Source organism: Oncorhynchus gorbuscha, linkage group LG19 (genome assembly GCF_021184085.1).
Source record: "Oncorhynchus gorbuscha isolate QuinsamMale2020 ecotype Even-year linkage group LG19, OgorEven_v1.0, whole genome shotgun sequence".
In the NCBI taxonomy this organism is placed as follows: domain Eukaryota; kingdom Metazoa; phylum Chordata; class Actinopteri; order Salmoniformes; family Salmonidae; genus Oncorhynchus; species Oncorhynchus gorbuscha.
The window spans coordinates 38,654,076-38,865,547 of NC_060191.1; the positions used below are offsets into that span (position 1 = coordinate 38,654,076).

General features: G+C 44.4%; 7 protein-coding genes, 1 long non-coding RNA gene and 1 pseudogene across 18 annotated transcripts; 6 read left to right on the top strand and 3 right to left on the bottom strand.

Annotated features, from left to right (window-relative positions):
• Positions 1 to 615: 615 nt before the first annotated feature.
• spint2 (serine peptidase inhibitor, Kunitz type, 2) lies at positions 616 to 24,009 on the bottom strand. Its single transcript, XM_046315555.1, has 7 exons — positions 23,347 to 24,009; positions 21,573 to 21,743; positions 12,752 to 12,817; positions 9,845 to 9,925; positions 4,211 to 4,381; positions 3,031 to 3,072; positions 616 to 1,698 (listed from the first exon to the last, which is right to left on the bottom strand). Exons 1-7 carry the CDS (start codon positions 23,765 to 23,767, stop codon positions 1,502 to 1,504), a joined length of 1,149 nt encoding a protein of 382 aa, XP_046171511.1. The 5' UTR covers positions 23,768 to 24,009; the 3' UTR covers positions 616 to 1,501.
• A 1,402-nt stretch (positions 24,010 to 25,411) lies between these two features.
• LOC124005974 (protein phosphatase 1 regulatory subunit 14A-like) lies at positions 25,412 to 39,491 on the top strand. Its single transcript, XM_046315620.1, has 4 exons — positions 25,412 to 25,870; positions 35,275 to 35,355; positions 35,563 to 35,592; positions 36,529 to 39,491. The coding sequence occupies exons 1-4, from the start codon at positions 25,673 to 25,675 to the stop codon at positions 36,661 to 36,663; spliced, it is 444 nt and encodes a 147-aa protein (XP_046171576.1). The 5' UTR covers positions 25,412 to 25,672; the 3' UTR covers positions 36,664 to 39,491.
• A 3,914-nt stretch (positions 39,492 to 43,405) lies between these two features.
• On the top strand, positions 43,406 to 85,990 carry LOC124005735 (tumor necrosis factor alpha-induced protein 2-like). Of its 2 annotated transcripts, none has more exons than XM_046315241.1 (13): positions 43,406 to 43,543; positions 61,710 to 62,184; positions 62,664 to 62,890; positions 76,327 to 77,002; positions 77,378 to 77,492; positions 77,858 to 77,968; positions 78,639 to 78,739; positions 79,068 to 79,181; positions 79,621 to 79,756; positions 80,826 to 80,948; positions 81,181 to 81,336; positions 82,388 to 82,509; positions 84,504 to 85,990. In XM_046315241.1, the coding sequence occupies exons 2-13, from the start codon at positions 61,730 to 61,732 to the stop codon at positions 84,784 to 84,786; spliced, it is 2,619 nt and encodes an 872-aa protein (XP_046171197.1). In that variant the 5' UTR covers positions 43,406 to 43,543; positions 61,710 to 61,729; the 3' UTR covers positions 84,787 to 85,990. The 2 variants fall into 2 exon arrangements, with proteins under 2 accessions (XP_046171197.1, XP_046171196.1); XM_046315240.1 differs by lacking the exon at positions 43,406 to 43,543 and adding an exon at positions 57,566 to 57,851.
• A 7,487-nt stretch (positions 85,991 to 93,477) lies between these two features.
• Positions 93,478 to 102,247, top strand: LOC124006002 (tubulin-specific chaperone cofactor E-like protein). Of its 2 annotated transcripts, none has more exons than XM_046315662.1 (10): positions 93,478 to 93,547; positions 95,012 to 95,130; positions 95,557 to 95,621; positions 97,478 to 97,724; positions 97,951 to 98,090; positions 98,288 to 98,469; positions 98,704 to 98,960; positions 99,274 to 99,400; positions 100,123 to 100,239; positions 100,476 to 102,247. In XM_046315662.1, exons 4-10 carry the CDS (start codon positions 97,505 to 97,507, stop codon positions 100,858 to 100,860), a joined length of 1,428 nt encoding a protein of 475 aa, XP_046171618.1. In that variant the 5' UTR covers positions 93,478 to 93,547; positions 95,012 to 95,130; positions 95,557 to 95,621; positions 97,478 to 97,504; the 3' UTR covers positions 100,861 to 102,247. The 2 variants fall into 2 exon arrangements, with proteins under 2 accessions (XP_046171618.1, XP_046171617.1); XM_046315661.1 differs by having other exon boundaries at positions 97,542 to 97,724.
• A 3,394-nt stretch (positions 102,248 to 105,641) lies between these two features.
• LOC124005541 (ubiquitin carboxyl-terminal hydrolase 2-like) lies at positions 105,642 to 133,822 on the top strand. Of its 8 annotated transcripts, none has more exons than XM_046314911.1 (14): positions 105,642 to 105,906; positions 107,838 to 107,955; positions 111,801 to 111,973; positions 113,143 to 113,939; positions 128,796 to 128,846; positions 129,550 to 129,676; positions 129,817 to 129,928; positions 130,392 to 130,502; positions 130,733 to 130,797; positions 131,317 to 131,420; positions 131,534 to 131,693; positions 132,025 to 132,129; positions 132,230 to 132,350; positions 133,547 to 133,822. In XM_046314911.1, the coding sequence occupies exons 4-14, from the start codon at positions 113,187 to 113,189 to the stop codon at positions 133,629 to 133,631; spliced, it is 1,794 nt and encodes a 597-aa protein (XP_046170867.1). In that variant the 5' UTR covers positions 105,642 to 105,906; positions 107,838 to 107,955; positions 111,801 to 111,973; positions 113,143 to 113,186; the 3' UTR covers positions 133,632 to 133,822. The 8 variants fall into 8 exon arrangements, with proteins under 8 accessions (XP_046170867.1, XP_046170864.1, XP_046170869.1 ...); XM_046314912.1 differs by lacking the exon at positions 105,642 to 105,906 and adding an exon at positions 106,838 to 106,927; XM_046314908.1 differs by lacking the exon at positions 111,801 to 111,973 and having other exon boundaries at positions 105,643 to 105,906.
• Positions 133,823 to 167,308: 33,486 nt separating this feature from the next.
• LOC124005261 lies at positions 167,309 to 171,084 on the bottom strand. The gene is made up of 3 exons (XR_006833594.1): positions 170,558 to 171,084; positions 168,042 to 168,165; positions 167,309 to 167,867 (listed from the first exon to the last, which is right to left on the bottom strand). It is a non-coding gene; the product is annotated as an uncharacterized LOC124005261 (long non-coding RNA).
• Positions 170,017 to 173,426, top strand: LOC124005260 (TLC domain-containing protein 3A-like). Its single transcript, XM_046314356.1, has 5 exons — positions 170,017 to 170,289; positions 170,858 to 170,941; positions 172,059 to 172,275; positions 172,450 to 172,548; positions 172,677 to 173,426. The coding sequence occupies exons 1-5, from the start codon at positions 170,171 to 170,173 to the stop codon at positions 172,974 to 172,976; spliced, it is 819 nt and encodes a 272-aa protein (XP_046170312.1). The 5' UTR covers positions 170,017 to 170,170; the 3' UTR covers positions 172,977 to 173,426.
• LOC124005258 lies at positions 173,423 to 181,445 on the bottom strand (annotated as a pseudogene).
• Positions 181,247 to 190,607, top strand: LOC124005259 (tapasin-related protein-like). 2 transcript variants are annotated; one of them, XM_046314354.1, is made up of 8 exons: positions 181,247 to 181,614; positions 181,795 to 181,980; positions 182,090 to 182,365; positions 186,134 to 186,463; positions 186,733 to 187,068; positions 187,798 to 187,899; positions 188,050 to 188,066; positions 188,591 to 188,726. In XM_046314354.1, exons 1-8 carry the CDS (start codon positions 181,569 to 181,571, stop codon positions 188,612 to 188,614), a joined length of 1,317 nt encoding a protein of 438 aa, XP_046170310.1. In that variant the 5' UTR covers positions 181,247 to 181,568; the 3' UTR covers positions 188,615 to 188,726. The 2 variants fall into 2 exon arrangements, with proteins under 2 accessions (XP_046170310.1, XP_046170311.1); XM_046314355.1 differs by lacking the exon at positions 188,591 to 188,726 and adding an exon at positions 190,267 to 190,607 and having other exon boundaries at positions 181,248 to 181,614.
• Positions 190,608 to 211,472: the final 20,865 nt, after the last annotated feature.

A 211,472-nucleotide genomic window follows, 5' to 3' on the forward strand; every position in this document is an offset into this window, starting at 1 on the left:
GTTCAGCTAATTCCTATGTTTCATTACAAAACGACCCACCACGTCAAGATAAGAAACTCTTACTTTATCTTGATTAATTTTGCATGGTGATGAAAATGTGCAAAGTAATACATTGACAGTGAAACCAACTGCATGAAAACCTACATTACGGTGATCATGTTGAATAGGATGTGTCGATGCAGATTAAAACTTCACTTACTTGAACTTCCATAACTAGTGTTGAAGAAAACATTTGAGTCCTACGCTATGCATAAACTTGTACTAATAAGATCAGTTTAAGGTGTGCCCTCAAATCAGTCTCTTCACCAGGAAGATACTGAGTATGCATCATGGTCACTTCTGCCCTCTAGAGGTAAGAAAAACAAACCTTCCAGCCTTGTCTGTAGCAATACAAATGCAGATGGGAGTGAGTTGACAAACTGGACATTAAGAAAAAGATTAACATACTTCACTGCTTTATACCAAGGACGCTTTCAGTTTCAATCCCCTGGTTTACCATCCTAAAACGTATCCATTTACTTCTTATTTATAAATACATTATTCTCCTTTAAATTATGCGACGCACTTTGCACTGTACAAAATGTGCTATAGAAAATAGAGATGTTCAGCAATCAGTAAAGTACCAGTCCTTTATTAAACAGTTCGTAGTTAATACAGAGGACGCAGTGTTGACATCATCCGGCTCACTGCTGCCGAGTTACAGGTAGAACAGGAAATCCCACAATAAGCTACTGAACATTTACATTCTATATGGAGGAGATAAGTGTTTGGTATTAGTGTAAGTCATGAAAATAACAGTTGTCATGTTTAAAGATTTAAATTATGTGCACCTCTTAAATTGTCAGTAAAATGTTAAAGAAATATGTTATTTGTTCATTAAATAGACTTTTTTTTTAAAAGGCAATCTTGCCACTGAATATAGGGTGTACAAAATAACATCACAGTAAACATAGTGTAGCAGCGCCGTTCATTAACTCAAGTTTACAAAAGTTTTTTTTATTTAAAAGAAAAACGCATTCAGGCTAGGTTTCCCCCAGACCAATTGATGTGCCTAACCCTGGACTAAAAAGCATTTACAAAAAATGGAGATTCTCAATTGAGTTTGTTTTACTCCATGATTAGGCTTAATCTGTGTCCGGGAGACGGCGCGTCAAAGTTTCAGCCTTTTAAATTAAATAAACAAGAAGTAAATGACAGCAGCAGAAATTCACTATGATCTGAAAATGTCAAGCATAGGTCTAAAATCACTCACTAAACCCCAAACCTAAAACACCTCTTAGGTGTGCCTGTATTAGCAATGCACGTATCACTGTATCTATGTCATTAGTACCGTGGCTATTTGGACAAAAAGACACAATTAAACAACTTCCCATCATATCTGAATACATCCCTTGACAACCAACAGATGCAGGCATTCCGGGTCAGTGATATTTGTGGAATGGAAAGTGACAGTGGAGTAAGGCGACTGTGGCGCCATGGAGCCACAAAGGAGCAGGCTCCCTCATGGTGCCGTGCCCACTTTTGGGAGCGCTTCCTCGGGCAGCTGCTCCTCAAACAGCTGCTCGTAGGGCAGCAGGTCCTCCTTGTCACCGAGGCGGCGGTGGCCACGTTGCAGCTTGGAGCGCCAGATGGTGATAAGGATCAGACCCATCAGGATCAGAGCTGAACTCACAGCCAGCGTGGCCACCAGGAAGACCCCTGGAGGGGAAGGATGGATGCATTTACTTTAAGTACACTCCCCTATGCATTTATTTGGACAGGAAAGTTTAAGCTTAAATTTGGCTCTAGACTCCTTGAGAGCAAAAGGTTTCATATGGAGGCAATAGTACATTACTTGTATTTGAGGGTATTTTCATAAATATGTTGTACTGTTTAGAAATGACTGTCATCTCACCCCACCCCCCCCCCCATTTGAAGGTGCTATAAGTGGGGGGGGGATACATAGTGCTTTCATTTCTAAACAGTAAACCTTCCTCATAAAATGGTGACATTCTGACTGTACTGTCACTGAAACATTGCATCTCAAATCCAAAATGCTGGAGTACAGAGCCAAATTAAAAAAGTTGAAGCTTCAAACGGCTCTTTCCAGGACAAACTGACCAGGTGAATCCAAGTGAAAGCCATGATACCTTGTCATTAAATCCACTTCAAACAATCAGTGTAGATTAAAGGGGAGGCGACAGGTTAAATATGGATCTTTAAGCCTTGAGACATGGATTGTGTATGTGTGTGCGCCATTCGGAGACTGAATGTGCAAGAAAATATTCAAGTGCCTTTGAACAGGGTATGGTTGTAGGTGCCAGGCGCACCAGTTTGTGCAAGAATTGCAACGTTGCTGGGTTTCACACGCAACAGTTTCTCGTGTGTATCAAGAATGGTTCACCACCCAAAGGACATCCAGCCAACTTAACACAACTGTGGGAAGCATTGGAGTAAACATGGACCAGCATCCCTGTGGAACGCTTTGACAACTTGTAGAGTCCATGCCCTGGCAAATTGAGGCTGTTCTGAGGGCAAAGGGGGGGGAGTAACTCAATTAGGAAAGTGTTTGTTTTCCAAATGTTTTGTACACTCAGTGCATCTTTCAGTTGTTCGTGATGACTTTGGTGTCACGTTACCTATAACAGTCTCATTTATCAATGAGATCAATGCAGTGGCTTGTGCACTCAGATTTTAATGTTAGGAGTTTGATCCCCGGACGAGTCACACCAAAGACCAAAAACGGCACCTGATCCGTCTCTGCTTGGCACTCGGAATTAAGGAGATAGATTGGCAGTAATGCCCTTTGATAAACTAATCTTCTGTCCAGGGGGTGTACTTGTACCTCGAGCTGCCTCTGGCTCCTGCTCCTTGTGCAAGCCATTCTGGCTCACACAAGCCAAGTTCATATGCCACCCCCCAAAAAAACTTTAGCTCAAAACCTCTCCTGAAGCTGTATTCAGAACTGTTAAGTTTTGCCATATCACACCCACTGGAACACAACCCTTCAAACCTCACCGCTAGACTAGAACCTGAGGAAGGTTAGCTTACCTGGTGTCACGCGGTTATGGCCATTGTGTTGCACTTGCTCACCTGTGAAAATGATGGAATCAGAAAAGAGAAAATCACTAGCCACCAAAAAAAAAAAAAAAACAAAAAAAAATCAACTCAACACGTTAGAAACACCTTCGGGAGCAACGATTACAGCTGCGAGTCTTCTTGGGTAAGTCGAAGGGCTTTGCACACCTGGATTGCACAATACTTGGCAATTATTATTTTCCAAATCCTTCAAGCTCTGTCAAGGTGTTTGGGATGATGACTAGACAGCAATTCAAGTAGTGTCAGATTTTTTAAAAAGCAGAATAACAATTTTTTTAACTTTGACATTCAGGAACATTCACTGTCTTCTTGGTAAACACCTCCAGTGTATATTTGGTCATGTGTTGTAGATTATTGTCCTGCTGAAATGTCAATTACTCTCCCAGTGTCTGGTGTAAAGCAGATTTTCCCGTCATGCCTCAAAATAAGGCGTCAGTTACTGTGTTGGATTTGTCCCAAACATAAGGCTTTACATTTAGGCCAAAAAGTGTATTTCTTTGCAAAGTTGTTTTGCAGTATTAATGTAGTGCCTTATCTTGGAATATTTATTCATTCTTTTCATGCCGTCATTTAGGTCATTGTGGTGGAACAATGTTATTGACCCACCTCAGTTCTCACTTCACAGCAATTGAACTCTGTAGCGGTTTTTAAATCATTAATGCCCTCATGGTGACATTTCCTTCCTGTCCGGCAGCTCAGTTAAGTGACTGTCTGGGTGATTTAATACATAATCCACACCTTAATGAACTTCATCCTGCTTAAAAGAGATATTCAAAGTCTGATTTGTTATCGTTGCCCAGCTACCAATAACTGCTCTTCTTTATGAAGATTAATCTGTGCATGAAATTAAATATTTGACTGAGGGACAGAGGAAGGGTTAGTCATTAAAAATAAAAAGTCTCAACCCCCATTATTTCACACCGAGTCCATGCAACTTGTGATTTGCTAAGCCATATTTAATGGCTTAGCAAATCTTAATTTAGGCTTGCCCTTTTAATACATATATTATTGCAACTACTTTGTTTACATTTGCAGAATTTGCTCACTGACCTATGGAGCATTGTGTTGATCAATGACAAAACTAAATCCATTTTAATCCCACTAACGCAACAAAATGGAAAACAATTCTTACCATGCTCTCCAGTGCACCGGGCCATGCATTCGTCCAGTGTGCCGTAGCGGTTGCCGTTTCCCTGGCAGCCACCGTAGATGAAAGACTGGCAGGAGCTAGTGCTGGCGTCAAAGTAGAACAGGTTGAAGGCAGCGCGGCAAGGGCCCGAGTCCGAGGGCACCATGCAAGCATCTGTGGAAGACAGGAAGACCAGAGGACAAAATCAGAACTGATCTCAGAAGTGGGGCGCTGGCGTGCATGAAGTAGAACCGTTCATATCTCAGACACTAATTTTGAAATCTTAATTTGCCGTTTCACAAGTTCAACCCTAAAAATTTTTAAAAAAACACACATTGTTTAGTATATTCCCGAGGCACAACTAGCAGTGAAATATGGCAGCGAAAACCTAACAGACCAGCTAACGCAAAGTTGACAGGCTCAGGAAGCAGAAGCTAGTGCCATTGAGTACTGACTACACCTCTCCAGATACCCAGCAAAAAGATCCTGACACTATTTTTTACATTTTATTTACAGATCGCCTGGGGCACAATACTCAAACATATTTTACAAGCAAAGCATGCGTTTAGTGAGTCCGCCAGATCAGATGCAGTAGGTATGACCAGGGATTCTTTCAAATCCATGAATCAGACCATTTCCTGTCCTGCTAAGCATTCAAAAATGTAACGAGTACTTTGGGTGTCAAGTACAATATTTTCTTCAGGAATGTAGTGGAGTAAATATAAATTACAGATTCCCCCAAAAAACGACTTAAGTAGTACTTTTCTCTCCAAAACTCTTGAACGTGCCGTCCTTGGCCAGCTCTCCCGCTATCTCTCTCTGAATGACCTTCTTGATCCAAATCAGTCAGGTTTCAAGACTAGTCATTCAACTGAGACTGCTCTCCTCTGTATCACGGAGGCGCTCCGCACTGCTAAAGCTAACTCTCTCTCCTCTGCTCTCATCCTTCTAGATCTATCGGCTGCCTTCGATACTGTGAACCATCAGATCCTCCTCTCCACCCTCTCCGAGTTGGGCATCTCCGGCGCGGCCCACGCTTGGATTGCGTCCTACCTGACAGGTCGCTCCTACCAGGTGGCGTGGCGAGAATCTGTCTCCTCACCACGCGCTCTCACCACTGGTGTCCCCCAGGGCTCTGTTCTTGGCCCTCTCCTATTCTCGCTATACACCAAGTCACTTGGCTCTGTCATAACCTCACATGGTCTCTCTTATCATTGCTATGCAGACGACACACAATTAATCTTCTCCTTTCCCCCTTCTGATGACCAGGTGGCGAATCGCATCTCTGCATGTCTGGCTGACATATCAGTGTGGATGACGGATCACCACCTCAAGCTGAACCTCGGCAAGACGGAGCTGCTCTTCCTCCCGGGAAGGACTGCCCGTTCCATGATCTCGCCATCACGGTTGACAACTCCATTGTGTCCTCCTCCCAGAGCGCCAAGAACCTTGGCGTGATCCTGGACAACACCCTGTCGTTCTCAACTAACATCAAGGCGGTGGCCCGTTCCTGTAGGTTCATGCTCTACAACATCCGCAGAGTACGACCCTGCCTCACACAGGAAGCGGCGCAGGTCCTAATCCAGGCACTTGTCATCTCCCGTCTGGATTACTGCAACTCGCTGTTGGCTGGGCTCCTGCCTGTGCCATTAAACCCTTCAACTCATCCAGAACGCCGCAGCCCGTCTGGTGTTCAACCTTCCCAAGTTCTCTCACGTCACCCCGCTCCTCCGTTCTCTCCACTGGCTTCCAGTTGAAGCTCGCATCCGCTACAAGACCATGGTGCTTGCCTACGGAGCTGTGAGGGGAACGGCACCTCAGTACCTCCAGGCTCTGATCAGGCCCTACACCCAAACAAGGGCACTGCGTTCATCCACCTCTGGCCTGCTCGCCTCCCTACCACTGAGGAAGTACAGCTCCCGCTCAGCCCAGTCAAAACTGTTCGCTGCCCTGGCCCCCCAATGGTGGAACAAACTCCCTCACGACGCCAGGACAGCGGAGTCAATCACCACCTTCCGGAGACACCTGAAACCCCACCTCTTTAAGGAATACCTAGGATAGGTTAAGTAATCCCTCTCACCCCACCCCCCCTAAGTTTTAGATGCACTATTGTTAAGTGACTGTCCCACTGGATGTCATAAGGTGAATGCACCAATTTGTAAGTCGCTCTGGATAAGAGCGTCTGCTAAATGACTTAAATGTAAATGTAAATGTAGTACTTAAACGATTTTTTTTTACAACACTGCTCATCAGGTGCCAAGCCACACACACCATAATTACAAGGGTAAATCACTTTCAGGAAGAGGAGCTCATACAACAGGGAGCAATGGAATACAAAAAGGACAAAAGTTTCTCATCTTCCCCAACTACACCATGGAGGTGATTGAGCAACAGCACGCATTCTGCTACTTGACTCCCTGATGTGATGCAGACCATGAGAGGCAGAGGTGAAATACAAGCCTGCATTTAAATCACAACGCCATGAGAGGAGCCTTCACCAAGCTCGAAGATGTTGCAAGCTACGTGTCAAAACTACAGTAAATCCCCTGGCCACAAATGTCTGGAATGTTGACTGAGCAAACAGTGGATTTTATGTTTATTCATAAAAGACAAGTATACAAATAAAAATGTCCAACAACCGCAGAGATGGCTGTTAAGTCCGACTGTTGCTAGCGTAGTATTGGTCTGTTCTAGCCATCATGCACAGCAGTCCTCGTTTTATGTGAGATGGGGAGAACAATGCTTCATTTGGAGAAGTAGTGGGGAGGGTGGGTTTCTCTGGCGTCCGTTACTGTGTTTTGTCGTTTTCTGCTGCCAGACAGCGGCATCAGATCCAACTGGATTTCTCAAGTTTATCAATCACCCTTATCTTCCAAGGCAAGAGGTGTTGCTATTCTCTTTTGTAAAAACAGCTATTTTTAAACTCTTGTCCACAGACCCAGACGGTAGGTACAACATTAACTCTTTCCCAGTCACCATATTGAATTTCTAAATGGCACAAACATTGACGACCCACATTTCTCTCCTGTTTCTTTTATTTACTCCCAGATCTTAGTCCCACTAATCGGAGGCGATTTTAATTGTTACCTTGATCCATATCGCAACAGACCGTCTACACAGACTCTACAAAATGTCACCCATGTCCAGATACTAAATCTAAACAAATCCAGGATTCTAGTGGACATCTGAAGAGACTGCAACATCCCACAGACAGAGTAGAATGAGAAGTCTCTTTTTCTAGAATCGACTCCAACTTGATACCCAAAGTGCTCAATTCAAAATGCCATAGATTCTTAAGTGACCACAGTCCAATTACATTGTCCCTCTCTTTACCAAAACAGAACGACAGTTGGCGTTTTAACCACTCCTTGCTCACAGACCAAGCATTCATTGACTGCATGACAGTTAAGTTGAATGAGTTCCTCAGACTAATGACACGGGAGTGGCATCTGATTCTACACTATGGGAAACGTTAAACGGTTATGAGGTCATTATTACACACGAGTGACAGACACAGGGAATCGCATGAGATAGAAAAAGTACTCCCAGCTTTGGAGACAACTAGAACTTCAGGTAGACTACAACAATATTTTGATATTACAATATGAACACAGTTCTATTATTGGTTCAGGTCAGTAAAGCTGAAACAAAAACAATATGAACTAGAGGACAAACCGGAAAGGTAGCTCGCTAGACGACTAAAGGATGCGCAGGCAAATCGAGCAGTCCGTAAAATCAGGTCTAAGGCGGATGAAGCCCTCGCTCCCCTCTTACTCAGGATGTTTACTGATTCAACAGAAAACTACATTTTGCCGTAGTCATTGTAAGAAGCCAATATTTGCCTTGTTATAAAGGCAGAGGTAACAGATCCCGCACATTTTAGACCGATAGCATTGCTTAATTTAGACGTTTAAAAAAATAACAAAGTACTTGTAATAAGTTACACAAACATGCAAGCATTATTCATCCAGATCAGACAGGGTTTTATCCCCGGCAGGTTATTGTTCTAATGTGCGCAGGCTGCTTAGCCAAGATGGCTATTATGTCGCTTGATGCTCAAAAAGCGTTCGACCAAACAGAATGGTCACATGCTCGAAGCGCTCACTAGGTTTGTATTTGGCGACTCCTTTATCGCCTGGGTCAAAATGCTCTGCCTGCCCAACAGCGACAAATCCAGGCCCTTTGAACTACATAGATCGGTCCAGCAGGGTTTCCCCACTTAGCAGTCTGCTGTCGCCCTTGAACCCCTAGCTATACAAAAAAAGGAATCATCCTAATATCCAAGGTCTTAAAGTAGGAAACAAAAGACGGCATTTCGTTATATGCAGACGATGACACGGCCTCTGTCCCTAACCGACGAGACTTAATTCAATTCATTTGGCTAACTGTCTGGATATTCATTCAAATGGGAGAAAAGGTGATCTCAGATATTACAGCAAGTGGTCTAGAGGATACCGTTTAAAGTGGTGCATGACAACTTCACTTACCGTAGACTAAAAATACATAGAATCCCAAAGCTCATCTTCAAGCTTTTACAATGAGCTGGTTGGACAGCTACAACAAAAGAGCTGGATTACTTGCCTCCTCCTATGATGGGGTGCATTAATGCCATAAAAATACTTTCTCTTCTAAAGTGCCTTTATCTTCGCCAGAATCTTCCACTTCCTCTTTTACCTATTCATTTATGCCTTCGGACTCGACAAAATATTGTAATTTGTCTGGGGTTACAAAACCCATCATATTTGTAAAGCCAACTTGCAAATGCACAAGGAAAGAGGCAGTGTAGGCCTACTCATCTTTAAGCATTTACTACTGGGCTGCAAATCATTATTTTGTTCCATCTCTGTTAGGGATGCACGATACAGTGGGGCAAAAAAAGTATTTAGTCAGCCACCAATTGTGCAAGTTCTCCCACTTAAAAAGATGAGGCCTGTAATTTTCATCATAGGTACACTTCAACTATGACAGACAAAATGAGAAGAAAAAAAAATCCAGAAAATCACATTGTAGGATTTTTAATGAATTTATTTGCAAATTATGGTGGAAAATAAGTATTTGGTCAATAACAAACGTTTCTCAATACTTTGTTATATACCCTTTGTTGGCAATATCACACGCTGTTGCTGGTATTTTGGCCCATTCCTCCATGCAGATCTCTAGAGCAGTGATGTTCTGGGGCTGTTGCTGGGCAACACGGACATTCACCCCCCCCCCCCCCAGCTGCGTAGATGACTAGCAGAAATGCTTAACACCATTAACTTGGAAAATATGTGTTTTTACCCCAGGACTAAGCAGATTTCTCAAGACGTGGTGTCAGTCTGACTGAATACTGACTAGGAACGCTTAGTTGTTGTAAGTCATTGTTGCTCCATTCTTGTCCCATGTCTTGCTTAAGCAATACTTCATTGGTATGTTATTTGTGTGTGCTAAAGTGCAAAAGGAAATACTTAAAAATAAAACTGATCTCAAACCTGCAGGCCTCAACTTGTGAAAAAGGCCATCACATCTGGAAGGACGTTTGAGACACGATCCCAGAACAGCTAACTACACCGTGCAGGGAGAATGGTTTACATAGAACCTCAACCTTAAGGAGCCAGCCAAAAGCCATACTGCAGAAAAAAAAGAAAATCCAGTTACCTTTATATTCAATGCTCATGTGATCTGCATGTTTGTCAGCTTCAGATCCTTTCCTTCCCTTAGAGCCAGCGATGACAGCCACTGGAAAGATAAGTAAATGTAAGAGAGGGGTTGCTGTGTGGGGAGGCCTGTTGGGGTTTGTTGGAGGTGAGAAGTGTCAGTTAACAATGGGAGGAGGTGAGCGAGTGGGAATCAGTAGGTGGGACTGTGTGTAATATATATATATATATATATATATATATAAAATGGAAATTTATAAATATTGAAGGCAATATTCACCCAAGTTTTAAATTACGAAATACAATTTAGGAATTCAAATGATTAAAATGTGTGCATTAGAAAATAAAACATGGGATTAAAATATAATCTGTTGGCAATGAAATTGGTCCAGACACTGTTAAAATAGGTGTCAAGTTTGTTTAATAAAATGTGCAATAAGCATTTAACACAATAAGGTAGGCCACTTGATTTCAACATCTGAACAAAGTGGACAGGCTAGCATGCTGTTTAAACGGTTGGAGACAGACAGAAGGGTGTGTTCATAACAATTCAACTGTAGCCTTGGTAGCTAGCAAATATTTCAATCTAAAGATGAGCTGGCTACTCACTATCACATGGGCTTTTGCTTGAGTTTATTAGACCGGTGTTAATTTTATATCACGCCTGCTCTAAGTAGTGAGTGTGCATTATGCATGTTCGTTTTTTTTTTGTCAATTGAGTCAATTGAATTTACCACAGGTGGACTCCAATCAGGTTGTACAAACATCTCCAAGATGATCAATGGAAACAGGATGCACCGGAGTGCAATTTCAAGTCTCATAGCAAAGGGTCTGAATACTTACAATGCCTTGCGAAAGTATTCGGCCCCCTTGAACTTTGCGACCTTTTGCCACATTTCAGGCTTCAAACAAAGATGTACAACTGTATTTTTTTGTGAAGAATCAACAACAAGTGGGACACGATCATGAAGTGGAACGACATTTATTGGATATTTCAAACTTTTTTAACAAATCAAAAACTGAAAAATTGGGCATGCCCCTTTACTTTACTTTCAGTGCAGCAAACTCTCTCCAGAAGTTCAGTGAGGATCTCTGAATGATCCAATGTTGACCTAAATGACTAATGATGATAAATACAATCCACCTGTGTGTAATCAAGTCTCCGTATAAATGCACCTGCACTGTGATAGTCTCAGAGGTCCGTTAAAAGCGCAGAGAGCATCATGAAGAACAAGGAACACACCAGGCAGATCCGAGATACTGTTGTGAAGAAGTTTAAAGCCAGATTTGGATACAAAAAGATTTCCCAAGCTTTAAACATCCCAAGGAGCACTGTGCAAGCGATAATATTGAAATGGAAGGAGTATCAGACCACTGCAAATCTACCAAGACCTGGCCGTCCCTCTAAACTTTCAGCTCATACAAGGAGAAGACTGATCAGAGATGCAGCTAAGAGGCCCATGATCACTCTGGATGAACTGCAGAGATCTACAGCTGAGGTGGGAGACTGTCCATAGGACAACAATCAGTCGTATATTGCACAAATCTGGCCTTTATGGAAGAGTGGCAAGAAGAAAGCCATTTCTTAAAGATATCCATAAAAAATGTTGTTTAAAGTTTGCCACAAGCCACCTGGGAGACACACCAAACATGTGGAAGAAGGTGCTCTGGTCGGATGAAACCAAAATGGAACTTTTTGGCAACAATGCAAAACGTTATGTTTGGCGTAAAAGCAACACAGCTCATCACCCTGAACACACCATCCCCACTGTCAAACATGGTGGCGGCAGCATCATGGTTTGGGCCTGCTTTTCTTCAGCAGGGACAGGGAAGATGGATGGAACCAAATACAGGACCATTCTGGAAGAAAACCTGATGGAGTCTGCAAAAGACCTGAGACTGGGACAGAGATTTGTCTTCCAACAAGACAATGATCTAAAACAAAGCAAAATCTACAATGGAATGGTTCAAAAATAAACATATCCAGGTGTTAGAATGGCCAAGTCAAAGTCCAGACCTGAATCCAATCGAGAATCTGTGGAAAGAACTGAAAACTGCTGTTCACATGCTCTCCATCCAACCTCACTGAGCTCGAGCTGTTTTGCAAGGAGGAATGGGAAAAAATGTCAAGTCTCTCGATGTGCAAAACTGATAGAGACATACCCCAAGCGACTTACAGCTGTAATCGCAGCAAAAGGTGGCGCTACAAAGTATTAACTTAAGGGGGCTGAATAATTTTGCACGCCCAATTTCAGTTTGATTTGTTAAAAAAGTTTGAAATATCCAATAAATGTCGTTCCACTTCATGATTGTGTCCTACTTGTTGTTGATTCTTCACAAAAAAAAGTTTTATATCTTTATGTTTGAAGCCTGAAATGTGGCAAAAGGTCGCAAAGTTCAAGGGGGCCGAATACTTTCGCAAGGCACTGTATGTATGTAATTAAGGTATATCTGTTTGTTTGAACCTTTTGTTCACTTTGTCATTAATGGGGTAGAGGGTAGCTTGATGAGGAAAAGTTATTTATGCATTTTAGAATAAGGCTGTAATGTAACAAAATGTGGAAAAAGTCAATTGTTTGGAATACTTTCCCGAAGGCACTGTATGAGGATTCCTAACATGACCCATGACTTGAAGTGTGTTAGACAAACACAGATAAGCAGAGCTGTACATATTACGGAAGGACTGAGGAATGTGGAACTGTTAGCTGATTTATCTAGAACCCCCTCCGGTCTCACGAGTAGCCGACATTGTACACAGTCAAGTTGTGTTTAAAATGTTGAGGATCGTGACATTTTGCCTTTTAAAAGCAAACACCATCCAAGAGATGCTGTATGATATTACCAGTTTTACTACAGCTAAAGAAAGCATTTAAAAATAGGTGGTGATGGTACATAGTACTCGTGTTACCTCGATCGTTGGCAGTCATAGCCAGTCTTCTCTGCATGGGCGAGTCCTTGGACATCAGCACAGTACCTGTTGAGAAAGTGATGGTCCATGAAAGACGTTAACTGAAAAGCACATTGACCCACGGTCTAGCCTTACTGTAAAAACTGTATCGATTGATAAGTGACTAATACATGGGAAAAGAAAGGTTTCCTTTCGACAGCTGTGGCTTCTTCCTGCTAATATTAGAAACAAACAGCTGTTCATGAAACATATTACAACCCAGGAAAAAAAAGCAATAGAGTGCAAATTGTATTCTTTATAAATATATCCTGAATTACAGCCATTTCCCGTCTAAACAAGCAGCCAGCAAGAATGCAGACTTACTGACTCTACATGGAAGAATGTGGACTCTCTTGTTGGGCACTTCGTGTAAAAGGACCCATGAGAACCAACATGTGAAGTTTATAGGAGCATGTCAAATAAAAGCCAAGTGTGTGTGTGTGTATATATATATATATATATATATATATATATATATATATATATATATGAAGTCTACATACACTTAGGTTGGAATCATTAACTCCTTTGGGACTGGGGGGGGGCAGTATTGAGTAGCTTGGATAAAAAGGTGCCCAGAGTAAACTGCCTGCTACTCAGGCCCAAAAACTAGAATATGAATATAATTAGTAAATTTTGATTAGAAACTTGTGTTTTCTAAACTGTTTGAATGATGTCTGAGTATAACAGAACTCACATGGCAAGCAAAAACCAGAGAAAAAAAAAATCTAACGAGGAAGTGGGAAATCTGAGGTTTGTACTTTTTCAAGTCTTTTCAGGAACTGCTGACACACTCCAGCCACATGAGGTCTAGCATTGTCTTGCATTCGGAGGAACCCAGGGCCAACCGCACCAGCATACGGTCTCACAAGGGGTCTGAGGATCTCATCTAGGTACCTAATGGCAGTCAGGCTACCTCTGGCGAGCACATGGAGGGTTGTGTGGCCCCCCAAAGAAATGCCACCCCACACCATAACTGACCCACCGCCAAACCGGTCATGCTGGAGGGTGGTGCAGGCAGCAGAACGTTCTCCACAGAGTCTCCAGACTGTCACATGTGCTCAGTGTGAACATGCTTTCATCTGTGAAGAGCACAGGGCGCCAGTGGCGAATTTGCCAATCTTTGTGTTCTCTGGCAAATTAAAAACGTCCTGCATGGTGTTGGGCTGTAAGCACAACCCCACCTGTGGACATCGGGCCCTCATGGAGTCTGTTTCTGACCGTTTGAGCAGACACATGCACATTTGTGGCCTGCTGGAGGTCATTTTGCCTCCTTGCACAAAGGCGGAGGTAGTGGTCCTGATGCTGGGTTGTTGCCCTCCTATGGCCTCCTCCACATCTCCTGATGTACTGGCCCGTCTCCTGGTAGCGCCTACATGCTCTGGACACTACGCTGACAGACACAGCAAACGTTCTTGCCACAGCTTGCATTGATGTGCCATCCTGGATGAGCTGCACTACCTGAGCCACTTGTGTGGGTTGTAGACTCAGTCTCATGCTACCACTAGAGTGAAAGCACCGCCAGCATTCAAAAGTGACCAAAACATCAGCCAGGAAGCATAGGAACTGAGAAGTGGTCTGTGGTCACCACCTGCAGAACCACTCCTTTATTGGGGGTGTCTTGCTAATTGCCTATAATTTCCACCTTTTGTCTATTCCATTTTGCACAACAGCATGTGAAATTTATTGTCAATCAGTGTTGATTTCTAAGTGGACAGTGTGATTTCACAGAAGTGTGATTGACTTGGAGTTACATTGTGTCGTTTAAGTGTTCCTTTTATTTTTTTGAGCAGTGTATGATGGACTTTATCAAACAAAAATTTGTGGAACTGGGATTCCTGGGAGTGCATTATGATGAAGATCAAATGTTATATTTCTAGCACTCTGACTTCTCATACCTCTACTTGGTGGCTGGATGTTTGTGACTAGGTGCTGACCTAACAATCGCAAGGTGTGCTTTCGCCATAAAGCGTTTTGAAATCTGACGTGGTGGTTGCATTAAGGAGAAGTTGAGCTATTTCCATGCATAACACTTGTATCTTTAATCAATGTTTATTATGAGTATTTCTGTAATTTGATGTGGCTCTCTGCACTTTCACCGGATGTTTGTTTGAGACAATGCATTTCTGATCATAACACACCAATTTCAAATGAAGTTTTTGGACATAAAGACTAACTTTATCGAACACACTACATTTATTGTGTAACATGAAGTCCTGTGAGTGCCTCCTGATGAAGATCAAAGGTTAGTGATTCATTTAAATCGCCATTTCTGATTTTTGTGAGCCATCACCTTGGCTGGAAAATGGCTGTATGGTTCTCTGTGACTAGGTGCTGACCTAACAATCATTTGGTGTGCTTTTGCCGTAAAGCCTATTTGAAATCGGACACTGTGGCTGGATATACAAGAAGTTCCTTTAAAATTGTAAAATACTTATGTTTGAGGAATGTTAATTATGGGATTTGTTGTTTTGAATTTGGCGCCCTGCAATTTCACTGGCTGTTGGCGAGGTGGGACGCTACCATCCCACAGAAGTTAAAACTCGTTTTCAACCTCATTAACAAACTATAATTTTGGCAAGTCGGTTAGGACATCTACTTTGTGCATGACACAAGTCATTTTTCCAACAATTGTTTACAGACAAATTATTTCACTATCACAATTCCAGTGGGCTACAAGTTTAAATATATTAAGAAAATGTCATGGCTTTAGAAGCTTCTGATGGGATAATTGGAGTCCATTGGAGGTGTACCTGTGGATTTATTTCAAGGCCTACCTTCAAACTCAGTGCTTCTTTGCTTGACATCATGGGAAAATCAAAAGAAATCAGACAAGACCTCAGAAAAAAAACAAATTGTAGACCTCCACAAGTCAGGTTCATCCTTGGGAGCAATTTCCAAACGCCTGAAGGTACCACGGTCATCTGTACAAACAATAGTGCGCAAGTATAAACACCATGGGACCACGCAATCGTCATATCGCTCAGGAAGGAGACGCGTTCTGTCTCATAGAGATGAACGTACTTGTGCGAAAAGTGCCAATCAATCCCAGAAAGGACCTTGTGAAGATGCTGGTAGAATCAGGTATAAAAGTATCTATATCCACAGTAAAAGGAGTCCTATAAATCGACATAACCTGAAAGGCAGCTCAGCAAGGAAGTCACTGCTCCAAAACCACCATAAAAAAGCCAAACTACGGTTTGCAAATGCACATGGGGACAAAGATTGTACTTTTTGGAATAATGTCCTCTGGTCTGATGAAACAAAAACAGACCCGTTTGGCAATAAGGACCATTGTTCTGTTTGGAGGAAAAAAGGGGGATGATTGCAAGCCGAAGAAAACCATCCAAACCGTGAAGCACGGGAAGGCAGCATCGTGTTGTGGGGGTGCTTTGCTGCAGTTCACAAAATAGATGGCATCATGAGGCAAGACAATTGTGTGGATATATCAAAAGCAACATCACAAGACAGTCAGGAAGTTAAAGCTTGGTCGCAAATGGGTCTTCCAAATGGACAATGACCCCAAGCATACTTCCAAAGTTGTGGCAAAGTGGCTTAAGGACAACAAAGTCGAGGTATTGGAGTGGCCTGGCCATCACAAAGCCCTGACCTCAATCCTATAAAACATTTGTGGGCAGAACGGAAAAGCATGTGCGAGCAAGGAGGCCTACAAACCTGACTCCGTTACACCAGCTCTGTCAGGAGGAATGGGCCAAAACACCCAACTTATTGTGGGAAGCTTGTGGGAGGCTACCTGAAACATTTGACCCAAGTTAAACAATGTAAAGGCAATGCTACCAAATACTAATTGAGTGTATGTAAACTTCTGACCCACTGGGAATGTGACGAAAGAAATCAAAACTGAAATAAATCACTATTATGCTAACATTTCACATTCTTAAAATAAACTGGTGATCCTAACTGACCTAAAACCAGGAATTTTTACTAGGATTAAATGTATTTGGCTAAGGTGTATGTAAACTTCAACTGTGTGTGTGATAAAAAAATATATATATATTTTTCTCTCATCAGGTTTGCACTTAGTGGGACTACAATTTGTTCAACAGGACAATTACCCAAAACACACCAAGGCTGAGTAAGGGCTATTTGACCAGGGAGAGATGGTGTTCTGCATCAGATGACCTGTCCGCCACAATTTCTACCTCAACCCAATTGAGATGGTTTGGGATGAGTTGGACCGAAGAGTGGAGGATAAACAGCCAACAAGTGCACAGCATGTGTGTGAACTCCTTCAATACTGTTGAAAAAGCATACCGGGTGAAGCTGGTTGAGAGAATGCCTTGATGACAGCTTTGCACACTCTTGGCAAAGGGTGGCTACTTTGAAGAATCAAAAATACATTTTTGGTTTTACACTATTTTGCTTACTACATGTGTTATTTATAGTAGTCTTCACTATTATTCTACAATGTAGAATAAGTCCAAAGAAAATAAAAACCCTAGAATGAGGCGTTCAAAAATTGGACTGGTACTGTATACGTTTGCTCCAATTGCAAGAGCCTGACCATGAACAGTTTATTACGGAATGGATGCTAGACTGTGGTGCACGGCTCAGGCCAAACCTCATGGTACGGAGGTCACTTAACCGGTTTGGCATTGGGTAAGCTGAAACAATCATAACACTATCTATGCACACGACACACCCATAACAAACACCCTACACCTCAAAGGGATGTGAAAATAACTAGCTTAGCAGTAGAGACTCACATTAAAATGGTCATGGTTCTGTTTTTATAGTTCCAACAGCCTTTAAATGACCCGTTTGAGTTCAATTTACTTTGTTAGGTATAATTATATTTTCTGTAGCATAGTAGGAAACAGAGACAGTAGTTGGACTAGTAGCCTGCTGGACTGTGCCAGACTTAAGGATGCTGCCAGGATCCTAGTGTAGGGAGTGTGTGCCTGAACACAAGCCACAGATTCATTTTTGCCCGTCTCCCCATGGGGAGCACTGTGGTGGAGGTTACTGTGGTTAGAGTGGGCCACTTTGTTAAACAGTAGCTTGCCATGTCAAGAGGCTTAAAGCTCTGTGTATGACCTCTGACGAGGTGTGTGACCTAAAAGGAGATTTGACTATTTAAAAAAATAAAAAAACACAAGACAAAGAATTCGATTTCAGTTCAAAATGCATACATTACATTACATTACATTTAAGTCATTTAGCATACCAAACATACCATTGATTTTCTACATTTTACAAACCATGCTACGCTATGCACAAGGACCACTTAATCTCCACAGACAATTTTACAAAAGCACACTTAGAGGAAGAACTGTGCAGACAGTTTGTAATAGGATAAAACTGCGAGTGATTTTACCGTAATTCTGTTACCAAACATTGCATCTGCACAATTTCACTTTCTCTTGTAAATGTATTCATTTTGCATAGAGTTATGGTTTGCTACACTTTGAAATCAAATGTTTTTTTGTTTGGCATATATTTTAAGTGAGAACTCAAGAGTCTCAGCGTAATTACTCTACAGCAGGGATGGGAAACTGGCGGCACACCTACGGATCAAGTAATCAAAATATTTATATTCGGGGAACTCAGTCGGGGCCTCAACCCATCTGCCCAGTACAGTTAAAAACTGGGATTTATATGTGAACAACAATCCTACAGTGTGCCAGTGACCATTTGCCCACTGACATCGGATACGACAGGAACTGCTGTCAGGACAAGACCCTGGTGAGGACAACGAGCCCGCAGATAATGTTCCCGGAGACGGTTTCTGACAGTTTGTGCAGAAATCCTTTGTTTGTGCAAACCTACAGTTTTATCAGCTGCCCGAGTAGCTGGTCTCAAACGATCTCTCAGGTGAAGCAGCCAGATGTGGAGGCCAGTTGGACATACTGCCAAATTCTCTAAAAAGACCTGAGGTGGTTATGGTGGAGAAATCAACATTAAATTCTCTGGCAATAGGACTGGTGGACATTCCTGCAGTCAACATGCCAATTGCAAGCTCCCGTAACTTGAGGCATCTGTGGCATTGTGTTGTGTGACAACTGCACATTTTAAAAGTGGATTTTTTTTATTGTCCACAGCACCAGGTGCACCTGTGTAATGATCAGCTTCTTGTCATGTCACGTGGATGGATTATCTTGGCATGGTAGAAATGCTCACTAACAGAGATGTAAAATAAATGAAAATAGTGCACAAAATGAGAGAAACACTTGTGCATATGGAACAGTTCTGGGATATTATGTCAGCTCATGTAACCAACACTTTACATTTTCTGTTCAGTGTAGAATACACAAGGCGCCATGTCGATGTTAGGTTGTGCATCAGTGTTTCTGTAGTTGTGTCAGTCACTCATTTAGCCCATGATGAGTTTGGGTTTTTTGTGGCCCCCACCCACATCAGTTGCCCATCCCTACAGCACAGAAACAATAGAACCGGTACGGATTGCTATGAAAAACCTAAATAACAATGGGGTGTGGACCAAGACGCACACAAGAGAGTTAGTTAAACCTGCTGAAAAGGCGTTGACACAAATCGTTCTGTGTTTTGTCAGTTGTAGTCGAGACAAAACGCTGACTGCCCAATCCAGCTTAGGAGTTATGACTTCGGGAGATGAATAAAACGCACATTAAATAATGATCAACACACAAGCCGGGGCAGGGGGGAAATGTGAGACGTTGAGAAAAATAAATAAATAGGTAGTCCTACTTATCGAGAAAACAAAGACTTTTAACCCAGGGCATTTCCACAGTAACAGAATTACGCTGAACACTCAGATTGAGATTTGAAAGTGAACAAACCATTCATATAAAAACCATACAACTATGCACCATGACTAATTTGAGCAATTTACACAGTGTATATAAACTCAGCAAAAAAAAACACAAAAAAAGTCCTCACTGCCAACTGTGTTTATTTTCAGCAAACTTCATATGTGTAAATATTTGTATGAACATAAGATTCTACAACTGAGACTAACTGAACAAATTCCACAGACATGTGACTAACAGTAATGGCATAACATGTTCCTGAACAAAGGGGGGAGGGGTCAAAATCAAAAGTAACAGTCACTATCTAGTTTGACCATCAGCTGCATTAAGTACTGCAGTGCATCTGCTCCTCATGGACTGCACCAAATGTGCCAGTTCATGCTGTGAGATGTTAACCCACTCTTCCACCACGGCACCTGCAAGTTCTCGGATATTTATGATGGTGGGGGGGCTCAAGCACTCACCCTCCGAGCCAACAGGTCCACGGACATGCTCAATGGGATCCGGGCTCGTCGCTGGCCATGGCAGAACACTGACATTCCTGTCTTGCAGGATATCACGCACAGAACGAGCAGTATGGCTGGTGGCATTGTCATGCTGGAGGGTCATGTCAGGATGAGCCTGCAGGAAGGGTACCACATGAGGGAGGACAATGTCTTCCCTGTGTCGCACAGCATTGAGATTGCCTGCAAATGACAACAAGCGCAGTCCGATGATGGTGTGACACACCGCCCCAGACGGACCCTCCAAATCGATCCCGCTCCAGAGTACAGGCCTCGGTGTAACGCTCATTCCTTCGACAATAAACACAAATAATAAACACTAATCCGACCATCACCCCTGGTGAGACAAAACCGCAAATCGCCAGTGAAGAGCACTTCTTGACAGTTTTGTCTAATCCAGCGACAGTGAGTTTGTGCCCATGGGTGACGTTGTTGCCGGTGATGTCTGCTGAGGACCTGCCTTACAACAGGCCTACAAGCCCTTAGTCCAGCCTCTCTCAGCCTATTGCGGACAGTCTGAGCACTGATGGAGGGATTGTGCGTTCCTAGTGTAACTCAGGCAGTTGTTGCCATCCTGTACCTGTCCAGCAGGTGTGATGTTTGGATGTACCGGTCCTGTGCAGATGTTTTTACATGTGATCCGACACTGAGGACGATCAGCTGTCCGTCCTGTCTCCCAGTGGCGCTGTCTCAGGTGTCTCACAGTACGGACATTGCAATGTATTGCCCTGGTCACATCTGCAGTCCTCATGCCTCCTTGCAGCATGCCTAAGGCACGTTCACGCAGATGAGCAGGGACCCTGGGCATCTTTCTTTTGGTGTTTTTCAGAGTCAGTAGTAAGGCCTCTTTAGTGTCCTAAGCTTTCATAACTGTGATCTTAATTGCCTACCATCTGTAAGCTGTTAGTGTTTTAACGACCGTTCCACAGGTGCATGTTCATTAATTGTTTATGGTTCCTTGAACAAGCATGGGAAACCGTGTTTAACCCTTTACAATGAAGAACCCAAGCAATTTAAATTTGTATGAATATTTTTTTAAATGCAGGGTCCGGAAAAAGGGACGTTTGTTTTTTTGCCGAGAGAGATTATATATCTATATTCACTGGAAGAACTGCAGATGCAAAGAATTACAATAAAATCTCCCTTGTTTTTTTTCTGTTAACAAACTTAGTATCTGCACAGTTCATCCTGTCAATATGCTTTTGTAAAATGTATACGTTTAAAAGTAAAAAAAACAGTATTTGCGTAATTCTATCACCATGGAATTGCCCCCCAGCAGTCCCTGCTGAAGGTTGTTAGTAACGTGAGACTTCCCTCCCGCTGTTACTTAGTTTACACAAGGTCACGTCCTTCTGTTACAGCTGGCTCTGTCCCACCCCCTCAGGCTGCCTGTGTTGACTAAAGGACACAGCCGAATTCCACTGACAACACTTCTCCAGTGACGCCATGGCTGGGCCAACAGAGAAACCACAGATCCACAAGTATTCACCCCCAAAATTTAAAATCAACTAGGTAGAACAATATCTTTACCTGTCACCCCACTACAAGCCCCCTCACATTCCTCCTGACTGTGAAAGTTGTTGCCGTTGCCATTGCAGCCGCCATAGATGAACAGCTTGCAGGTCTGGTTGGTGACGTCATAGTAGTATTTGGGGAAGGCAGCGCGGCAGGAACCCACTACCATGGGCATGCGGCACTTATCTGTGGGAAGAGGAAAGGGCAGACGAGAGGTTAACACTGAAGCGGGTCACGATAAGCTCAATTCACAAGGAAACATATCCGTTGTCGGGTAAATTACATGCTTAAAAAAAAGGGGGCCATTTTTATACTCCGTAGCAATCGGGAACTACATCAGTCAAGATGAAAATATGATTAACACCAATACAAAATAGTAGAAGTGCAAATAAATGTATGATGAGGGCCTAGCTGTCAAAGAAACGCACCTTTCTAGGAGGAGAGTTAGAAGTCAGACTGTAGCCCTCTCCGACCTTTATTTCCCAATGATTTACATACTGAGTGAAACCATGAGAGCTGGAATGGGTAAGCAAAACATGACAAAAGAGCAGAGACCGGAGTTTCTCCACCACACCTATTACACCAATCAATCTTATCTTGCACATGCAAACTGGGCTGACTTGTTGGCCCAGTCTCTTGCCGCATTCAAAACAACTGGGAAATGTGAAGTCTGACATCTCTGATTCCCGGCTTCAGTGCGTTCAAGACAACTTCTCGAACTCTGACTTTCCAACCTGAAGATCACTGATGTCACAATACTTGAGCAAAAGTACTCTGTTTCAAATATACTTAAGTATCAAAAGTAAATGTAATTGCCAAAATATACTTAAGTATCAAGTATAAATCACTTCTATTAGGCAATCCAAACAGCACAATTTTCTCACCAACACATAGTTTACAAATGAAGCATTTGTGTTTAGTCCGCCAGATCAGAGGCCGTAGGGATGACCTCTTGATAAAAGTGTGTGAATTGGACCATTTTCCTGTCCTGTTAAGCATTCAAAATGTAACGCGTACTTTTGGGTGTCAGGGAAAATGTATGGACTAAGAAGTACATCATTTTCTATAGGAATGTAGTGATGTAAAAGTAGTCAAATATAAATGCTAAAGTAAAGATACTCCAAAACATTACTTGCGTAGTACTTTCAAGTAGTTTTACTTGAGTACTTTAGACCGCTGGAATAACTTGGGTGATGTTGACAAACAAGAAACATCCTGTGTACTCCAGAATAGGAGTCAAAACCCCTGGCACAGGTAAACCACTTTCCTCATTTTTCCACTTCCTAAACCGCACCTGACTTGGTTACGAATGTCTGACAATGTGCAAAGCAGTGGACGGCATATGTGAGATGCAAAAGACAGCACCATTGATCGCTCTAGAGAGAACGTGAATCAAATCCAGAATAATAAGCACTGGTCGCCACTGAGATGATGTGTATAGGAAGAAGCAAATAAAAGAGACAATACTGTATAAAACTTGAGTTGTGGTCCATATGACATTTTCTCACTTTGGCCTTTCAGTCGGTTTAAAGTCCAGATCAAATCGAATGTCTAGAGTGCTTAACTTGCACGATAACTCAATAAAAATACATTGCAAAACAAGGACATAGCTGGGGAATGGTAATCTGTCACATGACCCCAATTTGTAAAGCATATTGACCCCCCCCCCAAAAAAAGGCATATTAATTGACAAAGTGCTGATATAGCCTAGCCTACTTAGCTAAAGCAGTCCCTATTAGTGCCAATGACGCCCCTGAATTGTAATTGTCCTAATGACCAATATGCCTACCTGTCGAGTTGACTTCCCTGGGCACACCAGCTTCACTAATATCGTCCACTTCGATTTTTGTAGTCTTTGGATGCGTCTTTTTGCGGTAGACCTTGAACCGTGTATCGGACTGTAAGACGCAGACGTCCTTTCCATCTTTCATGCAGTTGACGAGAAAACACTCCGATGGTCCATCCGCTGAAGCTCCAACCAAAGCGATCTGGCAGTCCTGGTAGCCGCAGCAAGCTTCCTGACACCCCATGCTGTCTGATATCTCCGGCAGGTGAGCCCAAGAGCTGGCTCCAGCGTCAAGAGATTTTGGGTCAAGACCTTGGTCGGCGTCTACATCCCAAGCGCATCCTTGTTTCTCTTCGCCCAACTGACCGCGGACCAGTACCGCGAGCAGTGCGAACAATACACCACTACTCCACACCTGTTTCATTGTTGTTGTTTTTCTTCGGCGAAAGCCTTCGTCAAAGTATAAAATAACAGTCTTCCAAATAATATTTTCTCGATCGAAGTAGCAATTCGTCTTAGATTATTAGATGCTGTAGGCGAAACTACTTCCCTGTTGAAACGACCTCCTTTTGTTGTCTTGAATATACGGTACGTAGTTAGAGACAGGTGCTCTTTACCCCGCCCACGGAATAAGGCGAGGCCATGTTCAATTGACAAACGTTTTCGAACTTTGCAGATAGAGAAATGTCACGAAAAGAGCCAATGCGTTCTACATATCATATGTATATCTGAACGTTCCAACCCGTTCCGTCCGCCTGAAGCGCACCAAGCGGCCTTTTGGGCGTGAAGTTTGGTTCAACTTTTTCAAAAGTTCCATCTTCTGTGTTCTTTTTCATGACATTCAGATGTACCAGATATTTACTTTGTTAGGCCTTCGGATTCGTTCAGTCTAATCACTCATTTGGTTATTCTGTTGTCGTAGACTAACACAGACGCTGTACCTGAGTACACAGGTTGTCTTCATTGCCTTCTCAGAAAAGTGAATCCATTTTATTTTGATACCACAAGATGGCACCATTACCCTTCTGCCATAAAGATATCCAGTGTACATGGTAAATCAACCCATTAGAGCGCAGACAAGAGCAACAAAAAAGTAGGGTTAGGGTTAGGGTTAGAAATACCAGACTGGGCAAGTTGATTTAAATTCTTATTTAGGATAAAAGCCTGTCACAAGTCTACTATAAAAGATTGTGAAATAACATTGTTCATGCTTTCCAGTGTTTGGTGATTGGAAAGGTGAGCGGACAATACCAGCTGCAAGCGTCCTCTAGTAGTAGGTTCAATGTCGTATTAGTTATGTTTAAAAAATATATATGCTGTTTAGGAGTGTGTGAATAGGGGTGTGCAGATATGAGTCAACGTCCAGGGTTTACAGCAAGGACAAACTAACAGACATGAGTAAATAAGGCAGTGGGCTGCAAACAGGGTTTATTGCATGGTGCAGCCCTGGGTATAACCTAAAACCAAATGGCTTAGTACATCAGTAAATAGTCCTTATTATCATATCTACTACAGGCAGCTGTGTTTATAACGAAGGCAGGGCTTTTGAGCACAGGGGGGTGGATGTAGTAGAGGAAGAAGACAACTTGATTGATCCATTTGCCTCAGAAAAGAAGACTGAAACACTCAAAGGTTGGAGTTTTAGGTGCTTTGCTCAAGGGCACAGCGGCAGGGGATGACATTTAGGACTGATGCCAGTAACCCTCCTGTTGCTGGACCAAATAGTATTTCTTCCCTTCGGGACATTGGTGTTGAATCTGCAACCATCTAGTTCGGGGTTTTCCAACCTTGTTTCTGGAGCGCTACCGTCCTGTAGGTAAATCCAGAGTGTAGCACTAGGCCCCCTCGAAATCCAATCTAGACCATGATACCAGTTCCACTTGTAGTTCATTTTCTTCTTTCTTTAATTGGCTGATCAGCCAATGAAGTTGGAAGTCCGACCCAGTTGACTACATTACAACGGTGAAAGCCCTCAATGTTGCTGCCCATGGTAATAGGCCTTGAACTGTTCGACGTTCCTATTTGTAGGCTAAATAAATATAAATAGTGGTGAGTCATTGTAATTTCCCCGGAATACTCCGTCACTCACATTCTGGCGAATTCTTGTCACACAATTCAGAAAGTGTAGAACTGCTTTAGAGCTAATCTCGATCAAATAAGCAGTCATCACATTGCTCTCGGCGCACAACAGTTACCCGGGTCTGTAAGGTGTGGCGCTAGGACCCATAGCCGATTTCTTCACCAGTGCGCTACTATTGCCAACGATCGTGCACTTCTTTAATAACTCCCTTGGTTCATAGTCTGCACGTGTCTGTCATCCAAAGTGGATATGGCTGCGAACCGGGTCGGGAGGAGATGTAACAACAAGGTCCATTCCCCGAGTAGGGGTCCAGGTAGGGACCCGGGGCTTAGCTTGCAGAAGAGGCAAGCACGGGTCACGGTAAAGTACAACAGAAAGGAGCTCCAAAGACGCTTGGATGTGGAGAAGTGGATTGACTGTAGTCTGGACGAGCTCTATGTGGGCAGGGTGAGTCCCATCTATTTGAAATGAAACGGATTTCTATTGATAGGCTACGCATACAGTCACATACCTAGACAATGTGAAACATTGATTTGACTTATTGTAAGAATACAAAAAAAGGGTTTTACGCAATAACAATTATTCAGTTTAGCATCAGTGTCCACTGCATGAAATAAAGCGACTTTGGCACCGGGTACGCAATCCACTGTAGCGCTGCACTCTTCAGTTGGACTTAAATCACTATAATGAATATATCGGGTTTTGGCGTATTTGGGTACAGCGGTTACGCAGCGATTGCGTATTTTCAGTCTCCTCGAGATATGTAAGTAAAACTATTCACAAAATGTGTCTGGGGTCGGTTTTTCAGAGATTGTACTGCCTAGTGTCCCTTGCGGTCTGGGATGTGGCTACGACGTTAATCCATTTTACGTGGGGGGTTGCCTGCCTTGTCTCCCTGCGCCTTGTCTGCTTGACATTCGATGAATCAAGGATGTGTAGATAGATGCCTTCTAGGCATAGTGCCGAATGACTGTCGAGTTAAAACACTGCCTGCCATAATGGTAAATTCGTGGTCTCATCGAATCAGATGAATAGTATTGTGCATGTGTTTTCTTATCAGACACTATTAACTGGACACTTGTCCGTTTAGCTAATACCTCAAGCAAACACGTCTGAGCCACCAGAAGAAGATGGGATTAGAATAAACGACAAAGCCATTAGCAAGGCCATGGAGCACATGCACAGGACAACAAGGTTAACCATGTCCAGCTTTGTTTTCAGTTTACACCCTTTTTAGCCCATGTCAATTTCCTTCTCTGCATTCATTAAGGAAATGTGGGTATTATCTGGTGAATTTTATTAGCTGAACGAAATATTATCACACTTCATAGCCCTAAAAATAGACTCGGACATCCAATGTAAAAATACACAAGTAGATGTGGTAGATTCCCTTCATGTTGTTCCCTTCCTGTTGTATGTGAGGGTTGTATGTAAGGGGATGGATGGTCATTGGAGGACATTATACTACTGAGTGGGGAAGGCTGTCTCGCTGCCAGGGGTGACATGGGAAAGATCAGAGGTCCAATTGAAAGTGCTCCCAGATATATAACAGGTCCGTGGCAGGCTGGCCAGGTCGCTTAGTCTTTGCTGCTTTACATGGACAGCCTTGAGGGTTTATGGGCTTCTGGCTGACAAAACAGGAGGACCCTGGGGGACCTGGTGTGGTGTGTGGCATCATCAACGAGGGCAGGGGCACCAGAGGATGTTGGTGGGCATTGGGCCATGGCACTGCATGGTGGTGGCTGTGCGAGTAGGCGGGGTTGGAGACGATGGTTGATGTAAGGATGGGGTCGGTGCTATGGTGCAGATGTTAAGGGTTATTCCATACCAATAATCTCTCCATCGGACACAGCCATCTCCTGCTCAGAAGGTATTTAACTAGAATGCTATAGAAACTAGACGCCCTGTGTTGACCTATTTGACTCTAAAGCCTTCTGGGTGGGTCTCTTTTTTTCCCTGCCGAGCAATTAGCAGTCTGTTGTTCAGCATCTATTTTCTACATCCAATTCATAACACAGTAATAAAACATGGTAGTAAAAACTCAATGTCTACTGCAAAGGCCACCACCTGACAGATGCTACCCAATGGCAGGAGTTAAAGCAATTCTCTCACAGGGGGATGTCTCTGTAGTGACCATTATACAACCACCATGGCAGTAAAAGCTGCCTCAGTGAGCCATCATATATATATATATATATATATATATATATATATATATATATATATATATATATATATATATATTATAGCGTCTCTCCACATACTCAAAGGATATAGAAATATTGCATTTGATCATGACAGTTTGATGTTCTGTACCATTCTGTTTCTCGTGGATGGATACAGTAAACACACTCAATGTCTTGCTTTCTCATAAACACACACATGGCCACAGCTTTATATCTATGTTAATTAGTTAATTGCTTTACTGATAGTGGAGCAAGCATGTGTAATTATGGTGTAATCAGATCTCCCCCATACTCATTTCCTGCTACACCAAAGCCCACCCTGGCTGGCCCTGCAACGTGAAAACCCCCTGACCAGGCCTGAACGGACGCTAACTATCCCAGTTATTGATTGATGACATCTTTGTTTTCTGGGATGATTCTTATGAATGGGGGGGGGATGGTGGTTTAGGGGAAGTGAAGGTCCCATATGTCACCAAAGAGCACAAAGAGAATATCCCCCCCCCCCAGCTCCCCCCCCCCCCATCACTGAGCCTGTTGTTGAAGCATTGAATGCAGCGCATCGCTTGGCCCATTATCAAGGGCCATTAGTCTTGTATCAACGCTCAATCGGAGGCCCAGATTAAGACCCCCGCAGTGTTCTGCTATCTGCGCGATTGTGTCCCAGGCTCGGAGTCTTTTCCCTTTTTAATCCCGTCCCACGACTACACCCAGTCATTATTACCGTTCTATTGAGTCGTCACGGCCCACTAAGCCACACAGATGTGACAGCCAGTTGTTATGCAATTTACCACTGCAAACTGGGAGAGAAAAACATCAGAGAACTAAGGATTTTAGAGTGCAATTGTTTATTTTTGTAGCAACAATCAATATCTAATGGATATGAAAAATCTATGGCAAATTATCTATAACAGCTGGTTCCCCGACGAATGCAATTTTGTGGAAGACGTGGAAATGAATTTCATAAGACTCAAATAACATGACATAATTGCGTTTATCTTGAACCAAAACACCTGCCCACAATTTAGTTGACGAATGAATAACCTAATGGGAATGCGTTTAATTTGCATGCATATGTAGATGAGATAAACAGCCATCAATCAACTGATGGCCAGCCCCATATCCTGGTGTAGAGAGAACCACTATTGGAAATCTCGCTGTGCCCGATCATATCGCAATCATTTGATATGAAGTCAATAACCACACAATCAATAACCACGATTTCCCTGACAGCACTAAACCCATATTTTTCCTTTACATTCTTGACAATGAGACATTTTGGTAGAGTTCAGACCAGATGTTGTAATTAATAGTAGATAATGTGTCAAACTCATTCCACAGAGGCCCGGGTGCCTGCCGGGTTTTCGCTCCTCCCTCGTACTTGATTGGTGAATTTAAGGTCACTAATTAGTAAGGAACTCCCGTCACCGAGTTGTCTAAGTCTTAATTGAAAGGAGAAAAAAAGAAAAAAACGACTCCCCTGTTCCGGATTAATATGATGTTTATGTGCTGTAGCACCGGGTAACTGTGGGAATGCATCGGGTAAAAACTAGTCACGATGTTTTGAATAGTAATGACTTGTTAGAAAGTGACAGCAGGGGATGGCCGTCTGCCCTGATAAAGAGAGAGAGAGAGAGAGAGAGAGAGAGAGAGAGAGAGAGAGAGAGAGAGAGAGAGAGAGAGAGAGAGAGAGAGAGAGAGAGAGAGAGAGAAAGGAGATGTGTAATAGCATGTCATACAGGCAGTAAAGAGGATGGGAATGTTAGAGAGTGGGAGAGAAGTGAGTGGGACAGACGAGCGATTTGACGGAGCGTGATTCTGGAAATGTATATGTTAATGTAGGATATCAGGGGTAGATAGGGACTGTAGTGTTTCTGCGTTTAGAAGTTTGCCTGTTGCGGGATATGCAACGGAAGGGGGGGGGGGGGTGTAACAGCTGAGGGTTATAACACGACGTACACAAACTGACCCTCGTGCTCATTATCGGTGAAGTGTACTGTCTTGAGGCTGAATGGTTCATGTATGTATTAATTGGTTTCAGTTATTTTTTATTGTTTATGTCCTTCCACCTCAATGGGTTATGGCAATTTTGTAAATGTGTGTACATTTAAAGTGTTGTCGCTTCACTTGTAAAATGCGTTTACTTTCCGTCAGTCTTCAGATAAACCTGATGGTATTTTGACCCAGATTTATATTCCACCAGTGTGGGACAGGCCACTTACTGTATCAGGGTGTTGGCTATGGAAAACATTACACAGAAATGAACACAGGTGCACAGCTGGACACAGGGACCAGTGGACTACATTACCAACCAGAGTACCCAAGCAAACAAAAAAAACATTACCCTCAACCCACTGGCCTGGAAGTGATGTGGACTAAATTGCTGCCTTGGAGCCCTCTACTGATGCTGAACTGGGTGGAATGTTTCTCTCTCGCTCTCTCTCTCTCTCTCTCTCTCTCTCTCTCTCTCTCTCTCTCTCTCTCTCTCTCTCTCTCTCTCTCTCTCTCTCTCTCTCTCTCTCTCTCTCTCTCTCTCTCTCATTGTGTGTGTCTATCTGTGTGTGTCTGTTAAAACACACTGCAGGCTAAACTAGATGAAAGGGAGTTCGTTAAAAGTATCGTTGCTCGAGATACTGGGGTGTGCTATATCATCTGATCATCACGAATGTAGGCTACATGAAGCAGCTAGCTACTTTGCTTGTTTTGACAGCATAGCCTAGCTAACTAAACTCAGCAAAAAAAGAAACGTCCCCTCCTCAGGACCCTGTCTTTCAAAGAATATTCGTAAAAATCTGAATAACTTGACAGATCTTCATTGTAAAGGGGTTAAACACTGTTTCCATGCTTGTTCAATGAACCATAAACAACCAATGAACATGCACCTGTGGAAAGGTCGTTAAGACACTAGCAGCTTACAGACGGTAGGCAATTAACATCACAGTTATGAAAACTTAGGACACTAAAGGGGCTGCAGGGTAGCCTAGTGGTTATAGCGTTGGACTAGTAACCGAAATGTTGCCAGATCGAATCCCCGAGCTGACAAGGTACAAATCTGTTGTTCTGTTCCTAGACCGATATTGAAAATAAGAATGTGTTCTTAACTGACTTGCCTAAATAAATAAAGGTTAAAAAAAACGTTTTAAAAGAGGCCTTTCTACTGACTCTGAAAAACACCAAAAGAAAGATGCCCAGGGTCCCTGCTCATCTGCGTGAACGTGCCTTAGGCATGCTGCAAGGAGGCGTGAGGACTGCAGATGTGGCCAGGGCAATAAATTGCAATGTCTGTACTGTGAGACACCTAAGACAGCGCTACAGGGAGACAGGATGGACAGCTAATCGTCCTCACAGTGGCAGACCACGTGTAACAACACCTGCACAGGATCGGTACATCCGAACATCACACCTGCGGGACAGGTACAGGGGGGCAACAACAACTGCCGGGTTACACCAGGAACGCACAATCCCTCCATCAGACTCTCCGCAATAGGCTGAGAGAGGCTGGACTGAGGGCTTGTAGGCCTGTTGTAAGGCAGGTCCTCGGCAGACATCAGTGGCAACAGCGTCGCCTATGGGCCCAAACCCACCCTCGCTAGACAGGACTGGCAAAAAGCATAGCAGCTAGCTAGGCTATGCTGTCAAAACAAGCTAACTAGATTTGGCTTGGAACCTACTACTGGCGGTATTAATTTCAAACTCATGTATGCAGGAAGAGAGGGCAGGGAGGGGACTCTAGATCCACACATTTATGAGGAATGATCTACTTTGATGGGCAATTCGTTGCATTTAAAGTTACAAAAGAAAATTGACTAAAATGGGCATTCTTTTCATAGGGGGGCTCTATCTGTACACCTGCCTGCTCATCTTTACTATTAGCCTCCTGCACAAGTAAGATAGGACTTGAGAAAATACAAGTGTAGGACACATTAGCCCACCTGACATCACACATCCCCCTCACGGAAAATTTGAATGCAACCTAAGGATAATGTGTAACCCAGACTTGGGACAATGAAAGCAGTGGAATCCCGATAAAAGCACTGCATCATTTACATTTACATTTAAGTCATTTAGCAGACGCTCTTATCCAGAGCGACTTACAAATTGGTGCATCCACCTTATGACATCCAGTGGAACAGTCACTTTACAATAGTGCATCTAAATCTTAAAGGGGGGGGGGTGAGAAGGATTACTTATCCTATCCTAGGTATTCCTTAAAGAGGTGGGGTTTCAGGTGTCTCCGGAAGGTGGTGATTGACTCCGCTGTCCTGGCGTCATGAGGGAGTTTGTTCCACCATTGGGGGGCCAGAGCAGCGAACAGTTTTGACTGGGCTGAGCGGGAACTGCATCAGTGACTAACTCATCCCGACAGGCCTGACACATCATGTTGGTCCCACATGGAGGCTGTGTTTACTCAACACTTCCAGGAATGTGATTTTTTGAGCTGCTCATTAACCCCAGCATTACTAATACTCGTTCTAGCGGTTGACAGCTAGGATGAGATGAGGGGGGCGGAAAATGAGCTATGCGTTTGCTTAATTGGTGAATATACAGCATGTATAATTGAGCATTACAATAATTATTTTTGATGTTATGGTATGAATTAAGATGTTTTTACAGAATAGATCTGCTGATGCCCACTGTGTCGTTTTACTACATGTATATTACAATGCCATGTATTACACACGTTGTTGTGTCTGTGTGGTACGTGCATGAGACTGTTTGTGGACTTGCTCACGTGGCTGTGTTTCTCTATGTCTGTGTCTGTGTGTGTGTGTGTGGGCAATATGAGACAGTATTTCATTGGCATTTGGAGTTGAAAGAAAGGTCAGGGATGCCTGGGTAGGAAAGGGCTGCTTGGATCTTTCCTGGACGGACCTTTACAGTACCGGCATCAGAATCTCTAAGTCGTCCGCCCCCACGACACCCACAGACAGAACCCAATGGGGCAGGTTAACCTTAACTGCTGAGCATTCAGGTCAGACTGAACTCTCTATGGCCTGTTGTGTGAGTTTCACTAGTCAACACGTCACACACCACACCCTTGCCATCTTTGTTGTGTACTGCGGTTGGTGTTTGGATTAGGTTCTGAAGAGAGCCTTCCGTCTAGTCTACAGTGATATTTGCAGTCGTCTTCATCAATTTCCATATTTTGTTATTCAAAGAATCTCTGCCTTTTCCAAAAAGGGCAATAAAAACCGATCGGGGTTCATTTTTGGCTCAGTATGTTGATAGCAGCACATCATGAATAATGCCCTTTGAATGTGCTGTTTGTGCCAATGAGCAGACTTGCCCCCAGGGAAAAATAAATAAGATGGAATCTCACCATGCGACTCTTGGTCAGTGTTTGGCTAGAAATCACTTTGGAATGCTGTTCAGCATGAGATACGTAGTTTAGATAAGGAGTGTGTTGGTGACGACAGCATTTTATACTGAACAAAAATACAAACAACATGTAAAGTGTTGGTCCCATGTTTCATGAACTGAAATGAAAGATCCCAGAAATGTTCTATACACACAACAAGCTTATTTTTCTAAAATGTTGTGCACAATTTTGTTTACTTCCCTGTTAGTGAGCATTTCGAATTGGCCAAAAGAATCCATCCACCTGACAGATCTGGCATATCCAGAAGCTGATTAAACAGCATGATCATTACAAAGGTGCACCTTGTGCTGGGGACAATACAGGCCTCTCTAAATTGTGCAGTTTTTCACACAACACAATTGGCATGCTGACTGCAGGAAGGTCCACCAGAGCTGTTGCCAAAGAATGTAATGTACATTTCTCTACCATAAGCTGCCTCCAACGTCGTTTTAGAGAATTTGGCAGTTTGTCCAACATCCAGTGTGTCCAACCACAGACCACATGTTTCCACGCTAGCCCAGGACCTCGACATCCAGCTTCACCTGCAGGATCTTCTGAGTCCAGCCACCCAGACAGCTTATGTAACTGTGGGTTTACACAACCGAAGAATTTCAGCAGAAACTGTCAGAAACCGTCTCAGGAAAGATCATCTGCAAGCTCCTCGTCCTCACCAGGGTCTTGACCTGACTGCAGTTCCGCGTCGTAACCAACTTCAGTTGGCAAATGCTCACCTTCGATGGCACGCTGGAGAAGTGTGCTCTTCACGGAGGAATCACGGTTTCAACTGTACCGGGCAGATGGCTTGTATGGCGTTGTGTGGGGGCGAGAGGTTTGCTGATGTCAACGTTGGGAACAGAGTGCCCCATGGTGACGGTGGGGTTACAGTATGGGCAGGCATAAGTTACGGAGAATGAACACAACTGCATTTTATCAATGGCAATTTGAATGCACAGAGATACCGTGACTAGATCGTGAGGCCCATTGTCGTGCCATTCATCCGCTGTCATCACCTCATGTTTCAGCATGATAATGCACGGCCCCATGTTGCAAGGATCTGTACACAATTCCTGGAAGCTGAAAATGTCTCAGTTCTTCCACACCAGATACTGACTGGTTTTCTGATCCACCTTTTTTTATTTTTAAAGGTAACTTTTACCAACAGGTGCATATCTGTATTCCCAGTCATGTGAAATCCATAGATTAGGGCCTAATGAATTGATTTTCAATCTACTGATTTCCTTATAAAAGTCTTAGTAAAGTCTTTGAAATTGTTGCATTTTGCGGTTTTTATATTTTTGTTCAGTGTAGTTAATGATCTGCGAAAATGTCCCAAATGAAGTAAGTGCATAGACTGTTATACAAATAGTCTCTGCTTTCCTCTGAGGCTTTGGGGGGAGCTGAATGCACTGTTTGAGTGTGACCGATTTAGGAGGCCGTGAGAAAGCGTAATGGATTCTATCTGTGATGGAGAATGTCTGGCCTCGATGGTGGTGGCTTCCGTCCTTACAGCATACCTAGACTAGTAGTAGACAGGGTGGGGGTTCGTTCTCTCTCTCTCTCTCTCTCTCTCTCTCTCTCTCTCTCTCTCTCTCTCTCTCTCTCTCTCTCTCTCTCTCTCTCTCTCTCTTCTCCCTCCCCCGCTCTCTCTGTCTCTTCTGTCTCTCCCTTTATCTCTTCTCCTCAAAAGCATATCCTCACATGCAGTGTTCCTTCTGAAACTAAATCCTACAATTTATGGAGGCACTTTGATGGCCGACTCCAACAGCGACGCAGCCATCTAAATAATATATATTTTCTTCCCAAATCATCCTTAGCCCTTAACTGCCAGCCCACACATCAAGCATTCTGCATCATGCATATGATGACTCAACAGCCGACATGGACGGACACACACACACACTGCAGTGCTTCAGGGTCTGTGACTATCTCTGGGTGTTGCGCTCTAAAAACACGTGCAGCTTTTTCCTCTGTGTCTGTAAGACCCACGCAACTCAGAACTCAAGGCAAGACTTGTATTTATGTCCTTTTAGTGAGTGACCTATATATTATATGCTCGTATCTGAGCCTGTCCCTTACATATAATGGGGTATGTGATAGCTGTATGTTAGTATACTGCCCCTGGGCAGAGTTTTGTGGAGGATGCCCTGGGCAGAGTTTTGTGGAGGATGCCCTGGGCAGAGTTTCGTGGAGGATGCCCTGGGCAGAGTTTCGTGGAGGATGCCCTGGGCAGAGTCCTAACATATAGCTACAGGATGTAGTGGTGGATGGGTGGACAGTTTGACTGACCCTCAGTCACCTTGTGTCCCCAGGAGGAGGAGATGCCGGAGGAGGTGAACATCGACGAGCTGTTAGACCTGAAGAGTGACGAGGAGAGAACTCACAGGCTCCAGGTGAACTGTACTACCCACTAGCGAAATCATCTGAAGACATTATCATTTGATAAACTTCAAAACTGTGTGAACAAGTTGTACTGTTTTTTGATTGTGGGACTTGCAGTAATAGCTGTAGATTTGGTTGCTGTTGAAAATATATTGTTTCAGCAGCAGGTTGGCCAGTTGAACTAAAATCATTATTTGGTCTGGGGATTTTTTTTCCAGGAAATGTTTCACACCTGCAATAACACAGAGGTAAGTGAGGAAGTCTATAAATAATAGTAATATCAAAACAATATGTTTAAGATTGTTTTGGGTAGTATTTTATGCCATGAATGTTCCCGAGACTGAGTATATAGACTGTCACGGCGAAGAGACCAATCAGAGAACAGGGTTACAATGTCATTGTAATGGACCAATCAGAGAACAGGTTTATGATGATGTCATTATTAAGGTATCAACATTTCAAGAAATTCCCTGGTTTTCCAGAAGTCCTGGTTGGAGGATTCTGGATTTTTCCTGCTTATTCCCTCCTGATTTCGGGAATCCTCCAAACTGGGATTTCGGGGAAAACCAGGGAATTTATTGAAAGTTCCCGGAACTTTGTGACACTGGTCCCTTAAAATGTTTACAAATCCATAACCTGCTATCCGATTAGTCAATGTGACGGGACCAATCAAGAGAACAGGGTTATGACTATGTCATTATAAAAGGACAAAATCACCACTGATCAAGTCTGGGTTGAGTCCCACCCAAGTCATGAAAGTGTGACTTGAGCCAAGTCGAAGTCCTAAACTCCAGTACTACAACGCCGCCTTCCTCCCTCTCTCTCTCTGTCACCTCCTTGCTCTTTCTTTCAGGCAAATAAGTAACTAACGATAACTCTGCATATAGTAGCCGACAATGCTATTCTTGTCCCTCTTTCACACTGTCCCTGTATCCTTTGTGATCAGCATTACTTAACCTGTCCATTATGGGTTGACAGACCATGTTGACCCCCCCCCACACACACACATATATTGATATCATACACACAAAATGAATTAAGTTCTATCTCTGAAACATGTTCCCTTGTTGTTTCACTGTGAATTGCTCAACATTACCAACGCTGTGTATCACGGCCTCTCACTGTATCTGTTCTGAGCATGTTTCATGTGATGACCGATTGCCCTTCTTCCCTGCTCACGTCAGGTTTTCATCAAGGAGCTGGTGTTGAAACTCCACGGGCTGCAGAAACAGGAGGACCTCCACAACGATGGCATCGAACAACCCCAGCTACACATCTTCCCCAACCGGCAAGATTCTGCAGACCGAGAGGTGATCTGAAGGCCCTGTTATGTTACCCTTCAAACCCAGCACCCCCATTCCCCAGCCCGATGACATGGACCTTACCTGAAAAACATGCATAACATTGAGTCTTGCGGGTCTACACACGTTGCGCTACACACTGTCAAATACACAGATCTGACCACTTATCAGAAACATTGCAGACACCTTATCTTCTGTCCACACACACACACACACACACACACACACACACACACACACACACACACACACACACACACACACACACACACACACACACACACACACACACACACACACACACACACACACACACACACACACACACACACACACTACAATGCACAGGCAGTCCCTGCAACATTTGGACCTCCTACAATGTCATATGAATTATGTTTTATTTTTGTCAACTTATAAAGTGTCCGAATTGTGTGAAACAAGCTGCTTCACTGTTGGGTCGCTACTGCTACTTGTGTTCTGTGTTTCCTCGAATTGTTCTGCTGTTCTCTCTTATTTTCCAGTCAATTATGCAATGGCATAATGCTTTTGTTGCAAAGCCCATGAAGGTGTCAAATTGTTGGCCTGTGTCATATGTTGTGAGATGCACCTCTAATTCTGTTTAGCTCATAAACCATAGGCAGAGTCCAGCAACATACTGTAGGTACCAGTGTCAGTCTGAAGGTAAGAAAGACCACTGGGTTAGTCGATTGTACCTAGCTACAAGCAGGCCTACCATATTTTCAAACTGTATCCAGCAACAGGAGACAATAGTTCATGTGGTCAAGTGGAAGAAAAAATCTCTCTCTCTCTCTCTATATATATATATATGGGGAGAAATATTGTGTTGTGATATTCCCAATGAGTTTAATGACCATATACATAAAGCTACAAAGGATATTTTTCATGAAGACCAAGCAGTATTGCTTGGCAGGTTGTCAACTGTCACTCACAAAGTGCGTTTTGGCTAGCTATTAAGGAAAATGTACGATAACATTTAAAGCTGTCAGCAATACCAGGTCCTTTATTTCTTACCCAAGTGTTTGTATATCTATAGATGGAATGCTGAGGATTTTTCAGTCAACCAAAGGATAGTACCCCAACTGCTTCACTGTTGCCCATCAGGTACACAATGTTTCGTTTTGCATCATTTCAACACGGTTTGTAAATGTTTAGTTCTCTGGCTGGTTGTAATTGCTTGTATATTTGGTTTGAATATATTTTAAATTCAGCTTTTCCAAGAGTAACTTAAAATCTTTAGGATTCATACAGTATAGTGTTTTCTAGATTAGAGGCTGTATTTACGTATTACCGCAAGGTAGTGTTGGCCAATGTGTTTATTTATTGAATTGTTTAATTTTTTAAAAATGTGATTTATGGATAAACAGCGCCCTCTCCTGGCTAAATGTACTTAGCAGTAATTTACAACAACATTACATTTGACCATGACAGTCTACTCTGCACACCTTTTGGAAACCGGGTGTTTATTTAATCCCATAGGGGTCAACCCATTTACCATCACTGTAAATAGATTGCTAGGGTATGACTGAGGGTAGACAGATAGTAGCCTATATGATGCTAAGTGAAGTGTCAGTGCAATGATGCATGTAATATCGGAGACGAGTCAGATATTTCAAGCACCAATAACTTTATCACAGCAATCCTACAGTATGAACTCTTACTCAATCCAGTCCAATGCTATCTAATCTGACAGACATGGTTCATTGGAATAGCCTGTAGATGGCAGGAGAACACAAGTCAACATTTCCTTTCTCATTGTATTAACGAGGAGACGGGACACCATCGAGTCAGCGTCAGGAATGTCTTTAGTAAGATGAAACCAGATATGCTTAGAGAGCATTATGGGTACTGTAGTACATCATGCTACACCTCCTTTTATCATGCTACCGTCGTTAGCCTCAATTTCACAATTTACGGTGGAATTTTGCATTGCTCTAAAACACTCTGTGTATGTATACGCCTATTTGTTGCTGAAGCTTGTCGGATCCACGAGTCACAGACCAACCAGGCTCCTCGTCACCTTCACAGTTGTGTGTGTGTGTGTGTGTGTGTGTGTGTGTGTGTGTGTGTGTGTGTGTGTGTGTGTGTGTGTGTGTGTGTGTGTGTGTGTGTGTGTGTGTGTGTGTGTGTGTGTGTGTGTGTGTGTGTGTGTGTGTGTGTGTGTGTGTGTGTGTGTGTGTGTGTGCTGTCAACACACCGTTGACTATATTTGTTGTGTAAACATGACAAATTCCACCTGAGAATTAAGGATTTCTGGTCTGTAAGATGCATATTTAGAAATGTTGTCATGTGTCATGATCATGGAATCAGATGAACTTGTGAAGTGAACTTTCCCCCTTGGCAGTCCATGATGGTTTGGTATAAGTGTTGTTCCACGAAATGAGTGCCTTTTGCATCCCTTTGCTATTTTAAGTAAAAATTGTGCGGCAATATTGAATTTTAAAAGCCAGTTATATGAATAAATGTGCCCTTTAATATAGACCACATAGATAATTCAATACATCTGATTTTTAATACGAATAAAGACTAACTAAAGCGCTAAAATTCAGCATTTTGACACCCTCTGTGACTTCTAGGAACCCGCTTAATCCCCACATTTCTCTTATGTTTTCACCATCCTTGTAAAACCCTAGTTATTTTGGTGCTTTGACAAAGTCAATTCGGAAAATTCTTATTTATTTAATGTGATTAGTGATTCATTTATGACTGTCCCTCCTTTTAAAGTCAACCCTGTTAGGTGAACTGAACTCTCATTTTAATGTAGTGAAACTATTATTTTTCAAATATCTTTTCAAAATAAACATTGGATATCTAATAGTCAAACCATAGTGTAAAAACAGGTGAGCTGGTTCTACTCTTTTTGGCCATTTTCTGGTGTTTTGTGGTGGGGAAATGAGCGGGTCGAACATAACATGTCAGCCCTGTTACCCATAGTTAGACAGGCTATAAATGTAACATAACATGTCAGCCCTGTTACCCATAGTTAGACAGGCTATAAATGTAACATAACATGTCAGTCCTGTTACCCATAGTTAGACAGACTATAAATGTAACATAACATGTCAGCCCTGTTACCCATAGTTAGACAGACTATAAATGTAACATAACATGTCAGCCCTGTTACCCATAGTTAGACAGACTATAAATGTAACATAACATGTCAGCCCTGTTACCCATAGTTAGACAGACTATAAATGTAACATAACATGTCAGCCCTGTTACCCATAGTTAGACAGACTATAAATGTAACATAACATGTCAGCCCTGTTACCCATAGTTAGACAGACTATAAATGTAACATAACATGTCAGTCCTGTTACCCATAGTTAGACAGACTATAAATGTAACATAACATGTCAGTCCTGTTACCCATAGTTAGACAGGCTATAAATGTAACATAACATGTCAGTCCTGTTACCCATAGTTAGACAGGCTATAAATGTAACATAACATGTCAGTCCTGTTACCCATAGTTAGACAGACTATAAATGTAACATAACATGTCAGTCCTGTTACCCATAGTTAGACAGGCTATAAATGTAACATAACATGTCAGCCCTGTTACCCATAGTTAGACAGGCTATAAATGTAACATAACATGTCAGCCCTGTTACCCATAGTTAGACAGGCTATAAATGTAACATAACATGTCAGTCCTGTTACCCATAGTTAGACAGGCTATAAATGTAACATAACATGTCAGTCCTGTTACCCATAGTTAGACAGGCTATAAATGTAACATAACATGTCAGTCCTGTTACCCATAGTTAGACAGGCTATAAATGTAACATAACATGTCAGTCCTGTTACCCATAGTTAGACAGGCTATAAATGTAACATAACATGTCAGCCCTGTTGCACACAACAAACTTCCATTCCCCCCATCACAAGGGAATTTACATCTGTTTTAAGATTAGATAATCAATGTTGTTACTTAATAGGCACTTAATATAGTCATTTGTAAAAATGACCTCTTGAAATGGGGAAACACATTTTGTCTGTGCTCTTTATGACAGAATGTTAAAAAGAGGTGACTACTCAAAAGGCACCCAATTGGTGGAACAACTGATAAACCATTGTACAGTTGAAGTCGGAAGTTTACATACACTTATGTTGGAGTCATTAAACCTAGTTTTTCATGCACTACACACATTTCTTGTTAACAAACTATAGTTTTGGCAAGTCGGTTAGGACATCTACTTTGTGCATGACAAGTAATTTTTCCAACAATTGTTTACAGACAGATTATTTCAATTATAACTCACTGTATCACAATTCCAGTGGGTCAGAAGTTTACAACAACTAGGTTGACTGTGCCTTTAAACAGCTTGGGAAATTCCAGAAAATGATGTCATGGCTTTAGAAGCTTCTGATAGGCTAATTGACATCATTTGAGTCAATTGGAGTTGTACCTGTGGATGTATTTCAAGGTCTACCTTCAAACTCAGTGCCTCTTTGCTTGACATCATGGGAAAATCAAAAGAAATCAGCCAATACCTCAGAAAAAAATTGTAGACCTCCACAAGTCTGGTTCATCCTTGGGAGAAATTTCTAGACCCCTGAAGGTACCATGTTCATCTGTACAAACAATCGTACGTAAGTATAAACACCATGTGTCTACGCAGCCGTCATACCGCTCAGGAAGGAGACGTGTTCTGTCTCCTAGAGATGAACGTACTTTGGTGCGAAAAGTGCAAATCAATCCCAGAACAACAGCAAAGGACCTTGTGAAGATGCTGGAGGAAACAGGTACAAAAGTATCTATATCCACAGTAAAACGAGTCCTATATCGACATAACCTGAAAGGCCGTGCAGCAAGGAAGAAGCCACTGCTCCAATACCGCCATAAAAAAGCCAGACTAGGGTTTGCAACTGCACGTTGAGACAAAGATTGTACTTTTTGTAGAAATATCCTCTGGTCTGATTAAACAAAAACAGAACCATTTGGCCATAATGACCATGGTTATGTTTGGAGGAAAAAAGGGGGAGGCTTGCAAGCTGGAGAACACCATCCAAACTGTGAAGCACGGGGGTGGCAGCATCATGTTGTGGGGTGCTTCGCTGCAGGAGGGACTGGAGCACTTCACAAAATAGATGGCATCATGAGGCAGGAAAATTATGTGGATACATTGAAGCAACAGCTCAAGACATCAGTCAGGAAGTTAAAGCTTGGTCACAAATGAGTCTTCCAAATGGACAATGACCCCAAGCATACTTCCAAATTTGTGGCAAAATGGCTTAAGGACAACAAAGTCAAGGTATTGGAGTGGCCACCACAAAGCCTTGATCTCAATACTATAGAACATTTGTGGGAAGAACTAAAACAAAAGCTACAAAGCCTACAAACCTGACTCAGTTACACCAGCTCTGTCAGGAGGAATGGGCCAAAATGCACCCAACTTATTGTGGAGCTTGTGAAAGGCTGCCCGAAAAGTTTGACACAAGTTAAACAATTTATAGGCAGTGCTACCAAATACTATGTCAGAGTCCTGTGTATAGGTGGCAGGGAAGTCAGGCGCCTGAGTCAAACGGAGTGTAAAATGGAGTCTTTTGATGAATGTCCACGTAACATGCTCCATAACACTAATAAGAACTGATATAAACAAACATGGCGAGGATCCGTCACGCACCTATACAACAAACACAACACTGACAATAAACTATCTCTGACAAAGGCATGAGGGGAAACAGAGGGTTAAATACACAACAGGCAATGAATTGGATTGAAAACAGGTGTGTGGGAAGACAAGACAAAAACAATGGAAAATGAAAAATGGATCAATGATGGCTAGAAGACCGGTGACGTCGACCGCCGAGCACCGCCCGAACAAGGAGAGGCAACGACTTCGGCAGAAGTCGTGACACACTAATTGAGTGTATGTAAACCTCTGGCCCACTGGGAATGTGATGAAAGAAATAAAAGCTGAAATAAATCATTCCCTCTACTATTATTCTTACATTTCACATTCTTAAAATAAAGTGGTGAATCTAACTGACCCAAGACAGGGATTTTTTTACTAGGATTAAATGTCAGGAATTGTGGAACTTCCGACTTCAACTGTATCGTGAACCAAGGATCAATGAGTTGTTGGTTGACGGTTCATGCTCCTACAGACTGAGGCTGTTATGTAGGCTGGACAAACAGCATACAGTAAAGGGTTAGAACTCCAAGTGCATTGTTCCACAGCATCAATACATCTCAAAGTCTCACAGATGCTCAAAGCACATAAACAAACATGGGCCTCAAAACAAAGAGCTTTACACATGAACTCTATGACCACATCCGTGTGTAGGTGTGTTCATTGCAGAATACGTTCATTAACAAAGTGCAAGACGACGAGGTAACGGGAGAATACTCCAAAACAGATCCGTTTCAGCTCCATGTGGGCTCGCTTCCATCCTGATGGCCAGCGGATAGGGCTTAGGGGGTGGCCTAAGGTTATTGACTGAAAATAGATCAGCTCTATGAAAGGGGTGTTTCAACATGCATATGGGTCTAAAACAAACAAACAAATGAAGATACTAAATGAAAGTCTAGCCAAAATAACCAACGGCAATTAGTATAATCAGCCTCTCTCCCTGAGGGGCCTGTAGCTCGCTATGGAGGGGGAGGCGGTGTGTGTGTGGGGGGGGGGCAAAAATGGGATGGCCCACTTCCTCAGGAAAAAGCATCTTGCGCTATAGCCAGGAAATGGCCAACGCCAGCCCTAGAGTCCAGACGAGCCTCTGGAACAGAGAAGCAGGCATTGCTTCTGAGCTGTCGGACCTACGAGGACACAGCACCTCACACACCCACTTCGACCAGTTACATTGTCCGTGTGGCCCAGGGATGCCACTGCTGTGAGAACCACAGGGATCCTCTTCTTAACAGCATAACAAGGTAAGAGCTGGACACTGGGCCCGTGTGAAACCATATTACACTTTTCATCTCAGTTTCATGTTGTCCGGGGTGCCCCTGGTCTGGCTGGGCTCCAGTCAGAGCTCCCCTCGGAGGCAAGTGTCCTCTCCCACTCATAGAGAGCAGGGCTCCGTATTGGTCAGAGCGGAGACCAATGAGAGACCAGTGAGTGGCGGTATTCAGTGGATGCTTTCTTTAGAGTCATTCAGTATGTCACTGCTGTTTCATGTATAGTCTGTATGGTATGTTTATGCATCTGTCGTTGTGTCTGTACTATAGTCTATGGAATAACATCATTTAAATATAACTTCCTCCAAGATCAGTATTTTGTTAGCATGTATCGCAGCACTTGATAATACATACAGGGCTCCAACGCCTTGTGGATCAGGAAAAGCCGTGCATAGATAACTACATGAATATACACAAAGAGCAGATTTGCTTCATTTTGAGTCCTTCTAGAAACATCCCACATAGTGGACTAGCCACAGCTGTTCGTCTGTTGGATGTTTTGATCATGTTTTCTCTGGGTGAAAAGTGAAGAGTACACTGGCTACGCAAAACAACGTAACTGAATTCCGTGGGTGAAGCTGTAACGTCGGTGCCGTTTTTTAACCAAAGTTTCAATGGTAGGAATGCCTTGTTTGATGCGGTGTAGTGCATTCAAACTACACTGACCCGCTGACCACATGTCCAGTGTTGAGGGAGCAGCCGCCTGATGATTCATTGATGATTATCTGAGAGTCCATCGGGGAATCTCTGTTGTCGTCTGCACTGTTTGTTCCTGCGTGTTTGTCACGCATGCACGGTCACGGGGAAATTCAAAGTCGCTTTTTCTAGAAACATTAGAGCAACAATGACAAAGTCTAAAGATGAATCATATGAACAGTAGCTTAATATAATCCTTCAGTCCTATTTATTTATTTAACCTTTATTTAACCAGGAAAAGCCCATTGAGACCCGGAGGCTCTTTTTCAAGTGGCCAGTATAAGTCTTCTTGTGAGATGTCTTACAGTGAGGCGCTATGTAACCAGGGCCCCCATTATTCACTCCTTAATCCAACTGTGGGCACAGGTACACCTAGGCAATTCAAGTTTGGACAGTTCAAAGGAACCAGACCTGTTCCCACTAGGGATTTCAATGTTGAACGATCTGACCTGTACTTCAAAACGTATAACGTAAAGAGTTTCTGTCTGGCCTTAATGATGCTACATGGTGTGATATAACATACTATAGTAGTCATAGAAGTCACAGTACCTTATGAGAGATAGTACAATGTTTTCAGGCTATAAAGTGGGTTAAGTGGATAAGAACACTGTTAAAAATGTGTGCTTTGCAACAACAAAACTAGTGACAACTGAGTTGCCACCAACTTGAAGGAGATGAAACCTTAACTTTGATGGAGTATTGAAACCAATAATCCCAATGATGTTTTGAACCCTGTCTATTGCAGAATTGGATACTTTTTCTGAAATGTCTTCATGTTTAATATTATTTTATATATTTGATCATTTGCCATTATATACCTTTTTGGCAGGCATTGTCAAGTACAGTATTCAAACCACTAGCACTGGCTAGAGTTTTTACAACAAGTATTGCAGGATACTGTATTTTCCGCCACCATTTGAAGTTGGAAATGTGGGAATGGGTTCTCTCATTATTGAAAGTCAACTTTCCTGACAGTTCTGATATCCATTCATCATGATTCACTACACCTCATGGCACAACAAGCTGCTTATTAATACTAATAAAGAAATACATGTTTATTTTTTCAAACATGCATGCAACATTGTGTATATAATCATGTCAAAAAAATATTACCCACAATCCTCTAAAAACAGAGCCACGTTGCAAGATAGGAAGTGCAAGGAGATGAAACCAGAGACTTCCAATGAGTTCAATAACTCCATTTTCTCTATCTTTGGTTATCCTCATAAAAGACACTTACATTTTGAGCAACATGTTAAGTTGGATTTATTCTTAGTTGTTTTGGTAAAATAACATTCGCCTCTGAATAATATTGTACCGTGTGGTTGATTGTGTAAAATTCAAATAGAATTCCAATGTGTTTTGATGCTGCCTTTTACATGCACTGAAACAACAAAAAAAGTGTTTTCACAACACTCTTAAAACCCCCAATATTCAGATTGAAGGACCACTTTGACTGTTTCAGAGTACTTTTATTCATTTTTAAAACCCATTCGGTGTATCAGAACACTTCCATTGGGTTTACATTCAAACACCCTCCAAACACCAGATCACAGCTTAGGTGCACTACTTTTCATGGTTTCATGAAATTTACATTACATTTAAGTCATTTAACAGACGCTCTTATCCAGAGCGACTTACAAAATGGTGCATTCACCATATGACATCCAGTGGAACAGTCACTTTACAATAGTGCATCTAAATCTTAAAGGGGGGGGGTGAGAGGGATTACTTATCCTATCCTAGGTATTCCTTAAAGAGGTGGGGTTTCAGGTGTCTCCGGAAGGTGGTGATTGACTCCGCTGTCCTGGCGTCGTGAGGGAGTTTGTTCCACCATTGGGGGGCCAGAGCAGCGAACAGTTTTGACTGGGCTGAGCGGGAACTGTACTTCCTCAGTGGTAGGGAGGCGAGCAGGCCAGAGGTGGATGAACGCAGTGCCCTTGTTTGGGTGTAGGGCCTGATCAGAGCCTGGAGGTACTGAGGTGCTGTTCCCCTCACAGCTCCGTAGGCAAGCACCATGGTCTTGTAGCGGATGCGAGCTTCAACTGGAAGCCAGTTGGAGACGTTCCATTTTTACAGTGTCATATATCCAGTAAACAACCGCAAGCAATACAAAACTTGACAAAAAAAAGAGCAACTTCATTCTCAACATCAGGGACAGAACTGCCTGCCAAACTGAGGACATCGTGGTCATGTTGCCAAGGTCAGTGGTACCAATGCCATGATTGCAAAAGAGTTTCACTCAGGAAGGAAAAGCAGAGGCAGAGAGAGAAACATGGGATGTGTGGGAGTATACTGTACATAATTACATTTGTCACCAAGCCATTACAGCACACCCTTTGATAACCAAAGTGGTTCTGTGGGAATCTTCTTGTATCCTCTTTTTCCTACAGTCCACATTACAATTGACTCGCCTGCTGAGTGATGGGCTAGCTGCATCCCCCTGCCGTCCACCTGAATTAGCATTGAATTCGAACGCTCTGAACCTCTTCAGGTCAGGGAATGAGTTTGACGTCTATCCGCTCCCCAGATGGGTGAATCGTGAAGGCACCCGGATGCTACCTACTGCAGTTGGCTGCGTTTGTTTGAGTGGGACAGGAGACAGATTGATGCACTGAGACTGATGAACCGAGAGGGCATTCAATAGGGGCCCTTCACTCAGTGTGGGTTGGTAGAGGTGCTCCGAGGGGGCTTCCCGTGGCCTGTGTGGGGCGATCAGTGCAGGATGCAGGCAGGCTATGATTGGAGCGCCCCCCGCTGTTCCCACACACAGGTGCTACATTGTGGAAGGTTACATAACCATGACGACAAACAAGGAAAATGTCCTGATTGGCCAGAGAGGGTGAATATTTTTGTTGAATTCACATGAAATTCATGTTAGTTGACAACTTAACAAACATGTAAATCGAAACTAGACATTGAACTGGCGTCTGTGCCTAGTGTCATCCAGCCTGGAGTGGTTTAGCAGTGGTTCCAGGGCCATACCAGCGGTCTGTGGATTTGGAGAAACACACACACACAGAGGGGTTGTGTGGACAGAGTGGTCCATGAAGATTTGTTTTTAGTATCTTTTAGCTTATCCTGCGGAAGAATGTCACCTGCCCGTGTGAATGCAGATGCCACTGTACAATATGGGTTGAGAATGCAAACGTCATCGGAGAAGATGGAACCCCTTTCTAATAGCATGCAATCTTGTTCGTTCAGGAATTCCAGAACCTCAGTGGCAGAGCCTCTACCTCAAGAAATATTGAGCTACTAGAACTACCCTCATTCTTTTGCCTATCTTTTCAATCCTAGAGTGAAAGACGCTGAGATGATAGAGATGTGGAATCCATTCCACAGTCACGAAGATGACCTAAAGATAACTCACTGTCTAAAAACCCAAATAACACTTGGGGGCCGTTACGAAACCGCCGAAACACTGCCAAGATGAACTGTAGTGACAGCTTGGGGAAAAGGATAGAGAGACAGAGAGAAAATGTTGGACTTGACAATGAAGAAGGCAATCTTATGCAGCGCTATTTCCTGTTCCCTAAAGCCTGAAATACACTCCAATTGCGTGGCTCCTCTTTATAGAAGCCAAGGCACACAAATAGCCACTCTGTATTCACAGCACGCCTTAGATGTGCTGCCAGTGGCTATGTTTCCTGTCCCTCTCATCACCCACATGCCAATCAACAGGAACAGGCCCAACTAGTGGTGTGCTCAAAGTGTTTCCACTCAGACAGATCCAATCACTGCTCTGTAATTCATCTGTTTGGGACAGGACATTGGAGGATTCACTCAGCGGGATGCTGAAAGGTGGCAAGGTTCATTCCAACTCTCATATCCATGCAGTGCTTGGTCTCTACTACCAGACACTGGAGCATACAGAGCACCCTGATTCTAGCCAGGGGAGACTATTCAGAACTGTATTACCTTGACATTTTAGTCAGTTAGCAGGCACTCTTATCCAGAGCGACTTACCTAAGCAATTAGGATTAAGTGCCTTGCTCAAGGGCACATCGGCAGACTTTTAAACCTTGTTGACTCTGGGATTCGAACCAGCAATCTTTCGGTTACCAGCCCAACACGCTTAACTGCTAGGCTACCTGCCATATATGGTGTGTATCCATTTAGTGATGGATTGCAAATCATTCTCAAATGATCTCAGCGAGGGTAAATCCCTGCTCGAGTGCACAGGTGTCAAACTCATTCCACTGAGGTCTGAGTGGCTGCAGGTTCTTCCTCTCCTCCCTTGTACCTGATTGAAGAATCAAGGTCACTAATTAGTAAGGAACTCCCCTCACCTGGTTGTGTATGGCTTCATTGAATAAGTTTGACACCCCTGGTGTACTGTATCTTCATGCAACTCGTTGTCTCTGACAAATAAGTTCTGGCATTCCAGCATGACTTAGCACTATGCGAGGTGGGGTAACTGAGTACTCAACTGTCCTTAAAGAACTGCAGGCCAACTGCGTTAGCCAAGGTGACTGGTGGTGGCCACTCGCTCTTCCGGTTCAGAGTCTGTGTCAAGCGGCAGCCCAGGTTAATCAGTATCACTATTCTGCCCTTGAGTTGCGTTCCCATGCAAAACTAGACAGATAGCTAACAACTAAGTCTTAAATAAAACTCCCAAGGCGTGACTTTTCTTGAATGAATATATTGAAAACGTTTATGTTGTGAAACTGCAAAATACAGAAAAGAATATACTTTAGTGTTCAATTCACACCGACATACTGTAGATGTACATTAAACATTTGAAGTTGCATAAATACAAAGCACGCGCTAAGGTAACATGCATCTGGCATGATGCCAAACCATATAGCTAATTGTTAACCATATGGTAATTGCTCCTTTCATTACTCTAATAATGTATAACCATCTATGTAGAATAACAAAGCATATTACACTAGAAACAGTAACAAAACTACAGTATTGTATATTTTACAATTCGTTTGCATGACGCATGAGCAAAGTAATACAGCTAACGACATACACAAAAGGCATTGCAATTTGTGAGTAAATGCAACCAACATTGATATGTAAGAAACTCTACCAATAACAAGATTATCATCATTAGCTAAATGCTTGAATCGAACTTACAAACAAATATTTTTCCAAGGCTGAAGCGTGACAAGAAATAACTACATTGAAAGACCTGCACCGTAGCGTTGCTTGTAGCTGCTTCTTTGCGTGCAAAACAAATTCTGAACTTCCCGTTTGCGTTGACTTTCTAAGTACCAGAAAGCGCCACTAGGGGGCAAATAACACCATTGAACACAATGAAAATCCAATTTAACCATTGTAATAAAATAATCTGTTATCTTCTAACAGGATGGCAGCACACTCCCCGCCTGGTATAATGAAATTGTGCCACTATTAAATAAAACATATCAAGAAACAAATAATGTCCTTTCTATTTTTATCTTTTGTCTCTAGGATGCTTCAGAAAGAAGAACAACAATCTCTGAGATTGGTCTCAGAAACACCTTAGCAGCTCCTTGCTTGACAATTTTTAGTTCTACTTTCCTAACCTTTTTGTCAGTACTGGGAAAGGTTTTTACCACAAGCCCGACTGGCCAGTCATATCTGTGTGCCTGACTGTCTTTCAATAAGACAACATCTCCCACTTTTACATTTGGCTTTTCTGCTGTCCATTTTCTGCATCTCTGCAGCGTTGTCAGGTACTCCTGTCTCCACCTTTTCCAAAAGGTGTCAGCGAGACACTGGACTTGCTTCCACTGTTTCCATTTCTCTTCTTTTTCTGTTGGAAGAGTGACATCCCACTCACTCTGATCAGAAGAGAGTTCTCTGATTAAGGCTTTACCTTGCATTGTTATTGGAGCCACGAACCCAAGGGGGTCATAAAGACTATTCACTGTGGACAGGATGCCTCTCCGAGTAAAAGGCTTCTCATTGTGGGACACCTGGAATGAGAAGCTGTCTGCTTCCAGGTTCCAGGAAAGTCCCAGGCTCCGTTGAAAGGGGAGAGGATCCACTCCTAGGTCCAGATCTTTTAAGTCTTTTGCACGGTCCTCCATAGGGAAGGCTTCCATAACTGTTTTGCTATTGGATGCAATCTTGTGTAGTTTCATGTTGGACTCCGCCAACATTGCTTGTGTTTTTCTTAGAATGTTGATAGCTTCTTCTGTAGTAGTTACTGATGTCAGACCATCATCGACGTAGAAGTTCCTCACTACATATTGCTTGGGTTCTGACCCGTGTTCCTTCTCACCCTGTAGCGCTGCTCGTCTCATGCAGTAGATGGCTACGGCTGGTGAAGGGCTGTTCCCAAATACACGGACTTTCATCCTGTACTCAGTTATGTTTCTATCTGGGTTGTTGTCTTCATACCAGAGAAACCTTAAGTAATCTCTGTGATCCTCACGTACACCAAAACAGTAAAACATTTGTTGCACATCTGCTGTTAGTGCAATGCAATCCTTGCGGAAACGCATTAGGACACCCAAGAGTGTGTTGTTTAAGTCTGGACCACTGAGCAGAACATCGTTAAGTGACACGCCTTGACACTTAGCACTGGAGTCAAATACTACTCGTATTTGTTCAGGCTTTTGTGGATGGTAAACACCAAATATGGGCAGATACCAACGTTCTTCGTCTCCCTCTGGTGGCTGTGAAGGTTCGGCTTGGTCGTTATCCAGCATCTTTTGCATGAAGTCAATAAAATGACGCTTCATGTCAGGCTTTTTGTCTAAAGTCCTGCGAAGTGATGTGAGACGGTTCATGGCCTGCTCCCTGTTATTAGGAAGGCGACGTCTATTGGGGCGAAAGGGTAGTGGAGCCACCCAGTTGTTTCCATCATCCTGGAAAACCTGTTTGTCCATAATGTCCAAGGCTTTGTCCTCCACTGATGGTGCTGGTTTATCATCGTCTTGTGTTTTGTCGAACACGGAACATCCCAGGCTGTCTGTGTTCACAGTTGTGATTGGATCTCTCAAGTGCACTGTAGAGGGAGAGATGTGTTTCTGAGCTACGCTGTTGTAGTTCTCTTTTACCTGGATGATGTCAGGGCAAGGGCTCAGATAGGATGTGCGACCATTTTGAAGTATGTTTGTCCTGAACACGTTAACATTGGCTGGTCGGTGAGCCGTTCCCAGACAGACCTCACCCACAATGACCCACCCGAGGTCGAGTCGCTGTGCATAAGGAGTGCATCCAGCTGGCTCGTGGGGCCCATTGATTTGCTCTCGTACCCTGTGTACCCTTAAGATGTCTCGTCCTAAGAGCAGGAGGATGGGAGCGTCTGGGTCCACAGCTGGAAATCTGTCCATAACTGGTTGCAGATGGGGATGATGATACGCAATGTCGGGGGAGGGAATCTCCATCCTATCGTCTGGCATCATATCACACTCTATCAGAGTAGGGAGAGTGAGCTGCATGTGTCCATCTATAGACTCCACCATGAAGTTGACGGCTCTCCTGCCTGAAGTCTCTGTTACCCCAGAACACGTCTTCATGGTGTATGGAGCAGAGTTGTCATTGATGTTGAAGAGACTGAAAAACTCTGTCTTGGCCAGAGATTTGTTACTTTGCTCATCAAGCACTACATACATTTTGACAGCTTTCTCTCTTTTCCCAGCCGGATAAGCTTTGACTAAGCATATTTTTGAACATGATCTTGGATTGACTGCCTCACCACAGATCTCTGTACACTTTGAGGTGACAGATAGAAGAGCATCGTCACCTTGCTCCCCGCCATTATCCGTCTCTGCTGTAGCGGTGTATGTATTTGTAGGGGCTCGGCCTGGATGCAGAGCAGCAAGATGCCTGTCGCTGTCGCACTCAGAGCACTTGATTGAAACCTTACAGTCTTTAGCTCTGTGCTGAGTTGACCCACAACATCGGAAACAAATGCCATTGTCTTTGAGATATGATTTGCGCTCATCTAGAGTTTTGTATCTAAACCCACAACACTTTTTAAGAGGATGAGGCTTGTTATGTATTGGGCAGTGACGGTCAGGGTTTTCAACCTTTGTCTTGTGTTTGTGTTAACAACTACAGACCAGTATCCCTTCTTTCTTTTCTCTCCAAAACTCTTGAACGTGCCGTCCTTGGTCAGCTCTCCCGCTATCTCTCTCAGAATGACCTTCTTGATCCAAATCAGTCAGGTTTCAAGACTAGTCATTCAACTGAGACTGCTCTTCTCTGTATCACGGAGGCGCTCCGCACCGCTAAAGCTAACTCTCTCTCCTCTGCTCTCATCCTTCTAGACCTATCGGCTGCCTTCGATACTGTGAACCATCAGATCCTCCTCTCCACCCTCTCCGAGTTGGGCATCTCTGGCGCGGCCCACGCTTGGATTGCGTCCTACCTGACAGGTCGCTCCTACCAGGTGGCGTGGCGAGAATCTGTCTCCTCACCACGCGCTCTCACCACTGGTGTCCCCCAGGGCTCTGTTCTAGGCCCTCTCCTATTCTCGCTATACACCAAGTCACTTGGCTCTGTCATAACCTCACATGGTCTCTCCTATCATTGCTATGCAGACGACACACAATTAATCTTCTCCTTTCCCCCTTCTGATGACCAGGTGGCGAATCGCATCTCTGCATGTCTAGCAGACATATCAGTGTGGATGACGGATCACCATCTCAAGCTGAACTTCGGCAAGACGGAGCTGCTCTTCCTCCCGGGGAAGGACTGCCCGTTCCATGATCTCGCCATCACGGTTGACAACTCCATTGTGTCCTCCTCCCAGAGTGCTAAGAACTTTGGCGTGATCCTGGACAACACCCTGTCGTTCTCAACTAACATCAAGGCGGTGGCCCGTTCCTGTAGGTTCATGCTCTACAACATCCGCAGAGTACGACCTTGCCTCACACAGGAAGCGGGGCAGGTCCTAATCCAGGCACTTGTCATCTCCCGTCTGGATTACTGCAACTCGCTGTTGGCTGGGCTCCCTGCCTGTGCCATTAAACCCCTACAACTCATCCAGAACGCCGCAGCCCGTCTAGTGTTCAACCTTCCCAAGTTCTCTCACGTCACCCCGCTCCTCCGCTCTCTCCACTGGCTTCCAGTTGAAGCTCGCATCCGCTACAAGACCATGGTGCTTGCCTACGGAGCTGTGAGGGGAACGGCACCTCAGTACCTCCAGGCTCTGATCAGGCCCTACACCCAAATAAGGGCACTGCGTTCATCCACCTCTGGCCTGCTCGTCTCCCTACCACTGAGGAAGTACAGTTCCCGCTCAGCCCAGTCAAAACTGTTCGCTGCTCTGGCTCCCCAATGGTGGAACAAACTTCCTCACGACGCCAGGACAGCGGAGTCAATCACCACCTTCCGGAGACACCTGAAACCCCACCTCTTTAAGGAATACTTAGGATAGGATAAAGTAATCCTTCTCACCCCCCCTCCCCCTTAAAATATTTAGATGCACTATTGTAAAGTGGCTGTTCCACTGGATGTCATAAGGTGAATGCACCAATTTGTAAGTCGCTCTGGATAAGAGCGTCTGCTAAATGACTTAAATGTAAATGTAATGTAAATGTCTTACTGGGTTTGGTTTGGTGGTCTGAAGCCTCAGATGACACATCTGTCTTGTATACAGTCACAGGTGTCTTGCTGCTGTACCTGGCAGGTTTCTCACTTTTCATGGACACCTGGTTAGTTGAGGTGTAGAGGGTGAAGCTGGGGTCATTTCTAATTTTCGCCTGGTTCCTGATGAATCTCGAGAAGAACGAGAATGGTGGGAATGCTACCCGATAGTCCTCCTTATATTTGGATCCCTGTGCTATCCATTTTTGTAAACTGAATGGAAGTTTCTCTACAATAGGGTTTACCCCCCGAGATGTGTCCAGATAAGCGAGGCCTGGAAGGTACCCTTCTACTTTAGCACACTCCAGTTCGAGAAGAATGTCACCTAGTTCTCTTAGTTTGTGATTGTCTTTGTTAGCCAGTTTTGGAAAATCATCAATTTTCTTCAACAGTGCATTCTCGATCACTTCGGGTGTACCATAGCACTCTTCTAGTCGTTGCCAGACCATGTTAAGCCCTGCTGTTGCGTTGAAAATATGGACAGATCTAATTCTGTTTGCTTGCTCAGACGACTCTGCCCCTAGCCACTTGGTAATTAGATCTAACTCTTCCCTGGCTGATAAATTCAAGTCTCTGGTCGCATTGAGAAAGGATGCTTTCCATGCCCAATAATTTTCAGGGCGATCATCAAACTTCAGGAGTCCTGAACTCACCATCTCACGTCGTAGGAGGTACTTGGTGAGGTCTGGTGCCACTTGTGACTCAGGGAAGTTGTGTGTGTGTGACTGGAAGTGGGCTTGCTTTCCATTTCCACCATGCTGCTGTTCATTTCTTTTGAACGGAGAGTCTCTGCTCATGTTCTGTTGTTTGCTACTTTCTGGATTATGGCATGTAGCTGGGTCAACACTAAGCTCTTATTTCTCTACTTCAAATGGATGTTCAGCAAAGTAGGGTCTAGCATGTTGTTGTACATACTCACATGTACGTTGGACTGGACTTAAGGGCTGTGTCCCGGTGTCTAGTTCTTTGCGAAGCTCTCTGCGTTCTGATCCTACAACTTCTTCAAAGGCTACAGCTTCAGCCAATGCAGCAGCAGCTGTTCTCTCAACTTGGAGAACATATAAACTTGCCTCGAGGTCAGCTTTTTGCTTCTCTGTTTCTGCCTTTTGCTTCAACAAGCTGGCCTCTATTTCTGCCTTTTGCTTCATCACAGAAGCTTCCTTCTCAGCATAAGAGACTTGTGCGCGTGCTGCCTCCGCCTTGGCGCGTGCTTTGACGGCTGCAGAACTCACCGTTGAGGATCTGCTTGACTGTTTTGATGACCTTGATCTTGTAGATTGAGACTTGGTCCCAATGTGCTGAAGAGGCTCTTGCATCTCTCTCTGTTGAACACCTGGCTCTGGTTGCTGCATCGTAGACTGCTGGTCTTCCCTATGATAAGAGGCTTTGTTGGCTGATGAACGTAGAAACATAACCACCGTGTGCAGTTATTCTTGTGCTTGAGCCCGCTGTGATGATGTTTTTTCACTATTCTGCCCTTGAGTTGCGTTCCCATGCAAAACTAGACAGATAGCTAACAACTAAGTCTTCAATAAAACTCCCAAGGCGTGACTTTTCTTGAATGAATATATTGAAAACGTTTATGTTGTGAAACTGCAAAATACAGAAAAGAATATACTTTAGTGTTCAATTCACACCGACATACTACCGACATACTGTAGATGTACATTAAACATTTGAAGTTGCATAAATACAAAGCACCCGCTAAGGTACCATGCATCTGGCATGATGCCAAACCATATAGCTAATTGTTAACCATATGGTAATTGCTCCTTTCATTACTCTAATAATGTATAACCATCTATGTAGAATAACAAAGCATATTACACTAGAAACAGTAACAAAACCACAGTATTGTATATTTTACAATTCGTTTGCATGACGCATGAGCAAAGTAATACAGCTAACGACATACACAAAAGGCATTGCAATTTGTGAGTAAATGCAACCAACATTGATATGTAAGAAACTCTACCAATAACAAGATTATCATCATTAGCTAAATGCTTGAATCGAACTTACAAACAAATATTTTTCCAAGGCTGAAGCGTGACAAGAAATAACTACATTGAAAGACCTGCACCGTAGCGTTGCTTGTAGCTGCTTCTTTGCGTGCAAAACAAATTCTGAACTTCCCGTTTGCGTTGACTTTCTAAGTACCAGAAAGCGCCACTAGGGGGCAAATAACACCATTGAACACAATGAAAATCCAATTTAACCATTGTAATAAAATAATCTGTTATCTTCTAACAGGATGGCAGCACAATCACCATCCATTCTCAAAGTCAAAATCACTAAAAGTTTGATGCTTGTTGTGAGTGCTGTGCGTGCTGTGTGAGTGCTGTGCAAAATTAAAATAAAAAAAACACGAGAAACCATTGCTATTCTAAAGTGTCCACCAACTACGGAGCGTAAATATTTATAATTCATGTGTATTAGACTATTTCACTTGTCCCCATGACTTAACCTTGTAGAACTTTTTAAGATGGTTTTTGAGGTCAGCCAGGCTGAAAGGACACTCTGGGGACCATCCTTTGTTTATGCATCAATACATCTGCGGCTAAGCTTTTCCCAATTGTTTACTGTACTCTCAGCCTCCCAGGCTCAAACGGATTTCTCAATGTTTTTACTGAGTGCCAGAATCGAGAGGAATTGAGAGGAAAACGGGAGTTTGTGTAGTCTGGGGTTGCTTCGTCCAACACGGCTCCAAACAATGGTGTCCTTATTGGCTGTCAAAAATGAAATGTACCCCGCCGTGACGCACTCGTACACAACTCCTATTGTCTTTTTGAGAGATAACTGATATGTATTTCAGTGACTTCCTTTCAGCGCGTGTGCTGAGGCCGTTTTGCTCTGGACAACTTTCAGGCCAGTGAGGCCAGAGAGAAGGTCAGAGAGAAGGGCAGAGAGAAGGGCAGAGAGAAGGGCAGAGAGAAGGGCAGGGAGAAGGGCAGAGAGAAGGGCAGAGAGAAGGTCAGAGAGAAGGGCAGAGAGAAGGGCAGAGAGAAGGGCAGGGAGAAGGGCAGAGAGAAGGGCAGAGAGAAGGGCAGGGAGAAGGGCAGAGAGAAGGGCAGAGAGAAGGGCAGGGAGAAGGGCAGAGAGAAGGGCAGAGAGAAGGGCAGAGAGAAGGGCAGAGAGAAGGTCAGAGAGAAGGGCAGAGAGAAGGGCAGAGAGAAGGGCAGAGAGAAGGGCAGGGAGAAGGGCAGGGAGAAGGGCAGAGAGAAGGGCAGGGACAGGACATTGACCTTTTGAGCGATGTGCTCCATTCGTTCACAAGGCACAAGGTGGACTTTTGAGTTCAATCTTAATGGACATTTTCTTATGGCAAAATATGTGTAGGGAGCCTGTTAGGATTCAATTTTAACTCTATAGCACCACCTACCCCACAATATTCCATTGTGGAATATTGCCATCAGTGATCATTAATGATAGCATCCTATTTATGTAGACTGCAGAGGGTGTCACTCTCACAGAACGGACAAAGGTGGCTCGCATAACACAATAATGCGATGTTTTGTGAATAAACTGTCTACATTCCTAATAAATCATCAGTCAGGATGACTGACAGAAGCTCAAGCCATTGGCTGATCCAGGGTCATAATGTAACAGGTGAGGTAGCCTACCGTAGCACTGTAAACCTGACTGGAAATTCCAGGGGAATCCCGTCTGTTTTTTTTCCCCTTCCATTTAGCGGAGGTATACTGTTTTACTGGAAACGTGCGGACAAGACAGCGTGGCATTACACGTCTGTAAGAGAGAACTTATTAACTTGATTCTGACAGCAACTCTAGAGACCTTAGTCGCACTGCTGTCAATGCCTTCGCGCGATGCCAGGGTTGCTGCTCCGCGTCACGGCGATAGGCTCCTCGTCCAGAAGCCAGCCCACAGAAAATAAAGGGACGAAGCTTTATGGGACTTTCAGCAGCGCATTGAGCGCAGCAGTCTCTCACCTGACGAGACAACGTTGTCTTGGTTTGTGACTAGTTCTTGGATTTCACTTTTAGTTGTATTTTTGGTGCATGTTTTTAATAAGCGAGCAATCATGAATCATGTAAGTAGATTGATCTGTTGTGTGTTTCTCTGACTGTTATTGGATAGTCATTATGATTTTGTCACTAATGGACTGACACTGATGACATTGACAAATGGCATTAACCTACAAACAGTAGTGTCTAGGGAAAGGTGGTACATTTACACGTTGTAATTGTATTCACTATTTTTCAGTGTTGTGTATGATGAAACATAAAGTGCTATATTTTAATTTCAAGGTATTTGCAGAGATCATCTCTGATTTTCAGTTTTTGTGTTATATTTTGGTGGCAGTAGACTATGACAAACTACAGTTTGTAAAACTATACAATTTAACCCCCAAAAATGTTAAATCGCATTATCTGGTGTTACAATCTGTAGCTAGTTTGAGATTCCTGAATCTCTTGAAAATGATTGAGTTTATAAAGTGTCAAGTTCAGGGTTCTGCATTAGAGACTAATCTGATTAGTTCATAAATAACAACCTTTGTAGAATAACTATTGATCAGAAAAGTCTCTAATGCTGAACGCTGAGCTTGACTCTCTTTATAAACACAAGCATTTTCAAGAGATTCATGATGTATTCCTCTGCACTCTCAGGAGAATTTAACTCGAAATGAGCTGACTGTGACATATTTTCTTCCTTCAGAAGAAAATCCAGAAAGTCCACTTCTTTTTTTGGGGGGGGGGGGGGGGGGGGTCCCCCTCTGGTCCCCCTCTGGTCCCCCTCCCCTCTTTTAGATCTGCTCACAGCCAGCACTGTGGATTTAGACATGGGTCTACCAGAGAACGGTTAACTATTTACTGTCCTAAATATGTTGAAATAAGGGACCTGTCATGGAAAAAAACGCAATCTTTGCCGAAGTCTTATAGTGTTGTGTTAGCTGTTGCAACTACTGAGCAATGCTGATGTGATAGTGAGCTGCTTTGCTTCATCCCTTAATATGATCCTGATGACAGACACGGTATTAGAGCTCATTGTTCAAAGCCAACACTGAGATTGGAAGCCAAGATTGAGATGAAACCTGGCCCATCAAGGACACCGAAGGGCGAAATCACCTGTTGTTTCATTGTTCCTCGTAGATGAAGAAATAATTGAGGGGGGAAAAACCAGCCTTTCCAAAGTAATCGTAATTACTCAGGTATTTCCTATGCTGCTAATATGTTTTATTGGATTCACATTCCCATGTCGCCAGTCTCCATAACACCCTCGCTCTCAGGACAGTTTCTGTCCTCAAGGAAAGTTACACAAAACTGTGTGTTTTTGGGGCCCTTCCAACATTACTGGGCCTCTCCTCTAACCACTGCCTTCATTGAGTGGCCTTAGGCCAGGATGGAGACGGAGAGGAGCCCCTCATATCAGACACATCTCGACGGCAGGCCTGGCCTCTCTGCAGTAGCTCGATGCCCGCTCTCTCCCTTCTGACCTTCAGAGAAGAGACTAGATGTCTTCAGAGAGGGGACTTTGGACCCAGTGAAGTCTTTAATTACACACTATCGTGTTCAGTTCCACAGTTCAAACTTATTCTGAGCCTTTTTTCTCAGTCTCTAAAATGTTAAATAGCTGGAGGTCAAGCCTGAGTGTAGGCCGATTCAAGAAATGAGAGTAAAGAGGGTTGTTTGTTGATTTGGCTAACAAACAACACATTGGCGTCATATATATCCAGCCAATCCAGAAGGACATGGTGTACAAGCTTTTGAAGTTTATCTGTGTCAAGAGAGATGAGACCCTCGATAGTGTGTGTAAACAAAACAGAAATGCCTAGCCTGGCTGGTGAGTTGTGCCGTTGGCCCGTTGCAGAGGTGGAGGGGAGGGGACCAAGGGGGACCTGTCCCTTTTTGTCTGCTACTTGGTCCTGGACGAGACAGGAAGTAGAGTTAGTCTGGGAAAGTGGTCCCCTTATCTCCCCCAGTGATCTAACCGCTGCTTTCATAATGGCTCCTCTGATTAGGTTATAATTAGAGCAGGAATTACAATGTGGCTTTAGTAGCTAAATAGATGAGGAGGTGTGGGAGAGCGGGATGGATAACAAGGAGGGCTGTCCACGGGACCACTTGTTTACATCCACTCTCAAAAAAGCTTATCAGACATCTGTGTTACTAGTGTCACCAACTGTCGCCAGTGCCACATGCTCACACAACTCGGTTTGTCAACATCATGCTTCATGTTGATGTCCCTCCGTGAATATCTGTGCATTTAGCAAGCCATCGTTCATGAGACTTTGTGTTTTCTACCAGAAGTCAAAGATGGGCCTATCATTTGCTTTGCAGGACTATTCCATATCTTTTTAGTTTCCTGGTTGTCATGCCGCTAGATGGGCTTGCTTCCTGTTGTTTGCTCATAGGTCATGACCTTGAACCAAATGGGTCAAATATAACTTCATTAGTAAGGGTGTGTAATAATAATAACACATTTATAACCAGAGTCACATGCAGGCTTATTCTGTCACATCACTTATATAGCCCATGTTGTGTAAAGAAAAATGAAATGGTTCACTGTTACATAATATCCCTTTCCACAAACCGGTCATCAGTTGTCTGTCTCAGTCGTAGCAGTTTCCTTCGCCCCTTGGTTAACATCCCCTCCCTAGACAGGTGGGTACTTTTCCATGCTGGCGACCTGGTCTAAATAAGTACAGCTGTGTGTATCACTCTTATCTGGTATAACAATATTCTCCGTGTGGTTCCCCTGGAGGTTGGCTCTCTAATTGCACGGGGAAACCTTAAACGCTTTAGCCACCACATGGAAAAAGCATCCAGACGCATTGTCATTCTAAAACACTTAGGGAAGCCAGAAAACAATAGGTCCTCTTTAGGAATTCAAAACACGCTGACCGTAATAATTTGTGGAAAGCCATTCATGTTATTGTGAAACATCACGAATCAAGTCATTTTTTTTTTCAAATCTGACATAGAACGTGTTTTAGAATATGTTATATCCAAGCTAATCATTCATCATGTTTGACTTAGTTTTTACTTTACCCAGAATTCCTCAAGGAATTTTCATTGATTAGAACAAAATCAATACTTTTTTTTGTTTGTCTCAAGTATCGGTAGGAGTAGGTAGGAGAGCATCGTAAATTGGTGAGCGAAGGAGGTCTCAGGATTTTCCATTGATAAATTCAGGACTTCCCACTCAAATGTTCTCAAATGCCACTTTCATTTCCCCCCCAAATAAGGGCACGGAACTAGCGGCCTCCATCATTACCCTAAAGCTTTTGAACACACACACAGAGGAAGTGATTCAGCGTTGTCCCTTCCCCTTGTCACCAGCTGTAAATACCGCAGGGCTCTCGGTGTGGCAGGAAGCCCATAGAGAGGAACAAATAGGTTTTCTTGAAAAGGGTCAAAGGGCATCAAAGACTATAGTGCATAAACAAGTAGAACAATGATCTGAAACCTAATAAAATAGCCCCAGATCCTGGATCTTAGCCACATGACCATAATAACGTAGCACATCTATTCATAACCGCCTTCCCACCCAAATGGAAGCAGGGTTAGGGTTTCCATGGTGATTCCTGTTTGGGTGGTAAGGTGGACGGTTACATGTTAATGTTTTACCAGATAGACTCTTTATAGAGAATGATTGTTGTTAACCATCCAATATATGAACTCTCCCGTTACGCGACACAGGGGGGGCAGTAACATTGGGTGAACAGATTACTTATCTTAAACTGTATATCTGAGTTACTTTAGTAACTGTCTTTATTAGCTGTGTCAGAAGAAATCTTATCAGGTAGCCTAGTATAATGAACAAAGAAAGATGTGTGACACTGCATTTATCAGTTCCATTCAGGCCAAATTCTATGGAAGCATCTCTTGGAAAAGATCCCCTGTAATCATTCTACATCTCTCCCTCTCTCTCTCTCTCTGTTCCTTAGTTTAACCCCCAAGTGGAAGCATGCCCATCCTCAAGAACCTCCCAGCGCGGCTGAAGGGAGGCAGCAGGGTGAACGGGGAGTTGGAGAACACGCGTGGCGAGCTGATCCTTCGCAAGATGAGCCTGAAGCTGAGCCCCTTTGAGGTGCCCAGTGACAATGAGGAATGGGCTCAGGCACACTCACTCCTGGACGGGGGCACACCACGAGACCGTAACCCCTTCGAGGACGAGGAGGATGAGAATGAGGCGAACGAGGAGAGACGTGGCGGCTCAGGGAGGAGTTCGTTCAAGGGCACCCTGGACCGGATCCGTGGCGTCTCCCCACTAAAGACTCTGGGCAAGCTGGGCAAGGGGCTCCGTATGTCAGGACGCAGTAAGGGCACTGCCACCCCTTCCCCTCAGGGGTCCGTTGCAAGCACCCCCACCTCAGAGAAGAAGAAGAAGGGCCGACGGAGCTCAGAGGGAAGCTTACTCAGGTACAGGAGGAGTAGAGGGAAGCTTACTCAGGTACGAGAGGTGTAGAGGGAAGCTTACTCGGGTACGAGAGGTGTAGAGGAAAGCTTACTCAGGTACGAGAGATGTAGAGGAAAGCTTACTCAGGTACGAGAGGTGTAGAGGAAAGCTTACTCAGGTACGAGAGGTGTAGAGGGAAGCTTACACAGGTACGAGAGGTGTAGAGCAAAGCTTACTCAGGTACGAGAGGTGTAGAGGGAAGCTTACACAGGTACGAAAGGTGTAGAGGAAAGCTTACTCAGGTACGAGAGGTGTAGAGGGAAGCTTACACAGGTACGAGAGGTGTAGAGGAAAGCTTACTCAGGTACGAGAGGTGTAGAGGAAAGCTGTTGAGGTGGTTTAGTAGAGGATGTTGAGCTCTGCCCACGTCTCCTATAACCTAACCCCCTTAAGATAAATAAAGGTTAAATAAAATAAAAAATTAACCCTTAACTCCGCACAGATTTGCAGGGAAGTGCAGGGAGAGCCTTCGCAAGGAAAGCCTGCCCAACGGGGAGCTGTGCTCAGAGAGCGAGGGGGGCGACTCTTCCAGCCGACGGCTCTCCTTCATGAAGATGGTGGGCCTGGGCAAGCTGAATAGGGGGTCCATGGCCGACCACTCGTCTCATGAAGAGGAGGTGGTGGAGGAGGAAGTGGTGGAGGAGGTGAAGCCAAGGGAGCCCCTCTCAGGTAAGGACAGCCCTCAGTGGAGCACTGGGTTACTAAGGGTCAGCCAGTGTGCACTGGGATCCACTCTGAAGGATTCCAACGGGGGTCACATGATGACTGTCAATGACTGTTGATTGGTAACAGTAAGGTCATGCTAGCTCACCATTACATTTGAGGAGTTAAGATACTGGTCAAATTAATGGAGATCGTGGCTAATAATAACCCATTCACCCAATAATAACCCATTTACCCAATAATAACCCATTTACCCAATAATAACCCATTTACCCAATAATAACCCATTTACCCAATAATAACCCATTTACCCAATAATAACCCAAACATTTCAACTGTTATTTTGCCTTGGATTATATCACTAAATCACATTTTAACCAATAAGTAAAACCACTCAGGTCAACCACAACAGACAGAGACGCACTCTATGTGCCAAGTTAGTTGATAGTTATGGCCCAGGTTTACTTCAGTTCAGCTGGGCGTTCCATGTGTCACTGGTCTATGATACAACAGTGTCAGCCTCCCTTCCAGTAAACAATCATTCCCGCCATAATCCCTGCAGTATGTTACTATTTTCACCACAGGGATGATGCTATCAATGTCTCAATGTCTGGGCTATTTTTGGACACTTTGGAAACAATGGGAGAAAGATGTCGCTGGGATAGAGGAGACCAGGTCCAACTAGGCCACGGCTGAGAGATGCGGTCATCCCCATGCAGGAGGACCAACCAAAGGATTTCCCACAGAAATGTTTGATGTAGGGTGGTGTTGTGGTGCTGTTGGGACCTTATTCACTATTACGCTGGCCTTCCTCGCCGTTAAATATGTGCTGGTCCGTTACCCACCTTTGTTCATTAAATGGCATCTCCGGTATGAAAGAGTATAATTAGCACACAAACCACACTACGGGGTTGCTTGAAAAGGTACTCCATTATGCTTAGAATATCCAATGTTAGAAGAAAAAGGTTTTATTGAATAATTATTGTACACTAATCATTGTCTGACGATAGGTCTGTTAAATATTTGTAAAGCACAGAACTTGATTTCCGCGAGTCTGAACTTAATCCAGAGCTTAATGGTCGGGATAGTGTGTGAGCACTCAGTAATGGAGTTCCCCTCATGTCAGCTCTGCTAGAGATCAGCTTTCATGTTTAATACCAACAGGTTGTGCCTGTCTCTCTGTGTGAGGAGTAAAGATAAGGCTGATGGTGGCAGCAACAGCCCCGCATGTTTTGTTGTTATGATCAAGAATGCAGAGGGCCAGTTAGCCAGCTTTACGAAGAGCACAGAAACTGCTGAGAGCTCAGGATCAGACATGTCCACTCTTTGTCCTGGCCTTTCAGTAAGCAAGCAGTCCAAATACCATCTTATCACGCTCAAAATATCACTGAGATGTGTTGTTTACAGGCTGTTGACTTCATGCCTCCATTGCTAAGACCCAGAGGACAAGTCGCTCGTTCGGAGGCTTTGTGTCGATGCTGCTTCTCCGTGCTCATGCCATTTTACCTGCACCACTGGGCCCCATGACATATCTGAGACTAGTGAAGCGGGACAGGATGGCCTTATCGCCTTAGGAGTTCAGCCGAACTCGAAGCTCTACACCATTACACCTCGCCCCGGGGATCCATGCATGAGTGGCGTACGGAGAGAGTGATGAAGGAGGGATCCACGGAGGAGGAATGGGATGCGTGCTCCACTGCATTTCAACCATGTGTGTTATTTCTTGGGTGAACCCCCTAGCTGACGCACAGCGAACAGGCCTTTTTTTTGTATATTTGAATGTGTTTGTTAGGGGAAAAACACGGAGCTTTCTGGCATTGTTCTCTCAGCTGTCAGCACAAACTGTTGGTGGATGTTACCCCCCCCCCTGCAGATTTCTTTCATTAATTTCCTCATGCCACAAAACTGAAACTTCTCCTATTTCAAAGGTCTTTTCAGGGTTGTGTTGAGGCTGGTAAATATTTAACATCATCATTTTCCTACAAGAGGGTTCAATAGCAGTAGCAGTAACATTCTCACCAGGCCCTCCCTCTGTTAAGAGACGGGCCCTCCTTCGACATGGAAAAAGCCTTTGTTCCTTGAGGCTGTTTGTTTCTGGACTGGTCCTTGTAAAAGAGCCAGGAGCGAAGGCAAAACAGAAAACAGGACAGACAGTTTATGTTTGTGGACATCGGTATTGTGGTGTTCATTACAAAAAGAAACCAGTATGTGCTCGGCTAAGTAGACTGTGTGACTGTGCTCAAGTGTCAGGAAATACCTCAGTAATGGAGAGCGAGGGACTATTTAGACTCTTTGCCAACTGTTTCAGACGTATTGAAAGAAAAATGTTCATGATCCGCCAACCGAATATGGAGGGTGCTGATATCAAATGATTCAAGACAGGATATAGACAAGAGAATACAGACATAAACTATATTGAAACTAAGGAAACATGTATTCATATGTGAAACCGCAGTACATCTTGCAACCCATCCGAGCCTTGAAAGTAAAGCTGTTCAATCTGTGTAGCCTGAAAGAGCACAAAGCTATAGCAACCTCAACACTGCTCCCTGTACCTCCACATGGGATTTTACCTTCAGTCTTCTTCCAATCAGATGAATGTGGCCACCAACCTGGCCTCAAGTAGTCAGAAAGCTAGGGTCGGATTACAACATATTCTGACCAAGCCTTCAGCCCACAGCCCCCTGCCCCAACCCAAGCTCCCCCATCAATGTCAGCCCTAGCTGGTGAACCAGCTAACATGGTAGCCATGATCTCAATGAGTCATACCCCTCTGATTGTCTGGGTGGATCCACATTGGATTGAGTTCCTAGCATCCAAGAGCTCCTTGATAACGGGGCCATATAGGAGGTGCAGGCCACTGCATTGTGAATGCTTTCCAGGCCTTGCTAAATGACAACCCCAAGGCCCCTGGACCATAAAACCATAGCTAGCGCTGGCTCATGTCCTGCAATACCTGCTGTGAAAACTGTGTCGGGATCCTAGCAACTAATGGCTATATTAGCCATGATGAAATGCATGCTGCTTCCTCTCATATTCAATATATGACCTTGAAACATAGCAGTTGTAACACTGTCAGTTTAAAGTGTCCGTGTGCCAAAAGTAACAGGTGTTTTCATACCTCACTGTGGCAAATAGAAATGCAGTATAACAAGCAATCAGTTAGGGAAATAAAAGATGAAGAAATTAAGCTGGGCAGAGCTGCCTTTTCTGCCAGAGTGACAACCCAGGGAGTGAACTTGTCCTATCATCTGATTAGTGTTTGTTTTGTTACTGTCGGTCGAACGTCCAGAGCAATGAGGAGAAGGGGGAATCTGAGTGCAGTGCACTACCGACTCCCAGGATGAGTTCATGTGATCAGTCCCAGCCCTGCTGGGATGTGGGCTGACGGGAGGGAGTGACTGGGGAGGAGGCCTCTCTGTCTCTGGGCCTCCGCTCACTTCTCATAGACGCCATGTCACTCTCCATCCGGAGGGACAACCAAGGCCTGGAGGGCTGGCCTGGGACCAAAGGCTTTCTCAGGACAGGGCTAGGACAGGGCCTGGCTCGCTTTGTTGTGGCTGAGCTTGGGATTGTGGAGAAAGGGATGGAATGAGAGGGTGGGAAGGGAAGGGGGGAACAGATTTGACCCAGCTGTGCCTGCAGGAGTATGGGGGAGTTTGGTGGAGCTGTGGGGAGGTTGTTGGATGCTCCCCTGCTTATTAGATTTTTAGCTTTTGGAGGAAAATATTTATCTGCCTCGCACACGCTGAGATGTGAAGACAGGCAGGCTGCCTCTAGCCTGGTCCCAGATCTGTTTAGCATAGAGTTGGCTCTACTAAAGCGCTAACAGATCTGGGACCAGGCTAGGCTGCTTCTGTTTTAGATAAAGGCTGAATGGGTACCAGAGAATGGGAGAGGTTGAGTTTCTACAGCTCAGGTGTCCACATACAGTTCCCATAGAAAGCCTGCAGAGGACTGAGGAGGTGGTGGGCATGGATGCTGGTCTTAGATTTTAGAGATACAGTCATTTATTTATTTATATATATTTTTTTATTACTTTTACCCCTTTTTCTCCCCAATTTCGTGATATCCAATTGGTAGTTACAGTCTTGTCCCATCTCAGCAACTCCTCTACAGACTCAAGAGAGGCAAAGATACAGTTTAAAGGGAACATGTGATGCTGCTTTGAATTCACTGGAGTAAGAAGTGTTGTCTTTTGGAGTCGAGGAAGGAGGCTGATATTTGCCTTGCTTGGCACCCCCGGACAATAGAGCGCCGCCAGGCTCTGTGCAGCGTGGCTGGAGAGCGTCTCAATGGCAGTTCTACAGGTGCGTTCTTACCCTGCATCATTTGAATAGAGAGTACACTACATATCACTACATATTGATTTTTACTCCTTTTGGGAATAAAAAAACAACAACATTTCCCCCTAAATTCCTCAAGGTAACATCTGCCATAGCCGCAGCCTTCATAGAGATCCCATAGGCGGCCCTGGCAGCATTATAACTTTTGTGGTTTGCACTGAGGAAGGGTGGTGTCACTGCTATACATTAGCTGGGTATGTTCTGTATGGCAGGCTTAGGGGACAAGTGCCTTGGAACAAAAGACCAGTGTTCCCATGTACTGTTTAGCTTAGCTAAGCGTCTGTGGAACTGCCCCTTCCAGGCCAATCTGTGCATTTAATGATCCCCGAATAGGCCGTCAAATCTGTGCAAAGCCCTCAAACATCTGGCATGCCAGTGCTGGTGTTATTTCAAGGGGATACGTTATAGGGCCTCAAAAAAAAAAAAAAAACATCTCTACTCAAAGTGAGGGCCACTGACTTCTCGCCTTAACGTGGTGATTGTGAGCAGGCCGAGCCACGGCGGACGTTTACTCCCTCTCTGTGACGCGTCGTCACCAGCCACACCACACTCTTTCTGTGGGCAGACCACCATCATGTGGAAGACGTGGTGTCTTCCTATCACAAGGGAAGTTGAACAGTCCTTTTCCACCTCCCGCTCTCTTTAAGGGAGATGTGCCTGGATGAATTATGTTTTATATGCGTTGGCAGGCAGCTTTGGAAATGATGGAGTGATGTTGGGGGGGACGGGTATGGGCGGTGCCATGGCATCACTTCTCTTCCTCAAGCGGGACAGGGAAGGATGAGCAAGGCGATAGGCCGGCAGTGGCGCGCCCCCGCATCCCCTAGTTCCTTTATGGGAACAGGGAGAAAAAAACGGGCAACTCAGCGCGGCAGTGGGAGCCGTGAGGTTCCCCGAACAGAGCAAGAGGGGCGGTTATTTACACAGCTGATCTGTGACGCACCATAGCAGTGGTTCAATGTGCTTCTTAGGCCAATAAGAGAGAGTCCCCAAAGTGGTATCACGTCAACGCCCCAGCCCCACACCTCCCTGCCCCTTTTCCTAGGGTCGTTGTGTTCAGTCACCACGCCAATTAAATGTAGGAGGAGGAAATTACATCATTTCCTGCCATGCTGCTGGGCTGTGCAGGACAACAGCATGTGAATTGCTATCTGGCTGTCCAGAGACACAAATGACTTATGCAAGCAGATCGGGAGCCTTATTGAGTTTGAAACCTGATGCTGAGACACAGAGCAGCCCATTCACTAGCATATACAGTAAACAGACATGGGCTGACTCCTCCTGCTTCTCATCAGACAGCTAACCTTCTCCTCCCAGTGCTATGCTCATGCCCCAGTCACCTCACTTAGGCAGGGCGGTATGCAGAGACAAGCATCTCCAAACACTCTAGGACACAGTGATTCACTACACTGACCCCTCTAATCACATTGTGTGATTACTGTAAAAACTGTAAAAACCCTACCTACCCCCTTGCACTTATCACACAGAATTGTTACACAATAGCGCTCCATGCATGTTGCACAAGCAAGCGTTCAATGCATGTATGTTTTTTTGTCAAACTGTAGTCAGCTGCTTTGGGTGTAAGGGCTGGATTTATAAAGGTGTAGTTGTACCGTACTCCATTAGCTTGGGCCCACAACTTGCTCACCTTCATAAAACTGAGTGGTTTGTTGTTGCGGTAAAACCTGGTAATACATACTTTGACGTGTTCCTTGGCGTATAGAGCGTAGCAACTTTAAATATGTCTGTATTGAAATATGCATACAGCTATCTTCATTGCTTTGCAGGTGTGATTGGAAAGCTTCCTCCATCAACCATTCTGTTTCAGGTACTAGGATCACTTTCAGGTACTAGGAACACTTTCAGGTACTGGGAACACTTTCAGGTACTGGGAACACTTTCATGTACTGGGAACACTTTCAGGTACTGGGAACACTTGCAGGTACTAGGAACACTTTCAGGTACTGGGAACACTTTCAGGTACTGGGAACACTTTCATGTACTGGGAACACTTTCAGGTACTGGGAACACTTGCAGGTACTAGGAACACTTTCAGGTACTGGGAACACTTTCAGGTACTCGGAACACTTTCAGGTACTGGGAACACTTTCAGGTACTGGGAACACTTTCAGGTACTGGGAACACTTTCAGGTACTTTCAGGTACTAGGAACAATTTCAGGTACTAGGAACACTTTCAGGTACTGGGAACACTTTCAGGTACTAGGAACACTTTCAGGTACTAGGAACACTTTCAGGTACTGGGAACACTTTCAGGTACTAGGAACACTTTCAGGTACTGGGAACACTTTCAGGTACTGGGAACACTTTCAGGTACTTTCAGGTACTAGGAACAATTTCAGGTACTAGGAACACTTTCAGGTACTGGGAACACTTTCAGGTACTGGGAACACTTTCAGGTACTAGGAACACTTTCAGGTACTAGGAACACTTTCAGGTACTGGGAACACTTTCAGGTACTAGGAACACTTTCAGGTACTAGGAACACTTTCAGGTACTGGGAACACTTTCAGGTACTGGGAACACTTTCAGGTACTGGGAACACTTTCAGGTACTGGAAACACTTTCAGGTACTAGGAACACTTTCAGGTACTAGGAACACTTTCAGGTAATGGGAACACTTTCAGGTACTAGGAACACTTTCAGGTACTGGGAACACTTTCAGGTACTAGGAACACTTTCAGGTACTAGGAACACTTTCAGGTACTAGGAACACTTTCAGGTACTGGGAACACTTTCAGATACTGGGAACACTTTCAGGTACTTTCAGGTACTAGGAACAATTTCAGGTACTAGGAACACTTTCAGGTACTGGGAACACTTTCAGGTACTAGGAACACTTTCAGGTACTAGGAACACTTTCAGGTACTGGGAACACTTTCAGGTACTAGGAACACTTTCAGGTACTGGGAACACTTTCAGGTACTGGGAACACTTTCAGGTACTGGGAACACTTTCAGGTACTAGGAACACTTTCAGGTACTTTCAGGTACTAGGAACACTTTCAGGTACTAGGAACACATTCAGGTACTGGGAACACTTTCAGGTACTGGGAACACTTTCAGGTACTAGGAACACTTTCAGGTACTGGGAACACTTTCAGGTACTAGGAACACTTTCAGGTACTAGGAACACTTTCAGGTACTGGGAACACTTTCATGTACTGGGAACACTTTCAGGTACTGGGAACACTTTCAGGTACTAGGAACACTTTCAGGTACTGGGAACACTTTCAGGTACTGGGAACACTTTCAGGTACTGGGAACACTTTCAGGTACTGGGAACACTTTCAGGTACTGGGAACACTGTTGATGGCTGATCTATGGATTGGTCAGTTAATGAGCAACTTAGAATGGGAGACCGTTCCCCATTTGTCCTAATGTTCTCTTGAACTTCTGCTATGCTTTTGTTACCCACCAGATCCCACCATGCGGAGAGAGGCACTTTTGCCAGCCAACTCCCATAACCACAATAAGTTCATCAACAAGTGTACTTCACCATCCGATAAACGCTGACTGAACTTTGGTCTGAAATGCCATCATGGGGCCAAGGCATGAAGAGCATTGCAAAGCTCTCTGCTCTAGAGAAACCATCAACACCTAAACGGGTGTATTCCTGTAAAATGATGGTTTTGTTTAGCACATAAGACTGTTTATTGGAATGGTCTATGTAAATGAGTCTGTTTCATTTCACATTTGCTTTCAGTAAGTGAGGTCATGTGAAAAGGACTCCAGGAGCCTTACAGTATGTTGGCCAATTACATTAGGGCAGCACAACCAGGGACTGAGTCAAAGACATGAAGTAGGGCTTGGTCTCAGGGACGTCATGCACCCATTATTTTCGAGGTGTCACAAAGTACGTGAGGATGGATGGGTGGAGAATTTAGCATTTTTCAGAGTCTCTCCCCTCCTCAAGAAACCAACTCTCGACCCCTCTGACGTCAGAAAACTACAGACCATTATCCCCCCGCACCTCTCTGATTCAGAGGGGTTGGGTTAAATGCGGAAGACACATTTCGGGTTGAATGTATTCAGTTGTGCAACTGATTAGGTATCCCCCTTTCCCCTTATTTTTTTATTTCCAAAACACATGAGCCTGCTGTCTCTGACCAACTCTCTCATTATCAGTCAGGCTTCAAGACTGGTCACTCAACCGAGACTGCTTCACTCTGTGTTACGGATGCTCTCCACACTGCCAAAGCAGTTGACTCTCTCTCCTCTGTTCTCATCCTCATAGATCTATCTGCTGCCTTCCACAACGTGAACCATCAGGTCCTCCTCTTCACCCTCTCAGGGCTGGGCGTCTCAGGCTCTGTCAGGTCCTCCTCTCCACCCTCTCAGGGCTGGGCGTCTCAGGCTCTGTCAGGTCCTCCTCTCCACCCTCTCAGGGCTGGGCGTCTCAGGCTCTGTCAGGTCCTCCTCTCCACCCTCTCAGGGCTGGGCGTCTCAGGCTCTGTCAGGTCCTCCTCTCCACCCTCTCAGGGCTGGGCGTCTCAGGCTCTGTCAGGTCCTCCTCTTCACCCTCTCAGGGCTGGGCGTCTCAGGCTCTGTCAGGTCCTCCTCTTCACCCTCTCAGGGCTGGGCGTCTCAGGCTCTGTCAGGTCCTCCTCTCCACCCTCTCAGGGCTGGGCGTCTCAGGCTCTGTCAGGTCCTCCTCTCCACCCTCTCAGGGCTGGGCGTCTCAGGCTCTGTCAGGTCCTCCTCTCCACCCTCTCAGGGCTGGGCGTCTCAGGCTCTGTCAGGTCCTCCTCTCCACCCTCTCAGGGCTGGGCGTCTCAGGCTCTGTCAGGTCCTCCTCTCCACCCTCTCAGGGCTGGGCGTCTCAGGCTCTGTCAGGTCCTCCTCTTCACCCTCTCAGGGCTGGGCGTCTCAGGCTCTGTCAGGTCCTTCTCTCCACCCTCTCGGGGCTGGGCGTCTCAGGCTCTGCACACTCTTGGATTGCATCCTACCTGGCAGGCTGCTCCTACCAGGTGGCGTGGAGAGGATCTGTGTCTGCACCAAGACATGCTAAGTAGAACCATAAAGGGTTCTTGGGTTTGTCCCGATAGGGGAACCCTTTTTTGGTGCTAGGTAGAACCCTTTGCATATATCATAAGGCCTTTCTTGGATGGCCTAGTTATACCCTAACACATCTGTGTTAGGACACTCGTGGTTTACAGGCCGCATCATGCCTGCAAGTTAAGCTGGCTTGCAAAGTGACGTGTAATTCCTATCGGAATCCAGCCAGAGTTAGGATATCCAACACTGTTACCTTTTAACCATCCGCAACCTGCATTCAAAATGACTGCCAAGGCAGGGAAGATTGAATTCTCAATCATCTAAACTGGAACAACCATCTCAGTAACGGGTGCAATAAGCTCAACTACTAACCGATTGGATTAGTTTAGCCTGTTTATCTCTGTGTAGCATAAAATGATTCAACCAATCAATGTATATGCAAAAACACAGATATTAAAGCAAACTATTCTGAAAATCACCCTGCAATAGAGCATCCTGGGAAAATAGGATGTGCAGCTATGGTTCTATGTATAACCCTTCTTGCCTTCCAAGGAATAATCAAAGAATCCTTCCTTCCAAAAACCCTTTTTTCTAAGAGTGTGCTCTTTTCTCTCTATACAAAGTCACCCGGCTCTGTCATATCCTCACGTGGTCTCTCCTATAGTTGCTATGTGGGTGACAATCTCTGCGTGCCTGGCAGACGTCTCAGCTTGGGTGTCGGTCCACAACTTCAAGCTCAACCTCGACAAGACGGAGCTGCCCTGCCTCCCGGGGAACGCCTACCAGCTCTAAGACCTCTCCATCACTGTGGACAGCTCCACGGTGTCTCCCTCCCAGAGCGGAAGTCATCTTGGCGTGACCCTGGACAATACCCTGTAGTTCTCTGCAAACATCAAAGCAGTGACCTGCCCCTGCAGGTTCGTGCTCTACAACATCCGTAGAGTACGACTCTTCCCAACACAGGAAGCGCCGCAGGTCCTTATCCAGGCACTTGTCATCTCCCGTCTGGATTACTGCAACTCTCTGTTGCCTGGGCTCCACCCCGCATGTGCTATCAAACCCCTACAACTTATCCAGAACGCCACAGCCCGCCTGGCGTTCCACCTTCCCAAGTCACCCGCTCCTCCGCAACTCTCCACTGGCTTCCAGTCAAAGCTCGCATCCACGACCAGACCATGGGGCTGGCATAGGGAGCAGAAAGGGGAACTGCCCCTCCCTACCTTCAGGCTCTGCTCAGACCTTACATCCCAACCCGAGAACTCCATACAGTCGCCTCTGGTCTCTTGGCCGTCCCACCACTACGGGAGATCAGCTCCCGCTCAGCCCAGTCAAAGCTTGTCTCTGTCCTGGAACCCCAATGGTGGAACCTCTGATGCTAGGACAGTCCCCGCTTCCATCTTACGAAAATGTCAAGTAAGACCCTACCCATCTTCAATAAGACACCCTCCAGATCTACTTTGCTGATAACTTCTTTATTGAGGAAAAATGTAGTTACTTCCACTGTTATATGTGGTCTCACCGAGCTATCTTCAAATCAAATCCAATCAAATGTATTTGTCACATACACATGGTTAGCAGATGTTAGTGCGAGTGTAGCGAAATGCTTGTGCTTCTCGTTCCGCCAATGCAGTAATAACCAACGAGTAATCTAACTAACAATTCCAAAACCACTACCTTATGCACACAAGTGTAAAGGGATAAAGAAAATGTACATAAAGATATATGAATGAGTGATAGTACAGAGCGGCATAGGCAAGATGCAGTAGATGGTATCGAGTACAGTATATACATATGAGATGAGTAATGTAGGGTATGTAAACAAAGTGGCATAGTTTAAAGTGGCTAGTGATACATGTATTACATAAAGATGCAGTAGATGATATAGAGTACAGTATATAGGTATACATATGAGATGAGTAATGTAGGGTATGTAAACATTATATTAAGTAGCATTGTTTAAAGTGGCTAGTGATATATTTGACATCAATTCCCATTATTAAAGTGGCTGGAGTTGAGTCAGTGTGTTGGCAGCAGCCACTCAATGTTAGTGGTGGCTGTTTAACAGTCTGATGGCCTTGAGATAGAAGCTGTTTTTCAGTCTCTCGGTCCCTGCTTTGATGCACCTGTACTGACCTCGCCTTCTGGATGATAGCGGGGTGAACAGACAGTGGTTCGGGTGGTTGTTGTCCTTGATGATCTTTATGGTCTTCCTGTGACATCGGGTGGTGTAGGTGTCCTGGAGGGCAGGTAGTTTGCCCCCGGTGATGCGTTGTGCAGACCTCACTACCCTCTGGAGAGCCTTACGGTTGTGGGCGGAGCAGTTGCCGTACGAGGCGGTGATACAGTCCGACAGGATGCTCTCGATTGTGCATCTGTAGAAGTTTGTGAGTGCTTTTGGTGACAAGCCAAATTTCTTCAGCCTCCTGAGGTTGAAGAGGCGCTGCTGCGCCTTCTTCACAATGCTGTCTGTGTGGGTGGACCAATTCAGTTTGTCTGTGATGTGTATGCCGAGGAACTTACTACCCTCTCCACTACTAAGATGAATGCACTGACTGTAAGTTGCTCTGGATAAGGGCGTATACTAAATGACTCAAATGTCATTTATTTTTTATTTTTTCTTTAACCTTTATTTGACTTATTAATTCTAATTTGCAATGATGGCTTACCCCGGCCAAACCCTAAGCCGGACGACGCTGGGCCAATTGTGCTCCGCCCTATGGAACTCCCAATCACGGCCGGTTGTGATACAGCCTGGCATAAAAACAGGGTCTGTAGTGACGCCTCTAGCACTGAGATGGAGTACCTTAGACCGCAGCGCCACTGGGGAGTCCAATGTAAACTTCATAGAATTGCTTGGTGGCTAGTATTGCAGAGAAACAACAAAACATTAGCATTTTATTTATTCATCCAGAAGGAATCAATCATTGCTCTGTGGTGCACCTTTTAAGGAACCACTTACTAGGGAGAATAGGCGGTGTGTGGGGGGGACTCTTTGCCTGGTCAGTGCGTCTCCCCTTCCCCTCCGCAAAATACTGCTGACAGATCTTTTTGATTAAACGTGGGCTTCAAAATGAAGCTTAGTCATTAATTTAACTTTAAAAAACTGGACAAACCTGAGGGTGCACATGCCTTTACTTGGTCTTATCCTGTAGTTTACCAACAGACTTCATGGATTTTTACCGGGCTGTGTTGCTCCTCCCAGAGGGCGAGGGGTGATGTCAGACGGGAGTGTCTGGTGACTTCAATAGGAAATGGCCGACTTCATCACTGGTTTTAGTACTAATTTAAAAACGTTCTGTCACACCACATCAGAGTAAGAGATGATGAGATCACCTCAATGGGTGAGGCTGGGCTCTAAAAGTCTATATGCACTTATGGGAACTTTCTGAAGCCAAAGTGGAGTTCCACAGGAAATACAATTTCTCCACTTTTTAATGCAAAGCAAAATGAACTTGTATTATATACAATTCCATAGCTATACTAGCCGAATAAAAGACCTCAACCTGATAAAGAAGTGTCTAAGGAGAGGACAAGTGAGTGGACATTCTGTGGGAATCTAGGATGCTTTATGTTTGGCACCCACATGTCCCTGATGGGATCTTTTGAAGTGTGCAACTGAAGTAGAGATGAATCTAACCCACCTCCAGAGAGATCGGTTTAACCGTGTCCAATCTGCCCAAAAACATCACGCCAAAAGGGGACAAACAACATCTGTCTCTCAGGCCTGGAGCCTCTGATATGGATAGGACCTGATGTGGGAACCTGTGTAGGAGGTGACAACCTGGCTTAGCCTTTGGCTTGACGCGAAAACAAACGTAGCTCGTAAACACGTTCAAAGCAAAGCATGTTTAAGTCATGTTTACTTGAGTAGGTCTTGGATTTACATGGGACTTGATCCAGTTGACCAGGTCATGTGTTGTGTGGCATAACAGATAGACAGGTGAGGGTGAAAGAGCCCAGATCTTTCCATTAGGATGGTGTCTCCATTCTGCCTTCTGACTTAATGCAGCTGTATTGCCTATATGATTTATCATGCGTTACGTGGAGTTGGATCACGCATTTTCCTCCTCTCTACTTTAGTTCTAGAAATTCTGCAGCTGGTGACTAAGAGAGACCTGTTCCTGGCTGACACACACATCCTGGAGCTGGAGCAGGAGTGTAACGAGGCGGCCGCAGCGACCCTGCCCTCATCGCCAGTAGGCGGTGCTGTCCCAGAGGACCTCAACAGCCCCGGGAGCAAAGACGGCGGCAGGCGCAAAGCCAAAGACGTGGAGCTGCTGTACGAAGCCCTGCAGAAGGAGCTGTGGGCGGTGGTGCGTGAGTCGCTGCGCTCCCCCACGGCGGGGCCCAACCTGGGGCTGGTGGTGCAGGTGCTGCAGCAGGAGGAGCAGGCGGACCGGGACTGGGCGCAGGGTGAGGGGGCACTCCCCGGAGGCCCCAGACCCAGGCAGCTGAAGCAGCGGTGGAAGGAGGCGGTGGCGGAGGCAGCAAACGGGAGCCTTCCCCAGAGGAACGAGGCCCGGGGCGGGGAGCTGGCGGACTACCTGGACAGGGTGCGGACCCGGGTGGTGGAGGACCTGGGGGCGGCCAAGAGGAACGTGGTGCCAGTGTACCCAGAGGAGTATGAACCCTTCCAGGTGTACCTACAGAGCTACCACCAGGCGGTGGCCCGCAGACTGCAGAGCATCACTGACGACCAGCTGCTGATCACAGATATCTACTCTCTGCTGGACTGGCTCTACAACATCTATAACAAGTGGGTGTCCATCTTAAAGGCCACTGAGTGTAGACTATTGAATAGTTCATTCAATAACTGTGTATTGCAACTTGTGATTTTACACATATCAGATTTTGTAAGTAGCAGAATTGCATGACAAAAAAAGGAATGAACAAAAGTATTTAGCTAAATGTCAGGTTGTAACAAACTTGCATGAACCACAAACTTGTCAGAAATGTTTCATTTCACTTTATGCTTTCACGGTAAAGCATGTTACAAGGTGGTGTGATGTTATTGTACCTAATACTGTGCATAAATACTGTCGATTATACTGTAGATAAACAGTCGTTTATTAGTTAAGTGTTACTGTATGGGTATGCCACTGACTCTGGCCTCCTACTGTAATCGCTCCAGGGACGTCCTTGGAACAGTCAGCATGACGACGCCCTTCAGCAGGTCCCAGCTGGGGCCGTTGTTGCCCTCGGAGACCGTGGACAAACTGGAGCTGGACTGTCTCAACTCTGTCAGGGTAAGGGCCGACCATCCACCCCTCACCCCTCCTCATTTGGTGCACCCCGAAAAGGGTGCTCCTATGGTCCTTCCTGTCCACCTAAAGGGAGGGATATCACTCTGACCAGTGCAGCCAATCAGTGCGCACCGTCTCAGGGTCAGCTCGTGGGTTTTCCTGTCTACGACGGACAACACACAATGGAAGCCAGACAAGCCAGACAATTTAGCTCAGGTCATTACGCAACTCACTTGCGAGTCCTGTTTCCATCTTGACGTCTTGACGGCATCTGTTGGGAATATTTTGATGCTTAGCGGCTGCAGAGCTCACAGTGGTTCAGTGCATGGCGGAGTTGTGTCTGACCGTGCGGTCTGGTTGCGTTCCAGGAGAAGGTGACCACGGAGCTGTCTCAGGTGCTGGATGAGGAGGAGAAGCGTTGGATGGAGACGCTGCACATCGAGGAGTATCAGATCACGCTGGCTCGCACCGTCATCCAGGTAAGCGCACACACACACACACACACACACACACACACACACACACACACACACACACACACACACACACACACACACACACACACACACACACACACACACACACACACACACACACACACACACACACACACACACACACACACACACACACACGGTTAGATAGCAGGAGCTTACGTAAGTAATTGATTTCTTCTCCTGATTTTGATGAGGCCGGTCATGGTTTTGTATTGCACGCTAAATGTGGTCACTTCGTATTTTGAGGATAAACTCATCCATCTGGTGGAGCAGAGGAAACATTCCTCAAGCAGCAGCCAAAGTCAATACAGACACTTCCCTTAGAACTCCATCACAGCTCACTGTGTTAAGAGTCCCTTCACTGGCCTCTAGTGGCCTTGATTGGTACCAGCACTTTCTACACAGATGCAGTAAAAGAAAAAAAGAAAGACTCAAATAGCATTTCACACATAATACACTTTAGCCAACATTACATCTGGTATGTGTGTGTGTGTGTGTGTGTGTGTGTGTGTGTGTGTGTGTGTGTGTGTGTGTGTGTGTGTGTGTGTGTGTGTGTGTGTGTGTGTGTGTGTGTGTGTGTGTGTGTGTGTGTGTGTGTGTGTGTGTGTGTGTGTGTGTGTGTGTGTGTGTGTGTGTGTGTGTGTGTGTATAGAGGCTGCAGGTAGATCTCGAGCAGTCAGCTGCCATCAACAGAAACCTGGGTTCCCTTGTGGCTCAGTGCAGTCTGAATGGTCTGGCCGACTTCCTGTACAGGTGAGAGGACCACACACTGCAGAATGACATGTTACACACTGTAGTAGTCCTAGAACACACTGTCTCATTACATATGACATAATAAGGCCTAGAGCACACAGTATTATTACATATTACATAATAAGGCCAAGAACAAAGTCACTGTCATCGTTCTTAGAATGAAAAGAGTGTTACACAGGGTCAAACCTATAGTTGTCTCACTGCCCACTGCATTTTATTTTGCAATAATGCTAGAATATATCAACTGGAACCAACCAGTTCAACTGGAATATGGAAAGGAACATCTCTATGAGACATTCTAATACTGTTAAAACTGCTTAACTTCCAGCTTCCAAAGGAAAGTGGAGATGTTCCACGAGTGTCTGGTCAACATGGTTGGGGATAACGAGGATGGATATGTCTCCAAGACCATCGCCCTGGTCAACTGCTGTCCCCCTTTCAGGTAGGACTGTTGTAGCAGCAGTAGGCTAGCCTGCATTGTGTTACAGTCGGTCCATTTCCCCAATAACGCCTTAAATGGAAATTCCACCCCCAAAATATATTTTGGTATTTGTTTTGCAGCCGGTATGATGCAAAATGCATCACACCAGCTGTATTTCTGTAAAAAGTTATATATCTTGAAGACTCGATTGCTGACATGCAGAACATTTTAGGGCCACAATGGACTAATGAATTTATACCAAAATATCGTTTTTGGGTAGAGTTTCCCTTTAAATACTATACTCAAAAACAATTCCCCAAAATGGTACATGTTAGCATTCAAGTTTTCAAGTACAGAGCAAAAACTGCCTTGGTGTGTTTTCAGAATATTCCTTAAAACAGGCATAAATCATGTAAGTGTACAATGTATTCATTAGTCTGCTGTGACTGTGCGTGTGCAGGGGTTTTGTCCAGCGCTGTGTGCAGTGTGACCCTGCCATCAATGAGGACTCAGCCAGGCGAGCAAACACTTCCCTGGACAGAATAGCCAACCAGGGAGTGAAGGTGCTGAGTGACAGACTGTATGAGCGTATAAGGGTGAGTGTTCTTAACACACACACACACACACATATGTAAACACACACACATAGGATTCCTAAACACACCCATGGTCACAGCTTTCTAACACAACATGTAAACAACCTCACACACATACACTGCTATGTCTTACTATACTTGTGTGTACTTTTTGGGAACCAACAATTGATTCCCATTCAAAATCATATTTTCCCTAACCCCTAAACCTCAACCTAACCCTTACCCTAACTTTAACCCCTAACCATATATCCTAAACCTAACCCCTAAACCTAAAATAGCCTTTTTTACAAGTGAGGACTGTCCTCACTTCTCAGAATTTTAGTTGGTTTACTATTCTGATGATGACTTCTGGTACTCACAAGTACAATAAAATGTAAAAACACACACACACACAGTAAAAACACACACACACACACACACACACACACACACACACACACACACACACACACACACACACACACACACACACACACACACACACACACACACACACACACACACACACACACACACACACACACACACACACACACACACACACGCCCTCAAGCGTCCCTCAGTCTGCCATGTGTCCCAGAATATATAGCACATCTTATCAGTGTTCTCCACACGGCTTGCCCTCAAAGTTCTCAGGGATGTGCTGAAGAACTGATGCCCTAAAATAGCCGCTCCAATGTGACAAACATGGTTAAATAAGATTAGATTGGCAGCATGCCACATAGTTACTGGCAGGCTATGCAGTTCCACTCCTCTTCAGTAGCCGCCATAGAGACGGGCAGTGCCAGTCTTCCAGGGGCACAGTTGACCGAGCTGGGGCTTTTTATGCTGTTGTCGTTGGGTAGGAAGTCACAATCTGTGAAATTATTGGTCTAAACGGCCCACACATCCTCATAGGAAGACACAAACCCAGTCGGGTGACTCAGTTAGCGATAAAACACGGATCTGACTCAGGTGCCACATCCACATCTCTCTGTCTCCCTCGCTTCCTAGTCTTCTTCATTCTCTCACCATTTTCCTGTCTCTCTCTCTTGCTCACTCACATTTTCCCTCTCCTGGCCATATTTAGCCCTTCTTTGAGAAGCTGGTGAAGAGGAAGTGGCTGAACAACACAGAGAGCTATGAGCAAATCGAGTCCCATATTAAGGAACACTTCAAGAAGTTCCGCAGGATGGACAGCCCACCCTATCAGGTACATGGCAGGGACACAGCAAGTATGAGCCATGTAGTCATGGGGAGGCGCTAAGGTCCTCTGGCACAATGTTAAAATGTGCACTAATAACTCAAAGATATTTGATTGGTTTTAATTCTAAGCATAAAAAAAAACTGAATGTTCAGGAGAAAACTGTTTTTTTTAAATTGATTGACTGAATGGATAATTGGCTGATAGAATGAATCAATCAATCTTTCCCTCGTTCTCCCAGGTCCTGGTGGGAGAGGTGCATAGACGGGTTCTGATGGAATACCTGCGCTCCCTCATGAGGGGGAGGATCATCTGCACGTCACTCAGAATGAGGAAGAGGATGGCTGGACGACTGCGTGACGAGGGCAAGCAGGTCAAAGTGCTCTTCAAAGATCTGGTGAGTCATTCTAGAACAGCTATGGTACACTGGAGAACCGTAGTCGGATCAACAGTGCTGCCTGTGACATGACGCAACGAACGGCGTGTGGCGTGTGGCGTGTGTGTGTGTGTGTGTGTGTGTGTGTGTGTGTGTGTGTGTGTGTGTGTGTGTGTGTGTGTGTGTGTGTGTGTGTGTGTGTGTGTGTGTGTGTGTGTGTGTGTGTGTGTGTGTGTGTGTGTGTGTGTGTGTGTGTGTGTGTGTGCTCATTAATCACGAGAGTTACTGAAACAACTCCGGATGAGTTCAAACAAAGGAGACGTGAAGATAAAATCAATAAATCAATAAATCATATTTGACCTCGGAAGAGGGGTTAAAAAGAAAAAAGAGAAAAAAGAATGGCTACTGTAACCTAGATAGCGATGGATGACCAGGCAGGCCGTTTGCACAAGGGGGCAATCACCTCAACCTTCACCCCAGCCCACTCCCTATCCTTCCCTCTGTGGCGTCCGCCCCTTTCTCCAGATAAGACATCCATTTGTCACCTCTCTGGACAACAGGATAGCGTTGTTTACAGACGAGTGGTCTGGCATCCTGCCCTGGGCCTTAGGAGCCCTGACAAGCCTTTGGGGTTGAGTGGAGGACCAGAATGAACCTCTGGTCGACCACACAGTTTAGTCCTCTCAGAATAACAGGGTCACTTTCATGCTCAGGTAATTGAGTTTGCGCGCTCAATACCGTCGCTGTACTTCTAACCTTTGGTGTTTTGGGTCTATGTTATCGGATGGTTCCCTCTAGTCAAACGAATGTGTGAACATCACCAATCTAGTTGTAACCATTAAGGCTTGAAATCACTTCATCTAGGTCTGGGTTTGAGCCGTTGCCAAGGTAGTAGATTCAAAGGCATTGAGTCAGAGAATAGCCTGTTGACCTGTCATGACGCTGCAGAACTACTTGAACATGAATTGCCCTGTTTAGACGGTTGTATCCTCATTTGTGCTGTTTAGAGGATCTGTTCTGATCCCACCTCTCTCTCTCTCTCTCTCTCTCTCTCTATCTCTCTCCCCTTTAGGAATCTCCCTCCTCCTGGCTGGACAGTGCTATCCCACACCTCTCTGAGATCATCCTCCTGGAAGACATCCCCTCCATCCAAATGGAGGTGGGGGTCCTGGTGAGGGAGTTCCCAGACATTCGGTAAGGAGCATGGGAGGCAGCGATCATCTATGGAGAATGACAGCCATATTTTCAGGACTTCCATCGAGCCACATGAGCGTCCACATTTCCAAAAGCTTAGGTGGACTGAAACACCCCAAAAGCAAACATGGCTACTGTTCTTCATAAATTATGGATGGCAAATGGAGGACTTGTTAAAAGCAAACAAGAGCTGAGTCATTTCCTTGTTTTTATGGGGAGCTGCTGGCCGTCGCTGGCACACATTAAAGGGGGGGGGGGGTCTTGTCCGTTTGGCCGTCTCGGGTCCTGGGCGAAAACAAAGCAAAAACACGTACTTCCTGCCCAGGGGTGACATGGTAGCTGTGGAGCACAACCTGGCGTGGGCAGGCAGTCCTCAATGTAATCCTTTCTCTAAATTAAGATTTGTCTCCATCCGTAACTCATAACAGACTCGCGTGTATTGTTTGGAATCTTGACTTGAATCTGGAGAGTGCTAACCAATTGACAGAAACTACACCATACAATCCTTGACATATCGCATCAAGTATGACAAAATCCCTCTGTAAAGTACACGCCTGATGCTTGCAACTGTGCAGGGCATTGGCCCTTCAGGGCCTCGTACTATCCTGTACACTATGTACAATAATACCCTAGTTGGTTTCATGGCATAATTTGCTCCAAATACCAATTGCAATCTATCACCTGGTTGCATCCTCCGTAGTAGCGAACAGAAAAACAAGGTTTCCCAGAAGCCAAGCTGCCCACCACTTTATCTGCGTGTTATTTTTGGTGATAGTCACTGGTCGTGGTGGGAAGTGAGTTTGGGCTCCATCATCACAATCAAATCCATGTTATTGGTCACATACACATGCTTTGCAGATTCTATCGCAGGTGTAGCGAAATGCTTGTGTTCCCAGCTTCAACAGTGCAGTAATACCTAACGATTAAAAACAACGCACGCAAATCACTTTTTTAAAGAAAGAAAGGAATTCGTAAATATTAGAACGAGCAGTGTCTGAGTCCGGAATATAAATATATATGTATAGGATAGTGTTTGTAGACAGTATGGACAGTATATGAATAGAAAGCCAGCACTCTGGTGTTGAGCTGTAGAAGGCTGAGCTGTAGTTAATCAACAGCATTCTTGCATAGGTATTCCTCTTGTCCAGATAGGATAGGGCAGTGTTGAATACAATGGCGATTGCGTAATCCATGGATCTGTTGGGGCGGTATGCAAATTGTTGTGGGTCTAGGGTGTCGGGTAAGGTGGAGTTACTACCGTCCCAGGGATAGGGCTGCTGTTAGTGTTTATGGCTGCTTGTCATTCAGCCTTGTGCTGCTGCTCAGCCCAACAGAGAGGAAGTGGAAGTCGCAACAGAGAGGAAGTGGCTTCAGAGCCGCTCGTACTTGCCCGCAGGGAGATTTCCATAGGCCAAGGTGTCAAATCGGAGGCCAGTCAGGCACCCTAAAACAGGGGCAGATGTTTTACTAATTGTGTTTGTATGTAAAAGGTGTGACAGAACCATTTGGGAACGTTCTCTAACTAACTATTTTGTCTAACTTCCCATGTTCCTTAGTGACTTGCCTCAGGGCTGACTGCCTTCTCAGTATTTTGATGATTCTCTTTATTCCTACCCATATCATGTCCTTGTGATGGTTCACTCTGCCATTGCAGTGATGCAAGATACACTCTTTTCAACTCAACTCAAGGCTTTATGTGCTAGATGTGGCCTATAATTTTATTTATTTATTTTTTAACCTTTATTTAACCAGGCAAGTCAGTTAAGAACAAATTCTTATTTACAATGACGGCCTAGGAACAGTGGGTTAACTGCCTGTTCAGGGGCAGAACGACAGATTTGTACCTTGTCAGCTCAGAGATTTGAACTTGCAACCTTCCGGTTACTAGTCCAACGCTCTAACCACTAGGCTACCCTACCGCCCTGACATCTTTGTTCCATGTCGATTTGTATTAGTGTGAACTAGACTAAGCCCTCTTTCTCCTCTGTTTGCAGGAAGAAACATGTGTCGGCCATCTTGAACATCCGTGGGATGACTCAGCAGACGGAGCGCCAGGAGATCCTGAACATCGTGAAGGACATTGAGAACAGTGACACCCTGACACGGCTGACTCGCGACCGCGCCCTCTTCTCCGAGGTGCCCGTCACATCCGAGATGCACTGCCTGAACTTGGGCCTGAGCCGTATCGCCCTCACCGCCTCCTCCTGCTTCTCCAGACTGAGACGGCGGCGTACCAAGCGAGCCCCGGTCAGAGAGGCGTACGACGACATGCTCTAACGGCACTAACTGCTCTGGAAACGTTCTGATGACTCAAGCAGACAGACAGCAGCTCAACAGCAAGTCACAATGGAGCTCGTTGTCAAGTTCTGCACAAGGAAAGAATAGCCATGTTGTGACCTTTCACCCTTCACAGCCACCTTGGTAGAGAAAGTATGATGACTGTTTCCATTGTGAGCGATATGCCTAGTCCTTGCAAGACTGGGAAAGAGCTTTCATAAGTGCAACCATATGGAGAAAAATATGAAAATACCCATTTAAGAGGACTTTTGGACTTGAACCCCTGTGGGTTGTTGGTATTGACTCCTTTTGACAAAGGGCAGTGGAAAGAGACACAAGCAACCTATTGGACAAGATTCTTCATACTGCACCTAGGTGACTATGAGGGCTAGATAGGAACTGTGGTTTAAATCAGTTCTACTGATCAAGAGCACTGTTTGGAATAAATCAAAATGTCACACACAATCCCATAACGTGCTGACATTGATATGGGTAAGGTTGGAGTCCGTTTTGTAGTTGCACATGATAAAAGCTCGATCTAAGGTACTACACCATTTTTATTATCTGTCATCTCAGTGGTGATTTTCATTGTATTTAAAATAATGATTCATAGTTTATTTTCATTTTGTGATATACAGTATATGGGGTAATGTATGTTGAGCAACTCAAGAGATGATTGAAGCCTGTGTGAGTGTATGAAATCATAACTGCCTATTTATGTACCAACCAATGAATTTATTTATTATGGCTGCTTGTAATCAATGTCAAACTGTAAATCCCAGTCTAATTAATGTATGATCATTCCAAGCTTGGGATTTGTCAAATGCTGAGACCCTGACTAAAATAATTCGACAGCCATCATTGAAGATGAACATAAAGATTATTTTCAGATGTGTACTTTTACCTATGTAAATTAAACAATGAATAATTACTGTTCTTCATGATTGTTGATAACAAATATTTGAATCCTCAGATAATTTGACTGATACTTGCACTTTTTAATATAAAATAAAAAATCATCATTTAAAAAAAATCAACAAGCAGACATTTTGGACTGAAACTTCAACTGTTTTTTTGGTCACACACTGATTTAAAACGTTTCATCTGTTCACCTGATGTTCCATAATTAAACATCTGGATGTAATGATCTATCTGCTTTGAAATCGTACATAAATCATCTAATTAAATGAGAATAAACGACAACAGAGATAAAATATTTTGGCTTTGTTTTAAATGACCATTAACGATGGGAGATTGATGGGACCTCACTCCCAAACCATCTCTGTGTTTTGAAGGGCCTGTTGTTAACTTTCCTTTAATTCATTGATGAGAGAGGATTAAACCAATCATGTAACATTTTCCGTGACAGAGCTGAGGTGACAACTCCTTGGTAACCAACCTGAATGGAAAACAATGTTCACAAACAGATCTTTACCATGCCGCTGTCTGGATGGAGTGGCTGTTTTCTGGCCCCTAACTACAGGGTCACAAAGCTACAGCACAACTGTTGTGTGTACGTCTACATCTATTTGTGTTTTACAATGCTATTTCTTTCTGTTTTGTTTTCCACCCATCCACCCAAAGCGTCTTGGCAAAGAGTCCCTCTCTCATAACTCAGGGATGTTAGAGAGACAAGACTCAAGCTTGGTTTCTGAAGGAAAACAGCAGGGCGGGTGCATGGGGGTAGTTTGTGTATTTGGGCAATGTGGAAAAAGTGATTGGTCCAGTTCAGGAGTATAGGACTTCTAATAATGCTTACAGAGAAGCTTCTTTTTCAGTAAACAGAGTTTTGCTGTTGTCCAACTAGGTTGAAAACTAATATGTTTAGTTGTGGTCGTTTTTTCCCAATAATCTTTTCTTTTACACTTTCATGTAAGATAACAGTAATTTACCACAACAACAAAAACAACAACCATAAGAGTCTGAGAAATGAAGGCTATTCCATGTGAGAAATTGCCAAGAAACTGAAGATCTCGTACAACGCTGTGTCCTACTCCCTTCACAGAACAGCGCAAACTGTCTCTAACCAGAATAGAAAGAGGAGTGGGAGGCCCCGGTGCACAACTGAGCAAGATTACAAGTACATTGCAGTGTCTAGTTTGAGAAACAGACGCCTCACAAGTCCTCAACTGGCAGCTTCATTAAGTAGTACCCACAAAACACCAGTCTCAATGTCAACAGTAAAGAGGCGACTCTGGGATGCTGGTCTTCTATCTTCAGTTTCTTGGCAATTTCTCGCATGGAATAGCCTTCATTTTTCAGAACAAGAATACACTGACACTGTTTCAGATGAAAGTTCTTTGTTTCTGGCCATTTTGAGCCTGTAATCGAACCCACAAATGCCGATGCTCCAGATACTCAACTAGTCTAAAAAAGACCAGTTTTATTGCTTCTTTAATCAGAACAACAGTTTTCAGCTGTGCTAACATAATTGAAAAACGGGTTTCAATTAGCCTTTTAAAATGATCAACTTGGATTAGCTAACACATTTACATTTTACATTTAAGTCATTTAGCAGACGCTCTTATCCAGAGCGACTTACAAATTGGTGCATTCACCTTATGACATCCAGTGGAACAGCCACTTTACAATAGTGCATCTAAATATTTTAAGGGGGGGAAGGGGGTGAGAAGGATTACTTTATCCTATCCTAAGTATTCCTTAAAGAGGTGGGGTTTCAGGTGTCTCCGGAAGGTGGTGATTGACTCCGCTGTCCTGGCGTCGTGAGGGAGTTTGTTCCACCATTGGGGAGCCAGAGCAGCGAACAGTTTTGACTGGGCTGAGCGGGAACTGTACTTCCTCAGTGGTAGGGAGACGAGCAGGCCAGAGGTGGATGAACGCAGTGCCCTTATTTGGGTGTAGGGCCTGATCAGAGCCTGGAGGTACTGAGGTGCCGTTCCCCTCACAGCTCCGTAGGCAAGCACCATGGTCTTGTAGCGGAAGCTTCAACTGGAAGCCAGTGGAGAGAGCGGAGGAGCGGGGTGACGTGAGAGAACTTGGGAAGGTTGAACACTAACGGGCTGGGCGTTCTGGATGAGTTGTAGGGGTTTAATGGCACAGGCAGGGAGCCCAGCCAACAGCGAGTTGCAGTAATCCAGACGGGAGATGACAAGTGCCTGGATTAGGACCTGCGCCGCTTCCTGTGTGAGGCAAGGTCGTACTCTGCGGATGTTGTAGAGCATGAACCTACAGGAACGGGCCACCGCCTTGATGTTAGTTGAGAACGACAGGGTGTTGTCCAGGATCACGCCAAGGTTCTTAGCACTCTGGGAGGAGGACACAATGGAGTTGTCAACCGTGATGGCGAGATCATGGAACGGGCAGTCCTTCGCCGGGAGGAAGAGCAGCTCCGTCTTGCCGAAGTTCAGCTTGAGATGGTGATCCGTCATCCACACTGATATGTCTGCTAGACATGCAGAGATGCGATTCGCCACCTGGTCATCAGAAGGGGGAAAGGAGAAGATTAATTGTGTGTCGTCTGCATAGCAATGATAGGAGAGACCATGTGAGGTTATGACAGAGCCAAGTGACTTGGTGTATAGCGAGAATAGGAGAGGGCCTAGAACAGAGCCCTGGGGGACACCAGTGGTGAGAGCGCGTGGTGAGGAGACAGATTCTCACCACGCCACCTGGTAGGAGCGACCTGTCAGGTAGGACGCAATCCAAGCGTGGGCCGCGCCAGAGATGCCCAACTCGGAGAGGGTGGAGAGGAGGATCTGATGGTTCACAGTATCGAAGGCAGCCGATAGGTCTAGAAGGATGAGAGCAGAGGAGAGAGAGTTAGCTTTAGCGGTGCGGAGCGCCTCCGTGATACAGAGAAGAGCAGTCTCAGTTGAATGACTAGTCTTGAAACCTGACTGATTTGGATCAAGAAGGTCATTCTAAGAGAGATAGCGGGAGAGCTGACCAAGGACGGCACGTTCAAGAGTTTTGGAGAGAAAAGAAAGAAGGGATACTGGTCTGTAGTTGTTAACATCGGAGGGATCGAGTGTAGGTTTTTTCAGAAGGGGTGCAACTCTCGCTCTCTTTAGCCAGCGGTCAGGGATAAGTTGATGAGCGAGGTGAGGTAAGGGAGAAGGTCTCCGGAAATGGTCTGGAGAAGAGAGGAGGGGATAGGGTCGAGCGGGCAGGTTGTTGGGCGCCGGCCGTCACAAGACGCGAGATTTCATCTGGAGAGAGAGGGGAGAAAGAGGTCAGAGCACAGGGTAGGGCAGTGTGAGCAGAACCAGTAGTGTCGTTTGATTTAGCAAACGAGGATCGGATGTCGTCGACCTTCTTTTCAAAATGGTTGACGAAGTCATCTGCAGAGAGGGAGGAGGGGGTAGGGGGAGGAGGATTCAGGAGAGAGGAGAAGGTGGCAAAGAGCTTCCTAGGGTTAGAGGCAGATGCTTGAAATTTAGAGTGGTAGAAAGTGGTTTTAGCAGCAGAGACAGAGGAGGAAAATGTAGAGAGGAGGGAGCGAAAGGATGCCAGGTCCGCAGGAGGAGGCGAGTTTTCCTCCATTTCCGCTCGGCTGCCCGGAGCCCTGTTCTGTGAGCTCGCAATGAGTCGTCAAGCCACGGAGCGGGAGGGGAGGACCGAGCCGGCCTGGAAGATAGGGGACATAGAGAGTCAAAGGATGCAGAAAGGGAGGAGAGGAGCGTTGAGGAGGCAGAATCAGGAGATAGGTTGGAGAAGGTTTGAGCAGAGGGAAGAGATGATAGGATGGAAGAGGAGAGAGTAGCGGGGGAGAGAGAGCGAAGGTTGGGACGGCGCGATACCATCCGAGTAGGGGCAGTGTGGGAAGTGTTGGATGAGAGCGAGAGGGAAAAGGATACAAGGTAGTGGTCGGAGACTTGGAGGGGAGTTGCAATGAGGTTAGTGGAAGAACAGCATCTAGTAAAGATGAGGTCGAGCGTATTGCCTGCCTTGTGAGTAGGGGGGGAAGGTGAGAGGGTGAGGTCAAAAGAGGAGAGGAGTGGAAAGAAGGAGGCAGAGAGGAATGAGTCAAAGGTAGATGTGGGGAGGTTACACACAACGTGCAATTGGAAGACAGGAGTGATGGTTGCTGATAATGGGCCTCTGTACGCCTACGTATGTAGATATTCCATAAAACATGTACAACATTAACAATGTCTACACTGTATTTTTGATCAATTTGATGTTATTTTAATGGACAACAAAATGTGCTTTTCTTTCAAAAACAAGGACGTTTCTAAATGACGCCAAACTTTTGAACGGTAGTGTATACAGTTGAAGTCGGAAGTTTACCTACACCTCAGCCAAATACATTTAAACTCAGTTTTTCCACAATTCCTGACATTTAATCCTAGTAAAAATTCCCTGTCTTGGGTCAGTTAGGATCACCACTTTATTTTAAGAATGTGAAATGTCAGAATAATAGTAGAGAGAATGATTTATTTCAGCTTTTATTTATTTCATCACATTCCCAGTGGGTGAGAAGTTTACATACACTCAATTAGTATTTGGTACCATTGCCTTTAAATTGTTTAAATTGGGTCAAATGTTTCGGGTTGCCTTCCACAAGCTTCCCACAATAAGTTGGGTGAATTTTGGCCCATTCCTCCTGACAGAGCTAGTGAAACTGAGTCAGGTTTGTAAGCCTCCTTGCTCACACACGCTTTTTCAGTTCTGCTCACAAAATTTCTATAGGATTGATGTCAGCTCTTTGTGATGGCCACTCCAATACCTTGACTTTGTTGTCCTTAAGCCATTTTGCCACAACTTTGGAAGTATGCTTGGGGACATTGTCTATTTGGAAGACCCATTTGCGACCAAGCTTCAACTTCCTGACTGATGTCTTGAGATGTTGCTTCAATATATCCACACAATTTTCCCCTCCTCATGATGCCATCTATTTTGTGAAGTGCACCAATCTCTTCTGTAAAGCACCCCCACAACATGATGCTACCACCCCCGTGCTTCACGGTTGGGATGGTGTTCTTCGGCTTGCAAGCCTCCCTCTTTTTCCTCCAAACATAACGATAATTATGGCCAAACAGTTCTATTTTGGTTTCATCAGACTAGAGGACATTTCCCCAAAAAGCACAATCTTTGTCCCCATGTGCAGTTGCAAACCGTAGTCTGGCATTTTTATGGCCGTTTTGGAGCACTGAGCTGCCTTTCAGGTTATGACGATATAGGACTCCTTTTACTGTGGATATAGATAATTTTGGACCTGTTTCTTCCAGCATCTTCACAAGGTCTGTTACTGTTGTTCTGGGATTGATTTGGACTTTTCGCACCAAAGTACGTTCATCTCTAGGAGACAGAACGCGTCTCCTTCCTGAGCGGTATGACGGCTGCGTGGTTCCATGGTGTTTATACTTGCATACTATTGGTTATACAGATTAACGTGGTATCTTCAGGCATTTGGAAAATGCTCCCAAGGATGAACCAGACTTGTGGAGATCTACAATTGTTTTTCTGAAGTCTTGGCTCAGCTGAGGTCTTGGATTTTCCCATGATGTCAAGCAAAGAAGCACTGAGTTTGAAGGTAGGCCCTGAAATACATTCACAGGTAAACCTCCATTTGACTAAAATTATGTCAATTGGCCTTTCAGAAGTTTCTAAAGCCATGACATCATTTTCTGGAATTTTCCAAGATGTTTAAAGGCACATTCAACTTAGTGTATGTACACTTCTGACCCACTGGAATTGTGATACAGTGAATTATAAGTGAAATGATCTGTCTGTAAACAATTGTTGGAAAAATTACTTGTGTCATGCACAAAGTAGTTGTCCTAACCGAGTTGGCAAAACTATAGTTTGTTAACAAGAAATGTGTGAAGTGGTTGATGAATGAGTTTTAATGACTCCAACCTAAGTGTATGTAAACTTCCGACTTCAAATGTATGTCTCATTATTCTATCTGTGGTTAGAGTTAGTGGAAGGGTTAGCTAACATACTAACTAGTTGCAAAGTAAATAAAAGTAGGAAGTATTTGTTAGTTGCTAATTAGCTAAAATTGTCTGTGATGAGATTTGAACATGCAACCTTTGGATTGCTAGGCATTCGCGTTATACATCTATTTAACTATTTATTTAACCTTTATTTAACTAGGCAAGTCAGTTAAGAACACATTCTTATTTACAATGATGGCCTAGGAACAGTGGGTTAACTGCCTTGTTCAGGGGCAGAACGACAGATTTTTGCCTTGTCAGCTCGGGGATTTGATCTAGAAACCTTTCGGTTACAGGTCCAACGCTCTAGGCTACCTGACACCCAGACCAACCACCCTCCTTTAATTTCTGCCTTAAGTAAACTTTTGTCTTATGTAACCATACCAACGGTAACATACTATATGAAAAGTAACTTACTAATTTGAGTGTCTCGGATTTACGTTTACTATGTTACTACGTCCCTATCCATATCGACGGGACCGCAGGGGAGAAGGTGGAAAGCTTCAAGTTCCTCTGTGTACACATCACTGACAAACTGAAATGGTCCGCCCACACAGGTAGTGTGGTGAAGAAGGCTCAACAGAGCCTTTTCAACCTCAGGAGGCTAAAGAAATGTGGCTTGCCACCTGAAACCCTCACAAACTTTTACAAATGCACAATTGAGAGCATCCTGTCGGGCTGTATCACTGCCTGGTACAGAAACTGCACCACCCGCAACCGGACAACTACAGCACCCGATGTCACAGGAAGGCCAAAAAAAATGATCAAGGACAACAACTATCCGAGCCACTGCCTGTTCACCCCATTATCATCCAGAAGGCAAGGTCAGTGCAGTCACATCAAAGCTGGGACCGAGCTACTGAAAAACAGCTTCTATCTCTAGGCCATCAGACTTAAATAGCCATCACTAGCACATTAGAGGCTGCTGCCCTATATAAAGAGACTTGACATCACTGGCCACTTTAATAATGGAACACTAGTGACTTTAATCATGTTTACATATTTTGCATTACTCGTCTCATATGTATATACTGTATTATATTATATTCTACTGTATTTAATTCAATGCCACTCTTACATTGCTCATCCAAATATTTATATATTCTTAATTCCATTACTTTACTTTAGATTTGTGTGTATTATGGGTATTGTTGTGAACTTGTTAGATATTATTTGTTAGATTTTACTGCACTGTCGGAGCTAGAAACAAAATAATTTCGCTAAACCCCGCAATAACATCTGCTAAACATGTGTATGTGCGACAATTTTATTTGGTTTGATTTCGTATGAGACCAGGCTGGGATGTTCATTAGAGGGCGCCAGCACAGTGACAGTAGTTTCCCAGCGGGGACAGCACCACTTCCAATTGAACCAAAACAACAAGCTTCTTACCAGGAGAGGACGCTGCAGGACATGGTATTAAAGTGACGTACAGTCATGGGAATTTCTGTGACACTTGTCATGTACAAGTGGATGTACTCGGTTTTGCCCACCACTCCTTCAGTCAATGTCATCAAATTTAATTCATCATTTGTATTTGTATGCAACAGCAAGAGGGGCAGGAAGTATATCCCTGAAAACGTTTTAGCAGAGATATCGATGTGCAACATATTTAGTCAGCAAACTGTTTTTCAAACCTTTCGCATCATTACCAGTCATGTCAGCTATAGTAGCATTACATATGATTGTAAATGGGTTATGATTACAAATTATTGTATTGTATACTATACAAAGCTGCGCATGCAGAATATCGGGAAAATATGCAGACGTTTCATAAATATACGTCATTTCCGGGATGATAGAGAGGCAATGACAGCTTGATCAACAACAAGACATTTACACAGAACAGATCAATAAAGGTGAGTTTGGAAATGCGAAAATATGAAATGTATATATATTACTTTAGATTATATCTAGCTAATGCAATCGTATTATGACAATAGTAGTTGCGTCATGTTTGATGCATTGTCTCTGCATTGGGTCGTTCAATGATGCTGACTGTGGAGTCTGGACCAATCTCTGACCATTCGTAGACCATCTAGCTAGCTAATCGTACTAGTGTAATCCTAATACATTGCAAACTAGCAAACCACTGATCCTGCAGATAACTAGCAGCTGAAAGCTACAGTCAAATTGTACAGAATGTTTACGTGTAATGTTTATGAAATCACGTTGTAATCAGCCTCGAGGTTTATCCTATAAAATACGTAAAAATGTCATGCTTGGCATATTTATTTTTCCACCGTAGCGTTGTCCGTTCACTGTTTTTTATTGTTTTGTGTTCTTTTTCATGATCGGTTTGATCTGCACGTAATTGTCCCTGATATGATTGCCATATTTTTAGCTAACGTTAGCTCTCTGCAGTAAATTACTCATTATGTGCATTTGCTGTACTGGAGCACTAGCTAGTATATCAAATACTTAATTTGAGCAATATCTGACCTGTAAATGAGCTAGATAGCTGTGACAAGGATTTGGCATGGATTACACAAACAATGTTTGGCTTGACATTGACAGAAATGTAATTGGCAATAGCACAAACAGATATGAACCAGGCTAATTATTCGCACAATCTCATGACCATATTTGAACCTCAGGAAAAATATATATTTCATTTGGTCCTTTTTATTTTTTCTATTCTGAAGTTAACAACACCATATTATGGTCAGTTTATGTGCCTATTGATGTTCATCAGAGCCAAGCTAGTCACAAAACATAATACAACGTCGGGGACATAACATAGCCAGAGTCCCCCAACTTGGGTCCCGCAGGTGATTTTGTTATTTGACCCCCCCAAGTTTTCTGAGCAAAATGTCCCAAAATGTTTTAAATGTCGGACATAAAAGACTGAAAACACCAGATTATCAGCGCCAAGTGATTTTAATTTAGGAAATCTGTTCCAATGTATTATCACGCATAATAGAGAGATATAGTATAAGTGATCATATAAAAATGTAAGCAAGGTTTGAAAGTGTTATGTTTTAGTCAAATATTATATCTGTTTGGGCTTCTTGCGGTCAATTTGCAGCCTATAAATGATTTGTAATGGTGTTTCCGGTCCCCTGATCATCTGCTCAAGAATAAATCAGCCCACGGCTGAATCTAGTTGAACGTCCCTGGACTGGGCTATAGCCTAGTCAAACGAATATAATGAGTAGACCTAGGCCTATTTACAATCGAAATTCATTTCCATGCTGAAATTTATTTTACCTGCCCCTCAAAGTTATGCTTTAACAAGTCAACAATACAAACATATTTATGTAGATTTCTTTAAGGTCATTTGAATATCATGCATAACTGCATATGGTTTGTTTTGATTCCAGTGTCTACTCTCACGTGGTGCCTGCGTGTCCCTCCTGTTCACCTAGCAGCCCCTCACTGGAGAGAAGTCTGAAGGAGGAGGGCTCAGCCTCTCTTCCCCTGCCCAGCCAGCCACTATGGAGTAAGCATTGAGAATTATAGAGATATCATCTTTATAAATGTCCCATTATGGCATCTGTGAGCACACAGCCAGAGCCATCACAGATAGAACAAGAAGCCAGATGTTGCATCATATGTATAAATAGTATGGTGAGGAGAGGAAGGTCAGTGGCCGGCAGTGGGAGAGATGGAACTGGGCCGAATTTCTGCAGCCCGACCTCAATACAGTTTTCTGTTCCCAAAACTACAATCTATTGTAAACAGAGTGCACTATGTTTTGTAGATTTAAAAAAATGGCATTGTTTGCAAAGAGTGCAAGAGCAAATTGAGTTATTGCACACTGTTCGAAGAAGAGATTTGTACTTCCTTTTATACTGGTGTTACTTGCAAATCCGTCCCACCAGCACATGAATGTCCCTCAATTCCAAAAACTGTGTCCTTCTGACAGACCTTCTCTGCAGAAACCCACAATGAGCTGTGATAGTGGACTGGTGGAGAGGAACATTGCTGGAGGTAAAGACACTCTTGTTACTATAGTATCATTGTACTTTATATGACCTATGATTTTCCTCACACTCATATATGTTAATGAAATAATTTTGCTCATATTAGTCAATAACCTAATAGTAACGTGTCACTTTTGTACAATGATAAGTATAAGGATATTATGGATACTGTAATGTATCATTTCCTTTTATTGTTGTCATAATATAACAAATATAGGCCATATCCCCCTGTTTACTGTGACCTACACGTTCTGGTGAAGTACTTTAATATGATACTATTACTTTCATTTCAGTAAAACGTATACATTATTTATATAGCCAGCAGCAGATGGTGGTTTATCTAGGGCAACCTGCAAGGCGTTCAAAAATGTGTTTTTATCACAGTTGAATATCAAAAGAGAAATTTCACCACTTAACGACCTCATTCATCATCTCCAGCACCATCCCAATATCAACATATTTGAAAAGGATGGGTTTCTTTGTTTTGTTGTCAAACACTACTAAAGCTTGCCTGCTCATAGTTGTTTAAAATCACCTGATGCACACCAGATAATGTCATCAGTGTCTCTGGATTGTGTCAAACTTTGCCTGTTCAGTTGGTTAAACATTCAAAAGCCACTCGCACATCTGAGCTATCTTTTTTTTTCAGGTGCATGGGTACGTTTGAATAAAATGAGAAAAAAAAAAGAAACCCGCAAACAGTTCTTGCTAGTGTCCCTGCTCTTTAATGAGCTTTAGGTATCGGCCTCACGGCCTTCGTCAGAGCTTTTGAGAGTAAAAAAATAATAATTCACCCTTATGTAGACCTAGCCCCGCCCACATCCGTTCCACTCATCGAATGGGGTTGAAGTCGAGGGAAAACAAATAAGTGCTACCAAATATAACAATATGCATTTCATAAATATTAGAATAAAGTGTGAACATAAAACGTATTAAACACATCTGTAAAACCACAATGAGGACATCGACCTACCAAGCAAGTTTTCATAAATCAATGGGTATGGCGCAAGAAAAACGTCAGAATAGTCTGAAATAGGGGAATAATTCATGTTCACATTTACAACATAACATACGTAGGCATTTCATCATTAAGACCTTTAACTTTCTCTATGCCACAAAATGTACTGCGACTGGATAATCCCTGTCGTTTCTCCTGATTGAACTTTTGTGTTCACAGATTCTCTGTTTGAGAGAACGAGAGGTTTTTCCTACATAGCACAGCCCACATGGACATTTAATCATGTAGATAACAAAGGTGGTGGAGCGCGTAATAATGTCATTCATTTGAGGAAGGCCGTGAGGCCCGATACGTAAAGCTTATTAAAGATCACTGAATACTATCAAGAGCAGTGTGCTGGTTTCTTAATCTTTCTTCAATTGGTTAAACATTAAATATTATGTCCAAAGAGCAGAAGTCTATCCACTTTTTCAATTCATTTGTTTTTGGTTTCGACAACATAATCCAGACAAACAGTTTGAGAATCACCGATTATAGGCCCGCCCTTTTCTCAGGCGTTCAGAGGGCTTTATGGGAAAGTCTCCCTGTGTTTTACTGATAAGGACTTCAGGACAGACGACTGAATGTATTATTATGGTCTGTCTGTTTGGTCTCCAAGGTATTTATATCAAGCAGCATCAACTGAATGAGCACGTGAAAGAGTAACTGTTAACAAGCCTGATTGAAATACTGTAGATGAAAATAGAATGTGTCGTATGTGAATAGCCTACTTTCCAGTGAAGACTGGTATGTATTGTATAGCTGTTTAGAAGGTGAAACAGGTTAGGCTAGTGTTAGTGATGGGCGAGCCCCTCCAGGTGATTGGACGTGAGTGTGAAAGTGAATGACTTCCACTATTGTCTCAGCCAGCTGACCCTGCCAAGCTAACCTCTATGAGTGTTTGGCTCTTTTACCACTTCGGCGTCCCAGCCGACCCAGCCGACCCAGAGGGGATGTGGGACAGTGGGGCCATGGATCCACCCGAGGAGGAGGGCCGCACCTTCATGCAGGTTCTCAGCGAGAAGTACAGCCCGGAGAACTTCCCGTACCGCCGATGGCCCGGCATGGGCGTGGTGGTAGTGCCAACTCTCCCACAGGGCTCACCCATGAAGGGTGAGGACTTCAATATGATCCATCCACAGTTTTACCCATTGAACCCTGTTTTAAAAACGCCATTGGCATCCCTGAGTAGGTTCCTTCCTCTTCAGCAGCTCAGTTAAGATGAAGATGAGGATGAGGATTATGATGATTGAGCGATGGTAGAGAGAGGCCAGGTTTACTCAAGTCATTCTGCCTTCTCTCTCTCTCTCTCTCTCTCTCTCTCTCTCTCTCTCTATAGATCGTTTGAACCTTCCCAGTGTGCTCGTCCTGGCTGGCTGTGGAATCAGCCATGCGGGAGAGCAGAGAGAGATCGCAGCCTTCTGTGCCCACGTGATGGAGCTCGACCTGTCCCAGAACAAGCTCCAGGACTGGCATGAGGTGGGTGGGCTCAACTAGGGTACTCTGTCAAGACGGGAAACATTGAGTACATTTAGTATACGAATTGGGTACATTTTATAGTAACTTTGTACATTAATTCCTCTACCAGTATGCAATCTCACCCATATCCTAGCTAGTTACATGTGTGAATAATTATATTGAGGACGTCACACTAAGTTTGAAGCCACTCCTTTCAGATCAGTAAGATTGTGTCAAACATCCCCAACCTGGACTTCCTCAACCTGAGCTCCAACCCGCTAAGTGAGGTTGTCTTGGAGCCTAGCGGCGCTAAGGCCTTTGCCCGAGTCCGACGCCTGGTCCTCAACAACACTCAAGTGTCCTGGAACACGGTGCTCGTACTAACACGGGAGATGCCTGAGTAAGATCAACCTTGATGCTACACTGCTTTTAAACACCTTTTTTTATTTAGCAAAGGCAACTTCTGATTGTTCACTTCTCAAGACGGAAAATGTTGTTTCCCTAAGTCAGCGAGAGGGATTTTGTGTCTTTCTCGAGTATTGTGGACTGGAGAGAGTAGTGAGTGGTTATCTGTCATGAGGTCCAGGTTGGTCTATATATAATGGTCTGTGTTGCTCCCTGCCCTGCCCGCCAGGCTGGAAGAGCTGTTCCTGTGCCTTAATGAGTACACCACCGTGTCAGCCTCTACTGTGCCCTGCCCCACACTGCGCCTGCTGCACATCACTGACAACAACCTGCAGGACTGGGCCGAGGTGCGCAAGATTGGGCCCATGTTCCCCGGCCTGGAAACTCTGGTTATGGCCAACTGTAACCTGAGCTCCATTCAGGACTCCGAAGACATGCTGCGGCGCCTCTTCCCCAACCTACGCAGCATCAATCTGCACAACTCAGGTATCAACCAGAGCAGAGTATTGGGGTTGTGTCCTTCACTGGCAACTGTCCTTGGATATTTTAAGTGCACCCAATATCCTTATCGCTAACACTCCCCTCTACTTGGTCTGGCTGTCTGTCTGTCTATCCCCCTCTTCTCCCATTCCCACCATCCTCTTTGACCATCAGTTATCTCAACCTTTTGTGTCAGAGCCAGGGCACAAATGTAAAGATCCTTCTTTTTGACTGCTTATGGAAGTTATGAGTTTTAATCTCATTGTCTAATAAGGTGTGTGTGGGTGTGCGGTCTGCTATGCGTCTCTGTGTGTGCCAGGTCTTAACCGATGGGAGGACATAGAGAAGCTGAACCAGTTTCCTAAACTGGAAGATGTGAGGCTGCAGGGGATTCCCTTACTGCAGACCTATACCAACACAGAGCGTCGGAGCCTCATGGTATCACAGTAAGTTTCTCTGGGAGCTACTGGGTGAGTGAGGCAACCACACAGACCTCAACACACAAATTAGTTGAAAGATCTCATTTTTCACTGAGTGCGGTTGCATGCACACAATAATGCGATTTAATGTAGTGGTTTGATTAAAACGTTTACATGCTTTGCAAGAAGAGCAATTTCCCTAACAACCCTGTTTACAAGGACACAGGTTACCTGATGGCGATTTATTTTTTTTGCCAATTAAAATAAACATTCTACCACAGCCACCTTGTTATTTTTGGTTAAGCAGTTTTCTTTCAGAGTTCGGACATTAGAAAGTTTGTCTGTGAAAACGACTTCTAAGACGGATACATTCAGTTGCTCCGAACTCACTTCACTCGCGCTAAAGAGGGAGACTCGCTCGGCTGGTGTCGGCACATACACAGATCAAATACAGCGCTGGAACACAGATTAAGGTGTTTACATGTCCTAATAATTTGAAAGATTATTCAGAAAACCAGGTGTTTTAATCGGCGTGTGCTGACTTCAATTTTGACCGTATGCCGATTATGATAAGCAGAGTTTACATGACTATTGCATAATCTTCCTACTGCCATAATCAGTTTAATATCAAATTATTACTGTGCCTGTAAACATACTCACTGTGACATTGCATTAACACAGACACACACACAATACTTCAACAGTGCCATATATCTAGATAGTGAAAAGCTCAACCTTCATCCTCGCAGCCTGCCCTCTGTATCATCGCTCAATGGCAGTGTGGTGACGGACGGGGAGAGAGAGGACTCGGAGAGGTTCTTCATTCGTTACCATGTCGACTACCCAGAGGAGGAGCTACCTTACAGGTGTACAACACTGTGCTTCTCCTTTCACTGATCCAGTGAGACTGCATATATCCATTCAAAAGGATTTGGCACATACTTAACTGGCTTAATTGTAGTATCAGGTGCCTATTCAAATGTGTACATTTAAAAATCGAATCTTCTCATTCATTAAAAATAATTACAATAACCTCACCTCACCGTGATGTAAATGTAGTGTGTTTGTGTGTTGCTAAACCCGTTTTTACCTGCCGGCCTAGGTATCACTGCCTGGTGACCAAATACGGGAAGCTGGAACCCTTGGCTGAGATCGACCTTCGACCCCGCTGCCACGCCAAGGTGGAGGTGCACTGCGAGGACAAAGTGGAGGAGGTGAGTATCCGCCTGGACCAGACTGTGGCCGAGCTGAAGAAACAGCTGAGGACAGTGGTGCAGCTGTCGGCCAATCAGATGCGTCTTTACTACATCGACAAGGAGTGTGTCTTTGGGCCGGAGGAGATGAAGTACCACACCAGAGCCCTCCACTCCTACAGTATCCAGGACGGGGACGAACTCCTGGTGGTGCCTAAGGCTGGCCGGGGGACTACCACCGCTGCCAAACCACTATCAAACCTTAACTCCAAAACCTTAACTCCCCCGCCATAGAAGTAGAATAACTAGAACGGCCCACCTATCATGGCACATTGACTTGAATGGTTAATGCAGTTCTAGTAATTATATTTCTATGCTAATACCCTTCCCCATCCTAATCTTGTCTGAAGAACTCCCTGCACCCCTCCTTACGCCCATCCTATGTTTTACATTCCATGTGGGACACACTATCAGGAATAACAGCGACTCTGACTCTTGATTCTGACTGGCTTGCGTTTCACCTCACAGCACCACACATGCACACACACACCAATTAATCCGAACAAATGTGTCTTGTATGCTGCCCTCGAAAGGTGTGCGTATTATGTGTGACTGAGTCCCCTCTTTGTCTTGGTGTAACGCCTCTGCCCTTGACTCCTAAAAAGTCTATCTTTTGGGGAAGGAGCACAGGAGATATTGCAGAGTACAACCACAGTATCTTTTATCTTTAAGACAATCTTCCATTTGCATACCCTGTGGTGTGCAGAGGAAGTTGATGAAAGGATATGGTATACTGCTGTGCCACAGACTCTGTTTTGAGTGTACTAGGTTGATTGTACTGTAGCTAACGGAAGTATTCATCGCGCCGTGTCATTCCACTTCCTCACAAGACCGAGCCATAGTTTTTGATGGGTTATTCTAAGTTAGCTTTAGTTCTCCTACGTTGAATTCAGTAAGATTCGTATTTTTGGAGGATACTTGATATTCAAACTCAAATCGTGTTGAGCTTTCAAATGGTCTTTCCTTTGGCCAGTTGTATCGTAGTGTTTTATAGGATATTGATGCCTCTGACTGAAATCATTGATGTACCATAGAGTGCTGCATGAGACTGTTCTTTCCTAAGTGTGTTTTTATGTAGTTTGTGTGGATCCTTCCACTGTCTGGGACCGTCCGTACATGTTAAGCCTAAATTACGTTTGAACACCTATTGACACATTTGCTTCTGTGCCAGAGCCAAAGTATCTCAGGTCTATTGCAGACAGAGGCTTTGTGTGTTCACCAAAGATTTGTATGAACTCTGTGTACTGTTCATTGCATTGTTGATGCATTTTCCTTGTGTGTGAAGAGGCTCATGCTTGGTGTTATTTTCTGTCATTGCGAGGGCAAAGGTCACTATGTCAGTAGCGGTTGTCTGGGACAGTAGAACTAAGGCAATGCTTGGTAATTCACAGCTAAGGGACACCGCCACTTTAAATCCCAATTTACAGGCTGTTTGTTTCCCTGTTGAATCTTAATTGACATAATTTGTTGTATTATGTCATTGTCTGATTTGGAAGACAGTAAAGTATTGGAAGATGCGCTTAGTAGAGTTAGATCTCTCTAAAGATTGGAAACTAGACAATAGCAGCATATTTCATACCGCTTGTTGTATTTATTTAGTCATTAAAACATTGTAATGAGCGGTAAGGGTCCGTTATTTTTGGTAGGCACAATATTTCTATGTCGCTTAGATGGCTACTTGGTTTACTCTAGACAGCTTCTCTTGGTTAGTGAACCCATGTTTTAATGTAGTCAGTATGCACTGGCAATCAATCAATCAAATGTATTTATAAAGCCCTTTTTACATCAGCCGATGTCACAAAGTGCTATACAGAAACCCAGCCTAAGACCCCAAACAGCAAGCAATGCAGGTGTAGAAGCACGGTGGCTAGGAAAAACTCCCTAGAAAGGCAGGAACCTAGGAAGAAACCTAGAGAGGAACCAGGGTCTGAGGGGTGGCCAGTCCTTGTTCATAGATGACCAGCAAGGTCAAATAATAATAATCACCGTGGTTGTCGAGGGTGCAACAGGTCAGCACCTCAGGAGTACATGTGAGTTGGCTTTTCATAGGCGATCATTCAGAGTTAGACACAGCAGGTGCGGTAGAGAGAGGGGGTAAAAACAGCACGTCCGGGACAAGGTAGCACGTCCGGTGAACAGGTCAGGGTTCTATAGACGCAGGCAGAACAGTTGAAACTGGAGCAGCAGCACAACCAGGTGGACTGGAGACAGCAAGGAGTCTTCAGGCCAGGTAGTCCTGAGGCATGGTCTTAGGGCTCAGGTCCTCCGAGAGAGAATTAGAGAGAGCAGACTTCAATTCACACAGGACACCAGATAAGACAGGAGAAATACTCCAGATATAACAGACTGACCCTAGCCCCCAGACACATAAACTATTGCAGCATAATTACTGGAGGCTGAGACAGGAGGGGTCGGGAGACACTGTGGCCCTGTCCGACTATACCCCCAGACAGAGCCAACCAGGCAGGATATAACCCCACCCACTGGCAGGCACACTAATGCATTAATGTGAATATTGAGTGGCACTGTCTAAAGGGATAAAGATTTAATCAAATATAAAGGAATAAAACATTAATCTGATTCTGGAGCCATGGCTCAATGTACATTTAGATAATGTCATATGCCTAGATGTAATGGCTTCCTGTGATTTCTGAAATAATGTTTTAGTGTAAGCAGTGGACACTACTACTAACAATGTGACAGAATTGAGACTGGCACAGTACAGTAATTAAAGGAAAATTGAATCCGCTATAGGCTAATGGTATGCGACAGTCTTCTGAGCCCGTTCATTCAGTTCATACTGCAGTGATGCCTTTTATTTCCGTTTCATCATCCACATAGCACATTTAAGGATTCTGAATCAAGTTATCAACTTGATGCTAGAGTTTGACATGTTTGAAATGCAGAAATGTGTCATTTTAATTACATTTTAATGTATAATATTTATTTATTTTTTTGTGTGATGCTTTCCCTAGTAGTGTCAGCACACACTGAATTGATGCACTAGTTATTTTCATGATCAGTATGTTTTCGGGTAAAGGATTTGTTGAGCATCTATTCCAGGTCACCACCTTACTTTAGTCTGGGTTTAATAGCCAATGCTTTATACTTCATTTATGTGTTATTTGTTCCGGAGTAGTACAAATATTTATCGCTGTTGTGGGTTAGTGCCTATCCTGAACCGTAAATTACATATAAAGCCATTATGCAGCTCCACAATAATCAGGTACAGTACATATATCTCCTGCTGTTCTGTTGTAGGTATGAATCCTTCTGCTTATTCAACCTAACCTTGTGTATTCTCATCATTGTGTAAAATGTGGGAAGAAGAAAGGGATAGTAACGTAATGTACCACTTACTGTTGTATTGAAGGGAATGGTTTAAATGTGGCAAAAGAATCTGAGAATTTCAGCCACATTACAGGCTAGGTCAACCGGGCAGCTAGCTACATCGAAATTAGCATGATTCTAAACACCTGGTATATGTGTGTTCCATGAGTTCAACCAGTATAGAGACTTGTTTTCTGATTGTCTGCCTCCTGGATGTAACATCGCTGTCCAAATGTGTTTACTACAGTACATGCAAATGTTTAGAAAAGGTATATATATGTGTGGTATAAATATAAGTATGGAACATGTATCATTCAGTGATGGCTGTATGAGTTTGTATGATTGAATGCAATTTAAATGGCAGATGAGCAGATTGATGTAATTCCTCTGAACTCCATATTAGTCACCTGTGCAGAGAAAGATGCCATACAAGAATAAACAGCGGTGTTCTTTCTACAGTGTAGTATTCAATTATTCTACTGTTACTTTGACTGAGATGTTGAAGACCGATGCAGTCATTGCTATCAGTCTCCTTTTTTGTATTTTTTTGTACAGCTGGCTTATTATGTAGTTGTCTGTGGTATTGTTGCCAGTCCCAGTTGTCTTAGCTTCCATTGCCTTGATGGAATTGACAAAGAAAATGGCCCCATTTCAGCTCAAATCCATAACAACAATGTAAATCCAAATAAATGTGGCACATTTTCTTTAGGGCATGGGACTTATAGAGGTGCTGCTATGATAATGTTAAAGATTATGTTGGCTTCTAAAACTTTCTTTTGATAAGAGGTGAAAAAACATTCAATGACACAATTTCATATTAATGATTTGTATTATGTGAATTATCTGGGTCCCCCTCCTAAATTCCCCCCCAAAAAAGACAATTGGTCACTGCAGTGTGAATAACTAGACTGCAAATAACTACATTATTCTTATCAGGTTTGGTAGCTGTGAAACAAACTAAAGGCTTTATAACCAAGGGACACACATGCACCTTTTAATTCATTTTTATTTTTATGTTACCTAGGTAAGTCAGTTAAGAACAAATTCTTATTTGCAATGACGCCCTATGGGATTCCCAGTCACAGCCGGTTGTGATACAGCCTGGATTTGAACCATAGTGTCTGTAGTGATGCCTCTAGCATTGAGATGCGGTGCCCAAGCTCAATGTTTGTCATTGAACATTTGCATTAAACATTTTTTCAATATTTAATGGTGTTGTGTGTGTATATTATGTGGTATTACTGAATTCCAAATCTAACATGTTGAAATGTCATAACCACTATGCTTATCGGTAACCATGACATCTATGAACATGTCTGTGGTTATGTGACCAGAGAGACTCGAAAATCTTTGTTGTGACGTAACATGCTCTCATTATGACACAACGCTGCCCTCTTCTGGATTGTCGAGTTTTATCTTGATTATTTTTTCCGAGCCGTGTGTGGTCTTGGCCACGAACAGCAATCAAGGAAAGGCAAGCAAAGAGAGTCAGAGTGGGGTCTAGAACCCCACGGACGCAATGGGATTTATGATAAAGAGAAAATTGTTTTGCAAGCAGCTGTGTGGGCTATGTCAGATCAGATGTGAACGTGAGTGTGTGGACCTGAATTAGCGTGAGGGTCTTTTTCTCTGTGTGCTGTTTACATCCGTCGCCAAGGTGATCGTGAGGGAGGCGGTCCTCTGCTTTTACGTTCGTGGACAGGAATAAACCAATCCACGACAGCTATTTGCTGAACTAACGTCACAGTTAAAGAGAAAGGTCTGTTACTTGGTCAGCTAAAAACTATTGAAATGCAAAGGCAGTGATAGCTATTTTATGTCAAATGTTATCGGTTCAGCATACCGATATTCAAAACTGCGGTCTAACGACGCCGATAGGCCAGCTAGGAGCCACTTTGGGGACGCTCTGCCAGTCGGACTGACAACAGACGGGATGATCTCAGACTGGGGGTGAGTGAAGAATGCAGTGGCCACTGGCCAGTGGCTGCAGGCAAACCTTGGAACAGTTGATTTCTTGCCACTCTGATAGTTTATCTAAAATGTGTATGCTTCAATCTCGTAGTATGAATGCAGCTAAGCTAAAAACCGGTGGTCTTGAGTCACAATCAGATGCTTAGCTAAAAAGAAACCCGTCCCTTGTAATAAAAAAAATACACGCCCGCGCTCTGACTCGTTCGCGCGCACACTCTGCTAACACGTTAGCTAGCCTAGCTAGCCAACTTGCTTGCCCTGGGACTGGTAGTGATATGTGGTTCTAGCCAACTGCTGCGGTATAGAAACTCGGGGAGCTGCTAGCCCCTAGTGTATTGGCGGTTAGTCCATAAACGGTGCCCCCGTACAGTACACCCACGCCCTTCCCTGCACTCAAAGTAGCTCATCAGCCCAGGGTTTCAGTTTTCATCACTCAACTATCCATTATGTGATATGCATTTCAAACCGGACAGTATAATATTGCGGAAGAACTACCCCCATTCTTAAAACAGTCCTAACACAAGTTATGACAATAGCTTCCTGTTTGGTGTCATACACCCGTTATAATATTAATATAATTTATATTTTTATATTTTTAATATAAACTAGCCATGGTTAGTTGTTGATAATCAATGTGTAAATTAGTATTTTTCCACTTTTGGATGAAACTGGACATTTCCCTGACTTCCATTCCTTGAAGGTTTACAATGAAAACCCCTTTAGATAACAGAGAGAGCACATCCCAGTGGTTGCTGCTGGCCTACACAGCGTGGCCTATTCGTGGCCTATAAAAAACCTTAATGCTAATCCTTTAAGAGCAAATTGGAATGCCAATGAGTGTTGAGTGACCTGTGGAGGTCATAGGCAACTGCTATATTTACCGTCACTGTAACTTGATCTCTGGCATTCTGGATCGGCTGTGCTCATACAATCCCTCCCTGGCTCCCCACAGCCTCTTTATGCAGCACCCTACCCTGCCTGCCCGCTTGATACGCCACCGGTGAGCCTCTTCACCAATTTGCACTTTGTTTCCCTTTTTATATGGGTACCTTTCTGTTATTTTGCCTGTTGGTAGCCGAGGCCTACTGTTTGTTCGTTTTGCTTATCCATCTTTTGTTTTGTTGAAGAGACAAGGGATATTGTTTCTCCGAAAATCATCTTGAGACCTATTTATTCATTGGCAATTTTCTGTTGGCTGTTGAACGAGACCTATTCCTTGAACTCTGGCTGTGCCAGTGTTGTGGGGACACAGGTCTGTTGGTATGGTGTGTTTGGACCATAATGGGATGCAAGTTCTGCATTATTCAACTACTCAACAAGTACAGAATGTCTGAAACAGGACTTTAAATAGGAAGGCAAAATCTTTTTTTCCTGAAACCATATTTTCAAGGAAGATCATTTTTGTGGATTTGACAACAAGCACTGAAGAATAGTCTACAGTCATTATGCATTTTTTTAGTATTATAGCTGAACCTAAAATACTGAGAACTTGTTGACTGGAGGCCTGTGGTGAAAGATCACTTGGACCTATTTCTGTGCCTGTCAAGTGATGCAGTTGATGAGGAGGCATGAGATGTAGCCTAGGTCACTTTCGGCTTACGGTAGATTGTTTTGTTATGGGATGTTTTGCTCCTCCCCTAAAGCAGTCATAGAGCAGTGTTGTTTTAATGCAATTCATTGAATTCTGTGTATATTGACGAGGATAATTGGACATGATCAAATCAGTAATGTTATCAAATTCATGTTCTAATGGCTCAATATCGATCTGCTAGCCTCAATGCAGTGGTATCCAACAAAGTCCACATTAGCTAGACTGCAAATCCATTACCTTAGTCATTTTCGCCCAGGTAATGTCCGCATGGCTATGTGATGTGTGTCTCTCATTGGATTGTCTCTCTGTCTCCCCACAGGTCTGATCAGTGAGAAGTCCCTGTGACTGTGAATGTGTCTGTGAGGTACATTAGGATGAGCGGGCTCCGCTCTATCGCTGCCTGCGGGGACTGAGAGACACCGCTCTGTACACAGCAGGTAATCATAAATGAACAAATACACACGCTGTCAGCAATCAGCATGCATCTCACAAATGTGATGAAAGGCAATACTTTCTTAAGGACTGATTGGTACTGAAAACATGTTCAAAGGATGCAGTGAGGCAGTTGCTATATCCATTTTTTTTTTTACTTATAACAATGATTATTATTCGCTGCAACTTTGTCCCATCGCTGCAACTCCCTTACGGACTCAGGAGAGGAGAAGGACACATGGCTCTCAACCTCCAAAACACAAGCCTGCCAAGCCACACTGCTCGCTTAACCCGGAAGCCAAACAACAAATTAAATGTAAACAAACAGTATATAGCCCCAAAACATGGTTAAAACTATCATTTTGATATTATTGGTGGTCACACCTTGCATTCATAGCTTTGTCTATGAACCAACCCCACTTCTCAGCTTTTTGTCAAAACAGGAGTGGCGAAGACACTATGTTATTGCTTCTACTGCTGATTACCGCTTTAAAGGAGACACAACGTTTGAGTTGACTCTTTTCCTATAAGTATTCAGTACAGAACAACATTTTACACAGTGGCACAGAACTCAGATTGATGGTGTTTAAAATAGTAATGATGTCTAATTGAGCTGATCTTTAGGCCAATGAATAAATGAATAAGGAATGAATTCACTTACAGCAGAGATTGGAGCATCAATCACACACACATATTGCCCTTTTGGTGGGTCACTTTTAGCTAATGCTCTCATCGGAGGTACAAAGAGAAGAAAAGGGTTGATATAACTAAATAGGCCTATCTCTCAGCTGATATCAGAGTAGAATCTTTACAAGCGGATGGTACACTGTAAAAAAGCCAACTTAACCAATTTGCTCAATCAGCATTATTCTGTGAGTTGGGTAGACTTCCGAAAGGACAGGAAATGGAGCTAATGTGTGAACGTTTGCTCACAGTGAGGTCAATGTATAAAAACGTGTTGAGTCAAATGACAAATTCATCTTTGGAAGGTATGTTGGTTCAGCTTGGCTATATGCCCAAATGTTTAGCAAACTCACAATGCTAGTGCATCTGGTTGCCTTACAATTTTACTTCGAATCAACAAACTCAGCTTGAAGTGAGCTGAATTTGAACAAGCTTGTTGAGTAAAATTACAAATGTATGTTTTATTAAAATTACTCAAAGCCATAACCATCATTATCATATTTCCCATCATGCTCTATTGCAGGTTGCTTTTCAGAATTGTTTATTTCAATGCCTGTATTTTTGCATGTACATTGATTGGTTGAATAATATTATGCAACACAAACATAAATATCATACATTTATATAAACGAATTGAATCTGTCAGTAATTTGACCTAGGTAGTCTCAATAATCAGTATTCCCTACCCTGGCAGTCATTCTAAATGCAGGTGATTAAAAGCTCCAATTGTTGGATATTATGTTGAATTGTATGTTTGCTCAAGCTAAAATGTACATACAATTCAAATTCAGAATGTAAGTTGGTTCAAGCTATATGCCCAAATGTTGAACAAACTCACAATCCTATTGCAGCTGGTTTTTTTCCTTGCAATTGTACGTTGAATCAACATAGTTTTTTTTGTGCATTGCGTTCTGATGTAGTCTCGTGGACAGTTTGGTGCGATTGCCGTTGGGCCGAGTTAGGTCTTTGGCGTCAGTGCAGCCCTCACAGACACGAGTCTCTTTATCTGCTCACATTTCAGGGTAAATATAGCTCCCCCTAAGAACCAACCAACAAGGTACATTACGTGCACTGATTTCTAACAGTATTCCTATGAGAATTTGGTGACCTTATAGGAACTCAGCAAAAAAAGAAACGTCCTCTCACTGTCAACTGCGTTTATTTTCAGCAAATTTAACATGTGTAAATATTTGTATGAACCATACAAGATTCAACAACTGAGACATAAACTGAACAAGTTCCACAGAAATGTGACGAACAGAAATGATATAATGTGTCCCTGAAGAAATGGGGCCGTACTGCTCGTTCTGTGCATGATTTCCTGCAAGACAGAGATGTCAGTGTTCTGCCATGGCCAACGAAGAGCCCGGATCTCAATCCCATTGAGCAATTATGGGACCTGTTGGATCGGAGGTTGAGGGCTAGGGCCATTCCCCCCAGAAATGTCAGTGAACTTGCAGGTTGGTGGAAGAGTGGGGTAACATCTCACAGCAAGAACTGGCAAATCTGGTGCAGTCCATGAGGAGGAGATGCACTACAGTACTTAATGCAGCTGGTGGCCACACCAGATACTGACTGTTACTTTAGATTTGAACCCCCCTCCCCACCTTTGTTCAGGGACACATTATATCATTTCTGTTAGTCACATGACTGTGGAACTTGTTCAGTTTATGTCTCAGTTGTTGAATCTTGTTATGTTCATACAAATATTTACACATGTTAAGTTTGCCGAAAATAAACACAGTTGACAGTGGGAGGACGTTTCTTTTTTTGCTGAGTTTAAATATGATTATATGTTGTTATGGCACAGATTCACATGGATTGTGCATTTTAGGAGGTAAAAAAACACACGGTAGACTGTCAGTATCTAAATCGGTGACGTGCCATAGCTAAGGTAGATAGTAATATAGGCTAGTAGGTGAGGAGCATTATATTGCTAGCAAGCTAGCTTGTTTGAGTTACTGTGCCACACTGTCCTGTTATGGTGGCCCGTCTTGATCCCTCTCTGTCAGACTCGGCTACTGGACTTTTTCACTTGTTTCAGTTGAGGCGCAGGCCTTGTGACTGTTTTGAAAGTGTCAGGCGATCTACTTCGCTATGAGAGCATGAGCATTTTGAAACCCTCTACAGACCTGCGGTAGGCAGTGCTAGGTACCGCCCTGTCCACAGAACCCACAATTTGCGTTAGCACAACACTTTTCACCTGCCTCGCCTCCCAGCCCTCCACAGAGAGTCCACACTGATCTGACATTCTAACATGCAATGTCACGCTGGGTGTAACAGAGCGTTCCTGCGTCGTCACACATTCTATAACCCCTGTTAGGCTGAGAGATCAGAATAACACAGTTACACTGTCATCAGTGGGAGAAGTAGGGATGGACCGAATGTGTGAAAGAGTGGCTCAGTGTGAGGTTTCAGGGTGTAGACCCTATTCAATTATATAGCCTACACCTGCTTGGGAATTACTGGATTTTCCAGGTAAAGATGGTAACAGGAATATATCGTCTTTGGGGAATAAACTTGGATTAGGCCTATAGATTAAAAAGGCGATCTGCCTATTCTGTATGCTCATCTACTGGGCCCTAGGCTATAGCTAGATGGACCTTATAGGGAATCAGGGCAAGGGAATCAGGAAGTCAATGGGATCAGTGCAACACCTGCTTTGACACAGATTGTGTGGCGGTCAAATGATGCTTGTTGCCGTGTAGTCATGGAAACCACCGTTTAGTAGAGCCTTTGGGGATGCTGAGATGCAGGGCAACCAGCAGATTTGTGTGTTTTCTGGTTTCAGAAGTGAATAACGTAATAGTGCTGTGCTGCCGTCATGTCCATTTAGGCTGTACTCCCCATGGATGGATGTTGTTTGCGACTCTCTTCAAGTGGCCGCCAGGCACGCCTGAACTTGCCTCAAGTCAGGGCCCTCATTTATTGGACGAGACACCTGCAGTAGCCTAAATGATGTTGTGTATGTTAATAGGGAGGGCAATTAGGAATGTGTGGAAGTAGTTGCCAGGGGTCACAAGTACAATCACTCTCTCTGGTTATTATTCAAATAGACAAGTCCAGATTTGCCTTGCAGTGCAAATTGGCACTGTCACTGTTATTTGGTCGTGTGGTGGAGGTAGTGCTCTGTGTTTGTTACCCCCCGTTCTCTTTGTATTTGAAGACATTTCTACGTGGCCAAAGTGGATTCTGACCCTCCTGTAGGCGGCCTGTCGCCACATGCCAGGTCTGCTCACGTGGACAACCGTTAGATCAGGGTTGCCTATTTCAACAACACACGAAGAGAGGTTGACTTTCGAACCTGAATCCCAGGGAGAACAGAGAGCCACCAACAAGGTACAGTATGTCAACCTAGTCCGGGATCTAGGATTTGTCATAGTACTGCTGTTTTATTTAGAGACGGGGGGGGGAAGAAAAGAGATGAACAAAACAATAGTGAGGCAGACTTGAGGTACTGGCCCATGTTTACAGTGGTGTTCCTTTTACAGTCCAGCCATCTTTGCGCAGGATACATGGCGAAATGGTAGGCCAGTTATACCCACATATCCACTGGGGGGTTTTGGTGAGAGCCTAAGCAAGGCTCGGTTGGGCATGGCCTTGCTAAGCTAACCTAGCAGTAGTGCTAGAGCCTGAGCAGCCCGGCTGGGTCTAGCTAGTTGCACAGAGCTGTATGTCTTTGCCTGACTTCAGTGCTCTGCCTACTCCAGATCCATATGCTGAATTATTGATGCCCCTGTTGCCTGGAATGAGAGAGAGAGAGGAGGAGAGAGAGAGACAGAGAGAGAGAGAGCGAGAGAGAGAGAGATTAAAGAAACAGGAGCTTCCCCCACTGAACCCAACACGGATCGACAACACCAGATACTTTTATTTATTCAGATGCTGCACTGCCTTGTGAACAAGAGCCCTGTCTCTCCTCGGGAACAGACTGTGCCACCAGAAACATTCGGTGCTTCGTTGACGGGGACTCTCCTGTTACAGGATGCCCAGGGGTGCATTCAGCCGGCCACAACGTTGTGCTCTGCAACCCATCGCTACGACAGTACATCACATTACCAAGCATGACTTTCCAGTTGGTTGCGTGAGCAGTGTTTCAGTGTGCTACTTCAGTTTGAATACTGATGACACAGCTGATATTGTGTAATGTGTTCCAAGGAGGGTCACATGCCGTTGCTTGTCGAAGATCTGCATCCTGTACATGAGTAAAACCTCAGTCTCGAGCAATGAGCCATTCTATATTCAGCCTGTTGATAAATAGTGCACCTATATGTAAAGAGTTGGACTTTGACCTAGTGACCTATGGCATCCTTCCTGTTTCGTGATCAGATGAGACTAACCCATAAAACTAAGATGAAGCCGATCTGATATAAAATATACAATTTCATTTAGTGCTTATGAAGATTCAAATGTTGCTGAATAAGTTTTCCTTTTTGGAAATCAAGTTGTTCCGGCTCACAGTCTGAAGATAGAAACACACTGATTTCTGCTCTCTCTCTCTTGTCTTGCAGTCGATGCGGTCTTCCACCGCATCACCCGTGGCTGAGAATCCAGCATGTCTCGCGTCTCCACCACCGCCAAGCGCTACACCGGCTCCTCCTATACCAGTACCTATAGCTCCTATGGCTCCTCCCTGACGCCATCCTCCCTCAGCTCCTACACCTCCGACCGGGACAGGCTGCCCTCCTACAGGAGCAACGCTGCCTCCTCCTCTGGCTACTCCTCCTCCAGCTACCTGAGCAGCGCCGCCAGCCGCGCCCGCAACTACAGCACCTCCTTGGAGCTCGACCGGGGCCGGCCCATCCCCCGCACTGACCTCCTGAGTAGCAGCAGCCGGCGCAGCGAGAGCCTGAGCCGCACCCCGGTGAAGACCTATGGCTCGTCGGGCCTGAGCGGCGGCTCCGGTTACACTGGCTACAGCAGCTACTCCTCGTCCACCACGCCCAGCCGCTCCAGCTACCTCTCCTCGTCGCCTGGCGCATCCAGCATCTCCCTCAGCCGCCGGAGGTCGTCGAGCCAGAGTGACCTGACGCGGGACCTGTCGTCCCTGGGCCTCAACGAGCCCACGTCCCCTTCCTCCTCCTCCTCCTCGAGCGCCCTGAGGGGTTACCGGAGCAGGGCCAGCGATGTGGCCGACTCCTACAACAGCAGCCTGCAGAGCTCCAGCTATGGCCTGTCCCACAGCGCCACGCAGGAGGCCTTGAGCAGCAGCAGCCTGAAGAGCGGTGGTGGTAGCCGCTTCACCTCCTCCTACGAGAGGAGCGACAGCAGCAACGGACGACCCAGCTCCCCCACCAGGGACTCCCCGGTAAGACCAGTGTTCTTCTGTTTGCTTAACTTTTTGCTGTGTTCTCCGATTTAGATCTCAGGCCACTGACATGACAGACTGCCACCATGTGGGGGGGCTCATGGTCAGTACAGCTGCTCTGCACTGTTACTGTACAGTACTAAGGTCCTGTGTTGAGGAACACAGTCACTCACTGGCCTAGGGCAACAATAGGCGCATATGATGGGAACACTGTCAGTCACTGCACAGTATAAAGTAGGTCTTAGACAATTGTTTCAGTATTCATTCATTCATACAGTATTGATGTATAAAATGCAGCCATGTCAGCTATCTATATTAGGTCTATTTTCCAGAAAAAAGGAAATTCATCTTACAGAGACAACATGCTGAAAGAAATCTCCATGCCCCTGAATGTAAGATTGTAAACATGCCTGTTGCCATAGCTCCCATAAGGTCTTCAGAAATGCTCAGAATGTTTTTCTCCCTATGATGATGAATCAGGAAATTCCTCAGTGAGGCCGTAGCTATAGCCTGGTCCCAGATCTGTTTGTGCTGCATTGCCAACTCCTATGGTTCCTGCATGTTTGATGTGACAATGACCATATGGGTTGGCAAAGCCCTGGGACCAGGCTAGACAAAGAGGCTGTGCGTCTGTCTGTGTGTCACTCACTATATATGTTTCAATGAACTTGTCCATTGATTTCTTTTGTTGACATTTAGAAAGTGGGCATAGAAAATAGATGCGACAATTGCCTGCTTGGGTGCGTGTCCATTTAACTATCTTGTGTAATGATGTCACACAAACAACCACAAATGACCCATTTTAGGCTAATTGAGCATTAATAAATTGGCGACAGCCAGTATGCCATCCCACCTATCATGTCTCAGGTAGACCGCGAAAGCCAGCATGGATAGAATGCAGTCATTTACAAATATTTGCCATATTCTAATAATTCTCATGTGCCAACGTATTGCCATGGTCCATGTCACAGTGAAACTGGCACTCCTGTATATCCGAAATAGTTGAATGGTGAAACTTGCCAGGCAACCAGAAAAACAAGGCGAAGCAATTCAGGCCTTGACAGTCAGGACAATCATTGCCCTGCAAAGAAACACATGCGGACCGGAGCTTATAGTTACATGATTACATCACATGCCCTGCGTACCTTCAAAAGTATTTAGGAATCATCATTTTTTTCTGAGAAATTGGTCAAAAATAAAGAAAGGTAGACAAAAGAAAAATACACCCCTGTGGAATGGATTTTTTTCCCCCGACATTGCTTTTGTTGAATAAACCTGGGTCAGTGGAAACCTGCATACTGACTGTCAGAGAGGCAGGTGTACCGTTGACTAGACTCCTTGTGTTCCCTCTGTGACGCATGGAGAGTAATGACATCTGGGGGAGTGGCTGGCCTGGCTATCCTCCTCTCCCTCTCCTTAGAGAGCGGAGTGTGAATGAACCCACTTACGGGATTAGCCCTGATTACTGACCACTGTGGGAAGGAGAAGTAGGAGGACATTTGTTTCACAACCGGGCAAGCCGATCTCTTTGACAAGGCTGTTTTGTTGTTGGTGTGGAGCTGCTTTCGCAACATCTATCACGATCAGCATCCGGCAGGCAAAGAGGCTGTTGATGCACTGTAATGAAACTCTTCAGTGAAGGATGCAACGAGGCTAACCGTTGCTTCCCACCATCTCTGAATTACCGAAGCCACTCGCAAGTGGTACGGAATGTTCTCTGTAATTAACAGTCACCATTCACCATTCACTCTCCTGTACGTGGAACAGTGGAACTGGATTGCCTATTGGGGCCAAGAGTTTGAGATTTTTCTCTTAAAGTCACGAGAGAATTTCCTGAGCCCTGGGCTCGAATGTTCTCATCAAGTCATTTTAATTATCCTTCCTAATTGGTATAATGTTCCACCCGGACCGGTTTAGAGCAGGGAGTTTATACAGTAAATCCCCTTACCATGACAGGAGAGTAGGCAGGTGCCCAGAGCAGGTGAAGTAAGGACTATGTGTGCCAAATTTGTCTGAGAACTGTGATTGCGCTTTATGGGGGGGGGTTGATTTAGGAGATAGGGGCTCAACTCAATCTTACTCTTGCAAAAAGAGGTTTCTAACCGCAATGGTCTTTCCTGGTTAAATAAAGGTTATTATAAATAAACATCTGCGTTGAATCTTCGTCCCGACTGTCAGGCATCCCTGTGGGCTGAGTCACAACGGTTTGTCAGCTCATCCACTCCACGTGGTGCAAAGAAAGCCTTTGTTCTCGGGTATGGATCCGGAGGAGTTTTTATGGGGTCATGTTTTGAGGAACGTGTTGGGTCATGCCTCGGAGAAACCAGTCGGACCAGCAGCTTCTCATCAGAGCAGCTCTCTCCCAGGCTGAGTGACGGAAGGTCAGGATGGGAGAAAGGAGGTTGTGTAGGTCAAGTACGCTGTGGTATTGATCGTTCTAGGAAGACGTGATTTTTCTCTCGAAGACATCTGATTATTCACCTCTCTCTCATTGATAAACAAGCTGTTGTGTTTGACACAAGCACCAGAAGACAACTGGCGTAGCTGCTTTCCTTAACGAGGTTTCCATTTATGAATTGCCTGACGCATGGAAAAAGTCACAACAGTGCGGATGGAAACAGGACATTTCGCTACAGTTTCATAATTGTCGATGAACAATTTGTTCTCCCGACATGGTGGGATCTTTTTGTCAGGGAAAATTAATTATGTGAGAAATTAAGGTGGACACACCTTTATGCGCAAATATTGATATAATAAGCACCATGTCAAAGTAAACCTGGAGTTACGCGATGGCATGTTGTGTGTTCCTCCCACTACGATTTGGGAAAGCATGTAGTTTATTAGGCTACAGATGAACTTTTTTGTAGATCTTCACAGGGTGGTGAAAGTGAATGGTGATGAGCATGATGCTTCTTTCCAGTAAATATCGAGAGTCTTATTCTGGTGACATGATGATTGATGCTTGGCTGCCGTTTGACAAATACAAATGGTCTCGCTCTTATCAGTGATTATCTGTCATTATCAGTGATAATCTTTTGTTATTCAAAATCTTACTTTCCACCATAATTTCCACCATAATCACAATGTGATTTTCTAGTTTTTTTCTTCTCGTTTTGTCTGTCATAGTTGAAGCCTACCCACATTGTATCTGCAAGCTGCTGGCTAGAGAGCAGGTGCCAAGACCAGTATAACGCAACCGTTTTTGTGACAAAACCATCGGTAGAGTTGAAAACGCGGTGCATTTTTTATTTAGTACATGAGATCTTAACTGCAAAAGTTATTTTCATGTGCACTACGTCATCACGCACAGTTGGATGGAAACGTCTCTTGTGGGAAAATGTTTTATATTCACATGAAAATCTGTTGCCAAGTAAAGGGAAACCTAGCTAATGATACCAATCAATCAATCAAATGTATTTTTTAAAGTCCTTTTCTCTTGTTAAGGTCAATAACATCATGAACTTTACCCAGTACCAGGACATTTTAGCCAAAAACCTGGTTGCCTCTGCCAGGAGGCTGAAACTTGGCCACAAGTGGACCTTCCAGCAAGACAATAACCCCAAGCACACATCAAATTCCACAACAACAACAACAATGTATAGACCACAAAATCGACATTTTGCAATGGCCGTCTCGGTTTCCTGACTTGAACTGCATTGAAAACCTGTGGTTTGAATTGAAGAGGGCAGTCCATAAGCGCTGACGAAGGATATCAAGGATCAGGAAAGATTATGTATGGAAGAATGGTCTAAGATCCTTCCCAGTGTGTTCTTTCAATCTCATAAAACATTTTAGAAAAAGGCTCAGTGTCGTTATCCTTGCAAGGAAGAAGGTGCTAGAGTATTGAAAACAGGGGTGCTAATCGTCGGAGGACACCGTAGCCCTGTTCAAAGTTACCCCTGGACGGGGCAAAAAATGCCGATATGAACCCCACCCACTTTGCAAAATCACAGCCTCCACACCACTTAAAGAGCAACTGGCCCTAAAAAACAACTTCTCATTTAGAATACAGCCTATGTGGCATCGATGTGAGTCAGAAACATTTATTCTACTGTCAAAATTGACTACAAAGTGAAAATAGGATAATAGAGTTTTGTGAGAATTGTGGTCGTGACTGCATCACAATGTAAATGAAGGTTGTGTTTGTTTCAATTCCGCCCATCTACCCTCAGCTGGCAGCACACAAGTAATCATCAATTCGGACTGCAGCTGCCTATGGGGCTAATTAGGACCATTGGTAAATTGCACTATATACATGGGACAATATGTTAAAATTCCAATAGCTCCAAATTTCAATGACTTAAAAACCTCAAACCAATGATAAATTGTAGAAATTCATATACATATATTAAAAGCATTTAATGAAAAAAATAAAAGGTGTGCAATCTGAAAATATTGTCTCATTTATGTTGTGTAATTTATTGGTGGTCCCTAACTAGCCCAGAGATAGACTATCCAAAATCAAACCAACTTTGCCACGGTTGCACACCAGCCGGCTGAAGCTAATTGGCTTATCACAAATAATTTGGTTAACTCTTCCCACCTGCAAACACACACACACACACATCAAACCACACCCCGAAACAAACTCACGTTTGAATTCAGTCAGGGCCACTAGCATTTCTTAATGAACCACGTCTAAAAAGAGGCAAAATCACCAAGTGCAGTCGCCCTTTAAGGGATATCAACAGACCATTTACTTACTACCCTGAGACAAGGCTGAGTATAGCCCACAAAGATCTCCCCCAGCGCATGAGCCTGAGGGAGCGCAAATCCGGACAGGACGGTTACGTCAGTAACTCAACCCACCCAAGGGAGTCGAGTATAGCGGGGAAAGGCCTGGCATGAAGAGATGCACTCTGCTAGGGATGGCATGGGAGAGCGCGAGCAAGCTAGTGACTCACGCCCCCATAATAAGGTCAGAGGTAGAGAATCCCAATGGAGAGTAGGGTGGTTCGTCACTCCAATGCCTTGCCATTCACCTTCGCTCCCCTGGGCCCAGACTATACTCAATCATCGGGCCTACTGAAGAGATAAGATGAGTCTTCAGTAAAGACTGAGACTGCGTCTCTCACATGGATCGGCAGACCATTCCATAAAAGAGGAGCTCTAAAGGAGAAAGCCCTGCCACCAGCTGTTTGCTTAGAAATTCTAGGAACAATAAGGAATCTTATTGACTGTAGCATACGGTACAAGCAAGTCCATGCAATGCTTTGTAGGTTAACAGTCAAACCTTGAAATCAGCCCTAGCCTTCACAGGAAGACGGCAGAGAGGCTAGCACTGGAATAATACTGCATGATTCTAACAGCCGTGTTTTGCACTAGCTGAAGTTTATTTGGCACCTTATCCAGGTAGCCGGAGAGTAGAGCATTGCGTTAATCTAATCTTGAAGTGGCAAAAGCGTGGATTAGTTTTTCTGCATCATTTTTGGGATAAAGTTTCTGATTTTTGCAACGTTACCGAGATGGGGGAAAAAGCTGGTCTTGAAATATTTTTATTTCGTTAGTCAAAAGAGAGATCAGGGTCCAGACTCAGAGTAACAACGAGATCCTTCACAGATACTGATTCAAAGGTACACTTCATGTGTTAGACTGGGACCGTTCCTCGTCAACTGAAACCGTTCCTAATTAAGAGAATCTGAGGTGGGTAGGATGACATGTGATTGGGTGTCACTGCCTGTGACTAGCAAGCTGCATTGAAAATAGGCCTCAGTGCCTATTATACTGCGTGTCCTTGGGAGTCGATCCATATAGGCCTACTGCATAGGATTTGTGTTCATCATCACAAAGCTGACTGACCGACGAACCATGGGAAAACATTGTGAAGGAAATGCCCAGTTAGTCTAAAGGCTTTTGTGACGCCATCCTGAACTCACGTCATGCCATTTTAGGTCATCCAGCCAGGCACGGCCAGGCAAACGGTTTAATCCTAAAGCTCAGTGCTGCCAGCTGTTGCACACTACCCAGTGCTCTGGGTTGTATTCATTAAGGCACACTGTAGCAAAATGCTCTGCAACGGGAAACGAAAATGAGCTTTTCTTATCGGTCAAGTTCAGGTACTCCCTCCCTAATTCAGTTAGTTTTCTTCCATTTGGAGCATAATGAATACGACCCCAATACACAGCTCCTAGTTACAACGAACAATGGCATCGACATTAGAAGTGGCACTGAGAAAAATAGCTCCGTTATTTTCCCGAACCCAAATTAACTCGTGTTCCACGCCAGCTCACTAGTGTGGTGGCGTCTAACTCTAAACTACCTTGTGGCAGTGGCCCTAGAAGTAGCCCTGGCAATAAAGTCAACTCCATCATCCTATCTCTTTACCCCGGGACGAGCTGGCTGGCACAGTCCTGGACACAGTAATAATAGCGCTGTGTAGTGCTGCCTTCATGCACAGCCTACTGTTCTGTCTTCATACTGTGCTGTAGTCTGGGGTGGACAAACCTGGGATTTTACAATGGAATCAGTTCAATTAAGAAAAAAAAGTGATTTCAAAAGTAGGCCCACCCCGTGCAAAAGGGTTAGATCAGTTAGAGAAGTGGCCTAAAGCTAGGCTATCACCCTTAGCGCTACGTTTTAGTTACATAGGCCTACTGTGTTTTATAACCTTTTTCTCTTTAACTCAGAGGGCTAGGAGGGGTTTTGTTTGGGGGGCTGAATTAGTGGCCGGGTAATTACAACGGGTATTAAACACACTTTCAGAACCGTTATACAACTCCTGTCTGATGGGACCCCAGGCTTCCCATTATGTGTCCGCAACTCTGGCGTTTGTTTCTTGGTTGCTTTATCCTGTCTAGACTCGTGCGGAATCAACAGTATGTTTGTTGCATATCTGCCACCTTGTTCAGTCGGCTACAGTAGTATAACGCTTTGATGAAAATGTAACGCCAGTCGGGTGACCTGCTGAATTTGATTGGGGAGTGGATTCGAAACAGTTCAGTACGTTGCCAAACTGTATCTGTACTCTAGTTGGCACTGAGAACAAGCAGGCCTTTTGTGATGAAGGGATTTTAAGTGCAACGATGACCGTTCAGAACGTATTCCTCTGTTCCGTTACAATCGGTGCCCGTAGAATGATGAGTAGCCTAAATATCAACAGAAACAGAAAGTCCTTTTCATTAATGTTGTGTGCTGTACTTGAGTGATTGTTGCATTTAGCCGAGTTTCAAAACTGTGAAATGTATCCCAGCCTAGCTTTATGCTGAACTACGGGATTTACTTTCCTTTTGGTTGTGCTAACCAATTTGGGCGTTTGTTTGAACAAATGAGTCTCCTTGATATGCCCTTTATCTAGGAAATGTAGTTGGCAGATGTTCAACCAGGTCTTTAGCTCAGAAGACAAAATACAAAAATGGATTTCTTTATCGGATTTTGTAGTTTGCTTTAGGCTCTGTGTTTTCTTCCGTCTCCCCTGAAGGTGGGATTGTTACACACACACACACACACACACACACACACACACACACACACACACACACACACACACACACACACACACACACACACACACACACACACACACACACACACACACACACACTCAGCCTGGTAAATAATGGAATGTGTTCCTTGGCTGTTTGTTGTGTACACGTGCTAGGTCACAAGACTGAGCTGGGGACTGCCCTCTCTCTTTACCATTTAGCCTACACATCACTTCAATGAAACAGTAAGTACAACAATATACCTCCCCTCTTGACTCACATGTGACTTTCTGCCCTATTGATGTTTTGTTATGAAACTAAAATATTTGATTGAGCCTTTATCCAGGTTAGTCTCATTGAGATCAAATCTATTTTGAGTTTTTGTTCTAAAAACAAATATTTGATTGAACCATTATTTATCCAGTTTAGTTTCATTGAGATCAAATACATTTTTCAAGAGAGACCTGGTCCAAACAAAACAGCAGCAGTAGTAGGGGGGGGGACAATGTTTCAGACAAATATCCGACATAACAACTTACAGATCTAGACACCATAAAGAGAATTTAGATGTGGACGACACATACAATTACAATTACAGAAACGTGCAAGCGTCGTAGACGCAATGCTCGTGGCGTTTCATTAGGTTAGTCTAGTACAATTTAGCTCAGTTGAGCAGGAGTCACGTCACAGCCAGCGATGCTTTCGGTAGGACTTACTGCATTTACTGCCACGTTGCTTCTAGATCAGGAGCCCATCACAATGATGGAGGAAGACGTTTCTCAAGACCAACGGCTAAGGAAGTAGCTGTGGCAGCATGAATAATCTACGCCAGTGTTGTTACATTTTAGTAGACCCGTTTAGTAGATCATTTCATATGGAATCAAGGTGATGGTCGAGGTAGCCTATATTGGTGATACAGCCTATATCCAGGCTGTATCACAACCGGCCGTGATCGGGAGTCCCATAGGACAGAGCGCAATTGGCCCAGCATTGTCCGGGTTTGGCCTCTGTAGGCCGTCATTGTAAAATAAGAATTTGTTCTTAACTGACTTGCCTAGTGAAATAAAGCTTTTTTTATTTTTTCAATCAACATTTAAATATAGCTGGGCGGGCCTCTAGGCAGCAGTCTGCTGTTCATAATAGACCTATGCTACTTTCTGTAGCCGTTATCATACTCTGACCAGGGCTAACTTTAGTTGATGGCTGATGATGTTTAGATCTCGATTCATTTTCACGCCTGCGTCACAATGTCTCCTGCTTACCAATCCCCTTTCTTGGCAGACCACTGCTCTATGTGTGACTGGTATGGGGAAATGTCATTCTGATCTCCTCAAATGTAATAGGCAATGTCCTTGCAAATACATTTAGCCGTGTCGGGGACTCTGTACTTTTCCAATGCTACTGTCATTTGTTAGGTTTTAAGAGAGGTGGTGAAATTGAAATGGACCGATGGAATTTTAGCTGCATAAAGCCATCTGTATTTTCCCACTCACTTTTTGAGTCCTAATAAATCGGGGTATTTTTAGACTTTGAGCAAGCAAGATGGGTGAGCAACAAGATTGAGTGTTGAAGCCTGTAAACAAGCAAACATGTTTGTCTCTCATAGGTGAGAGTTCAGAGCTAACGGTGCTAAATGTTTATTACAGAGGGTAAACTGCAGTCAGCACTTAGTTTTATTGATTGACAGCGAATTGACAAGGGTTTGGCAATTAATCCTATTTGTTGCATGAGGAAAACATGTTCTAGCCTACAATCTGTTTTGCCATGTTGTAAAACCTCACCTTTTGTGCTTCTCACCTTTGGTACTGAATGTAGCTAAGATATGTTAGGTCGACCCTGTTCTCCTTCAGCAGAATGTTCACATTCCAGAGAAGGAGCTCTTCTTTACTGGGAATTTACAAAAGGCTTGATGGTTGATTCTGATGTTCCTCCCCATCTGCCACAACGCACAGAAGAGACATACTGTAAGCCAAATTTAGCCATCAATGTTTGACCTTCAAATGGTCTGAAAACTTTATGCAGGGGCTGAGTCGTAGGGGTCATAGTGACTGTATTCCTCTGTGAAGCTAACTAGGCATAGATGTATTATTACAACAAGAGTAGTACAGCCATGGCCAATAGCCGAAAAGATTATGAGCATGTAGTAGCCTACTCTCCCAAACACAATTTACTGTGCTCCTCTGAAATAATAATATATGCCATTTAGCAGACGCTTTTATCCAAAGCGACTTACAGTCATGTGTGCATACATTCTACGTATGGGTGGTCCCGGGAATCGAACCCACTACCCTGGCGTTACAAGCGCCATGCTCTACCAACTGAGCTGTAGTCCTGCGCTGAAATGAATGGGTTTCACACTGAGTAGCCCTTTTTTTTAAAGAGAAACATATTGGACAGTGAATGTGTTGTATCTCATTGCTTGGCGTATGGACAACCGTAGTGAACGTTCCACCGGTGTCCTTGGAAGCACCATTCTGAGTCCTTCAAGTAATTCGTCGAAATGTGAACGGACCAATCTGACGGTGTTTGACGTCGGAGAGGTTTGTGGCAGCGGCTGACGTCTATAGTATTAAGCCGAAAAGAGGCGGGCCTATGGCTGTCCGGGTTGTAAAAAGATTGAAGAGGTAGTGTACATTTACTGCTCAATCAGCCCTAGGATTGATTGCCGCACGAGTGATTTGATTTGCGTGTACTGGAGGTCTTCGATTTATGGAATTCATGTGGGAGAAAATAAGACATTGCTCAGTCTGTTTTCATTACAAAACTATTGAATTGATGTATTGTTTATGTGTTTTTTCATGATATCAGGAGTGTCAGCCTGGTATGTATCGCTTGTAAATCGAGTGTAGATGAATGGCTCGGTTTTTCATGACAACCGCAAAAAGGAAACGAACAAGCTCGAGCGAAAATACGAAAATATTCGTAACGTAGGCTACACTTTCACACGAAGATCCTGCGACATAGAAATCAGGAGAACGAGCGGCAACTCCCGGTGAATCAAGAGCGCACCGGCTCTATCTGCCTGATACCGGCATAGCATCAGAACACACCGATAGCCGACTTTCTCAGACCGTCAACATGCCCAGCATAAGACAGTCATACACGGTGACCGTACCCGAAGAACCCCCGGCCTCTGCTTTCCCGTTCTTGAAGCAAGAGATGCGGCGGAAAAGCTCGAGCATGTCTGGCTCGGTGCTGGTGTCAACCTTTGTAGGACTTCTCATTAATCAAGCCAAGGTAAAAACAACATAGCATATATTGGCACCAAGATGGTCTATCGAATGCTTGTCTGCGTATTAGTTACAGTAATATATGTGTTGTTAATCAATAAGGATCTAGGAGGCTTGATCTCACTAGGGGCTCTTCTACACATCAGCCTTGACAGCAATATAGCATTGCATTCAATCTAGCAGTAGGCTAAACCTCCGTTAAGCCTTTGTGGAGGATCAGTATTCTGGCAGGTCATTAGACTAGTTATACAATCTCAAATTAATCTCACTCCATAGCCAGCAATTGCTCCTATATTGAATGATATTACATAGCCAAGTCCTGTATCAAAATATATTTAGAATGGATCTTTTATTTTATTATGCAACAACTGTAATACATGAGGCATTATGTCCCACCCTCTTGCTATTTTTTTTTTACCCATAATTCCATGTCCAAAGAGAGAAACAAATCAAGGTAAAATTGTTGGTCAAGGGGTCTATTTTCAGACTGATGTTGAAGTCGTCTGACATACATTAGTGAGCTGATGGACCTTGTGGATCTAGCAGTGTCTGGATAACTCCTTGGCCACCGAAACAGTTATCCACCAATGATTGATGATTTTATTACAACCTTGAACGTTGACACTTCATTGATCATCTGCAATAATCTGGCTTCATCCCAGAGAGAGTGTATTGTATTGAATGCTTCAATGAATAAACTCCACTGAAGGAGCGGAGTGGCACGACTGAAAGTATACCTGGCTACGCTATCCTTGGCTCCCGGGCTTCGCTCTCATGAGGTGAAAGCCCAGTGGCAGATGCTAGTATCTGTCTATCACAATGAAGAGTTGTTTTTTTTTTTTTTCAGTTGTCCCTCAAATGTTTTATCTATGGATCATATTAGTCCTTGTAAGGGTTTCCTATAACCTGCTTTGAAAGGAGAGGAAGTGTTGCTATTGTTTCAGTGGATTATCTTGGTGTTGAACATTCAGAGAGACCGTGGATGTAAATATCAATTGATTGAGCTGGTCCATGACCGCTTAGTCACTCCATGTGAAGACAGTTGGTGGGTTGCTGTTGTATTTGCTTCCTGTTAGGGTCCAGGCACAGGAAGGTCAAAACAAACTGTTCTCCATCTCCAGCAGCTCTCACTCAACACAACCCACTGCTGCTAGCTAATGATTTTACCGCATTCCGTGGAGCAAGGTGGAACCTGGCCTACTCAACCCATTCAGCATTCAGGGCACAACTTGTACCAGGCTCCCGAGTGGTGCAGTGGTCTAAGGCACTGCATCTCAGTGCTTGAGGCGCCACTACAGACACCCTGGTTTAAATCCAGGCTGCATCACACCCGTCCGTGATTGGGAGGCCCATATGGGTGCGCACAATTGGCCCAGCGTTGTCTGTCCGGGTTTGGCCGGTGTCGGCTGTCATTGTGAATAAGAATTTGTTCTTAATTGACTTGCCTAGTTAAATAAAATTAAAAATTAAAAAATCATCATGAGATAGTTCAGCTCAGTATCAATGTCAGTGTCTGCAGAGGAACCCAAAACACTGAAATCCCAACAACAACAGATAACATTTCAATGAGACGTCTCGGATTGATAGCGTGGCGGCAGTGATCATGTTATGTGTAAATACATTGAGAATGCAAGGCAATTAATTCATCAGTCTCCGTATTATGTGGAAAACAAGGTCAACTCTGAAAATGGGAAGTGTGTGAACCACCACCACTAAGTATTACCCTCCATCATGCCTTTCAACTCATCACCTTATGGTGGCTGCTGGATGGCATCATATTCTGGATCAATGTATAGATTGGTGTAATGGATGTGCCTGGGCATGTTGTAAACACTTGACAATGGCCATAGGAGTTGGCAAGACAGCCTGGGATCTGCATTCACACAGAGAGAGATGACAACACTTGCTTTATTGGTCCAGTTGCACAGATATTCTTTACTGTCCCAGTTCCCAACCTGACACCCAACACAGATACAGTATACAGGGATATTGAAGCCGGTAACCCTGCCGGATCTGTAGATTTCCCCACAGGCAGCTTGGGGCTTTGAACCAGCAACCTTCCAGACACAGGCGCTGCTTCTCTAATCTCTAGGCTACCGACCCCCCCCCCCTGTCGTGTAGTATCCATCCACAGTCACACATTGGTCACAAGCTGACTGTACCAGTCCTTCAACCATTCTGCTGAAATAGAACTGCTCACTGCTTCGAATGGCTGTCAATAGAGTTGCACTGTGGTGTAGGCCTGAATGTAGGGTTAGGCGGCCATGGACAGAGAATTCATTTGACCAACACAATTTGAACCTCAAACCCATTTGCCAAGCTTTCACAGTATTTATTTTCAATTTGTGTGCGATGAGTATTCTGGGGAATCTGGCGAATCTAGGGGAAGTATGTTCTCTTGTGACAGTTGGTCCGACTAGACAAGGCTACTGTCTGACTGGGATCAGGACAGAATAACATTCCCTCTGTTGACTCCGGCTAGAGCTTTGTCACCCAAAAAGATCCTCCAAAAGCCTACAGATTGAGATCATTTCTAATGATGTTGCATTCAGCATGAATCCTCTTGCATGTGCCTGGGCTAGTCACACCACTTTGAAAACTAAGCTCATCAATTGTTAATGAATGAGGCATTCTCAAAATGGGTGACACTGATTCATCTGTTACTAGTCCAAGGAAGAACACTGGTTGGTCAGTCAGTTAATCAAGCAAGTCACACTTGCCATGCCAGATGTGAAGTGCGTTTGTGACGTCATATTGTCCTCTAGCTCGTTCGTGTAAAAATAGCGTTCCCCCGGGCGAGCGGCTGTCAGGATGACTTCTGCAGTGACAGTCACACCGCTCTGACAGCAAGCCAGCCAATGAGAACGCGGCAGCAAGTTCTGAAGGAAAGGTGCTATTTTGGGCCCCGATGATATTACTCAGCAAAGTACGGCAAGTTGTGACGTCATGGGTGTCGTTCTGGAGGTGACAAGCGGTGTGTGATTGTTATTAGCATGATCAGTGGTCCTCCTGACGCTTAGCCTAAACCAATAACTGACAACAGGAAGTGTTTTGTTCACGTGGTCACGGACTAATAAATCGCTTTATTTTACATTGGAATTGAGAAAGGAGGATTTAGTTCATCCTGATTTAATGAAACTGTTGGATGGGTTTTTCCTGGTCTGTTGGGAACGGGGGACAGACGGCGTGGGGTTATTTATATAATAGTAAAACGCTACAGCCGTCCAAGTCGGTGTTCTCATAACTACATAAACACTACACACCGTCCTGGTTGGACTCCCAGATACCAGGAGCACATGGGTGTGTGTCTGTTTTTTTTTTTCCACTGTGTCCCGTGGTGGTTGGTCACTCCTGCGCTCATGGGGAGGGAGGCTATATGAGCCAGAACAGAACATGCAGGTGAGAGTTACTGGAGAGCTTCAGTCACTTCAGTGTTATATTGAGTTCCACAGGAAGCTGGATCAGGTTCCCTCTCCTGTTCCCCAGCAGCGCTGTGCTCTACATCAACCCATAAAAACACCGTTGTGAGCGGGTTACTGGGCTGACTGACTCTGCGTGAACCGTTTCCATAACGACCCCAGTCTCCCTTCCGCTGATCTAAATGTGGGGGACTCTACCATTGTGATGGGGCCTTGTGTTCACTTGTGTTCAAAGTACTAGGCCTAAATAATTGATTGTAGCATTTCTACAAAGGCCTTCAGGCACAACACATTGCATTCCATATTAAAGAGATGGGCAAGGCCCTGCTGTATGTAACGAAAAGTTTTGTCCGCAGTCAGATTGGTGCTTTGGTAATTGTTTCCGTTACTGCTCAATTATAAATCAACTGAACTTCTCTAATTAAACTGCGGTGACGTCAGTCATTTTCTTTTCTCCAAAGCCCCTTAGTCGACAATCGAAGACCGTTATCCACCTCAAAGGCCTTCAGGCTATTGCTAAGCCGCGATCTTTCAGTTTTGTGGAAAACGCTGTCCCATCTGAGGCGGCGTGATTCCCTCTGTATTGAAACAGGACCAGGCTCGTGTTTGACAAAGAATAAGTCCATCTTTACATCTCATAGCATGTCTAGTAGTCTAACTTATAACAGGATGGCCCCCATGTTTGTCGCAGACGTCCTTCGACCGTGGGGCCATTGCCAAAACATGACATTCGCTCACATGCTTTTGTCGTAAATGTATTCCTTGTCGTGTTCTTCTCCTCCCCAGAACTCCAAGAGTGCGCAGGGCCTGGTGGGCCTACGGAACCTGGGAAATACCGTAAGTAGTGGCCTGGGTACACACACACACACACACACACACACACATCATATATATACATATATATTTAGGCCTCTATTCATGCGTGTTGTGGAAGAAACGTTGAATATTGCCAGTGTACCGAAAACAGTGTAATCCACATGTCCTATCCTCTGCCATCAGCTTAAGGGATGTGTTTCGATATCACTAACACATTCCCTTAGCTAGTCTATTTCCATTAGCTGAGATTATCTGCCATCTCATGGCTCTACAAACAGGAGGAGGGGAGGGGGGTATTTGCCAGGCAACAGGGAGAAGGATGGGTCCCAAAATAAACTGTCTACTTGCACTGTGTACAGTAACCTTATCTGAGTGCTTTCGCTGCTGTTGAACTCTGTACCTGCTGGGGGACTTGACTGTCTCCCTCTCTCTCTCTATCCCTGCTACCTTTCATTCACTCAGCCCACTGTTTCTTGTTTCCCCTGTGCTTGCACGTGTCACATGTGGCCACGTGATGTTAGCTGTTCCTGTGTGTGTGTGTGTGTATGTAACAGAAAATATCTAAATATAACTCCAGCAGTCATGATTTCACCTCTGCACGTTTGTCTGCAACGTTGACAACATTATTGTCAAAGCTGTAACTTCCTGTACCATGAACATCATGGTAGTGTGCGTGTGTTAGCCCGCTTCTAAAGACTGTGTGTTTGTGTGTGTGTCTCTACAGTGCTTCATGAACTCCATCCTGCAGTGTCTCAGCAACACGCACAACCTCCGGGACTACTGCCTCCACAACTCCCACCGACGCGACCTTAACAAAAACAGCCGCACCAACACCGGGGCACTCATGGAGGGTGAGACCGCTAGCCTAAGTCCCCTCTAGTCAATGAATGCTGAACATTTTATTAACCATCAAGTCTTCCGTTTGACAATGTCTGCCACTGTTTCCGAGGGGATTAGATCTATCTTCTTGGTTTCCCGGTTGTGCTTCTAGAATTTGCCAAGCTCCTCCAGACCATGTGGACGTCGTCGAGCAGCGAGGCGGTCGGCCCGTCGGAGTTCAAAACTCAGATCCAGAGATACGCCCCCCGATTTGTGGGATACAAGTACGTGTTGTTCAACTAACTATTCACCAAGCCTACCTTTGAAATGGCACCCTATTCCCTATATAGTGCACTACTTTTGACCAGTGCAGAGCCCTATGGGCCCTGGTGAAAATTTTACAGATGTAGGATCTTAATTTGAGCCAGTTTGCTACAGCAGGAAAATAACCCTGCAGCAACAGGAAATGTGAATTATTATATGGATTATAGTTAATAGACGTTTTTGTAGGGGTTGATACATTTGAAGGGAAAATCAAGTCAGAAATGTCAAAAGTGGAAATGACAAACTTCAGAAGTGTTTTTAAACCTCAAACACTTCCTGTTGCAGGAAAGTTCTCCTGCAACAGCGTGATCGCATTAAGATCCTCCAAATCTAACAACTTTGTATCAGTAATGGTATTGTAGATGATTTTCCAATGTGTTAAAAAGCAATAACCTGTGTGTCTGTCTGTGTCCCTCCCTCCAGCCAACAGGATGCCCAGGAGTTCCTGCGCTTCCTGCTGGACGGGCTGCACAACGAGGTAAACCGGGTCACGGTGCGGCCGCGGGGCAGCTCAGAGGACTTTGACCACTTGCCGTGAGTGTTGCTCTCCTCTCCTGCTCTTACTTTCTCCATTAACTACCATGGTCAAGAGAATGTTAACCGGGAGGGTAGGGCACATCCCACAGTATTAGTATGCAGTCAGTGGGTGTGGAGGTTGGGTTTCTCATGGGTTTACAAGAGGGGAGGCGCGGGATCGATGAGCATGAGGCTTTAACTCACTGAATACTGACACACCCTCTCCTGTCCGGTCGTCCCTCCCACAGTGACCGGGAGAAAGGGGATAGAATGTGGAGCAAGTACCTGGAGAGAGAGGACAGTAAAATAGTGGGTAAGAGCACGCATCAACACCCACAGTGGTTAAGTAACACTGTGCTGTTAATAAATAGTATTTTCTGGTAATGTTTAGTGTGCTGATTGATTGTGTGTGTGTGTGTGTGTGTGTGTGTGTGTGTGTGTGTGTGTGTGTGTGTGTGTGTGTGTGTGTGTGTGTGTGTGTGTGTGTGTGTGTGTGTGTGTGTGTGTGTGTGTGTGTGTGTGTTGCCATTTATCTTCATGAATATTTCCCCAGTGGCAGCTCTGCGGAGATGTCACGAGCTGGCACTGGCACAAAGTCATAAAATCCCATTGTAAACCTAACCTTAACCACACCGCTAACCCTAATATCTAACCTCAAACACATTTTTAACGATATAGTTAGGCAATTGACTTTGCTGCTGGCCCATCTGGCGGAAATTGCTCCGTTCTGCCTCCAGGGCAAAATTCATAACAATAAATGCCAACCTGCGCACACGTGTGTGTGTGTGTGGGGGGGGTAGTAAATGGTCTCTCTCTGCCCTGCCCTCCACAGACCTGTTTGTGGGTCAGCTGAAGAGCTCGTTGACATGCAGCACGTGTGGCTACTGCTCCACTGTCTTTGACCCCTTCTGGGATCTCTCTCTACCCATCGCCAAGGTCAGTATCGACAATCCACACCAGCTTCCTCCCCGCAGTGTTGTACATTCACCGTTCACCAGACCCACATACATTTTTTTTTTTAATGTAACCTAATGTGTCTATGTGTCAAGAAGGGCTACGGAGAAGTGAGTCTGATGGACTGCATGAGTCTCTTCACCAAAGAGGATGTGCTCGAGGGCGATGAAAAACCAACGTGCTACAGGTGTAAAGCCAGAAGAAGATGCACAAAGAAGTTCACTGTACAGAAATTCCCCAAGATCTTAGTGCTTCGTATCCTTTCTCAAGCCGCTTATATTTCTGGCCTGTGTTTGTCTCTTATCCTGTTAGATGTTGTAAAAGAGAGAGGAGTTGGCTAACGCCTGGTCCCAGATCTGCATATAATGTGCTTCAGCCAACACAACATGTATGAGACAATCGTAGTCCGAGGAGTTGCTAAAGCACACAGATCTGGGACCAGCCTAGAAGTGCTCTCTGTTGCTATAGAGGCTTGCCTATGTGTTAAATGTATGTATGTGAACCTTCATATGAAGCCCCCGTCTCTGTGTATTTACAGACAATTCCTCCCTGCACTGTTTTGTCCTTTACCCACCTACGTGTCCAGATCTGAAACGCTTCTCTGAAGCGCGGAGAACCAGCAAACTGTCCACATTTGTCAACTTCCCCATGGAGAAACTGGACCTCAGGGAGTTTGCCTCGGAAAACAGCAGTGAGTACCATCGTCTGTCGGGTAGAATCGTCCGTCGAGGTACCACAGTGGCGTTCTACTGATTCCTCTCTTTCCCCTGTCCCTTTCCCCCCCCCCACAGTAAATGCAGTTTATAACCTGTACGCAGTGTCCAATCACTCAGGCACGACCATGGGTGGCCACTACACAGCGTACTGTCGCAACCCCACCTCGGGAGAATGGTACACGTTCAATGACTCCAGGTATGTCTTTCCCTCTCCCTTTATGACACTACACTACCCACAAGGCTCTGCTAGCAAGAAGTCATCTCATTTAGGTTGATAATATAATAATATAATAATATATGCCATTTAGCAGATGCTTTTATCCAAAGCGACTTACAGTCATGTGTGCATACATTCTACGTATGGGTGGTCCCGGGGATCGAACCCACTACCCTGGCGTTACAAGCGCCATGCTCTACCAACTGAGCTACAGAAGGACTGGAACACTTGAAATACTCCTGTTTAGAACATTCAAGCTCTCTTCCACCTCACTCCATATACCTCCACCTCACTCCATACACCTCCACCTCACTCCATACACCTCCACCTCACTCCATACACCTCCACCTCACTCCATACACCTCCACCTCACTCCATACACATCTGAAATGGCACCCTATTCCCTTTATAGCGCACTACTTTCATCCCTAGCCTGGTCAACAGTAGTGCACCATTATATACAGTAGGGAATAGGATATTGTTTAGAACGGACCACCACAGTGTTGGACCTTATTTGCTGAGCCTCATGTTGAGAGTGCTGGAGCAGAGACTGTCAGAGAGAGGACATGAAGAGCCTGTTTCTGTCTGTCTGTCTTGCTGGCTGGCTACATACCACTCACCCAGAGCTACTTGCTTTCTTAATAGCAGTACCTCCCTGTAATTCTGTCAAGTGTGCAGTAGCTTACCTCCTTCCTCTCTCTGCCTCCCCCTCTCTTTTCCTCGCTCTCTCACCTCTCTCCCACTCCTTGCCTCGTGAGAGCCTATCTGCTTCTCTCTCTCTCTCTCCCAGCAGCCACCTGTCCTCTTTCCCTGCTCCTCCACTCTCATTCATTATGCAGTTCTCACTCTCTCTTTTAAGTTCTTTCCTCCGTTAACTTTCTCTCTGTTTAATGGCCCAGTATGATAGTACCCACGCAATGTTACTCTAAAATCTCCCTGCCATAAAACAAGTACCTTTTTGTTAGATCGTCAACCGTCTGAATACCCCGTCCATTTCCATGGTTTTGTGACACAACGGTTGAAGGGAACCTCAATGTGGCTGTTCCCAGTTCAACATAGTTACATTTCTGTAATAATATTGTCAATTCGTGTTGCTCTTTGCACCCCTCTGACTGTCTCAACAACGTTGCAGCTCATCCACATGCACCCCCCCCCTTTCCTCTCTCCCCTGACAGAGTAACGCCAATGTCCTCCAGCCAAGTGCGCAGCAGTGATGCCTACGTGCTGTTCTACGAGCTGGCCTCCTCCTCGCGGATGTGAGGGCCTCCCGGAGGAGGAGGGCACTGCAGACGGGAGGGAGGAAGAGGAGGGCAAAGCCAGTTCCATTAGGACTAATCACATCCACAACAGAGAGAGGCTACTACTTCCCCAACTTCATCCACAACAGAGAGAGACTACTACTTCCCCAACTTCATCCACAACAGAGAGAGGCTACTACTTCCCCAACTTCATCCACAACAGAGAGAGGCTACTACTTCCCCAACTTCATGCACAACAGAGAGAGGCTACTACTTCCCCAACTTCATCCACAACAGAGAGAGGCTACTACTTCTCCCTTCCCCAACTTCATCCACAACAGAGAGAGGCTACTACTTCCCCCTTCCCCAACTTCATCCACAACAGAGAGAGACTACTACTTCTCCCTTCCCCAACTTCATCCACAACAGAGAGAGACTACTACTTCTCCCTTCCCCAACTTCATCCACAACAGAGAGCGGCTACTACTTCCCCCTTCCCCAACTTCATCCACAACAGAGAGCGGCTACTACTTCCCCCTTCCCCAACTTCATCCACAACAGAGAGAAGCTACTACTTCCCTCTTCCCCAACTTCATCCACAACAGAGAGAGGTTTCGTCAACTGCTGGATGTCCACCCTCAGACTATGGAAACACTACAGGAATCTGTCATATTTGCTGTTGTCGTTCAACCCAGCCCTCCTCACTTCACTCCCTCTCTCTTCTCTCTGCTGTCTCTCTCTCTCTCTCTGCTCTTGGGGAGCAGGGTGGTCAGAGGAGTTGGCCTGTGCGTTTGTGTGAGTGTGTGTGTCTCAGAGAGAGTGTGTGTGTGTGTGTTATCACAGGAGACCTTCTCCAGGCAATAAAAACCAAGCGTCTCCTTCTCCGAAGTCCCTCTCTCTATGCACTGCAACAAACCAAACTCTCGTCCCGACTGCGCCTTCTTCTCTTCTTCTTGTTCGAGATCGCCTCAATATTAAAAAAGACATTGTTTCAATTTAGATTTTGGATTTTCTTGTTGATTTTTGTATTGGTATTACCACCATCATCACGGTGGAAGATTATCTGAACTGTGTTGCGGCAGCGCCCCCTGCTGACGGGTTGGAGTAGGACAATATGGCACCGTCAGAAATTCTTCTTAACACACCTCTCTCACGAACCTGAGTGTCTCCTCCTGCCTACACACTGCAATGTCTCATCCCAGTTTCTCTGTTCAGCTGTGTACAGTACTACTCTGTCCTCTCACTGCTGCTCTCTCTCTCTTTCTCTCTCTCTCTCTCTCTCTCTCTTTGTCTCTCTCTCTCTTTGTCTCTCTCTCTTTGTCTCTCTCTCTCTCTCTCTTTGTCTCTCTCTCTTTGTCTCTCTCTCTCTCTCTCTCTCTTTGTCTCTCTCTCTCTTTGTCTCTCTCTCTCTCTCTCTCTCTCTCTTTGTCTTTGTCTCTCTCTCTTTGTCTTTGTCTCTCTCTCGCTCCTTCCTGCATCTTCCTCTGAAAGTGGAGGGGTAGCCAGGTTGTCCTCTTGAAAGTGCTACATGTTCAGAGGATGCCCTGTATCTTGTGTTTTTTTTTTTCAGTGTGGCTGCTACTGATGTTTTTAAAGTGCTGTGAATGAAAAGGACGATCCAGTACAAACTAATACTATTGGTCACAATCTTGTCAGTATGGATTTGTTCATCCTTCGACTGTCATGCCATTGAACAACATGGGAAGAATGTTTTGAGAAAAGGAAAAAAAAAACACTATCTGTCTATTTTTATATTCTGATGCAATATAGAGAATGTACTTTACAGTGGTGCTGAAAAGACCCGATACTGTTGTCAGTTCATTTAACAGGTGAAGGAGAAAAGCTCTTAATTATGCTTACAGGTGACTTCCATAACATATGAGTCATACTTTTTAACTCTGGCAGTCAAAACACATGCATTTGTCATAGATACACTACCGGTCAAAAGTTTTGGGTCACTTAGAAATGTCCTTGTTTTTCAACATTAAAATAACATCAAATTGATCAGAAATACAGTGTAGACATTGTTAATGTTGTACATGACTGTTGTAGCTGGAAATGTCTTTTTAATTAAACTTATTTTTAATGGAATATCTACATAGGTGTACAGAGGCCCATTATCAGCAACCATCACTCCTGTGTTTCAATGGCACATTGTGTTATCTAATCAAAGTTTATCATTTTAACAGGCTAATTGATAATTAGAAAACTTTGGCAATTATGTTAGCACAGCTGAAAACTGTTGTTCTTATTTAAAGAAGCAATAAAACTCTCCTTTTAGACTGGTTGAGTATCCGGAGCTTCAGCATTTGTGGGTTCGATTACTTTCTTCTGAAACTCGTCAGTCTATTTTTGTTCTGAGAAATGAAGGCTATTCCATGCTAGAAATGGCCAGGAAACTGAAGATCTCGTACAACGCTGTGTCCTACTCCCTTCACAGAACAGCGCAAACTAGCTCTAACCAGAATAGAAAGAGGAGTGGGAGGCCCCGGTGCACAACTGAGCAAGAGGACAAGTACATTAGTGTCTAGTTTGAGAAACAGACGCCTCACAAGTCCTCAACTGGCAGCTTCATTAAATAGTACCTGCAAAACACCCGTCTCAACGTCAACATTGGAGAGGCGACTCTGGGATGCTGGTCTTCTAGGCAGAGTTGCAAAGAAAAATCCATATCTCAGACTGGCCAATACAAAGAAAAGATTAAGATGGGAAAAAGAACACACATTGGACAGAGGATCTCTGCCTAGAAGGCCAGCATTCCGGAGTCGCCTCTTCACTGTTAATGTTGAGACTGGTGTTTTGCGGGTTCTATTGTAGGGAGTAGTATACAGCGTTGTACGAGATCTTCAGTTCCTTGGCAATTTCTCTCATGGAATAGCAAATCATTTCTCAGAACAAGAATAGACTGATGTGTTTCAGAAGAAAGTTCTTCGTTTCTGGCCAATTTGAGCCTGTAGTCGAACCCACAAATGCTGACTCTCCGGATACTCAACTAGTCTAAAGGACAGTTTTTTTTTGCTTCTTTAATCAGAACAACAGTTTTCAGCTGTGCTAACATAATTGCAAAAGGGTTTTCTAATGATCAATTAGCCTTTTAAAATGATAAACCTGGATTAGCTAACACAACGTGCCATTGGAACACAGGAGTGATGGTTGCTGATAATGGGCCTCTGTACACCTATGTAGATATTCCATTAAATATCAGATGTTTCCAGCTACAATAGTCATTTACAACATTAACAATGTCTACAGTGTATTTCTGTGTCAATTTAATGTTCTTTTAATGGACAAAGGCACATTTTTTCTTTCAAAAACAAGGACATTTCTAAGTGACCCCAAACTTTTGAACGGTGGTGTATATTGTGTGTGTGTGCGTGCGGGTGTTCATTTAAAAAAAAAAAACAGTGGCTTTTAGTTTCGTATTTCATGTTGTGTTCATGTTAAATCTGTTATGGGATATATATTTTACATTACAGACACGAAAATGAGATCGTGCTACCAAGGGACATAGCCCTTACAGACCCTGGATGCCTCTGCACGTACTTTCAAATATTCAGGTCGAGGTTAACAGTTCTTTCCTATGGATAAAAGCGTTTGCTAAATGACTATATTAATAACAAACCACCAAGCTCATCCAATGCTGTATGTCCACTTGACAGACATGTATTCTAAAATGATTTGCCTGTACTGAGAACCAACCCCCAACCATTCAACACCTTGTTTATGGGAATCCCAGACTTGCCTCCTGGACTGAGGTGTTGTTCCCTTAGCTCAGACCTATTTCTGTAGCCTATGGATGTCACTGTCCTGCTGAGAACTGATACCATGTAAGTACAACACCCAGGAATAGTTATGCTCACTCTGCCCCCTGATTACAATGGATGACATCCCTCAACAGAGAATACTGGGAAGTCATTCTTAAATACATAATGGGATGTTAATCATACAGAATAACAAGGAAGTAAACGTGTATCTCTTGTTTGCTTTGAGTCTATATCAATCTATACACTGAGTAGACCAAACATTAGGAACACCTTCCTAATATTGAGTTGCAGCCATGGGTGATGGGACAAGGCTGTAACTACCAATTGGGGAGAAAAAGGTAAAAAGTAGCCAAAAAAAGCAAATGGGAGGTACCCTCTTCACAATATAACAGGTTGGAGAAGAGAATTTCTGTTATCGCTGGAACGTAAGTCATCATGAACACGGGAACATGGACTTGGCTTTTTGCGATCTACTGCACTTCCCAATAGTAACAACGAATGACACGTTCAAATGGCAGCTCACAGTTCAAGCACTCTTGGTAAGTCTTTGATTGTTATTCTATTCTCATATCATTAATAGTGCCACACATGCATTAGCTATAATGAGATCACACGTTGTTACTCAATAAAATGAAAGCATGAATAGATATAAAATACATTTGAGGTGTGTTTAACTCCATATTAGGTCAAGACCCGTGTATTTCAAAGCTGAGTGCTTTTACTTGGAGAGAGACCGAGGGGAAAGAGCTCAGTAAGGGAACACCATCTTGGGCATGAGGGAATTTCACACAGGGGTAATGGAAACTCACAGCTCCAAGAGGTAGGGGTACTGTTGCTGGAAGACAGGTGATGTTGGTGGACACGCCTGGATGGTACGTGGGGGCGCAGCACCCCTGGCAACGTGGCACAGGTGCTGGGGCGAGTCATGTCCCTCTGTACCCTGGGGCCCCATGCCATCCTCCTGGTGGTCTCTGCCACAGGGGACTTCAGGCAGGGAAAATGGAGGAGCATCTGAGGTAGATCCAGGCCCCTATCTGGCAGTGAACTTTAGTGCTCCTAACCCACTAAGCTGAGATACAAAGAGGAACCACCGTCGACGAAAACATCCAAGGGAAGGACAAGAGTCTCCTGTGGCTTGTGGAGAGGTGTGGGAACAAGTTCCATGTTCTGGACAGCCAAGCCAGGGACAAAGAGGTTCAGGTCCAATTGCTGTTGGAGAAGATTGATAGGATGGTTGAGATAAATAGGCGTCCCACAAGGGAAATACAGGAGAGGTTGTACAGCCAGGTGAGAGAGGGCTTGAGGATGAGAGGAGGCAAACAGCAGGGAGAGGACATAGAAATGCTTGTCATGCAGGACATGAGGACAAGGCAGAACCAGTGGGTCACAGCAGTGGTACCCATAGGTAAGTGCTCTGCTCTCACAAGGCTCAATGATGAGCTGGGGTGTAAAATTGCATGTTTGTGGCAAAGGTTTAAAGAAGACAATTGCAAATAGAGAACATTAGGCTACATGGTAGCATTGCATAACTGCACAGGTTATATTGAGATGTTATTGTTTCTTTTTTTTTGACAGAGGCATCCAAAACGTAGAGTTCGGCAGGAAATACCATTTTGACAGTGGCAAAAAGCAGTCCAGTGTGTGGTGGGACCGGGAGTGGAGGAAGGGAGGACAGTCGCAGTGGATTTTTTTCTCATTGTTACTAACGACAAAACCACTGACTTTTGAGTAAAGCCAGAGTGTCTATGTATGCGGCTGACTCAACGCTGTGCACGTCAGCTACTACAGCGACTGAAATGACTGCAACACTCAACAAAGAGCTGCAGTTAGTTTCAGAGTGGGTGGCAAGGAATAAATTAGCCCTAAATATTTCTAAAACTAAAAGCGTTGTATTTGGAACAAAACACTCACTAAACCCTTAACCTCAACTAAATCCTGTAATAAATAATGTGGAAATTGAGCAAGTTGAGATGACTAAACTGCTTGGAAGAACCCTAGATTGTAAACTGTCACGGTCAAAACATATTGATGCAGTAGTTGCTAAGATGGGGAGAGTCTGTCTATAATAAAACGTTGCTCTGCCTTCTTAACAACACTATCAACAAAGCTGGTCCAACAGGCCCTAGTTTTGTCGCACCTTGACTACTGTTCAGTCGTGTGTGGTCAGGTGCCACAAAAAAGGACTTAGGAAAATTGCAATTGGCTCAGAACAGGGTAGCACTGCTAGCCCTTGGATGTACACAGAGAGCGAATATTAATAATATGCATGTCAATCTCTCCTGGCTGAAAGTGGAGGAGAGATTGACTTCATCGCTACTTTTATTTATGAGACGTATTGACATGTTGAATACACAGAGCTGTCTGTTTGAACTACTGGCACACAGCTCAGACACCCATGCATACCACACAAGACATACCACCAGAGGTCTCTTCACAGTCCCCAAGTCCAGAACAGGCTACGGGAGGCACACCGTACTATATAGAGCCATGACTACATGGAACTCTATTCCACATCAAGTAACTGAGGCAAGCAGTAAAATTGGATTTTCAAATCAACTTTATGGAACAGCGGGGACTGTGAAGCAACATTGGTTGACACATGCACACACACACACACACACACACACACACGATAACATATGCACTATACTTACACATAGATTTAGTACTGTAGATATATGGTAGTGGTGGAGTAGAGGCCTGAGGGCACACAGTGTGTTGTGAATGTATTGTAATGTTTTTAAAATTGTATAAACTGCCTTAATTTTGCCGGACCCCAGGAAGAGTAGCTGCTGTTTTGGCAGCAGCTAATGGGGATCCATAATAACTACAAATACATTGGTCGACCCTCCCGGTTGGAGTCTTACAGTCTGTCCAAATGGAAGCAGGTCAGACTAGAGATGAGAGGCAGCGCATCCCTGTGCCCCTATAGGGTAGTTAGTATGTTCCTTATGGCCATACCTGTTGACTCCTTCACCGAGGAAGATAGGCATGCTGTGGAGAAATACCTGAGTGTTTTGGGTGAGGGGGTATGGAGAAGCACCATGGTGCTTTTCACCTATGGTAATGGGTTAAGAGACAGAACCATTGAGCACATTGACGAGACTGGAGAGCCCCTCCATGGGCTGCTGGGGAAGTGTTGTCACAGGTATCACATCTTAGATAACAATCTTAATTAAGGGCGACCTAACCCAGGTTCTTGAGATGATGAATCATTCCCTGAGATATTACTTGTTTAAAATTACACATTGATGTTATTTGCAATAAGCTATTTTAAAGAATGTTCTCCTATGTCCTAATCTAAAACAAAGTTTATGTTTCTCTGTATCCAGGCAAATAATATAAAGGTCCTGTGCAGTCAAAAACATGATTTTAATATTTCCACACAATGAGGTAGGAATAATACTGAGACATTGGGAAAATTATGATAATGCCCTTTTAGTGTGAGATCTGTTTTAAAAGACCACCTGAAATGTTTCCCTGTTCTGGTGGGATGGAGATCACCATGCTGTAATTTGACATACCTTGATTAGACTATGATTTAATGAAAACATATACTATATTAACTCAATCGTGATTGGCTTGATTAAGTTAACAATTTTAGACGTAGACAATTCAGGAATACTCACTTTTCCCCTTTTGACGAGAAACGACCATATTGTATTAAACACACTGGAAATGAAAAGTCAGGACACCAACACAAGTTTTAAATGAATCAAATGTGTCGAGTAAATTGCCACAGTAGATTCTCTCTGGTAAACAAGGAAATACCAACTATCAAATTCAAAGGAATCTGTGTTAGATATACTCAAATATCAGGTTGAATTTAAACCTAATATAATAACACCAGAAGGCTAAATGGCCTTAATTAACCCTGTTGGCAGCAAACAGTGAAGCCAACGTTCTGTTTTTCCTGTGTGAAACTAACACTGTAAAAGCACGAGAAAGTGTGATCCGTGTTATTTCCTGAGAGTTGCTGGTTGAACTACACATACAACCTACACATGACCCTCCGAATCATGGGCGGAAGTTGTCTTGGAACGTCAACGTCGGTTAATAGAGTACATTAGTCATTAATATCCATCAAATCTAGCGGTCAAACAAACATTTGATATCACAATATACCCCCCCCCCCCATTTTAACACTGTGGTCTCATTATCAGCAGGGGTTTGCTGTGTTTATTTCCTTAGTGACTGAAATTGTACCTCTATTATTCTTAGCACTGCATACATGATCAATCTCATACCAAACACTGTATTCACATCACATGTTATAGATTAGAATGGGAAGGCTTCTCAATGCACTGTGCAGCAGTATCAGCTTTATTAGCCTACACATGATATCAGACTAGTCAGCTGGCATTGACGGGCAGTTTATGATGCATTTTGTCGTCACTCAAGAAGGATTCTTTACTCAATGCTCCAAAGTTGAAATATGATTGACCAAGAAAAAATTAGATGTTCTATCTGATTCTGTGGTTAACACCTTCCACGGTGCTCTCAAGATGAGGTCAAATCATGACGACAGTGATCTTCGGGCCGGAAAGTCAGAGTTCTAGAAAGATGCCCGGTTTCAGACTTGGAATTGACCGCGTTAAAAAAGAAAAGAAAATCCCAGTCGGAGTTCTGTTGTTTTGAACGTACTGAAGTTGGAGATTTCCTAGTCCCCTGTTGTTTTGAACGTGCTGAAGTTGGAGATTTCCTAGTCCCCTGTTGTTTTGAATTTACTGAAGTTGGAGATTTCCTAGTCCCCTGTTGTTTTGATTGCTGAATTGATGTCAACGATGCTTCTTCTGCTGCCTGTGTTCCATGTCATGAGTTTGTTATTTTGATCTGTCACTCTATAGGAACAGTCTGTGGTCAGGCGTACTGTATGTGTGTCCATGTATCGGAAGTTTACATACACTTAGGTTGGAGTCATTAAAACTTGTTTTTCAACCACTCCACACGTTTCCTCTTAATAAACTATAGTTTTGGCAAGTCGTTTAGGACATCAACTTTGTGCATGACACAAGTCATTTTTCCAACAATTGTTTACAGACAGATTATTTCACTGTATCACAATTCCAGTGGGTCAGAAGTTTGCCTAAATGAACTTAACTGTGCATTTAAACAGCTTGTAAAATTCCAGAAAATTATGTCATGGCTTTAGAACCTTCTGATAGGCTAATTGACATCATTTGAGTCAATTGGAGGTGTACCTGTGGATGTATTTCAAGGCCTACCTTCACACTCAGTGCCTCTTTGATTGACATCATGGGAAAATGAACAGAAATTAGCCAAGACCTCAGAAAAAAAATTGCAGACCTCTAAAAGTCTGGTTCATCCTTGGGAGCAATTTACAAATGCCTGAAGGTACCACGTTCATCTGTACAAACAATAGTATGCAAGTATAAACACCATAGGACCACGCAGCCGTCATACCGCTCAGGAAGGAGACGCGTTCTGTCTCCTAGAGATGAACGTACTTTGGTGCGAAAAGTGCAAATAAATCCCAGAACAACAGCAAAGGACCTTGTGAAGATGCTGTAGGAAACAGGTACATTTACATTTACATTTAAGTCATTTAGCAGACGCTCTTATCCAGAGTGACTTACAAATTGGTGCATTCACCTTATGACATCCAGTGGAACAGTCACTTTACAATAGTGCATCTAAATCTTAAAGGGGGGGTGAGAGGGATTACTTATCCTATCCTAGGTATTCCTTAAAGAGGTGGGGTTTCAGGTGTCTCCGGAAGGTGGTGATTGACTCCGCTGTCCTGGCGTCGTGAGGGAGTTTGTTCCACCATTGGGGGCCAGAGCAGCGAACAGTTTTGACTGGGCTGAGCGGGAGCTGTACTTCCTCAGTGGTAGGGAGGCGAGCAGGCCAGAGGTGGATGAACGCAGTGCCCTTGTTTGGGTGTAGGGCCTGATCAGAGCCTGGAGGTACTGAGGTGCCGTTCCCCTCACAGCTCCGTAGGCAAGCACCATGGTCTTGTAGCGGATGCGAGCTTCAACTGGAAGCCAGTGGAGAGAACGGAGGAGCGGGGTGACGTGAGAGAACTTGGGAAGGTTGAACACCAGACGGGCTGCGGCGTTCTGGATGAGTTGAAGGGGTTTAATGGCACAGGCAGGGAGCCCAGCCAACAGCGAGTTGCAGTAATCCAGACGGGAGATGACAAGTGCCTGGATTAGGACCTGCGCCGCTTCCTGTGTGAGGCAGGGTCGTACTCTGCGGATGTTGTAGAGCATGAACCTACAGGAACGGGCCACCGCCTTGATGTTGGTTGAGAACGACAGGGTGTTCTCCAGGATCACGCCAAGGTTCTTAGCGCTCTGGGAGGAGGACACAATGGAGTTGTCAACCGTGATGGCGAGATCATGGAACGGGCAGTCCTTCCCCGGGAGGAAGAGCAGCTCCGTCTTGCCGAGGTTCAGCTTGAGGTGGTGATCCGTCATCCACACTGATATGTCTGCCAGACATGCAGAGATGCGATTCGCCACCTGGTCATCAGAAGGGGGAAAGGAGAAGATTAATTGTGTGTCGTCTGCATAGCAATGATAGGAGAGACCATGTGAGGTTATGACAGAGCCAAGTGACTTGGTGTATAGCGAGAATAGGAGAGGGCCTAGAACAGAGCCCTGGGGGACACCAGTGGTGAGAGCGCGTGGTGAGGAGACAGATTCTCGCCACGCCACCTGGTAGGAGCGACCTGTCAGGTAGGACGCAATCCAAGCGTGGGCCGCGCCGGAGATGCCCAACTCGGAGAGGGTGGAGAGGAGGATCTGATGGTTCACAGTATCGAAGGCAGCCGATAGATCTAGAAGGATGAGAGCAGAGGAGAGAGAATTAGCTTTAGCAGTGCGGAGCGCCTCCGTGATACAGAGGAGAGCAGTCTCAGTTGAATGACTAGTCTTGAAACCTGACTGATTTGGATCAAGAAGGTCATTCAGAGAGAGATAGCGGGAGAGCTGGCCAAGGACGGCACGTTCAAGAGTTTTAAAGAGAAAAGAAAGAAGGGATACTGGTCTGTAATTGTTGACATCGGAGGGATCGAGTGTAGGTTTTTTCAGAAGGGGTGCAACTCTCGCTCTCTTGAAGACGGAAGGGACGTAGCCAGCGGTCAGGGATGAGTTGATGAGCGAGGTGAGGTAAGGGAGAAGGTCTCCGGAAATGGTCTGGAGAAGAGAGGAGGGGGGTAGGGTCAAGCGGGCAGGTTGTTGGGCGGCCGGCCGTCACAAGACGCGAGATTTCATCTGGAGAGAGAGGGGAGAAAGAGGTCAGAGCACAGGGTAGGGCAGTGTGAGCAGAACCAGCGGTGTCGTTTGACTTAGCAAACGAGGATCGGATGTCGTCGACCTTCTTTTCAAAATGGTTGACGAAGTCATCTGCAGAGAGGGAGGATGGGGGGGGGGGGGGGTTCAGGAGGGAGGAGAAGGTGGCAAAGAGCTTCCTAGGGTTAGAGGCAGATGCTTGGAATTTAGAGTGGTAGAAAGTGGCTTTAGCAGCAGAGACAGAGGAGGAAAATGTAGAGAGGAGGGAGTGAAAGGATGCCAGGTCCTCAGGGAGGCGAGTTTTCCTCCATTTCCGCTCGGCTGCCCGGAGCCCTGTTCTGTGAGCTCGCAATGAGTCATCGAGCCACGGAGCGGGAGGGGAGGACCGAGCCGGCCTGGAGGATAGGGGACATAGAGAGTCAAAGGATGCAGAAAGGGAGGAGAGGAGGGTTGAGGAGGCAGAATCAGGAGATAGGTTGGAGAAGGTTTGAGCAGAGGGAAGAGATGATAGGATGGAAGAGGAGAGAGTAGCGGGGGAGAGAGAGCGAAGGTTGGGACGGCGCAGAACTGTGAGAGGTGAGCCGTCCTCAGGAAAGGAGCTTATCAAGGCATCAAGCTCATTGATGAACTCTCCGAGGGAACCTGGAGGGCGATAAATGATAAGGATGTTAAGCTTGAAAGGGCTGGTAACTGTGACAGCATGGAATTCAAAGGAGGCGATAGACAGATGGGTAAGGGGAGAAAGAGAGAATGACCACTTGGGAGAGATGAGGATCCCGGTGCCACCACCCCGCTGACCAGAAGCTCTCGGGGTGTGCGAGAACACGTGGGCGGACGAAGAGAGAGCAGTAGGAGTAGCAGTGTTGTCTGTGGTGATCCATGTTTCCGTCAGTGCCAAGAAGTCGAGGGACTGGAGGGAGGCATAGGCTGAGATGAACTCTGGCTTGTTGGCCGCAGATCGGCAGTTCCAGAGGCTACCGGAGACCTGGAACTCCACGTGGGTCATGCGCGCTGGGACCACCAGATTAGGGTGGCCGCGGCCACGCGGTGTGGAGCGTTTGTATGGTCTGTGCAGAGAGGAGAGAACAGGGATAGACAGACACATAGTTGACAGGCTACAGAAGAGGCTACACTAATGCAAAGGAGATTGGAATGACAAGTGGACTACACGTCTCAAATGTTCAGAAAGTTAAGCTTACGTAGCAAGAATCTTATTGACTAAAATGATTAAAATGATACAGTACTGCTGAAGTAGGCTAGCTGGCAGTGGGTGCGTTGTTGACACTACACTAATCAAGTCGTTCCGTTGAGTGTAATAGTTTCGACAGTGCTGCTATTCGGGGGCTAGCTGGCTACAAACGTATCTATATCCACAGTAAAACTAGTCCTATATCGACATAACCTGAAAGGCCGCTCAGCAAGGAAGAAGCCACTGCTCCAAAACCGCCATAAAAAAGACAGACTACAGTTTGCAACTGCACATGGGGACAAAGATCATACTTTTTGGAGAAATGTCCTCTAGTCTGATGAAACAAAAATAAAACTGTTTGGCCATAGTTACGTTTGGAGGACGAAGGGGGAGGCTTGCAACCCGAAGAACACCATAACAACCGTGAAGCATGGTGGTGGAGGGGTGCTTTGCTGCAGGAGGAACTGGTGCACTTCACAAAATAGATGGCACATGAGAAAGGAAAATTGTGTGGATATATTGAAGCAACATCTCAAGACATCAGTCAGGAAGTTAAAGCTTGTTCGCAAATGGGTCTTCCAAATGGACAATGACCCCAAGCATACTGCCAAAGTTGTGGCATAATGGCTTAATGACAACAAAGTCAATGTATTGGAGTGGCCATCACAAAGCCCTGACTTCAACCCTATAGAACATTTGTGAGAACTGAAAAAACGTGTGCCGACAAACCTGACTCAGTTACACCAGCTCTGTCAGGAGGAATGGGCCAAAATTCACCCAACTTATTGTGGGAAGCTTGTGGAAGGCTACCTGAAACGTTACACCCAAGTTAAACAATGTAAAGGCAATGCTACCAAATACTAATTTAGTGTATGTAAACTTCTGACCCACTGGGGATGTGATGAAAGAAATAAAAGCTGAAATAAATCATTCTCTCTACTATTGTTCTGACATTTCACATTCTTAAAATAAAGTGATCCTAACTGACCTAAAACAGGGAATTTTTACTAGGATTAAATGTCAGGAATTGTGAAAACTGAGTTTAAATGTATTTGACTAAGGTGTATGTAAACTTCCAACTTCAACTGTATGTACTGTAGCTTGTGCAGAAAATGTGGTGCTATTTTGCTACCCAAGTTGTGACGTTTCACCACTGACCTTTTACCTTTTCCCCAAAAGATGACAACAAATCAGTTTTTGACAATTACAAACTTATCAGTGTGGATAATGTACCTACAGTGCCTTGCGAAAGTATTCGGCCCCCTTGAACTTTGCGACCTTTTACCACATTTCAGACTTCAAACATAAAGATATAAAACTGTATTTTTTTTGTGAAGAATCAACAACAAGTGGGACACAATCATGAAGTGGAACGACATTTATTGGATATTTCAAACTTTTTTAACAAATCAAAAACTGAAAAATTGGGCGTAAAAAAAGTTTGAAATATCCAATAAATGTCGTTCCACTTCATGTCGTCCCCCGGGGTGAGTGTCTAATCCTAGTGTTCGTTGTTTTCTCCTGTGTTACGGTGATCCTTATGATATCTTTTCTCGTGAAAGTATTTATGTTTATCCTTAATCATTGATTAATCGTCTGGACCATTTTCTGCACCTGGGTTCAACCTCACCATGACACAGCAAGCTTCTAACCAGAGATTATCCTGATTAGGAATGCGATAACCCAACAAGAAGCACTGTTGGGTCGGCAGCAAAGACAACTCTTCCAAATCTGAGACCCTCCGGGCACCAATTCCCTCCAACCACGGCACGTCTCCAAGCCGGGAGGAGCCCATGCCAAAGTCTCTTCGTCCAGTGCTACAGGCATCGCCGTAATTCCTCCAGGGAACCTGCACCTAGAACCCAAGATCCTAGCCCCAGAGCGGTATGATGGCCACCCGGGAGGATACAAGGGGTTCTCTGGTGTTCGAGCTTTAGCCCTCCTTGTTCCACACTGATCCACACCATGATCGCCTACATTATCTCTCTACTCTCGGGCAAGGCCCTGACATGGGCAACGGCAGTGTGGGAACAGCAGCAACCATCCTGCAGCTCCATAGCAGCCTTCACTGCCGAGCTGTGACGAGTCTTCGACCACCTAGTTGTCGGACGAGAAGCAGCCAGCTGACTGTTCAACATCTGCCAAGGGGCCAGACCAGTGGCTGATTTCGCCATGAGTTCCGCACCCTCTCCGCCGAGAGTGGGTGGAATACAGAGGCACTGGCCACTGCTTTCCACCAGGGTTTGTCTAACTCCAAGGATGAACTGGCCTCTCGGGAACTGGGAGAAGGACCTCAAGTCCCTGATAATGCTGGCAATCAGGGTTGACAACCGCTTCCGAGAACGCGTGAGACAGCGCCTTTTTGACACCACCCCAGTATCCCGGTTTCCTGAGCACCCCAAGCCCCCCGAACTCAGCATTGAGGAGCCCATGCAGCTGGGAAGCACAGGTCTGAGCCCACAGCTTGGAAGCACACGTCTAAACCCGAAGGCTGCTGCCTCTACTCTACTACATCTCAGTGCTACATGCCCAGAGCTGACAGGAAACACCAGGGCTCGCCAGGACAAGGGGAGACCCTGACGAGCTGTGCAGTTACCTCCCAGCTACCCAGTCACCGTCTGTCACTACACGTAACCCTCCACTGGGATAACTGTCAGCACCAGATTCAAGCCTTTGTGGACTCTGGGGCCGCAGACAATTTCATTGATCAGGACTTCGCCAGAGAATTACAAATCCCCCGCGTGAAATGTCCCGTCCATCTGCAGATTCAAGCCCTCGATGGGCGGCCGGCCCATTGGCTCCGGTCAGATGGAATATCAGACCAAGCCCATTCTACTGCAGATTGGGGTGAACCACTGAGACTCTTATTTTTCGTTTGATCACTGCTCCCGAAAACCTCCTTATCCTAGGGTACACCTCGCTGGAGCTACATAACCCCGTAGTCTCCTGGTCCATGGGACACCAACTAGACTGGGGTAAGGACTGCCAGACTAAATGTCTAAGACTTCCACCAAGAGCCTCGCCGTGTCCTCCTGCATTCATGGAAGACTTCTCTCCTCTCCCTCCCGAATACTTCGACCTCAGGGAGGCCTTCAGTAAGAGAAACCGCCACCCTTCCTCCCCATCGTTCCTACGACTGTGCCATAGAACTCCTACCAGGCTCCACACCTCCCCGGGGCTGTCTGTACTCCCACTCGACCCCTGAAGCAGCAGTCATGGACAATTATATCCGGGAGTTGCTGGCGGTAGGTTTCATTCGGCCCTCTACATCCCCAGCTGGTGCAGACTTCTTCTTCGTGGGTAAGAAGGATGGAGGCCTGTGTCCTTGCATCGATCACAGAGGGCTGAACCGGATTACGATCAAGAATCGTTACCCCCTACCCCTGATGTCCACCGCCTTGGAGTTGGCCCAAGAGGCCCAATTCTTCACCAAACTGGACCTCCGCAACGCTTATAACCTGGTGAGCCAGCTGTGGCATGGGAGCCTGGCGAGCCAGCTGTGGCATGGGAGCCTGGCGAGCCTACCGAGTCTTGAAAACCTGACGAGCTAGCTAAGGCATGGAAGCCTAATGAGCTAGCTGAAGCATCCTTGGTATCAGACGCTTGTCCCGTCAATCGAGTCTTGACACCCCGATGTACTGGCTGGGGCATGAAAGCCTGAAGAGGTGAATGCACCAATTTGTAAGTCGCTCTGGATAAGAGCGTCTGCTAAATGACTTAAATGTAAATGTAAGAGCTGGCTGAAGCATCCTTGGTTGCTCTGACAGCGGAACCCAGACCCGACGTCACCAACACAAAAAACACTTTCTGATGCTTCCATTTGGTGAGGCGTTATTCTGTAACGATGACGCCGTGTGTCGAGAAGCAGGTGCGGGTAAAACGTTTAATGAAAACAAAAAAACATGAAACAAGCCAACATAACAGAAGTGAGGTCATATGAACACAGGTGCAGACAAAAATAGGGCAGGTAATCAAGGAGGTGATGGAGTCCAGGTGAGTGTCAATAAGCGCTGGTGCGAGTGACGATGGTGACAGGTGTGCGTAATAATCAGCAGTCTGGTGACCTAGAGGCCAGAGAGGGAGTATACGTGAAAGTAACTCTATGGCAGCACCCAATGGGCTAGAATTTTCAAGCTCTACCCTTAGACTTTGAGGTGACGTAGTGTCCCTGTGAGTGACAAACCACTGAGCCAATCACGGCTTGCCCCACCACCACACCACAGAGCACTGAGCACATCTGAATCACCTACATTTTAGAGCTCCCTTACTCAAGGAAACAAAAAAGAAACCATGTTTGTATGCATGCAGCTTTATTCCTTTTTTTTTTTTTTACATTGTTTGCAAACTGATATGTGACACGGATTAAATGTCAGAATAACATGCAAAACAGGCAAACCCTCCCAAAAACATTTTTATTATTATTACTTTTTTTTTGCTCCAAATGTGGGCTTTGATTTGGATCTGCAATTCCACCTGATGCTTTTGTTCTCTGTAGTGTTGCATATTTAATCTGTGGTCTCTTTCACCCCCAAATGAACTTCTTTATGACAGAGTAAAGTTTCGAATGGTCTATAGGGGACAGTTGTAATATGGAACTGATAAAATTGATACGAGGGAGGGCATTCATTTTAATAATTGAGATTCTAGCATGCAAAGAAGGTTTCTAAGTACTTCTTCCTGCAAGTGGTGAGAATAGAGGGGGATATGGTAATCCATAATTTGGTGATTTATTTATTCAATGGTATCACACTTCCCATAGCTGAGTTAAGAGGTAGTAAAGCTGATTTAGACCAGTTGATTATTATTTTTTCTTATCTCTTTCTTTTTTTGGTACATTTTAGGCATTTTCTTAAAACTGGAACGTTGGTTAAGGGCTTGTAAAGTAAGCATTTCACTATAAGGTTTACATCTGTTGTAGTGACAAATACCATTTGATTTGATCTTGTAACCAGACCATGAGCTGAATGCTGTGAAAATAGACATTGGCCGGAGTGATCTCTGAGCGTTTGCGACGTAGAGCAGTATGTCATCTGCATACAGAGAACTTGCTTGAGGAGGCGGAATCTTGACATATGTTTTGTCTTTGTGCCAGCAGTTCAAGGGAGAGCAAATAGCATGTAAACCTTGTTTACATCCTCGTTGTATGGTAAATGGATTCGAGTTCCAGTAAATATAGAAGAATGATTCACATACATGGTGCGGATCATATGTATAAATCTGTCTCCAAAACCAAAATGTTCAAGAACGAGCCATAAATATTCCCACTCTATGGGGTCAAAGGCTTTCTCTGCATCTAATGATAACACAGATCACGATATCCAGATTGGAAGCCTCAGAAACCACATGAAATGATTACCTGATAACCCTTAATAAACCCTGTTTGGTCAGGATGTTTGAGCTTGTTAATAACTTTCACTAGGCCCATGGCTAGAACTCTGGCTAATGTCCACATCTATTGTCATGTTTTGTCTTATATTGTCTTGTCATTATGCTTTCCCTTCTGTTCGTTTCCCCCTGCTGGTCTTTTTAGGTTCGTTCCCCTTTTTCTCTCTCCCTTCCTCTCTCTCTTCTCTCTATCGTTCTGTTCCGGCTCCCAGCTGTTCCTATTCCCCTAATCAATCATTTAGTCTTCCCACACCTGTTCCCTATCTTTTCCCCTGATTAGAGTCCCTATTTATCCCCTTGTTTTCCGTTTCTGTCCTGTCGGATCCTTGTATACTGTTCACCGTGCTGTGACTTTGTATCGCCCTGTCGTGTCGTGTATCCCTCAGATGCTGCGTGGTGAGCAGGTGTCTGAGTCTGCTACGGTCAAGTGCCTTCCCGAGGCAACCTGCAGTTCATTATCGAGTCTCCAGTCAGTTCTCGTGATTACGAGTGAAATTGTTTCTTATGCTTTATTTACCGCTCCGATTTGTCTAGGAGTATCGCTTTTTCCTTAAACTGGATTAAAGACTCTGTTTTCGCCAAGTCGCTTTTGGGTCCTCATTCACCTGCATAACAGAAGGATCCGACCAAGAATGGACCCAGCGACTATGGATTCTCTCTACTCTACTCTCGAGTTCCAGGGAGCGATGCTCGGCAGACACGAGCAGGAATTGTCAGCTGCTCGGCATGCCGTTGAGACCCTGGCCGCTCAGGTCTCCGATCTCTCAGGACAGTATCAGAGTCTTCGTCTCGTGCCACCAGCTACTTCCGGGTCTTCCGAGCCTCCGGAACCTAGGGTTAATAACCCACCATGTTATTCTGGGCAGCCCACTGAGTGCCGCTCCTTTCTCACCCAGTGTGATATAGTGTTCTCTCTCCAACCCAACACATACTCAAGAGAGAGAGCTCGGATTGCCTACGTCATATCACTCCTTACTGGTCGGGCTCGGCAGTGGGGCACAGCTATCTGGGAGGCAAGCGCTGAGTGCACTAACGATTATCTGAACTTTAAAGAGGAGATGATAAGGGTTTTTGATCGTTCAGTTTTTGGGAAAGAAGCTTCCTGGTCCCTGTCTTCCCTATGTCAAGGTAATCGATCCATAACGGATTACTCTATAGAGTTTCGCACTCTTGCTGCCTCCAGTAACTGGAACGAGCAGGCGTTGCTCGCTCGTTTTCTGGAGGGACTCCACGCTAAGGTTAAGGATGAGATTCTCTCTCGGGAGGTTCCATCCAGCGTGGATTCTTTGATTGAACTCGCTATTCGCATTGAACGACGGGTAGACCTTCGTCACCGAGCTCATAGAAGAGAGCTCGCGTTAACTGTGTCTCCCCTCTCTCCGACACTACCATCTTTCCCCACTGACTCTGGTGTTGAGCCCATGCAGCTGGGGGGGTATTCGCATTTCGACTAAGGAGAGGGAACGGAGAATCACCAACCGCCTCTGTCTCTATTGCGGTTCCGCTGGTCATTTTGTCATTTCATGTCCAGTTAAAGGCCAGAGCTCATCAGTAAGCGGAGGGCGACTGATAAGCGCTACTAGACGGTCCTCTCCGTCAAGTACCTGTACTACCTTACCGGTCCATCTACGCTGGACTGGATCGGCAGCTTCCTGCAGTGCATTAATAGACTCTGGGGCGGAGGGCTGTTTTATGGACGAAGCCTGGGCTCGGGAACATGACATTCCTCTCAGACAGTTAGGGGGAGCCCACGGTCATGTTCGCCTTGGATGGTAGTCCTCTCCCCAGTATATTATGTGAAACACTACCTTTAACCCTCACTGTATCTGGTAACCATAGTGAGACCATTTCTTTTTTGATTTTTTGTTCACCTTTTACACCTGTTGTTTTGGGTCATCCCTGGCTAGTGTGTCATAATCCTTCTTTTGATTGGTCTAGTAATTCTATCCTTTCCTGGAACGTTTCTTGTCATGTGAAGTGTTTAATGTCTGCTATTTCTCCTGTTTGTTCTGTCCCCTCTTCTCAGGAGGAACCTGGTGATTTGACAGGAGTGCCGGAGGAATATCATGGTCTGCGCACGGTCTTCAGTCGGTCCAGAACCAACTCCCTTCCTCCTCACCGGTCGTATGATTGTTGTTCTGATCTCTTCAAGAAGCGTTTTGCATCCGCTCCTATCCTTGTTGCACCTGACGTCACTAAACAGTTTATTGTTGAGGTTGACGCGTCGGGGGTGGGCGTGGGAGCCATTCTGTCCCAGCGCTCCGATACTGACGATGGGGTCCATCCTTGTGCGTATTTTTCTCATCGCCTGTCACCGTCGGAACGTAACTATGATGTGGCTAACCGCGAACTGCTCGCCATCCGTTTAGCCCTAGGCAAATGGCGACAGTGGTTGGAGGGGGCGACCGTTCCTTTTGTCGTTTGGACTGACCAAAGGAACCTTGAGTACATCCGTTCTGCCAAACGACTGAATGCGCGTCATGCTCGTTGGGCGTTGTTTTTCGCTCGTTTCGAGTTCGTTATTTCTTATTGCCCGGGTACTAAGAACACCAAGCCTCATGCTTTATCCCGTCTCTTTAGTTCTTCTGTGGCTTCTACCGATCCCGAGGGGATCCTTCCTGTTGGGCGTGTTGTCGGGTTGACAGTCTGGGGAATTGAAAGACAGGTTAAGCAAGCACTCACGCACACTGCGTCGCCGCGCGCTTGTCCTAGTAACCTTCTTTTCGTTCCTGTTTCTACTCGTCTGGCTGTTCTTCAGTGGGCTCACTCTGCCAAGTTAGCTGGCCATCCCGGCGTTCGAGGTACTCTTGCTTCTATTCGCCAGCGCTTTTGGTGGCCTACTCAGGAGCGTGACACGCGCCGTTTCGTGGCTGCGTGTTCGGACTGCGCGCAGAATAAGTCTGGTAATTTTTTTTCTGCTCCTGGTCTTGCTGGGTCTCAGTCTGTTCCCTGCCACCGCATCTCTCCTGGTCTTGTTCCTGCCCTTGCTGTGTCTCAGTCTGTCCCTAGTTATTACTCTCCTGGCCTGTTTGGTCCTGTTTGCTCTAAAGCTTTCAGTTCTCTACCCGTGTCTCATTTTTTTTTTAGAGTAGTACCCTAGTTTCCCTTTTTATCGTTTTCCGTTACGGTCCTGAGGAGAGGAGTTGGGTTCTTTCTCGGGACGTGCTGGACCGTTTGTGATCTATGATTTCCTCCGTTGCCGCCAGTGTTCCTCCTCGAGAGCGCCAGGAGGCGCTCGGTGAGTGGGGGGGTACTGTCATGTTTTGTCTTATATTGTCTTGTCATTATGCTTTCCCTTCTGTTCGTTTCCCCCTGCTGGTCTTTTTAGGTTCGTTCCCCTTTTTCTCTCTCCCTTCCTCTCTCTCTTCTCTCTATCGTTCTGTTCCGGCTCCCAGCTGTTCCTATTCCCCTAATCAATCATTTAGTCTTCCCACACCTGTTCCCTATCTTTTCCCCTGATTAGAGTCCCTATTTCTCCCCTTGTTTTCCGTTTCTGTCCTGTCGGATCCTTGTATACTGTTCACCGTGCTGTGACTTTGTATCGCCCTGTCGTGTCGTGTTTCCCTCAGATGCTGCGTGGTGAGCAGGTGTCTGAGTCTGCTACGGTCAAGTACCTTCCCGAGGCAACCTGCAGTTCATTATCGAGTCTCCAGTCAGTTCTCGTGATTACGAGTGAAATTGTTTCTTATGCTTTATTTACCGCTCCGATTTGTCTAGGAGTATCGCTTTTTCCTTAAACTGGATTAAAGACTCTGTTTTCGCCAAGTCGCTTTTGGGTCCTCATTCACCTGCATAACATCTATGTCCCAGACCACAGGGTCTACGACTCGAGAAGGGACAGGAAAGCAGGTTCTCCGGCACTCGGGTGCCCAGTCCATGATTCTCATCCTCGACCATGAGATGGTGGGGTTATGGCATTGGAGCCATGGGAGGCCGAGGATGATCTTGTGAGCTGGTGCACTAATGATGAAGAAGGGAATGTTTCTCCTGATGAATGGACTCCGCGGTGAAGGTGAGTGGTGTGATGGTTCCGGATCCTAGTAGCCGATTATCAAGGGTTTGAACCGGAAACGGAGAGAGAGCGGGTATGAGGTGATGTTCAGAGAAGAAGCAAGGGTCTGGTCAATAAAGTAGCCCGCAGCACAGGAATCCACTAGTGCTGTAGAAACAGTACACGAAGGACAGCCAGCTAGTGTGACCGACATTAAAAAGGGTTCAGCAGAAAATGATGAAGGGATACTCACACCTGCCCCAGGAGGTGGAAGAACACGTGACTGTCCCTCTGCTCTCGTGTATCCCGAGTTGGAACGTACAGGACACTGATGAAGGGACACACCTGCCCCAGGAGGTGGAAGAACACGTGACTGTCCCTCTGCTCTCGTGTATCCTGAGTTGGAACGTACAGGACACTGATGAAGCCGGAGTCCCCCTTGAACACAATATGGACAGAGCCCCGGCTGTTTCCGTCTGCGTCGCTCAGCCACGGTGAGGCGTGTGACCCCTACCTCCATGGGTTCAGGCTCTGATACAGAGTGGTCACTGAGGGAGGGAGAGAATGAATTAAAACATGTTTTTTTTTAAAGGTACCTAGCCAAGTCAGTTAAGGACAAATGATTATTTACAGTGACGGCCAACCCGGCCAAACCCTAACGACGCTGGGCCAATTGTGTACCGCCCTATGGGACTACCAATCACAGCTGGTTGTGATACAGCCTGGAATCGAACCAGGGTTTGTAGTGACGCCTCTAGCACTGAGATGCAGTGCCTTAGACGCTGCGACACTCAGGAGCGATGAGGGTATCGACACTCCTGAAGTAGGTTATCCATTCAGAACGCCATCGCAATGAGTGCGTCCAAGGAGAGGTTATCGTCTCGACATGCCAGTTCCATCTGGACCTCATCGCGCAGTCCTCTTCTGAATAGGGTATGGAGCACCGGCTCATTTCATCCGCTGGATGCTGCTACTGTCCAGAAGGTGAGCGTGTACTCGACAGTGGTCTGGTCATCCTGCCGTAGTTAGAGTCGGGGCTCACCACCCTCTCGAAGATCCCTCTGAACAGAGCCATGAACCCCTCATACGAAGCAAGCTCCACCTCTCCTCTCTCCCAGATGGCCGTAACCCACTCAGCAGAGAAATAACCATGGCAACCTTAGCCCTCTCTGTGGTGGGGGAGGGGAGATAATCAGTGAAGTGATGGGAGTCCAGGTGTGTCTCATGATGAGGAGGGGAGTTGCGCGAGAGGCAGCGTGACAGCATGTATAGTCCTTAGTTGTGGGATTATGAAATCTCCAACAGTCATTAAGATGAAGATCTTTAAGAAATTGTTTAAGCGCATTGGAAGCATTCACTTGTGATGAGCTATGATGTGGTCCAGATCTATCGAGCTTAGAATCAATAATGGCATTCATGTCAGTTAGAATAACAAGCGTATAATGAGATAAATTGAGCAGGCTTCTGGTTACAGAGGGGAGAAAATCTTTGTCAAATGCTATTTTCCATCCATACAGAGTGGAACATATGTAATACATGTACCCTGTTAATCATTTCCACTTTTTTCAATTGTAAGGGGTAGATTGTGTTTTGTCGAATAAGCACCCTTTTCGATTCAGATGTAAAGCACAAAGCAGCTGCCAGTTTGTAGTATTTGTTTTGAAGTCTATGGACATCACCCTCAAAAAGATGTCCACCCTCTAAAATATGTGTATCTTGCAATAGAGCAATGTCAACTTTAGAACCCCTCAGATTACTGGAAATGGTCACTAAATGAACCCTGAATCCATCTGTGGTGATGTGAATACCCGTTTGATGGATAAAAGGGGAGAAAAGTAACTTATGATAGCTATAAAATTACTATTCAGTTGCCAATTAAATAATTGTAAACCAGATATTCCCCCCCAAAAACTGTAAACATATCCACAGTTGGATAAAATAATATATATATAATTATAAAACCCGTCAGATTGCCATTCCACCCCAATAACCCTGCAAAATGTATCAAAACAATTTAAACAAAGCATCCCTCCCCTCCCTTACAGGTTAGAACACAACAGTCCTTCCTTCCTCTCCACTCAATGTTAGACTCGTGACTGAACGCAGCAGTGTCTATCACTAAATAACCCTGAATTTCTCCCTCCATTTCCTAAATATCTTGCATTAACTGACACAATGGAGATATGAGAACGGCAAGAAATGCTCAATTAACTGAATGATTAATCCTTAACGTAGCACAAACATGGAGAACTAACTTGCAAAATAATTCAGTGGTGATTGTTGACTTCTCTAGTTACGCAGTTATTGTCATTGCAACGAGACAAGTTTTTGCTTATTTTTGATACGGAATGTTATGAGATCTTCAACCAAACCTAACATTTGATAAAGGGAACCCGAGTTTACAAACAACACAAAAAGAATGATACTTATTTTATTTATTTACTGAACAAAATTATAAACACAACATGCAGAAATGTCAACGATTTAACTGTTACAGTTCATATAAGAAATCAGTCAATTGAAATAAATTAACTAGGCCCTAATCTATGGATTTCACATGACTGGGAATACAGGGCACAGCCATGGGTGGGACTGGGAAAGCATAGGCCCACCCACCTGGGAGTCAAGCACACCCACTGGGGTGCCAGGCCCAGCCAATCAGAATTTGTTTTTTGACACAAAAGGCCTTTATTACAGAGAGAAATACACCTCCGTTTCATCAGCTGTCGCAGTGGCTGGTCACAGACGATCCCACAGGTGAGAAACAGGATGTGCAGGTGCTAGGCTGGCATGGTTACGCATGGTTTGCGGTTGTGAGGCCAGTTGGACCTACTGCCAAATTCTCTAAAACAATTTTGGAGGTGGCTTATGGTAGAGTAATTAACCAACAGCTCTGGTGGACATTCCTGCAGTCAGCATTCCAATTGCACTCCCTCAATACTTTAGACGTGTGGGATTGTGTTGTGTGCACATTTTAGAGAGATATTGTTTTGTCCCCAGCACAAGGTACACCTGTGTAATGTGCATGTTGTTTAATCAGCTTCTTGATATGCCACACCTGTCAGGTGGTTGGATTACCTTGGCAAAGGATAAATGCTCACGAACAGGGATGTAAACTAATTTGTGCCCACAATGAGAGAAATACAATTTTAGTGCATATGGAACATTTCTGGGATCTTTTATTTCAGCTCATGAAACATGGGACCAACACTTTACATGTTACGCTTATATTTTTGTTCAGTATACATTACCATGGAAATGATTGCATCACACACAGCAAGCGGTACCAATGCTGGGTCCTCTGGAACCAAGAGGACCCTGAACAGCTTCTACCCCCAAGCAATAAGACTGATAGATAGTCCATGAAGCTATTCAGTTAACTATCTGCATTTACTCTTTTTACACCAACTTTGAGTCATCACATACGCTACTGTTACTGTTTATTATGTCACTTTATTCCTATTTATATGTACCTCAATTACCTCATACCCCTGCACACCGACTTGGTACTTTTACCCTTGTATATAAGCAAGTTATTGTTACTCATTGTGTATTTAATATTATTATGTGTTTTACTATTCCATTATTTCTCCATTTCCTCTCTCTGCTTTGATGGGAAGGGCCCGTAAGTAACCATTTCACTGTCAGTCTCCACCTGTTTACAAGGCATGTGACAAATAACATTTGGTTTGTTGACAACACCAGGCAGCCATTGCAAGTGTACCCATAAGTTGACCAGTCAAATTGCCAGGGTTATAGGTTCCAAGCCTGTTCTATTCATTCTGATGTCCATGCCCGTGAGTTTACCAGAATGACAACACCCCTGAGGTAGAGAACGGTGGTGTTCCACATAGCGGTCACACTGCACACAGCCACCAATGATTGCATGACATGTTTTTCCTTGCATCCTCCTGAAAAAGGAGTGGTGGAACATTGGGTCCCCTCTTTGAAACAAGTGTGAAATAAGATACGCAGATGTAAGAAATTTAACAAAAATTAAATCCGAGACAGTATGGTTGATTGTCCTATCCTCATGTCTGCTCCACCATCCCGCTCCTTCTCCCATTCCTTCCCAGGCAGGGAAAGAGTGATTGGTGATGTTGGCTGGTATAAAACAGAGAGTCAGTCATTTCATGTAAATTCAGGGCATGAGCTGATATTCTAAATGTTTTAATTTAAATAATGTAAGGTTGGGTTAGTTTGTTGTCATTTACAACTCTTGCACCAGCTCTGGCTATTCGTGTGTCCTTCTCATGGACCTTAACTAGGGCAAGTCATTTTATGCGATCAATATAACTACAGAAAACTGATGCATAGTAGAAAATAGTATACTATTTATTACCAGTACTATTTATTACCAAAGCTTTTACTTTGAAAACAGCTAGCACATGATTCCTGTTGCAGCCCATCCTCTCCACGCCCGTATTGTCCATACAGTCAAAATTGTTATCCGTCTTAGTTCTTTATGTTTGGATATCGTACGCGGATCTGGGAAAATTAGAAGATTGAAATAGAGCTCGCCAGCTTGTAGTTCTAAAAAACGGAAATGAGTTACCTGTGGTTCATTCAGCCTTTCTTATGGGAGAATGAATGGGGTTTGTGGATAAACCCAGAAAATAAGGTCTGAGGCTTAGGAGATCTTATACGTTGTGTTCTATGAGATGATATCAGTCAGTTAACATGACCTTTATGTGCTTGTTTTAATGACACAAATGCTTCAAAATTCAAAGTTACGTTAGCTGATGAAGATGATCTCATAGGACAAAATTTAATTTAAATCCTAAGCCTGTGTTTACCTTATTTTCTGTGTTTATCCAAAAATAACATTACATTTCCCCATAGGCTTTGGCCAACGAGCCATGGCTCTATGACTATTGCTTTGCTAGTTTAATTCAACCGTTTTTTTCCCGTCAGCTTGCAATGCTAGCTAATGATAAAGCAGCCCATTGGATTCCATGAACATGCGACGCCAACACAAAGATGGTGGATAAAGGAAAAGTTCACTCAGGCCGTTTACCGTCAGTTCCGGTCTGCTTAAGGGTGTGGCTCTCCCATAGACACCAGTGCCATAGCAGTTGAGTCTATTAGTTCATTGACTCCAATGTAACCAGAAAAAAATAGGGAGTCTCACTTTCTCATCCGCCTTGGATGAGTTTGCCGGACGTGTTGTGGAATCCAGTGGGCTGCTTTAGCATTAGTTAGCCTAGCATGCTGACAGAAAAGGCAGTTCAATTAAAAACGAGCAGTATTTCAATCTTCTAGTTATCCCAGCTGCGAAATTGAGGAGTACGGTGACACCTTCCATCCCTGAATTGAGGAGCATTTTGAAGCCATATCCCCCATTCGCCACCGTGGCGCAAACATTTAGCATTGCATCGTTATGACTTGAAGGGAAGATTTGTAACTTACTGCTGAACCTCAAATTGAGACATATGGCTAGATTGGGGTGTGGCGTTGTAAAGAATATGAGTGAGAAGAATTGTATTCTGTTCTCCCAGCAACAGGAAATTATGTAGGCAGCACAAACAGTTAAGACGGAAGGTCTGGAGGGGAGATAGAGAAGATAGGATGACAGGGATATGAGAGGAGAATGAAGGAGGACATGGAACAGCGGGAGGGGAGAGACGAGGAGTTGCTGTGTTTATAGAAGAACAAAGACCATGGGAGAAAAATATATATATTTTATATATTTTATTATTTAAAAAGCATTTATTTTGAAGGTTTACACAAATACAGTTATGTTAAACTATTGTGTATTTTTTAAGAAACGCACTTTATATGTTATTGGAATTACGCAATAGATTCTGAATAATATAAATGGTCTCTTGTGCTGGGCAGCTGGTTTAATACATAGTGCTGGTGACTCTTTACTCCACTCACTCCCTTCATTGCAATGCACTGTATATAAGATAGATATGGCCATAGAGAAAAATACTTGACTCCATGTTTCAGCTAGAGTGGGTGGAAATTATTCAGTAAGGTCTCTACTAACCAAATGTTTCATTTTTGAGAGGACTGTTTTAAATATCCAGCAGCACTTCCTACTCCACCTATTCCATTGCCCCCAATGCGATACACTATATATGAAATACATATTGGGTTATAGAGAAACAAATATTATTTGTGCTGAGGTATAAATGGGATTGGAAGTAGTCAGTAGGGTCTGTAGAATCTATATCTGGTGACATTTCATGTGCTCTACTTTTGACTAGGGCCCACGGTGAGAGGAGAAGAAAGGGGAGTAGAGGAGGAGAGGAATGTTTTGGTTTGACGTTACTCTTAAAGATGATTTGGCCTTCTTTTTTTATGCCCCTACTGTGCTACTCCCATTGCTTTTTAGCTAGTGGTGGCTAAAGTTAGCCAAAGTTTGTAGTAGCTGTTTAAATAATAACTTGTTTTATTCAGGCTTCTGATAAGAATCAATGAATTAGAAATTCCTAACATCACACACTTAACTACAACACTAAGGCTGTCGGTCTGGTCCAGCCAGCACGGAACATTGCAATGGAACAGGAATGTCTGTCATTATAATTCTACAAAGTCTCCATTCTATTATTCTACAGGAGAGTTGATGGAACACTAGCTAAAGCCTGAAGGTCTGATAGAGAAGATAGGATGATATAGGAATAGGAGAGGAATGTGGAGAGAGAACAGAGGGGAGGGGAGTGAAGGAGTTTGTGTTTCTGGAAGAACAAGACAATGGAATGGATGGATGGAGTCTTAGGCGTGCCCCTTGATAGCCTGACCAGTCTCCTATCTGGTCCGTCTTATCTACAGTCTTTAACGACAGGCTTTAGTGGCCTAACCTCGGACCTCTTATAGTTGAAGGTTTCTTGTGTAAAACGTTACTATTCCGGTGAAATTTTCAAAGTGCAATATAATTGTCAAAGCGCAAAAAAAATACTGTTAACCTCATAAGTCTGGCCATAGGGCTCTGGTCAAACGTAATGCACTATATAGGGAATAGTGCCATTTGGGAGGCAGACTATGAATTCCTTAAGGTATCTTGTGTAAGATGGTACTTTGTCCACAGATATGTCAAATATGTTGTTGGCTTGAGAGTATGTTGTTTAAACACTCCGTATTCCTTAAGTCTCCCATGAAAATGACACCAGATAGTAGAGTAAAGTAGAGACTCAGAGCTACAAAATGGTATATCATACACTGCATTTGAGGAACAACGGGAAAGTCATTCTGCTTTGAAAGTTGATATACTTTCGAGAAAAGGGCCTTTTAATGTTTTGCTACTGACTGGAGAGCTCTCCTTTGTCTACACCCATTCAGCATAGTTCACACCCTCTTAAAGAAATGGGTGGGGCTGGCTTAAGGATTCACATGTGAGGTCATGTGCTAAACAATGAGTAGTGTAGTAAAGATTAAGACTAAAAGTGGTAGTAGCCTACAATAAGGAACATTTCCAGCTGAACAGATAGTGTCCAGATGTAAAGATACCTTAATTGAAAATTACTAAAGTAAAAGTCACCCAATAAAATACTACTTGAGTACTTGGAATTGCTAAGATGTACTTAAGTATCAAAAGTACAAATAATTTCAAATTCCTTCAACCAGACAGGCCCATTTTTTTATGGACGGGTAGCCAGGGGCACACTCCAACCCTCAGACATAATTTAGAAACAAAACATTTGTGTTTAGTGAGTGTGTGGTATGCCACAAAATCATGTTATGACCACACATATCAATATTCATTTTATATATCAATATTTTGCTCAGTCTTGCAAAGTGGACGGATCGCCACAAAAGGTGTAAAAAGTACACAAATGGTTACTTGCATAGCAGCAATATCAGAAATAAATCATGTCGATATAAATAAAATAATATACCGTATCTACACAAACAAGATCAATAACGATTATGATATTTTATTTTTTTATTTCTTATTTCACCTTTATTTAACCAGATAGGCTAGTTGAGAACAAGTTCTCATTTGCAACTGCGACCTGGCCAAGATAAAGCATAGCAGTGTGAATAGACAGAGTTACACATGGAGTAAACAATTAACAAGTCAATAACACAGTAGAAAAAAAGAGTCTATATACATTGTGTGCAAAAGGCATGAGGAGGTAGGCGAATAATTACAATTTTGCAGATTAACACTGGAGTGATAAATGATCAGATGGTCATGTAGAGATATTGGTGTGCAAAAGAGCAGAAAAGTAAATAAATAAAAACAGTATGGGGATGAGGTAGGTAAAAATGGGTGGGCTATTTACCAATAGACTATGTACAGCTGCAGCGATCGGTTAGCTTCTCAGATAGCAGATGTTTGAAGTTGGTGAGCTAGATAAAAAAAGTCTCCAACTTCAGCGATTTTTGCAATTCGTTCCAATTCACAGGCAGCAGAGAACTGGAACGAAAGGCGGTCAAATGAGGTGTTGGCTTTAGGGATGATCAGTGAGATACACCTGCTGGAGCGAGTGCTACGGGTGGGTGTTGCCATCGTGACCAGTGAACTGAGATAAGGCGGAGCTTTACCTAGCATGGACTTGTAGATGACCTGGAGCCAGTGGGTCTGGCGACGAATATGTAGCGAGGGCCAGCCGACAAGAGCATACAGGTCACAGTGGTGGGTGGTATAAGGTGCTTTAGTGACAAAACGGATGGCACTGTGATAAACTGCATCCAGTTTACTGAGTAGAGTGTTGGAAGCTATTTTGTAGATGACATCGTCGAAGATCGGTAGGATAGTCAGTTTTAGTAGGGTAAGTTTGGCGGCGTGAGTGAAGGAGGCTTTGTTGCGGAATAGAAAACCGACTCTATATTTGATTTTCGATCGGAGATGTTTGATATGAGTCTGGAAGGAGAGTTTACAGTCTAGCCAGACACCTAGGTACTTATAGATGTCCACATATTCAAGGTCGGAACCATCCAGGGTGGTGATGCTAGTCAGTCAGGCGTGCGGGTGCAGGCAGCGAGCAGTTGAAAAGTATGCATTTGGTTTTACTAGTGTTTAAGAGCAGTTGGAGGCCACTGAAGGAGTGTTGTATGGCATTGAATCTTGTTTGGAGGTTAGATAGCACAGTGTCCAAGGACGGGCCGGAAGTATATAGAATGGTGTCGTCTGCGTAGTGGTGGATCAGGGAATCACCCGCAGCAAGAGCAACATCATTGATATATACAGAGAAAAGAGTCGGCCCAAGAATTGAACCCTGTGGCACCCCCATAGAGACTGCCAGAGGACCGGACAGCATGCCCTCCGATTTGACACACTGAACTCTGTCTGCAAAGTAGTTGGTGAACCAGGCACGGCAGACATCAGAAAAACCGAGGCTACTGAGTCTGTCGATAAGAATATGGTGATTGACAGAGTCGAAAGCCTTGGCAAGGTCGATGAAGACGGCTGCACAGTACTGTCTTTTATCGATGGCGGTTACGATATTGTTTAGTACCTTGAGCGTGGCTGAGGTGCACCCGTGACCGGCTCGGAAACCAGATTGCACAGTGGAGAAGGTACGGTGGGATTCGAGATGGTCAGTGACCTGTTTGTTGACTTCGCTTTCGAAGACCTTAGATAGGCAGGGCAGGATGGATATAGGTCTGTAACAGTTTGGGTCCAGGGTGTCTCCCCCTTTGAAGAGGGGGATGACTGCGGCAGCTTTCCCAATCCTTGGGGATCTCAGACAATATGAAAGACAGGATGAACAGACTGGTAATAGGGGTTGCGACAATGGCGGCGGATAGTTTCAGAAATAGAGGGTCCAGATTGTCAGGCCCAGCTGATTTGTACGGGTCCAGGTTTTGCAGCTCTTTCAGAACATCTGCTATCTGGATTTGGGTAAAGGAGAACCTGGAGAGGCTTGGGCGAGTAGCTGCGGGGGGGGGGGGGGAGCTGTTGGCCGAGGCTGGAGTAGCCAGGCGGAAGGCATGGCCGGCCGTTGAGAAATGCTTGTTGAAGTTTTCGATAATCATGGATTTATCGGTGGTGACCGTGTTACGAGGTAATTGTATGCATACAGTCAGGGGTAAAGTGGCTGAGCAGCAGGATAATAAACATAATAGTAGCAGCAAAGTATGGCGTGTGTGTTAGTCATTTGACTAGAAGCACTGCAGATAGTGCTGATGACTGGTCTGTCTGAACCACGCATGAACAAGGGAATCTATATTCGGAGAGCCTGTTCCTGTCCTGCCCTTGACTTTGGTGCAGGGCATGTGATGTCCAAAGCCTCTTTGTCGCAAAACTACCTGATCTTCTCAAAAATACAGTGCCTTGCGAAAGTATTCGGCCCCCTTGAACTTTGCGACCTTTTGCCACATTTCAGGCTTCAAACATAAAGATATAAAACTGTATTTTTTTGTGAAGAATCAACAACAAGTGGGACACAATCATGAAGTGGAACGACATTTATTGGATATTTGAAAAAATTTTAACAAATCAAAAACTGAAAAATTGGGCGTGCAAAATTATTCAGCCCCCTTAAGTTAATACTTTGTAGCGCCACCTTTTGCTGCGATTACAGCTGTAAGTCGCTTGGGGTATGTCTCTATCAGTTTTGCACATCGAGAGACTGAAATTTTTTCCCATTCCTCCTTGCAAAACAGCTCGAGCTCAGTGAGGTTGGATGGAGAGCATTTGTGAACAGCAGTTCAGTTCTTTCCACAGATTCTCGATTGGATTCAGGTCTGGACTTTGACTTGGCCATTCTAACACCTGGATATGTTTATTTTTGAACCATTCCATTGTAGATTTTGCTTTATGTTTTGGATCATTGTCTTGTTGGAAGACAAATCTCCGTCCCAGTCTCAGGTCTTTTGCAGACTCCATCAGGTTTTCTTCCAGAATGGTCCTGTATTTGGTTCCATCCAACTTCCCATCAATTTTAACCATCTTCCCTGTCCCTGCTGAAGAAAAGCAGGCCCAAACCATGATGCTGCCACCACCATGTTTGACAGTGGGGATGGTGTGTTCAGGGTGATGAGCTGTGTTGCTTTTACGCCAAACATAACGTTGTGCATTGTTGCCAAAAAGTTCAATTTTGGTTTCATCTGACCAGAGCACCTTCTTCCACATGTTTGGTGTGTCTCCCAGGTGGCTTGTGGCAAACTTTAAACAACACTTTTTATGGATATCTCTTTTTATGGATATCTCTTCTTGCCACTCTTCCATAAAGGCCAGATTTGTGCAATATACGACTGATTGTTGTCCTATGGACAGTCTCCCACCTCAGCTGTAGATCTCTGCAGTTCATCCAGAGTGATCATGGGCCTCTTAGCTGCATCTCTGATCAGTCTTCTCCTTGTATGAGCTGAAAGTTTAGAGGGACGGCCAGGTCTTGGTAGATTTGCAGTGGTCTGATACTCCTTCCATTTCAATATTATCGCTTGCACAGTGCTCCTTGGATGTTTAAAGCTTGGGAAATCTTTTTGTATCCAAATCCGGCTTTAAACTTCTTCACAACAGTATCTCGGACCTGCCTGGTGTGTTCCTTGTTCTTCATGATGCTCTCTGCGCTTTTAACGGACCTCTGAGACTATCACAGTGCAGGAGCATTTATACGGAGACTTGATTATACACAGGTGGATTGTATTTATCATCATTAGTCATTTAGGTCAACATTGGATCATTCAGAGATCCTCACTGAACTTCTGGAGAGAGTTTGCTGCACTGAAAGTAAAGGGGCTGAATAATTTTGCACGCCCAATTTTTCAGTTTTTGATTTGTTAAAAAAGTTTGAAATATCCAGTAAATGTCGTTCCACTTCATGATTGTGTCCCACTTGTTGTTGATTCTTCACAAAAAAATACAGTTTTATATCTTTATGTTTGAAGCCTGAAATGTGGCAAAAGGTCGCAAAGTTCAAGGGGGCCGAATACTTTCGCAAGGCACTGTATATGTTTGTCTAGATTTCTCCAGTCCAGGTGGTGCTTGTACAGGCAGACCATCTATGGGAGCAAGGATGTCAGCGTTGTGCAGCAGCTGAAACCTGGTCCTGACTGAACGCTCCTTGGCGACAACACCAGGCTCCAGAGCATCAAAGCTGGAAAACAGGAAATAAAAATGTGAAAACATTAAAACCTTGCACAACATCAATTCACCTCTCAAGTTTAGATAAGAAGAATAACCTCTTACAATGCAATGAAAATTATATTCACCTGAAGTGCTGGTACTGCTTGATCTGTGGCAGCGGCCTGAAGTACGGAGTCAGGTGTGGTTGCCAGCCATAGCCTTCCACCAGCACCGTACTATCCTCCAGTCCAACCAGCTGTGGGATGTTGACCCCTGTCACTGTGTTGTCTTTCACAACACCAACCATCTCAGACAAAGTATTCACTCTGGTCTTTCTGAAGGGCTGCTTGATGAGGCCGAAGCACCAGCAAACTTGATGTGGCCTCTGATCAGGAAGTGAAGGTCCAGACTGTGGTGGATCTTGTGCATGATCCGCCAGGCACAATACCAGAGCACAAACTTGTTCTTGTTTTGGCCACTGCAGTTATCACAATTCAGGTCCCCACGTGTTTCCCCAACTCCGTAGTTGGTGAAGAAATGGTGCATGTATTTGATGACTGCGCTGCTGCCTTTGCTGGATGACAGGCCTTCATCAGTCAAGTAGTTGACTTGTTGTGGCATTCCTTCACAGCAGACACCAAACAAGCCACACCTGCGAGGAGTTAAAAAGTAGATGGGACCTGGCTGCATAGGGTAAGAAGGATAGTGCACCTGCAAACAACAAAAGAACATTAAGATAAATTACAATTAAATTGTCTCACTCCTGTCAATTCACCGCTCAGTGAAATGTATTTTCCTGCCTCCCATATATTTTTTTTATTTTTTGGGATATCTATCCATCCATCTATGTCCTTAATCAGTATAAAAGGAGGAACGGTTGCTTACTTGTTGAGCAAAATCAAAGCTCTAATCCATCCTGATGTCTTTGCTTGCTGGTTCAGTAGGGCACCCCTGAGACAACTGCAGGTCTTGAATAAGTGGTCCTGCAGTCAGGCGTGTTGTACTGATGCTGAAAGACAAATTCCAGATACTAACGTTACACATATTTCACACATGTAAGTTACTGTTAGCTAGCAAGCCAGCCATCTAATCGGCGCTAATGTTAGCTAGATAACAGCAAGCTTTAACTTGGGGTCTTTTATTTAGACATGTAACGTTAAAGTTAGCTAGCTAATTTTTTTTACCAAAATCCCAATCCAGAGTAAAGTTAGCAAGCCAGCCATCGAACTCCAGCTGGCTAGCTAACAGCCAGCTTTAATTAGCAATACAAACTGATTTTCATAGCTAGCTAAAGTTAACCAAAATTGGTTCAATGTTTGATTCTTACGCATATACATAGATGAAAGCTTCACGTCCTCTGTCATTTCCATTTAGTTTGAACAGCTTGTTTAGCCCGTTGTGGTAAGTCACTCTGGTTCACACTGACAGTGTGCAATGATATAAGTATCATCAGATCTTTCCCCCTCTCTGTCACTGATGCCATGGTTACCCTTAATTTGAAGATGTAATCCTGAGACATGTTTTATACAAACAGCCTTCTGTGTTCTCTTTTCGACTCCCTACGCATTCTTCTGTGACAACACTGTTGATTGTCGCCATTTCTTCTCCATCACGGTCATCAGAAGACTCTACAATATCTTCAATGAAAATGTTTTGACCTAAATCAGGGATTTCCTCGTCATCTGATTCATTTTCAGAGTCAGAGAGTCAGCATGGCACGATCGTCCTCCAGAAAGTGGTCCATCACAACTTTCCCCACTTACCTTTGTCGATAGCACCTGATAAATTCAGGGCAGCAATGTTGAGAAGTAGCAACATATTTGCAGTTCTTCATGGCTAATGTTATATATTTAGAAAACTGCGGTAGAAAAGATTATCTACACATTACGAGCAGCTCATTTTATAGACACAAGATGCTACACCGCAGACCAATCCAAACTCATCTCTCGGCATGAGCAGTCTACTCATTATCTCAGCCAATCATGGCTAGCGGGAAGGTTTCTGACTTTTTCTGTGGCTAAACCAACTAGGCTCTTAATTTAACCATTTTATTTGTATTAACATATGGCATACAATTCGATTTTAAGGCACATGAAAGTTCACATGTTCAAGAAGGCATTTCTGCCCCCAAAAAACATTTTGACAAAAAAATGTGAAGTCGTGACTTGCGACATAAGCCTAGTTTCCTGAATCGGGTCACATATAGATTCTACAGACATTACTGACTACTTCTAACCCCACTTTAACCTTGGCACAAATAATAATTTAAAAAAATCTTTAACCAAATGATTTCCATATACTGCATAATGCACATGTCAAACTCATTCCAAGGAGGGACAAGTGTCTGCGGGTTTTCGCTCCTCCTTGTACTTGATTGATGAATTAAGATCACTGATTAGTCAGGGACTCCCCTCTCCTGGTTGTCTAGGTCTTAATTGAAAGGAAAGGCTAAAATCCAGCAGACACTAGGCCCTCGTGGAATGAGTTTAACACCCCTGGTTTATTGCATTGGGGGCAATGGAATAGGCAGAGTACGAAGCGCTGCTGGATATTTAGATGACATTCACCCTAAAAAAATATATGGCTAGTAAAGATCCTACTTATAAGTATTTCCAACCTCGCTTTTATCTCTGCACATTTCGTTTAAAAAAAATGTAAATCAGTCTTAAAAATGTTTTTATACCATATTTTTAATTGTTTTCATAAATATTTCTCATTGTTTTCATACATTTCTTGTTGAATTTGCTTATAAGCACAATACAAATAAATGGTCATTGATTCATTGTAATATATTTTGAAATCGACATTGCAATGTTTTGAAATGTGTGCTTTTATTTTGAAGGTTTCCTCAGAAAAAAACACTTCCAGTCAGATGCTAAACTATTTGAATAGTACCTGAGCTTAAAAGGCTCAGCTACTATTAATTTGCATCTTCGGGGTGAACGCATGCAAGTACGGTTCGCTTCCTGCTTCCTCGTATTTGGACAGTGTAGCTGGTTAATGCGAGTGTAATCATGTATATGTTAGCTTGTGGCGTTGTATTTTTCCCGGGACTGTTCTTCATATCCAGGAAAGTGCTTGAATCCACTTTCAAAAATTGGAATGATGCAGATGTGTTTGTGGTCAGCGAAAGGTAGGCTTTATTGTGCGACTATTTCCGTATGCATAAGTTAGCCAGTTATTGTCATTGAATGACTTAACTAGTAACTGACACTAAGTATTTCAGTGAGCAGATTTCTAGTTCTATCGCAACAACTCCGGAGAAAAATATCAACTGAACCGCAACCTGGATTTACAGGAGACATAGAAGATGCCGATTCTCCTTTAAAACCAAGAGCAATTTAACTTGCCATTAACCCGTTCTTCAAGCTTAATAATGTCAAAATGCGTTCGGTACTTACCAAAGAATGGCGTTTCACTGAGCGACAGATGGACTTCCAAAAAATGGTCCAAATAAAAACGTACATGCATCCGAAAATAATGTATTTCCAAATTAGCAATGGAATTAAAATACACTAAATGAAGCCTATCTAGAAATGTATAATCACTAACGTACCCTATATTGTCTACATAAACCTTTACCTGGCACCAATATATTAATATAACATTTGTTTGCTATTTTAAATTAATATTAGAACAAATGAAAAACCAATTGTGCGCACTTTCATTGCCTCATCTCATCTATTCCATCTCTTCACAAGGTTGCTGTCCTCCATCCATGCAACTCTGGCTACTATTGTTGGGTTCATAATTGCTACTGCCTCCAATGATGTGATGTCTGACAGGTAAGAATTCATATTTAAATAATTTCCTTTTTAAACAGCAATCATCACGTGTAGGAATTTAACCAGTGATTCTGTCACAACTAGAGCCATTAAAAACAATAGTTTTTTTTGGGGGGGGGGGCGTAGTACACTGATAGAAAGGACTGACATGTACAACAAGAGCACGTCAACCAGAGTCCTCTAGAGTTTAACTTGAGCACAACTCCCCCGCCCCAATTTTAACACTGTGGTCTCATTATCTGCCGGGTTTAGCTGTGTTTATTTCCTTCGTGACTGAAACTGTCACGAAAATATTCTCCATTATTCATAGTAAAAAGGAAACAGTTTTGAAAACTTAAGGTCATGAACAGTCAATTTGACTGTAGGGTCTCCGCAAATATAATTAAAAGTTTATCCTATTCATCTATGGCAAATATATGTGTATCGTCTGTAGTTAGTTACTGTCTAGTTAGGTCTTCAGCCAGCATGGAACAAAAAGGGAGTGGGAGGTTCGTTCAAAACTCAGACGCAGTTGTCAAGTCGACACGTGTCAGTGCTGCTGTGAACCGCCTCACAAGAGAAATGGAAGATGTATAGCTAAATATAAATTTGAAACAATGTCAGTGTTTGCGTTGCTTTTTGTATCACCAAATTTGCTTGATGATTTTACTGCAACACTACATTCAAGTTGCTTGACATGGGCGTTTCAAAGAGCTGTCACTCAACGTCGGGCTCATGAATATAAGCTTCTCGCCCACTCAGCCTGTCTTTTCAAAAGTCCTGGTAGTTAGCCATGGGGGGGGGGGGGTGTTTAGCATTTCTATCCAAAACAAATTATGGGCGATTTTATTTTAGTCACTCAAAATGTTAGTTTTACATGGGAATCAGTGACTGTTCGGGACCTTTTTTAAAATGTTTAATTCCAGGTCATGTGACATGATTAACCAAAACACGGCCCTATTTATATTTTTACTTGAACCTCGTTTCATTGGGTGTAGGAAGAGGATTCAGTGATAAAGGTTAAGGCCACATTTCTATTTGTTTCACTGGTTAAATCATCAGTTTTAACACAAAATCCAGCATAAGCGCTTACTTTCATCATGATTCTAATGTACCGGTATGTCACCATCTTCTTTAGGCACAGACTGACCAATGAATTTGTGTGGTTTGGCGCCCCTTACATGGCCTTTGATATCTACGCCATGTATCTGAGTAACTACCACAGTCAAAAGGTCAAAGGGCACAAGGCGTACATGAAGCACTCCCTCCTTACCATCAAGCTGTTCCTCCTCCGGTATCCCCTGCTGGTGTTTCATCACATGGTCCTCCTCACGGTCTTTATGCCCATCACTCTGGTGAGGGAGCACAATTACTGTACAGCAACTTTAGGTCTGATGCGTTACATCGGCAGTTGAAATTTGTGACTGGTCCAGTTTTTGTTATTGATAATCGACCGTGTCATCCTCAACAGCTGGCTGTGCTCAATGAGTTTGTTTTTAATATTCATATCATGCTTTTTTCCCCCTCAGTTCCTCAGGACCGGTCTAGGTGGAGACTTCTTCATTGGCTGTTTCTTCATGGCTGAATTCAGCACTCCATTTGTCTCATTAGGAAAGGTTCTGATCCAGGTAAGGCCACTCCCAGATTCATAAACCCCTTTGTTTTTGATTTGTGCTTTAGGTAGTCTGAACATAGTATGAATTGTACTCTAACTCTGTGTACAATCATTAAACAATCCATATATTTTCCTCTGTAGTTGGGACTAGATGACTCATGGCTTCACAGAGTCAACGGTGTGATGGTTCTGCTGAGTTTCTTCACCTGCCGTATCCTGCTCTTCCCCTACATGTACTGGGTGTATGGTCAGCAGTACACCATTCCCTTCCACAAAGTGCCGTTCCATCTACAGCTCCACTGCAACTTAGCCAACCTATCCTTACTAGCACCTCAGATCTACTGGTTTGTGCTGCTGTGTCGCAAGGCCTATCGCCTCTACCGGCGTCAGACTGGGTCAACGGGTCAACCTTCTCATAAAGATGGCTCAAAGACAGATTAGAGGTGCCATCTAATTCTGTGGTTAGCAACATGTCAATTATGCTTCCTTTGCCCTCAATGCCATGAGTTATTTCAATCCTTGCCTCTGAAGGAATGGTCTGTGGAATTTAGGACATGCAACTGCCTATGAATACAAAATGACTGGTATTTATAAAAATTCTCAGTGGTCTGTTATACGATGTAGTTTGTGCAAGAAATATTTTATTTTTTCCTACCTGAAAGCGTGACACCATGCATCATGACTAATCAGGGTAACTTTCTATCCAACATATTTAAATTAATTATTTCATAGTTAAGTATGAAATGTTGCACTAGAAAATAGATTTGACAGCCATGAAATAAGCACTGAAAGCCCAAGCATTTTGATCAAGTTGTAACCCTGTCTTGTGTCCTAGTGTGGATGATCAAAGTTTGTTTTAATGAGTTTTGATTAATAAACCACTGAAAGACATGCAATTTGTCAGTTTTATTCAAAAGTACATTTTGGGTCAGAACATTTTGAGGCTGGGAACAATAAACCCTCATTCGAGCACTGTCTTAAGTGCATCAACCTGAAGATGACAGCTGAGCAATTTTCTGATGAAACAGCCTTCATCTCGGCGCTGTCCAGGTCGTCTGTGATGGTGGTGAAGAAGTGGCGAGTGTTCTTGGTCTCCAGGTGGGAGCAGCAGCTGGGGTGTGCGGCCAGTACTGCCTCGTAGTGGGTCAGGATCTCCAGGGCACACAGGAACAGGGACTAACACTGACCGCCGGGCATCATCACTTGAATGTGCTGCACATGGCAGAAGAGCTGGCACAGTACAAACAGCACCTCCTGGCTGGCGGTGGTTGTAACTGCCCTCTCTTCTTTTGGTTCTTTGATGGAGGTGTTTGAGGAAGATGGTGAAAGCTTTCCCCTCAGGGAGTCTATGATCTCTCTCATGGCGCTGGCGTACAGCAGTCCCACGTGGGCCCAGCCCTGGCCGGGAAGCCAGTCTTTGCAGCTGGAGCCGCAGAGCAGCTGGCGGACACGCAGCAGTAGCACGGACAGACGCAGCTCGCAGGAGAACGGCCGCAGGTCCAGCAAGGGGAGAAAGTCCACGTACTCCAGAGAGTAAGGCACATGGAGACGACCTGAGCGGAGCAGCTCTCTCATGGCTCTCAGCAGCCTGCCCCACTCGGCGACTGTGCACCAGGGTAGGGTCTGTGTCACAGCCACCAGCAGGCCTTTGCTGAACATATTGACGTCGTCGGGCCGATGCTGGTCCAGAGCCAGAGAGGTCAGCATGGTGTCCTGAACCTCGTCAGAGAGACCGCAGCACTCCATCCACGCCAGCAGCCCTGTGCCCTGCCCGTACTGGGACAAATTTAGGCCAGACCACTCCTGCTCCGGCAGCTCGCACACAGCCAACAGTGAGGACGGCACCTCGTTTTTGAAGTGATCCCCCCCACACTACCTTCAGGTGGAAGCGAACAGTCCAGTCCAGGGTCTCCACCTTATTGTAGAGCCAGAAAAGGGCTCTGGACCAGGTGTTGGGGGCTGAGGCCACCTCCCGTCCCACCACCTTGCACAATGCAGTCAGCACAGTGACGAGCAGCACCTTGGACTCCATGGATAAGTGACGTGGTGCGCCCTCTGCAGGAAGCTCCCAGCACCCGCAGCCCTCGTTCAGGAGCTGGCAGAGGATGCAGAGGAGGGGGAACGGGGAGCAGTTCATGACCCAGTGTGGAGATGCATCCTGAAAATGCAGAGTGGAGCAAACGCAGGCACAGCTCCAGGCTGCAGGTGCTAGAGCCAGAGGGGGAGAGGTGAGGCAGGACGAAGGCATACACAACCTCTTCAGGGTGCAGGAAACTCTGTCCGCTCTCGGAAATGCTCGGCTGCATCAGTGCAACCAGGAAGTGCAGGAACTGGTCCTCCTCCTTAGCCGAGGACAGTTTAGTCATGGCATTATCTTGAAGACAGCTGCACAGTAAGCTCCCCGCAGAGCTGCCCGTCCACTCTGTGCAACCGGGGGCACCCCCCCTCAGCCCTGGGAGTTGCTGGAGTATATTGGAGAGGAGGCTGTGGGCCCCATGGTTCACCACCGCTAGATGGCAGCACCGACGCAGGGTGGCCTCGGGGTTCTGAAAGGCCACGCGGGCTATGGCGGCCACGGCCAAGCTGAGGTTTTTCTGCGCCGATCCACCCTGGATGATGCAGTTGAACGCCATGTTGAGCTCCTCACTAAAACCCTCCGTCACAGCCTGGGGCAGAGAGCCCTGGAGACCCTTCTTGGAGCAGGTTAGCATTTCCGCTAATGTTGTGTTTTTCTCAGCTAAGGGGAGCTCTGCGAAAATGTTCACAATAATGTCCTTCAGCTTTCTGCAGTGCTCTACTTCTTCAGTATCTATTTGGCACTTTGCAATGAGAGTGGAGACTAATTTCATGACAATGTCCTTTCGCTGGAATGCGTTTTTGTTTCTCTCCAGACCGCTGATCCACTCCTCCACACTCAGGGACCAGCTCAGTTCAGTTGCAAATAGAGTAGTGAAATCTCGGAAGCCCTCCAAGCGGTGGTTAATGATGGCTACGGCAATGTGGGCCATTTCCCCAGCATTGCTCTCTGTGTCGGGGAAGGACAGTGAGACTAACAAGCCTCTAAAAGTGCTTTGCACATTGTTCAGTGTCTGGCGCTCACCCTCATCCATGGTCTCAGACATGGAAAGTTCCTCTAGAGACTCGAGCACTCTGACCAGACAACTTTTCAGACGGCGTGCCAAGACACTGGGGTCACAGCTGTCTGTCATCTCCAGCAGCCCTCTCTTCTCCCAGGCCTGAGTGAGCTGTGAGACAGTCTGCAGGGCTTGCATTAGTGTCATTCCACAGGGTTTAAACTGGGAGGGTGTGTGGGCTGCCTTCAGGTCACTGTGGGCCTCGCTTATCACCTGGACCAGATCAAACTTCTCTATCCCAGCATGCCCCTTTCTGACAGTCACCACACTGTTCAGGCTCTGAAGTTGCACCTCAGCTGGGAGGATGATAGCTTGGTCTATCAGATGTGAGGTGTACAGGGAGTCGAGGCAGTTGGATAGGGCACGGTAGCAAAGGTCAGAGGTGCTCAGATGCTCTTTCACCTCCTCCAGAGCATGAAAAAGAATGGACAGCACATCATTGGTGGATGGTGCTGGGGTATCAGGGTTTGACTTGAATCTTTTGGCAGCATGAGGCGAGAGGCCAGTGGTGTTGGGGAGGCGGGTCCACTGGTTAGTAAAGACCGTATCTAGGTCGTCCTCTTGCCTTCCCTCCCTGCCCTTCCACAGCTCCCACCACACCTCCAGCAGGACGCGGACGTCCTCCTCAGTGCTGTTACGGGTGATGTGTTGAACTAGCTTCTCTAGCTCAGAACTCAGGTGGGACGACGGCAGACACAAAAGCAGCTGGGCGTAGGTCTGAGAGAAGCCTTTCAACTTGAAAGCTCAAACATCACTGTTCGGTTAATATCAGGTAGACTGTTCTGCAGAGAGAAGAATGGATTCTCCCTCCAGCCGATTTCCATGTCCTCTTTGCTCTCCCGCCCCAGTAATTTGCTCCATAAGACGCAGATGATTTTCTTCTTCCAGTGAACACTGGTCAGACAGCTACCTCGCTCCTGCCCACATATTTCTCTGACAGCCTGTAGAATTGGGTGGCCAACCTTACTCCAGTCCTCCTTCTGCAGGGCACTGAGTGACGCTGGCTGGCACAATCTGTTGGCCAACAGAAAGCCTCCCTGGAGAATGGCAGTCTTCTCACAGCTCAGCCAGGAATCTGAAAGCACAGGCAGAAGAGTAAGAATGTATGAACACAGGAGTAGACTACAGAGTAGTTAGTTCAGTACAGAAACCAGGTTGCCGGGGCCAAATCCATTTGAGTTGAGTTACTTGACAGATCCTCTGATTAAAAAAACTTTGCATACATGTTTGCCCATGGAAGGAGTTGTCAGAAAGTTACTTTTTGTAACGGAATTCCAGAACATTCCAGAGATAAAGGTGTTTGTTTAAAGCTGACCCATTTTGTATTCCCCACCATACCACGAGACATCCACGTCTTCATCACTGGAAATGATAAACGGTTGAGTTTGATATCATTCAAAAAGCTTACAAATAAGGGTGCAAGCTTCGGTTGAGACACATGCTTTTGAATACAGGGTGAGTGTCATTTCAATCATATAAATATGATTCTTAGCATGGACCTATCCTTCAGACCACTGCAGTTTAGCTGCTACGCCATTGAAATGTGAACTTCTGATTACTATCACGAAGGGAGATACCTATTCAGTTGTACAAGTGAATACCTTCCACATTTAACCCAACCCCTCTGAATCAGAGGTGCAGGTGGCTGCCATAATCGACATCCACATCAGAGGTGCGGGTGGCTGAATCAGAGGTGCGGGTGGCTGCCATAATCAACATCAGAGGTGCTGGTGGCTGCCAAAATCAACATCAGAGGTGCGGGTGGCTGAATTAGAGGTGCGGGTGGCTGCCATAATCAACATCCACATCTTCCGTGCCTGGGAAACACTGCCTTGCTTAGGGGTAGAACAACATATTTTTACCTTGTCAGCTCGGGGATTCGATACTGCAACCTTTCAGTTACTGGTCAAACGCTCTAACCACTAGGCTACCTTCCAATCCACCCACATTCAAATGTCAACTGATAGGGGTGAAATTACAGGTGTAGCACCTATGTGGAAGCTTGGTGATTTGCAACAGCACTTGGCTGCATTCAAAACAAATTTCCTCCACCGCATCCCATTTCCCCGTAACATGGCAGAGAATTGCATTCCAGCCTTTTACTTTAGGTTTGGGTCCATCAGCTTCAAACAGCTGTAAAGACATTTTATTGCTATTAAGAATATAATACACAGCAATTTAGATGGTACACCGATTCCCTACACTATTCAGTGCTTGTTTTCTGAAACTGAGCGAACAGTGTAGAATTTTAGCAATCAGGAAATGACAGTGATTTCTACATTTACCACTTGACCTGATTAACACAGCTACAAAGTCAAGACAGCTTTCACATTTTGAAATCAGATGCCATTCAGGAATGAGGAAACCAATATGCAAATATCATAGCCAATCCCAACACTGGAGGGTAAAGTAATACTGTGAAACACACCATTCCACTATTACTGCAAATATATTTTGGACATTTTCTGAAATTACAATGCATATTCTTAATAAAAATCCTGTGTAGAACCTTGAAACAGTCATATCTATTCTATTGTCTATATTTCTATGATTTCAATGGGTTTCCTTTGGAAGATTAAGAGTAGAATTTAAAAACAGATATTCCCATTCAAAAAACATTCTGTGTGGACTTCCAACCATCTTTGTGGTACCATTTGTAAGTTGAAATGTCAACTTGTGAGTACATTTATCAGCCAAAACATGACACCCACCCTGTACTCAAGAGCACGTTGTGTCTGAACCGATGGCAGTCACAAGACAACCTCAGATGATGTAAAAAGGGGTCTAAGCTACAACGTGTGTATATGACAAATCAAAGTTAACACGGTTTTTGATAGTTGATTATTTAAGGTTAAATGACAGTTATTATTAAAGAAATGTTTAAGTAATTATACAATAGTTTGACAACCCTGTTTGTAAACTTTTAAGTCATATCAATATCAACCATTTTTTCCCCCACCCCCAGTGATGAATATATACAGGGCATTCAGATTCCAATAACACCGTATGAGATGTTACTATCCTTTGTGCAAGCACTTCCAAGAGTTAATGAACAGTGAGCCTGGTGAAATTTGGGGAGCGCATCGTCAGTAGTGTACATTTGGTTCCTAGGGTGTTTCGGCCTTTCACACTATACACCCTCCCCAAAGGCGGCCAGCGACAGGGTGATCAATCCTACGCTTGCGTCCCATTCCCAATTAGTCATAAGAGTTGCCTTGTTGATGATAGCCAACATCCCATGGGACTATGCATGGCAGGGGCGTCCTCCTCCCTGAGTCAAGCATTGTTGACCGCATACCTCCTGGCCCTCTCACTTCAGGGCCCAGCTGGGGTCTTTCCTCTTCATCCAGAGCCACTGACTGCTGCCTTCTGCCGCCTCCGATACAGCTTTGATTGCTGAACGCTGGCTCTGGCCCTTAATTCCAAGGTCTCTAAGCAGTCTGGTTGTAGATGTTGCCACAAAACCTCTGCAGCCCACCTCCACTGGTCGGACTTCTGCGTTCCAGCCATGATGCCGTGCTTCGGCAGCTAGATCGGCATAGCGCAGATGCTTTCGCTCATAAGCCTCATCTACTGAGTCCTCCCAGGGTACTGTGAGCTCAATGATGAAGACCTTCTTGAGGAAACGGGACCAGAGCACCATGTCAGGTCTTAGGGTGGTGGTTGCGATCTCCGGAGGAAACACAAGTTGCCGGCCAATGTCAGCTAGCATTTTCCAGTCCCGGGCCAAGTAAAGTATTCAGACCCCTTCACCTTTTACACATTTTGTTACGTTACAGCCTTATTCTGAAATTGATTTACATTTTTACAAATCCCTCAATATACACACAATACCCCATAATGCCAAAGCGAAGAACAGGCTGAGACATTTGTGTAACTATATTAAAAATAAACAGAAATACCTTATTTACATAAGTATAAGACCCTTTACTATGAGACTTGAAATTGAGCTCAGGTGCATCCTGTTTCCATTGATCATCCTTGAGATGTTTCTACAACTTGATTGGAGTCCACCTGTGGTAAATTCAATTGATTGGACATGATTTGGAAAGGCACACACCTGTCTATATAAGGTCAGAGCAACAACCAAGCCATGAGGTCGAAGGAAGTCTGTAGAGTGCCGAGACAGATCTGGTGGAAGGGTACAAAAACATTTCTGCAGCATTGAAGGTTCCTAAGACCACAGTGGCCTCCATTCTTACATGGAAAAAGTTTGGAACCACCAAGACTCTTCCTAGAGCTGGCCGCCCGGCCAAACTGAGCAATTGGGGGAGACTGGAGGTTACCAAGAACCCAATGGTCACTCTGAACAAGCTCTAGAGTTCCTCTGGAGATGGGAGAACCTTCTAGAAGGACAACCATCTCTGCAGCACTCCACCAATCAGGCCTTTATGGTAGAGTGGCCAGACGGAAGTCACTCAGTAAAAGGCACATGACAGCATGCTTGGAGTTTGCCAAAAAGCACCTAAAGGACTCTCGTACCATGAGAAAAAAGATTCTCTGGTCTGAAGAAACCAAAATTGAACTCTTTGGCCTGAAAGCCAAGCATCTGGGAGACTAGTTAGTATTGAGGGAAAGATGAATGGAGCAAAGTACAGAGGGAGCCTTGATGATAACCTGGTAGATCACACAGAACCTCCGACTGGGGCAACGGTTCACCTTCCACAGGACAATGACCCTAAGCACACAGCCAAGACCATGCAGGAGTGAACATCTCTGGAGAGAACTGAAAATAGCTGTGCAGCGACACTCCCCACCCAACAGAGTTTGAGAGGATCTGCAGAGAAGAATGTGAGAAACTCTCCAAATACAGGCATGCCAAGCTTATAGCGTCACCCAAGAAGACTTGCTGCCAAAGGTGCTTCAACAGAGTACTGAGTAAGGGTCTGAATACTTGTGTAAGTGATTTCAGTTATAATTTTCAAGTGTCTAAACAGGGTTTTGCTTCATTATGGGTTATTGTGTGTAGATTGAGAACAATTAATCCATTTTATTACTGGCTGTAACATAATAATGTGGAAAAAGTCAAATGGTATGCAAAATAGGTCAACTTTGACCACATTTCTAGAATGTTTTGCCATTCAGATCAAAAGTCACTGAGCACTTCTCCAATGGGAAAATTACGTTTAGTTCAAATCAAAAGGGGCACTGTCAGTGATTGACTTGAAATGGATTAAGTTTACACCTGACTGTAAAAATGTGTCAGCTAGCTAGTTAAGCAAATACATACAGTTAACATGTTACAACTATAAGCCAATACATTCAACTCAAATCTCATTGCTACCTTGATTCATTGTTTGGGTGAGGCGCAGTTAAGTCTTCAAATGTGCATCCTTTCATCCACGCTGAACCCAATTCCACGCCAAGCAAACTACAACGAAGAGCACGTGTAAAACAAATTTGTTCAATGCATTATTCTACTAATTGTAATGAAACGAGAAGTTTAATACTGTAACGAGATACTTACTTTCCAATGCGATATTACAAGAAACCAATGAAAGAAACGTGTTTTTCGGTCACTCAAAACAAGTCTTCTTACTTCCGCATCAAGGTCACGTGTGCGGATTTTTTGTTTTTGAAGAGCGACAAAATGTACTTTAACTTTACAGCACCACTCATAGTATGGATGTATATGGAGGGTTGTTTAGTTGCAGTAGCATGTTTTGGTTTTAATATTGTTTTCCCTAGTAGTTTTTAACACTTTCTTCCTCATTCACATATCTGATTATTACTTTACTAATACAAGCCATTGTAAAAATCAAATGTTAACGTGTTTTACGGACAGCTGCACAAGCAGGTTCTGTTTTAGTCACTTGCATCAAGTTGTCTGAAATGAAAGTGAAAGCTCTTCGAGTTGAGTGGCACAGGGAAAGATAGGTCCAGAAGACCGTTTTGTAACATGAGTTTAAACGTCAATATTCTTCTTTGTTTATTTCTCTGTGGAGGTAGGCTACTTTATGACCTTTATTTTTTTTGCTATCATATTTCTATAATCTGATGGTTTCAGGCATGTTGTGCTCGTTCGGCGTTATGTTTGTTAGCCTATAATTATGATTGATTTTTAAATGTGAAGTTACATTTTAAACTCTCGTAGTGCTTATTCTACGTAATCCTCGATTTGACAGAGGTGCCAGGAATCCAGTCTTTCGAACAGGTGCCTTGGCTGCCCTGTCAGCTGGTGGATGAAAGTGTAACGTTCAATGATGAGGGACATGCTGAAACCGAGTACCAGCACAGAGACGCTGGGCTGCAGTTTGGCCATCCAGGGGACAGTGCCTTGAACCCTAATACGATCACCTTCCTTGTTACAGGTGAATGAGAGAAACCGCTAAACAAATGTCAGATTTGGTTATATGTTCTTCACTGGTTAATGTTTGTTGTTTTCAACACTGAGAGATGCGCTTCAAACCCTGTGTTCAGGCTCTAAGGTGGACATGAGGAAGTACATTGAAGGAGTAGTGGAGCACCAGCTGCAGTGTGAGATCCGCAGGTACAACACAGAGGGCCTCCAGATGTGTTGGCCAGGTTTAGGAGCCCAGGACCATGACATCTGGTTCACCTGCACCATACGGCACACGGACGACGTATTCATCATCACCAGCTTCCTCAGACACACCCCTGCAACGCCCACACCTGGCCAGGCACACTACCGCAACTGGGCCGCCATCGCAGACAGAGCGGCGCTAACCACTTCAAGTAATGCGTACTTTTCCTTCTGTCTATTTCTTATGCAGTAGATCAAGTCACTCATTCCACGGAGGGCCGAGTCTGGGTTTTCTCTCCAGCCTTGTACTTGATTAAGGTCACTAATTAGCAGTTGTGTAAAGTACTTAAGTTAAAATACTTGAAAGTACTACTTAAGTTATTTGGGGTATCTACTTTGCTGTTTTATATTTTTGACTACTTTTACTTCACTACATTCCTTAGGAAAATATTGTACTTTTTACTCCATACATTTTCCTTGACACTCAAAAGTACTGAATGCTTAGGACAGGAAAATGGTCAAATTCATGCACTTATCAACTGAACATCCCTGGTCAACCCTACTGCCTCTGATCTGACGGACTCACTAAACACACATGCTTCGTTTGTAAATTATGTCTGAATGTTTGAGTCTGCCTGTGGCTTTCCGTAAATACATTTTTAAAATGATGCCATCTGGTTTGCTTAATATAAGGAATTTTAAATGATTTATACTTTTGATACTTAAGTAGATTTAAAACCAACATCAAGGCGGTGGCCCGTTCCTGTAGGTTCATGCTCTACAACATCCGCAGAGTACGACCCTGCCTCACACAGGAAGCGGCGCAGGTCTTAATCCAGGCACTTGTCATCTCCCGTCTGGATTACTGCAACTCGCTGTTGGCTGGGCTCCCTGCCTGTGCCATTAAACCCCTACAACTCATCCAGAACGCCGCAGCCCGTCTGGTGTTCAACCTTCCCAAGTTCTCTCACGTCACCCCGCTCCTCCGCTCTCTCCATTGGCTTCCAGTTGAAGCTCGCATCCGCTACAAGACCATGGTGCTTGCCTACCGAGCTGTGAGGGGAACGGCACCTCAGTACCTCCAGGCTCTGATCAGGCCCTACACCCAAACAAGGGCACTGCGTTCATCCACCTCTGGCCTGCTCGCCTCTCTACCACTAAGGAAGTACAGTTCCCGCTCAGCCCAGTTAAAACTGTTCGCTGCTCTGGCCCCCCAATGGTGGAACAAACTCCCTCACGACGCCAGGACAGCGGAGTCAATCACCAGAAGTAATCCTTCTCACCCCCCCCCCTTTAAGATTTAGATGCACTATTGTAAAGTGACTGTTCCACTGGATGTCATAAGGTGAATGCACCAATTTGTAAGTTGCTCTGGATAAGAGCGTCTGCTAAATGACTTAAATGTAAATGTAAAACCAAATATTTTTTTTACTTTTTAGAGTTTACTGGGTGACTTTTACTTGAGTCATTTTGTATTTTAAGGTATCATTACTTTTACTCAAGAATGACAGTTGGGTACTTTTCCCACCACTGCTAATGAGTAAGGAACTCCTCCCTGAGTTGTCTAGGTCTTCATTGAAAGGAAAAAGAAAAAAAAAACGCAGATACTCGGCCAGCCGTGGAATGAGTTTGACACTTCTGCAGTAGATGTAGGCTGTACTCTAGTCCAGTGCTTCCCAATCCTGGTACACATTTTATTTTTGATACTATGCTTGCTGATTAGTTGATTCAACTGTGTTAGTGCTAGGGCTAATATCTACACACCTTGGGAAGCACTGCTCTAGTCTGTAACATACAGTACCAGTCAAAAGTTTGGACACCTACTCATTCAAGGGTTTTTCTTTTTGTACTATTTTCTACATTGTAGAATAATAGTGAAGACAACTATGAAATAACACACATGGACTCATGTAGTAACCAAAAAAGTGATAAACAAATCTATTTTAGATTTTTCAAAGTAGTGTTTGGTTCTGAGAATGGAAATATACTTATTCATGTCACTGAGGGAGAGCGGGTAATGTATGTCAGGATATGTTATTGTTAGCCATCAGGGATCCTCGGAGGAGAAGAGACAGTCTGGTACCAGTCACCATGACAGCCGTGAGTTGGGGAGGAGTGAGCACTTTGGGGCAGAGGTCCGGTCAGATGAGGTGAGGAAGAACCAATTTCACTGAAGTGTTTTGTGTCTCAACAGGGATGCATTGGCTGTTCCAATGTGTAGGAAGTGACTCCACATAGGAGAAAGGGTTACTAGTGCTGGTGTGAATGTTGAATGTTTTTGTCGATTCAGCTGTTCAATCCTTTAGGAAGAATAAGCTTGGTTTGAGCTTTCAGTGTCCGAGTTCTTACTCTAATAATCAGAACCTAGCAGAAGCCACCCTTTGCCTTGATGACAGCTTTGCACACGCTTGGCATTCTCTCAACCAGCTTCATGAGGTAGTCACCTGGAATGCTTTTCCAACAGTCTTGAAGGCGTTCACACATGCTGAGCACTTGGAGGCTTTTCCTTCACTCTGCGGTCCAACTCATTCCAAACCAACTGAATTGGGTTGAGGTCGGGTGATTGTGGAGGCCAGGTCATCTCATGCAGCACTCCATCACTCTCCTTCATGGTCAAATAGCCCTTACACAGCCTGAAGGTGTATTTTGGGTCATTGTCCTATTGAAAAACAAGTGATAGTGGGACTAAGCGCAAACCAGATGTGATGGCGTATCGATGCAGTATGCTGTGGTAGCCATGCTGGTTATGTGTGCCTTGAATTCAAAATAAATCACTGACACTGTCACCAGCAAAGCACCATCACACGTCTCCATGTTTTTAGGTGGGAACCACACATGCAGGAATAATCCGTTCACCTACTCAGCGTCTCCCAAAGACACGGCGGTTGGAACCAATAATGTCTAATCTCAAAAAAGGACAGATTTCCACTGGTCTAATGTCCATTGCTCATGTTTCTTGTCCCAAGCAAGTCTCTTCGTCTTATTGGTGTCCTTGAGTAGTAGTTTCTTTGCAGTAATTCAACCATGAAGGCCTGCTTCACGCAGTCTCCTATGAACAGTTGATGTTGATGGTTCTTTTACTTGAACTCTGAAGCATTTATTTGGGCTGCAATCTGAGGCGCAGTTAATTGCCGATTTCTGAGGCTGGTACCTCTAATGAACTTATCCTCTGCAGCAGAGGTAACTCTGTCTTCCTTTCCTGTGGTGGTCCTCATGAGTTTCATGGCGCTTGATGGTTTTTGCGACTGTACTTGAAGAAACTTTCAAAGTTTGACATTTTCCGTATTGGCTGACCTTCATGTCTTAAAAGTAGTGCTGGAGGGTCGTATCTCTTTGCTTATTTGAACGGTTCTTGCCATAATATGGACTTGGTCTTTTACCAAATAGGGCTATCTTCTGTATACCACCCCTACCTTGTCACAACACAACTAATTGGCTCGAACGCATGAAGGAGAAATTCCACATTTAACTCTTAACAAGGCACACCTGTTAATTGAAATGCATTCCAGGTGACTACCTCATGAAGCTGGTTGAGAAAATTCCAATAGTGTTCAAAACTGTCAAGGCAAAGGGCGGCTACTTTGAAGAATCTCAAATATAAAATATACACTTTGTTTGGTTACTACGGTGCCATATGTTATGTCATAGTTTTGATGTCTTTACTGTTATTTTACAATGTAGAAAGCAGTCCAAATAAAGGGATCCTTGAATGAGTAGGTGTATCTAAACTTTTGACTGGTACTGTGTGTCAGTTATTCCTTTTATACCCTTGTTTATTTGATTTAGGCATTTGTATATCCATCTATGAGTAAAAATGTTAGGTCAATTGTCCAATACTTCTCTCTCCTGAAAGTCTGAGTCACATATACTGTATGTCTATGTCAGACTCATCAGAATGAGACCCTGGCTATAATCTCTTCTAAATTTCTCCTTCCTCTGCACCCCCTTCCTGCCCTGCCTTGACTGTGACCTGTTTGTAGCTGTGATGCTAGTCCTCACCCGCTCTCCCTCTGTGCGGGTGGGCCTAGTGAAGCAACAGAGCCTGCATTGTCAGTTTGACGTGGACCACAAGGCAGCTGACCTGACAGTGGAATGGCGTTTGCAACGACACGGCGAACGCACCACGCTCTTCAGCCACTCCAGCCGCTCGGGACAGTCGAAGGGGAGCGGGGTGCCGCTTAATGCCATCGGTAGAGGCAACGCATCCCTGACGCTCCCCCTCACCAAGCAGAGCAGCGAGGGGACGTATGTCTGCCTTGTCTCAGTGCCTCCACTGTTTGGTAGCCATGACATCACTCTGCACATCATGGGTAAGGTGGAGGGGTTAGGGGTCACAGGACTTGATGCAGACACATTTCATTGTTGAAGCTTTGCGCCATCATTTGCTCATTGAACGAATAAGCAAATTACTTTAATCACTTCCTGATATGGTATACACTTTTATGAATTTGTCCATCTCTATGCCATGATAGCCATAATATAGCCAGTTAAAGGTGTCATGTCCTGCCATTTTTATCACCTTGTATATACTGCCAACATCCTCATTGTAATGCCAGTCATTTCTGACATCGTCCCTCAGAGCCGCCTCGCGTGTCCTTGAACGTGGACTCTACCATCTTCCTGGTGGACAGGGGTGAGCAGAAGGTGGTGTGTGAGGCAGAGGGCTACTACCCCCTGGATGTGGAGATGGAGTGGTTCAGGGAGCCCAGTGGTGGAGGTGGAGGCCTCCTACCAGAGAAGCTGGACACTGTCCTGTACTCCAGCCACCGCCACCACCAGGACGGGACCTACTCTCTATCGGCCTTCTTCCTGCTCCACGCTTTTCTGCATGACTCGGGTTCCAAGTACTTCTGCAGGGTGTCTCACAGCTCCCAGCGCATGCCCATCCGCAAAAGCTTCACCCTCATCGTCACAGGTTAGGTGTTTTAGGAACTTCTCATGGAGTTTTAAACCTTATACCCCTTATACCCTAAACCTTATTACGTACAGTGATACAGTATGCGTTCATACACATTTCTGCAGATTTACAGAAGCATATTTTATACACACTGAGTATACCAAACATTAAGAACACCTTTGTAATGGTTGAACCCCCCCCCCCCTTCCCAAGTTGCCTGGATGTCTTATGGGTGGTGGACCATTCTAGATACATACGGGAAACTGAGTGTGAAAAACCCACAGCGTTGCAGTTCTTGACACAAACCGGTGCGCCTGGCACCTACTACATACTACATTCAATGGCACTTCAATATTTTGTCTTTCCCGTTCACCCTCCGAATGGCAAACATACACAAGCCATGTCTCAAGGATTAAAAATCCTTCTTTATCCTGTCTCCTCCCCTTCATCTACACTAATTTGAAGTCTATTTTAACAAGTGAAATCAATAAGAAATCACAGCTTTCACCTGGATTCACCTGGTCAGTCAATGTCATGGAAAGAGCAAGTGTTCTTAATGTTTCCAACACTCAATGTATATAGTCTTCACGGAATATTAATCCGAACGTACTACATTGTATGCAGTACCAATTCATGGCCACTAGATGGCAGCCTCAGTACCTACACAATATACTGTATTATGCTATGAAAGGAGCATGCTACAAAAAAACTGCATTGACTGAAACTTTGGATGTTATGTTTTATCAGAGTATGACAGTTGGAACGCTGCACTGTGGTTGTTCTTTGGCTTTGGATCCATCTTGGTCATGGTGGCCATTTTGTTTGTGATGCTACCCCGCCTGAGCTCAGGTGAGCGTCTCAGGTTCACCACACTCTGTCCTTTACCTTCAGTCATTGCCAGGTTAAGCTTGTTAAATGAGGTCACCTAATTGAGATATTGCTAATTATTGTTTGCTTGCTAGTTCACCTTTTGAACCCTTGAATGTTTTTCTTTTACAGCAAGAAAAGCTAATCAGGTGAGTACATCTTCATACCTAACGCGTGCGTTTCAAGTTTTATTAGTAGTATTTACAGGATACGCATGGTATACGTCATCCAACGAAATGCTTACTTGCAGATTATTTCTCTACAACAATAACATATAAGCATACGAACAAAGTACATGGCAGGAGAATAGAAGACATTTTAGCATAAGTATAGTACAGGAAGGCAAAATATACAATGCATTCGGAAAGTATTCAGACCCCTTGACATTTCACATCTTGTTACATTAAAGCCTTATTCTAAAATTGATTAGTTTTTGCCCCTCAAGCTACACACACTACCCCATAATGACAAATCAAAACAGGTTTAGACATATTTCTGTAATTATTTTTTTTAAATGAATTTGCAACAATCACATTTTACATAAGTATTCAGACAATTTACGTAGTACTTTGTTGAAGCACCTTTAGCAGTGATTACAGCCTCGAGTGGTCTTGGGTATGACTCTACAAGCTTGGCAGACCTGTAATTGGAGAGTTTCTTCCATTCTCTGCAGATCGTCTCAAGCACTATCATGTAGGATGGGGAGCGTTGCTGCACAGCGATTTTTCAGGCCTCTCCAGAGATGTTAGTTCGGGGGACATTCAGAGATTTGTACCGAAGCCACTCCTGCGTTGTCTTGTCTGTGCTTAGGGTCGTTGTCCTGTTGGAAGGTTAACCTTCGCCCCAGTCTGAGGTCCTGAGCGCTCTGGAGCAAGTTTGCATCAAGGATCTCTGTACTTTGCTCTGTTTATCTTTGCCTCGATCCTGACTTGTCTCCCGGGTCACTGCTTCTGAAAACCATCCCCACAGCATGATGCTGCCACCAGCATGCTTCACCGTAGGGATGGTGCCAGGTTTCCTCCAGACGAGACACTTGGCATTCAGGCCAAAGAGTTCAATCTTGGTTTCATCAGATCAGAGAATCTTGTTTCTCATGGTCTGAGAGTCTTCAGGTGCCTTTTGGAAAACTCCAAACGGGCTGTCATGTGCCTTTTTTACTGAGGAGTGACTTCCTTCTGGCCATTCTACCATAAAGGCCTGATTTGGTGGAGTGCTGCAGAGATGGTTGTCCTTCTGGAAGGTTTTCCCATCTCCACAGATGAGCTCTGTCAGAGAGACCATCGGGATCTTTGTCACCTCCCTGACCAAGGCCCTTCTCCCCCGATTGCTCAGTTTGGCCGGTTGGCCAGCTCTAGGAAGAGTCTTGGTGGTTCCACACTCCTTCCATTTAAGAACGATTGAAGCCACTGTGTTCTTGGGGACCTTCAATGCTGCAGACATTTTTTGTTAACCTTCCCCAGATCTGTATCTCGACACAATCCTGTCTTGGCGCTCTATAGACAATTCCGTCGACCTCATGACTTGGTTTTTACTCTGACATGCACAGTCAACTGTGGAACCTTATATAGACAGGTGTGTGCCTTTCCAAATCATGCCCAATCTGTTGAATTTACCACAGGTGGACTCAAATCAAGTTGTAGAAACATCTCAAGGATGATCAATGAAACAGGATGCACCTGAGCTCAATTTAGAGTCTCTTGGCAAAGGGTCTGTATATTTATTTACATAAGGTATTTCTGGGGTTTAAAAAATGGATAAATGTAAAACCTGTTTTCACTTTGGCGTTATTGTGTGTAGATTGCAGAGCAATTGGTTTTATTAGATACCTTTTTGATTAAGGCTGTAACTATAAGAACATGTGGATAAAGTCAAAGCGTGTGTATACTTTCCCAAGGCACTGTGTAGTCCAATATTTACACATGTACTGGAGAAGGTGGAATGGGGGGGCAGTGTGTAAACTGAGCAGTATATTAAGGGTTTGGTTGTGTGTGTAGCATGACTGTAGGGTTATCACGATACCAGCGTTGCGATACTGAGAGGTATCTTGGCAAGGAAACAAAACATGAAGCAGACTACATTTCCTGAGGAAAACAGTCCTAATGTTGTAAACAAGCAGCCTTATGTTGTCACCCAGAATCACGTTTCCTTTCCAAGCTATAGCACACATTTGACATACTGTAGTTTTTTAAATTTAAAGGACCATAGCATTTAGTCTGCTTTGTTTTCCTTTTTGAAAATCAGGTGTTTTAGTATACTGGTATCTTGACAACCCTACATGACTGTATACGTGTGGGTGTTTGTGAGAGACTTCCCTGCTCATTGTGTGTGTACTGTATCTCTCCTGTTCAGCGCAAGCCCTACTGAGAGAACCATCCAGAGTGGTCCTTCTCTTCATCTCTGGAATTCTCCATCAGATGGTTTATTTTGGAGTTAATGTTTCCCCTGAATCTCCTATTATTAAAAGTACAGACAGTTCAGAGAGACTATCCCACAAAGTCATAGTACTGCTCTACGATGAGATTGTGTAAGGTAGCTTAATTTTCCTATAGAAATAATTGACATGGAATAATTTATATTTTATAAAAATGCATGATAATGTATGCTATGAGAATATGCACTAGGAACTTGATTTGTTTAAAAGCAAGGGCACGGATGAGATTGTGAATATAAATATGTATTCTTTATTTGTATTTAATAATTGCTGTTGCATTTACTGTTTTTGCTCTAGAGGTTTCTACTAAGTTAATAGGTCAGACTGTGATGTCAAATCCAATCAGCACATTTCAGACATGGAATGTAACACAATGTGCTTCACAGGGAGAGAAAAAAAACTGAAATAATTACTACACAAGTGTAAAGAGGATGAAAACCAAAGAATAACAAGCTGAATGACTAAAAAACACCCTAAGCAAAAGCATAGCTAAAAAGGTGTCTTTTAAGAGCTCTTTAAAATATGACCAGTTTTTGCCTCCCTGAGGTTCTCTTGGCAGGCAATTCCAGTGGCTGGGGGCATAATAGCTAAAATCTGCCTTTCCATGTGTCTTGGTCCTAGGTTTTAAGAGTTCAATAGAAAGCCCCTTCGTAATAATCAGGTCCAGAGTATGGCTGCAGTTATGGGTGGGCCCAAAAACATGTTGGATAATGTCCCTAGAGCTCAAAAGATGCATAAATTATCTTTGTCAACATGAAAATTTAAGTCACTCAACATAATGAATTGATTATAGTTCTCAAGGACACTAGACAATAGTTCAGAGAAATCAGTTTTTAAAAAGTGTGGCAGTGCTTTGGTGGCCTATATAGGGGTCATGGCGAGCACTGGTGTCTGCCATTTAAATAGTATAGCGGCATGCTCAAAAGTCCCAAAGTCTCCAAACTACAGCTGAGAGCATTAGTAAATAATGGAGACCCCCCCTCCCACACACACACACGCACACTTTGAAAATATGTAGTTTGACACTGTCTTCTGCTGAAAGCCAATCTGTTTCCAGAGGCTTTGGTGTAATCTTGGTTAAGTCTTTAGTACCATACATATGGAGAAATACTGTGCCAAAGCCCCATCTCTGTTTCTACATAGTTAACTTTACCATAAACACTTCACTCTGGAATGGCAGCTGTTCCCAAAGGGCACTCGGTACATTTCCCCCCAAGCCATACCTTTGGGCACTAATGTTGGCACGTGTGGCTCTGGAGAGGCTATCATCACAGAGCAGAGCCAGTGTAAAGCTGTGTGCCTGGTGGGTCAGGAGTCAGCTGAGGGCCAGGGCTCTGCTCCGGCACACAGCCCAGCTCAGAGCTTCACCAGTGGAAAGGGCTGTAATGGGATCTAGGGGCTCAAAGATATACCGAGTAGACCCACGGGTAGTTCTAACTGAGCATCTGCTTCCAGTAAACTATGATGATGCACAATCTGGGGTCATACTAGGTTCAGGATTGGTTGTGATCTAGGTCTATTATAGTCAACTATTGTTGTTGGTTACATATTTAGTCCCTCGGAAGGGCTCCATCGAATATAAACTTGGAAAGTAAAAGAGACAGATCTGGATGGTAACTTCCCTTCAGTAAATGTTCCCGGATGAGTTTTGGAGATACTACTTCATCAAAGGGATTGTAAAAAAGAATGTAGGTGTAGCTAGTTTATTTGCAAAAATTATTCATGCCAATTGTTGACAAGCATGCACTTGTTAAGCAGTGGTACAAAAAGTACCCAATTGTCATACTAGAGTATAAGTATAGATTAGCGGTCGACCGATTGTATGATTTTTTTTGTTTTTTGTTTTTTTGTCAACGCCGATATCGAGTAATCGTCCGATTTAAAAAAATATATAATATATATTATTATATATTTTTTTTAAATCGGACGATTACTATATCGGCGTTGACAAAAAAAAATATATATATATATATATTTTTTTTTTGTAATGACAATTACAACAATACTGAATGAGCAGTTATTTCAACTTAATATAATACATCAAGAAAAATCAATTTAGCCTCAAATAAATAATGAAACATGTTCAATTTGGTTTATATAATGCAAAAACAAAGTGTTGGAGAAGAAAGTAAAAGTGCAATATGTGCCATGTAAGAAAGCTAACGTTTCAGTTCCTTGCTCAGAACATATGAAAGCTGGTGGTTCCTTTTAACATGAGACTTCAATATTCTAAGGTAAGAGGTTTTAGGTTGTAGTTAATATAGTATTTATAGGACTATTTCTCTCTACCATTTTGTATTTCATATATCTTTGACTATTGGATGTTCTTATAGGCACTTTAGTATTGCCAGTGTAACAGTATAGCTTCCGTCCCTCTCCTCGCACTTACCTGTGCTCGAACCAGGAACACATAGACAACAGCCACCCTCGAAGCATCGTTAGCCATCGCTCCACAAAATCCAAATTTGTTATGAAAACATGAAATTGGCCCTAATTAATCGGCCATTCTGATTAATCGGTTAACCTCTAGTATAAATACATTTTTAAAGAAAGTTACTCAAATAAAAGTGAAAGTAGTGAAGTATTTGGTTTTGGTTTGAAATATACCTAAGTATCAAAAAATTGTAATTGCTAAAATATACTTAAGTATCAAAAGTAAAATGTATGAATCATTTAAAATTCCTTATTATTATTTGCTATATCTTTAACCAAAGCCTGAAGGAGTGTGTGTGTGTCCACAGGCATGGAAGGACGCCAAAGTAATGCCACTGCCTAAAAATAGTAAAGTACCCTTTGGTGGCTCTATCAGCTGCCCAATCAGTTTGCTGCCTGTTCTTACTAAACTGATGGAGAGGATTGTTTGACCAAATATAATCCTATCTTTCAGAAAACACGACTTTCAGCATGCATATAGAGAAGGGCACTCAACTTGTACTGCACTAACTCGGATGACTGATGATTGGTTAAAAGAGATGGATAAAAATATGATAGTTGGAGTAGTATTGTTATATTTCAGTGCAACCTTTTTTTGTTATTGTTCATAAATTGCTCTGATTGAAAACTAACTTGCTATGGCTTTACATTACCTGCCATTACATGTTTGGAGAGTTCTTTATCCAATTGAACCCAAACAGTGTTCGCCAATGGAAGCTTCTCTAACATATGTACAGTGTGGTGTCCCTCAGGGCAGAGTCCTTGGGCTGCTTCTCTTTATTTTTACAAATCATTTGCCACAGGTCTTCCACATACATAGTAATTTTAGCTTTATGTAAGATTCCACACTCTACATGTCAGCACCAAAAGCCGGTGAGCGCACTGAAATTCTAAAAAGGAATTCAGTCCGTATCAGAATGGGTGATTTTTAAATAATAAACTGGTCTTGCATCTAAAACTAAAAGCATATTTGGTTCAAAACATTCTCTAAGACCTAAACCTCAACTGGTGTTTTACATAAATGTGTGACCGTTGAGGAAGGTTAACTCCTAGGTATAACATTGGATGGTCAATTATCATGATTAAGTCATAATGACAAAGTTGTTGTGAAGATGGGGAGGGGTATGTCTGTTTTTAAAAAGATGTTCTGTGTTTTTGACATCAACTGTACTAGTTGTTCAAACTCTGGTCTTGTCCCATCTTGATTACCGTCTGGTAATATGGTCAAGTACAACAAAGAAAGACCTAGCAATGCTGCAGCTGGCTCAAAACAGAGCAGCACGCCTTGCCCATACAGAATTAACATCAACACCCTGCATATCAGTCTTTCGTGGTTGAGGGTTGACGAGCGATTTAACTGCTTCTCTCCTAGTTTTTATCAGAAATATTACTGTGATGAAACCTCCAGAATTGTCTGCATAATCAAATAACATTTGTCTCAGACACCCATGCATACCCCACAAGACATGCCACCAGGGGTCCCTTCACAGTCCCCAAGTCCAAAACGAATCCACAGCAACGCATAGTTTTCCAAAGAGCCATGATCGCATTACTCAAGCAAACAGCAAATTGACCTATTAAAAACAACTAATGGAACGGAGGGGACAGTGAGAGAGGACACATGCAAACACACACTGTTTTATTGTTTGTATTATTTGTTTGTTGCAACGTTTGTATATCATTGTATTTGAAATGTGTGTGTGTGACATTCCTTGTCTTATCAATGCTTTGTTACTTGTCGTGTTTTGTGTGGACCCCAGGAAGAGTAGCTGCTGCTTCTGCAAAAGCTAACGGGGATCCTAATAAACAGATAAGTATACAGAAGACAACACGACCGGAGGAGTCCGTCGGTCAGGGATAAACATTTGCCAGAAGGATAAACAGAGTTTAGATGGGACCAGATGGAAGGGCTGTTGAGTTGCCCTCATCCCTGGTCCCCTGTCTACAAACAGTCTACCATGGGGCCTCTCTGCTGTTACTGAAAGTGCGTGTGGTGTGGCCCCTGGCTTGATCACGTATGTCAATGGAAAACCAACGGCACAAGATCTCACTGGGAGGTGGAAGAAGGTAGATGGAGGCTTGAAAATGAAAGCTAAGGCAGAAGAAACGGTGCTTTTGTTTTCCAGTGCAGTGCCAGACTTGGCTTTTCTCCAAAGCAGCCACCTGTGAACCTGCTGGTGGAGTGTAAAGCTTGTTCTGGGAGAACAACACTAAGGTAAATGATGGTAAATGTGCTGGTAGAGTAGCTTTACCGGAGGGTGAAATCAAGGTTCAACAACAGCAAACAGGACAATTGGAAGGGAACATAAACAGTAGGAGTTGTGCCAGTTGGCTAGGATTAAACTGACTTCATTGAACATCACTTGGACAGTTTTTGAGATCAGGGCAAGTCAGGTCTAGTTTAAGTCCACAGGCACAGTAGCAGTTTCGCTTGAGCTCAGTTATGCTGCTTGTGCAATCCCTTCGAATGCACAGATGTTGTTACACTAAATAAACAATTTGCTCAGGATAAGACCTTAGTGTTTATAAGAGGCTGCAGACGTCATGTGTACAAAAAGCCACAGCATTTTACCTCCCCTTATAAAATGAACTTGCTTCTAGTATCCTTAACTGTTTTCATACGTCTGGCCTGGCCATAGCCTTTGTCTCATTTCGGTCCCCTTGTGCCTCGGTCTCTCTGTTTCTGTGTGTCTGACAGACTGACCCTCCTCTCCCTACCCTTCCATTGCCTTTGTCTCATTTCATCAACTTGTGTATGTTTGAACATCATGTCACACACAAGGTGCGCGTCTGCCCTCTATGTGACAGGTAGTGACCCTGTCGCCATGTTGTCTCCCTGCAGACCTATGGAAAGCTAGAATGGTGTAATGTCGAGGTGAAGACCAGGGAAAGGCCACTGAATGTCAGAACTCAAGAGACACCAGGAGTAGCTTACCAGGCCTTGTGACCAAATCGCAGTCCATACACTTTAACTGGCGCTAACTTAATCACCATCCATGCAGAGCAAGTGGAAAGATGTGTGTGTGTGTGTGTGTGTGTGCGCGCGTCCGTCGTCTCTGTCTGCCTGCGTTCATCTGTCTGTGGCTGTTCTCTTATAACCCAATACTCATTGCCCTCTCTCCCCACGAGTAATCCTGCGGTTTCCTATTCCCAACTTCCAGCCTGTGTCTGCTGGGACCATTTTCTACTCTTTACTGTATGTTCTAAATACAAAATAACATTGTGATCTTATTATGCAGTCTATAGAAGATAGAGTGAACCTGGCTACCCTCAATGCCCTGGCCTAATTCAGTTTTCAGACCTGTTGTGAAGTTTCAGGATAGCATTGTTGGCCAGATATTGTGTAACACATAGAGATTTGAACACAGTCCCAGCCAAAGGATCCTCCTTTCCCAGTGCTGCTTATCCACCCATCTCTGGGCTGGGTCATGTTGCCTGAACTGGCCTCACCCAGACCTGGGTTCAAATACTATTTGAAGTCTTTCCAATACTTAGTGTTTGCTTTAGCCTGCCTGAAGTGCCAGATGGGTGGTTGTCACAGTTTTGCTACTGTTCTATTGGGTTCATTGCACCAGGCAAGCTCAATCAAAGGCGGCTAAATTAATTTAAAATATATCAAATTTGAATTGAACCCAGGTCTAGCCAAGCGTGGAATAAAAGGTATAAATACAAGCAGTAGCTTGGAAGAGATGACATAATGCGAAAGACACATGTATCTGGGCACCTCCGCAAACAAGACACAACTTATCACCGTCTCCCTTCTCTTTCCTCTGTGTTTGTCTTTCCCTCTGTCTTCTCTCTTCTCTCATTTAACAACTAAATAAATCAGTGTAGAATCCTAGCACCACCAGGCCTGCGTTCCAGAGCTAGGCATGTCTAGTTGCACTCTATCCCCTCTGTGCTCTGTTTAAACATCCGATCCTTACTCACTGCTAGTTGTTCAGCAGGATCCACTCTGAGTGTTCTGTAGATGTGGGAGTCCTTTACGGCCTGGAGTACCAGATGGGGCGGGTTTCACAGTTTTGTGACTGTTCTATTGGTTCCTTTTGCGCCATGCAAGCTCAATCAAAGGCAGCTAAAGTCATTTAAAATATATCCAATTATATTTGAACCCAGGTCTGACCTCACCAATTGTGTAATGAAAGGTATAATTGCAAGCAGCAGCTTGGAAGAGATGATGTCATGTGAAAGACACATGCATGGACTTTTTTTTTCCCTCATGTTGAAACCTTGTGTAAGTGGCTATGGTATGATTCATACGGCTTTCAACAGCTAAACATGACGTTTGATCATAAAAACAAGCGTCAGAGCATCGTTATGTTCTGTGGGCCAATGTGAGTAAGAGCATGAACTCTCAGCAGCAAGTTGGACCATAAGAGGCTTCAGTTTCTAAAGAGTTTTTTTTTTTTTTTTTTACCTAGAAGTGAATGTGTTTTGTGCGGCTCTGAGGCCAGGCTGAGGAGTTAAACTGTTAAGTACACCATGATAGATGGAAAGTGGAGATGGTGAAGACGGGCGTTTCGAAAGTTCCACGTTGTTTTGACTCCTGAGACTTGAGATGCGCATTTCATGTTGAGTAACAATATAACTGTTTACAGGTTTGTTTACATGGATACTGAAAGGGATACACCGTATGTGTCTTATGGGACAGTCCCCCGAGATTGAGTGGTAATATAACTCCTGTGGGGGGGTAAATGTCGGAGTCCTCATTAGTGGGCTATATTCATCCAGGATCCAGTGACAAAGAAGAGGCATCCAGACCGACACCAGGGAGGAAGAGGGGCAAGCAGAGGGGTCACATTATAAACATTATCCTTGTAACCAGATCTTTGGTGCATGTTGTTGGCTTGGTTTATGTATGAAATACCTCCCTATTCCCTACGCTCTGAGAGTACAAAATATTAGGAACACCTGCTATTTCCATGACATAGACTGACCAGAAGCTATGATCCCTTATTGATGTCACTTGTTAAATCCACTTCAATCAGTGTAGATGAAGGGGGGGGGGGGACAGGTTAAAGAATGATTTTTAAGCCTTGAGACATTTGAGGCATGGATTGTGCATGTTCGCCATTTGAACATGATATGGTAGTTGGTGCCAGTTTGAATGTGTCAAGAACTGCAACGGTGCTGGGTTTTTCACACTCAACAGTTTCCCATGTGTATCAAGAATGGTCCACCACCCAAATGGTCCACCATCCAGCCAACTTGACACAACTGTGGGACGCATTGGAGTCAACATGGGCCAGCATCCCTGTGGAACACTTTTGACACCTTGTAGAGTCCATGCGATGCCGAATTGAGGCCGTTCGGAGGGTAAAACAGGTGCTAAACAGGTAAGTATAGGGACGAAATAAGTATAACACAAACATGATAAATAGCTCCTACAGCCCCCTATTCCCTATATAATGCACTGGTCAAAAGGGGTTCACTGTGAATAGGGTGCCATTTGGGATGCACCCTACGTGCTCAGTCATCTCGCTGAGTCTGGCCTTGGCCTCCCGGGTACCTCTGTCATCTTATCTGTTTGAAGAAGCCATTCGTAGTAATTACCGTCTGACCATTTTCATCAGTGCAGCTTTGCTGAGTACTGATGTGAAGTCATGGTCCATGTAGGAGTAGATTCTCCAAGGACTTGCCAGGAAATGTGGCCAGGTTTTTCCTCACTCCTCGGCACATTGCACCGTTTTTAAAGGAGAAAGTTGTCCGCTGAAAATGTATCTTCTAAAACTAGCTTCACCCCCACAAGGTTGAGTTATGGGGTTTAGTTTCAAAAAGGCATTTCCCTACATAGCCATACTATAATTTAAAGGCAGACATCAACAGGCAAATTACTATTTAAGATGAATTCATATTGAAGGATGATTTAAGCAACAAGGGATAGAAGATGGAAGTCTGATGTGATGACATCATTAAGTTATCGTCCTTAAAATCGCTGGAACTGTTATTGAGACTGAGAGTTGAGGTTCAGTTTTATAACTGGTATATAGATAGATGGTATGGAAAACATTATTAAAACCCCTCCAAATTGATTTAATTTGTTCGAGGGCCAATGTGGGGATTACAGGTCAGGATCAGACCACCTCCCCTAAAGCATGATATGGGAAAGGTCAGGGGGGCAGATTCCCAGCCAGTAAAACACCCCAAGTGGAAATGTGTGTGCGTGTGTGTGTCCTCCTCTCCTCTACCCCTCAGCAGGTTACTGTCTATCCATCCCCCCTCTGGCTATAGCGACAGGAAGTGAGGTCATGCAGACAGGGTTTTATCAGGCCTTCAGGGAGCCAGTGTGTGTGTGTGTGTGTGTGTGTGTGTGCGCGCGGGTTTGCACATGTCTAGTCAGGGCATGCGGTGCATGACCCCAAAGGGTACATTAAGCTCTATGTAAGTACTTTGTGTGTGTGAGAGTGTGGGCCTCTCTTAGCAGCAGAGATCAGTCAGTTATGCAGTAGTATATGGGAGTCCTCTACTGTTCAACAGTGAATTATCTTGGCACCTCAGCAAACGACACAACTTATCATCGTCGCCCAAAGTACCAGCACCTTCCTCTTCTCTTTCCTCTGTGTTTGTCTTTCCCTCCGTTGTCTTCTCTCTTCTCTCATGAAGAGCTAACTAAATCAGTGTAGAATCCTAGCACCACTAGGCCTGCGTTCCAGAGCTAGGCATGTCCAGTTGCACTCTACCCCCTCTGTGTTCTGTTTAAACATCCTATCATTACTCACTGCTAGTTGTTCAGCAGTTTTCAGTCTTCCAGAGGCTAAACATGAACAAATCTGATGTTTCCACTCTTAAAGGAACATATATAGGACCATATTTTGGGTTAAACAGAGGCTGAACCAGAGGCTGGTTCAGGCTGCTCGGAGGCTGGCTGGGTTTCTTCCCCATCCCAAAGCCGGTATGGCTCCACTATTGTTGCCCGTTTTCTATTGACACTTTCGAGCACAATCAGAACCAAAATCCTGCTCAATCCACTAAAAAGTAGCCACATTTTAACAGCTTGGTCTGTGAGCTGGGTGGGCTGGGTTTGTTTTCTTGCATCCCATTTTTTTCAGGGGGTTTAAAAACACCCCAATCTGGCAACACTGAGCTCTACCTCCAGGACCACCAATGGTAGGGAGGGTCTGGGGGAGGGGATAGTAGAGAGGGGCCAGAGGTGGACATGGAGGGGAGGAAGCAGAGGTCGTTGTGGTTACTGGTGCTTCTTCATTTGAACAGAGGTGTGGTCTCCTTGATGGTTTTCTCACACTCTTCTCTCTGGACTGTTGAAGCACATTAGGCCCTGATCTCTCCCCCTGCCTTTCTTTTCACTCCTCCTCTCAGACCAACAGCCCTTCACCTCTGTGTTGGTCTTCTGCTGTGGCAGACACACAGAAGGGTGTCTCCCCTCCTCTAAAAGCTCAGACACACCGGTAGGATTGCCAAACGTTTGCCTGCTGACAGTACTTAGCACCTCTGAACAGAATGCCAGATGGCCACAACTAGATGACTACCAAGCAAGAGGACGAAGAAACAATATAATTCACTCTCCATAATCCCATATTGCCAGTGCCAGCCCATAGCCAAATGTTTAGCTAGCTAGTTAATGTTAGCATATTCGCTAGCTAGCACAGCATAGCTAGCTAGCTATGGACACTGCACTGCACAACTCGGCAGCTAACACAGGCAGCTGTTTCATGGAAACTAGCTAATCCATTGTGATTTCATTATAATGTCAATACTAACTACAGTGGTTAGCAGGCTTGAAGGAAGTATTTAGTGTTGTGTGCATTGCATCTGTCCACTTAGCTAGCTGTCATCCCTTAGCCTACAATGGATATGAAGTGTGACAGGCTCATCCGTGGATGTATGCAGAAAATGCTCTCTTTTGAAAAATACCAAATTAATTGTTAGCTCCCCCACATGTGGGTTCGTGCTCTCCCACATGGGGGTTCGTGTTCTCCCACATGGGGGTTCGTGTTCTCCCACATGGGGGTTCGTGCTCTCCCACATGGGGGTTCGTGCTCTCCCACATGGGGGTTCGTGCTCTCCCACATGGGGGTTCGTGCTCTCCCACATGGGGGTTCGTGCTCTCCCACATGGGGGTTCGTGCACTCCCACATGGGGGTTCGTGCTCTCCCACATGGGGGGTTGGGCTCTCAAGTTGTTGGCCACTGACAAGCGTTGCTGTTCTACAAGTAGAATCAGTAAGTTCGTCGCTACTGGGTTGGCACGAAGCAGGTACCGTTTTTGTTCTAGCAAGAGAAGGAATGGCCTCCCACTGTCATGGCCCGGTCCTAAATGACTGTGTAGAGAGGTGTGATGAATCACACTTGGTCCTCAATACCAACAAGACCAAAGAGATGTGCATATAGATAGACTTCAGGGAGCAAACAACACCCACCTCTGCAACAGCTATCAGAACATTGTAGAGGAATACAAATGTTGTAGAGGAATACAAATATCTGAGTGTCCTCTTGCATGTACAGACCAGATCTACAAAAATAGTCATCAGGGACTGTACTTTCTCAAAAAGCTGGGACCTTTTGATGTTGACTGTACTATACCGACTCTGATTTCATTGAGAGTATTAACTTTTTGCGTTGTTTGTTGGTTTGGCAATGCCACTGTCATATGCTGAGAAGGATTATCACCACAGCAAACAAGGTGATGAGATCTTTAAAGTCAGAGCCCTCAGCAAGACTCACAAAATAATTTTAGACCAAAGCCACCCCCTGTACCTGAACTTTGAACTACTCCCCTCTGGGTGCAGGTAGGAAAGCTGCTAGGAAAGCTGCCGTTAGGAAAGCTGCCATTACCGTCAATATTACTCGCCAACATGCAATCATTGGACAATAAACTAGACGAGGTAAGATCACAAACATCCTACCAAAGGGACATCAAAAACTGTAATATCCTATGCTTCGCAGAATCGTGGCTGAATGACGACATGGATATTCAGCTAGCAGGATACACTCTGCACCGGCAGGATAGAACAGCACACTCCGGTAAGACGAGGGGGGGGGGGCGGTCTGTGCATATTTGTAAACAACAGCTGGTGCTCGACACCTAAGGAAGTCTCTAGATTTTGCTCGCCTGAAGTTGAGTATATTGTGATAAACTGCAGGCCACACTACTTGCCAAGAGAGTTCTCAGCTATACTTTTCGTGGCTGTTTATTTACCACCACAGACAGATGCTGGCAATGAGACCACACTCAGTAGCTGTATAAGGAAATAAGCAAACAGGAAACCACTCACCCAGAGGCGGTGCTCCTAGTGGCCGGAGACTTTAATGCAGGGAAACTTAAATCAGTTCTACCAAATCTCTATCAACATGTTAAATGTGCAACCAGAGGGGAAAAAAATTCTAGATCACCTGTACGCCACACACAGAGACGTGTACAAAGCTCTCCTTCTCCCCCCATTTGGTAAATCCGACCACAACTCTTTCCTCCTGATTCCTGCTTACAAGCAAAAATTAAAGCAGGAAGTACCAGTGACTCGGTCTATAAAAAAATGGTCAGATGAAGCAGATGCTAAACTACAGGACTGCTTTGCTATCACAGACTCGAACATGTTCCGGGATTTTTCCGATGGCATTGAGGAATACACCACATCAGTCACTGACTTGATCAATAAGTGCATTGAGGACGTAGTCCTCACAGTGACTGTACGTACATACCCCAACCAGAAGCCATGGATTACAGGCAACATTCTCACTGAGCTAAAGGGTAGAGCTGTCGCTTTCAAGGTGCTGGACTCTAACCCGGAAGCTTACAAGAAATCCCGCTATGCCCTGCGACGAACCATCAAACAGGCAAAGCGTCAATACGGGGCTAAGATTGAATCATACTACACCGGCTCCGACGCTCATCGGATGTGGCAGGGCTTGCAAACTATTACAGACTACAAAGGGAAGCACAGCCGCGAGCTGCCCAGTGACACAAGCCTACCAGACGAGCTAAATAACTTCTATGCTCGCTTCGAGGCAAGTAGTACTGAGGCATGCATGAAAGCATTAGCTGTTCCAGACGACTGTGTGATCACGCTCTCCATAGCCGACGTGAGTAAGACCTTTAAGGTCAACATACACAAGGCTGCGGGGCCAGACGGATTACCAGGATGTATGCTCCTTGTGCTGACCAACTGGCAGGTGTCTTTACTGACATTTGAACATATCCCTGATTTGAGTCTGTAATACCAACATACTTCAAGCCCAGTGCCCAAGAACACAAAGGCAACCTGCCTAAATGACTACAGACCCGTAGCACTCATGTCCTTAGCCACGAAGTGCTTTGAAAGGCTGGTAATGGCTCACATCAACACCATTATCCCAGAAACCCTAGACCCACTCCAATTTGCATACCTCCCAAATAGATCCACAGATGATGCAATCTCTATTGCACTCCACACTGCCCTTTCCCACCTTGACAAAAGGAACACCTATGTGAGAATGCTGTTCATTGACTACAGCTCAGCGTTCAACACCATAGTACCCTCAAAGCTCATCACCAAGCTAAGGATCCTGGGACTAAACACCTCCCTCTGCAACTGGATCCTGGACTACCTGACAGGCCGCCCCCACGTGTTGAAGGTAGGTAGCAACACATCTGCCACGCCGATCCTCAACACTGGAGCTCCCCAGGGGTGCATGCTCAGTCCTCTCCTGTACTCCCTGTTTACCCACGACTGCATGGCCAGGCACGACTCCAACACCATCATTAAGTTTGCTGACGACACAAAAGTGGTAGGCCTGATTACCGACAACGACGAGACTGCCTATAGGGAGGAGGTCAGAGACCTGGCCAGCTGGTGCCAGAATAACAACCTATCCCTCAATGTAACCAAGACTAAAGAGATGATTGTGGACTACAGGAAAAGGAGCACCAAGCACGTCCCCATTCTCATCGACGGGGCTGTAGTGGAGCAGGTTGAGAGCTTCAAATTCCTTGGTGTCCACATCAACAACAAACTAGATTGGTCCAAACACACCGAGACAGTCGTGAAGAGGGCACGACAAAGCCTATTCCCCCTCAGGAAACAAAAAAAGATTTCTCATGTGTCCTGAGATCCTCAAAAGGTTCTACAGCTGCAACATCGAGAGCATCCTGACCGGTTGCATCACTGCCTGGTACGCAATTGCTCGGCCTCCGACCGCAAGGCACTTCAGAGGGTAGTGCGTACGGCCCAGTACATCACTGGGGCAAAGCTGCCTGCCACCCAGGACCTCTATACCAGGCGGTGTCAGAGGAAGGCCATAAAAATTGTCAAAGACCCCAGCCACCCCAGTCATAGACTGTTCTCTCTACTACCGCATGGCAAGCGGTACCGGAGTGCTCCTGCACATTGGCTAACCGGGCTATCTGCATTGTGTCCCACCACCCGCCAACCCCTCTTTTATGCTTCTGCTACTCACTGTTCATCATATATGCACAGTCACTTTAACGATACCTACATTTACATACTACCTCAGTAAGCCTGACTAACAGGTGTCTGTATATAGCATTGCTACTCTTTTTTTCAAATGTCTTTCTACTGTTGTTTTATTTATTTTACTTACCCACGCACACACACATACCTTTTTTGGCACCATTGGTTAGAGCCTGTAAGTAAGCATTTCACTGTAAGGTTTACAGCTGATGTATTCGGCGCATGTGACAAATAAACTTTGATTTGAGTTATAGAACACTCCCTGGCAGGTAAAACAGAATTAGATAATAATTTCTGCCAGGTGTGATATCCCTCCTAAACAGTTCGGGCTAATATTCCTATCCACCAGTAAAGCCAGCAGACTAGTCTCTTTCATTGGTATATACTGTATGTAACATTATGAATTTTGTATTGTCCATTTTTTGTCTTTAAAAATGTACGATGGGCCCCCCGAGAGGCGCAGCCATCTAAGGCACTGCATTGCGGTGCTTGAGGCGTCACTACAGACCCAGGTTCGATCCCAGGCTGTGCCGCGACCAGGAGACCCGTAAGGCGGAGCACAATTGGCCCAGCGTCATCCGGGTTAGAGGAGGGTTTGGCTGGCCGGGGTGTCCTTGTCCCATCTCGCTTTAGCGACTCCTTGTGGCGGGCCGGGCACATGCATGCAGACTTCGGGCGCCAGTTGTACGGTGTTTCCTCAGACACATTGGTGGGTTAAGCAAAAAGTGTTTCAAGAAGCAGTGTGGCTTGGCATGGTCGTGTTTCAGAGGATGCACGTACGGGAGTTGCAGCGATGGGACAAAGCTGTAACTACCAATTTGGATATCACGAAAGGGGTAAAAAGTACCAAAAAATGTAATGATAATGGGGACAATAAAGGCAGTGAGATTCTCAGTGTGTTTCATGCTTAACAGACCCACCATAGACACAGTGTCAACACCGCTGTCTGACCACTCAGCTTCATCTTTGTAGAAACATCTCATTCAGACTTAAGACATGGGCTGTATTCATATACTCATACTAACCATACTAACCGTACTATTTGTGACGTAAATTGAGTATATAGTATGCTTATTGGTCATAGTATGGATATAGTTAGTATGCCAACAGTTCCCGGATGTCTCCCCACATTCGACTAAATATGAAGTATACAAACAGTGGACATTATTTTTGTGGTTTTAGGGCCCATCATGCAATACTTCAGAAAATTGCCGTATTTTCAGATTTGAAGAAAATGGCGGAAAATATGCAGCCGAAGTCCGAGAGCGGATACAAATTCATTGCTTTAACTAATTATGACAAATGTTAAGAAAATGTTGAGCAATGTAATAAAGTACTTACTTTTCAAATGACTTGCCTTACACATTATGCTGGCTGACAATTTGTTAGCTACGCTATCCTTACAAACCACATAGCATATCATTACAGCAGTTTGTACAGGTTTGTTAGCTAACTATCTAACATTAGTTGGCTACTAATACATCAAACTTGCCAGTATATTAGCTATATGCTATCTAACTAACCCCCCAACGTTTATTGACTTGATTATTCCTGTCATTCTTAGCTAAGTGGTATAGTTGTTGTGCGTTCTCAATGGGCATTGTTTATTCTGGCTATCTACTCCGATTTCAGAGCACTCTGGTCTCGTCTGTCTGCCGGAGCGCAGAATAACTGATACATTTACGCTCAAAACCAACAAAATATCTGCGTAATTAAATTGTTGCGCACTCCAGATTGAAATTATGAACCCACCCAAAATCGTAAAATGTCTGGCTAGTCATTTGTTATGCTAACAAACAAGCGAGAGGTTGCATATAGCAACAGCATCAACTGTAGACCGGTGAAGCGCTAGTACGCTCAACTGAAACGCTCATTTACAGTATACTAAAATTAACTAATAGTATGTAGATTGTGGTATATACTCATTAACTATGTAGTATACAGTATGTTAGTATGGGTATTTGAACAAACACAGCTATGTAGAAAGCTCAGTGATGTGGCAGTAACCGGTAAAAACACATTCCTGTATTTCATTACAAACTGTAGTTTATTGTAAAATTTCAGCAGGAGCTCTCACCTGTGCCACAGACATATGTCATATGTTCACCATACCCCCTCCCCCACCACACGCACACAGGTAAGCTGAGGCACATCTGTCTTACAGTAATCAATCTCCTCCTCAGCAACACTCATTAGGAGTTGGCAGAGGCAGTCTGCCTCATGTGCGAACACACACACACACACACAAACCGCTGGATTCACAGCAAATCAAAAGCCTTTTTTGGGGGTGTGAGTGAGGAGGGATCTTTGGGTTCTTTGCCTCTCCTAGCAGCCTGTCATTCATCACTCAAGCTGTTTCCTGACTGCTTCATGCATTGCCAAAAGAAGTAGCTATGTTTGTGCTCAGACAATCCTACATTTCACTCACTCACTCACACACACACACACACACACACCACTCACCTGCACTGCACAGGCCCCAGAAGCACTGAGAATACTGAGCCTCAATGGGCTCTGAGTCACTGCAGCAAATCGCTAACGCCATAATGAAAGGTTTTTAATTTGAGTAGCTGTTTCCCCCTGATGTAGCTTTGTCAAACTGTGGAAGTTTATTTAGTGGTGAAAGTCACGCTCAATCAGTAACGAACCAGCTTCTCTATGGTGAAGGGGTGTTTTATAATGACACCATCCGTTATATGGTGTGCAAGGACTGAACGCACGTTGGTGCACTTCAGAAATGGACCGAGATAAAAAGAGAGATTGTGGGTGTCTTTATGCCAACAAGGGTGTGATTCCAGAGTTTCTACAGGGGTAAGTAGCCTTAGATAGGTCCTTAAAAGAACCGATCTTGTGCATCCTTGCCACAGCGCTACTGTGTCCTCAAGCAACTCCGAGAGAGGGCAGAGCCAAAGGGTTTTTAAAGTGGACAACTTCAATGAAAAACCATTCTCCTTTTTTCCCCCCGTGAATGCTCCAGTAGACAGACCTTCATTGCCAGGACAAATAGTGATGTTGTTTCCAAACCTCACTTCAGGGTCTTTAAGTGAAAAAAGTTAGTCTTTGACAGACGGACAACCTTTTATTGTCCTGCTCATCTTCTCTCTATGTCCGTGTGTGTGTGTGTGTGTGTGTGTGTGTGTGTGTGTGTGTGTGTGTGTGTGTGTGTGTGTGTGTGTGTGTGTGTGTGTGTGTGTGTGTGTGTGTGTGTGTGTGTGTGTGTGTGTTCTTAAGGGCCCTGTGGTCACAGAAAGGAGAGGGTGATGTCATGCTGAATCAGGGCCTGTCTGGCTGCCAGAGAGAGGCCTGGGAGAAGGTTGTGAGGTTTCGATATAGGAGAGGAGATTGTGGGGAACAATTGATGGATATGACAGAGATGTGTTTTGGCTCGGCCTGGGAGTATGACATCAGCATTGCTCACTTCCTTGACAATCCATCATCACTGAAGTATCCGTTTTTGTTGAAGCTGCACACAGACTGATAGCGTTTCAGCATGTGTGTTCCTGTGCGTGTGTTCCCTTGTGTGTATCGTGGTCTTTCATATGCACTACAGCTCTCACAATTGCATCCAGCCTCTTGGAGACAGTACACTGTGTGTTGATAGTAGGGTTTAGTCTGTTTCCCCTGTGCAGCCCAAGGAGGTGACATTCATGATTTTCCACTGAGCTTGTGTGTCTGGTCATTGTCTTTTCCTGTCTCTGAGGATGTCTTAAACGTGATGTGTATTTGTATTCATTGTGCGTATGACAGAGTGACGTGTGTGTGTGTGTGTGTGTGTGTGTGTGTGTGTGTGTGTGTGTGTGTGTGTGTGTGTGTGTGTGTGTGTGTGTGTGTGTGTGTGTGTGTGTGTGTGTGTGTGTGTGTGTGTGTGTGTGTGTGTGTGTGTGTGTGTGTGTGTGTGTGTGTAATGGACGTTGCGCTGACTGCTTAGCGAGTACCACTTCCTCCTGATTCAGCTCACATCAAGGCTTGAACTCACAGACCTCTGCCTTGCACTTCCGAAGCATTTTACCAGTCTGCCCCACTGAAAACATAATAATTCAGCTGTTCAAGTGGCGACACATCAAGCTGAGGAGTACGTTTTACACATCCCCATGCGCTACACGTGCATGTGTGCAATCTTGTGTTTTTGCTAGCATGTCAAATCAAATTAAATTTGTATTTGTCACCTGTGCCGAATACAAGTGTAGACATGTTCTTGCGTGTGTGTTTGCGAGCATGTGTTTGCGTCAATGTGTGTGTCTGCATGTGTGTGGATACGGGCTCAGTCCATCCTGACTCTGGGAACAGGGAGGGGGGGGCTGTAATTATCCGGAGTCAGTGATCTCAGGAGATTGGCTGGGGTTTGTCCCCCCCCCACTTCTTTCTCTCCTCCACACCTCCTCCACTTCTCATGGCATTTCTCTATGCTCAAGTTCTCCCAGACCACCGGTATCTCTCTGCTAGCATATAAGACAATACTAGCCCACTTATCTTTAGGCTATGTATGGCGGATATGTGACAATATTTGCTATTTTAGATTAAGTTAAACTCCCCTATAGGGATCTGATTCTATTTGTCACCTTCTCATGCATTGCATACGGGGATGTTCAGTGTAGAGGTGTTTTACAAGGTTGGAGTTATGCATCCCATGCCGTATAATGGTAATCAGCCAACCTCTCAATCCAACTCATCACGGGATGTCTCTGCACCTAGCTCAGAAACCGTGCAATTAACATTCAACGCTGGTAACATGAAATACATTTTATTAGCATACTTCTCTCTCTCTCTTTCTCACTCTTTCTATCTCTTTCTCTCTTCTCTACACTCTTAGAAAAAAAGGGTTCCAAATGTTGTTGTTTTTTGCTGTCCCCATAGGAGAACCCTTTTTGGTTCCAGGTAGAACAACATGGTACCCAAAAGAGTTCTACCTGGAACCAAAAAGGGTTATTCAAAGGGTTATCCTATGGGAACAGCAAAATAACCCTTTAAGGTTCTAGATGGCACCTTTTTCTGAGTGCATCTTTCTCTCTCTTTCTCTCTCTCGCTCTCTGTCTTGGCTCCATGTGCACTTAATTACATTTACTTTGATGTGACGATGACATCATCAGCTGCCTGTTATTTTTTTTGGGCTGCAGGGTTCCCATGGAAACTCTGATGTCATCACATCCATGCAGGCTTGTTTTCGGGGAAACCACAGCACAGCCGACATGGTAAAGAGAGAGGGCTTTTGTTTTGAAAGGATCAGCAGGATCAACGGGCCGTCTCTGTGGTCAAAATGCCAGCAGGTATTTTATCTTTTCCCAGGAGACAGGAGAGGCAGCCGGGACATTCCTTCAGTCTCTTCCTCCCTATCTAGTGAGATTGCCCTGTCCATCCCTCAGTCAGACGTCTGGGGCACGTTCAGTAGGCAAATGTTATGGAACATTGCCGATTTAGAAATATCATGAATAGAGCTGACGTGATCCCTTACATATCAGAGGCATGTTTGTTCGTATACAGTATTTCGGTCCGAACGTTCCACAATGTTGTGCTGAGTGCATGCACCTCTGGGCCTGTGTTCACAAAGTATCTCAGAGTAGGAATGCTGATCTAGCATCTGTTTTGCTTTGTAAATCATAATGAATAAAGGCTCTTGAGTGGCGCAGCGGTCTAAGGCACTGCATCTCAGTGCTAGAGGTCACTACAGACACCCTGGTTCGAATCCAGGCTGTATCACAACCGGCTGTGATTGGGAGTCCCATAGGGAGGCGCACAATTGGCCTGGGTTTGGCCGGGGTGGGCCGTCATTGTAAACGAGAATTTGTTCTTAACTGACTTGCATAGTTAAATAAAGGTTACATTTATTTTTTTTAAATAAGAGGGGGGACCTGATTCTAGATCAGCACTCCTACCCTGCGACACTTCGTAAATACATGAAGACAAAGGGGTGCTTGCATGGCATTTTCTCTGGCTGAGGAGGGCTTGTCTAGTTCAGAGACTAGTGCTAGCCTCCATGTGGGCACTGGGAGTTTTAACGGGAGGTTGAGTGGAGGAAGAAAGAGAGAGAGAGTGGACAGACATGTTTGTGTACAGTTTTAATAGCGTAGTGACGCAGCCCTGCTCTGTGGGCGAGCTTCAGCGGTCCTCGTTAATGTTTACAGCTCAAAACCATCACTTAGAGGGGTGGGGGGAGGAGAAGGGAGGAGAAGTTACAGGGGACATAGGAATGGGGTTTAGCCTGGCACCCTCTGAAGAGATTGATAATGTTGACACTACACGTCAATTACTATACTTACTAACCTAATCTTAATGGGCAGACTACGTAATCATAAATGGTGCTGGAGATCTATCTTTATACTATGGCCACTGATAGCTAACGAGCAGCAATAGTTCCGGTGCTTGGGTTTTTCTGTCACTTTGATTTCGCTGGTGCTGGTGCTGGTGCTAGCATCTTTCGAATTTCAGAAGGGGAGGGGACAGTCGGCCCATAGAGGGTTGAGTAGCTGCCGAATCACCTGAGACTTTAGTTATGGGTTAACCCGAGGTTATTACTAACTTAATGAATCAACCGTTGTGATATGTTGACCGATACATTGACGTGGTGATGTCAAGAATAGAATAAGCAAAGGTACTGTAGAAACTGACCTGCTTCCAGTACTCTGAGGTCAGAGATCATCATACTTTACCCCTCGAAACTCACAACCTCTTTCCTCTGTCCTCTCTCACGGATCCCCAGACTGACATGGAAATCGAAATCTTGACTGTTTCCGCTCATGCTACTGAATCCATGTTATGTTTCACTATTGTTACCCTAATAGTGTGGACTCGGTTAGGATTCCAAGGCTAACAGAAACTCTGTATAAGACAGCGTACAGCACAGACACTATCTCTGGATCGCACCGTCTGGATAGCATCACCAGGAGTTGGTCATGAATGACACACGTTATACAGCAAGTGTCATCATGTCACATGGGGCCCAACATGATTCCCTGAAATGAAGCCAGTGCAGACTGTAGGAACAGGCGTGTGACTATGCATGCGTCACGTTTTATTTTCCTTTGTCTCTCTGACTTCCTGCTTTTGTCTCACTACTACTGGATTGCGCAATACTGCTGGTTATCGCTATCGGGGATCTCGGTTTTACATCAAAGAGCCATTTCTTCAGCAGCCCGGTGAGGTCCAGAGCTGAACCACAAACATCCGTGAGTTCATTTCGTCAAGCGCCATGCACCACTCGCAATGACTTCATTGGGCCCCTCTCTCCCCATACTACACTGATACGGCTGAAAGCAAGCAGAAGCACAGCAGACTAGAGGGTTAGGGGGGTTC

What these genes read in the sequence shown, in the direction of transcription:
- spint2 (XM_046315555.1), bottom strand. Translation starts at nt 23,767, where the DNA reads ATGAAACAGGTGTGGAGTAGTGGTGTATTGTTCGCACTGCTCGCGGTA. An exon ending in TATGACTGCCAACGATCGAG is followed by an intron (nt 9,926 to 12,751) that starts GTAACACGAGTA and finishes TTATCTTTCCAG; the next exon opens with TGGCTGTCATCGCTGGCTCT. An exon ending in CCATAACCGCGTGACACCAG is followed by an intron (nt 1,699 to 3,030) that starts GTAAGCTAACCT and finishes CTTCCCCTCCAG; the next exon opens with GGGTCTTCCTGGTGGCCACG.
- LOC124005974 (XM_046315620.1), top strand. Translation starts at nt 25,673, where the DNA reads ATGGCTGCGAACCGGGTCGGGAGGAGATGTAACAACAAGGTCCATTCC. An exon ending in ACGAGCTCTATGTGGGCAGG is followed by an intron (nt 25,871 to 35,274) that starts GTGAGTCCCATC and finishes TTGTGTCCCCAG; the next exon opens with GAGGAGGAGATGCCGGAGGA. An exon ending in ACACCTGCAATAACACAGAG is followed by an intron (nt 35,593 to 36,528) that starts GTAAGTGAGGAA and finishes TGCTCACGTCAG; the next exon opens with GTTTTCATCAAGGAGCTGGT.
- LOC124005735 (XM_046315241.1), top strand. Translation starts at nt 61,730, where the DNA reads ATGCCCATCCTCAAGAACCTCCCAGCGCGGCTGAAGGGAGGCAGCAGG. An exon ending in AACTGCTGTCCCCCTTTCAG is followed by an intron (nt 79,182 to 79,620) that starts GTAGGACTGTTG and finishes GTGCGTGTGCAG; the next exon opens with GGGTTTTGTCCAGCGCTGTG. An exon ending in GACTGTATGAGCGTATAAGG is followed by an intron (nt 79,757 to 80,825) that starts GTGAGTGTTCTT and finishes GGCCATATTTAG; the next exon opens with CCCTTCTTTGAGAAGCTGGT.
- LOC124006002 (XM_046315661.1), top strand. An exon ending in GGAGAGGAACATTGCTGGAG is followed by an intron (nt 95,622 to 97,541) that starts GTAAAGACACTC and finishes TCGGCGTCCCAG; the next exon opens with CCGACCCAGCCGACCCAGAG. An exon ending in CATCAATCTGCACAACTCAG is followed by an intron (nt 98,961 to 99,273) that starts GTATCAACCAGA and finishes TGTGTGTGCCAG; the next exon opens with GTCTTAACCGATGGGAGGAC.
- LOC124005541 (XM_046314911.1), top strand. Translation starts at nt 113,187, where the DNA reads ATGTCTCGCGTCTCCACCACCGCCAAGCGCTACACCGGCTCCTCCTAT. An exon ending in TACGGAACCTGGGAAATACC is followed by an intron (nt 128,847 to 129,549) that starts GTAAGTAGTGGC and finishes GTGTCTCTACAG; the next exon opens with TGCTTCATGAACTCCATCCT. An exon ending in GTTTGCCTCGGAAAACAGCA is followed by an intron (nt 132,130 to 132,229) that starts GTGAGTACCATC and finishes CCCCCCCCACAG; the next exon opens with TAAATGCAGTTTATAACCTG.
- LOC124005260 (XM_046314356.1), top strand. Translation starts at nt 170,171, where the DNA reads ATGTATATGTTAGCTTGTGGCGTTGTATTTTTCCCGGGACTGTTCTTC. An exon ending in GTGTTTGTGGTCAGCGAAAG is followed by an intron (nt 170,290 to 170,857) that starts GTAGGCTTTATT and finishes TCTCTTCACAAG; the next exon opens with GTTGCTGTCCTCCATCCATG. An exon ending in AATGATGTGATGTCTGACAG is followed by an intron (nt 170,942 to 172,058) that starts GTAAGAATTCAT and finishes CATCTTCTTTAG; the next exon opens with GCACAGACTGACCAATGAAT.
- LOC124005259 (XM_046314354.1), top strand. Translation starts at nt 181,569, where the DNA reads ATGAGTTTAAACGTCAATATTCTTCTTTGTTTATTTCTCTGTGGAG. An exon ending in GATCACCTTCCTTGTTACAG is followed by an intron (nt 181,981 to 182,089) that starts GTGAATGAGAGA and finishes CCCTGTGTTCAG; the next exon opens with GCTCTAAGGTGGACATGAGG. An exon ending in CTTCACCCTCATCGTCACAG is followed by an intron (nt 187,069 to 187,797) that starts GTTAGGTGTTTT and finishes ATGTTTTATCAG; the next exon opens with AGTATGACAGTTGGAACGCT.